This window comes from Mixophyes fleayi, chromosome 3 (assembly GCF_038048845.1).
Source record: "Mixophyes fleayi isolate aMixFle1 chromosome 3, aMixFle1.hap1, whole genome shotgun sequence".
Lineage (NCBI taxonomy): Eukaryota > Metazoa > Chordata > Amphibia > Anura > Limnodynastidae > Mixophyes > Mixophyes fleayi.
Genome location: NC_134404.1, coordinates 237,572,275 through 237,860,632, shown reverse-complemented (window position 1 = coordinate 237,860,632; position 288,358 = coordinate 237,572,275). Strand labels below are relative to the sequence as shown.

The 288,358-nt window shown below is 41.2% G+C and overlaps 4 protein-coding genes and 1 long non-coding RNA gene across 10 annotated transcripts; 2 read left to right on the top strand and 3 right to left on the bottom strand.

Moving 5' to 3' along the window:
- Positions 1-84,423: 84,423 nt before the first annotated feature.
- On the bottom strand, positions 84,424-88,728 carry LOC142144443 (actin, alpha cardiac muscle 2). Its single transcript, XM_075203309.1, has 7 exons — positions 88,606-88,728; positions 87,108-87,248; positions 86,465-86,789; positions 86,016-86,177; positions 85,380-85,571; positions 85,109-85,290; positions 84,424-84,819 (listed from the first exon to the last, which is right to left on the bottom strand). The coding sequence occupies exons 2-7, from the start codon at positions 87,234-87,236 to the stop codon at positions 84,676-84,678; spliced, it is 1,134 nt and encodes a 377-aa protein (XP_075059410.1). The 5' UTR covers positions 87,237-87,248; positions 88,606-88,728; the 3' UTR covers positions 84,424-84,675.
- A 29,101-nt stretch (positions 88,729-117,829) lies between these two features.
- LOC142144442 (uncharacterized) lies at positions 117,830-118,828 on the top strand. Of its 2 annotated transcripts, none has more exons than XR_012689710.1 (2): positions 117,830-118,073; positions 118,341-118,828. It is a non-coding gene; the product is annotated as an uncharacterized LOC142144442 (long non-coding RNA). The 2 variants fall into 2 exon arrangements; XR_012689711.1 differs by having other exon boundaries at positions 118,338-118,828.
- Positions 118,786-244,309, bottom strand: NUP133 (nucleoporin 133). 2 transcript variants are annotated; one of them, XM_075203302.1, is made up of 26 exons: positions 243,855-244,309; positions 226,482-226,600; positions 217,148-217,251; positions 216,847-216,948; positions 209,916-210,047; positions 205,637-205,807; positions 202,939-203,091; positions 198,150-198,220; positions 197,072-197,219; positions 194,859-195,000; positions 193,102-193,259; positions 190,156-190,247; positions 179,237-179,400; positions 177,746-177,840; positions 174,610-174,834; positions 165,573-165,695; positions 160,709-160,805; positions 160,196-160,447; positions 159,687-159,820; positions 157,221-157,379; positions 143,012-143,147; positions 131,226-131,344; positions 130,170-130,250; positions 127,665-127,729; positions 120,252-120,340; positions 118,786-118,997 (listed from the first exon to the last, which is right to left on the bottom strand). In XM_075203302.1, exons 1-26 carry the CDS (start codon positions 244,160-244,162, stop codon positions 118,861-118,863), a joined length of 3,576 nt encoding a protein of 1,191 aa, XP_075059403.1. In that variant the 5' UTR covers positions 244,163-244,309; the 3' UTR covers positions 118,786-118,860. The 2 variants fall into 2 exon arrangements, with proteins under 2 accessions (XP_075059403.1, XP_075059404.1); XM_075203303.1 differs by having other exon boundaries at positions 244,195-244,308.
- On the bottom strand, positions 143,962-148,278 carry LOC142144441 (uncharacterized). Of its 2 annotated transcripts, none has more exons than XR_012689709.1 (3): positions 147,315-148,278; positions 147,093-147,211; positions 143,962-146,697 (listed from the first exon to the last, which is right to left on the bottom strand). XR_012689709.1 is itself a non-coding variant. In XM_075203307.1 (3 exons), the coding sequence occupies exons 1-3, from the start codon at positions 147,901-147,903 to the stop codon at positions 146,518-146,520; spliced, it is 912 nt and encodes a 303-aa protein (XP_075059408.1). In that variant the 5' UTR covers positions 147,904-148,278; the 3' UTR covers positions 143,962-146,517. The 2 variants fall into 2 exon arrangements, 1 of the variants encoding a protein (XP_075059408.1); XM_075203307.1 differs by having other exon boundaries at positions 147,069-147,211.
- Positions 244,310-244,324: 15 nt separating the features above from the next.
- Positions 244,325-255,901, top strand: LOC142144440 (uncharacterized). Of its 3 annotated transcripts, XM_075203305.1 has the most exons (6): positions 244,325-244,493; positions 246,098-246,562; positions 247,407-247,519; positions 247,862-248,316; positions 253,198-253,656; positions 254,640-255,901. In XM_075203305.1, the coding sequence occupies exons 4-6, from the start codon at positions 248,239-248,241 to the stop codon at positions 255,159-255,161; spliced, it is 1,059 nt and encodes a 352-aa protein (XP_075059406.1). In that variant the 5' UTR covers positions 244,325-244,493; positions 246,098-246,562; positions 247,407-247,519; positions 247,862-248,238; the 3' UTR covers positions 255,162-255,901. The 3 variants fall into 3 exon arrangements, with proteins under 3 accessions (XP_075059406.1, XP_075059407.1, XP_075059405.1); XM_075203306.1 differs by lacking the exon at positions 247,407-247,519; XM_075203304.1 differs by lacking the exons at positions 247,407-247,519; positions 247,862-248,316.
- The last annotated feature ends 32,457 nt before the right edge of the window (positions 255,902-288,358 follow it).

Genomic DNA, 288,358 nt, shown 5'->3' with positions numbered 1-288,358 from the left:
GGTTTATGATAATATGGAGAACTAAGTAGTATATGTTGAGTTGTAAGAGCCTATGGACCAGAAGCAGGAATGGCTAACTCAAAGCTGGTGCTCTTTCACAACAGGGATACTAATCCGTGGAAAAATACCACATTTACCAGTCCACCCCTGATTTTTACTGTAATATTATTCACTTTTGTATATGTTATACCATTATTTCTGTAATATTATAACTACACATTACATACTGTTGTAAATATTATGTATCTATTGTGCATGTGGGTAGGGGATATTCTTTGTTTGTCCCAGGGCCCAATAATGTGCAAAAATACTGCCAAGCTACAGTACAATACCCTTTCATCTTGGCCTTATCAGTAGAGATTGTGACACCCTTGTGATATATAGCAAATGTGCAGGGCCGGTGCAAGGTGTCTCGGCGCCCTAGGCAAAATTTCAAACTACCCCCCCCCCACGCGCGCGCACAAAAGACAAATAGCCACTTCCAAGGACCTCACACATTTGACTTGAAAAAAAGAGATAAGCCTTACCTCCTACAGCAGTCCAGATGCTGTGATGTTTGATGCAGAACACTGTTCAGATTCCACTGTTGCCCAGGGACAAACACAGGATTTCTAGAGGGGAGGCATCAAAGTGTTAGATTTGGGAGCGAAAAACTTGACACAATAAGCTGCCAACAGTCAATTCCCTTCATCATAATAATATAACACTTAGGCGCTCCCACTCCAGGGACCAATTGTGAGAATCAAAATATTAAAAAAAAGGAAATATCCCATGTTCCATCCTCTCTAAGGGGTGCCAAACCTTAAACATGAGCAAACATACAAACACAATCAGAGGTGCGCCAGGGGACTACAAAAAATGTTTAATTCAGAAAATATCAGCACAAATATGGCACAATACATAAGTTATTAAAAAATACATACACAAAAACATCAATGATGTTTAATATAATAATAAAAATAAATAAATATCACAATCTACCGTCATGCACTAGGCTAACGATATAAATGTAGAACATTTATAAATATAGAACATACTTAATTTTATTTATTTTTTATCAGACATCATTGTTGCTTTTGTGTATGTATATTTAATAAATGTATATTTTATTAACTTACGTATACATTTTTTGTAGTCCCCTGGCACACCTCTTATTGTGTTTGTATGTTAATTCCCTTCATCACACATTTCCCCTTCTTCACTCATACTGGACCACCTTCATCATACTGTCCGTCCTGCATCAGACAGTCTGCCCTACATCAGACTGCCCTCTCCTTCACACTGCCCCCTCCCTCACACAGCCCCCCCTTCAGCATCAGACTACTGTCCCCCCTGCATCAAAATGCCCCTCCTCCAGCGTCACACTGCTCCCCCACTTCACAATGTCTCCTTTCCATCATCAGTGTCCCCCCTGCATTACAGTGCCCTTCCCCCACTTGCATCACACTGCCTCCCCATCACAATGTCTCCCCTCCAGCATGAGACTGTCCCCTTGCATCAAACTGCCCATCAACTTTTATCACACTGCCCCCAAACTTGCCTCATACTGCCCCCCCCTACATACTGCCCGCTGCATACTGTACACTCTCCTTTACACTGCCCCCCCCCCCTGATCACAATGTCTCTCCTCCAGAATCAGACTGTCTCCCCCCTGCATCACAATGCCTCCCCCCTGACAGGGGGCCCCTGCATCATGCTGTCTCCTCTCCATCATCAGTCTGTCCCCTTGCATCAAACTGCCCATCCACTTTCATCACACTGCCCCCAAACTTGCCTCATACTGTCTCCCCTGCATACTGTCCACTCTCCTTCACACAGACCCCACTGCATCACACTATCTCGTTCCCTAGCATTTCTTACACTACTTACTTACCGGACGTCTCTCCATCAGCAGCTGCTTCTCTGGCGGGCTTCTCACTGACACTGTCGGGGCGTGATGATGATGTCACGCCCGACAGGCAGTGAGGGGGGAGGGGAGGGTCGTGAAAAATGAACAGGCAGTGTGCGGAGGAGGTGCGCGATCAGTGTCACCACCCCCAGTGGATCTGAACTTGTGCGGCGGCTGGGACATGCAGTGCCAGACATCCGTGGCACCCTCCAGAGCCCGGCGCCCTAGGCAGCTGCCTAAGCTTGCCTAATGGGAGCGCCGGGCCTGCAAATGTGTAATATAAATTAAGTCAACATATTAGCCACATGGGGGTAAATGTATCAAGCTGCGAGTTTCCGGTGGGGTTGAAAAGTGGAAAAGTTGCCTATAGCAACCAATCAGATTCTAATTAGCATTTATTTAGTGCATTCTAAAAAATGATAGTTAGAATCTGATTGGTTGCTATAGGCAACATTACCACTTTGCAGACCCACTGGAAATTCGCAGCTTGATTCATTTACCCCATGGAGTTGTCAAAATAAAATTTATAATTCTTATCTTAAAGTTATAATATTAGCAAAACACTGTTTTTCTTCAGTAACACTTGAAGAAGATGGTGGGGAATATGTGGTGCAGAGACCTGCATGACAATTCTGTACATGCAGGCTCTCAATATTGAGGTTTATGAGATGGGAAAAACACAGCTCGGCACAAGCAATTAAAATGCAAATAAATACAGAACATGGACAATACTGAATACACAGAGGACGCACACATAGCATACAAAATATATGCTGAAAACCAGCAGTTTAATATGGCATTCCCAATATATAGGAATAAACAGCATAAATATATAAGACCATAAGGCTGCTCAGTCACCACACTGACATTTCTGTTGCTATATATATATAGACCAGCAAGTGAATGCAGAGAGTGAGAACCAAGGGAAACAGACATTGGTGTTACACATGTTTTAATACCCTTCAGAAGTGGAAAATATCACTATATCTGGTACGCAGATTTTAATATTTATTTTGTGCACTCGTGGTGGTGTCCTATTACTATTTTGGGATAGTTATCCCATATACCCCATAGTATTGTGGGGAACCTGGTGATATTGCTGTGATTTTTGCAGTATTACACTATGTTTGCTGTTTTCCTGTATTTTGTATGGATCGGTGGAGATCTGGAGGACTAAAGGCAAAGCACAGATTACTCCATTATCTTCTGTAAAGTTTATCATCTACAACTTCATGGTATGCAAGTTATTGCTCTATTCCACACTATACAATTGATAATACACTCAGAGGCGCCCTGCTTGTTCTTCTGTTACAGCAATCCATCCCGTCCGGATTAACCATCTGGTTTCAGGCTATCGAGGCTGCCACTCTTACAAGAGTCAAGTGTTTTTTATGCATTGTGGATTTGGGACTGAATTTTCATATATATTGTATGTATATCTTTTTATATATATAATCTTTCCACCTCATTTAATTGAAGTGGTTACGCTGTGGTGATCAGCGCCAGTTATATCTCTATTTGTGTTTATATATATATATATATATACACACACACACACACACATATATATATATATATACACACACATATATATATATAAGTGGTCCTATTGCCCATATTCAATAGGTGGTGGCAAACCTGAAGTGTCAGGGGGTGTGAGCGCTGTTTGGGGGCAAATCAGTAGGTCTATAACCTGTGTGATAGGTGGAGAGAAACTGTGGGCTGGAATCGTGTGCAATTTCATATAGCAAACACCCCAAAGTCACGGCAGCTGGGAGCGTGTTTGTGACAAATTGGTGCAGCGGTGAGATTATTTAATTCCTTAGAGTATTAAGTGCATGGTTTAAGAAATTAACCCTTGCACTAGTAAACTGATTGTAGTCTTGTGAGGAATTGTATTCCTTGTGAGGAATACAATAGAATACAAAACTCAGGGCTTATTATTATTTTTGAAGACATACGTGCAAAGCAGTTCCCTTCCTTCTCTCTGTTTTTTTCTTTTCCTATCTTTTATTTTGCAACGTAACTGAGGAGATGGCTGCAGCATATAAACGCATGACAAAGCAGGTGCTGATTTCACATTGTGAGGATGGAGGAATTCCCACTAGTGGCAAAAGCAAGGAGCAATTGATTGAAGCTCTTGTGCAGAGAGATCAGCACCAAATCGTAGATGTGTCCTAGGAAGGGCACAGCCAGGATTCAGAAGCGGACCTGACTGTGGATATTGCTCAAAACCAGGGACTGTTAATTTCAGATGATTCTAATAGTTCATGTGTGGACACTGCTATGGACGTTTACTTGCAAACTGTACTAAAACATTTGGGCCCAGCAGACATTACAACCAAAACGCAGCTTATACAGCAGTTCCAGAAGGAAGCTGATGATCGTCAGGAGAGGGAGAGGCATGCTGCTATGGAGGCAGCAGAGAGGCGATCTGCAACGGAGGCAGCAGAGAGGCGCGCTGCTATGGAGGCCACAGAGCGTCAGGCAGACGATCGAGAGGCAGAAAGGAGATATAAGCTGGAGCTTGCCAAGCTCAAACACCAGCCAGAAGCCAGAGAGGCTGGTATCAGCAGACCCCGTCCAGAGAATTTCCCTGTATTGGAAAACGATGGGGATTTCGATGCTTTTTTGCAAGGATTTTAAAAAACGTGTCGACAGTATGTACTGGCCAAGGATTAGTGGGCACAATATTTAATCCCTGGTTTGCGAGGTAAAGCATTAGAGGCCTTTGCAGATGTTCCATCTGAGATGGATGGAGATTATGAGGCAATCAAAAGTACCCTGTTGCAGCGTTTTAATATCACGCCAGAGGCGCACAGGCAAAAATTCCGAAATTTAAAACGCAGTGCCTCTGAAACTTATTCAGAACTCGTGGCCCAACTGTCTGACTCCTTCAGACAGTGGATTGGAGGATTAAAGATCACCACTTTTGATGCTTTCAAAGATTTGATGATCCAGGAACAGTTTCTCACTTTGTGCCCAGCTAATGTGAAGGAATGGGGAGTGGATCGAGACCTTGAATCATCTGGGGAGGCAGCTAAACTGGCTGACAAATACACTGTCACCTGGACACCTGCAGCTAAAAGAGGGACTTTTGTGCCAGGGCAGTCTGCCTGGAAAGGGGGGTGACCAGGAGGATCAACGCCACCCTCTTCAACGCCATCACCCACTGTTTCTTAATCTTTTGGGAGGGTTGGGGCAAAGCCTGTTTTGGGAGACACCCGCTGATGTTTTGTGTGCAACCAGGTGGGTGACATCAGTACCATCTGTCCAGAAAAGAAGACCACTTCACCCACCTCTGGGGGGTTACATTCCCTGCAATCTTCTCCAGCTGTCCTGTGTGTTGCTGGACCACAAGGGGGCCGGAAGGACAATTTGCAAACAGTCACTGTGGGTGATAAGGTAACTGTGGGGTTAAGAGACACTGGGGCAGATGTTACACTAGTGCGTTCAGAACTGGTAGGGTTAGAGGACCTCATTCCAGCAAAGTGTATTTCTGTGAAAGGGGTGGGTGGAATTCACCTTACTGTGTCTGTGGCCAAGGTTTACCTTGATTGGGGTGCTGGATGAGGTCTAAGACATGTTGGGGTATCAGATAATATGCCTACAAATGTGTTACTGGGGACAGATTTAGGAAGAATGCTCTCTCAGTATGTCTCTAATGATGATGTTAATGCCACACCTGTTACTGTGACACAATCAGCTGAAAGTACCAACGTTTGTTCCCAGGTACCAAAGAAAAGGTCTGTTCAGTTGAACCTTAAATGTGCAAACTAGTGTCGAAGTCAGCAAATTGGATAAAGTAATTTCAATTAATATTGAGCAAACTTGTTTGTCGTTGTTTGAAAAGATGCGTAGAGCACGCTACAGCGTGGAAGCGCGTACCCAGCCGCAACACGTGGCAACAACAGTTTTTACACTTTTACACACATTCGCACAAACACACACATTTGTAAATAATACACAATAATTGTAGTTGCAACACATAGTTATTTACGTCAAAATATAGTAGTATTCATGTTTAATATTATAAGTTGTATGCATGTTAGTAAAACATGTGGTTCAGGTTAAAGGAAATGTGTCTGGTATCATTTTAATCCCCTATTCATTAGCAGTTGTCCGGTTCCTTCTCCGAAGAGATCGCACATTGCATACTCTAGTTATTGATGTTAGGGTATAAACCTTTAAAGTAATACGGACTATAAAATGCTAATAGACTAGTTGAGACTGGATTCTTGGTGGGAAAGTCGGAGTACATCCCCTGGAGAGATGACCCCCACCTTTGGATATTTTGGTTTGAACTAGTCTATGATCTGCAACCCCCTGGACCCTCCTGAAACCTGGACCAATAGAAGCAAGCCACGTCATCTGCATTGTTTCACTGTATTTCTGACTGCATATAAGCAGGAGCTCTTCATCTAGTAAGCAGTCTACTTTGACCACAGACTTCAGACCTGAATGACTTTTCACTGGATCCAGAGCGCCTGCGATAAGTAACGGCTGTGCTTATTATTATTTTGCTTTAATTATTCTGCTACTTTTTGAGAATAAATATTTGTGCGTTGAAACACAAATCGAGATTCGACAATCGTTATTGGATAGCGACAAAACGTGCATAACACTAGGATGTGACAGGGAAAGTGTATACTCTACTGTACCTGAAGTATGTAATGATTTTAATGCCACCCATGTTACAGTGTTAGAATCTGCTGAGAATACCCACAGTTCTTCCCAGGTACCAGGATTTGACAGGGAAGGAGAATGTCTTATTGTACCCAATGCGTATAATGCTGAGAATGCCAAAAACAGTATTACGTTAGAATCTAAACCTGTTTTTACACTGACATCTTGTTATGAGGTAGGGACAGGGACACTGTTACTGCAGATATTGGCATTGATACTGGTGTAGATAATATGCTTGCTAGAAGTGGGACAGATGACAATGTGATTAATTCTGTTGTGTTACAGAAAGGCAATATTTCTACCCAGGTAATATGCTTAGAAGATAGGGTACAAGGTAAATGGGATGGAGGGCAGAGTGAATGAAGATTTGTGTTCCATGCCTGAACAAGCTGTACCCAGGAGTGTTGAGAATGTGGGGGAGACACATAATCCTGACCAACGGCAAATAGCGAGTGATAGCAATCCTTACATTTCTGCTGGGACCTAGTTAGAATGTTCACTACTCAGATCTCCATCCTGAGTTCTGCCCATTCACCTGAGTTTTCTATAGAGACAGGGGGGTTAGTTGCTAGCCCACACTTACTTAGTCAGCTGTCTAATGGCTTCAAGGAGGTAGATGAGGGACCCAAACTCCCTGTTACTCTACACCCCCAGATAGAAGAGTCCAAAGGGGAGGGGAGTGTCCTGTCCAGTAGCCCCCAGATAAGAATCGCATAGTGTGTCCCACTGACAGGAAAGTTTGCAGGGCAGAGTGGAAGTAGGGCCAGAATTAAAGGGTTCCCACCTACAGGAGTTTTCGTGGGATAGAGGCGTTCTCTCCGGCAGCACCCACAAAGAGACACAGTCAGTGAGAGGTTCAGAAAGTGTAGGTGAAAATGCAGTGCCACAGCTATTGAAGGACCAGAAGTCCCAGCTGAATGAGATATTTAACCCCCTTTTAACTAGAGATGAGCGCACTCGGATTTTGTGAATCCGAGCCCACCCGAACCTTTCCGATCCGAGTCGGATCCGAGACAGATCCGGGTATTGGCGCCAAATGAAAACTTGAAACCGAGGCTCTGAGTCATAATCCCGCTGTCGGATCTCGCGATACTCGGAACCTATAAATTCCCCGCTAGTCGCCGCCATCTTCACTCGGGCATTGATCAGGGTAGAGGGAGGGTGTGTTAGGTGGTCCTCCGTTCTGGTAGATCTCGTGCTGTGCTGTGCTGTGCTGTGTTCTGCAGTATCAGTCCAGTGGTGCTGTGTGCTGTGCTCTGTCAATTTTGAGTTCAGTGGTGCTGCTGGGTCCTGTGTGCTGTGTCCTGTTCAGTCCAGTGGTCCTGTGTCCCGTGCTCTGTGCTTCTAAGGGCATAGTTATTTCCCCAATATTCCCAAGTGTTTAAAAAATTTAAAAAAAGTTAATAAAAAAAAAATACAAAAAAACAATTAAATTTTTTTTTAATTACAACAAAATTTGCCAAACCAATCCTGCAGTATAAGCCCATTGGTACTGCAATATTACCAAGTTCACACATTCTGCAGTATCAGTCCAGTGGTGCTGTGTGCTGTGCTCTGTCAATTTTGAGTTCAGTGGTGCTGCTGGGTCCTGTGTGCTGTGTCCTGTTCAGTCCAGTGGTCCTGTGTCCCGTGCTCTGTGCTTCTAAGGGCATAGTTATTTCCCCAATATTCCCAAGTGTTTAAAAAATGTAAAAAAAATGATAAAAAAAATACCAAAATTTTTTTTTTAAAAAATTAAATTACAACAAAATTTGCAAAACCAGTCTGCAGTATAAGCCCATTGGTACTGCAATATTACCAAGTTCACACATTCTGCAGTATCTTGTGCTACATATAATGGAGACCAAAAATTTGGAGGATAAAGTAGGGAAAGATCAAGACCCACTTCCTCCTAATGCTGAAGCTGCTGCCACTAGTCATGACATAGACGATGAAATGCCATCAACGTCATCTTCCAAGCCCGATGCCCAATCTCCTAGTACAGGGCATGTAAAAATCCAAAAAGCCCAAGTTCTCAAAAAAAAGCAAAAAGAGAAACTTAAAATCATCTGAGGAGAAACGTAAAGTTGGCAATATGCCATTTACGACACGTAGTGGCATGGAACGGCTTAGGCCCTGGCCCTTGTTCATGACTAGTGGTACATCTTAACCCAAGGATCTTAGCCCTCCTCCTCCTCCCCCCCCCTACAAAAAATTGAAGAGAGTTATGCTGTCAGCAACAAAACAGCAAACAACTCTGCCTTCTAAAGAGAAATTATCACAAATCCCCAAGGCAAGTCCAAGGGTGTTGGTGGTTGTCAAGCCTGACCTTCCCATCACTGTACGGGAAGAGGTGGCTCGGGAGGAGGCTATTGATGTAGCTGGCGCTGTGGAGGAACTTGATGATGAGGATGGTGATGTGGTTATTGTAAATGAGGCACCAGTGGGGGAAACAGCTGATGTCCATGGGATGAAAAAGCCCATCGTCATGCCTGGTCAGAAGACCGAAAAATGCACCTCTTCGGTCTGGAGTTATTTTTATCCAAATCCGGACAAGTAATTTATGGCCATATGTAGCTTATGTAAAGCTCAAATAAGCAGGGGTAAGGATCTTGCCCACCTAGGGACATCCTCCCTTATACGTCACCTGAATAACCTTCATAGTTCAGTGGTTAGTTCAGAAACTGGGGCTAGGACCCTCATCGGTACAGGGACACCTAAATCCCGTGGTCCAGTTGGATACACAACAGCAACACCCTCCTCATCAACTTCCTCCACGATCTCCATCAGATTGAGTCCTGCAGCCCAAGTCAGCAGCCAGACTGAGTCCTCTCCAATACGGGATTCATCCGAGGAATCCTGCAGCGGTACGCCTACTACTGCCATTGCTGCTGTTGCTGCTGTTAGTCGGTCATCTTCCCAGAGGGGAAGTCGTAAGACCACTAAGTCTTTCACAAAACAATTGACCGTCCAACAGTCGTTTGCCATGACCACAAAATACGATAGTAGTCACCCTATTGCAAAGCGTATAACTGCGGCTGTAACTGCAATGTTGGTGTTAGACGTGCGCCCGGTGTCCGCCATCAGTGGAGTGGGATTTAGAGGGTTGATGAAGGTATTGTGTCCCCAGTACCAAATCCCGTCGAGATTCCACTTCACTAGGCAGGCGATACCAAAAATGTACAGAGAAGTACGATCAAGTGTCCTCAGTGCTCTGAAAAATGCGGTTGTACCCACTGTCCACTTAACCACGGACATGTGGACAAGTGGTTCTGGGCAAACGAAGGTCTATATGACTGTGACAGCCCACTGGGTAGATGCATCGCCTTCCGCAGCAACAGCAACAGCTGCATCAGTAGCAGCATCTACAAAATGGCTGCTCGTGCAAAGGCAGGCAACATTGTGTATTACTGGCTTTAATAAGAGGCACAACGCTGACAACATATTAGAGAAACTGAGGGAAATTATCTCCCAGTGGCTTACCCCACTTAGACTCTCATGGGGATTTGTGGTGTCAGACAATGCCAGTAACATTGTGCGGGCATTAAATATGGGCAATTTCCAGCACGTCCCATGTTTTGCACACACCATTAATTTGGTGGTGCAGCATTACCTCAAGAGTGACAGGGGTGTGCAGGAGATGCTTGCGATGGCGCGCAAAATTGTTGGACACTTTCGGCATTCAGCCAGTGCCTACCGCAGACTAGAGGCACATCAAAAAAGCATGGACCTGCCCTGCCATCACCTCAAACAAGAGTTTGTGACGCGCTGGAACTCCATCCTCTATATGCTGCAGAGGATGGAGGAGCAGCAAAAGGCCATTCAGGCCTACACAGCCACCTACGACATAGGCAAAGGAGTGGGGATGCACCTGAGTCAAGCGCAGTGGAGACTGATTTCCGTGTTGTGCAAGGTTCTCTAGCCGTTTGAACTTGTCACACGAGAAGTCAGTTCCGACACTGCCAGCTTGAGTCAGGTCATTCCCCTGATCAGGCTGTTGCAGAAGCAGCTGGAGAAAGTGAGGGAGGAGCTGGTAAAGCATTGCAATCCAACAAAGCATGTAGCTCTTGTGGATGAAGCCCTTCGTACGCTTTGCCAGGATCTGAGGGTGGTCACTCTTTTAAAGTCAGAGGAATACATTCTGGCCACCGTGCTCAATCCTCGGTTTAAAGCGTATGTTGTGTCTCTGTTTCCGACGGACACAAGTCTACAGCGGTGCAAAGACCTGCTGGTCAGGAGATTGTCCTCTGAAGAGGACCGTGACATGCCAACAGCTCCACCCTCATTTTCTTCCACGTCTATGGCTGCGAGGAAAAAGCTCAGTTTTCCTAAAAGAGCCGCTGGTGGGGATGCTGATAACATCTGGTCCGGACTGAAGGACCTGCCAACCATTGCAGACATGTCTACTGTCGCTGCATTGGATGCTGTCACAATTGAAAAAATGGTGGAGGATTATTTTGCTGACACCATCCAAATAGACATGTCAGACAGTCCATATTGTTACTGGCAGGAAAAAAAGGCAGTTTGGAAGCCTCTGTACAAACTGGCTCTATTTTACCTGAGTTGTCCCCCCTCCAGTGTGTACTCGGAAAGAGTTTTTAGTGCAGCGGGGAACCTGGTCAGTGAGCGGCGAAGGAGGTTGCTTCCTCACAACGTTGAAAAAATGATGTTTATAAAAATGAAAAATCAATTCCTCAATGAAGTACAGCACTGCCCTCCAGATAGTACAGAGGGACCTGTGGTTGTGGAGTCCAGCGGGGACGAATTGATAATGTGTGAGGAGGAGGAAGTACACACTGTAGGGGGAGAGGAATCAGAGGTTGAGGATGAGGACGACATCTTTCCTCAGTAGAGCCTGTTTAGTTTGTACAGGGAAAGATGAATTGTTATGTTGGTGTGGGGGCCCAAACAAACCAATTATTTCAGCCACAGTTGTTTGGTAGGCCCTGTCGCTGAAATGATTGGTTTGTGCATGTCCTATTTCAACAACATAAGGGTGGGTGGGAGGGCCCAAGGACAATTCCATCTTGCAACTATTTTTTTGGCATTATGTGACCATTCAACAGTCGTTTGCCATGTTCAAAAAGTAAAAGAAAATGTCAACAAATTCAAAAAATTTATTCAAAGGTTAAATGCCCTGTCATTATTTAAAACAAGAGGGTTTGAGGTGCTAGAATTAGTGTAGTGTTAATATGTTATAAACACTACACTTGGAACTTGGAGGAGGTATTGTGGCCCAGGTATCAAATTTAGTAACGGGGCCACCCCACTACACAGTCCAGAATATTTTTTTGGGAAATTCAGAGCCGTGGAGGGTTTTTTATTAATTATATTGTGGTGACCACTCCTCTACGCAGTCCAGATACATTTATTGGTGCGATTCATACAAGTTCAGGGTTTTTAATTTACATTGTGGTGAGTAACCACTCCTCTACGCAGTCCAGGTACATTTTTTGGTGCGATTCAGACCAGTTGATGGTTTTCTTATTATATATATTGTGGGGACCACTCCTCTATGCAGTCCAGATACATTTATTGGTGCGATTCATACAAGTTCAGGGTTTTTAATTTATATTGTGGTGAGTGACCACTCCTCTACGCAGTCCAGGTACATTTTTTGGTGCGATTCAGACCAGTTGATGGTTTTCTTATTATATATATTGTGGTGACCACTCTTCTACGCAGTCCAGATACATTTATTGGTGCGAATCATACAAGTTCAGGGTTTTTAAATTATATTGTGGTGACCCACTCCTCTATGCAGTCCAGGTACATTTTTTGGTGCGATTAAGACCAGTTGATGGTTTTCTTATTATATTGTGGTGACCCACTCCTCTACGCAGTCCAGATACATTTATTGGTGCGAATCATACAAGTTCGGGGTATTAAATTATATTGTGGTGACACACTCCTCTACGCAGTCCAGATACATTTATTGGTGCGAATCATACAAGTTCAGGGCTTTTAAATTATATTGTGGTGACCCACTCCTCTACGCAGTCCAGATACATTTATTGGTGCGAATCATACAAGTTCAGGGTTTTTAAATTATATTGTGGTGACCCACTCCTCTACGCAGTCCAGATACATTTATTGGTGCGAATCAAACAAGTTCAGGGTATTAAATTATATTGTGGTGACACACTCCTCTACGCAGTCCAGATCCATTTATTGGTGCGAATCATACAAGTTCAGGGCTTTTAAATTATATTGTGGTGACCCACTCCTCTACGCAGTCCAGATACATTTATTGGTGCGAATCATACAAGTTCAGGGTTTTTAAATTATATTGTGGTGACCCACTCCTCTACGCAGTCCAGATACATTTATTGGTGCGAATCATACAAGTTCAGGGTTTTTAAATTATATTGTGGTGACCCACTCCTCTACGCATGCCAGGTACATTTTTTGGTGCGATTAAGACCAGTTGATGGTTTTCTTATTATATTGTGATGACCCACTCCTCTACGCAGTCCAGGTACATTTTTTGGTGCGATTCAGACCAGTTGATGGTTTTCTTATTATATATATTGTGGTGACCACTCCTCTACGCAGTCCAGATCCATTTATTGGTGCGAATCATACAAGTTCAGGGTTTTTAAATTATATTATGGTGACCCACTCCTCTACGCAGTCCAGGTACATTTATTGGTGTGAATCATACAAGTTCAGGGTTTTTAAATTATATTGTGGTGACCCACTCCTCTACGCAGTCCAGGTACATTTTTTGGTGCGATTAAGACCAGTTGATGGTTTTCTTATTATATTGTGGGGACCACTCCACTACGCAGTCCAGAAAGATACCTCGTTGCAACGTTTTGGACTAATAACTATATTGTGAGGTGTTCAGAATACACTGTAAATTAGTGGAAATGCTTGTTATTGAATGTTATTGAGGTTAATAATAGCGTAGGAGTGAAAATAAGCCCAAAAACTTGATTTTTGAACTTTTTATGTTTTTTTCAAAAAAAATCCGAATCCAAAACCTTAAATCCGAACCAAAACCTTTCGGCAGGTATTTTGCGAAACAAATCCGAACCCAAAACATTGCGAAAATCCGAATCCAAAACACAAAACACGAGACACCAAAAGTCGCTGGTGCACATCCCTACTTTTAACCCTTCTCACCAGAGAACCTATTGAGACCAAACTAACAGCTATTCCATTTGAACCAGGGAGAATCTGTGGGAGATGGCTTGGGCAATGACCAATCCCAGGGTCAATCCCAGGGTTGGATCAAGAAGTTTATTTTACAGGGGGCGATTTGGGAGGGGTGGGGGGAAGGGGAGTGCAATTTAGTCCCCGCCCCTGTTTTGAAAGCTAAGGCTGCCTGTGGCTGCACACTATTTGCAGGTCCGTTCGGCAGAGACAGGCAGGGAGAATGTGCTGTCCGGCTGCTCTGGTGGTGTTTTAAACCGAACGGACCTGCACATAGTGTGCAGCCGCCGGCAGCAAACCCCTGCTAGGGGGGTTTTATTTATATATATATATATATATATATATATATATATATATATATATATATTTATATTTTTATATATATATATATATATATTTATTTACACATGGACACACAAACCTATATATTACTCGATGCAACCCAAGCATATTTAAAATTAATTTCCTCACAGATAACTCTTTGTAGTGCTTCTTTTCTGTTCCCCTAGGTCTGCGTTTCTGCTCTACCTTAGCTGAGTGCCTGGATTCATGAATATCCAGAACTTTTTTGCCCACCATTTAATTCATGCTTTCCCCTCTATATCCTGTCCTCTTCCTCTGCCTCCCGATCCCCTTTCTATTTACTGTGCTAGGTATCTTGTTTGCCCCCATGGTGTTTGTCCCTCTCACATTTAAGTCTGCTATTGACAGCTTTAAGTATGAAGAGAAAGCAGCAGCTGCATGTGAAGAAAAGAGAGTGTAAATGAATGCCACTCTGGCTGACAGCCAGGAATAATCGTTATTATAGAAGAAAATAATATGTCTTGTCTACCGCATGGAGAACAGATTTAAAATACACACTATGATCATTCATGGTTAGGTTACAGGTACAAAAATACATTATAATTATTTACGTATCATTCTGAAAAACATACATGCTGTATGTGTTCCTCTGTAACCAAATTGGGAATGTTACATCAGTATAGTTGAGCCAACAAGGGGATATAATTACAAAATGCAAATACATTGAAGACTGGTAGGGCCTCTAAATCAGGGTAGTTTATAAGTGAAAACAAAATCTGCAGTATAATATAGGTAACAACTGCTTGGTAGTGCATCCTTTATTTTTCAAAGTGTTATCATCAAGTGTAAACCATTCTTTCTTTCTGTCAAACAATGTTAATTTGCTGTTTTGTTATATGTGTATATTATATGAACTTGCACAGAGACTGGTAGCAAATGCCATAATATAAAACTGGCCACATATTCTGTTCATGAAAGATAGTAGGATTAAATATTATTGATGTTTGTACATAATGGCATAAAAGAACGAAAAAGGTAGAGAGAGACAGAGTAATTGTGGGTTATATAATAAAATTGCTGAGGTTGTCATGCTGGGTATTATTTTTTACTCTAGCCAAGTATTTTTTTTTAATATATTTTTAGTACAGAGAAAGCATTCTTTTGGAAATAGTCAATTAAACATCTTCTAAATATATTGACTTAGCCAAATACACATGTACCCAATATATACTGTATGTACTTATATATTTACTAAATATATGAACTGAAAAAAATAGGAAATAAGAGGCAAAATTAATATTATTATATTATACTTCCTTTATGGTGTGTTTAGTATATAAGGAGCACTTTGGCACGTTTTTTCTACAAACAGCAGTGCCCCATTATGTGGCTACTGTACAGTCATGGCCAAAAGTTTTAAGAATGACACAAATATTGGTTTTCACGAAGTTTGCTGCTTCAGTGTTTTTAGACCTTTTTGTCAGATGTTGCTATGGTATACTGAAGTAACATTGCAAGCATTTCATAAATGTCAAAGGCTTTTATTGACAATTACATTAAGTTTATGCAAAGAGTCAATATTTGCAGTGTTGGCCATTCTCTTTGAAGACCTCTGCAATTCACCCTGGCATGCTGTCACTCAACTTCATACTGACTGATGGCCGCCCATTCTTGCCTAATCAATGCTTGGAGTTTGTCAGAATTTGTGAGTTTTTCTTTGTCCACCCGTCTCTTTAGGATTGACCACAAGTTCTCAATGGGATTAAGGTCTGGGGAGTTTCCTGGCCATGAAACCAAAATTTTGATGCTTTGATCCCCGAGCCACTTAGTTATCACTTTTGCCTTATGGCATGGTGCTCCATCATGCTGGAAAAGGCATTGTTCACCACCAAACTGTTCTTGGATGGTTGGGAGAAGTTGTTCTTGGAGGATGTTTTGGTACCATTCTTTATTCATGGCTGTGTCCTTAGGCAAAATTGTCCAAAATCCTGTAACACCAGAGGGCAGAATACACCATGTATTTTGATCACACTAATAGCATATATTTGAATCCCTAATGACTTCTCTATTTTGAAAAATAGGGGTGGACTGGAATCACAGAGCCTTCCCCTAAATTTTGCTATAGGGCTAGCTGTTTTAATTAAAAGGAAAATATGCAGAAACATTGGGAATCGTATATGCTCAAGTGCCACGTTGCAAGTTATTTTTCTAGTATGACCACATACACTCTATGACCTCTTTAGTAGGCACTCCTCTACACCTACACGGTGATGCAAATATCTAATCAGTCAATCATGTGGCAGCATCTCAATGGATACATGTATGCAGTCATGGTCAAGAGGTTCAGTTGTTGTTCTGAACCAACACCAGATTAGGGAAGAAATATGATCTAAATCACTTTGATATTGGAATTTTTGTTGGTACTAAACGGGGTGGTTTAAGAATCTCCAAAAATGCTTATCTTCTGGGATTTTCACTCACAGCAGACACTAAAGTCTACAGAGAATGGTGTGCAAAACAAAAAATATCTAGTGAGCTGCAGTTCTGTGGGCAAAAATGCCTTGTTAATCAGAGAGGTCATGAACCAGATTGGTTCAAAGTGACAGGAGGATGTCAGTAACTCAAATAACCATGCGTTACAACAGTAGTATGCAGCTTCTCTGAATGCACAGCATGTCAAACCTTGATATGGATGGGCTACAGCAGCAGAAAACCACTGGGTTTCACTCTTGTCAGCTAAGAACACAAAACCAAGACTACAGTGGGTACATGCTCATCTAATCTGGATAGTTGAAGATTAAAAAAATGTTGCCATTAGAACATCCAAAATTATGCTCTATGCAGATGATGTCTTACTCACCCTCACTAACCCCCATATCTCGATTCCATCCCTACTCTCCGAATTCAGAGACTATGGTATTCTATCAAACTATAAGATTAATTTAGATAAAACTGAGTTCCTAACTCTTAATTTTCCCTTCATACCCAACAATACTTATAGGACCCCTTCAATTTTAATTGGCAAATTAAATATCTAGGTATCAATCTTACCAAACAATATGATAAATTATTTGCGGCTAACTTTCCCCTCTTAATCGCGTCTTTGAAACGGGATCTACATTCCTGGAATTTCCAATTCATCTCCTGGATAGGCAGAGTTGCAGCTGTAAAGATGAATATTCTTCCCAGACTACTCTATTTATTACATATCCTATCAGTTCAACTCCCATCTATTGTTCTTAAAGACATTCAAGCCAATATCTCCCAATTTATTTGGTCAGGAAGACGGCCAAGGGTTCGGCCAAAGATCCTTTATCGCCTATCTAAGGTTGGCAACTTGGGTCTTGCTTGTCTCATAAATATTACTTATCAGTCAATCTCACTCAAGCAGTCCTAGCTCATGCCAACCCTCACACTAGAGTTTTGGCAGACATGAGATGCTGATCTCCTACAGCTAATTTTGCCCTACACATTGTTCTGGTTAGACACCAAAGACCAACCTCCCCTTCATAGAAACCCCCCCCCAAAACACACTTTTCCCTGTTGGTGTGGAAATACTGAACTCAAACTTTTAAATGTATACACATGCCAAAAAGAAAGTTCCTGGAATAATTCCTTATTTACCCCCTGGCTCAACCGTAAGTTCTTTCACATTGGACAAAGCTTAAATTTATATTCCTTACTTACATTGTTCTGATGGGTTTTTCCCTGATTTCCATGGACTCCGTGATCGTCTCAACCCTTCCCCCACTGCTTTCTATCAGTTCTTTCAAATTGTCGCCTGTACCACACTCAAATCGACCAGTGCACTCCCTACTGCCCCTCTCCATTAGAAACTTTCTGCTTACGCAGATGTTCCAGAGGCCTCATTTCAACGTTCTATTCCCTTTTGTTGCGCCATAACCTACCTGATAAAGAGTCACATGAGCTGCGATGGGAGGAGGACTTGACTGAGACTGTAGAAGTTGATGAATGGAAATCTATTCGAGAATCGGTAGCTAAGTCTTCAATATGCACCCACATAAAAGAAAATTTGCATTGCTATTCTGATGGTATTTAGTCCCCTTGTCACTCACCGGACCGTGAGTGCCTCTGCGCTGGTGCGTGGTTCTCTATCCTTCCTGCCGGCGCCTGTCCTAAGCCGCGGCTGTCCGCCATCTTGATGGACTGCACATGCGCAGCATCCATGAACTCTTATGACCTTGCTTTTAACCTAATTGGTGGATCAATCACCTCTCCCTATTTAAGGCACCTGTGGCCATGGTATCGTTGCCTGATCTTGAGTCTCATTCCCTGTGAGTCTCTGAAGGTGTCTCCTGTGTCCTGCTCGTATCTTCAGTTTCCTGCTGGATTACCTGCTCTGCTCATCGGCGGTTCCCATACCCGCTACTGACTCCAGTGTCCTACTCGTGTCTTCAGCTGTCTGCTGGATTACCTGCTCTGCTCATTGGTGGTTCCCATACCCGCTACTGACTCCTGTGTCCTGCTCGTGTCTTCAGCTGTCTGCTGGATTACCTGCTCTGCTCATCGGCGGTTCCCATACCCGCTACTGACTCCTGTGTCCTGCTCGTGTCTTCAGCTGTCTGCTGGATTACCTGCTCTGCTCACCTGCGGTTCCCATACCCGCTACAGTCTCTCAGCTCTCCTGCTGTGCCTGCATATCCTCGTTGGACAAGCTTCTCTACTCAGCAGCGGTATCCATACCCGCTATAGACTATTAGCTGTCTCGCTGCATATCTGTTTGAACAAGCTTCTCTACTCAACAGCGATATTCAAACTTGTTATTGACTATCAGTTGTTATCTCATCTATTCCATTGGCATTCTCTCTCCATCTGCTGTTATATACGTTCCTACTATTCACCCTACTGCCAGAGGACCGCTGGGTAAACCCCGCCCCTCTGGTAAGCATTATCAACGGGTGAATCCTGGGCAGAACTCCTAGTGCCCGTGACACCCCTCCAGACTGAAGGCTATTTATCCTAACTCATCAAACCTTTGCTGGCGTGGTTGTGGCCAACACGGCACCCTCTCCCACGTTTGGTGGGGCTGCCTCAAAATTAGCCCCTTTTGGCATGCAGTAGCAGATCTAATTGTTTGTAAAATTACGCAACTCCAAACCCTGTTTCAGTTTTCCAATTTTCTTCTTCCACGTTTACCTACTGGAGTTCACAGATTGATATGGAAACTCCCAAACCACATATTCACAGCAGCCCAATATTTGGTTGCCCGGAACAGAATGCCCTACTATTTCAACTTTGATCAACAAGTTTGGCAGATCTACAAATTGGAACATATTACCAGTATCATTAATGATCATCCCAACCAATTTTTATCAACTTACAGTCCTGGTGTAACTATTTTGCTACTGATTTCTCTACCCCTCAATTTGAATGATATATAAATGCCTTGAGAGCTCATACTTCTCTACTACTTTAATCTCTTTCTTCTTCCCCTTGTTTCTTCTTTTCTTTCCCGAACTAAGATACCCAGCCTTCCCTGTCTCTTTTCAACCTGCCCCCCCTTCTTGTCCTTTCCCAGACCCCTTTTATTATTTTTTTTTTTTTATCATGGACACCGATCATAAACTAATGATAACACTGCTAACCATCTTATTGTCTTTCATTGATATTAAGTCTTATTACTAGTTGGAAAAATTACAGGTGTACTCCACTGTTAATATTGCTATTCAACTGCCTTGAATTCCCTTGTTTTATTTTGTATGCTTCCCTCCCCTGTACCCTCCTGTTCTAGAAAAAAATCTCAATAAAACTTGATTCAATAAAAAAAAATAATTGTTGCTTGGTCTGAATAATCTCGATTTCTGCTGCAATATGCAGATGGTATGGTCAGAATTTAGTGTCAACAATGCAAATCCATTCTGCCTTGTGTCAAAGGTGCAGACTGGTGATGGTATAATTGTGCGGATAATGTTTTCTAGAACACCCTTTAATATCAATTGAACATCATTTAAATACCACAGCCCACCTGAGTATAGTAGCAGACCATGTGCATGGCTTTATAGCCAAATATACCAATGAGGATAATAAAAATGTCCTTATCCTCATATATATGATTGTTTTATTTATTAGTGCCACATTTATATAAGGAGAAGGTGGCACTCCTTTGAAGTGCTGTAGAGGTGCCTTTATGGTCATAATCTACACATCTTCTAAACCTCATATCTACCTACACTCCTTGCCGTCCCTTTCTGTTCTGCCAATGACCACCCCCTTACTACTTCACTAATCACCTCTCCCCACTCCTGTCTTCAGGACTTTGCCTGGGCTGCTCCCCAGCTGTGGAACGATCTTCTACGCTCCATCAGATTAATCTCTACTCTCAAAGGCTTGAAGCATGCCCTAAAGACTCATTTCTTTATTCAAGCCTATCATTATCATCATCATTTCATCACCATCATTTATTTATATAGCGCCACTAATTCCGCAGCACTGTACAGAGAACGCATTCACATCAGTCCCTGCCCCGTTGGAGCTTACAGTCTAAATTCCCTAATATAGAAACACTCACACACTATCAGTTTTCCACATAATTCCCTTGTCCCGGCTTTCACCCCCTGTCAGTACCACCCTAGTTATGTCTCCCCCTTTTCTTTAAGATGTAAGCTCTTATAAGTAGGGCCCTTTTTCCATTCCCCTCTGTACCTCTTGGCCCGCTTCCCTAGCTCTGTTTTCTTAAGCTTAGCCCTACTTCTTGCTGATTACTACCATTACTGTTACTCACTGTCCCACAAATAATTTGATCTGCACTACCATGTTACCTGTATGTTTATTAATTCAGTATGTCTGGTCTTTGTATTTTGTTCTTCATGTGTCATGTTATGTGTTATGATCACTGCTTTCTGTATATGTTATGTACTGCTCTTCAGAACCTTTGCGGCGCCTTATAAATAAAAGATAATAATAAAAATAATAATAATAATAATAATGAGTATAGCTACTTCCGGCAGCATAATGTGCCATGCCACAATGTACACATTGGGCCTGATTCATTAAGGAACTTAAGCAAGAAATTTCTTACTTAAGTCTCCTGGACAAAACCATGTTTAAATGCAAAGGGTGAAAATTAGTTTTCTATTTTGCACATAAGTTAAATACTGTCTGTTTTTTCATGTAGCACACAAATATCAACTTTAAATTTCAGTGTACAAATAAGGTATCAAGTATTTGTGTGCTACATGAAAAATCAGCCAGTATTTAACTTATGTGCAAAATAGCAAACTAATTTTCAACCCTTGCATTTTAACATTGTTTTGTCCAGGAGACTTAAGTAAGAAATTTCTTGCCTAAGTTCCTTAATGAATCAGGCCCATCATCTCAAGCTGGTTTCACGAACATGACAATGAGTTCAGTATGCTCCAATGGTGTCCACGGTCACCTGACCTCAATCCTATAGAGAACTTTTGGGATGTGGTGGAATGGAAGATTCGCAGCATGAATGTGCAGCCGACAAATCTACAGAAACTGTCTGATGCTATCATGTCAACACGGACCAGAAAATCTAAGAAGTGTTTCCAGCACCTTGTTGAATCTATGCCACAAATAATTCAGGCTGTTCTCGGGGCAAAGGGGGATTCTACCCATAATTAGAAAGGTGTTGCCACTAGGTGTATGATTATACAAATTGGACAGATTTAGCGGTTAGTGAATTTATCACATGGGACCTGTTAGTGTGGCAATATCTCACTCTGTGGACAAAATTACTGGCTTTTGAATTTAATTAGTAATAATCATCATGCGAATACTTTTTGCATTAAAAACCTAAAACTATTTGTCATACAATTGCTAAACATGATCTGCAAATTTGGTACTTTTTATCATTTTTGTGTAAATTACGTACATGCAGGGCCGGACTGGGCACCTGGCACTTCTGGCAAATGCCTGAAGGGCCAATGTTCAGATGGGCCAGTCCGAGCAGGAGCACTTTGTGGTCACATGACTGGTCACATGTTGGGCGGGGCACATTCCAATATGTACAGGTCCTGGAAGGCAGCTGATGAAGAGCGTGCAGAAGACAGAAACAGAAAAACAAGAAGCTGAGAAGGTAAGTACACAAAAAGGGGGGGGGTTGGGAAGTAGAGGAAGAATGCTACACAGAAAACGGGGGGGGGGGGGGGAAGAGAAAGGGTGCCGCACAGAAAACGGGGGACAATAGAAAAGGTGTCACACAGAAAACAGGGTGGGGGGGGAGAGAAAGGATGCCACATAGAAAACGGGATAATATGATTTGGGCCAGTACTGTGTGGCATAATATGATTTGGGGGCACTATTGTGACATAATATCAACTGGGAGCACTATTGTGGCATAATATGATTTGGGGGCACTATTGTGGCATAATATCAACTGGGGGCACTATTGCAGCATAATATCAACTGGGGGCACTACTGTGTTTTATAATATGATTTGGGGTACTACTGTGTGACATAATATAATTTTGGGGCACTACTGTGTGGCATACTATGATGTTGGGGCACTACTGTGTGGCATAGTATGATTTTGGGGCACTACTGTGTGGCATAATATGATGTTGGGGCACTACTGTGTGGCATAATATGATGTTGGGGCACTAATGTGTGCCATAATATGATTTGTGGGCACTACTGTAGCATAATATCAATTGGGGGCATGAACTCAGGCATGAGGGAAGGAGGAGAATGTTAATATAATGTAGGAGGTACGCTATTAATATGATGGTGGAGTTTAGGTGGGGGCTAATTATTTAATTGGTGTTATTTTATTTGTGGGGTGATGTGGATTAATTTAATATTGGAGCCTAGCAACTTAAGATGGGGTGATTGGACCTTTAATTTAATGCTGGGGTGGTTTGGGGGCTATTATTTGAAAGTGGGGCTGTTTGGGGAAAAAAATGTCTATTTATTAAATGTGAATATGAATTATTTAATGGCAGTGATGGTTGCGGGAAATAAGTATATTTATTAAATGTAAATGCTATTTAATTTATTGCTGGAGTTGTTTGGAGGGAGGGAAATAGGTTTATTTATCATCATCAGCATCAGTTGCTATTTATATTAAATGTGAATACTAGTATTAATGTTGGTGCTAGAGGGAGGCCTAATTGTAAAACATGGGTTGTATTGATTAAACACCAGGGCTGGTTGGAGTTTTCTAAATTACATGTACCCATTTGTTTTCAAAATAGGGCCTCCAACATTCCAGTATCCAGACAAGCAGCAACTGAACTAAAGACACCAGCAGCCACAGGTGCTGAAAATGAAAAGACAGGTAGGAGAGAGCAGGACAGTCTGCCAACTGTCCTGAATCTAGTGGGGAAGTCCTGAATTTTGGTGACTGTCTCATTTAGTGAGATTTGGTTCAACTACAATGACAGTTGGGAGGTATGTCCCTCTTCACACTGTACTGCTTGTGAAGGCAGAGCTCCGTGCAACTAACAGTATTGCCTGTGTATTTGTCTAACATTTGTCTAAAATGATAACCATGTTACATAATAGGGGCTCCCTGTCTTAAATACCCTGGGCCCCCGAGCGTTAATCCAGCTCTGGTTAGCAGGAGGGAGCGGATAGCTGCTCCCAGTCTCTGAATAGGACACAGTCAGCAGAGCAAGCTGAGGAGCTCTAAGTGTCACAAGATTTGGTAATCTCGTGAGACTAAGAGCTTTCCTGCTTACTCTACAGGAAGTTCCCACCCTGATGGATGTCAGCAGCACCAGAAGCATAGATAAGTACAGTGGGCAGGGGGTGTCATATTGCGCCTCAGGGGATGGCGTGATAAATGTAATGTTTTATTTTAATGTATGTATAAATGCCCCATGTTGGCCACACCGACAACACAATGTGGTCACGCCCTTTTTGTTGCCGCCTTACAGTGGCGGCACAAAGATTCTTTCCTGCTGGAACTGAGGTGGGCCTGTGTTCCTTAAATGCCAGGGATGATTTTTAGTCCCAGTCCAGCCCTGCGTACATGACTAGCTAATAAAAAGTCTATTGAACTGTCTAATAAACAAGGTCAATTTAATAATTATGTGGACCAATTGAGTGCTGTGATAATTTTATTCTGGTTATCATCCCCAAAACAAACTTTGAAATCCATTAAATTTGACATGCAATAACCAGAGAACAGCTTTTCTGATAAGATTCTAGAACATTTGTGTGTGTCTAGGCAAGCAGACGTGATCTCAATCTAATGTATGATAGGAGGTGTGAATATGGCCTGGATGTCAGCATTAAATTCCAGCAAAGTAGCTTGTAATGTATTCTGCTTATATAATGGCAAAACACCTATTATAAGGAGCTGGAGTTTTGCAACCAGTTTATTTGTGTCTAAGACCATTACATTTGGTCCAGGACAGGACATTGAATACTTGCTTTTAAAACCAAAAAAAGAGCCTATTTACGTGAAGTTCTTTCACAAAGAACATAGGGCTATATTTACTAAGCTGCGGGTTTGTAAAAGTGGGGATGTTGCCTATAGCAACCAATCAGATTGTAGCTGTCATTTTGTAGAAGGTACTAAATAAATGAAAGCTAGAATCTGATTGGTTGCTATAGGCAACATCCCCACTTTTTCAAACCTGCAGCTTAGTAAATCTAGCCCATAGTCTCCCTTTACATACCTGGTAACGCAATTGAAACTATGCATTTTTAGGTAACCAGATGAAGAATTCAATGCTATGTTTGAAGTTGACTTGAACAAAATACAAACAAGTTGGAATTAAGAATGTAATTTCATATACAGATGTGAATGTAATGTACATCTTATGTACATCACAGCACGTCTGCCATCACTCTCAAATCCAAAATTCAGAGCATATTATGCCACTCCTCTAACCCATACAAACCATGCCATATCTGGTACTGACTCTGGAATTTTTGGCATATATGCCACAATCTTCCTAATCGCACTAGTGTTATAGGAGCCTCACATCTCTACTTTGGGATGTTGCTAATATTAGTATTCTGGAATGGGTTACATTCCCCTATCACTTTAAACATGCAAGATTTGGTTTAGCTGTTGGCTGAGCTGACTTACTCTGGGCTGCTGTTAATGTTCTAATGTTCTGATTGATTACGATTAATTACAATTTTCCCAATCCCCAGGTGTGCACTTATGTGGGTTTCTTGTTGCCCAGGATCTCCCACTTCTGTGAATCTTGTGATAATAGTCTTCAATTTCAGAGAACATTTTTAACAGGTCTCTACAGGCACAATCAGATGCTGTCACTGTGTATTTTTCTTACATAATTGTGCTTGGCCACAGTGGCGAATGCAGACAGTTGTAGTTATCAGTTCCTCACTAGAAGGGGAAACGTGTAGGTAAAAACATGAAAATGTGTGATTTCCCATTGTTCTGTGATCACTATTTACATACTAAGCAAGCGATTAAGTGTTCTGCCCAGATCTAACGGCATCTGATAAAACGCCTCTCTTGGATGTCAACTGAATTATAATCCATTTCAATGTTCTATATCTTCCTGATATGCCCTTGAACTGAAGGTTTGTATGTGAAATATTGTTTGCAGTGCTCCCAATGCTTTTGCCGATTATAACTTGTTTTAAATATTACAAGAAGTTTACTACTTGTTTTAAACATTACAAGAAGGCTATAAATCAGTTTGTGTTAACCTCTGCCTCATGCAGTGAAAGTGATCCTCCTCCAAAGTAGTGTGCAACCAATTCAACACTAACTCAAAACTATTGTGGTGTGGCAATTCATTAAACCTGCAAATCATTGCTGTACCTTGTTCCCCACATTAAGTCGACTTCAGTCAGGATGCAAATAGTGATTTTATGAGTGGCCAGATCCCATAGGAAGTGTATGTCGCTCTGGAGCTTGATAATCTGTAGAAAACAACTAATGGCTTAATCCAGGGAGGATACCATCATTAATTCCATCAACAGTGATTAGGCTATTGAGATTCATTATGGGGATTCATTATCCACAGACATCGTCCACAAGCAGGGAGTCCCTGAGTGTGATGGTCAGAACCTAAGTTCTGGTCCCCCCAAGTGAGATAAGAGTCACCTATCCAGGATGAAGAGTCCACCCAGTGATCACAATCATGGGAACCAGATTGAGGATTAAAGGCTGAACCTTGAGACCAGCAGGCAGATTCAGTGGTGAAGATTATGGAGACTTGAAGCCAGACTGGCAAGCAATTATGTCTCATGCTGGACTGCCAAGGATTCAACACAACAAATGAGGACTGAGAAAATCAGAGCTCCTATTCCTTTATCCTTTTCCTCCAGATCTTGTATATTTATGTGCTTGCTGAAAGCAGGGTGACATTCAAGCAAGACCACTACCTTGCCAGCAGCAAGAAGACAATGAATCGTGTGTCCATCAGACTGCACATGAGATCGATACCACAGGGATTGATAAGAGAGACCAGTAATTGTAATATATTGTTTTCTTGTACATAATTTTGAAATGTTAAAGTGTGATTGTTACCCTATAGCAATGTTAGAGAAAATTTCTGTTAAATAAATGATTTATTTAGATATTTGCCTGGAGGAAAATACATTCCCCCAATCATGTTACTGGAAACAGCGGGCACTGACTTGGTTTGGGAATCACTGAAGGTTAAATTCACCATTTGTCATTTTGGGCAAGGTGCACTGGTATCATGAAAACCTCTTCTGCTTAGAATACTATACTGCTACATGTTTCATGCTATAACAGTGATCACCACCTCATCTCCATTTTTACACAGCAACATCTGACAGTAGCACAAGCACTTTCCCTTTACAATGCAGTGCCGCTTTAAATTTAAGCGCTGAAGAGGCTGAACACGCCGGAGATGAAGAATCCGGAGATTCATACATTTACCCCCAGGTGTGCGCATGCTCAGTTCAGACCAGCAAGTGAATGCATGGAGTGAGAACCAAGGAAAACAGGTAAAAACAGTAACCAGAATGAAAGGTAGCTGGTGCAATGTGTGACACATCTGTATTATTTCTTCATTCTGTTGTTTCTGTATAACTGGTAAAGCTAGCTCTATGGGCACTTCAGACTTTTCATTGACAGTACTCACTACCCGAGGAGAGGTGTCTTCATCATACCAAGGTTTAAGGAGGCTGGCATAGTAATTTGTTCCTCCCTTCTACTCCCCAATTGATGGAACCTGTAATTGACAGGACCTGTTGACGTTTTAAATTTTCACTGCAAAGTCGCCGAATATGGGTGATTTGCAGAATCCGCTACTTAATACATTTACTCCTAGGACTTCATATGGATTTTGCCATTGACTGAAAAGTTTGCTTTCCTGGGTTGAGACCAGGGCGTAAATTTATTAAGCAGTGGATTCTGCATGTCATTGATATTCTGCAACTTTACAGGGGAAATTTAAAGCAGTAATGGCTTTCAAGGCAAGTTTTTCAGAATCTGCAGCTTAATACATTTACCCCGAGGAAAAGGACATTGTTCACAGGCTTAAGAGAAACTACTGCATTTTTATCATAATTTCTCTTCTGCCATTTCTAAACCTCTTTCACAAGCTGTTGCACAATGGGTCCAATCTTTTCTAGCCTCTTGTACATTTGGGACACAAATTTGGCTCCCTGGGGCCTTGCTGATCCCACCCTTCATTCAACATATTCAAGTTACCCCTGGACTGTCTCCCAAACAGCAACTCAAAGGGATTTTAAAGCCTGTTGAGGCTAGGAGTACCTCAGGAATGGCAAACATGAAATAAGAGTATCCCAATCTTTTTTTTTCCCTGCACAATAACTTTCCTTAGCATGTGCTTTAATGTGCATGTGTGTTAAAGCGCTCCACCAAGCCGTCAATTTGTGGATAGTACACAGAGGTGTGAATAGCCATCACCCCTAACAACTGGCACATGTCCTTCATCAGCTTGGACATGAATGGGATGCCCTAGTCTGTAAGAATTCTTTGGGAGTTCCCATGCATGTAAACATCATCAATACAAGTTCTTTAGCTATGGCGCTGGACTTTATATACCGCAGGGGACCTGCCTCTGGATATCGGGTTGTATAATCAAGCACCACTAGTATATATTTATGCCCACGCACAGATTTCTCCAGCAGCCCCACAAGGTCCATAGCTATCTGTTCAAAAGGGACTTTTACTATCCATATTGGAATAAAAGGGGTGCCCTGTACATAGGTTTGGGACAGGTTCTCTGAAAAATTAGACATGACTTGCAATATCTTTTCACCACAATGTGTAGACCAGGTCAGTAAAACCTGAGAACTTGTTCCCATGTTGTATCTTCCCCTAGGTGTCCCCCACAGACATGTGTATGTGCTGCTTTTAACACTAGGGACCTGAACCTAAGGAACCATCAATTTTTTTTCCCCAGGCAGAATACCAACTTTATCCAAAAAGTTATTAACAACATAATATGGTAAACCTTCTGCAGGCTGGGCGGCTTTCGCTACATTGTTCACCTCAATCACACATTTAAAAGCATGTTCTAAAGTGGCATGATTAAGCTGGTCACTAGCAAAGTCCTGCAGAGCAAACCAAATAGCATTCTGGTATGGCCGTTCCCAAAGATCGAGGACCAGAGGTTGTGGATTCTTAGGCAGGTCCTTTAAGACTGGGCTTCCGACTGTTGTATCAGTTGCCGGCATGTCCTTCACCTTTGGAAACCGAGTAGTTATGGTTTCAGGCAACACAGAGTTGGAAACCAATGTAAGCTCACTCCCTGAGTGAACCAATGCCAAGACAAGGTTTTGATTGATAAGGACAGTCATCATCATCATCATCATCATTTATTTATATACAGTCACCCGGAAGAAACAAGGACTTCCTGATGTGGGGACTCATCAGTGGCGGATCCGGGGCAATCCCCCCCCCCCCCCCCAGCAGTGACTTGCTGCCGACGGCTGCACAGTATGTGCATGTCCGTTTGGCAGTGACAGTGTGCTGCCCAGCTGCTATGATTGTGTTTTAAACATACTGTGCAGCCGCCGGCAGCCTTTGATGTAAAAAAGGGGGCGGGGCCTAAATTGCCCCCCCTAAATCGGGTATAGCAATTTTCTAGATCCGCCCCTGGGACTCATGGTACAACAGCTTGGGAAAGCAGGCCTAACATGCGCAACAGAACAATCCATGGGTTTCGGTAGTTTTGGACACTCAGCTCTGATGTGGCCTAACTCACCACATTCAAAGCACTTTGGATTAGACACCTGTGTAACCGAGCATCTGTCCATAGCAATCCATAGCAAGGATTGTCAAACCTGGGTTTTGATGTGGCATTGGCTTTGGCGCAAATGCAGTTGCTTTGGTCATTGCTGTAAAGCCCAAAACCACACTACCACTTTGACAACTCTTCATAAGTTTGTGGGGCTGATCGCAGCACCCACCTTTGCAGACCACGGTCCAGCCCCCAGATTCAGTGATCTATTATTAGAACTTTAATAATCCCAGTAGGTAAATTTTCCTCAGGCTGCAGCCATTATTTAATATTTTGAAAAGCTCAGCCAATTGTGCTGGTTTGTCTTTGTCATATCGCCACACGTGATAGTGCTGGGCTTGGCCTGACCCTGAGACCCCAATGGGAGCCAATATCTCTCACCTTAAACACAGATAATCAGAGGCCCAGTCCTCATTTAGATGCATATAAGCTCACTGAGCTTGGCCATTTAGATATGGCGCAAGCCTCTCAGCCCAAGCTTCAGGAGGCCAATTTGCCCTTTTTGCAGCTCTCTCAAAGGACACCAGATATGCTTCCATGTCATCAACTGGTGACATTTTCTGCAGAGCCGAACTAGGTTTAACATTCCTGTCACACCTTACCTGGACTAACTCTTCCCTTACGAGCCTGGTGTTTTCCTCTTGTGCCTCTGTAACTAGTAGCACCGGAACTTTCTGCTCTTGCTGTGCAGCAGCAACATTCATGAGGGCTCTCAAACCTTCCTCCATTTTAACGCCTACGCAGGTTGGGTAGCAGAAACTTGCTCCCCTGAGCATCCGAACTTCTGACACTACTTGTAGCACAAGCACACTTCTGGTGATACAAACGCGAACAATGTCTTGCTTTTTACTTTAATGGCAGGATGACAAAGTACTTGCAAACATAAAGATTCCATACACTTTCTTGTGATCCGAACGATAAATTAACAGAGACCAGCTCTCTAGACACTGGCCGACTTATTCCTCATTGGACTTATTACTCATTGGTGACAATGAACAATGAAAGCAGACAGGTTTTTATACTTGACACTACTCTGACAACCCTAACTTGATGGCCAGGTGACACTCCCACCTTCCCTTTAAAAGGAAGTTCTCATCAGCTGCTCTGCTTGATTGCTCTCACTGTAGACACACCCTGTCAGCCTGCTGTATCTGTGTATCAGGCTTCATATTATTATTGTGTCACACATATGTCCTCCACCTGTTTACCTTAAAGCTAGATGCACTGCTGTACAAATGTGTAACTCTGTTTGCAGCCTTTCTCTGCAGATTGCCATCTAAATACCGGTCTACTCTTTTAGAAGCCTGTGAAAAATACCTCCCTTTGTCACAGTATATATATATATATATATATATATATATAAATGTTGCATTTTTCCTTGAAGCCTAGCCCACTCAATCTTTTGCATGTACATGTGTCCTGTTTTGGAAGAATCAAGCTAACAGGTTCCCTGACCCAGGGTAAAATCTATAAATTAAGAAGCATGTATTCATGAATGTGAACGTGGTATACAATATGTATACTTTTTACTTACGTATACAGGTTCTAAAATCTTAGATGTCATGTAGTCAAGCCATGAACCTGAAACATAAAGTTAAATCAAACATGCAAAAAATCAAAAGCACTAGCAAGAATAGCTAAACATAGCAGGCCAAGCCAGGGAAAAGGGTGCATGAGATGAACCATATGGAGGTAAAACCATAAAAGCCACAAGCCAATCTGGCCCTCCATTAAGAGGAAAAATGAGAAAAATCCTTCAATGCCCCATCAAAATGCATGTTACGTGTCAGCACCACCAGGAAAGAATGCTAACATTAGCATAACATTCAGACTTCCATTTATCCAAAGCCATGATGGACTTGAACAGAACAACCATCTCTGGCAGCAACCACGGTGCACCCATCCTAAAGGAATGAGTGCTGTAGTCGTCTGAATTTAAACCTAGTCTACACAAACACTTCTGAACACCACCCTAAACTGTAACTTAGTAAAAGAGGATCCATCACAATGCCTCAAACATTTACAGCCAGGAGTAGGACCACTGCTCAAATAACCTTCAGCCAAACTAACCAGGCAAACCAAAGCAAATTTCCACCGCAAAATGATCCAACAACCTTTACAGAGCTGGTATGTTTTAGACCTGTGTATCTTACAAACCAAACTACCACCGTGGACAACAACATTCCAGTATAGCAGAACTGAACCACATGAAAACCTAACCCGGATAGTACCACTAAAAAGCCATAAAGAAATACATTTAAAATAAACACACCTCAAACATATCAACTGCAATCATAGCAACAACCCCGATCAGTCTAACCAAAAGCCCCCCATCAATATGCTGTCTTTGTCCTCCACCACTGGGGTGAGTCTGGCCCAGCCTTTTAAAGCTTTGCAGACCAAAAAGTCTTTGTGACATCCACCAAACCTTGCAAAGAAATAGATGCCCACACTGCCCGACACCATGGAGGCCTTGGACTTACCAGAATAGAAACCATCCCAGAGAAAAGCCAACAAGCACTGCTCCATCATACTACCTCTAAGGACACTAATGGCACATAAGCCATTCCAAGATGACCATCACTCCCAATACCTCTTCAAAGTCCATGGGGCTTCTGCATTCCCAACCAAAGATTCTATACTGGCTTGATAATCTACAAAACATAAGCAGGCAGGGGACACCCACAACATTAGCTGCAGGAGCAACAGCATGGAACTTAGCCCAATCAAAATGCAACAAACCATCTGGGATAACATTAACAGCAACAGGAACATATCTAGCCCTAAAAACAATATTGAGGCACAAACATTTGAGAACCAGATGTGTAAGCAGCTTAAGCGCAGGAGGAGAAAAGGCCCTATGATTATTAATGGATTGAACTACCCCCAAATGATCACACCAGAAAACAATGCTCTTGTCGCACAAGAAATGCCCCCACAATTCAACAACCACACTGATCAGAAACAATTACAATCATCATCATCATCATCATTTATTTATATAGCGCCACTAATTCCGCAGTGCTGTACAGAGAACTTATTCACATCAGTCCCTGCCCCATTGGAGCTTACAGTCTAAATTCCCTAATATAGACACACACTCACACAGACAGACAGAGACTAGGGTCAATTTTGATAGCAGCCAATTAAACTACCAGTATGTTTTTGGAGTGTGGGAGGAAACCGGAGCACCCGTAGGAAACCCACGCAAACACAGGGAGAATATACAAACTCCACACAGATAAGGCCATGGTCGGGAATCGAACACATGACCCCAGTGCTTTGAGGCAGAAGTGCTAACCACTAGGCCACTGTGCTGCCCCAATACAAATTACAATAGAAGTAGGTTCCTTGTGAGCCTCTCCTTGCTTGGACTGATTGTGCTAACATCTTCTCCTTCATCCCAAACTCCTCAATATCACTACCTGAACCACTCACTCGTTCACAATTGAAAGAATTGACTGTCCTGAAAAGAGAATGAGAGAGAGAAACACAGAACAGGAAAAACAGGAAAAACTACTACTTCATGCTTGACAACTGTGTTTGCAAAAGTCCTTGGCTCAGGTGTTGTTAACTGCAATTGGGGTCTCCCAGAACAGATTCACGAGTGTAATTGGAACCTTCTTCGGCTGTCGACTCCTCTGCAGTGGATGGAATGGGTACCAGTGTCTCTCTGCTACCCCTAAGGACATGATGCTGGTCGTCAACACTTGGCACCTGTCTGTCAAACAACCTGAGCATAGGAAATTACAGTTCCACAACTTACTCTCCCTGTCCAACATCCTGACATTTAGTGTAACACCTCAGTAGACAGTGTTTCAAACGTTCTTGGTTGCTGTCTCACTATTTGCTTTTCCTCTCAAGGTCTAGAACAGTCTCTCCGTTACAAACTCATCACAAGAAAAAGTCAAAAACATTTCAAAAGACAACAGGTTAAGAGGCAGTTTAGGAGTAATTTTGATAGTGGGGAGGGCTAGTGGACGAAGATACCAGCCACTCTAATCAAGTTTCAACCCTCGTTCCATTCAATTAGTTCTAGCTGGTACCGTTACTTTATTTTCCCACTGGTTTGTGGCTAATCAAAAGTATCCAACTCACTATCACTGCTCATACATTATACCAATAACAGGAATACCCCTATCACCTTTTATAACTCTAGGGATATCACATTGAATAACAAAAGCCCTGAGTATGACACAGCAATACATTAGAAACATTTCAATACACCTTTAGCCAGATATATTTCATTGGTACACCAGTGCATACTTGAGGATCCTGCAAGGTGGTAATTGGGTGACGTGGATTTGTTTTACCTGGAGAAAGTCCACCTGTAGGAGGGGTATGGGATGGCTCTATTGGTATCATCTTCCTGACACTTCTTCAATCAAGATAGGACATTGCCTTCCTACTAGCTTGAGAAGAAACGTCTGGTGCACCCCAACATACTCTTACCAGCTAGCACATACCTTCTGTACCCAGCAGAGCCAGAACATGTGCTGCCTCCGCTAGGTCTGAAAGATACACTCTGGAAGCTACTGGTCTACCTTGTCCATCTTTCCAGGGTCCAGAAGACTCCTGACCACCTCCCTTCACCTTCCAGACTTTTTATTCTTCAGGTAACACAAATCTCATATATTAACTAATTGGTGTGTGTGTGTGTGTGTGTGTGTGTGTGTGTACACAGTTTACAACAATACAATGAAAAAACAAAACAAAACATAGATTTGTCAGCTGTCACATAAAACCCTGCTGTCTATTTAATAGCTATGTCCGTCCTGGTGTGACAGTCATGTACAGTCGTGTGTAAGTGTGGACTTTACTAACAGCTACTACAGTTGGTAACTGTGTCACTGTCACAAGTTCTCCATGTAATGTCCTACTTATGTACTGGCATTGCTATAAAAAGTGTTTCAGTCGTCTCAACGTCGCCCCCTAGACTAGAAAAATGCTGAAGACCAATGTATATCGATTGATTTTCCCTCTGCCAACTCACATGCCATTTTCAATCCCACACATTCAGCTACTTGGCTAAGTGAGAAGGACAAAGGGGTCTATCTTTATAACACTTTCTTCAATTATAACAATATCCAGTACATGTCTGGCTAACGGTGAAAAATATAAAAACATGAAATTTTTTAATTTCATAGGGTTTCACTTATGTCAGGTCTTGTGGCAAAAATCCTACTCCAATGTTCTACACAGAGATGCATATCTGTATGTCTAACTTCCAGCAAGTCTCCTGTCTCCTACCACCTTTTATGCATATATATAAAGGCACACCTTACACAGGAGACAAAAAGGCAGATATGCAATCTATAAAACATGAATCATATTTTCACACCAAAAACCTCTGCATAAAATCAGCAGCTTCTATACACATAAAAACAAACCCCTAGCTACATCTGTTACTATTTCAATGTAGTGTGTGTTGCCCCTGACTCTGTCTGATGTCACAAATTTCTTAGCCCCATGAATGAGACCACGTCTACGTGTTTTCGTATCTTCTTTACAAGAAAAGAGTGAAATACTGACAAGGGATGTAAAGACTGTGAAATAGGAAAGGAAGAAATTATAAGAATACAAGGATTGTGAAACAAACAGAAAAGCAGAAAAGGAGATTTTACAGCAAACATGACAGCTGGATTGGACACTATGGGACAATGGTTCTACTTATTCCACTAATCCCTATAGCTATTCCCTAAACTATGACCCCTCCCCATACTCAACTGGGGGGATTACGTCACCCATCCAATCCAGTGTCGTCCATCGCTAGCTCATATGGAACTCGGTATCACCATAATTATATACCTTTGTGTCAGACTTCCTGACTTATAATAGAGAAGTGCAAAATTAATCCTTAGTGAATCATACTTTGTATTTCACATGTGTTTCTACCTGAAATACATAAAACAACATTTAGAGCAAAGTATGTACATACTTCATTTTGATTAATGAATCTCAGCCATTTAAATTATCATGAGCCACTACAACTAAGAGAGTATTACAATGATCCATTGTTAATTTGTCTTTTAAGAGAATTTTTTTTTGCACTCCTCTATTAATCCCCTTGATTACTAAGCATATATCTCTTTTATTTGTCGTTATCTATGAAAAAAAGAAGAACAAGATAGTTATTTTCAAATAACAAAGAAAAATAAACATTTTCATTCTTTACCATCGGACATCAATCAGGAAAGCAAACTCAAGACAGCATAAAACAAACAAGCAATAACACGAAAATATACCTTTAAGTCAATTTCTTTCTAAACCTGCACACTGATACTTACCACTGATTAGCATTTGCCTTGCCTGGTCCTAATCTCCTAGCTTTCACTCTAATATTTTCTTTACAATCTTTCCTCAAGTGTCCCTTCATATGGCAGTTTAAACACTTCAAAGATTTCTGTTTCTTTCGTCCCTTATAGTGGGTTTTATAAATCTGAGGTTGTGAATGTAATCTTTCTAAAGCCTGGATACATATATGGCCTTTTACATATGTTTTTATCATGTTCCACGGCAGACTCTCTAATTTCATTTACCGTGAAACCTCTCCAATAAGACAGCGAGGTTTGTATCCTGGTCTTTAGATCCTCCCTGAGACCATCTTTTAGTACTGCATGGATATAGATTTTGCTAAGCAAAACCATATAGTATTTCAAGAAAGAAAGACTCCTGTATTGATGGAGACAGTTGATGGGTCCCCTCTGAATTCTGGTCCTATCACACATGAGACAGAACTTATGTCCCTGATGATAGAACCCAATCATAGGGAGGAACGCACTTTTTTTCTCATCTCTTCTCCAAATTTTCCCATAATTTTGGGTCTCCCTTGGTTCACTAACAATAACCCAGCCATTAACTGGGAGTCTCAAACCCTAACATTTCAAGATACTATCAGTGTGGTCCCTCTTGCACAAAAACAGAATCAGATATCAGTGTCCCCCCCTCTTCTGTGGAGGAACAATTGCCTGTTCAATATCAGGATTTTGCAGATATCTGTAACAAACAAAATGCTGACAAATTACCACCCCCATCGACCATATGATTGTCCCATTGATCTATTACCTGGGGCTGCTTTTCCTTTTGGTCGGATTTATTCATTAGCTGATCCTGAATTAAAGACGCTAAAAACTTACCTGGAGGAAAATGAAACTAAAGGTTTTATACGTCCTTCAAAATCTCCAGCAGGGGCTCCTATATTTTTTTGTAAAAAATAAAGATGGATCTTTGCGGCCTTGATTATAGAGAATTAAATAAAGTTACTATAAAGAATAGACATCCACTTCCTCTCATCCCAGAATTATTGGAAAGACAGCAAGTATTTTCACAAAGCTCGATTTAAGAGGAGCGTACAACCTAATACGCATTCGACCAGGCGATGAATGGAAAACGGCTTTTCGAACAAAATATGGACATTATGAGTACCTTGTGATGCCGTTCGGGTTATGTAATGCCCCTGCTACTTTCCAACATTTTATAAATGATGTCTTTCGAGATTTGCTTGATCTGTTCATTATTGTATATCTTGATGATCCTTTTCTTTTCTAATTCTTTACCAGAACATCAAGAACATGTTAGAATTATTTTACAACCGCTATGTATAAACCAATTATACATCAAGTTGGAGAAATGCGAATTCCATCGTACTCAAATAAAATTTTTGGGCTACATTATATCCCCTCAAGGACTGTGTATGGATCCCTGTAAAGTGCATGCTGTGGTAGATTGGCCCATACCTAAAAACGTCAAAGATGTGCAACGATTTATGGGCTTTGCTAATTTCTATCGGCGCTTTATAAAGGACTTTTCTGGAATTGCTGCCCCCATTACTCAGCTCACAAAAAAGGTTTTCTCCTTTCAGTGGTCACCAGCAGCTGATAAAGCTTTTTCCATTTTGAAAACGAAGTTCACGTCAGCTCCTATATTAATTCATCCTGATCCTACACTCCCATTTGTTTTGGAAACTGATGCATCGGATTCAGCTATAGTAGCAGTAATTTCACAAAGAGTAGGAAAAAAAATGTTACTTCACCCCTGTGCTTTTTATTCAAGGCAAATGACTGCTCCTGAAAGAAACTATGATGTGGGAAATAAAGAACTTCTTGGCATTATAGCTGCTTTTTCAGAATGGAGACATCTTTTAGAAGGTGCAAAGCATCAAGTGATAGTCCTCACCGATCATCGGAATTTGGAATTCCTTAAATCAGACAAGCTCGATGGGCTCTCTTTTTAAGCCGTTTTGATTACCTAATTTCCTATAGACCTGGATCGAAGAATGGAAAAGCTGATGCCCTCTCAAGAGCCTATGCGGAGAATCCTCAACAGGTAATGCCTGTTCAAACAATAATTCCTGATTCAAATTTTTTGGGGGTTATTTGTACAACTGAGTTATTAACAGATATCAAGAATGGATATGATACGGATTCTACCCTCATGAATCCTCCAAAAAATGTTAAATTATCTTCTGACAACAGAGTCTGGCATATGGCACATCAACTATACGTTCCAGAAAAAGCACGGTTAAAGGTCATGCAACTATTCCATGACTCTAAATTAGCAGGCCATAAAGGACTTCAGAAAACTCAAGAACTGTTAAGCCGTTCATTCTGGTGGCCCAACTATAAGGAAGATGTATCAAAATATGTATCCTCTTGTACAACGTGTGCCAGATTTAAGACTCCTCGTGCTTCTCCTTTTGGACTACTACAACCTTTGCCAATACCTACACGTCCATGGGATTCCATTTCCATGGACTTTATTGTAGAACTTCCGAGATCTAAGAATATGACCACTATCTTTGTGGTAATTGACAGACTGACAAAGATGGCTAACTTTATACCCTGCCAGGGTACTCCTACAGCAAAAGAAACAGCCGACTTACTTATAAAAGAAGTTTTTCGTTTGCATGGCGTTCCTAATGATGTGGTGTCAGACCGAGGCGTTCAATTCACATCACGATTTTGGAAACAGTTTTGCAAATCCCTTGGCATTGTGGTGAACTTGTCCACTGCATTTCATCCACAGTCAAATGGACAAATGGAGCGAACAAACCAAACACTTGAGCAATACCTCAGATGTTATATTTGTCACCTACAAGATGATTGGGTTGATATCCTCCCCATGGCTGAGTTTGCATACAATAATTCTCAACATTCATCTACAAGATTTAGCCCTTTCTATGCTAATCTAGGATATCATCCAAATATTTGTCCCAATCTACCTTGTGACTCTCCAATTCCTGCTGTGGAAGATAGACTGATTCTTATGCAAAGTAATCTTGAATTATTAAAAGAGACATTGAAAACTGCGCAAGAAAGATATAAACGTGATGCTGATAGATCACGAAGGGCTGCTCCAACTTTTAATATCGGTGATGAAGTATGGTTGTCAACTAGACATTTAAGAATGAAGGTACCATCTGCTAAGTTGGGAAGTAAGTTTATTGGTCCATATAAGATCATTGCACAGATTAGTTCAGTGGCTTCTCGATTGGATCTTCCTGATTCCATGAAGGTACATCCTGTTTTTCATGTATCATTACTAAAACCTTCAGTTAAGAATCCATTTCCTGGTCGTTCTTTGTCTCCTCCTGAGCCAATTCAAGTTGATGAGCATGAGGAATTTATAGTCGAAAAGATCTTGGACTCTCGTATGTTTCGAAACCAATTACAGTATCTGCTACGTTGGCAGGGATATGGGCCAGAAGATGACTCTTGGAAATCTGCAAAGGATGTTCATGCCCCACTTTTGGTAAAAGCATTTCATCAACATCATCCTGGGAAGCCTGGTCCGAAGTCGTCCGGAGGACGTCGTTGAGTTATGTTCTTGCCCTTAGATTTGCCCTCATTCAAGATGGCCATGATTGCCTTATGAAGTTTCCATCTTGGATCTCTGATATGAACTTGCTCTTACAATAGCCCTTATCCAAGATGGCCAGAACTGTCTCAGGAAGATTCCATCTTTGATCTCATTTCCTGTTTGGGCCTAGAAAAGGCACTTCCTGTTATGCAGCCTTTTCTCGAGTATTGTGTTTGTGTCTGAACCAGATACTTCCACAGAACCTAGCTCCCTTGTGATTGGGAATACAATTACTTGGTACCTCTACAGGATATTTATCCTGTTGATACTTTGGCCTTGCTTGCTGGACATTTAAGATTTATTACTGTATCAAAATAAATCCTGTTTACTACAGTTCTACCTGGCTATTGGGTTCCCTTTGTAATAGCAGAAGTGTGACACTCACTGTGTGTCCCTGTTTATCTTTGTTTCAGATACCACCCTGTTTCATGTACCTTCTCTCTACATGACTGACCGCTGGTTTTTGGTCCTACTCGTGTAGACTGGGAGGAAGTGGTGGCCATTGGCCCCAGACGTTGGGTTAATCTGTTTTCTTACTAACTTTCTGTGTGATTATTTTACTGTATTGTTCTTTAATTGTTTCAGTATGCTACTCATCTACTGCCCTCAGTTCATTTTCTTTATCTATGTTGGGCCGTTTCACTGACTTTGGGTAGTGGTCTGATCTCCTTCCCTCACGACATTCCTTTTTCATCTAGCTTGCTATATTGCTTTTCTGAACCTGGCTGGGAGGTAACTACGGCTGGTCCTCCCAGGCCTTCTCAGTGTTCGTATCCCTGGCCACATTCCCATAATGGGTATATTCCCCTTGCCTGGCACTCCCGTGCCTCTGGCACTGCCCCGTACCTTTCCTGGCCGGCATCATGGACCAGGTGTGCCCTCGCACGCTTGCCCTGTCCACTATCCTACCTCCCTTTTTTCCTTCTCCTCTCCTTCCTCTCCTTTTTTTTTACCTCAGGCACTTCTTCATACTCTTTGTCATTATTGCATTTGTGTTAACTTGGGACTGTTCTTATTTTCTTTTGTAGTGCGACCGAGGCGGCCCTGTCTTCACCTCCAGATGGCTCTTAGAATCTTCTCATTGAAAGTTAAAGGTTTGAACAGCCCACAAAAACGTACAACACTTTACCTCACACTGAAACAACATAGAGCAGATGTAGTTTTTTTTCAGGAAACAGATTTTACCCTTCATTCACATCCAGAACTGAAGTCTAAACGGTACCCTTCTGCTTTCCATGCTTGTGATCCCAGACAGAAAAAACGGGGGGTAGCTACACTCTTTCCATCCCACGTCACATTTGAGCTTTTGACATCTCACTCTGACCCTGACGGTCGATTTCTAATCCTAGTGGGTAAACTCAATAATACCGTATGCACCCTAGTTAATGTGTATGGCCCAAATCAAAACCAGCGTTCATTTTTTGCTGCCCTAGACTCCTTGCTCTCTCAGGTGCACCAGGGAGAAGTGATTATGGCAGGGGACTTTAATGTTGTAGTAGATGATACTATAGATAGATTATCCACTTTGCTCCCCCCCGTCAGTGGCTCTGAGTCCCGTAAATCTAAGGCCTTGGTATCCCTTCTTTCCCATCATCTCCTCTTTGACTCCTGGAGGCTTAGGGAACCCTCTTCCCGAGATTATACATTTTACTCCCCGGTTCATGGTACCTATTCACGAATAGACATGGTCTTCCTCAGCCACGATCTGTCATTACGGCTCAGGGCGGCCCACATACACCCAATGGTTTGGTCTGATCACTCTCCTATATCAGCAGATCTCTCAGACATAGTACCCCGCCCTCGCCCCGCGGCGAATGAATGACTCCATTCTCCATGATCAGCCACTTATCTTAGAGCTCCAGACGCTTCTTGATGAGTATTTTCTCTTTTAATGCCCTCCCCGATACTTCCCCCATGACACTCTGGGAAGCCCATAAGGCAGTGGTGCGGGGCCACCTCATTAGCATGGCCTCACGCCGTAAGAAGTTGGCCATCTCCAAACGGGTGTCATTAACTATTCAACTCCAGACTCTGGAGACAGCATAAATTATCCCAAGATGAAGAGGTACTGACCAAACTTCTAAAGGTGAGATCTGATTTGAACCTCCTTCTCTCTGAAGACACTGCCTCGGCCCTGAAACGGCTGAGACAGACGTTCTATGAGAAGGGAGATAAAGCTGACAGAATATTAGCTACCCGTCTGAGGGCTCAGAGATCTGAAAGTCTCCTTCTGGCTCACCTATTTACCGTCCTGACCAGATAGGGCACGAGTTTCAGAAATTTTATTCCCCATTGTACAATTTGGATGCTCTAAATCCAGGAAGTGCTCCCCCAGCGGATACTATAGCAGCTTTTTTGAGGCAAGCGAACCTCTCTACCCTTTCCAGTAGCCTAACCCAACAACTAAATGAGGAGATTACATCGGAGGAAATATTGGCAGTTATCAAGGCCCAAAAGACCTCCAAGGCCCCGGGGCCTGATGGTTTCTCTGCAGCCTATTATAAAAGATTTTCCCAGACTCTGGTTCCCCACCTCCGCTCCTTGTTCAATGCTGTTTTGCATGGAGAATCCTTCCCTAAATCAATGTTAGAGGTGCGTATTGTAGTTATACATAAGGAGGGGTAGGACCCAAGCGACTGTGCAAGCTACCATCCCATCTCTCTTCTTAATGTTGATATTAAGATTTATGCAAAGATCCTGGCCACCCGACTGAATGGAGTACTTCCGCATCTAATTCATTATGACCAGATGGGTTTCATCCCTGGTCGCCAGGCTAGGGATAATATTCGCCGTGCGATTGACCTTGTTCAAATTATTAACCAAAGATGCCTCCCGGCCATGATGCTCTCACTGGATGCCGAGAAGGCGTTCAATCGAATTTCTTGGGATTTTATGACCCTTGCTCTGAAGGTGTACGGCTTCACGGCTGAATTTCTGACCGAGGTATCTGCCCCCTATAACTCTCCCTCAGCTAGGGTCCTGGTTAATGGATCTTTATCCGACCCTCTCTCCCTCTCCAATGGGACGAGACAGGACCCTTAATCTTTGCACTAGTGATAGAACCCTTGGCGGCAATGATCAGACAGACGGCGTCGATCTCAGGCGTGACAGTGGGGCCACGGGAATTCAAGGTTTCTCTCTTTGCAGATTACATACTTCTTTCCCTGACGAACCCTCAGGAGTCTTTACCCTCCTTATATAAACTTATGAATGAATATGGCCTCCTTTCAGGCTATAAAATTAATTTTGCTAAATCAGAGGCCATGCTCCTCCACGTTTCCCCTTCCCTTAGGTCTAGTTTACAGACTAATTTTGCACTACGCTCGCAGCCGAATAAGATCAAATATCTTGGAGTTTATTTCACCTCGACCTATGATAGACTATATCGGGAAAACTTCCCCCCCTTCTGTCTAAAATTAAACAGGACTTGGAGATTTGGAAGAGCTATATCATATCGTGGCTGGGGAGGATTATCGCTATTAAGATGAACTTGGTCCCTAAACTTCTATATCTTTTCTAGACTCTTCCGGTGATGGTTCCCGACTCTGTGTTTAGAGAGTTACATTCCTCTTTCCTAAAGTTTATATGGCGTGCCAAACCCCCTAGAATCTCGATAGCAGTACTCAAAAAGCCCAGGGCTTGGGGAGGCAGAGGCTTTCCAGACATTAAATTTTACTATTTGGCATCCCATCTGACCCAGGTGGCGGTTACCTATGTCCCTTACCAGTACATAGCTTGGGTGGACCTGGAGACCCACTATGTTGGGGTCCCTTCTATGGCATCACTCTGGGGCCTGGCTAATATGGATAGACCACCAGCGGCCTTTTCTCTCCAATCTCTTAAATTCTGTTTGTCCCTCTGGGACTCATGCCGGGTCAAATATAAATTTTCCTCCCCTATCTCACCTCTGACTCCTCTTTGGGACAACCCACACTTCCCTCCCAGCAATTCAACACAGCAATTTAAACATTGGATGAGGGCAGGAATAAGGTTGTTTCGGATCTGGTGGTCAATCAAAATTGGGCTTCTATGTCGGAACTTCACCACAGTTTTGAACCGTTTCGTCGTTTTAAACCGTTTTTTTTTTAGTACTTCCAGGTCCGACACATCGCCATGTCTATGTCCCCCCAGGAGGTCCTCCGGGCCCCTATCTCCTTTGAATATATGTGTCTACATTCCCCTCTCACTAAAGGGATGATCTCCCGGATCTATAATTGGCTTATAGACTATACTTTTGATACCCCAGGCCGACATGAGCGGGAATGGGAAAATGACATTGGACCTCCTCCAGATGACTCATACTGGGAGGAGATCAGGGAGGGGATTGCCAAGAGCTCGATCCCTACACTAATTAAGGAAACAGCCTACAAAGTGTACTATAGGTACTATACTCCTGATAAACTATCTCGAATGTTTCCTACGGCCACTCTGAGCTGCTGGCTGGAATGTGGCCAGAGAGGTACGATGCTACACATATGGTGGACCTGCCCTCGCTTAGTTCCTTTTTGGAACATGGTTCTTACACTCATAAACTCTGTGTCAGAACAACAGATAAGTAAGGACCCCTGGTCATTCCTTCTCTCTCTCCCTATACCTGATGAGAGCGCGCCTTCTAACAAGCTTATCTCCCATATCTTGGCAGCTGCTAAATCCCTAAATAGCAAAACACTGGAAAGACCCTAGGGCTCCCTCTATGCATGAGCTATGGTCTTACATAGGGCATGTCGCAAGCATGGAGAGTATAACGTGCTACCTTCATGATAAATCATATAATTTCGATAGGGTGTGGGCCTTGTGCTTTTTACTAGAAAGTCGCAGCTGTCTATCAAGTACGGCTCACCCTCCCGCGGATGGGATATAGGTCTTGGGTCGCCTCCGGATCCCCCAGGCTGGATACGGCGTGCTGCTGGTGAGTAACGTGTGTATGGTCTAGCTTTCTCTAGCATTGTTCCAGGTTGGCTCATTTACTTATTTACTTCTTAGCGATGTTGTTAACAGTACTTGTGCCTTTCTATCTCCCTTCCCTCCTTCCTCTTTCACCCTCATTCCCCTCCGATATAAACATATAAAATTACAGAGGAGACGCTTTGAATGCTAATACTTTTATGTCAAATATGTTGGTTGTATTTTACCTGTTGTTTCCTCTTTAAATAAAGAGTTTAAAAGAAAAAAAAAATCATCTGTTATCGTTGCGATGATAGATGATAATTAACAGCAAAACCTTATTATTTAATAAATAGGCCCCATAGAAAGGTAAGTCTCTGCAGCAAATATGAAATATATTATTTTACATTAGTTTTCCTCTTAAGATGCTGCTACTTTCTAAACTGTTTTATAAACGGCTACAGAAATCTTTGGCAGTGAAGTGGTTAGTTATACTAGTTAATAATCGGTGCTTATCCCAATTCATGTAGAAACTGGATTTAGAATGCTAGTTCTCCTTTAGGATCATATAAGGATATTGAATTTACTGGCATAGAAAGGGAGCCCTGTCACCAGTCTAATATTACCTAGAGTATGTTTAGTACCTTAACTGTACTTAACTGAAATCTGTGGTCTCATTGGTTCACTTAACAATCTTCTGGGAATGTTCCACATAATATATATACATAACTATTCTGTGGTGTGAAATAATTGTCCTGAACTGATTTATTTCTAAATAGTCTGAGTGAAATATGAAGGCACAATACACATTGAATGCATAAGTTGATCCTTTCGGTATACTATCTAGTATTATTTACATCTAAAGGCAGATTATGTATGTACAACTCCATGGAAATAAATGTGTAACTTCACATGTAATCTTTTCAATAAATATAGGAACAAATTGAAACATTCCTGAAGACATTCTTGAAAATAAGCATTAGTTGCATCTGTTTGACAAACCCACTGAAATTCCATAACCAACATTCCGTTGGAGGTATTACCACTCCTAGGCACTAACCATTAAATATTGACTGCTGTTTCGATTACTGAGGGTGGACAGCACAACTTTTATTTGTTTAATAAGACAAAACTGTGTATTGTAACTAACAACATAAAGTACATACTGCATAAATTGCTTGTTTAACACTAACAATTTTCTCTAATGTAGCACAGTGCCTTTACTGAAATGCTTTTTTGTAGCTAAAGTTTTAGAGACTTTTTTTTGTTTCATATTTAATTGAAAAAAAATCATGGTATGCAAAGTTACCGTACATTGTATTGTATTTTAATAAACAATTCCCCCAATTACTGATTGTTAGTGTTACCTGTTATGAACCAGGGACTATTGTTAACACTCTTGTTAATTTTGATATATAAAACCAGGATATTCTACCCATGGGTATTACCCTACAGGCGAAGTTAAAAGAACCCAGTAGTGACTGAACCCGCCTCAATTTGCTGGATGGAGAGGACAGTATTTCTGTAATTAATAATTCTAGTTTATTAATTTTATCCATTGGCAAGCGACAACAACCCTTATCCATGTCAATCTCGATCCCAAGAAAAGATAGTTGCGTTAAAGGCCCTTCCACTTTCTCGCAAGCTATTGGACCACCCATCGTGAAAGAAAGGACTTTAGCAGCGAACACTGTATCTGAGCAGATGCCTGAATTCGGGGGGACCACGAACAAAAAGTCATCAATATAATGTGCTACGCCTCGTTGACCAGTTCCAGTCTGTACACTCCAGTGTAGGAACGAGCTGAAAGGCTCGAAAAAGGCACATTAGACTGAACATCCCATGGGCAGACATCTATCAATATAGATTCCATTTTGTATTTTGAAACCCATGAATCGAAACGATTCTGGGTGTAAAGGAAGGAGTCTGAAAGTCGATTCTATATCTAATTTTGCCATTAAAGCTCCTGGACCTAATTCTCCAACTAGGGCGTCTTAAAACGATTGGTATACTACTGTACTGACGTCCTTATCGATGGCATTATTAACTGAGTGACCCAAAAGGTGTGATAGGTGTTGTATAAGCTGAAATTTACCTGCCACTTTCTTTGGAACTACCCCTACCGGAGAGATGATTAAATTGGGAATAGGAGGTGAGGGGAAAGGCCCAGGCTGACTTCCTGACAAATTTTCTCAAGCAGTATATCAGGGTTAGAGCTGAACGAAGATTTCACGTAGCGCTAGCTATAACCTCGGACTGGATGGGGAGGCGAAAACCTGCCTGGAAACCTTTGCGGAGGAAGGCAGCCTGGGAAGCGACGGGGTAGAATTTGAGCCATTTTTCCAGCACAGACAGGTTGATAGGGGAGCATTGTTGTTGAGACCTCTGCCAACACCAGGGGCATTTTCTGGGCATTCTTTCCCCGACAATTAAAGCAGGTGTGATGATAGGACTCCCCACTGCAGCAAGATGCATTATTTAATGCGCAGCATCTGTTCTTTGTGTACTGGGGAGCTCCTCGTCTCCCCGGTTGCTGAAACCTGGATGTGTACCCAACCTGTGCAGTGGACAAGGATGCACGGTTAAGTGCCATCCAAATTTCCACATCTCTGAAACCTAATGGTATGGACTTTTACTCGTTGACATTTTCCCTGAATCTTTCATCATATGTGCACCAGGTTCCGGGGCGATTGCATATGTGCATTATGTTAATGAGGTGAAGAAATTACCACACATCTATAGAGTCATCTGGCCTTGTTTCGATATAGCATGCCGCAAACACGCAAACACCGTTGAGCCAGTTCGCAAAGGTTTTGTATGCTTCCTCCCCGACACCAACTTTGGAGCATGCTGTTTCAAAATCTTTCTTCCCTGAGACCATGAGTTCAAACATGTCTACATACAACCCCCTGTTGATTTAATCTTTAGCACTGGTTCTAATGCCGGACATAAGGGCTGTGTTCTCACAGCGTAAGTAAGGGAGCTGAGGAGGAGTGTGCACGACGTTTGTCCCCCAAGCGCCTGCATCTCTGACTCTTCCTGGGGCCAGAGTGTGAATTTATGGAAACAAATTATATAACACAATAAAACCAGCTATCCTATTCTCACGTCATAATCTGCCGACCGTAAGTGACCGGAAGTGGCGTGTGCGTTCCACAGTGCAACGCACGCTGACTCCTCTCATCGATATGAGATTCACTGATTCCGGAACATTATCTCTCACCCACTTCTATCAAGAAGCACACTGTGCCAGCAAGTGTTTTGGATTTCCCCATATTTCTGACTATTTGTCTGTTGCATTGGAATATGGTTATTTCTTTATTATTGGACATATTGGACATCTATCCCCTATCTACAGCTTAGTTGAGTGAAATTGGGATTTGAGTCTTTCTTATATTTATTTTTAGATGTGTGTTTATGATAGGAACTATTTCTTTCTTTTTACCAATCATTTTTATACTTTATTGTGTTGTATAATTTGTTTGCATCTGTCTTTAATTGGTCATTAAATAAGGCAATTTTTATATATGGTACTTGATATACTTTCATATTGAGCATGAATTTAAGCACTGGATCTATTAGATTTCTATAGTTACCCTTGGACAGGTCTGGACAACCTGTATGATCTTCAGTAGCCTATCTGTGTTTTCACTGCTTTGTTGTGCGCAGTAATTGTCTCTTGTGTAAAGTGTGAATAGAGAATTTTTACGCCTCGAGGAAGATGAGGATTCGTCGCTAGATGTGTATACCGGGGAAGAAGGAATGAGTGTGACACATTAGCAACAGCATACTCATCAGCACCGTATACGTCCTGCATGGGCTCCGAAACTGCTGCCATTGGCCGAGCCAACTCCTGCTGTGCGCTCTCTGACATCAGGATGGCACCTTCATTTTGACCAACACGATCCCCGAAAATGGAAGCTGGCACCTGAGGTACTGAAGACAATGTTAGCGGTAAATGGTGGAATGAGACGCGAGCATGAAGTAGTTGAATTAGGATTCAGCGCAGGCAGACACCCTGTTGGAACTAATGTATGGGGTAAAAACCCTGGAGTGGGAGGTGTGTCCCTAATGTGTGGGCTAAACAGGACCTGGGGTTGGCTAGCAGGTTCACTAACTACCCTTGGCCACGGATGTGTATCATGTACCGGAGGGTAGGAATGTGGGAAACAGACCAGTGTGGACTGGTATGGGGTACAAATGGACAAAAAAACACTGAGGGTAGCCCTAGTGTCTGCAGGGGGGTAGGGGATTTTCCAAGACTGCTCAGGTGCAAACTCACTTGTCGTTGGGAAACAGACAGGAGGAACAAGCAAGGATCTGAGCGGGAGGGTGGAGGGAACTGGGCCCGAAGCCAACTGCCCAGATGCCGCAGCACGCTCAGACAGCGGGGCTGAAACTGAATCAGTTATGCTATTGGGCTTGTGAAAGCCACTTTGTTTAGAAGGGGTGTGTCAGGGTTCCCAAGGCAAGACCACGGAGAGAAAGTAGGTGAACTAAGTGGTTTATTAGAAACACAGGTTCAGGATGCAATAACTGGTAAGGCAGTAATATAACCACAGTTCTTAACAGCCGGAATAGGCAATAATGTAAAGCGATGGAAAGATGCAGTAGCCAGCAGGATGGAGGGTGGATACATCTGGAAGAGGTGGAGAGATGAGTAGCCTGCGGATTGCAGGGTTAGATTCCTCTGGAAAGGCGGTGAGATGAGTAGCCTGCAGGTTGCAGGGTTGGATACCTCTGGAAGAGGTGGTGAGATGAGTAGCCTGCGGGTTGCAGGGCTGGATACTTCTGGAAAGGTGGTGAGACAAGTAGCCTGCGGGTTGCAGGGTTGGATACCTCTGGAAAGGTGGTGAGACGGGTAGCCTGTGGGTTGCAGGGTTGGATATCTCTGGAAAGATGGTGGGATAAGTAGCCCGCGGGTTGTAGGGTTGGATAACTCTGGAAAGGAGGAGAGACGAGTAGTCTGCGGGTTGCAGGGTCAGATACCTCTAGAAAGGTGGTGAGACTCAGAAGCCAGGTAATGCTGAAACACTTGAGAGCAGACAACAGGTAACGGTGAAATTAAGCTGAACAGGTTACACTGAGAAGTAATGAGCTGTAGAGAGCAGAAGCACAGAAATCCACACAGGTGTATAACTCAGGAACTGGATAGATGATGAGCTGTGTCTGCAGCAGTGGAATGAACAGCAAAACCACAAGGTCAGGTACACAGGTAAGAATAACCAGGAACAGGAGTCAAAGGATTGCTTCCTATCAGGTAGAGTGACCTGATGATCTGGCCCAGACTGCTGGGCGAGGCTGTCTTTTAAGGAGTAGTGGCAGGTGTAAATCATCCTGTGAAAATGAGCATAGCTCAGCAGAAGGGAAACAGTTCAAGTGCCACAGTGGCCCCTTTGGTGGCATGGTGGTACTGCAGGCTATATATATATCCAGAAAGACCAACATAGCTCCTGGCAAACAGGAGCTGCAGGGGGAAGATTGTGACAGGGTGGGACTGAGCCAAGATAAGGAGCTACCACTTACTCCTGCAAAAACAGTAGAGGCGAAGCTTCAGATGTGGGGTAGACTGAAAAAGGAGGGACCATGGGAGGCCTAACATTATTCAAAAGTGGATCACGAAAAGGGGATAGAGTGGAGAAATGCTGTGACTGACATGGTTAAAATGGGAATCAGGAGGGGGCTGTGTAATGACTGAGCCCTGTGCAAGAATGGGGGGCCCTCATGCCCACCCAGGGAAGCGGAGGCTGGCCTGCTCCTACCTGGCCTGGGAACAGACTGACCGCCATAGGAGGAAGGCGGGGCAGGGTCACGTAATCGACCCCCAGCGCTCGAGGAACGATTTGAGGCCGGACGTCGCAATGATGTTGGCTCCTCCGCTGAAGATTGCCAAGGTATGTGGGCCAATCTGGAGGGGGAAGAGTGGATGGATTACGGGACGAAGCTGCGGCAGAAGTGGAGGGGGGATCCAGGTAACAGGCCGGAATGGACCATGGCTCTCTTGGTATGGGTTATGAGGCCAGTGGAAGAGCCAGACGGATGAAGGAGAAGAAGGAAACGGAGGAAAGGAAGAGGGGGGAATGATGAGTGAAAGACATTCGGATAGAGGGGGTGGAAATGAGGAGGAGGAAAGAGGGGAAGGAGGGGGACAAGGAATAAGGGGAGAAACAGCAGAAAAATCAAAAAGTAGGTAAAAGGAAGGATAAAAAGAGATGAAGGAAAGAGAAGGCTAGGAAGGAGGAAAGCTGACAAGAGAAAAACGTTAAATATAGATATGAAGACACAGTATACTGATCCTGCTCGAGGAGACCAGTCTGCAAACCGGATCCAAGATAGTGATGGGTAGTTCACGAATGATTAGTTCAAATTAACTAATCTTCAAAGTGAACTAAATCATTTAGTTCACAGCTCTGGCAAAGATAAGTTCACCAGGAACTAAAACAAGTGGGAGGAGTTAGAGATAAAGCAGAGCAGCTCCAGCAGCCTCACTCACTGTCTCATTCACACTGGCTCTTTTGTTTCTATTCAGCTCTCTCATTTAATACTCATGAGTCAGTACCTCTAAACTACCAAAGGTGGCACTGCTGTGCTCAGACATTGTGTGAGACTCTGGAGCTGATCACTGACTATGAGTCATGAGTCATTCTCTTAGGAGTTCATTAGTTCATCTAGTTCATTTTACTCTCCGAATCATTTTACTCTCCGAATCATTTCACTCTGCGAATCATTTCACACTCCGAATCATTTCACTCTCCGAATCAATTCAATCATTTAGATTATTTAGCTCATGAGTCACAGGATACATTCCCTTCCCTGTCAGCTCAAGACAAACTGCACTGCTGAGTGCTACATGCTATATACTGTAGTTCTGTTTACTGCACCATATATACTAGGGATGTGCACCGGCCACTTTTGGTGTCTCGTGTTTTGTGTTTTGGATTCGGATTTGCTTGAGGTTTTGGGTTCGGATTTGTTTCGCAAAATACCTGACGAAAGGTTTTGGTTCGGATTTAAGGTTTTGGATTCGGATTTATATTGAAAAAAAACATAAAAAGTGTTAAAATCAAGTTTTTTGGTTTATTTTCACTCCTACGCTATTATTAACCTCAATAACATTCAATAACAGTCATTTCCACTAATTCCCAGTGAACTTTGTAATATTGCAGTACCACTGGACTTATACTGCTGAATCAGTGAACTTTGTAATATTGCAGTACCAATGGACTTATACTGCAGGATTGTTTTTGGATATTTTTTTTTAATTTCTTTTTTTTAATAATTATTTTTTTTATAACTTTTTTTGGACTGAGCAGAACACAGCACAGCACAGCACAGCACGAGATATAGCAGGACAGAGGACCACCTAACACAACCTCCCTCTACCCTGATCAATGCCCGAGTGAAGATGGCGGCTGCTAGCGGGGAATTTATAGAATACGAGTATCGCGAGATCCGACAGCGGGATTATGACTCAGAGCCTCGGTTTCAGTTTTGCAATTGGTGGGAATACCCGGATCTGTCTCGGATCCGGCTCGGATCAGCAACGTTCGGGTGGGCTCGGATTTCAGATATCCGAGCCCGCTCATCTCTACTATATACAGGGCAGATGTATTAAACCTTCAAAAGAGATAAAGTGGAAATGTTGCCCATAGCAACTAGTCAGTTTCTGCCATTTTATAGACTCTGCTAGATAAATGACAGAAGCTGATTAGTCATAATTGCCAACATTATGTTGGTTACGTCTGGGAGTTACTGCAGTGGGGTATGGGCGTAGGGGGCGGGGCTTCGAGAATTGCGCCATTTTGGCCACGCCCCCAGTGACGTGATGCCTATTTTGAGTCTTTTTACAGCTGTAAAAATTCCCCCCTAAGGTTTGATACATCTCCCCTATATCCTGATTGCACTGATCTCAATTTTAAAAGCAAAAAAGTGACACTTTATAATACTCTGAATTTGGGTCTTTTTCATTTGCATATTATGGAAAAAAAATAATAATAATGAAAATGTAATTAACTTTGCAGAGCTCAACATGTCACTACTAGTTTTTGTATAAGTGATTGCCCTTTTTAAAATATTAAAAATGATCTGACATATTAAACTTATCTAATAATTTTAACAGGACTATAACTCATCTACAGTATGTGTAATAGACTAATTATATGTCTCCAATCACTTCTCTCAGCAGTGTTCCAGAGCCAGTGATCTAACTGAACTAACTGAGCTAAATGAACTAAATGAACTACTGAGTCAAATGAGTGAAATGAACTACTGACTGAAATGAGTAAAATGAACTACTGAGTCAAATGAGTGAAGTGAACTAATCTTTTGAACTAATCTTTTGTGTGAACTAGATCAGAATGAACTAATCTTCAAAATGAACTAGATTTCCCATCACTAATCCAAGACATCAGAGGATCCCCTGCTGGCACAGAGGAGTTAAAAAGCTGCAGCATGGAAATACCTCCCTTGTTCCCTATTGGCTGCTGTAGTTGAAGACCTAATACTATTGGGTGAGTACATCTGTCACTCACACGCATGCTTTTAACTGCGTTCGTCCTATATGGCCTCACTAAACAGTGTTAATAGTTTACCTAAAGTAAGTTAATTTACAAAGCTAATGCTATGCTGTACTACATTGGAGCCTGAAGCAACTCATTTGAGTTTAAGTTTAAGAAGATTGGTTAATTATTTTGCCAGTTAAGTTTTGTAGGAATTCATTGTACATCTTTGTATTGTTGATTGTGTTTTTTTACGCTTTCTTATTGATTTTGATGGATGAAATACATGACAGCTTGGCTATATCATATTAAAATGTATTCCCAATATTATAAAATATTCTCCATTTCAATAAAAGTAGAGCTGCATGAACATAAATTATCAGTTGTTTAGATCTTTCAAAATATAATATTAAGTGACATTAATCATTACTGGGACATGTTTTTTTGTGTATCAATGAATTGCCTAGCCTGTTAGCTGCCTGAGGCAGCAGCTGAAATTGCATCCTTCGTATCCCTTTTCTAAACTAACATAAACATTTACATGACCTGTAAGCACTATAAGAGACAAATGTTGTCATTTTAAATGTAAACGGGAATGACTGTCTGTGCTGCCTTTAGTGGGGAAAGTTGTGTGTATTGTGCTACCGTTTGAAGGGGAGGTAAGTGAAATAGAGAAAGGGAAACCTGATGTCCTTTCATTAAAGCTAATAGTGATAGGTAATTGATTGCCCCCCCCCCCCTTCCCACTTGCACTGTATGTGAATAAAGATTTTAGCTAGATGGAAGGTAGTAAAATCAAACCACATAGATAAGTTCATACTTGCCAACGCTCCCGGAATTTCCGGGAGACTCCCGAAATTCGGGTTGGTCTCACGGACTCCCACGAGAGCTGGCAAATCTCTCGCATCCCGCAATTGCGGGGTTAAAATGCAGCGATTTGCATTGAATAGTTTCATTTTGGCCCCACCCCCCACAACAAAACGGCGAGGCCAAAATGACACAATTCACCGTGCCCCGCCCCCTCCCTCCCTCTAGACACGCCGCGCTCCCAGATACAACTTGCCTAAGGTAGGCAAGTATGGATAAGTTATAGTATACAGTCACTTAATCTGTAATAGTGCAACATATATAAACTTTACTTATGAGTTATAGTAATAAAAACAATATATGTGTGCACAGAAAACCTTCATAAGAATAGAAAATAGCAATAAAGTAAATTGATGATGGTCCGGATATATAATCCTTTCAGTCTTAACTTATTATGTCCTCTTGTATCACTTTTTATGTGAATCACAATACAGTTTAATGTATAAGTACAGTTCCAATGTTGTAAAAGTAATATTGAGTACTAAAGTTTAAATAGTATTTCTGTACCATGTATCTTCCAGGGGCTGAAGCCTCCGTTGACATCCTTGTTGCGGTGCTGGATCTTTCATGGAAAAACTTCTGTCTTCCCTCCCTAGAAGGGAGGTCCTGGGCTGGGGTGGAGAGACTTTCCATGGAAGTATCACAAACAGAATTGATCCTTGCTATCTAAGTACAAAGTAGTAGAAGTGTGAAGTGCTCTGCAGTAGCACTCTGGATTTTATAAAAGCAGTATCTGTATTGCTGGGTTGAGATCCAATAAGGCAACCTTTGAAGATCTCATGAAGTCCAAATTCCAATGCATTTCACCCCTCTAGATTAGGGGCTTCTTCATGAATAAGTTTAAGCACGCATGTATGCAGACAGGTGTAGGCTACAGAGGCCCCTTTTTGAGAGCAAAGTATGTGCTCTGGAAGCAAGTGTAGCATTGCCAGGCTCTTTTCCAAATTTTGCTATGTGGCTTGGTAATGCACAGTTTGGCCCCAGTACATGAGCTTCAATTTTATAGCAAAACAAGCTGCTTGTATGAGCTAACTACACTGTTGTCAAAGTCAGCAAATTGGATACAGTCATTTCAATTAAAATCGAGCAAACTTGGTTGTCTTTGTCTGAAAAGATGCGTACGGTACACTATGGCGTAAAAGGGCACGTTACAGCGTAAAAGGGAGTACGCAGCCACAACACGTGGCAACAATAGTATTTAGTCTTTTACATACATTCGCACAAACACGCTCACTTGTAAAATAGTACACATTAATGGTAGTTGCAACACATAGTCATTTATGTCGAAATATAGTAGTATTTATGTTATATATTATAAGTTATATGCATATTAGTGAAATATATGGAACAGATTGAAAGAATCATATCATGTGTGGTATCATAATAAACCTCTTAACATTTGCTACTGTTCGGTTCACTCTGCAAAGGAATCGCAGCGTGCATACGCAAGTTATGAATGATAGGGAATTATGAACTACTTAAGACTAAGGAATCTTGGCGGGAAAAGCAGAGCATACCCCGTGGAGAGATGACCCCCTCCTTTGGATTCTTTAGGATGAACTAGCCAATGATTAACAACCCCTTGGACCTTCCTGAAACCTGGACCAATAGAAGCAAGCTATACCAACTTCATTGTTTTACTGTATTCCTGTGTGCATATAAGCAGCAGCTTCTCATCTAGTGGGCAGACATCTTGTCCCCAGACTTCAGGATTGAATGACTGCACACTGGATCCAGAGCGCCTGCGATAAATAACGGCTGTACTTATTATCACTTTGCTTGAATATCTACTGCTACTTTTTGAGAATAAATCTTTGTGCTTTGGAAACACAAATCGAGGTTCGACAATTGTTTGTCACTCACCGGACTGTGAGTGCTACTTCTCGTGTGTTTAGGAACCGTGGCCGTCCACCATCCTGAGGGTCTGCGCATGTGCAGCCCTTCCAAACCTTCAGTACATGTTCCTTTTAGTTAATTGGCTGATCAGGCAACACTCCCTATTTAAAGCACCTGAGGTCAATACCTCGTTGCCTGATCTTGGAGTCTCATTCCCCATGAGCCTCTGAAGGTGCTCCTGTGTTTCCTCGTGTGTTCAGCTCCTGCTGATTCCTGTTGTTCGTTTGTGGTTTCCAGACCACTTCAACTCTCCTGTGTTTCATCGTTACTGCACCAGCTGATTCCTATCCGCTGCCTCCGTGCTTCTACAGTTTCCAGACCACTTCAACTCTCCTGTGTTTCATCGTTACTGCACCAGCTGATTCCTATCCGCTGCCTCCGTGCTTCTACAGTTTCCAGACCACTTCAACTCTCCTGTGTTTCATCGTTACTGCACCAGCTGATTCCTATCCGCTGCCTCCGTGCTTCTACAGTTTCCAGACCACTTCAACTCTCCTGTGTTTCATCGTTACGGCACCAGCTGATTCCTATCCGCTGCCTCCGTGCTTCTACAGTTTCCAGACCACTGCAACTCTCCCGTGTTTCATCGTTACTGCACCAGCTGATTCCTATCCGCTGCCTCCGTGCTTCTTCAGTTTCCAGATCACTTCAACTCTCCCGTGTTTCATCGTGACTGCACCAGCTGATTCCTATCCGCTGCCTCCGTGTATCTGCAGTGCCCTGCACATCGCAACCCTCCAGTACTCCTCGTGTCTGCAGCCAGCTGATCCGCTCTCCGTGCTTCTACAGTGTCTCCGCTTGTGTCAACTTGCCTGTCTGCATTGGATCAACGCTCCGCTGCTTTCATCTCGGCTAGACCATCTCTACTCTTCAGTGTTTCCAGGTGTCCAGTTCTATATACTACTGCTTCCTGAGTATTGTTTCCATCCCTGCTGGTCTACCTACCTGTGCGCTGCACCTACTTGATTACCGCTTCCACCCTCCTGGGACTTCGTCTCCTGCCGGCCTCCAGCCGTTCAGGTATCCCTGCACTTCTGTCTGACAGCCTGCTCTCCTGAACCACGGTATGCATACTTCTCATTGATTGTGCTGGTGTATTGCATATCTTGCTGGACTGAGTTGTTCTCCTCTGGAGTTTCCTATCCGCTGAGACTATTGCCATCATTTGACTGTGTTACCTTTAGCCTGGATAGTTCTTGTGACTTTGTATAATTGTGCAGTGCTGTTCAGTTATTACTATTTTGTGCATATCATCGTGGGATCAAGTTCAGTGTGCCCGTGTATACTCTGCATTGCATTTACCTCCCCGTGCTCCTCCTCACAGATATATTTCAGTGGTACAACTTGCTAGAGGCAGACCACTGTTCCCTGTTTCCTTAGTCACCAGTTTCCTGTATCCTTTCACATAGCAGTGGTACAACTTGCTAACGCAGACCACTGACTTCCCGGATACCTTCACCTGGATTCCATTCCCTCACCTAGACAGTGGTACCACTTGCTATACGCAGACCGCTGACTCTCATCACCTCCTCGTTGCTTCTGAACATTCCTCCTCACTATAGCAGTGGTACAACTTGCTATCCGCAGACCACTGACTACCCTCACGTTTCCTTGTCCATCCAAATTCCTCGTGTACAATTATCTATATATTACCAGTGCTGCTAGTCATAGACTTTCCACGAGCATTCTCTTACCATCTGCTGTCTCCTGTTCCGTTATCACCCCGCTACCAGAGTACCATATTACCACCTATACTGCTCTGGTAAGTCCATCATCTGGTAATACCTGGGTAAAGACTCCTAGTGCCCGTGACATCGTTATTGGTTAGCGACAATACGCACTTAACACTGTCAATTATGTATTTCATCTACTGACACTTTCACAATGCGTCATGTGACACAAGTGACATCACTGCGCTCAAAATATAAGTGATAATATCAATGCTCACCAAATATAAGGATTTATTTTACAGAAATGGCAACATATAGTCATAAATATGTGTATTATAAAATAGATTATTTCATGTTTTTCATATATTAATTCTTAGATGGTGTTTCAATCAAATAAATATGGCACTAAGTATCATATCCATTACTTAGGGCAGATATCAGTAAAGGCAAATATAGCAAGGCATTTATTTAAAAATAGAGACAAGGTTTTGGACTGTGCAACATGATTCATATGCCAAGCTCTCAGTGATTAGTTTCTTAACCATTTCAACCATTTGCTCACTGAATCCAAATACATTACATACATTATATTTTCTCTGCAAATAAACATTATGAAAACTTGAAATACTACTGTTATACATTTTGTTTAGTTTGTCAAAATGGTTACCATTTTATAGTCTTTCCGAGCAATTTTCTACATATCCACTGTGAGATTTTCTATCCCTATCTTTTGATGGTCGAATATACTTGCACCTGGACCTGATGCTTGGCTGATGCACAGATGGATCCCATGTGAATAATAGTGTCATGTGCTAAAATGTTATAACTTTTGGTGAAAGCATGTCTTATTTGGGAAATTATTGATCATTTATATTATTGTTCCCTTTTTCTATCATTGTATTTTGTCAGCGAGTGAGAAAGTAGTCAACTGAGGAATCTTTTAATGTTTCTATCTTAGCTGACTTACATGTATCACTGGTCATACTGGGTGGAACATGACTGGTGCTTTATTAGTTATTTTGTTTTATTTTCTCTATTTTCACTGATCTCTTTAATTTTCTTTCCAGGCTATTTCCTTGTTATTGTTTGACAGAGACTGCAAATATTCTACAATGTTGTGTTATATTTACTGATTTATTTGCGTTAAAAGAATGAGGGGTCTTAAAAAAGATAGTTTTTATCTAGTGTGTGATTTAGTGCCACTGTGAGGATACTGGGATGTTAAAGTCTGGCCTCACAGAGTAATGCTGGTATCTAGGGTTTGACGGGTCACACAGAGAGTAAAAATAGAGAGTAGAAGGATACAATATTCCCTTTAATACAAAGTAATAATTTACTGTATCTCAATAACTTAAATATGCATAGAAATAGTTAAACAACTAGCCAGGGAGGTCACCAATATCTTTAGAGTCCCCACATCAGCCCACAGTCTATTTATTTACTCACTATCAGCTTATAGAAATCAAGTTTTTATATACTATTTGCATAATAGCTGCAGAATCTTAAGCAGGTCTCTTGACAGAGCTAATAAGAGTCAGAACTCCAACACCAACCTTTTCCCAAATTGGAACACCCTTTTGAGCTACTTGCAGGCCCTTTTAAATAGTCCAAAATCCCAATAGTGGAACTCCAGCCGTGCAGTAGCACGTTACTATCCACTTACTGATAAAGTGCCCAATTGTCAAGCTCAATTGACTAGCTCAGTCTATGGTTAAACAATGGAAACTTCAGCATGGAGATGACGGGATTTGGTTTGCTTGATAAAGTGAGCCTCCATGTTTCAACCCCTTCCATTACTGTGTGCCGTGGAATGGGCTTCAGCCCATCTTCCTTTTATGGGGGTGAGAGGGGGCATGTAACCAAACGGATAGGTATGGCATCCGGTCTCAGACCTTGCCACTACTATGTGAAAACAAAATATACAACATCATTACATATTATATGCAATTCCCAATTACCTAAACAGAATATTCAATAACATTCCCTATGGAAGCAATAAGATTGCGTCACATTCCTGATGGAGGTGAAGCTAACACAACACAACATAAGGAACTTCAACATCACACATTTGTTATTAACATATTAGGAAACAACCCTGTCTTTATCCCATAGCATAGGATTCAGGTGGGATGTGTACGCATCTGGAATGACCTAATCCACACATGTAGAATAATAAAAAGCAGAAATGCAGAAATAATGGTACTCCATAAGCAATGAGAGTATCCCCCATCTGGTTACAATCCTTGCAGTTCAGTCTAACGAACACTGAGGGTCTGATACAGAGATTAAGAGGGTTCCAAATCCATAGCCCTATGCTACTGCAAGTTTCCCACAGATGAGTATGATTCCTGACAGCTCACTTACACTCCGTACATTGTTTTGCATTGGATAAATAACTGCCTCCTCCAGCGGATACGTACGCATCTCAATAGATTAATCAGCAATGATGATGCCTTGCATATAAATGTAGGGATGAAATAATGGTTTTGTGAGTTTTACATATCAGTCCCCAGAATGTGTATAAGTGTAACCAATGTCTATTATTCAATAAGCAACATTATGGAAGGGATGCAGAATCTGAATGTCCCGAATTAGTGATGAAAGACAGATCCATAGCCCTATGCTACTGCACGTTCCAAACAGAGGAGTGATTCCTGACAGCTCACTTACAATTCGTCCATCTCGTCACAGTAATGGTGCAGATAAATTTGGTTTTATTGGAGTGTGTTCCCAGGCAGGATGCAAGCAGGGTGCTAGTATTCATATAACAGTTCAGTAGTAGTCTTTTGTGTGGGTAAAGGGGTGTAACTACAATGGGGCAGGGGGTACAATAGCTGCCAATGTACTCAAAAAATATTGTATTATATTATTAGTCATCCTGTGATGTATCTTTGCTTCATATATACAGATGAAGGGCGGAGGGGGGGCTAATGACTAATTTCACACTGAGTGAGTCCTGAAAATTCTTATTCCAAATTAACTTTGACACAGCCACAACCCTCTTCAACTTTTGGACACTCCCGTCTGGGACTCCAACCACATAACTCCTGGTTTGCTACATTTGGGAACATGCAGAAGAAACTATGGTCAGTGAATGTTACCCAGTTGAAAACTTGGAAAAAGACTTAAAAAATGCAAGATTGACAGTCACTTGGGAGAGCTGAGATGCGCTACATACTATAAAACAATACTAGAGAGTATTTCTCTCAGCAACACTGTAAGCCAACAAGCTAAATTTTGAGTACAAGTGTATTTGTGTATCAAAGTCTTTGGGAAAACAATACATTATTGTTCTTGCATGTATGGGATGCTATCTAATTTTTCTTAAACTTAATGGAAGATACCAAAAAACCATGCAATTGCAACTCCTATTTTTCCTAGTGTTATGATCAACAATCCCAATGCCACAAAGAAAGACCATGACATTCATAAATGTTATTTCATTTTTCCTCAGTAGTGTAATTGACATGTCAGCTCACATTTCTGATATTTAATAAAATAAATCTTAAAAACTTAAGAACTTTGTTAGGCGGGCCACATAGGTCTGTCTAGTATTTGGTATATACATAATTTGCTGGGTTAGCGGTGCTCTAAACTGAGCTTTTGAGTGGGTATTTTTGTCAGATTTTCCCCTTACCCTTCCTTATTGTTGTAACTCTTTCCTCTTTTTCCCCTCGTCTTTGTCCATGTGTTATGAGGTTATTAGCAGCTATATGTATGGTTTGGTATACCCCTTTTCTATGTACCTGATTCCATGTTGGCCTGGTGCCATGATGCCATTATTTCATTATCAATAGCCTACCATGCCATTTTGTTGAATCTGCATTTATAACCTGTTTGTGTTACTAAAACCCAATAAAAACTTATTTAAAAAAAAAATTGAGATAACACTTAATTTGGGCAGCACAGTGGCCTAGTGGTTAGCACGTCTGCCTCAGAGCACTGGGGTCATGAGTTAAATTCCCGACAATGGCCTTATCTGTGTGGAGTTTGTATGTTCTCCCTGTGCTTGCGTGGGTTTCCTCCAGGTGCTCCGGTTTCCTCCCACACTCCAAAAACATACTGGTAGGTTAATTGGCTGCAATCAAAAATTGACCCAAGTCTCTGTCTGTCTGTCTGTGTGTGAGTGTGTGTCTATAGTAGGGAATTTAGACTGTAAGCTCCATGGGGCAGGGATTGATGTGAATGAGTTCTCTGTACAGCGCTGCGGAATTAGAGGAGCTATATAAATAAATGATGATGATGATGAGGATTTGCGTGGCATAACATAATATTGACATCACCACAGAGTTGAGTTACTATCAGAAACTGTTTTATTTTTATTGTAACAATACAATTGCTTCATGTACGATAGAGTACCTTATAATTATTATTATTATTATTATAATTATAATTACTATTAACATTTATTTAAATAACTCAAGCATACTCGGAAGTGCATTACAATACAATTACAACAGTAATAAAAACAAGACTGGTATTAACAGACAGACAAAGTGGTAAGAGGACCCTACTTGCATGCTTACAATCTGTAGGAAAATAGAAATTTGATACATGAGAATAAGTGCCACTTGTTGCATATTGGTTCAGACAGATAGCAATGGGGAACATGCTTAGTGGGACTATGTAATCCAGTTAGGGGTCAGATGAGTTCAAATATGGAAGTAGAATAAACGTAATTTTGATTGAACTGTGTTTAGTGTTGGTAAATGGGTAGAATAACCATAAGGTTAAGAAGATGGCTCTGAAATTTGATAAGCTTGCCTAAAGAGGCGAGTGTTCAGGGAATGCTTGAAGGTTTGGAGAATTGGGGAAATTCTAGTTGTACATGGGAGAGAATTCTACAGAATGGGTGCAGCCAGAATAATTCCCGTAATAAGGAATGCAGAAAATGAGTGTTCATGAGAGGTGCAGATCTTGGGCATAGCGGATGGGTTGAGTTGAGTGATATTTTAACAAGTGAAGGTTTAGTTTTATTAATGGCTTTGTATGTCAGTGTAAAACCTACTGGTGCAGTGTATACACTCAGGGCTGCCAAGAGGAATTTAGGGCCTGGGTACAACAAATTCATGGGGCCCCCCCTCAAAGTCGAGTAAGCCCCAAAAAATTTCAGGAGTGTGGTCATACATTCAGGGGCGTGGCAATGCGCCGTTGGGGCGTGGCTAGCCTAACGGCAGTGCAAAATTTTTTGGGGGTGTGGTCATACATTTGGGGGCATGGCAATGCGCCATTGGGGCGTGGCTAGCACATCAAAATCACTAGGTCCTGAATTCACCAGAGCATCACATATGTCCCAGCACTCCTGACTTTTGAGACATCTAGCACCACAGTGTAGTATACAAAGAATGCAGTGTGTACACAAAAAGTTCAGTCTTTGCCTGCACCTTACATTGGGCACAACACTCACCAAAAATTGCCATTGTCCCTACTAGAATCACAACATTTCACACACTCTGCTGCTCTCTCCTACCTGTTCTTCTCACTTTCACCACCTGTTACTGCTGCTTTCTTTAGTTGCAGCTTGTCCGGATCCTGGAATGTTGAAGGACCTATTTGGAAAAAATGGCTACATTTAGAAAATTACAGCCCCAATATTAAAATAATAGTATTCACATTTAATAAATAAACCTATTCCCTTCCTGCAAACAGCAATACCTATTTCCCGCAATCATTATTACTGCCATTAAATAACTCATAGTCACATTTAATAAATAGACCTCATTCTCCCTAAACTCACCCCCATATTCAATAGCCCCCAAACTACCCCATCTTAAATTAATAGTCCCCACTATTAAATTGCCCCACCATCACCCTACAAACAAAATAGCGCCCATTAATTAGTGCTTCTCTCCCTTTTTTTTTTTTAAATTAGTGCTTCTCTCCCCTTTTTTTTTAATTAGTGCTTCTCTCCCCCTTTTTTTTTTTAATTAGTGCTTCTCCCCCCTTTTTTTTTTAATTAGTGCTTCTCTCCCCTTTTTTTAATTAGTGTTTCTCTCCCCTTTTTTTTTTAGTGTTTCTCTCCCCTTTTTTTTAATTAGTGTTTCTCTCCCCTTTTTTTTCAGTGTTTCTCTCCCCTTTTTTTTTTTTTTTTTTACTCTCGGCCTCTCTCCCCTGGTTTTTTTTACTCCCTCTTCTTTATAGCACTGTCCCTTTCTGTTTCCCTCCCCTTGCCTCTTCACTTCTTTACTTACCTTCTTTCTTTTCTTCTCTTCTTTCTTCTAGTCTTGTCTGGCACTCCTCACTGACTGCCGGGCGTGACTTGATGACGTCACGCCCGGCAGTCAGTGTGAATGGAGAAGAGAGGAAGGAGGGACGCAGCACCGATCACGTGAGTATGAATCTTTTTTTTTTTTTCTTTCCAGCTCCCCCCTCCAACGGCGGACCCCCCCCTCTCCCACGGAAAAAGAAAATAAAAAAAAACACTGAAAAGAAAAAAATAAAAAAAATAAAAAATTACGAATTAGCACGCGAGGGCCCGGGCCCGGGTAAAATGTACCCCCCCCCCCTTCCTCTCGGCGGCCCTGTATACACTCACTTAGGTGTCAGGGTGTAGTGTTGCAGACTTCCTCACTATCACTCTCCTCTGCCCGACTATGGTGTGGATGTGGCATCCGTGACCAGTGGGCCCCAGAATACAGAGGTGCAAACTGGATACTGGTGGTGCAAAGTTGTGTTGTAGTACAAAGCCATAAGGTTGGGCTTCAGACCATCTCAATTCAAACAAGAACTAATTTCATGTACACTTCTATTCCACCTGCACAATAAGCTTAACGGTTGCAATGAAATAGCCACATCTCACCAAGCTCCTCCTCCTGCACCAATCATATCAATTACAAGTACAGCTTACGCCAGCTTCTCCAGCATACTCTTAAGCAGATGTAATTGCTATTTGAACTCCTGCTCACAATTAGTCACAATAGTTGCAGATATTGATGGATGATAGTTAAATGCCCAGTGTTTATAGACACAGCAGTTCCACAGCATGACAGGTCAAAGCTTCTCACACATGCAAGTACACAGTAACAGTAATAATGAGTAAATTAATTAAATTCTTTGTACTGTTTTACAAATGCACATTTATTTTCCCTTAATTTCATATTTAATTTCAATATATAATTGATTATTACAATTATAGTATAAGCTGAGAGCTGGATTCTGAACAATCACTATCACTATCGCTTATTCTTATACTCAGGTTTACTCGTAGACTGCAAAACGCATTTTATAACACATGCAGTTGAATTCATTTCATACAATGAACAGTACATACCCACTAAATGTCTTGGGGTCTTACTTCTAAACATGAAAAAGCTGACCTGCTATGCTATTAAGATATCTTATGTTCTTTCTCTGTCATAAAAGACAGCAATAGCAAACATATAAATAGCTAAAGGGCATTAGAGTTTGAATTATGCAGACAATGTTGCCAATGTACAATCCTTTCTTAGTATGAACTACACAAGAGAGCAAAGAGCACTTTACTAATGTAACTTATTCATGCTTTATTTAAATGATTTAAAAAGTTAAAACTTTTTGGAAACAAATATTTATAAATGGAACTGCGCCTGCAAACTTGGGATTCATACATACATATAAAGCTATGAATTTTATCAATGTCACTTTCACAGACTATTAATAAAACAGTAGAAAGCACTTTTGTGGAAGCCTACTGCAAAACAAATGTGGTAAAAATATTTTACCCCAGCATAAATCCTTTTCCCTAAGCATAAAACAATGTTTTACAAGAAATACATTAATATAAATTAAATGAAAGAAACGGCTTGGTATGAAAAGTAGTAATTTCCTGGCGTTTTGGTGTATTACATGATTTACAAATTTATAAATAGGAACAATGGCGGATTCAGGCTGGAGGCACATGCCCCTCCGTTAATTCTTTCCGAGCCCTGCGCCCTACTCCCTCTTTCTCAATGACTGTGGTGAAGAAGAAGGGGTTACAGTGTGTTGATGAAGACAGGGGCACTTTGTAGTGAAGAAGGGGGAACAGTGTGGGGATGAAGAAGGGTGCACAGTGTAGTGAAGAAGAAGGGTGTACACTGTGGTGTTCAAAATGGGGGCACTTTGTGGTGAAGAACAAGAGGGCACAGTGTGGGGTTGAAGTAGGGGATACAGTGTGGTGAAAAAGAAAAGGGCATAGTGTAGTGAAGAAGAAGAGGAGGGAGCACTGTGGTGAAAAAGAAAGGGGCACAGTGTCATGAAAGAAGGATCACAGTGTTATGAAAGAGGGTTAGCAGTTGGATGAAGGAGGGTCACAGTGGGATAAGGGAGCAGTGTGATGAAGGAAGGGTCACAGGGTGATGAAGGAGGGTTAGCAGAGTGAAGAAGGGAGGACAGTGTGGTGGTGAAGAAAAGGGCACAGTGTGGTGAAGTAGAAGGGGGAACCGTGTGGTGAAGAAGGAGGCACAATGTGGTGATGAAGAAGGGTTGCACAGTGTGATGAAGAAGAAGGGGATGAATAAGAAGGGGAACCAGTGTTGTGAAGAAGAAGGGGGCACACTGTGGAAATGAAGAAGGGGGCACAGTGTGGTGAAGAAGAAGGGGCCACAATGTGGTGATGAAGAAGGGAGCACAGTGCGGTGAAGAAAGGGTTACAGTGTGGTGAAGAAAAAGACGGCACAGTGTGGTGAAGAAGAAGGGGGCACAGTGTGGTGATGAAAAAAGGGGTATAGTGTGGTGAAGAAGAAGAAGGCACAATGCGGTGATGAAGGAGGGGGCACAGTATGCTGAAGAAGAAGGGGGAACAGTGTGGTGATGAAGAAGGGGGCACAGTATGGTGAAGAAGAAGGGGACACAGTGTGGTAAAGAAGAAGGGAGCAAGTGTGGGGATGAAGAAGAGGGCACAGTGTGGTGTAGAAGAAAGTAGTGTAATGCCTGCGGGGAACAGGACGGATGCACACAGATGAACTTACCTTACAAACGATGGTCACCTCCGGTCCGCTTCTGATGCACCCCAGCCGCTGTCCTATCCTAGCAGACCAGCAATCAAACCTCTGCCATCTCCAACCACTTCCCTCTGAGGAAGAAACAGAAATTAAGGCCGTGCCTATCAGGAAAAGGGTGTCCGAGACCACGACAATGAACAGAGACACTCTAGTCAATCTCACTTGCCGCCACCTCGTTTTTCTCTTGCCAAGGGCGTGGGACTACGAGTACTTGAGACCAGGAACAGTCCCGCCTCAAGTACCCCACTCACCTCTCAGTGAGGGCCTAACCGAAAGAAGGAACAGAACGTTATACTCACCGGGCACTCCAACTTCCGGTCCCTGCTCTCCTGCTCCTTCCCGACACCTGTGGATGACAGACAACACACAGCCTCCCTCTACTCTACCAGTGAGGCTAGTATGTACACCCACAGAACTGCACTAACTAACACCAGGCGACCCTAACAACTAACTAATGGCCGGGAACGCAACTTGACTATACAACTGGGTGTAGTGTACTGCCTGAACCTCCTCCCTCTACTTTACGGTCTATTCCGGAGGGCTGTTGCTAACACTCTCACCCAGGTCGTACCAAGAAGACTGTCTTCTCACTATGGAATCCTAAGGACTAGTCGCACGGGGCATGAAAGAGGCTCACTGGAGCAGCGCTCCACCGGAGTGTCAATTGCCGCTCTGAACCGCCAGTCGTCACTGCCGAAACACACAATGACTGCCTGCACTCAAGAGGAACACCTGTCCTAGTCCGGTACCACCAGAGAACCTGCCGGAACTGAAGACTGGAACATTCATATAGAACCTCGGGCCGTCCCTTGAACTCAAATGAGCTGTGCTGCACTGCCAGTGAGATACTCAGTCACCACCCCTGGAAACCAGTACAGATTATCGCAGAAAAACAGTTAGGAACAAGAGCCTACCTTTAATGGGGGCCTGACGTCTTGCACCTGTAAAGAAGTACATACAGCACAGCCAAATACAATGCACAATGCAATATTCACTGCACAGATGGATTAATACTCTGCTTCTGTACCTGGAAGGCTGTCACGTAATACACTCACCTGCTATCCAACCAGACGGTTTGATTGGTATAGCACTAACAGGTGCCTTCTGCTCTACTGTTGCCTAGGCCTTTCACCTAGCGTACTCATCACCACACAGGACCGCATCCTACTCTCTCAGGGCTCTCACGCCTCTACATACAGGGCCTTTTGGCCTCTTTACCAAGGGTCTTATGCCCTACACCATGGGCCTCTCTGCCCGGCTGACTAAAGGGCCTTGTGCTCTGACTATGGGCCTTAGCCCCTCTCTGCCTTGGGCTCTGAGCCCACTAACTAGGGCCTTGTGCCCTTCTACCTATGGGCTTTAAGCCTCTACCTAGGGCCTTGTGCCCTGTCACCTAGGGGCACTAGCCCCTGCCTAGGCCTTGTGGCCTTCCTAACTATGGGCACTAGCCCACTAACAAGGGCCTTGTGCCCTTTTACACTATGGGCTTTAAGCCCGCTAACTACCTAATAGGGCCTTGTGCCCAATTGCCCTGGGCCTTGTGCCCCTAACATGTGGCCACGGGCCTAGCGCCCGACTGTGCCCAAGTGCCTTGTGCCCGACCTAAGTGCTGAATATACTTACCTGCTTTGCGCAGGATACTCAGCTTGACCCGCAGTCTTCTTTCTCCGGGTCTTCCAGACCCTCCAGCCGGCGGCACCTCTTCTCCTGTTTGGTGCGGCATTTCCGGCGATATTCTGGACGGAGGCGCTTTTAGCCCTTACAAGGGCTCCCAGCCGGCGTCTCCAGTGCTCCTTGGAAGTCTTCTGGGTGGGGGGGCGCTCTTAGCCCTTACAAGGGCTCCCTGCCGACGTCTGCGCTGGTGATTTTCAGTGGCAGGGTAGCTCCTTGCCCTGATAAGGGCACCCTGCCACTTCCGCTGGCTTTTCTTTCTTGATCCGGCTCTCTGGACGTCCCACGACGTCCTCTCCTGTCTCCGCCGACGAACTTCTGCTGTAATGGCGCAGTCCGGCGGTTTATATAACCGCCAGCGTGACAGCATCACTGAGCGCCACCGCGAGCGCTCATTGGCTCGCTGCGCCAATCCTTTGAATGGCCAGAGGTGAGCCAGGATTGGCTCACTCATCCGGCCACGGATTGGCCAGCAGGGGGAGGTGAGCTGACAGGACCTGCGGAAAAGAAGAAATACTCACCGCTGGAACGTTGGATCGGTGAGTAGCTTTTATTCTGTTCTTTCTTCACCCTCTTCGTGGGCACCGCGGCAGTCTCCATCTTCGCCCTCTTCAGGGGCACAGCATCCGGAGCCAGGGGGCACATCTCTACAGTAGCACAGTGTGGTGATGAAGAAGGGGGCACAGTGTGGTAATGAAGAATGGGGCACAGTGTGGTGAAGAAAAAGGGGGCACAGTGTGGCAATGAAGACAGAGGCACTTTGTGGGGAAGAAGAAGGGGACACAGTGTAGTGAAGAAGAAGAAGGGGGCACAGTGTGGGGGTGAAGAAGGGGGAACTTTGTGTTGAAGAAGAAGGGGACACACTGTGGTGAAGTAGAAGGGAGCACAGTGTGGTGAACAAGAAAGGGGCACAGTGTGTTGATGAAGAAGGGGGCACAGTGTGGTGAAGAAGAAGGGGCACAGTGTGGTGATAAAGAAGGGGCATGTCACCAAAGCCAGATAATGGGATTGGTCTTGATCTCTGCTTGAGTGACAGTTTACCCCCCTGAGAGGTGCAGAGTCTAACGGAAGAGAGGTATTCACCAAGGATTCCCGCAAGAGAATATGGTCTTAGCTGCTCTCAACCACAGGTCGCAGTCCTCTAGGGGGCGCAGAGCAGATAATATGGAGAACAACGCAGTAGCTGTAAGGAAGAATGGAATGTAGAATCAGATATAAGGATAATCAGGAACTGGACGGATGCTGTGCAATGATCAGCAGTTATAGCCAGTCTTGATAGTGGAATAAACTGAGCAGGTAGTACTGGGAAGCAATGAGGCGCATGACTCAGAAGGTATACGTTAGTGTAGTAATTCAGGAACAGGACAGATGCTGAGCGATGCAGTATAGTCACAGGTCTTAACAGCAGGGTAGGCTGAACAGGCATAGCTGTGAAGTGATGAAATACAGAGAGCAGAAGAGCCACAAAGGTGTTTTAACTCTAGAACAGGACCGATGATGAGCAATGCTATGCAGTGAGACCACAGGTCTTGACTGTGGAATGAGCTGAACAGGTAATGCTGTAAAGCGATGATCTGCAGAGAGCAGAAGCACTGAGATTCACACAGATATTATAACTCTGGAACAGGACCGATAACAAGTGAAGCTGCAACCGATGAATGAACGGCCTAACCCACAAAGTCAGGAACAAAGGTAAGTAAGCATAGGAGTCAGAGGTGATGCTTCCTATCAGGTAGGGAGACCTGATGATCTGACACCCATAGAAAGGAGAAGGGCCCTTATAAAGGGAACTGGCTGGTATTCATCCAATCACTGCGGAGCAGAAGTTTTAAAGGTTTCGGGGGTTGCGCATGTGCTGAATACTTGGCAAGATGGCGTCCGAGGATAGAGGAACGCCAAGCTGTACAGCAGATAGCAGTAACCACTGGAAACCAATGTACATAAGGAACAGAATGGAAGTAAACTGGTGAGATGCGTGATACTCACCCACCCCCCTCCCCACCCCCCTTTTAAAGGTGGGCACAGAAAACTTAAGGCTTCCTGGGGTTTTTCATGTGAAACCCTCTTATCAAAACAGGAGCATGAACATCAGAAGCGTTGATCAAAGAACGTTCCTCAGGTCCATATCCCTTCCAGTCTACCAAGTATTTAATTTTGCCTAGCAAGGTCTAAGAATCCAATATTTGAGAAATTTGTGCTGGACAACTGAAGGAGCAGAAGCCGTAGAACTGTAGAAAAAAAGATTAATAATAAGAGGTTTGATGAGGGAGACATGGAACGTATTAGCAATCTGAAGTGAGTCTGGTAATTTTAATTTGACCGACACAGGGTTGAAGGATTTTGTATGGGCCAATATAACGGAGTGCAAATTTCATGGATGGGACTCGAGGACGAATGTTCTTGGTTGATAGCCAAACTTTGTCTCCCACTTTTAGTGGAGGTACTGTTCGATGTCTTCTATCTGCAAAATGTTTATATCGGTGAGATGCTTTCCTGAGACATTTGAGAGTCCGATCCCATATGGACAAGAAGACCCGGTGGAGTACGTTGGCAAGATGGCGTCCGAGGAACTTGAGTTGGGTAAATGGCCTTGAAGCTGGGTAGGTTGGGATATAAACCATAGACAAAAGAAAATAGGGTGGATGAAGATTGTTATGGGAAAACTCTGCCCATGGTAAAGATTCACCCAATTTTCTTGTGGAGCTGAGGAGCATAAATGAATAAAAGTCTCTAGATCCTGATTTGCCCTCTCGGTTTGTCCGTTGGACTGCGGATGATAGAATGCGGAAAAATATAATTGAATGTCCAGGAGTTTGCACAAAAATCTCCAGAATTTTGCAATAAATTGAACTTCCCGGTCAGAGACAATTTCGAGAGGGAATCCATGCAGGTGAAATATCTCTTTGATAAATAACTGTGCAAGAAGGGGAGCATAGGGCAGACCAGTCAGAGGAATAAAGTGAGCAATTTTCGAAAAGCGATCTACAACCACCCAGATGGTATTGAATTTCTTACATGGTGGAAGGTCGGTCAAAAAATCCATGGAGATGTGTGTCCATGGTTTGGAAGGAATTGGAAGTGGCACGAGGGGACCAACCGGAGACTGACGAGGAGTTTTATGTTGTGCATATATTTGACAGGCTGCCACGAATTGCTTGACATCTGATCTGAGAGTAGGTCATCAATAGTTTTGGGAGACTATTTCCAAAACTTTGGTTGCGCCAGTGTGGCCCGAGAACCGGGAGCAGTGATAACAGTGTAGAAGCTTTTTACGCTAATTTGAAGGTACAAAGCTTTTCCCTGGAGGAGGCGTCGGCGGAGGACACACTGATGTGGCTTGCAAATATTTTGTTTCCAGGATGGGATGGTTAGTGATATCAGACAGCTCTAACTCACACAGGAAAGCTCTAGATAAGGTATTTGCCTTCCTATTTCTTGATCCTGGCCGAAATGTAACATGTAAGTTAAAATGTGAAAAGAAGAGAGACCAACGAGCCTGTTTGGGATTCAGGAATTGGCTTGTCTGAAGGTAAAGTATATTTTTGTGGTTGGTGTAGACAATGACAGGGAACAATGCTCCTTTCAACAGGTACCTCCATTCAGACAAGATTAACTTCATCGCTAACCGTTCCTTATCCCCAATTGCATAATTCTTTTCTGTCGGTAGAAATTTACGAGAGAAGAAGGCACATGGGTGGAGTTGTTTCTCTGGAGGGAATCTCTGGGATAATACTGCGCCAATTCCAATCGCCGAGGCATCCACTTCAACAAAGAATGGTAAAGAGGTGTTAGGTTGTCTTAACACTGAAGCCGTGGAAAAAGGGAATCGAAGGCAGATAATGCTGAGGTTGGCCATATCTTGGTATCTGCCCCTTTCTTAGTGAGAGCAACAATCAATGCCACAATCGAGGAATAGTACCAAATAAATTGCCTGTAGTAGTTGGCAAATCCCAAGAAATGTTGGATGGCTTTCAGGCCAGAGGGGATAGACCAGTTTTATAATGGCTCAGACTTTTTCGAGGTCCATGTGTAATCCTTGTCCCGACAAAATATAACCCAAGAAGGTTGTTTCAGGTGTTTAAAGAACACACTTCTCTAGCTTACAGAAGAGCTGGTTAGCTCTGAGCCTGGATAGCACCTCCACCACGTGAGCCCGATGAGATTTTAAGAAAATTAAAATATCATCTAATTAAACAATGACAGAAGAATACAGGAGGTCTCTAAAAATTTAATTCACAAAACTTTGGAACACTGCTGGCGCATTGCAGAGGCTGAACGGCATAACCAGATATTCGTAGTGGCCATCTATAGTATTAAATGCCGTTTTCCACTCATACCCCTTACAAATTCTGATAAGATTATAAGCGCCCCTCAGGCCCAGCTCGGTGAAGATCTGTGCCCCTTTAATTCAGTCAAATAATTTGGTGATCAATGGAATGGGATACCGATTTTTTAAGGTGATAGCATTGAGGCTTCTCTAGTCGATACAGGGACCTAATGTCTAGTCTTTTTTTTTTTCACAAAAAAAATACCTGCACCTGCTAGAGAAGACGATGGTCGAATAAAGCTTTGTGAGAGGTTTTCTTTTTTTTTTCTTTTTTTTTTTTAAACTTTTTATTAGAAACATCTTTTTTTCAGTAAAAAGAGGGCATTACAGAATATCGAGAGGTTAATAAAAAATAGATAACACGTGTTTACATACAGCAAAACGCAGGAACACTCTCATAACTTTTGTATTCGGAAAACAATTGTACATTCATCTAGTATTGTAAAGATGTTGTTTTTAATATCTTAGAATTGTGGGGTATAGAGGGGGGGTGCGATGGGTGGGAGGGGGACATGTAGGGAGGGGTGGGAAATTAAGGATTCACGCATCAAATGAAAGAGAAATATACTTGCTTAGAAATACCATTCCATATACGGATATCACTAAAACTGGAGTGAAGTTTGATTATGGTACAAAGCCCATGAGAACCAGACCTTGTAAAAGGAGACGGAGGAGCCCCTCAGCACGCTGGTAATGTGTTCCATCTGGTAAGAGTGCCATAAACGGCCACAAACCATCTGAAGTGTTGGCGGTGTAGAGTTCTTCCAGGAGGCCGCTATCTGACATGTGGCAGCGCTGATGATGTGTCTAAGAAGCTTGTGTTCTGATTTGGTGAGGTCTGGAAGGGGCAGCGGAAGTAAGATGTGCTTGGGGTCAGATGGTGTATGAGTATCTAGAATTGCTGAAGCTAATGCAAGGACTGCTGTCCAGTATGGGTGGATCCCGGGACAGTCCCACCATATGTGCATAAAAGTTCCCGTTTGACCACAGTTTCTCCAGCAGTCAGCGCTGGTCTGTGGGTATATTTTTTGCAGTTTCGAGGGGACATAATACCACCTGTGCAACAATTTGTTGGCATTTTCTTTAATGCGGACATTTATAGAACAATGGGCTGTACATTCATAAATGGCCGACCATTCTTCCTGGTCTAGTACAATCCCCAGGTCCGCCTCCCTCTGCGTCTGAAAGCGATCCTTAACAGACGGAGTGGCGGGGAGCAAGACATTGTAGAGAATGGATATGAGGCCTTTGGAAGTTGGGCCCGAAAGGCACAAGTTCTCAAATGTAGTGGGTGGTCTGGAAGAGAGTTGGGATTTAACCGTTTGATGATAATGCCTAATCTGAAGATACTGGTGGAACTGTCCCGGAACAAAACCACACCGTTCTACCAATTCTGAGAATTGTGGAAATATCGCTGTTTTAGTTATATGATTGAGTAACAGCAGCTTGCCCTTACCTGCCCATTGTGTGTACATGGAGCGAGACATTCCGGGTGTAAAAGCAGGGTTAGACCATAAGGGTATCAGAATCGAGGGAGCAGGGGAGAGGGATGCTAGCCGGTTGCATCTAGACCAGATTGAGAGAGATAGGGCCAGGACTGGATGCGCTCAAACAGAAACTGGACGCTGAGCGACTGGTAACCAGAGAACAAAGCAGATCGGTGAACCACCCAGTATATCCGACTCTATGTCCACCAATATCCTAGTTGCAGGGGGAGAGTGCCATTGTACACACTGGGCCAGCCGTGCAGCATAGTAGTAGTTGCGTATGTTAGGAATGCCGAGACCGCCTGCTGTAGGAGACAGTTGTAATATGCGAGCAGAAATCCTGGGCCTCTTGTTTGACCATATAAACTGCATTATAAGGCTTTGTAACATTTTCAAGACTGAGGGGGGGACCCTGATAGTGAGAGTGTGGAAAAGGTATAATAACCTTGGGAAAAAATTAATTTTCACTGACGTTGTCTGTCCAACCCAAGATATCATGAGTTTATCCCATGCTTTTAGGCCTTTTTTTATACATGCTATGAGAGGGGGTAGTTAGCTTGGTAGATACTCTCCACCTTTCTGGTGAGGGCTACGCCCAGGTATCTTATGAGAGGTTTTCTTTTTAATAATGTGACATGGTTTGTGTTTCAGGAATGGATAGGGGATAGACACGACCCCTGGGTGGTATTTTACCCAGAAGAATATCAATTGCACAGTCCCAAATGCTATGAGGAGGTAGTAATTCCGATTTTCGTTTATCAAATACGTCCGTAAAGAAGAAGGACCGACAGGAACCGTTGGCTCAACCTTGGCTGAAGTAGCAGCTCAAAGAGCTGGTAATTGTTACGAGCCGCGGCGGTGCCCAGCCGCCGCGACTCACTCACCTGCGTCCCGGCCGTCGCTATGGCGACCGGGACGTCACTTCCTCTCATGTCCCGGCTGTTGCCGGGGCAACGACTAGACGCTCCAGCGCTGCGTCCCGGCATTGAGAAGCCGGGCGCATGCGCTCTACGAAATTACTAACCTGCGGGTTAATGAAGTTAGGGGGCTGGTTCCTATCTGAGCCAGGCCCTGATTGGCTGTTTCAAGTATTTAAGGCAATGAGGTCTGCCACCTCATTGCCGGTTATAGCTCTGTGCTCCAGTCTGCTTACCTGCTTGTTCCAGTTCCTGTTCCTGTTTCTGTACCTACGTTTGACTTCCCGTGTATGACCCTTGGCTTCGTATTTGACTTCGCTTGTGTTTCCTGTGACCCTGATCCTTGGCTCGTTTACCCGGTCTGGTACTTTGCCTGTGACCTCTGACCTCAGCTTGTTCATCGTTACTGTTACCTGCTGCCGACCTTCTGACCTCTGCGTGGACCTGACTCTTCTTGCCTGGGTTCTCCCCAGCCGGTACACACTTCACGACCCTCTGTCAGTCTGCAGCCCAGTCTGTCCCCACCATCAGGGGCTCCAGTGAACACCTGACTGGCAGAGTAGACTCCGGGTTGTGTTGTGCCGGCTGGAGGGGTTCCTAACATTATAACCGGCCCACTCACGGAGACAAGATTAGGATGGATGCAAGTGGATCCACTCCATCTCCGGCACAAACCCTAGCAGGCCACGTTGAGTCCTTGTATCAGATGATGCAGGGATTGGCTGAGCGTATGTCCGTTCAAGAAGAAGCCACAAAAGCTTCACAACCAACTCCAGGTCCCATCTGTGAACCCAAAATGAACTTACCAGATCGGTTCTCCGGAAATAGAACCCTGTTTCGGAACTTCAGGGAGAGCTGCAAGCTCTATTTTCGGATGAGACCCCGCTCCTCCGGTTCAGAGCAGCAAAGAGTTGGGATTATTATTTCCCTTCTACAGGGTGACCCCCAGTCCTGGGCGTTTTCTTTGCCGCAGACCAGTCCGGCCATGCAGTCCGTAGACTCCTTCTTCGAGGCACTGGGTCTACTGTATGATGACCCGGATCGAGTGGCCTCTGCGGAAGCTCATCTACGGTCCTTGAAACAAGGCCGACGGTCGGCAGAAGAATACTGCGCTGAATTCCGTAGATGGTCACCTGATAGTGGATGGAACGACCCTGCCTTACGAAGTCAGTTCCGTCTCGGCCTATCTGAACAGATTAAAGATTCTTTGGTGCAATACCCGTCTCCTAGTTCTCTGGAGGATCTGATGCACCTCTCCATTAAAATTGACAGGAGATATAAGGAGCGGAAAGCTGAAAAGGAAACATCATCACCTCCATCCGCCTTCGTTCCTGTTTCCCAGGATGGTGAGGAGCCTATGCAATTAGGAGCATATCGTCTCTCTTCTGAAGAGAGAGACAGGAGACGTTCGCAGGGTCTATGTCTATACTGTGGCATAAAAGGCCACTTCTCCCGTTCTTGCCCAAATAAGTCGGGAAAAGACCATGCCTAGGGAATGAGGGGAAAGTTCACCTAGGTCTGCAAATTATCTCCCCGAAAAATGCTGTATTAATCCCTGCACAGCTCACCTTCCGGGCTCGCTCTGTGGACCTGTCGGCCTTCATTGATAGCGGCGCTGCAGGCAACTTCCTTGATATTGGGTTTGCCCGCTCTGCCGGAATTCCGGTGGTAAAACTCAACTCTGCCATTACTGTCTGTGGCTTAGACGGAGGTCCGTTGCCTGGTGGCAAGATTTCCTGGGAGACCCCGCCACTACAGTTGAAGATCGGAGCTCTCCATTCTGAGTCAATCACCTTCTTCCTGATCGATTGTTCGTCGGTTCCTATGATCTTGGGCCACCCATGGCTTTCCTGTCATAACCCTGTCATAGACTGGGTAAAAGGAGAGATTGTCAAGTGGAGTACTTATTGTACACAGTCTTGTTTGTCACTGTCTCTGCGTATGATTCAGCCTATTCCGGAGCGGCTTCCCTCACAGTATCATGAATTCTGGGACGTGTTCTCCAAGAAGGCTGCTGATACCTTACCGCCACATCGTGACTTTGACTGTGCCATTGAACTTATTCCTGGTTCCAAGTTACCTAAGGGGCGTTTGTATTCCCTTTCTGCTCCAGAAACAAAATCCATGCAGGAGTATATCGACGAAAACCTGGAGAGAGGCTTCATCAGGCCATCTAAGTCTCCCGTAGGAGCAGGATGCTTCTTTGTATCAAAAAAAGACGGAGGCTTGAGACCTTGTATTGACTACCGGGGATTGAATCATATCACAGTCAAGAACACCTATCCCCTTCCGCTTATCTCGGTATTGTTTGATCAGCTAAGAGGGGCCACTGTCTTCACTAAAATCGACCTTCGCGGAGCATATAATCTCATCCGTATCAAAGAAGGAGATGAGTGGAAGACGGCATTCAATTCGCACTCTGGCCACTACGAGTATCTGGTCATGCCATTTGGCCTTAGTAATGCACCTGCAGTGTTCCAGGACTTGATCAATGAAGTTCTTCGGGAATTCCTTGGTTGTTTCGTGGTCGTCTATTTAGATGATATCCTCATCTATTCCAGATCTTTGCCCGCCCATCAGACTCACGTCAAACAAGTTCTACAGAAATTACGAGAGAACCACCTGTACGCTAAGCTGGAAAAGTGTGAGCTCGAGGTACAGAGAGTATCCTTTTTAGGCTATGTAATCTCTTCTGAGGGATTCTCCATGGACCCAGCTAAGGTCCAGGCTATTCTGGATTGGGTGCAACCCAACAATCTTAAGGCGGTGCAGAGGTTCCTGGGCTTCTCCAATTATTATAGGAGATTCATTCACAACTTTGCCGACATTGTGGCTCCCATTGTCGCTCTGACCCGTAAAGGAATGGATCCAACTAATTGGTCGTCCCAAGCAGTAGCCTCATTCGAAAGCCTGAAAAAGGCCTTTGTCTCCGCTCAGGTCCTCAGACATCCGGATCCAGCTAGGACATTTATTCTTGAGGTCGACGCCTCTGACATCGGTGCCAGTGCCATCCTATCACAGAAGGATCCTCATACTAATCGTCTGCACCCATGTGCTTATTTCTCCCGTCAGTTCTCTTCAGCGGAGGCCAACTATGATGTCGGTAATAGAGAACTATTGGCAATCAAATGGGCCTTCGAGGAGTGGCGGCATTGGTTGGAAGGTGCTTCACATCAGATCTCTGTCATTACCGATCACAAGAATTTACAATATATACAGTCAGCCAAACGTTTAAATCCCAGACAGGCCCGGTGGGCGTTATTCTTTACCCGGTTTAACTTCCTGATCACCTACCGACCAGGCTCCAAAAATGTCCGGGCAGATGCCCTTTCCAGAAGTTTCTCGGCACACCACATTCCAGTCACTATCCCAGAGCCGATTATTCCCCCTTCTGTAATCCATGCCGGGTTGACCCAAGATCTGAGTATCACACTTCAGAGATTCCAGAAATTAGCCCCTGATACTACTCCAGAGCGACGTCTCTTTGTTCCAGTCCATCTAAGGAAGGCGGTTATTGCAGAGGCGCATAACAGTAGGGTTGCAGGGCATCCTGGAATTTTCAAGACGTTAGAAATCCTTTCCCGTACAGTCTGGTGGCCATCTATGTCTGCTGACGTCAGGAGTCATATCCTCTCATGTGAGGTTTGTGCCAGAAACAAAGTTCCTAGGATCCGCCCAATAGGCCAGTTAGTTCCTTTGGCACCACCGGCAAAACCATGGACCCACTTGTCCATGGACTTTATAGTGGATCTACCACCTTCTGCAGGACACAATACCATTTGGGTCGTGGTAGACCGGTTCAGTAAGATGTCCCATTTCGTTCCCTTACCCAGACTGCCTACAGCTCGGGATTTGGCCGTCTTATTCATTCAACATATTTTCCGGCTCCATGGACTCCCTACTGACATAGTTTCCGATCGGGGTTCCCAGTTCATAGCGCAATTCTGGAGATCTTTCTGTACCCTCCTCTCAATCAAGGTTAGTTTATCATCCGCATATCACCCTCAGTCCAATGGGCAGACCGAAAGAGTTAACCAGTCCTTGGAAAAAATTTTGCGATGCTACACGTCAGAGTTCCATGATAATTGGTCTTGCTTGTTACCCTGGGCAGAATTCGCCTGTAACAATTCCTGTCATTCATCTACTAAAACTTCTCCGTTTTTCTGCAATTATGGTTTTCACCCCAGATCTAACTCCCTGTATTCGCTTAACCCAGTTGGTATCCAGGAGATCCGTTCCACTGCAAGAGATCTCAGAGTTATCTGGAGGAAAGTACAGGCATCTCTGAAACAGGCTTCAGTTATCGCAAAAAAAATTTCGGATCGCCACCGTACCATCTGCTCCTTCAAGGTGGGCCAGAGAGTGTGGCTGTCGACAAAAAACATTAAACTCAGACAGCCTTGCAAAAAGTTGGGTCCCAAGTTCATCGGCCCGTTCCTTATCATCAAGCAGGTTAATTCTGTTGCATTTAGGTTAAGAATTCCGGGCTCGTTGAGAATTCCCAACACATTTCACTGTTCTCTGTTGAAGCCGGTATTATATCCTACTCAAAACCAGTCTTCAAATTTGCCTGAGAGAAAATCAAACAGATCACCAAGATACGTTGTTCAGAAGATCTTGGATTCCAAAAAAGTGCAAGGTCAGGTGCACTTCCTAGTGCAGTGGAGGAATCGTGGGTTAGAAGAACGGTCTTGGATCCCACGGAGACAACTCGATGCTCCTAAACAGTTGAAGGAGTTCTTTAAAAAATTTCCAAGAAAACCTGGATGTCGGGGTCCTTCGACCCCTCCTCAAGGGGGGGGTACTGTTACGAGCCGCGGCGGTGCCCAGCCGCCGCGACTCACTCACCTGCGTCCCGGCCGTCGCTATGGCGACCGGGACGTCACTTCCTCTCATGTCCCGGCTGTTGCCGGGGCAACGACTAGACGCTCCAGCGCTGCGTCCCGGCATTGAGAAGCCGGGCGCATGCGCTCTACGAAATTACTAACCTGCGGGTTAATGAAGTTAGGGGGCTGGTTCCTATCTGAGCCAGGCCCTGATTGGCTGTTTCAAGTATTTAAGGCAATGAGGTCTGCCACCTCATTGCCGGTTATAGCTCTGTGCTCCAGTCTGCTTACCTGCTTGTTCCAGTTCCTGTTCCTGTTTCTGTACCTACCCGTGTATGACCCTTGGCTTCGTATTTGACTTCGCTCGTGTTTCCTGTGACCCTGATCCTTGGCTCGTTTACCCGGTCTGCTACTTTGCCTGTGACCTCTGACCTCAGCTTGTTCATCGTTACTGTTACCTGCTGCCGACCTTCTGACCTCTGCGTGGACCTGACTCTTCTTGCCTGGGTTCTCCCCAGCCGGTACACACTTCACGACCCTCTGTCAGTCTGCAGCCCAGTCTGTCCCCACCATCAGGGGCTCCAGTGAACACCTGACTGGCAGAGTAGACTCCGGGTTGTGTTGTGCCGGCTGGAGGGGTTCCTAACAGTAATAATGACTGTAGTGAGTACAGACGTGAAGCTAGCGCTTGAAGGCATTGGTGAGTTTGCATTTGAGTGACGTCCTGGTATTCAATACGACCAAGCAAATGCTGGAACAAGTCCTTGGCTGATGGTTCTTGAACAGGAACCATTCCTATGGGTCAGATCATACAGTCACAAAAGCCAGATAGTGGGTATGTTGGGAAGAAAAAGGGACACAGTGTGGTGAAGAAGAAAGGGGCTCAGTGTGGTGATGAAGAAGGGGATAGAGTGAGGTGAAGAAGAAGGTGGCACAGTGTGGTAAAGAAGAAGGGGTCACAGTGTGCTGATAAACAAGGGGACCCAGTGTGAGTAAAAGATCATAAGCAGGGAGTGAGAGAATGGGATTAGGGGGGCACAGTGTGATGAAGAAGAAGGAGGAACTTTGTGGTGAAGAAGAAAGGGGTGCAGAGTGGTGAAGAAGCTGTGGTCACAGTGTGATAAAGAATAAGGGGGCACAATGTGGTGACGAATAAGGGGACACAGTGTGGTGAAAAAGAAGGGGTTACAGTTATCCACCCCTGTTGGGTCTGAAAATGTGTTATTCATTGAAGTAACGCAGGATACTGCATGTGTGCTCCCTAGTGCAAATAATTTACAGCTGTACCAGATTGTGACAGAAGAGAAAGATAAACTTGCTCAAAATATGATCTCAGCAGAAATCATGATTACAGGCTGTATGACAAAGGACAATGGAAGGGCAAAAAGAAGTAATAATTGGAAAAGACCCTGTTAAAATTATGGAGAGGCACATTGCTTTCCTTTAGAAGATCTCCTTGTTTTGAAAATTACCCTGAGTGGGATAGAATGGGGTGTCCTTGCAGGTACTATGCAAAAAGAGTCAGAATATGATCAGGGAACTGGACTCCTGGATTACCACCCAGGAGATTGTCCTTCTCCAGGAAAATAAATTAACAGAACTGTGAGCACTTCTTCTGACATACAAGGGAGTGCTGAAGAGGTAAATGGAGAAAACAGTAGTATGCGTGGCTTAGTACTTCAGAAACCTCAATTGGGCCCTATTAATCTCCAACCTACGGACTCTCCAGAGATCAGTATGTCAGAGGCTAAAAATAACAGGGTCAAAAAGTCAGCCACGAAAAGTTCTGTTAAACCCTGCTTACCCTGTCCTTTGTCCAATAAACAGAAAGGAAGCAGAAAATAGAAGTGGGGACCCCAGCTGTTACAAGTTAACTTAGCTGGACACTCCAGGTTATTACCCTTGTGCAACCCTATCATGCAAAATGACTCCTGTGACCCAACACAGGAATTCTCTGGAAGTACCTGGGAGAACAAGGATGCTGTTACAGATCCAACATCTTTATTGGACACCCTGTATCCTCAATCTGAACCTACACTTTTCCAGGTGTCACTTATTGAAGTGGGGGAGGGGGGAGAGACCAGTACCCTGATGCACTAGAGGCAAAGGTGTTAGTGCCTACTGTGGGGATTGATGTGGGGGAGGGGGGAACTTTTCAAAAAGATGGAGCCATGCAGCTGGATGGGAATAAAGCGGTAAACCCAAAGTGGTATTATCAAACTTATTTGGATGCTTTAATATCCTGCCTGTTCTATGTGGTTGAGAAATTGCATCACCCAGGGAGGAAGACTAAACTCAAATTATGGGACAGTGCAGAAATTTTGATAGATTGTGGATTGTTAAATAAACGCCCACCAGATTCAGGGATATGTCCACCCCGGGATATTGGTCAAAAAGGACAATGGACCGAGATATTCCAAAACCCACCTGGCCGAGGCATCCCTCCTGGTCCTGCTAAAGAGACAAGTCCCTCTGCCCCGATTTAAGAAGGGGGAGGTATGTGACACGATGGGTCTGACAGCCATCATTTTCCCCATCTGTAATTTTAAACACTTAGGTGAAAAGTTGCTTGTGCTTAGTTGAACATTGGGTTGCTTTAATTTATTAACCTCACTTGTTACATAATCTATGTGTGGATAAAAACCTATTAGATTGACTTAAGTTTAACCATATTATTCTTAGATAAGGCCAGGTGGGTTACATGTATTCGTGTGAACATCATATCAGATTACAACATGGTGGATGTACTGTTTCCTGATCAAGGCATCACCCACCTCTTACAGACAGGAAGCTGAAAGCAGCTGGGGCCCCTCTGACATCACAAATGACTGCCAAGGGTTAATACAGGGATGCGCTCTTGTTTAAAAAGGATTAAGTCAATCAGCAACTGGTTGGAGCAACTAATGTTCTCCTTGGAACTGTGTGAGACTCCCAGGGGTAAATGTATCAAGGTCTGATTTTGCAAATCCAGCGATTTTCTCGGGAGAGTTGAAACTCGCAGATGTATGAAGCTGAGATTTCATGTAAAATCGCCAGAGTTGTTCTTCTGTCAAAATCGCTATTTCCAAAATTGATAGAGATCAAACTCCCGAGTGTTTGCCACTGCACCTATACAAGCCTCAAAGCTGTGATTAAGCAAATGCAGGAGAGTTTTGCTTTCAAACACGCCAGATACAACACGCTGCTTGCTAGCAGCGTGCTGTATAAACACATCAGTTACTCTGTTCTGCAATAGAGCCGGAACTGTAAAAAGCGTTAAAAATAGATCAAAGTTAAAAAAAATAAAGCGTGGGGTCCCCCCTCTATTCAGTATTAACCCGAGTGCTGCCAGACTACTGCTGGTTCCGTAAAAATCGGGGAAAAAATTTGCGTTGGGGTCCCCCTGCTTTTCAGTGAACCAGCACTAGGCAGAATATAAATGTATAATAGAGAGGAGAGCTCAGTCAGGAGGTGGTATGTTGAATTACCTTAGAGTGTAGCTGATGATAGAGAGGTGAGCCCAGCCAGGGGGTGGTTTACTAAATCACCTCAGAGTGTAGCTGGTGATAGAGCCAACTTGCCTACTTGGAGATCTCCCATCCAGGAGGGGATATCTTTATGCTGAGTCCTGGGGGGGTGGGGGGGGGGGCGTGGGCATGTGAATTGCATCTTTAGGCCCAGCCCCTCTGCTACACTACACCAGTTTCATCCTATTACAGCAGGGGGTGGGGCCAGGATGACATGATTAGCTCCACCCCTACCCACTTCACCACCAACGAAGAGGGCAGGATGTGGGAGTTTGCATTGCTCTCTTGGGAATCGGGGGAGAACTCCCAGAAATTTGGGAGTCTCCCAGACATTTCTGGAGAGTAGACAAGACCAACCTATATTTAAAAAAGATCAAAGAGCAATGGGAATGTTCGGAAGATCATTAAATATTTGGCTATATGTCAGCCATATTCCTTTAAGTTTGTGTAATATGTAATCAGAGTGTGTTGGACTGGTTCTGTTACACTTATGCTTTTTATTAATGGCTATGATCACACAGTGATCACACAGTGAGACACTCCATGGAAAATTCTTCTACACGTTCTGGTGGAATATTAGTGTACTCATTTTTGAATACTTAGTGTTCAAGTCAAAGCTGCATGTTTGAATGCCCCTAACTGTATGCATACACGCTCCAATACAATCAGATATTTATTTGATAATTGTACAGTGATAACATACTCATTGTAATAAATTAATGTGTATGGAGTTTGTCATTTTGACTACTAATATTAGCAGTTATTGGGCTGGTGAATTCAAGATACACAGTAATTTCAATCTTGAAAGGCACTCTTACTCTTATGCAGATGTTTTATGTTCCATGGGTGGAACTATGTAATTATGAAAATATATCAGGACTAAGGATATCTGGATGTTGGTAGACATATTTAAAGATTAGCCACAGTGGGCCTTATTTAGTGTTAGAAGTGAAGCAAAAAAAATAGAGTAAATTGGCACCTTGGCTAAACCATGCTGCACTGCAGGAGAGGCTCAATGAGCAGACAGGTTTAGTTGAGAGGGAGCATGTCCTACATTGTAAATTGCAGTATAAAATTGAAGCTGTCTAGTATCTGTGTGCTACATGTATAAGAGTCAGTATTTTTCTTTTGTGCTAAAAAAAAATAAAATAGAATTTGCACCCCTTGCATTGCAACATGGTTTGTTCAAGAAAAATTTGCTTTGCTCCTAATTCTACGTGGGGCTCACAACATTCATTAAAGAAAGGCTGCTTTTTACACATCCTATACACATTTCCATGGGGTAGTGAAAGCTTCTTTTCTTTTGTATAACACTTTAGACTGCATTATCACAGAACTTTGCTTTAGACACTTATTCACCATCTAATATTACTGTACCATTTTACACTTATTCATGTATTTATAATCTGCACATAACTAAATAATAAGGTGGCAATAATACACAACTGCTCACTTACTGTTAATGTCAAGAATTAAAGCTATGTAATAGCTTAATTTAGTATGTCCATAAATATGTTAGGTAGCAGCCTGTACCACATGAATAAGAGTTTAAGGTTTTATTCACGTAATACAGGCGACTGCCTAACAGAATTATCACCTTTTCTTCAAATCTCAAAAATATAGCTTAATATCTACAGGACTTAGGTGTTGATTAAAGACCAATATAAAGTTTTCTAAAAATTGATTTTTGTTATTCAGTTGAAAGGCACAATTATTCTTCCATATCACTAGTATTAGTGTTGTTTGGACATAGGATAACTTGTCAATTAAAAGGTGACATTAAAAAAATATATATTTAAAGTATACTTCATATAAAGTATTTAGTGCATACTTGCTAAATAAATATGTACCTGCTAATAATTAAATTAAAACAAACAACTCAAGTGGGGCAATGACTCATTTATTGTTTCTTGACAATTCTCTGGCTTCTGTTAGGTCAATGTTTTAGAAGTTACAAAACATCTTAAAATAAATTACATTTTATGTACACTTTACATAATCTTTGAGTCACAATCAGTATGAGGTTAGAATGACGGACATTGTCATTTGTAGAGTTTGGGACATTTTCTGCAGCCCAGAGCAAAGAACACTGTCAACCTGAGACAGAATGTTACAACTAAGATCAAGGAAACAAGTTTAGAAGCATTTGCGGTGGACAATGGATGGACCAGCTTCATCATATTCCTGTTTTGTGATCCACATCTGCTGGAAGGTGGACAGGGAAGCCAAGATGGAGCCACCAATCCATACAGAGTACTTACGCTCAGGTGGAGCAATGATCTATGAGAGATAAGATAGAGGTTTAGACAATATACAAATTAAATTATTAAATGTTTTCTAAAATCAGTTATTTTTAGAAATGATTTACATAGAACCAGTGTATTCTGCAGGGGTTAACTGGGCAATATATTTGTTTAATAGACAATGGAATACTAAAACTGTACTAGTCTGCTGTTTTGAGGTAAAGAGCTCTATAGGAGGGTACTGAACTAAATATACTTTAAGATTCAACAAGATAAGTCATGTTCTATATATTAAATATAATATTTTATGTAATCATTGAAATTACCTTGATCTTCATGGTGCTGGGAGCCAGAGCAGTGATCTCTTTCTGCATACGGTCAGCAATACCTGGGTACATGGTGGTACCGCCAGACATGACATTGTTGGCATACAAGTCCTTCCTGATGTCAATATCGCACTTCATGATACTGTTGTAGGTTGTCTCATGAATACCAGCAGACTCCATACCTGGTATATTTATAAGTTAGAGCTTTAGTCTGACAGAAAACTATTTTGTTGCTTGGAAATGATAGAAAAATAGACAAGTTTGTACCTACCAATAAAAGATGGCTGGAAGAGAGTCTCTGGGCAACGGAAACGCTCATTGCCAATGGTGATGACCTGTCCATCAGGCAACTCATAGCTCTTCTCCAGAGAGGAGGAGGAGGCAGCAGTGGCCATCTCATTCTCAAAGTCCAGAGCTACATAGCACAACTTTTCCTTGATGTCACGGACAATTTCACGTTCAGCTGTTAGTGGATGAAAGAATAATGTTAATGAAATATATGCAAACATCCCAAAATTGTACATGTACAAATATGCAAACAACAGCCTTATGTCTTTTGTGAAGAAGGAAGAATGATCAAGGAGGTTATACAATCTGAGCTTTTCAAGTGAATTTAAGTGACCTGCAAGTGCTCTTTCATAATTAAAAAAAAACATGTTTTGATATATAGAAAAAACTTACAGCCATTTAATAATTAGTTGTTATATGTGTACAACTAAATGTAGTTTCGCTTTAATGAAATAGACACTTTTCTTATAAATTCTTATCTGTTCTATTCAACAACTACTGACTAAGGAAAGTGTTAAATGACCTGAAATGTTCTTATCTAGAGCTTAGTTAATGGGGCTCTCTAAAGATGGGTACACACCTATGCAATCTTACTTCAGATGCAAGATTATCATCTTACCAGTTGTGACAAAAGAGTAGCCACGCTCTGTCAGGATCTTCATCAGGTAGTCTGTCAGGTCACGACCAGCCAAGTCAAGACGCATAATTGCGTGTGGCAAGGCATAACCTTCATAAATTGGGACGTTGTGTGTTACACCATCACCGGAGTCCAGCACAATACCTAGAGGCAAAAAGCATTTATTGTTGAATGTAATTGTTTACAACTCATAGAATACTGGGCACACTTAGTACACTTAACAACCTTGCTAATGATGTTAAAACTTAGTGTACATAATATGCTATTAGAAGCACTTTCTACAGTAAAGTCTCATATAGGAATAAGTACTAGTGAATGTGCTACAAATTTAAATCACTTTGTTAACCTACACTTTGCATTTCTTGATAACTATTAAAAACTAATAATAATACCTATTCTTGATAGGAATACTAAGTCACTTTGTCACTTACCAGTGGTACGGCCAGAAGCATACAGAGAAAGCACTGCCTGGATTGCAACATACATAGCTGGGACATTGAAGGTCTCAAACATGATTTGAGTCATCTTTTCACGGTTGGCCTTGGGGTTGAGTGGAGCCTCAGTGAGCAGGGTGGGATGTTCCTCTGGGGCTACACGCAGCTCATTGTAGAAGGTGTGATGCCAGATCTTCTCCATGTCATCCCAGTTGGTGATGATACCATGTTCAATTGGATATTTAAGAGTCAGGATACCTCTCTTGCTCTGGGCCTCATCACCTACATAGGAATCTTTTTGACCCATACCAACCATGACACCCTGAAGAACACAAGGGCAAATATGTATGAGTAGCTGAATTGATTTTCTGTACAAGATGGATGGATGCCTGTGAAACACTTACCTGGCCAGATATTCCCAAACTTTGGCCAGGTAGTGTTTCACAGATTCCTCAATATATATGAATCTATATATAAATAACATTATATATAATTGTATGAACAATTAATGTATATATTATATAGATGGTTTTATTCTATTTATTAAAATAATCTTTCTACAAAAAAGGTGGAAATTTTTTTTTAATAAATATTGACTTAATATAGGAATATATTTTCTTCTAATCAACCCTATGCATACCTGGTGGCGGGGACGCCCAACAATAGATGGAAATACTGCTCTTGGGGCATCGTCTCCAGCGAATCCAGCTTTTACAAGCCCGGAGCCATTGTCGCACACAAGTGCGGTAGTTTCTTCATCATCACACATGGTGGTAGCTTTCTGAAAGAATAGATATAAAACATGGCAAAATTGTAAATGCTTGCACTTGACTTTCTGTCTCGTACATCTGCTACTTATGTACCGTAAATCTCTACTTACTCATGGGCAATGTATAAACACATTTATATCATATATATATATATATATATATATATATATATATATATATATATATATATATATATATATATATATATATAATATAATTCATAGTCATCACTACCACTCTCTCCTTGTTCGCTGTAACTGTGCAAACATCATATGCACCACAGTCCATCTCTTATTATTCTTTAGGTAAACTGCAATTTATCTCTTATTTATGTCATTATTTATCTGTAGTGCTTTCTTTAGCTATGTGGTAATTAAAACAATAAATATTTAAACATTTTGTTCAAGAAGTAATAACTACCCAAGAAGTAAAATTTACCTACATGTGTCTCCTATAGACTAATTTTTCTCTGTAGCTTTTCATATAGATTCACACATGCTTGTTAAATGTTGACAATTTCATTTGATTATAAAAACATTTGAACCTGTTGTATCAATGTCTATCAGATAGAATGTACATTTCCATAATATTGGCATTAAAATGCAAAATTGATGCTTAATTTTTATTGTTCACAATATAAATTATTTTTAAGGAAAGTTTACTGAAATAAATGAATTAAATTTTAACCCCTCACAGGGTTGGATAAAGTGGATCAGTCAGTACTGATATATATGTATTCACCCTGTAGTTCCTAGATAGTAACCGAGAACTGGTCTTTACAGGCAGACTTCTCTGTTGCAGCATGAAAGTGATATGACAGCATTTATGACTAAATTTCCGTAAAAACAGAAGTGAAAAAGGAGCCCTAAGTCAGAATTAATTCCTTCTATTCATTTAAAAAAAATAAGATTTTGTTTTTTATTGTATTTACTTTTTTTTTTACTTTAAATGTAAAATAAGGCTCAGTTAATAAGATACTAAAACATAACTTGTATGCACTCATGATCTCTATTCATTTAGATTGCATTAGTTTCCCATGTCATTATATTTTTAAATGACCAATCTATGTATTTATTTTCTTGGCATACAATATTTGTTATTGTGATACCAATGACTTATACCTACATCGCAACACATTACAATGATACTCTTTGACCTATCTATTGTTCTAAATTCATTTTATTTTGTTCCCATTGATATCTATTATATTTAATTTCCTGCCCACGTTAATTTAGATCTACAGATACCTAGTCTACTATTTAACCTCATCCATTTCCCCATTGTTAATAAATAACTCTAACTTGTGTCCCGCCCTCTGATACAGGTGCTCACTCCCCCAGGCTGGCACTGCCCCTTTCTTATTCTCACCTTGGGCTCCGGTCTGTCTCAGGCAGTGCAGGGATGCTTATGCTAGCTCTCCAGCTCGCTCAGGCTGCAGTCCTGTCTAAGGGGTATTTATATATAACCCATGACTCCCTTCCAGCCCACCCTTCGCTCCGTGATCTCTCCCCTTCTGTCTATCCATATTAGGTTCTTGGGCACCGATCTTGCCCCCCTCGGGCTCTCTCACTGGCCGCAGGGTGCCCATACATGGCCAGTCTGGTCGGGCACCAGGTAAAAAGAGGCTGGAGCCGTAAAAGGATTCACTTAGGAACTCTATAGTGCCCATTCGTCCTGCCAGCCCCACGGCAACCAAAACAGAGGAAGAGTGCGGACACATGGCATGCAAAGCATGACCCGATAATTCCCCTATACCAGCGCACTCAGGGAGAGGGGTCTGGGACAAAGATTTAGAGGGGGACAACTGTGTAAGTTGCTAGTTATTTTGTAAACCCTAGATTGCAATATCAGATGCAGCACGGCGGCTGTTACATCCTGCAGAGCTAATGAAGCATTAGTACCTGATAATATACCTGTATTTAACAGAATGGTTCTAATTTCATATGACTATAATCATCGGTCTAGTTATAACAAAGGTAAAATAATGCCATATTAACAGAGGAAATTCTGCACGAAAAATAAATATATTATTATTTTTTCATTAAAATTGTAATCTATAAAGACATTACAGTGTTGTCCTTATGGCTGTGATGTATGTTAGTAGTTATAACACATTCTATAAAGTATTGTTATATGATGGATGTAAGGCAGTTCTTTTAACTCCCCAAAAAAAAGGCAAGTTGCTTAACCTATTCACATCTAAAGAATAGACCCTCCTTTATGACCATGCCAATGTTTTGTGTACATCCATTTTATTGGAAATTACTTCTGTTTTTAGTTTACTAAACTAAATTTTAGAAACAGGACATTCTTTTAGTAAAATGGTGAAATTAATATATTTTAAGTCTGTTATGCAGGAGAAAGTCGACAAAATTAGATGTTTTTAGTATAATGACACCATACAGTATATCCGTAGTTTAAATTTGAAGAGTGATAGGACTGTAGATACAAGTTGTATATTCTTTACGTATTAAATGTAATTTTGTTTTTAACATTTGCATTTTCCGTTACTTATTTTTAACTTGGGGGAAACTCTGTTTTTTAGGGGACTCCCTTTTTGCCAGCATTAAAGGATTCAATGTAAACTTGATGTTATCCAGCCGCTTCATGTAAAATGGATCTAATATTTCTAGCAGACTGGAGATATCTGATAGAGGTCTCTCCTGCACGGCATTCAGACTGTAATCTAGTGGGAAATTACTTGTGCATTCACTGCAATGACATCACAGAATTTTCTGTTTAAACAAGGAAATAAGACATAGCATTCACTTTGAAGGCTATTTGCTCAGCTGCAATAGTGTTACCAGGAACCATATTAGATGGTTCTTGGCATCCTCTCTTGGTCTCCAACCTTTAACTGATTATGTTCGCACCTATAGAAGATCGTTGACATAATTTTCTGCCTGTTGTTTCAAAATGGCATTTCAGAATAAAGAGGTTCCACCCTTTTAAGTTTACAGACTGTTGGCAATTTATGCAGTGGTGGAACTACCATTAATTCGGCAGCTGCAGTTCACTGGGCCCCATGGAGATAATGGAGCCCAGTGCATGGCATAAGCAGAGTGTCGGGGGCGCTGGTCCTCTCCTCACCGCCTCTCTGCATTGGGGCCCACAGCTCGCTAGTTCCGCCTCCGAATTCAGGGGTGTATTGGTCACATGCCTCACTGGGAGTTTTCCTGGTAGGGTGGCACGTGAAGCCATAGGGCTGACTAAATAATTTTTTAATGTTTTTTTTCCCTCTTTTTCATTTTTTTTTTAAACTAGAAAAGGATGTAGGCTTAGTACCCGGCTTAGTACCCGGCTTAGTACCTGATTTGGGTTTATCAGGTTTTGATGTGCTTCCTACTACCTTATTTTATGTGCCATGCAGATCAGTCCTGGGCTAATCCATTCAGCCCCTCTGTGAGAACCAGTAGTTTGCCCCCACTGGCCCTCCAACCTTACCAGTGGTGAGTGCAGCAGTGGTGTCAGTGGTAATCAGCAGGAAGTTTCTTAAGCTCCCTGCGGTGTGTCCACAGACACAGCTTGTATAATGCTCTGAGGGTAGAGATAGCACCTGCGGAAGAGAGGGCACCAGGATCCACTATGGGATGAAGGCAAGCTGGTGGAGGCAGTGTGACGCTCAAGAAAATGTTTTGCTGGGAAACACTGGGAAAAATGCTGCTTACATTATTATTCAACTCCTGTGCTGTGGAAGCTCCATGGTTACACAAATGAAAGATATTGCCCTAACAATTAGCATTCAAATTGCCTCTCATTAAAAAATGACAGCTTTTAAAAGACCCCCCAATTCAAATAACTTTGATCATACTATGAATCTGCAGGAAAACTGAAAATGAAAACCAAAGAGCATTCTACCAAAATGAAATATAACTCCTAAGGGTCAATGGCAAACTCCTCAAACTCTGAGTTGCACCGGCACAGCTCAAATATAAATAAATAAAAATACAAAATGGGAATGGTAATGGCGCTATAGTCCCAAAAAAATAATTCTTGTGTTGTAGGTTCCCAATAAGTCACAGTTTTTTCTTTATCTTCTTTTTGATTGTCTCAATAGTCATAAATATTTTTCAGAATAAAAGAAATCTAAGATTAGCGACAGGGTAAAAGATGGTGATTTAAAAATATGCATACTTGAACTCATGGCAGCTAGAATACGCCTCAAACCTTCCTCAACCCTGACATAACTGGTATCTCCCTGGACCCTAACCATTACAAAATATCCCTCTTTGCAGACGACGTCTTACTAACACTAACAAATCCGTTCATTTCTCTTCCAAACCTAATGCTAGAATTATCATGCTTTGGGGAGCTGTCTGGATATAAAATTATTGACACCTAATCTGAAGCCTTATCACTTCATATCCCCTGCCTTATCCGAGAAGCTCTTCAAATGTCCTACACTTTCCAGTGGCACCCTCATTCCATCAAATATCTTGGGGTAAACATCACCAAACCCTACTTAGGGCTGTACAGATCAAACTATCTGCCCTTATTAACAAGTATTCAACAAGATTTATCCAAATGGGAACCCATGTACATCTCCTGGATAGGAAGAATTCAAGCAGTCAAAATGAATATCCTCCGTGCCTTCTATACTTATTTCAGACACTACCAGTACCAAACCCTCATAGGACACTGATAACACTTTAATCAGGCTGTAATCGCTATATTTGGGGGGGGGGGGCAGGAAGCCCAGACTGAGTAAGTCACTACTTTCCAAATCCAAGGAGATGGGAGGCGTGGGACTCCCACTACTATACGAATACTACCTTGCTACACAACTTAGCCACATCATCTCATGGCACCTCAACCCGGGACTCAAGAATTGGGTGGACATAGAAAACGTGCTGACTACAGATGCACCTGTGCACCACCTACCATGGCTCCCCAAAACTTGCAGACCCACCTCGGAATACACGTGCCCCTCCATCTCTTTAACATTAATCACATGGGACCTGGCCAACAAACGCCACATGTTAGCCCCCTACTTGTTTCCCCTGATGCCCGTCTGGACTCATCCACTGTTTCCACCAGGTCGGTCAGATGCAGTCTCCTGCTGGTGGAGATCGCACAAAATTGACCGCTTCCTACACATTATGGGGGAAACAGCCCCCACATCATACAAAGAAATTTGGATAAAATGCCACTCACCCCCCACCACACAATTCCAATACATACAAATTCAAAATTTTATACCATCTCAATCCCGATCTACATGACTCCGCTTATTCTCCTCTTTTAAACGAAAATGCACATACTGCTGGATGTAGAGGCAACATATCAATTTTGTATCACATACTTACCGCAACATCTGACCAACTACTTGAACTTCACGAAGAAGTGTGGCAGCGTGACTTTAGGATCTCACCGGACAACGTGGAGTGGTCCATCATCCGTGCATGAACGGCTAAAATCTCCATCAATGCTGGTGTACAGGAAAATTGTTACAAAACATATACACGTTGGTATATAAACTGATTTTATATACCCATCAGTATCTAACCAATGTTGGCATCTGTGTGGAGCTCAGGGCTCATTCTTGCACATTTAGTGGGAATGTCCTGTTATACAGACCTTTTGGGATCTCAACCTAGATCAGTGTTGGCTAACCTGTGACACTCCAGGTGTTGTGGTACTACAAGTCCCAGCATGCTTTGTCAACATATAGCAGCTTATTGCTGGAAGGGTATGCTGGGACTTGTAGTTTCACAACACCTGGAGAGTCACAGGTTAGCCAACATTGCCCTAGATATAGCTCACCAGGTAACTGGTATTAGAGTCCATAAGATACCTGTACAGATATTACTTAACCAACCCATCCCTGGGATCGGCAAGGCCCCCCAACCGGTTAATAGCACATTTGTCAGGCGTCCAAATTGATCATTGCACGTGCATTGAAACAATCTATATCTCCTTCGAAGACAAAACGACTTAATTGCATCTGGTTTATTTCCTCCAGGGAATATATCACCGCCCTTCTGAATGACACCGTGGCCAAATTCTGTTGAGGTGTGGATGCCGTGTTTCCACACACATCACACCCCAGTACCTGGGGTTACCTGAACGAAACACCCACCCCCCCTACCCCCACATATACCCCCACCCCCCATAAAACATATAACCGCCGTCCACCCTAATTATTTCATTTATCTCCTGCACATGAGTCATTCCCCTTCTTCTACCTCTTATTCCCACATCTCTGAAGTAAGTTATGTTACTCTACGAAACCTGTTTAGACACTTGTACCAACTGCAACTTGCTGTTGAACTGAACGTATACTTGTAAACTTATGCAAACTGTTAATGCAGTTTAAAAATAAACAGTTCAAAAACAAAATATGCACACACCTGTTGCAATGCATGCAAAAGTCATCTGTAAAATAAAGTGAATGGTGCTCACACTAGGTGAAAACTCAGGTGCAGTGACTCAACATACACATGTAGCGATGTCTTACATTGACTTACACACGAATTGTGAGTGTGTGAGTGGGCATTGGAGTAGATATATAACATAATTAGTATTGCAGTTAATCATGTAATTATTTGGAAATTCCTTTTTTCCAATGTAAGAATCAAAGTGATTTTGTTGAATGAATTGACAAACTATGCATCTTGAGCCCCATATCTAAAGCATCCCTTATTTTTTGTAGGTAACCAGCTGTTATTAGGATTATTGACATTTTTTATCATTTATATTACCCTTAGAGAGAGATCTTCCATAAAGAAACTAGGAACCAAAAGTTGCCCAAATTTTTAGATTGTTTTTAAAGATAATTGAATCTTGGTATTCTAGACAAGACTTTAATAAAGGGCCTGTGAAAAGAATGTAATAGTTTTTCTTAATGATTTTTTTAATTGAATGATCTATCAGTGTGTTAGGAACTCTTCCAGCCGGCACAACACAACCCGGAGTCTACTCTGTCAGTCAGGTGTTCACTGGAGCCCCTGATGGTGGGGACAGACTGGGCTGCAGACTGACAGAGGGTCGTGAAGTGTGTACCGGCTGGGGAGAACCCAGGCAAGAAGAGTCAGGTCCACGCAGAGGTCAAAAGGCCGGCAGCAGGTATCAGTATCGATGAACAAGCTGAGGTCAGAGGTCACAGGCAGAGAAGCGGAACGGGTAAACGAGCCAAGGATCAGGGTCACAGGAAACACAAGCGAAGTCCAATACAAAGCCAAGGGTCAAACACGGGTAGTCAAAACGTAGGTAACAGGATACAGGAACTGGAACAAGTAGGTCAGCAGACTGGAGCACAGAAGCTATAACCGGCAATGAGGCAGCAGACCTCATTGCCTTAAATACAGACACAGACCAATCAGCAGTTGAACACACTCCTGCAGGCTAATTTACTAGTATCCAGCAGGGCCAATCAGGGCTTGCCCCTGACCTACACAGTTGCAGGCTAATGCCTGTTAATAAGCCTAATCAGCCCACAGGCTGCCTGCTATGCGCATGCGCCCGGCTACCAGCACCGCCGGGACGCAGCGCTAGTGTACTAGCGTCTGGCCGTTGCCCTGGTGACGGCCAGACAGGAAGAGGAAATGACGTCCCGGTCGTCAAGGTGACGGCCGGGACGCTGGGGCGCATGAGAAGCGAGCCGCGGCGGCTGTGAGTACCGCCGCGGCTCGTGACACAGTGTTAATAAAATCTTGTCATTTTGTTTTTTTTCTGGCATCAAACTTGCACTATAAATCTACAGAGTATTATTTAAAGAGTGGTTCAATAGTGAGAAGGGCATTGTTTTTCTTTAAACGCTTTCAATAGATCTGTGGCTTGTTGAAATCATGAGACTGGTGGATAATGTGTTGAGACTTCTCTCTCGACACTATGTGTCGGGATCTACACCCGTGACATTGATATGTACAAAGCCTTCTTCACTTGCTCTCACTAAGATCTTATGTATCTTATAAAAAAATCCCTAACTGCTAAAGCAACTGCTAATTATTCTGTTACCATTGGTTTCTAATTTATCTAGGAATAATTATTGCTAATTCTTGTTATGAATAAGTGTGCACACTTTCTACATCGTCCATAATACCAGCTGGTTTATTATGTATGATTAATTTGATATTTTTTTACATACATTATATATGTGTATATATATATATATATATATATATACACACACACACACACACACACCGTATATATTCGAGTATAAGCTGACCCGAATATAAGCCGAGGCACCTAATTTTACCACAAAAAACTGGGAAAACTTATTGACTCATGTATAAGCCTAGGGTGGGAAATGCAGCAGCTACTGGTAAATTTCAAAAATAAAAATATTGGGGGGTGGCTTCTATGCATTAGATAAATACATATACAGCTTGTACCATAACTGTGTGTATTGATAAGCACATATTCCAATGCATATCCTACACAAGAATGTCGACAACACTGAATGAGCCCTAATGAGTCACATATCTTATATATACAGCACTTGGAACTGGTTGATGGTTGCTGTAAAAAGGGAGCTGAGATCAGTTGTTGCATGAACTGGATAGGCTGTGAATATGCTGTGTCAGTGCTAGTGGTAGGTTACATCATAGGAGACATATGTAAGTGATGGAGGGGAACGAATATCTTACAGTTTCTGGTGGATCCAGCAGGACATGGCAGATAGGTTGGGAAAATTGGAGTCTAAGATCTCCCTGAATATGTTAACTAAACTAACATTTTAGTTCCTGTTTTTAGCAACCATTGCTACCAGCGCCTGAAATATAAAAAAATAAGCAAATTGATGCTGTAGTGATTAAAACCTCTCTGTCATTGAATGCTGATTGGTTGTAGCGGGCTACTAAAGTTGCTCCACCTTACCAGAATCATGGAGTTTTCCTCCCCCAGGGTCTCCTCCACTGCGCTGTTGGGATCGCTGGATTTTTATAATGAGTGTCCACAATTAAGGGTTCCATGTCTCATCATTGCGTCAGTTAATGCCAATTACATTTGATACTATTGTTGTTGAGATCTCAAAGGTCATCAGCTTGAAGCAGTGCAGTAAGTGATCAGGAGGAGGAGTTCAGCCTTTTACTTACCTCCGCAGTGGAACTCAAGTTTGTGTACCAAATGCCGAACTTCCTGTCAGTGGAACGCACATGCGTCTCACTGAGCTGAGGGACCGGAGAACAGGTAAGTTCACTCGTGTATAAGCCGAGGGGGGCTTTTTCAGCATAAAAAATATGCTTAAAAAGTAGGCTTATACATGAGTACATACGGTGTGTGTGTATATATATAACAGGCGTGGCCAATTACTTTTGTCCATATAATTATATATATATATATATATATATATATATATATATATATCTTATACGCTTATCTTTTTATCAAGTGCCTTAGGAGCTTTATCAACGGTTTATACATCTTAGGTCAAGCAAATCTAATTTAACAACTGAGTAATGAACGTGGTATCTTCAAGCTTCAATCTCTCATGTGTTATTCAAAGTAGCGCAAAATAAAACTTTTCAGAGCTTGTCTGTGATTACGAACACTATCTGAAGATGGTGTTAGCAGGTAGACTGCCCTCCTTGATGTAACTAATCTTTCTTTGTGCTTGCGCAATGAAATTGTCATGTCAGAACACGTAAGTGTAGTATTTTGCTGCTGTGATCAGCCAGAAGTGAATATCGTCACATTATTAGCTACACTCCGACAGGACAGACTCTTATTGGATATGTTGTCCCGACATGACTTTTATGATAAATAGCATCCCTTACATTTTGAAAAAAGTGTTGATAAGGGATGCTAAATAACAGGGACAATTTCCAGATATTAATAATTAGGCCATTTAGTATGTTTGCATTCATTTATCAGTCCCACTTGGGGTTTGGTGAATGAACTGTGTGGATCGCCACAGTTTGGTATACAATTAAATGCTATAAGCACTATTATAAATCACCTAACTCATTCTAGTTTTGTCCATATGAAGTGTAATATTTCAGGTTTTCCCATACTTTATAAATAGCGCACTATTCACAGTTGGTAATTATTTAGCTGAATCCTAGTAGCTCATGACACATTTTGGAATTTAACAGTAAGACAGAAAACAGGCCACATGCTCCCAAACCTTATACTGTTGGGGGGTTTTATATAATTGTTAGAGCCTGTTAATAAATGCAATGTATATAATGCACCAAATGAGAAAAGTGGTCTCGCAAGGTAGGATTTACAGCTCATGACTGGATATTTTCCAATCTAGTAATTGTGCACTCCATATGCTGATTCTCAGATACGCGGATTCTGTGAAACCACAGTTGTATTTAAAACTACCTTAAGTATAAAGAACCATTAACAAATGATTACTTCTTTCCTGGTTTTATACATATTTCTCCATTTTTTCCCTGTAGCCCTTTTAACTTGTGACCACAACAAGGATGTAAGGAGCAATGGCAAATTTGTGGTCTCAATATCTTATGGCTTTACAGCAGAGTATCCAGACTAGTGGGTCAGGTTGTAAACTTTTTTTCTTTATGAGTGACAGTTGCTTCATGATGAGCAGTCATTGAGAGAATCTGAAAAAATAGAATTTCTTTGTATTATCTTGTCCTCCTTGCTTTTCCTTCTATTTCATGATATATAATATCAGAAGTATTGATAATGCTGACATAACACAGTATTTGGTAAATTTAAAAGGTATTTGAATATGACAAGTATTCAAAATATTTTTCTTCATCCCAGGAGAATTGTAGCAGTTATGAGTTATGTCCCCATTTGTGTTTTATATTTATCTGCTCCCAGAAAATCAAAGTTAAACAATCCCAAATAAAGTAGCTGGCATATTGGGCCCATATTAATCCTAAAATATATCACTCTTGCCATCCAAGGGCAATGAAATTCACCAAGAAAATGATGCTGCACTTGTCCCTGTACTTCATCTGTTTGTGGCTTCTTGCCATATAATATGTAAGGTGAACATAGCTTGAACAGACATAAAAATAGTAATCAATGGATCTCTAAGAGGAATTCCCTCCCAGCACCGACAATACATTTCAAACGCACCACAGACCAAAAATAGAGCAAGCTGCAGCTGAAAGTCCCTCATTCCACATAGGGGTCTATCGATCACTATTTTTAGGCTAGTTCAGACTGTGTACACCTTGCTGTGAACACAGATCAAGGAAAGCAAGGAATCCAGTTGGACAAGCTGTGACTCTCTAATAAGTTTCTGTCTGACAACCAAGCAAATCATCTTTTGTATTCCAAGGTTGTCATGCCAGGAGGCAGTAGCAGAGATGAGTATTTCCAAAATTACAGGGGCCCCACGCATGGCACACCCCTGCTCTGCTTGCTGAGGCAAGAGGATTCAGCATTAAATGTTAATGTCTGCCTGGAGTTCCTATTTAATGGTTTTACTTGTGATGTTAATGATTTAAAGTACTATCAGCACCTATGAGAATTGGCCAGATGATGACTCTCAGCAGCACTATCATCATTGTACCAGCCCTCCAGTACCAGCAAGAGATACATCTCTTAAAAGGTGTCTGGGGATGTATCCATTTCTAATTGTATTGCAGTTACGTGAACTTACTACACTCAGGTTAATCAGCGATACACAAAATTCTACATACGCATGCATGCAGAAATACTTTTGGTTCTCATGCAAAGTACAATAATTGGTATATTATGAAAAACAATTTGTTGTGCATTCAAATAAGACCTGTCTGATTGGTTAGCCAATTTTTCCAATAAGATGGCTTAATGTAAATAGAGTACCCTTAATATCGATGAAACAGCATAAGCCTTCTTAAAGCATTATAATATAGCATAACTTTACAAAATATGTCCCTTCTCACAATCTGTGCATCCCATATACATCCAGATCTCACCTGACAGTAAAGGTCATATACATAATTGAAGAGAGAGGGTACACAGAGATTTCTCTATGCACACAAATGTGGCTATTGCGCACATAAGTGCATTGCACATGCAGACCCCGGATAATCAATCTGTACCTACTGTTGCCTGATTGCGGGACTAACTGGAAATGCACATAATGGAAACAGAGGTAATGTCACTTCACTTAAGTACTGTCTATTACAACTTCAGGATTAACCCTTTCATTCAATTCAACTAGGCATTAGGAAAATAATTGTGCCAAATGTGACAGGTTCTCTTCAGCCCATTAAAGGAATGCCTTTGTAAATTGAGGGTAAAAAGACTTTAAACAGAGCCAGCTTTTGGAGTGTTTCATTAGCGCCAACACACAGGGTCCTGCGCTTAAGGCCATTTTTCCTTTAGAAAGCTTAGTGTGCATGGCAGCAGAGAGCTCTGTAATGAGTTCTAAATGCATTAAATTGATTGCATAGAAAGTCAGGCACGTAGCTCAGCATTCTGAAAAATGTCCACCAAATTATTGAGAACTGATCACAGATTAGTTACTCTCAGGTCAAGCAAGAGCAGCTGTAGACCACAGCTGTGCCACAGAAGTATTCAATGGGCTATGCTCCCTCCAGTGAGTTCCCAATGGATATCACACAGGCAGGGGCAGACTGGCCATCTGGCCCAGGTGGGCTGGCCCAAGCAGGGGTGGATTGGCCATTACCATCTTCCGGAACCCGACTGCCACGCCGGGTCCCAGCATGAGTATGTGCGGACAAGCTAATGGGTCCCTAGCCTATTGGTTTTCGGCCCCAACAATGACTGGCTTCTTGGTGGCTGGCTCCTCCCCAGAAACCAGCCACCTTACTGCATTTGCAGTTCCTGGGCTGCTTTGTTTCCCTCTCTCTCCTTATCCTCGCCTACTTCCTTCTGTCCCCTGCGGATCCATCCTCATTCGACAAACCCAGTGGGAGAACACACAAAATGCCATGATCAGGTGCGTTAATATACTTTCTCATGTGCAGTGCATTTTTTAGTACATTTTAACCTTTCATGAACTATGGCACTATTGTATGGCATAATATGAATTGGGGGCACTACTGCATGGCATAATATTAGCTAAGGGTAATACTAATATTGTTTGGCATAGTATGAACTGGGGGCACTAAGGTGTGGCATAATATGGACTTCTGTCAAAGAGGGTGGCCTACTGCTTTTTCACTCACAAGTCTCTGTCATTGTTGACTATGGAGTGGGACCCAAGAAGTTGCTGTACCAGGCCCAAATTTCCTCTTGGCGACCCTACCTGTGAATCAAGGGGGCAGACGTCTCTAGGTAAATCTAAATGTTTCCTATCTAATCAAACTAATGGATCACATCCAATTAGCTCTTACCCACCCCCTCCATCCCCCTTAATTTATATACCGTGTTATTTAAAATGAATAGAAAAGATGCATATCCAGCTACTGTAGTAAAATATTATTTTCCGCTGACATTTTGCTGTAGATAAAAATACTTTTAATATGGCAGTGTCGGGTCAGGTGATCATTCAACAGTTTTTTTCCTGATATATTTGTTAGCGTTTTATTTTATGTGGAATGATTCCTGAAAAATCTGCCATTACAATTTAATTGAGAGAAAAGTGTACTTGTTAATTATATGTGTAGCTGCTCTGTTGTTGCTATTTTGTGGAAGATTTGAAAAAAGCAGAACATTGGTTCCCTACAGTGGCGACCATATAATTGGTGGTATTGCTCCAGTGTGGGGGTGGCGTGGTGATAATGATGTACTGTGTTTGGGGGTTAGTATTGTTAATAAGTGGGAGAGGGTATTGCTGTATTTTGGGGGGTATTCATGATTGCTGTAAAGTGGGAGTTGTTAAGTGAAGGGGTATTGCGGATTGTTGTAGTGTGTGTCGGGGGGGGGGGTATTTATTGCTGTAATCTGGGTACTAATATGTACTGATATGGCATTTATTGATGTAATGGGGGTGCTAACAATATAATGTTGCGGGTTATTATGAGAAACAGGCCTATTTGTTAAATGTGAATACTATTGATTTAATGTCGGAGCTGGTAGGGGGGGCATAAAGTGTTTATTAGTTGCGCAGCTTTTCAGAAGGTAAACAGTATCTAACCCTTTTACAAACAGGGCCTATTTATTTAAGGGGGCTGGAGGGAGGCCTAATTATATAACGTGGATGCTATTGATTAATGCCGGGGATGGTTGGAGTTTTCTAAGTTTCAAGTACCCATTTTTTTTCCCCCAAATTGTGCCTCCGACATTCCAAGATCCAGACAAGCAGCAACTAAAGACACCAGCAGCCACAGGTGACAAGAACAGGTACCAGAGACCGGGATAGTCTGACAACTGTCCTGAATTTGGTGGTTGACTGTCCCGCTTAATCAGGATTTGGTCTGACTACAAGGACAGTTTAGAGGTCCTGCTTCACGCTGTACTGCTTGTGAAGGCAGAACTGCGTGCAACTAACAGTTGTGCACACAGTATTGCCTGTGTATTCGTCTATAATTTGTCTAATAACCATATTACATCATAGGAGCCCCCTGTCTTAAGTGCCCTGGGCCCGTTGAGCCTTTATCCAGCTCTGGTTAGCAGAAGAAAGCTGATAGTTGCCCCTGTCCCCAGACAGGACACAGCTTGCAGCAAGCCAAAGTCTCATGAGATTTGGTAATCTCGTGAGATAAGAGCTTCTCTGCTCACTCTACAGGAAGCTCCCACCCTGATGGATGTCAGCAGCATAAGAAGCATAGATAAGTACAGTGGACTGTAGGTGTCATAATGTGTATGGGGAGGGCGTGAGAAATGTAATGTTTTATTATAATGTATGTATCAATGCCCCATGCTGACCACACCCCACAACGTTACGTGGCTATGCCCTTGGTGCCGACTCTGCGCAGTGGCACATGGTTTATTTTCAACTCATCAACAGAGGTGGGCCTGTATGCTTTAAATGCCAAAGCTGAATTTTAGTCCAAGTCCGGCCCTGCACACAGGACCTAGCATTTGCAAGGGCTAGCTCTGACTTTAGACTCAAATGCTCTAACAGCACAGAGCTTAGAAATGGTTGCAGCATGCTCTTATGTGTGACAGCACACCTGGAGCCAGAGAGACTGTCAGCAAATGATATGGAGTAGAATGCTGTACAGTGTATACAGAATGTTGTACTGTCTCTCCCCGGAGATCACATGATCGCTGGAACCCCCCTGCAGGAACCAGCTATCTAGTCTAAGATAGGGTCTCATAGTAAAAAAAATTATTATTAAATAAAAAGTCTAAATGGAGCTGGCACATGAGTTACATTTAGATCAAATAAACAGTTGCTCTAAAAAGGGGACATTTAAATTAAAGAAATACAATAAAAATGTCAACAATAAGTTTTTGTTTTTTTAAATATACACTATGTTCTTTTCCTTATAAGGTTCCCTAAACTAAAGAAAATTATACATATTAGGTATCAAAATTAACATAAGAAATAAGAGACACATTTAACGACAAAAGACTTGAAATATAATGTAAATGTGTATTCTTTTTTTTTTTTTAATTATGTCTAAATTAGCTTTTATAACCTTAAAAAATATACTAATTATTTAAAAATGTTACCAAAATAAAAGTCCAATCTGCCACAAAAATCTAAATAAAATTCACTCCGATACCCTAAAGCGGCGGTTCCCAAACTGTGCGAAATATCGACGTCAGTAACAAGCTGCAGGAGAGAGGAGGCTGCTGGGTCCCGGCGCCCGACGGATTGGTAAGTTTCTGTGTTGTTTTTTTTTTATGGCTGGCGCGGGGCAGAGTGAGAGGGATCGTGGCAGAGGAGGGGGACAGAGGATGGTGACAGAGGAGGGGGACAGATGATGGTGAGAGGGGGACAGATGATGGTGAGAGGGGGACAGAGGATGGTGACAGCGGGACAGAGGATGGTGAGAGGGGGATAGAAGATGGTGACAGCGGGACAGAGGATGGTGACAGCGGGACAGAGGAGGAGGACAGAGGATTGTGAGAGGAGGACAGAGGATGGTGAGAGGGGGACAGAGGAGGAGAGCAGAGGATGGTGAGAGGGGGACAGAGGATGGTGACAGCGGGACAGAGGAGAAGAGCAGAGGATGGTGACAGCGGGGCAGAGGATGGTGAGAGGGGGACAGAGGATGGTGACAGCGGGACAGAGGAGGAGAGCAGAGGATGGTGACAGCGGGGCAGAGGATGGTGACAGCGGGACAGAGGTTGGTGACAGAGGATGGTGACAGCGGGACAGAAGAGAAGAGCAGAGGATGGTGACAGCAGGACAGAGGAGGGGGACAGAGGATGGTGACAGCGGGACAGATGAGGGGGACAGAGGATGGTGACAGCGGGGCAGAGGAGGGGGACAGAGAGCAGAGGATGGTGACAGCAGGGCAGAGAAGGGGGACAGAGAGCAGAGGATGGGGACAGAGGGGCAGAGGATGGGGACAGAGAGCAGAGGATGGGGACAGAGAGCAGAGGATGGGGACAGCGGGGCAGAGAAGGGGGACAGAGAGCAGAGGAGGGGCACAGTGGGGCAGAGGAGGGGCACAGCGGGGCAGAGGAGGGGGACACAGCGTGAGAGGGGCAGTGGAGGGGGCACAGCGTGAGAGGGGCAGTGGAGGGGGACAGAGAGCAGAGGAGGGTCACAGTGGGGCAGAGGAGGGGCACAGCGGGGCAGTGGAGGGGGCACAGCGTGAGAGGGGCAGTGGAGGGGGACAGCGTGACAGAGCAGAGGAGGGGGGACAGCGTGACAGAGGGCAGAGGGGGCAGTGTGAGAGAGGGCAGTGTGTCTGGATGCAGAGGGGGCAGTGTGTCTGGATGCAGAGTGCCTGAGGGCAGAGTGTCTGGATGCAGAGGGGGCATTTTTGCATACAACTAAATAAGTATTTCTGTCCTGACCTAAATACTTATTACAATTTTTTGACCCAACTACTTCTAAAACAGGACTGCTCAATAATTATTTTGGAGGGGTGCCTTGAAAAAATTTGGAGACTCTAAGGGTGCCGCGAACTGCAAAAGTTTGGGAACCACTGCCCTAAAGAATAAAAAAAATTGTTGTCACTAAACCAGCACATAATACAAATGCCAATACGTGTCACAAAGTTACAAATACCCTGGTGGTTAAGAGATTAAAGAGAGGGACTGCTGAGTCATCATGGCTTGGTACAGTTGTTGAATAAACAGACATGAAATTGATAAAATTTATAAAATTCTGCAAAGAGTGTGGAGACGTACTGAACTACAAGCGAAAGGGTATGTGCCACGAGGGGATAAAATCTATGAAGTAAAAAGTTTTGTATTATCGCTGCATCAGAAAAAAAAAAAGCTATATCACCAAATCGCCAGATACATAGGAACACTCTAATCTACTCCAGCGTAGTATTTATTTACAGTTAAGATAGGGGAAGTTCTAAAAATTCTGGCAATGTTTTTTTTTCCAAAAAAGGACACGATAATAGGGCAATATACCATAAAAGCAAGAAATTGCAAAAGTGAAACAATACTATGACAAATATTTAATTTAATATGAAATATATTAAGTGCAAGTTCAATACCAACTGCATCAATGTTAAATATAGAGTATGATAAATATGTGAACTGAGTTGCCAGATTAAATTGGACAGAGCCCATGAGCCTGATGGAGATTAATCTGTTTATTTATAGATATACCAAGAAACTTTTTTTTTTACTTCTTACAACTCTAAATTGATTTCATGCTACTTATGGACAGAAAGGCTCTATTGGTATTTAGAATGGTCAGAGCACTGTGCATGTAAATATAGATGGCAGAAGGCCAAATCCTGTTAAAAACTAGTTGCCAACTGCATCTAACTTCCCAGGCCCAGATTTTTGATTTGCCTCAATATGTTTCTACCCCTGCCATTGCCTCTTAACATACTTGTATTGTTCCATAATATGGATGCAGTTCTGTACATGTTATAGATAGAAAACAATAACATGCATTTAAATGTAGGGTTCTCTGTGTAACACAGAGTATTTGGCTCTACATTTTTTAACAACCCAATCCCAGGTTCCATTTCCTCATTCAAAAAAACACCTTCTCCAACACTTTCTGACACCTGCTAGACAGTTAAAACCTAAACACTGGAAAACTACTTATACACAAATTGTCTCAGAATGGGTTTCGGAAGGGATGGGACATTATGTTAATGAACCATATGGTTACTGCAAAAGACATTACACTGGGTTTAAAGCCACTTGGTTCAATCCCCCTACCCTTTTGTTTTGAAAATGCTGAAAAGAATATGTTAAATTGTACTGTATTATGTACATATGAAATGGTCATTGTTGGATGTTGTGTATAATGTGTAATATTTACGTGTCATTTGGCAAATGTATTCAATTATGTACATAAATAAATACAACCTGGCATATTACAAATGCAAGGAGCAATATTGGAAGAGGCTGCTTTTTTTTATCATTGCAGCAAGAACTAAGTTTGTGTACAGTTGCAACAAATTGAGTTGGGGAGTTCAAGTGCACTCATTTATAGTGTGCAGCAATTTAAGTGTCAGCTAAGAGTGTGTGGCAATTAGAATAAGATCACCTCCCCAATAACCTAACATTCCAGGTTCATAGACAACCTACAGAGGAACTTTTTTAGTAAGCATGCACTGGTTAGTTGGGCTGGTGTGGAAGGGTAAAGGCACATCACAAAGCAGAATCAAAAGGCACATAGCGAACACACAGTAAGAAATATTGGGTCTCAAGAGCAGTGATGCTAGAGCAAGATACTTATTCCAGCAGCCAAGATGACAGCTGTCCCAGGGGGTGAGAATGAGGTTTTAGGGAACTCGGTACCAGAGAGAAAGACTATGTCTTTCCTCCTATTAACTGTCAGTGATGAACAGTTTTAAGTCATCTAGATGCTCAGGTTCAGCATATTGCAGATCATGTTAATAGATTGTTGGTAGGACTGGTGAGGTTCTAGTATGGATTTACTGCAATTTATTGGAAGAGTTGCAGCTGTGCTGGTGAGCAATGTATTAAGAAGATTGGAGAAAATTTTTAACTAGGTCACTCACATTTTCATTAATGTTAATAAAATGTTAATGCAACACGCGTGTGTACCCTGCCTAAGAGTACACAGGCTGTAGATACCCTTACAAACAATAGATAGCATTTTTGTTTTCCTCCTCGCCTCTTGTTTTTGTATTTTTTATCATAGCTGTGACTACAATTTACATATCTAGGTTGCTGGTTGCGCCTTCTCATTCATTTCTGAATTTCTAAGAAGAGAACTCTTATGTATGCTTTAAAGCAGATGTGTCAAACTCACAGGCCAAACTATTTTGCTTGCCTAAGTTAAAGCGAGTAGCAAAACGCGCGTCGGCGTTCGTCTCGCTGTGTTGTTTAGATGTCTCACGTAGTTACTATATGCCTTATAATTATAATAATCTAATTACCGGAGGGATATTAATCCCGTTGTAATAGGGATGTATTGAGCCATATGCTTTGAGACAGCACAGGTCCAATTATCAAGGGGTATTAATCCCGTTATAACAGGGATGTATTGGGCAGAGAATCCAAATAGTCAGGGGATTGTCATTAAAAGGAATTTAGATCACACCATGCTATTAATTTGATTATATATTTAATAATACCTCGTATAGGTTAAATGACATATGAAATAAGAGGATTAGATTTTCTCAGGCCATAACGTTTCTGAGAATACAGTATCAACCGACGATAACAGTCTTTAGCAGCTCCATTGTATGAATGATACTAGACTAATATGATTGTCATGAAATAAACGACAATCTACTAGTCACTGCACCAAATAACTCAATTGAGTCTCATCAACTAATTCTCTGAAACAGACATATAATTATACTGTCAATGTCATTGTGTATGGAAATTATTGATGAATAAATTTTGATACATGTAACAATATATTATAAATAATAGCAAAGGTGATGAATATAAACCTTGCTGATAAATAATCCTAATTTATATACTGACATACTTGGTTAACACGTGAGAATTGTTAATTAATGGAATATATCCTCAAATAATAAAACACACAGCAGGCATGGCACAATTTTCCACTTTATTAACATCTTTATTTTAAATCTTTAATTTTCAATACTTTTTTCCTTTTAATATTTCGCTGCCTACTATATTTAGGCTTATTTTTGGGAACATTATATTTTAGATTACACAAATAAAATGTATATTTTAAATAAAATGATCATTACAGAGTGCCCTTGTTAGGCATGTTTTCTTCTATCACATGTGTCCTCAATCTCAATGTTTTACATGTAGAGGTGCACCAATCCAGCCATATATATCATTAATCTAGCAATTTAATACTAGTCTGGATATGTATATTAATACTTAGTGCGGTGGTATATATCCTTTTTTGTTCAAACTATTTTCTGTGGCCACACCAAAACCACCGGTCGAGAAAAAAAAAATACTTACCTGATGCTACGGCTTCCTCCTCTCCTCGCACTGAATGTCGGGCGTGATGACGTCATTTTCAGTGAAAAGCGCACAGAGGAGCCACGACGGACAAGACAGAAGAGAAGAAATCAGAGGAAAGATTGCAATAGAAAGGTAAGTGAAGGGGAGCAAAAGCAGCATAATGGAGGGCACAGTATGAAATAGGGAATACAGATGAAGGGGAGCAAAAGTACCATGATGGAGGGCACAGTATAACACAGGGAAGACAAATGAAGGGCACAGTATGAAACGGGAAACATGAAAGGCGTGGTGTGAAACAGGGGAAACATGAAAGGGAGCAAAAGCAGGGTGCAGTGTGATGATGACAGGGCACAGTGTGATAAAAGGGGGTGACAAACTTGCATATGAGAGTTTCTTTTTCTTGCAGCCCACACAGAGACTTTGATTATTTGGCTCTATTGAGGTTTTGAGATTGACATGCCCGCTTTAAAGTAAGGTACCTTACAAATAAAAGATTTACAGATTGACAATTGCAATCAAATATATTGGAGAAGACAGACACAAGGAATTGTGGAGAATGATGGCTACAATTCAGCACCCTGGACAATGGAAAGTTCTCAAACACCGAGAGGGGAAGACACAAATACGTTATCAGTACAGGAAAGGAGTGTGTGTGAGAGGTACAGCGACACAGATTCTACATAATCATGTGGGTGCCACACATTAAATAAAAGCTTCTTTAAATTTGTCCGTGATGGGTTTTTTTTTGCCTTGACATGGGCCATATTAATAAGGAGAAACATGGAAGGCCAAAATTATGGAAGGACCTAGATGTGATGACATATGTGTATACCAATTGGTACTTTAAATAAAGTCAAGGTGCAGGTCAGTCTTTAAAATATATTTATTGATAAAAAAAAAACAAACATATACAAAATAGAAGAAATGTTGAAAAACATTTAAAATCAAAGTTTGGATCGGTAGAAATGTATTCCCATACATGGTTTTATGCGTTTAAGTGTATTGAATGCATTAAAACACATTAGAGATAACTGGAAAACATTTACCATCACATGGGTGATATTAAAAAGGAGGATTTAATGAAAGTACAAAAATCACCTCTTAGCCCAATGGGGGGGAGGGGGGGGGGGCAATATTACCATGGGATATAAATGCTCAGACCTGGCATTTGCAACTTTAAAACTTCTGCTAGATGCTTAACTGCTACCCGTCTCCTTCCTGCGAGAAACTAAAGTAATTTTTAATCAAGCCTCACAGGACGGAGAGGTACAACACAAGAGAGAGAACGAGCAGCAACTCTTAATCATTAACATCCAATCTTAGAAATGGAGCGTAAAAGGGTGGGCGTGCAGTATTCCTCAATGGATTCAGAGAAAAGGTTGCCCCTAGAGATGAGAACGCTCTGAAGATATGGTGTGCACTACCTACCATCCAAACTGGCAACCTTGGATGCAAATATATTGAACTGTAAACTCTGGTTAAGGTAAGCCTCGAGAAACAGGTGGCAGTCCGACACAGTGGCTCCGTCAATGCCGTTAATGCCCTGCTGCCTGAGAGGATTTAACGGATCACTACCCTAACATCAGGAACAGGGCTTCCCATTCCAAAGCATGCCTGTCAAACAGAAGGAAATCACCTTCCAAACAATTGTTTTACCACCGACCAACTTCTGAAACACCCTGAAATGATGCAGTTTACTACCATATAGGACAGATCTCAAAAATTACAGTTTGAATCTATCCATACAAACCTGAAGTTTAAACAAAGTATTAAATGGTTTTCTCCAGCTTCACATGGAGTTCAGCATAACCCTGATATAATCATAACCATATAATGCTGCTTTGCATATCCAACAATTTGAAATTGTCATATCGTCTTGTGAGACATCATGGGGCCGATTTAACAAGAGTGCGGTAACAATCAATATGCATTGCAGTCATGCATAATGAAATGCGACTACAATTTACCATACCGGGATGGCTCTAGTAACCGAAGCTAAAACCGTGCTCATGCACAAAGTCTTTGGCATTTACTAGCGCATGGATGAAGTGCTATGTGTAAGTACTTCCACAGGTGATGGATCCCATTGTAAAAGACCAGTAAAGCCATCCTGAGCTTAGTAAATTGCTTAGTGCTGTCCCCATAGATGTAATATATGATTTCTCCAGTGTTATTAACCCTTTGTTAAATAGCATGAAGTGGAGAAATCCTTTTGCCTGCGTTTACGTCAGCATTTTGGCTCCTCACCACTTCTTAAATAGACCCACATGTGTTGATATTTTATAGGAGTTTGTTTTATATTTATAAGATAGCACATCAAGCTGTCACAATTATATCAGATTTATGGCAAGCTGTCTCTGAAACCATAAAAACTTTGTATGCTTGTGAATCATCTCACCATTGTGAGTATTTCTCTAACATCCCTTGGGGGACACCGGGACCTTGGGGTATGGAGTAGGACAGGCGAAACTCTGGCACTTTAACTTTTAGTTAAAACAAAAGCTCTGGCTCCACCCCTCTATACCCCACCTCCTGCTAGAGGCCAGTCTAGTTAAAGTGGCCGGCGAAGCGGGCTGTGCACGGACGGCTGTGCGCTGTCTGCGCGGGGGGGGGGGGGTTCCTTGTCTGCCTGCTCCCTCTGCCGAATATTGAACCCTCCATGGAGCCAGACAGTCGATGGTGGCTGGGGTCTTTCCTCCATGTACAGAGAGCATGCTCTCTGCACACACTGCGTCTGGAGGGTTGGCAGCAGCTAAGTGAAACTCTCTCTCAGCATAGTGCTGAGAGAGGGAGGGTAGAAATCGCAGTGTGTTCCCTGAGCTGGCTATTTTTTTTTACTAAAAGCAGTCTTTTTAATTGGGTAGAGATAAGGTTCTATTTTTAGCTCAGGGAACAGGGTCAGGCAAGGGTCACTGTCTCAGTGAGCCCTGCTAGGCTTTGGATTGGTTGAGGTGCTTGTCAGTCTTAGACGATAGCCAGTCCAGAGCTGGGCCCTGGGAGGGGGAGTGTTTTCCTCTTGTGCACTTCCCCCATGGTAGTCTCTCACTCCTTGTGTGTAGACACCTGAATAGGCAGCCATCTTAAAAGCTCCTGCTTCTCCCCTTTTCTATCCTGTATACTGTAAGGTAAAGGGTTGGGAGGTGGTGTGTCTAGCGTTTTTTTTTTTTTTTATACACTAATACACTTTTATACACTAAAGAGCTTTTTGGCTGTATTGCAGGCTCATTTTCTCTTGTAGTTTGTGTGCTGCTTGTTATCTGTATTGTGTGTATTTCACTGTAGTGTTTTGTTCCATCTTTGAACATGTTTGAAAGGGAAAAAGCTACACGTGGCAGGGCTGGTGCTACTATGCTAAGTTTCACCTGTGCTGTATGTCATGTTAAGTTACCGTCTGGGCAGCCAGGAACACAGGTGTGTTTCCTGTCGGCACATGGAGACTACTCCTGGTGAAACAGTTGCTGTCTGTTCAAACACGGAGGAGCCTGCTTGGGCTCGGTCTCTATTTAATACGGTGGAACTGCTTGCTCAGAAGGTACAGTCTCAGGCTGCTCAATCTTCTGATTCAGCTTCCTTAGTTTAGGTTTTGCCTGTTGCTGCTCCAGTGCAGTCTGTAGAACCAGCCTGGGTGCAATGTCTTGCATTCTCAGTACAGGGTCTGGTAGTGGTCTCTTCCTCCTTAGAGAGGATGATGCAGTCGGCTGCACAGTCTTCCTCACGGAAGCGGATGGCGGCATCTCTTCTGGGACGAGTCCGATTCTAATTGTGGTTCCCAGGAAGAGGGTGAGTTATCGCTGGGCTCTGACATAGATGCTGCTTCTCTGGTGTAGGAGGTTCCAACTGATCGTCAGAGTGTGGAGGAGTTAATTCAGGCTGTGCGTCAGGTACTTGATATTTCTGAGGAACAAGTCCCTGAGGCTTCTGGATCCTCTCTTTTTGAAAGACGCAAAAATAGGGAAATTGTTTTTCCGGCCTCGCCCCATTTGGAAGAGTTGCTATTGAAATCTTGGACTTCCCCAGACAGGAAGTTTCAGGTGACTAAGCGACTGCAGTCGTGTTATCCATTTCCCCCTGAAGTTTTCGTTAAGTGGGAGACTCTTCCTCAGGTGGATGCAGCTGTGGCAAGGTTGGCAAAGGTAACTACTATTCCTCTGCCTAACCAGGCCACTCTTAAGGATGGTACAGACAGGAAGGTCGAGACCGTTCTTAAGTCCATTTTTGTGGCAGCGGGTGCTTCTTTTGAGGCCTGCTTTGGCATCAGCATGGGTTAACAATGCTGTTGATCGCTGGTCGGAACAATTGTCAGAAGGTTTGTTGGCAGGCAGGCCATCCTCTGAACTCCTTCCTTTAGTGGAACAGATTCAGAGGGCAACGGATTATTTAGGAGAAGCTGCTATGGAAGCGGGGACGATTGGAGCGCCAATTTCTGCCTTGGCAGTTGCAGCGCGTTGGACTCTTTGGCTAAAGTCCTGGGAGGCTGATGTAGAGTCCAAAAAGGCTCTTGAGTATTTCTGGAGGTGTTCTGCTTGGACCTCAGCTTGATTCCTTTATTAGTCAGGCAACAGGAGGTAAGAGCACTTTCCTTCCGGTCAGTGTTCCCAAACAGAGGATGTCCAGATTTCGGGCCTTTCATTCCGCAGGTAGGTCTCGAGGACAATATTCCTCAAGACAATCCTCTAGAGGTCAGCCACCCACTCCTAGAGGGGGTTTGCAGTGGAGACGTCAGGCCTGGTCTGCGGTTCAGGGATCGGTGGTGTCAGTCCAGTACTGATGTCTGGATTCGGGGAGTGATGAACCAGGGTTACAAAATCGATCTGCTCGGTCTTCCTCCCAGACGGTTCTTCACCACAGTGCTTCCGTCATGTCCGAGAAAGCGATTGGCTTTAACAGAAGCGATTCAATCCCTTCTGTCTTCCGGAGTGATTATTCCGGTTCCTCATTCTCAAAGAGGTTTGGGGTTTTATTCCAATCTTTTTCTTGTGACAAAACCAGACGACTCGTTCAGACCGATTCTCAATCTAAAGGCTTTGAACACTCAGGTCAGAGTGCCCAGCTTCAAGATGGAATCTTTACGCTCGGTCATTCTCGGCATGGAACAGGGAGAATTTATGGTGGCTCTAGACATCAAAGATGCATATCTCCATGTGCCTATTTGGAAGGGTCATCAGTCCCTGCTGAGGTTTGCGGTTTGGTCAGAGCACTTCCAATTTCAGGATCTCCCGTTGGGTCTCGCCACAGCCCCACGTATCTTTACCAAGATCATGGCGGTTATGGCTGCTCTGCTAAGGGCCAAGGGGATTACAATCATCCCTTACCTGGACGATCTGCTTTTAAAGGCAGATTCTTCTCAGAAGCTTCTGTTGCATATTCAGGTAGTAATCCAGACCCTGGAGACGCACGGTTGGATTATCAACTTCAATAAATCCAAGTTGATCCCATCCCATGGTGTTTCTGGGTCTCCTATTCGATACCCGTCTGAGACGGGTATTCTTTCCTCAGGACAAGATTCTAGCTTTACAGAGGATGGTGAAATCCCTGTTGGTGGCAGGGAGACCTTCCATTCATTTTGCAATGAGGCTTCTTGGCAAGATGGTATAGTCATTCGAAGCGATCCAGTTTGCCCAGTTCTGTCGCAATAAAACAAATCTCATCGCAATCTGGCGAGTCAGGTTTTTCGCCTGTCTCAGCAGACGCGTCAGTCGCTGATCTGGTGGCTACACAGGCAGAATCTCAACAGGGGCCGCTTGTTCTCAATTTGGAATTGGATTCTAATAACAACAGATGCCAGCCTTCGGGGTTGGGGGGCTGTATGTCTTCAGGCTCAGTTTCAGGGGCTTTGGACTTACAAAGAGTCCAAACTTCCAATAAATGTCTTGGAACTGCGCGCAGTGTTTCACGCTCTAAGAAGTGCGCAACACTTGCTGCAGGGAAAGCCAGTAAAGATCCAATCGGACAATGTCACACAGGTGGCATATCTCAACCACCAGGGTGGCACCAGGAGTCCTTTGGCCACGAGGGAGACTCACAGGATATTTCTGTGGGCCGAAGCTCACGTTTCGGCACTCGTTGCTATCTTCATTCCCGGAATAGAAAATTGGGAAGCAGACTTCCTAAGCAGGCAGACTCTGCATCCAGGGGAATGGTCTCTCCATACGGAGGTGTTTTAACAGTTAGGGGTGAAATAGGGTCAACCGGATGTCGACATGATGGCATCTCGGTTGAATCACAAGGTTCCCCGCTACTGTTCCCATGCAAGAGATCCCGGGGCAGTCGCGGTAGATGCTATGTCCGTCCCTTGGAAGTACCGCTTAGTGTACCTTTTTCTTCTGATAGCCATGCTTCCACGAGTACTGAAAAAGGTGGAGAGAGGGTGTTCCAGTGCTTCTAGTAGCGCTGGATTGGCCTCGCAGGGCTTGGTACACCGACGTACTCTTCATGGCAGGTGGTCGGTCGTGGCGGTTGCCAATACGCCCAGATTTACTATCCCAGGGTCCCTTTTGTCATCAAGGTTTGCATCGTCTGGCATTAACGGCGTGGCTGTTGAAGCCAGGATCCTAAGAGCTAAGAGTTTTTCGAGTTGGGTGGTTCAGACCATGCTCCGTGCTCGAAAGCCGGCTTCAGCCAAAATATATCATTGAGTCTGGAGGACATAAATTGGTTGGTGCGAGAAGAAGGGATATCCTACATCTTCTTTTCGTCTGGCCAGGTTACTCAAGTTCTTGCAGGATGGCTTGGATGCAGGTTTGCGTCTCAGTTCTCTTAAGGGTCAGGTGTCAGCTTTCAATTTACTTTCAAAGAAAACTTGCTGTTATACCTGATGTGCAAACTTTCATTCAAGGTGTTCTCCATGTTCAACCTCCTTATATCCCTCCGGTTCCGCCATGGGATTTGAATTTGGTGTTGAGGGCTTTACAGCATCCACCGTTTGAGCCTTTAAATACAGATTTCAAATTTCTTACTTTGAAAACGGTTTTTCTTTTGGCCATTTCTACGGCACGCAGAGTTTCAGAGATTGCAGCTTTGTCTTGCAAACCTCCTCTGCTAGCGTTTCATGAGGATAGGGGCAGTTCTTCGAACTAAGCCCTCCTTCCTCCCTAAAGTTGTATCTAAGTTTCATTTGAATCAGGATATTGTCATTCCAGCTCTGATTACTCGTCTTCCGATGACTCTATTCGTTATCTTGATGTTGCTCGTGCCTTGCGAATTTATGTTAAAAGATCTCAGAAGTTGTGTAAAACTGAGGATCTTTTCATTCTTTATGATGCTCACAAAAGAGGCTAGCCAGCTTCTAAGGTGACCATTGCTAGGTGGATTACGGCTGTTATCTGCTAGGCTTACAGTTGGGCTGGGGAGCCTGTCCCAGATAATCTACGGGCGCATTCTACAAGATCTGTAAGTGCTTCCTGGGCGGCCCGCCATGGGGCCTCCAGTGAACAATTGTGTAAAGCGGCCACGTGGTCTTCTGTATGCACTTTCACAAAGTTTTACAGATTAAATGTATTTGCCTCTAGGGATGCAAGTTTTGGGAGAAAGGTGCTTCGGGCCGTTTCTTCTGAGCGTTCCCTCCCGTGAGACAGCTTTGGGATGTCCCCAAGGTCCCGAAGTCCCCCAAGGGATGTTAGAGAAAATCGGATTTTTATACTTACGTAAAACCCGTTTCTCTTAATCCGTTGGGGGACACCAGGCGCCCACCCTTAACACTCTGGTTTCTCCTTCTGTTTGACATGTTTGATTGTTAAGAGAATGTTGTGTTGTTAAGTTTATTCTTTTCTTTGGTTCTCTCTATCTCCCTTTCTGCGGGCTTGGTTAAACATAGACTGGCCTCTAGCAGGAGGTGTGGGTATAGAGGGGGCGGAGCCAGAGCTTTTGTTTTAACTAAAAGTTAAAGTGCCAGCGTTTCGCCTGTCCTACTCTATATCCCAAGGTCCCGGTGTCCCGAAACGGATTTTACGCAAGTATAAAAATCCCATTATTTGTAACTTCCATTTATATATCAATAATATTAAAAACATTTGCACTATAATGACCTCTGTGTGTTTAAGCACCAGTACTGCTGTAGGGTATGTACTGGGTTAACTGGATGGCCAATGTTTGCAGATGGCAGCACAGAGCTAAACAGCAAAAAAGCATATCCTGCATTTCTAAGCCTAAAGCTTCAAGACGACAGCAAGTAACTTATTTTTCCTTATGTCAGGCAGTGGATTTAATTTCTCCGTACCTAAACTCTCATTTTTTGTACCCGTTTCAGTAGTTGAGGGCCAAGCAGTGTTTTGTATATTTACTTGATCTGTCTAATTATTTGATATATTATAAACACAGTGCAAGGAGAGCGGTTTGTCCACCTAGTGGAAAAGTGCATCTAAAACACTTAGGCAACATTTCAATGGGATTTCATTGTAAAACACTCATAAATGCTTACATTTAATTTGAAAAAACTTTGTTTCAATGTGGAAAGTGATAATGGCTTCATATTCTTGGGTTAACCTCTAAGCCACATATGTCACGACTGTCTGTAGAAGTAGCATATGCAGCACAGCAATGTGCAATGTTCTGTTTCACTGGAAAATACACCGATCAGTCACATTAAAACAATCTGTTTAATACTGTGTATGTCCCCCTTGTACCACCAAATCAGCTCTGACCCGTCGTGGCATGGACTCCACAAGACCTCTGAAGGTATCCTGTGGTATCTGGTACCAAGATATTGGCAGCAGATCCTTTAAGTCCTATAAGTTGCGAGGTGGGGCCTTCATGGCTGACTTGATTTTCTAGCACATCCCACAGATGCTTGATTTGAGATCTGAGGAATACAGAGGCCAAGTCAACACCTTGAACTCTCGGTTATGCTCCTCAAACCATTCCAGAACATTTTTGGCAGAAAACACAAACCAGATATCTACAGGTGGCGCTTACCCAATATATGGATGGTAACACAAATACAAAATTGCATATGCGTGTATAATAAATATGATATATATAAATAAATAAATATAATAGTAACACCTCCACAGCGTGCGTGTGGCAGCCAACCTTAAAAACCTTGTATAGTAGCTCCTTAGAAATCCCGGAGTATGATCTGCAACCAATTCTCCTTAACAATGGATAAAATGTAAGTTCTAAAACAACCGCGACACCAAACTTATCCGCTTCTTCTTTGGACCGGTGATGAGTTCCTGCCACAAAATCAGTGGGCTTCCAAAGATTTTTATGCCACTCTCCCAGATGTCCGGGAGACTTCCGAATTCCAGGAAGGTCTCTTGACGCCCCAGGATATGCAAGTAGTTTTAAAGAGGATCCATTATTGCTCAGCTGTAGTTTATATTCGTGTGTTCAGATTTCAGAAGAGTGGACTCATATATGTTTATATACATTGTATACACCTGAAGGCGCCGCCCTTCACCATATATATCTTAATATATATATATATATATATATATATATATATATATATATATATATATGTATATACACACATACATATTAGTGTTTGGCTACTTCAGTCACACACATTGCTAACAGGTGCATAAATTCAAGTATAGAGCCACAGTCAGACATTAGTAGTAGAATGGGTTGTACTGAAGAGCTCAGTGACTTTCAGCGTGGCACTTTGAAAGGATTACACCTTTTCAACAATCAGTTTGTCAAATTTCTGCCCTGGTCATCTTCAAATGCTATTACGGTTAAGTGGGTCTATGAGTAACAATAGTATTTGGAATTGATGCAAACGCATATTACTTCATTCGCATTGTAAAATAAAACAATTACACTCCAGGAGAATAGTACATGTCATCAATCTCTAAACAATGTCACTTTTATTCGACTTTTCTTATCAGAGGTGCTGCAACAACCACTAAATCACCTTCTACAGTTTACCATCAATAACCATGGTCTTAATTCAGGGTATTCAAAGATTATAGATAGAAGGTAAAGATTATTGACCATAAGCAGTAAGACCTTACTGCACCGGCTTGTTACAATCATTAGGTGTTTTAACTAAATCACCCTAAATGAATAAGTTCTAAAGACTGCTGACAAACTAGGTACTACATTATACAGATAAATGTCCAAACCATGTTTGCAATACCTAAATCAAAGTACTGAAAAAGGTGAAGTAATAATTCTAAAACCATTTTTTAGTTTTATCTACAAGAGTAACATCGAGGAATGTTTCCTAGTATGACAGTTGCAGTTCAACGAAGCCCATGTTTAATTCAGTGCTGGTCTGCTTCAAGGTTGCAATCTCTGTTCCCTTAATAAGTCTATTCTTCCAAACATGTTCAGCCTGTTGAGTACTAGGAGTCGAAAACTAAAGGGGCGGAGGGTATGCGAGGAATATTTGGACTTTTTAAACTACAAACTGGATTCAAGTCAACTTACTTAACTTGTGACCTTCTCAGCTGCTGGATCAAGTTGTTTTATCAGGCACTCGGCCAAGACAAAAGGAAAAAAAACTATGCAAGCAAATCTGCATTCAATTGATGGGGTATCATTGGGAGTAGGCACTTTCAAAGAGTGCATCTCAGCTAAGAATCTCCACTTGCTTCAAAACGGTTAGTTTTTGTTTTTTTACTGTATAAATGTCCATAAGATATGCTTACTAAATATTATGCTAGTGATGAACTCAGAACATCAGGCAAAGTCTACTTAATATTAAACAGTGCAAAATGTTATTGTATATCCTGAAACAGTAATTTAGGCTATGTACTGAATTTACATTTGCATTATAAATATATTACTGGTTATAAATTATTTTGTTAAATGTTAGTTTAAAATGAAAACCTACATTACATATTTTCAAGTTTTTTTCCCTCTAGTAGATTGGAATGAGATATTATAAAATACTTGACACGGGAATATCATCATCCAAGAATATCATGTCTGTGTGCCCAGAGAAATACAGATCAGATTAATGATATGTGGTGGAATCCTCAGCTTACATTGGACTCGCGGAAGATGTCCAGAAAACAAAATGAAGCCAAATCACAACAATGTGTTAACTCACTGTTGTTAGATGTTTTGTTCATAAGTATATTTGTTTTAAATGTATAACATTATTTTAAATGTATAACATTATTGACGATACATTATGTTAAGAGGAAAGCTTAATTATACTACAAAATCACCTAACAATCTGTAGTTTTACCATTTAAAATTTTAGTATATACTTCTGTACACTTTGAAGATTTTGCAGCACCATAATGGATGGGGAAAAAACAAACAAAAAACATGTTTTGTTTATAATTAAATAAGTGAAACACAAAATAAACAAAGAAATATTTTATTAAACAATAATGAAAAAGAGAAATTGTGTTGAAAATGGCATTGTATACAAATTAATTATGCATGTTGTTTCAAATAATATTCATAGTTTGCTTTCAGGACAAATTCAAAGCACCGATCTGCCTCTAGATTGCCAAGTTCATCTGACTGAAGCAGATCATTTACATTTGGTAAGTAGTCCTTAAGTTCTTTACCTGTAAAACACAAGCATTAAAATAGGTATGCAAGACTTAAGAATAGAAGGCACATCAAAAACACACAAACTATATATGGGCATATTAATAGGTAATACTCATCAACGTACACAAGTACATGACATCTAAAAATAACAGGAGATCTAAAATCTACAATTGAATGCTGGTCTAAAGGCTGCCTCTAACTAATATTAAGACCAAGTACTTATAGGTAGATGTTTATTTTAATAGTTGTTATTATGAGTTAACCACTGCTTAAATTTAATTGTGCTGATCCAATACATTAATTTTCACATTAGACCATGACCACATATATTTATCTCAACATCACATGGTCATTCACCCAAAAACTGGGCCTATACCATGTAATTTTAAAAATAAGGTGTCTTCACATTGCTTACTGCTGCACGCAGAATACCAAAGTTATTCTTTTTAAAGTAGTGGTGTTATTAATTGCCTATATTAATAACAAACTTGTCAGTACTCCTACTGTCCCAATAAATAACAATACCGTAACAGGCTACAGTTAATATAACGGAATTTATATTTTTGCACATTGTAATTTTCAAACAAAAAGCTCCACCTGAATCAGAAAATTCTCCATAATATGATTAACGAATGGGCTCTTTTAAATAAAAATATCTGTTTTTTTGTTAACACTTAAAATTTTAAGTAAAATGTATGAAATTATAAACCTTCAATTCACTCATAGATAATATTGGTGTTTAGTGGACAATACTAAAATAAAAGTTTAACACTCACAAGCATTTTATAACTATGCATACCAGTAATTTGTAATGACCCTCTAATTTCTGCACAAAGTTTTCTTTATGAATAGCGGAGTCATAGACTTTATCAATGCTACGGATTCTGTGGTGCAATATAAACATGATGATGACAGGACCATATAACTGGTGTAAGAACAATCGAGACATCAGAATACCATACAGAAATTTACAACATACACTAACAATTTAAGTCTGATTTCAAGCACATGATTTATGGACCAAGTAAATAAAATTAGGTACACAGCTCGCATTGTAAGTCATTTATTGACACGAAAACACTTATATAAATACTATACATTTGTGTACATCATCTCTCTCTAATCTCAGCTAAAATGCAGAAAATGAAAAAAAAAAAAAAAAAAATTTTTTTTTTTTTTTTTTTGGAAACTATCATTGTAGCAGAATCAAATCTATTCCTGTTTGCTCGGGCAAGCAAATGAGGCTTATACCATTATGGTTTATATACCTTCAATAAGTAGCTTCTGAAGCACTTTAACAAAAATTGAGTCTTTTGCTGCTTCTATTGGGTCATCTTTCCCATCCAGAGTAGACCATCTGCAAATAAACACAATAAAGAGTTGGTTGGAACTAATTTTAGTCTGTACATTTACAAGTTATTCCTATTGCACAGCTTATTTTTAGAATTTTTTTTTTTTTTAAAGACTTTCTTTATAAAGTTTCGTCACAAAAAATGCAAACAACTGACATGGTCAAAAGGGAATATAGACAATCAATATCTATCAGTAAAGGCAAGATGAGGCAATCAAATTTGGTTAGAATGATTGCACAGTGTAAACACATATAATAGGTACATTAGCACAGAATTAAAAATATACCTAGGAAAGGAGTATAACAGTATGATGATGTATATAAAGGGTAGGGGAGAAGTAGGAAGAGAAGGGGGGAAGGGAGTGGTGAGACCGAATCGGGAATCCCGGGGGCCGAGTGACATTATGCACTGTGTAAATCTGTAAGTAGTTGTTGTCTAAAGGGGGTGGTGGGAAAAAAAAAAAAAAATAAAAAAAAAAATAAAAAAATAAAAAAATCAGGATTTTTCCAGTGCTCCACAACTAGACAACTGGCTGCATTGAGGTTCTGAATGAACAGTTTGTCTGCATATCTAGGACCTCAATAGGGGAGCCGAGGAGAAATGACCATGGACATTTGGAGACCTAGACGGTAGTAACATTGCTAATGATATCAGCAACATCATCCCAGAAGGAGGCGATTTCTGGGCAGGACCACCAGACGTGAAGAAAGGACCCCTGTTCCTCACAGCCCCTCCAACATAATTCAGAGGTGGAACCATAGATGTTCAGCCTGGTGGGGCCAGGTACCAACAATAATATATTTTGTATGCATTTTCCTTGACAAGGGATGAGATGGATGTCTTAGAAATCTCTCTAATTGTTGTCCAAGTATCCTCATCTGGTGGTCTACCCTAGTCAGCCTCCCACCTGAGCTCATGGATGAGGGCTTTGGTTTGTTTGGAGGACACAAGGAAGCCATACAGTGTGGAAATAATCCCCCTTTGCAGAGGCGAGTGCACACACAAGGATTCCATGGTGGTTAAAGGTCTTGTTATATCAGGTTTAGGAAGTGAGTGAACATAGCGTTTCATCTGGCGATAAGCAAACGGGCTAACATTAGCAAAATCAAATTTCTCCTGCAGCATCAGTAGTGATTTGCATGTAAAACGGCCCCCACCATCCTAATATCCCTCTCCTGCCAGGACTTGAAACGAGAGAATCATTGTCCTGGGGTAACGGTGGCATTGTCCCAGAGTGGTGTCACAGGGGAATGGGTGGAGGTGAGCTTGTACTGGAGCTTACAATAATCTCAAATCTGATATGTGAAAAGGACCACAGGGTGTGATTTCAGCCAGAGGGATCTAGCGCCCGTTGGGACCCCTAAAGCTGATATACGGCAGCAGAGGCCTCCAGATCAATCCATCGTGGGCCTTTGCATTTCGTAACCCACACTACAGCCTGGCTCAGGTGAGCAGTAATGTAGTATAAGCGGATGTCCGAAATGTCCTGCCACTGCTAACCGTTGCTCTATGCAGAGTAGTGAAACTAGTGCTTGGCGGTTTATGCTGTCACACAAATTGAGAGAACCAGCAATGCAATTGGATTAGGATGGATCTCGGTACCTGCACCGGGTGGGTTTGGAAAAGGTAGAGCAAACTGGGGAGGATATTCATCTTGAGGGCGACTATCCGACCCAGCCAGGAGATGATTAATTTTTGCCACTTGTGCAGATTTAATTTAATTACTTTAATTTTTAAGTTAAGTTTTCTGCATATAAGGATTCATAGTGAGCAGTAATATAGACTCCCATGTATCTTAATTTAGTATGCTGCCAGGAGAAGTTAAAGTTACTTTTAAGAAGACCCAGGGTGGGAGAGCATGGAGAGCGAGAGACTCAGTTTTAGGTAGGTTGATCTTATAACCAGAAGCTGAGCCATAAGCAGTAAGAGTGGAAAACAGATTTGGGAGCGAGGTGTGGGGAGAAGTTAATATGATAAGGATGTCATCTGCAAATAGGCTAAGTTTGTACTCCTCGGAGGCAACCAAAACACCTTTGATATCTGGGGAAAAGAGGATTTTGGCCGCCAGGGACTCATTTTTAGATTTACTTTTGATCCATATATTTTATTTTTTTTACATACTTTAAATACACCTGTTATCCTGAAATTGTCTAGTTAACATAAATCCATTTGCATATGTGACTTGAAAGATTTTGTGGCATTGCTAATGAACAGTGCTACAAATTTTACATAATATTAGCAGTGGTGCAATTGCATAATTACAATTTTTTTTTTTTATAGAGGAACTACTAGTCAGTCTGTTTTGCATCATCAATACACCATCATGTGTCTCGGTGTCTGCTTTATAATCAACAAATTGCCTCCCTGTGTGCTGAACAATCTAGACATTAGGTTACAAATAGTATCAATTAAACATTTCACTAAACAGACCAAGTGGTCTACTCTGCAAACAACACTATCACTAGCTTATATTGAATGGTTCGGTATATATACGGAAAAAACACTGATGTTATCCTAATGGAATTAGGTTTGACAGAAGAAAAGTGTATTAAGCATTGGTGAAATGAGAACAATCATGGCTCTTAAAGATTATCTGCACACAAACGGACTCCAGCAGCTTTTCAGCTGCTTCCTGTAGAGTTTCCCCTTGATCACAGGGCCGAGATGCAGGGGTATACCATGCAGAAGAACTTTATATAGTAACCCAACACAGGCTTAAGGCCAAATTCCAGGATGCCCTGTGTAGACAGGAACCATGATTATTGGGACTGCACAGTGTTTAACTCCTTCACTGGTGAGCCTATTTTGCCATTTTTGGGGCTGGTCACATTCAAACATCAATATCTGTAATTTGTTTGTGTAGTCCTACACAAATTATACCTTTTTTTTTTTTTTTTTTTTATCAATAGACCTCTGTGTATTTTATATTCTAACCACCACCAAGAAATATTTTGCTGTTTTTGCTTTAACATCAAACCACCTTTCCAAATCAGCAAAGACACAATTCTACACCTAGTTTATCATAATACAATCTGCACTTGAAAATGATAACACATTTATTTGATATTTTGCAGAGTCTTGAATGAAATCAAAAAAGACTGTAGAAATAATATGGATAATCCATGTTTAAAAATAGGCAACCTAACGCACCAGACAATAACTACTAAGTGGGCACATTATTTGAAATAGGGAACTTTAGGCATGCTGGCACTTTTAGTACTAATGGCATCAGCAGACCCAAACACTTAATGGCTGACTGGGCATATTGGGGCCTGTAGCTCACCAGGGACAAAATGGATTACATCATTGAAACTATCATTATTAACCCACAGGGATGTGGGAAGAGCCCCTAGGGCTATCCCCTCCCCTCAAGAAAATGGCCCCTCTCCTCAAGGAAATAAGGGGGGGGGGGTATTTGTTTGTCTGTGGACCTGATCACCCTAGGAAATCCAGTCCTGGGTGCTGACCGGCCTGGGGCTGGTTTGGCATTATGGCAGGGGGACAACGCCATGCTGCGGGTTTCCTTGCTATGGTGCCAGCAGCCCAGGCTGGCAACATTAAAATCGAGGGGCCCTTACACTTTTTGTCCCCCGGTTTAGCTAGTACTAGCTAAGGCGGGCAGCACTAGGATTGGGTAAGCTATTCGGGTAGGGGGTGGCGCCGTCTTCTGCTTTTTTGTTGGTTTTTTTTACATTTCTTGCCGTTCTTTTGATTTCAGTTTTAATTTTGTGTACATCTGTTTATGTTGACATTTTTAAATGTAGACTTTAGAATCCTACCCACATTTTACATGTCAACATTATGAAGCTGTAGACATTATGACTGTTGACCCTATAACTGTGTTGACATTTTATGGCTGTCGACATTATTGTGGCGACCTTTCGACTGCTGACAATTTAAATTACATTCTCTGAATTTAGATCTGATGAATCTAACCTGCCCAAAACAAACACAAATTCAATTCAGCGGTCCTCTCTCAAAGATGTGTATATTAAAACAAGGTAAATAAAAACAGTTTTAGAATATTTGCATATGTTTAATAATAATTGGCTCTGAACTGAAAACATGGATTGAAAAGTTGTGGCCATCTTAAAAAAAAAAAAAAAAAAAAAAAAAAAGAGAAGCAATATGGTCTTCTTTTGTTACAAATATTCACTTACATTTTCCTTGTTATCTCACTGGTCATAGCATAAACTGAAATAATATTGACCCATTAAATGAGATTAAGGTTTTAAGGTTATATGTTTGTATTTTGTGATGCAGCAGTTTATATTTAGGTCAATACCTGTTCTGGAAGAGAATTACATTGAGAGAAATGAAAGTACCACCCGTCCTTAGCACTGCAGGATGTCAAGGTTACAAAAAAACATACTTGCCTATCCTCCACCAGCGTTTACTGCCAGTGCAGGTCAGGGGAGCAGGCAACAGAGTGATTATGTCTAAGGGGAGGAGCTAGGCCATACTTGCCAACTCTCCCTGAATGTCAGGGAGACTCCCTGAAATAGGGTTGATCTCTCTCACTCCCTGAAGAGTCTGGCATTCTCCCTGATGCTGAGCCAGTACAAGACGTGGTTGGCTTCACCATCTGTGGCATGATGACACAGTTCAGAAATTGTGTCCTATGTCCATGAATTGATGCCTATGGAGGTGGACATTTTCATGAAGAACAAGATGTAATCAAAGACTGACAGTTAAGACAACATGACTTCAGTAATGGAGACATAAATGTAGAAGACACTTCAGTCTCTAGAGATTCATTAGCTGCTTTTCTTTAATGCATAGTTGCCTACTCTCCCGGAATGTCTGGGAGACTCCCGCATTTCTGGGAGACCTCCCAGGAGAGCAGGGCATCCTCCCGATTCTCGCCCCAGCAATAGATAAGTGGCGGGGTGCGGGGCTTAATGACGCAAATATCGAGTCATCTTAGCCCCTGCTGTAATTGGCCAATATTGTGAAAATCGTTTAGGGGGCGGGGCCAAAATGATGCGATTTGTCAAGCCCTGCCCTGCACGCCCACCCCCCCCGGGATCTCCCTGAAGCCAACAAGGAAAAGTTGGCAAGAATGAGCTAGGCCACTGCACTACATAAAAAAAAGGAAAAAACAAAACAAAACGTGTGAGGCACTGAAAGTGCCGTATCTTCCCCATCCTGGCACCTACACACAAGAATACTTTTTTTATTTTTTTTTGGAAAGAGGGGAGCCACCTCTTCAAACTATGTAGCCCCTGAGAAATTATTGTCTGGTGATCCGTGTGATCACCAGACAGTGTGAACAATGGATAGGAAAGGGTTTCCCACTGACTTCAATCAAGTTGTCAGGTGATCAGTGTGATGGTTGTATGTAAAAGTGGATGACAGACCAAATACTTTGGTCATCAGACAATAGCCACCTACACTACAGAAAACATTAAGGAGCCCATGATGACAGAGGTGGTTTGTAATGCCCATCCTGGCTCCAAGAAACTATAGGCGGTCGTCATTTGAAAGACAAAAGTTCCTTATTTCAAATAATGTGCCCACTTAGTAGTTATTGTCTGGTGTCTTAGGCATACTTGCCAACTCTCCCGGAATGTCCGGGGGACTCCCGCATTTCGGGTCAGTCTCACGGACTCCCGGGAGAGTATGGTGGCGAAGTCGTATAATTGGATGAACAAAAGTATATTGGTTAATATTGTTGTACCGTGCGATTTGTACGCCACGTAACACGTGGCCTGGCGTGATTGCATGATAAAATGCATGCATACATTCGCGCACTCACATTCATTTATTTATATATTTCATATTCACAATGGTCCCATTCCACTGTCGTTTACGAGCAAATGGTATTTGGTACAATATATATATATATATATATATATATATATATATATATTTTTTTTAAGGTTATATGTACACTTTAGTGATATTTAAGGTTCAGGTTACAGAGATATGTCATGTTTAGTATCATTTTAATCCCCTATTTATTTGCAGTTGTCCGGTTCATTCGCCGAAGGAATCGCACATTGCATACTATAGTTAGCGATGTTAGGGAATAAATGTTTAAAATGATACTGACTGTGTATTGTAAATAGACTAGTTTCTGGGCGGGAGAATCAGAGTCATCATCTGGAGAGCAGACCTGCACCCTTGGAATGTTGACCCCCACCCTTGGAGGGGGTTGTTTGAACTGGCCTATGACCTGCATTACACTGGACCCTCCTGAAGCCTGAACCTATAGAAGCAAGCCACATCATCTGTATTGTTTTGTCTGTAACACTGAGTGTGTGTGTGTAAATAAATATATATATATATATATACACATACATACATATACACACATATACACACACACATACATACATACATACATACATACATACATACACATATATATATATATATACACACACACACACACACACACAAGCTCCCTGGGACCAGCGAGTCAGTCATCTCTGACCACAGTCTTCTGGACTGAAGGACTGTTCTAGCTGGATCCAGCAGAGGGCGCACCGTATGTATGTATTATTTGGTATCGGCTGTACTGTATTATAATTATGTATTGAACTGCTAAAACTTTTGCCTTTGCTAATTAAATTGTTTGTGCTTTGGAACCACAAGAAATCGCTTAGACAATGCTTATTGGAAAACGATAAAATTACTTTAATAATGGCAATCTCCTGCATCTGCAGAATTAGGGCCAAAATACTGCAACTCTCTGGGAATCGCAGTATTCCCAGAGAATTTCAGTATTTTGACGCGATTTCGGAGCCACGCCCACCTCCCCCACGGCAGCTCCCGGAAGGCAATCACAAAAAGTTGGCAAGTATGGTCTTAGGTTGTCCATTTTTAAAACATGGGCTCCCCATATTATTAATTTCATTCAAGACCCTGCAAATTAGCAAAAAATTCAATTTACTATTGTCAAGTGCAGATTTTATTATGAAAGCCTGTGTGTACAAACCTGTTTTTTTATGTTTTGCAAGGTGGATTAATGCTAAAGCAAGAACTGCAAAGTATTTTTTTGCATTTAGAAAAAAAAAACAAACAAAAACTTTAGTAGTACAAAAAGTATAGTTTGTGGGGGTTCTGCATAAACAAATGACTGATATTGATGTTGAAATGTTTCCAGTCAAAAAATGCCAAAAGCAAAGGGGTGAGAAAAGCCTCAGTGGCAAATGTGTTAATATTTTAATATATATTAATTTACTAGGCTTAGCTTCTTCTATCTACTGACATCTCATTTATAAGTCATCACACAGCAACTCCAAGATAACTTGGGTTGCCAACTGAATTATAAAGCAAGTGTTTACATAAAAAATGTCTATCAATGAAATATATAATACTCACGCGTCTCTCTTTACAGCTTTGCAAAGTATTTCCAGCTTCATCTCTTCTATATCCACCTCTTCATCCTTTGCAAGATAAAAAGGACGTTGGCGCTCAAAACATGCAGATCATCAGTGGAAAAAAGCTCATTGCCATACAAGAAATTTATACTATTATAAGAAATTAACAAAGTCAAAACATAATAACAAATACTCTTAACCAACTCCCGTGGGAAACCATTCTTTAACAAACATGCAGAAATCATGCTGCGCACATTGCCGACAACTACGGTTGAAGTCTCCGCTCATTTTTCCTTGCAACTCTCCGAAGCGTCCGAGACACATTTCGCGGCTAACTGAATCCCCCCTCTGCCAGCTTCTATAGTTTAGTGTGTTCCTCTAAAAATATACTACACTAGGATCTAGAAAGTGCTATTAACCTCTACTACACACATGATAAAATCTGACAGTAACACTGGAATTAAACAAACATTCTCTCTGAATATTATTTGTATATTTATTTTATATATATTTTGGCCTTATTACCTCTACACTAATATTTTCTTGCCACCACTGAAGATTAAAACATCAAGCACCAATAGCTTTCTGTGCTGACTGTTTGAATCTTTAGCAATAATAGAATATCTGTGGTATGTTATTGTGTTATTGTTAGGGAAAGCTTGGTATCCCATTCATCTAAAATTCAAATTTGCAAATCGAGAATAGATATGTAAAGTATTAGTATGCAGTTGCTAAAAGCACATTTTACCTTTAAATTTCACACTGCTGTAGTAAGGGACAAATGTAGATCATGAAAAAGCTATGAGAAACACAATAAAACTAAACTGTATAATAACAAGGGGTTCAAATTAGTCTAACCTTAAAATGACATAGTAACAGTTCAAATTTATATCAATATAAGATGTCATTTTGGAGAAAAGTGCACACGGAATTTGAAAAAGCCACAGGATAAACAATTACTTTATTCCCGTTAGATCAGCATAGTTTTAAAACCGTGCATATTTAATATCTCAAACACATCTAAAAAAAATCCACTCATTTAGTTTATTAGTGGAATGTAATTACATATCATAAAATATAGAATCGTACAAATAGCTGAAAAGTGAAGAGCTATATAAATGAGCTGCAGAATCAAAGAGCAAAGAAGAAGGGAGAAGAAAGCCTGGCGTTGTGGGCCTTGCCTCAGCAGCACAAACAGTCAGAGCAGACACCGCCTGTCGGCAAACACCCCTTAATGCACACACATTGCCTCATCCCATAATGGCTTACCTGTTCATACCTTTTCGTTTGATCATCCTCAAGTTCACCAAAGAATGTACTCCTTTTTCTCCAGTCACCTTGGACCCACTGCCTAACTTCACTTTCACACCTATAATGTTGAGTTTTCTATCTACATTCAGCCCTCAGAACAGCTAGATAGGTCCATGAATGGTTCTAGTTGTGAACACATACACTGGAGGGCACCTGATTATCTGCTCTAGCTGGGTCACTAGCACCTGCGCAAATAGAGGTGGGGAGTTCTCTCACAATGGAGGTCTCTGAAAATGGGGTCTTTGCTGTCTAGGTTATGTTATTTGTGCAGGACTGTAAATTAACATTCAAATAGGCCACATCGTTTCTGTTCACCAAATAAGTTGCTGCTATATGTGCTCAACATAAAGTGATTACAATGTTTTCATATTTACATCTATTCCAATACACCTCATAATTTATTTTTTAGTAATGCACCTGTATGTAAAACTCTGTTTGTGAAAAAAAATCAGGACAAAAGATTGACATTTAAAAAAATACATTCCATTATAATGTCACCTAATAGAAATCAGAAGCCAAAGACGCACCAAGGAATCTAAAATGTGTTCCATTTGTTCCCTTTTCAATCACAGCCTTTCCAAATTCATCTTCTACCACATTTAGGCTCAATTGGAAAACTGAGCATAATATTATTTGTTTTGTCTCGCAGAGCACATTGCTGGCAATTATAGTAGAAATCTCTGCTCATTCTTCCTTGCACCTCTATGGGTGCGAGGAAACATGAGCATAGATTTCTGTCAAATCTCCGGAGTTTCACAGACGTTGCGGAGACATCGCGCGGCTAACTGAATTCTCCCCAATGGTTCAAGTACATGTTTAATAATATTAGTGAACTACCAGAAAGTGTAAACTTCAAAAAATATGTTGAGCAAATATGAATAATCCCCTAAGAAGTTCCAAAAGCATAAACACAACAAAGCATACAAGAAATTTAAACCTAATCACAACTATACTAGGAAAATGTTTTTGTTAAATGTGCGATTGGCTACTATTAACCACATGAGAAACATAGCAAGACCTAATTGTTTTAATTGACTATTGATACATATAACAGAGATTTGAAGAAGCCATTTTGCTTCAAAATTTTTCAATTTCTATTCAAGGAAACATTAACTGTGCATGAAGTTTATACCATCAAAGATGTAAACAAACAGACAATAACAATAATGGCCATAAACAAAGAGTGTGTTCATACCTCACTGATATAGTCCAGTAGATCAAGTGCTTTCATGAAATCATATTCATTTGCCCTTCTGTTCTCCTCACTTATGTATAGCTGTGACATGAAAGAAGAAACATGAAGTACGCCATTGTTGTTAGCCTGCAATCCATGTAACTGATATGATGCAATGGCCTTTTGTTAGCTGTCTTTATCCAGGGCAATGATATTTTATTAGAGCCTGAAAACATCATTACATCTAGAAAAGTGAGCGAGCAGCGATGCACTGTGTATTGTGACACATGTCTATCATAGCTAGCATTAACTTGTACAGCAATTTGTGCTGCAGTAGCTCTTCTGCGGGATTGGACCAAACAGGCTAGCCTTGGCTCCCCACGTGCTTCAATGAGCCTTGGGCAGAAAAAAATGTCTTTCCTTGGACCACTTTTGGTAGGTACTAATAACTGCATAGAGGGAACACCCCACAAGTCCTGCAGTTTTGGAGATGCTCTGACCCAGTCATCTAGCTATCACAGTTTGGCCCTTATCAAAGTCGCTCAGACAGACAGACAGACAGACAGACAGACATACATACATACATACATACATACACACATAAATACATCCACTTACACAACAGCACTTCAGATCTATGTATATTCACAACATAAAAATAAATGTAAAGGCAGCCTTGGCATGAACACATTTTCATGCTGTCAATTGTTTTGTTTAAGTGTTTAACATGCTTAGTGCATAATAACCATAGTATAGTCCTGAGCACAGTGGTGTAACTGTATGCAGTCACTGACAGCATGGTTTCAATGCTGAATGAAAAGGAGCACTGATTTTAAATGTTAAACTCAGGCTTACATGATGGATAGCTACTATTTAATGAGTTTTCTAACCTATATAATAAAGCAGGGTACTTCTATACAAACAATGTTCTAGGTGTGATTCACTCAATAGTTGTTATGATGCTGTAAGCCAAGATTGTGATGATTCTGGGTGGGCAAAAAACAACAATTATAATGGTACATATATATTGGGAATGATCCTGCTGGATCTTGGGCACAAGGGTCATTAATCACATACCTTAATTAGTTCTAATGGAGTCAATACAGGCATCATATTGAAGTCCAATCTTTTATCCTCTAAAAGCTGTTTAGGGAGGGTCTCTTGGTGAAGAAGAAAACGCTCCTGGCCTGAAATTTCTATAAAATAATACTTGTTTTGTTTACAAAGCAAATAAAAATGCTGATCTCATATATTTAGGTTTTGGAAAATTACACATGCATCAATCAGCTGTATGAGGCTTTGTATTGTGTAAAAAACAAAAACACTTTATGCATAGAATTTTTTTTTAAATGTACTTAGATGTAGAAAACAAATAAAGTTGTTCATTGATATTTTTCACCAAAAAAAAATTGTTATATCTCCTGGTTTCTTAATGGTACAATTATCTAAAAACAATATTACAATCTCACAATCTAATTTAAATTCATGTGTTGCCTTCTAAATGTTTCCCATATATGGATCCTCTGGATTAAACCCCCCCCCCCCCCCCCCCACATTATTCTGTTTTTAGAGATCAACAAACATAAAATATCCTAAATCCTATATTAAGATTTCAATTTTTTTTTACTGTTGGAAAAGTTGTTAAACTTGCACCTTTTTTTTTAATATATAAGAAAATAAATTACTAGTTTGCAAGAAAAATAAACTAAAAATATATACTAATAAATAATAACAATAATAATAGTCCCACCGTTAGCATACCCAAAAGTTACTCCCACCAGGCACTTATCCCGATTGAATTATATATTGATTTCATGGAGAAATGTAAAGAGTGCTACAGACCCTGCGGTGCATTTGAATCACCATAATCCAGCCAGGATAACCAGACAATCTAAAACTTGAGACACCTCTATCAAGGTAAGTCATTTTGTAGAAAAGGTAGGGTTGATTTCAGCCAGCCCTCTTCCCAACAAGGTATAAGATTTGGACCTTCAAGAATGGGCTTGTCTTGTATTACCTCCAGATCTACGACACACATCCACAAAATAGAGAATCTTATCACCGCTCAACACAAGGTGAAAATAGGTGCCCCCCTACTGGTAAGCATTTGGGACAAACCTCTAACAATCTATGATCCAACTTCCAGTGAAATATGAGTGAAATGTATCATATGTAAGAATCTGTTCAGAACAGAGATGACAGAGCCAAGCAGGTTTAGTGTGTCATTCCAATTCTTGTCCATTATATAGTGTACACCATATTGCCATGTTTCAAAGCAATAATTAAACAATCAGTTACATATTAATTGACAGTAGAGTTGAGAAAGTTGCTTGTTCAATTACTTCACCAGAAAGGGTTTCACCAAATCTGAGGACACCTCAAAAGGGAGAGCAGAAAACTGGGTCAACATAGCATGTCTGAACTGAATGTAACAGAAAAATATCCAAATTTGGGAGTTGAATGTTAGGAGTCAATTGTTAGGAAGGTCACATGAGGCACAAAATGTCTTAAGGACTTCATACCCTTTTCCACCTTATAGTACTTGGTTTAGTATGGACTGAACATGAGGGGCTACAACTAACAAGGTTATAAAATGGTACACTTATTCAGGATGCAGAGTATGCGCCAAAAATTGCTGTTTCCAATACACCCACTCAGGGGTTGTCGAAAACAAAATTAATCACTGCATCACTAACACAGCAGTCCAAAAGCATAGCTGGAAATTAGGTAGGGGTTAAGTCCCCTTCTTTCTACTGCAAACTACAAACTATTTAGAGCACATCCAAGGAAGTCACTTTCCCATAAAAATCTGATGTTCGATTCATTGATGGCCCCTACCTGGGGCTACATTCTTCAAGGGTTCTGGCCTTTGTTGGCCGCCTCCTCCTTCCTCTCCCTAATTTTGTCCCACATGTGGCATCATCCCCAATCCCTGTCCATTTTCCAGGTGGACTGATTCTCATATTTTTCTTTTTTTATATAATTCCCTTTTTGATATCATATAGGACTCAAGTTCCTTTCTTTACCCATTGTGCTCAAGGCACTCTCGATTAATGTCAATGGCCTGAATTCACCCACTAAGCGGACAGTGGTCCTGGGAGCCTGCAGGAGAGAAAGAGCCAACATAGTGTGTGAGACCTATCTCACAGGACAACATACTCGCCTTTATAGTAAGCAATACACGCAAACATTTTTTGCCTCTGCGGACTGCAAGAAACGTGGAGAAGCAATACTAATACACAACAGGGTTCCCTTTCTCTTAATTAAATCATACTCCGATACATACGGTCGCTATCTGATTCTGAATGGCACACTTCGCTCATCTCTCTTTATGCATCTAAGGTGTTTAAACGTATCGGGCGCCTGGCCCAGGGTCATATACTTCTCGCTGGAGATTTTAACACTATTTTACATCCTCTGGCTCTACCAACCAGAATACTCTTTTCACTTTGTCCAGAGACTCCCAATCTCTTCAGACATGCTTACGTAACCTAGCACTACATGATACCTGGCACCTTAAAAACACTAATGCTAAAGACTTTACACATTTCTCAGCTCCACATGGTAGTTACTCTCGCATAGATATGATTTTTGTTTCTCACTTTCTCACAGAAACGATATTGGATGCAGGAATCTCCTTACATGAACAGACCACGCAGGATGTTACATCAATTTTTATTTGATTAAACTGGCTCCACAATCCCAATGTTCGTGTCTCGACAACTCTATTCTGTTATCTCAAGCGAACTGACAAGATTAGGGATGCTATTACAGAATATTTTGAAGTTAACATTTCAGATGAAATTGCACCAGGTATCTTGTGGGAAGCCCATAAGACTACCATTATGGGTAAGATGATAAGTAAAACCACAGCTGCTAAAGAATTGGCCTCTCAGGACATTTTATCCCTTGAGACTAAAATAACGTCTGCTAACCCAACATAAACTACGCCCATCTGCGACACTCCACACACAGATTACCACACTTAAGGACCAACTAAACACAATTCTCTCTCAAAGGGCAGCGAAGACTCTCAAAAAAACTACATCAATAATACTACGATAAGTCTGCCTCGATACATGCCAATAACTTACGTAATAATCACTGAAATTAATAAACACACACTGCTCAACCAGTGTATGACGCAATGCAAATCGCTCAAGAATTCCACGATAATTATAAAGCATTGTATAATCTCCCTGATGCTCCAGCCTCTGCCAATTCTCTTGACGAGGAGACCTCATCATTTTTATACGCTCTCCCGCTACCACGCCTTTCAAACACTGAATGCACCTTTTTGAACGCAGAAATTACACAGACAGAGATGTCAGCAACTAAATCATTAAAGTTGTCCTCTACCCCTTTCCCTGACGTTCTCACTCCCCATTATAAAAAAAAATTGTTAAGGTCCTCGTCCCTCACATGACAAACTTCTTTAATAAAATCCTGGCTGGCTGCTCGTTTGATAGTGCGACGACCCTGGCCACCATCGTTGTCATACCCAAACCAGATAGAGACCCTACTTCCTGCTCCAATTATAGATCTATCTCAATATTAAACATAGATCTTAAGATTTACGCAAAAATGTTAGCCAATCGACTGAACACTCTCCTCCCTTCCCTGTTCCATCCGGATGAGGTGCTAATTATCCTAAACTACTATCCCAGGTCAAGTCTGATTTAGAAAATTGGAACCAACATTTCATCTCCCGGATAGGACGCATAAATTTGATTAAAATTAACATTTTACCTAGATTTCCTTATCTTTTTCAGCAAGCCTTGCCTATACGTATCCCTCCATATGTTTCACAATTTTTGCAACATTAAGCATCACAATTCATATGGGGCAACAAATGCCCCGGAGTTCGGGTCCTTGTTCTTCAGAGATCAGCACAGGGTGGAGACCTAGGGGATCCCAATTTTAAACATTATTTCTTAGCGGGACAACTTGCCCAATGTGTTTTATGGAACACTCCTGGCCCCTTCAGAGTTTGGGTCTCGATTGAAACGGAAAGCGTGGGTATTGAATCTGTTCATAGAATTTTAGCACTCAATAAGACTCCTTCGGCTTATATAAAGATTAACGGATCCCCATCAAAACCATTCAATATTTTAAACAGCACCAGACAGGGTTGCCCGTTATAACCAGTGATCTTCCTCCTCTGCATGGAAACCCTTGCAAAAACAATTAGAGCCAATCCTGACATTTCTGGAATTAAAGTAGGCAAAAAGGAATGTAAATGAACACTTTTTGCTGATGATTTGTTAGCATCGATTTCTTATCCCATGACATCGCTCCCTAGCTTGATGACCAAAGTTCACACTTTTTGAAATTCGAATTTCAAAATGAATTTTTCAAAATCTGCAGCCATGAAGATTACCCTCCCCCCCCCAGATAGTTGAAAATTTTAAGAATAAATTCTCATTTATCTGGCACCAATCTCATCTTAAATATCTTGGAATTCAATTTACCTAAGACCTTTCCCAACTCTTTCATTCCAACTTCTCGACTATCATTTCGTCCTTAAAGACCGACTTAGAAAAATTGTTTTTTTAAAAAACTAATCATTGACTGGTCGAGATAACGTTATTAAAATGAACACACTTCATTAAATCCCCTATAAAATACAAACTCTTCCAAGCCATATTCCATCAAAATCATTTTATTTGGGGTAAAAAAAACAAACCTCCCCGCATTCAACAAGAAATTTTATTCAGACGCAAACACTTAGGAGGACTTCAACTCCCACATATATATAGCTATTATGCCAAATAGGAATGGATTATAGGCCCAAAGATAACAAACAATGGGTCTCTATTGAGGAAGAATTCCTACACCTGCCAATTGAGATTGTGCCTTGGTTGCTGAGCTAGCCTCAATTTCTCACCCAACTATTTCACCTACACTGAATTGTTGGAAATTATTACAAACTTTACAATATGTCTCTTCTAAAATTACACCACTTGCCTCCTTCTTTGCAAATCAGAATTTCTGTCCAGTTACTCACCTTCTAAAATGAAAGGCTTCCATCCATTTACGGATATCCAATACAAATGGGATATACCCAAAGCTGATTTCTGGAAACTCCTACAAGTTTGCCATTTTTAACAATCAGCAAAATGAACCCAACTAGTATACAGAGAAGAGGTAGTTAAGGTGAAACCTTTCAAGGTACTTGGAATCGCCTATTGAGTTTTTGTTGGACTTCATCAAAAAGCTCTAATAATTTTGGAGAAGATGGGGGGGAAAAAAAAAATAAAAAATCATCCTCACAACCTGGTCCTCAACTCTAAGCTTCCTGGAATCTCACTCTCTCCATTAGACAAAAATCTGGATTTGAAATCCCCAAGTACATGAACCTGGGAAGATCCCTTATGCTTGTTGGGCTTCTGAGATTAAGAGTTTTCCCGGCAATCTCCAGTGTGGGTGGCATTCGCGCCAAGCCCTGGACTAATTTCTAAAGATTACAGACCCAAGGTTAAGAGTACCAAGGAATCTAGTACCTTTTGAAGTAACTCTTCCTATTAAGGAGGGTCAACTGCAGGAGTCTCTAATGGGGGTTTGGAGGGATATTGTCACATACCAACTTAGAACACGCAACAGTGTCAATTTAGAGATGGATTGAACTAGCTATCTTTCCGCCTTATTGCTAGAGGGGCTAAGGTACCGCTGAGGGGAATAATTTGTCAGTTCTGGCATGCTTATTCCTGAGGTAAAACCTGCCAAGAAGGAGGTACTAAGTAAGGGGTTATGCACCTACCCCTCCAGGTCCAATATGGACATGGCGTTGCTGACCTCCCCCGGCCACAAGAGATACTAATGATGATGCGGACTATCGCAAGCTCGGGCTCTTAGGGAGATCAGAGATGCGTGGAAGTGACTGCTATTATAGTTAAATTGAAATAAAAAGAAAATAAATGAACCATTAAGTATTACTAAATGAGCTGCTATTATCGGCAGTTTGCCCTACTCAATGGGAAGTTTGAAAAATTGACTAGGTCATTGGTGCTGGGGTATAGAAGAGGAGTGGCAGGTGCCTGGAATATAAAAATCACTCATTAAACAAGCTTGAATAAGGATAAAGAATCATTCTCCTGTTTTGTGTCACTGTTTGTACTAAAATGAGAATGAAATAAAGAAACAAGCCAGAGAATTGTCTGAGAAGGTCAGACAGAAGACTGTAGCCAAAACAAACCTGAAGAAGCTGAATTCCTTCTGGGAGAATGTCCTATGGACAGTTATAAGAGTTTTTGTTAAAGCACATCATCCCTATGTTTACAGAAAGCAAAATGTATAGTACACCTTCCCTACAGTCAAAGTTGGAAGAGGTTCAATGATGTTTTGGGGTTGACTGGCTGAATCTGGCATTGGGTGTCTTGAACATGTCTATGGCATGAAATCTGGCCATTTTGGAGTACAATGCTTAATCCATTGTCAGAAAGCTGGGCCTCGATTAAATGCCAAGGGTTTTCCAGCAGGACAATGGCCCCAAACTTAAAAAGTACCCAGAAATGGGTCAGGAAAAGAAGCTGGACTGTTCAGAAGTAGCCAGCAAGGTGTCCAGATCTAAATCTCATAGAATGCCTGTGGAGAGATCTGAAAACCTCACTTGGGAAAAGGGGACCTTCAAATTTGGGAAACTGGAACAGTATGTACAAGGAGAATGGGCCAAACTGCCAGTGGATAGGTGCAAGAAGCTCATAAATAGCTATAGGAAGCGATTGCAGATATTTTGACCAAAGACACTGCTTCCAAATATGAAATCTAAGGTGGAAAATTTTTCAATGTCTTCTCTATTCATTTTCTGATTTAAAAGGATATAAAGTATTAAATTCAGAATAAAAAAGGTTCTGCATATTAAAAGAGAAATAAGTGTAAAAAACAAATATTGTTGATAATCTCACCTCATGTTTTCCTGTGTTGCCATTTTAAATCTACTGCTCTGTGTCGACATTTTACACATCGACCTTTTAACTGTGTCACCTAATGAACAGGACGACATTCTTACAGTCTACCTAATAGTGTAGAAAATGTAATTGTCAACATTCTAATTACATCCCACTCTTTACCCTCACACCAAACTGAGTAAACTTCCACAATCTGTGGAAAATTTTAACGTCTGAACAAAACTAACTCAACCTGCACTCTGCTTAAAGAGATCTTCAATTGCTTGTAATAGATGGTATGAATGAGAAGCGGCGTGTCAGTGCCGCAAGACAATTGAAGCTCTTAATATATTAAGTCATGCCATCTGTCTACTTGAGATCCATAAAACAACTCTTTTTAATAGCAACAGTTCATAATTCTAACAACCCACTTAGTCTCTTTAAATTGTGTGCCGATAGCATGACTACATGAGGTTTATGGTCAGACAAGCAGAGCAGATGATGACTGATAACCAACTGAAAACGGCCACAAAAGAAACACTTGAGAGTAAGATTGAAGTTTATTGCCATAAACGAAGTGACAGATATGCAAGAATTGCTGAGATGTGTACAATTTCAGATTTTTAATATCACATAAGTTTACATTTACTGTTTTCTTCTGAATTTTAAATATATTTTACTAAAAAAATCACAGATTTTAACAAATCTAATACAATTTGAAACTGTTTTAATGAACTTAATGACCCTAAGAGTGTATAATTTATGAGAGAACTTTTCCTCTTTCCTTTGATTTAATTTTAAATAGAGAGTTGTGGATTCAGATAATGATCAAGGCAAGGAAACCAGTCTAAGAATCATATCATGCCCTCAACAGCCAGCTGAGATAAAGGTTGGTTGTAAAATGGGCATGGACTTAGAAGATCTTCTCTTAGAGACAGCCTCGACTCTAGTTCTATCGCCATGCTTAAAATGTGAAGAGACACATTAGTCAGTACTTTCATGAGACCATCATAGTGTCCATCAAGAACACCTTCGGATCATTTGCAGAGTACAGAGTAAATTTGTGGTTCGGCCAAGATGCCATGCCGACCTCCGGCTACTTCTCCACAATCCGATTGAAGACCTCTTTATACAGAGACCAATTCCCCGGGATAAATTCTGCAGAGACAAACCGTTCCGCCCATTATAAAATCTTGGCGGCTTCTGTCATTTCAAAGAGGCTCCAGGTGCCTTCCTGATGGTTTATATACACCACAGTTGTGTCGTTGTCTAACTGTATTCAAGTAGGTCGGCATCTTATAAAGACTATATATGTTCGAGAATGTTTATGGGTAACTTTGCCTCCTCTTAGGATCAAAGTCCACGTACCCTGAGGTTCAGTGTAACTGCCCCCATCCCTGCAAGCTGACATCTGTAGTGACATTGGTTCTATCTCAGATGGAAAGGGACCACTCTTGCTGAGATTCTATGTCTTCAGCCACCACAGAAGGGACTGACGAGTCAGTGACAATAGTTTGAAGAACTGTATCACCAACTGAGGGTTGTACCTTGACCAACTAGCTAGAATTTAGTTCTGGAAAGCCCAAGAGTGGAAGAGAGCAAACATCACCACTTTGAATCATCATACCATTTTCCCTATCAGCTTCAATGCAATGTAGACTGATACCGGTTTGAAAGAGACAGAGCTTTCAGCTGTTCCTGAACGGCCAGAATCTTCTCCTCCGGGAAAAACAAAAAATATAGAGAGGAGATGCAGAAATATCATGTGCAGGGCTGGGACAAGACTGTATTTTCACAGTTTATCACCCATCCATGGGATTTCAGTGCCTCCACTGTTATCTGCAAATGAGTCAAAGAGATACAGAACCAACTTTTATCAGAAGGTTGTCCAGGTACGGTATGAATGAAATCCCTTTTGACAATATGGGTGCTGCCATGACAGTCTTTTGTGAATACCCTTTGTATGGCGGCCAGATTAAAGGGCAATGCTCTGAAAGGAGAATGAAATTGCAAACCTGAAGAGGCTGTGATAGTATTTCCAGTTTGAGATATTGAGATACACATCTTTTTATGTCTATGGAGGCGAGAAATTCGTCTCACTGATAATTGATCTTAAAGACTTCATCTTGAATCTGTCCACCAGCAGATGAAATTTAAGGGATTTCAGATCCAAGAAGGGCCAAAAATAAAGTCTGGCTCTTGTAAAAGAAATACATTTGACTAATGTCCAGGTTCCAAAAGAACGCCTTTTCTTTTGGGACTGGGAAAATCATTACGGATGACAACAGGGACTGGATGGCCCCCTGAAGAGCCAAACTCCTTGTATTGTTTCTCGGAAAAGCCATGGAAATGAACCACCTGGGTTGAGGTTTAAACAGGTGCAAGACATAACCTATTTCTATGCCTGTAACCCAGAAGTCCGAAGATGAGATCCTCTGGTCTCAAAAAAGCAAGAGAAGGGCTCCCACCACAGATGTTTCATGCACTTTGTCATGCAGTTTGTTTTCAGTCTTGGGACCTGAACGCTCACTTAGTCAAGGAGTAAGCAGGATTGGCCACCATGTGGAGCAAAGGGTTGGAACCCCTAAGGATTGAAAGGACCAAAACCTCTGGGTTTTTGGTTTTGTAGCTTTAGGTGAGAAAAAGGGCTCTTTTCTCCTGTGGCTCGAGAGAAAATCCTGTCCAGTTCTGGACCAAAGGGAAGTAGACCAAAGACAGTGGTCTGGAATAATAAAGCTTCCAGTGTCTTCTTGATCTAAGGTTTAGGATCTAAGACAGAGTGTGTGGTGTATAGCCATTACCACCAAGGCAGAGATACTGGGCAAGACCAATGCCAAAGACTGCCTGAATCACCTAAATACTCTGACGTTTCCCTTACATGGTGCACTAAATGCAACAAAAATCTGATCCAAATTCAGAACCCTCACTTATCTGCAGAGCCCGATTTTCTACTGCTTTATTTATCCAAGTAGCTGTTAGAATGGATCTGAGCGCCACGTTTGCAACAGAGACTTCAAAATTCCATCATATTATGTATCAGCCCAGCTCTTCACCAAAGCAGTTTAATGAATAGTAGTGGATTGAGCAAGATGGATATTTACCCACATTTTCTTATGAAAGCAGGTAACTGAACCAAAAGTTCCAAAGAACCTTAAACCTCCTATCCGGTGTCTGCCAGAGCTCATCCAAGACTTCTGTCAAATGTGGGGAGGATGGAAAGCAAACAGTGTGCCTCTTTCCTTTTGAAAATGAAATATCCACAATCTCATGTTCCTCCAGATCATGATTATTAAAGGCCTGTCAAACTGCTAACACCACCTCCTCAACACCACATCTGCTAACGGAATCATCCTCCCATCCAGCCAGGTCCTCCATCACTTGGCACCTCACCTTCCTTCTGAGAGTATGGTTCGATTTCAGAATCCCTTAGGATTCTGAAACCTGGTGGATTCCTGATGCTACAAGGTCTCAAACAACCTCAAAAGCAAAGAAAATGCTTACCACGCTCTATGACTATTATTAGGGTAGCTAAGGAGTTGGAAACACTATATTCTTAGACATTGATAGAATATATTGTTCTAAATCAGTATAAATTTTCCCAGCCTCCTATATAGGATATCTGGCTCTCCTTATAAAAATTATTTTCTTTGTCTTCTAATGCTACTTCTGTTTTGAGGAGCCAATTTTTGGCATAAACATTACAAGGCTAAGGTTTCCCTTATACACCCGATTGATCTTGCTGTTTCCTATACTCTATAGCACTAACAGTGCATCTAGTTCTATTATATGAACTAAATTGCTTGCTATATGAACGTTCCAAATCTACAGTTTCCCTTATACATCTGTTAGGTATTCACTACACTCTATAGAGCTTACAATAGGACTACCGCTACAAGAAGTTGGTCATATTGGTATAATTATTTAAGAGAAGTATAAGCAGACATCCAGAGTCGCTGGGCTTTATCAAGGAATAAACATCATGGCGGAGCAGAGATCACAGACTGCACATGCTTACTGTGTGCTTGTTCATACTCTCTGTGGGTTAGGATTAGGGGTGTGGTTCGGTATCTTAATGTGGCAACTCCAATGCCACGATCTCCCAAACAAATGGTCGCAATCTTGGGTGGATCAAGCTCGACTGTTTGGCCACCACTCACCTAGGGAAATGCTAGGAGTGTTGGTTTCAATTACCTCCATAGAACAAGTTACATGTGTTGTCAGCACCTCAATCTATGAAGCTTGAGACTTTTCCCAGTCTGGCTCTGCCAGTGAGCTTATCTTGTGCAGCCGCCACCTGACCACTGCCCCCGACCACAGGAGATCCTGCGTTGTTATCCTATGCGAGCCCCGATGGACCGTAGTCAGCCACATCTCAGCAGGTACAGAAGACAGTGGTGACTATTACCTGCACTGCCACAGCTCTTGAAGTGCAGTCTGATCACTGGTCACTGTTTTTCTACAGCTGCCCAGGGAACGGTTATTGAGGAGGAGGCAGCAGTGAAGCAGCACGTTTACATGCTTTCTATAGGGTGGTGTACTATTAGAGAACACTGCTACTGCGTACAACAGTCAAAAGAAAATAATAATTTTTTTCCCTGCTGCCCAAGCAGCTCAAAAAAAGGTTGCACTAATCTATGAAATACAACTAACTAAAAAAACTCTGATGAACTACTGATGAAAGGGTATAGTAGGAGAGTATATTTGAATTGATAGTTTCATAGTTAGGAATTAGTGCCTACTCCGGCACAAGCACCCTCTATACCACAAGGTTTGAATGAATGAATGTAAGGTAAACAGATTAGGGCAACAAATAACATAGAAAATCGATTTTGTGCAAATAAGATACATCGCAAGACACCCACCCAGAACACAAGAATACATATCAGAAGAAAAACAGTGACCCCCTTCCCCCGCAAAACCTATGACAATATACAGTATACTGGCTTTCTTTTGAAAAAATAAATACCAAATAAATACCTTCAATTTTATCTTTAAGTATATGTTCATGGAAATCAGATGCTAAGGCAGCTAATTTACTCAACCCCAACAATGTTTTTTTCTTGCAAAAGTACCGGGTCTCCATGTCTGCCAAGGTGTGTAATGTTCTGTGTGCCTGCAGTAAAGAGAGAAGAACAAGAGTCAGGGCACGGTGGCAAAATCACAAAAAAAAAAGATAAGTACTTTTTTTTTATTTTAAAAGTAAAATTAAAACTATAGTCAAATGTATATTTAGCTCCTCTACATTAAAAGTGAATACTGCTGCAGTATTGGCAGTAGATGACTGTATTATGTTTTTCAGTTTAAGCAATTACATTAATATATTGCTAATGCAACCAACATTACAAATTATAGTTTACCCTGGGAGAACATTTTTGGCAAAAAAGCGTAACCTGGAAGTGCAGGTGTACAATACTATTGGCAGAGGAATGTACAGACTCCTATTAGAAGGCTTTTGGCAACATGTTCTGTAGTAGTCGTGCTTAAATTCCAGTATCAACTTGTGACTTTGTACAAGCCACTTGGGTCTGCAGAAGATAGTAAGTTTTCACTGATGCACTATGGAAGATTTGGAGGGGGAGGAATTTTTTTACGAGTGGAAGGTAAGTGAAAACTACAGCCACTTTTGCTATACCTTTCAGGCAGCCGCTATGTACATAGGATTTTTGTGCTAAAGGTTACAAATGACACTGACAATCCGATCCAGTCAGTGCAGAAGGTTATGGGGTTGGCTTATGAATTTATTTCACAAATAAATGTTGCAATTAAACGGGAACAGTTAAAGAAAAACTCCACCTAAGGTTTAAATGTCGAAACAGAACCACTATCCAAACTGTAACTGTTTACCTCTCTCCTGCCATCTCTGGTGCAAAATATGTAGAAATCAAAATACACATTAGGCCTCAATTTAGCTGCCTACTCTAAATAAGACCTTTAGAGTGTATTTTGCACATTTACCCCATAATATAAGAACCCTTTGGGACACAGCCAAAGAATTATCTGGAGTCTGCTATACACTTTTAAAGTTAGGAGCTTTGTCCAGTATTATGATGGAGTAGTAGGATCTATACCAGGCCTGGTCAACTTGTGGCTCTCAAAGTGTAATAAAATTATAAACCCCAGCATGATTTGCCAGTAGGTAGCCAGTCGGCATCCTGCAAGGTATGCTGGGAATTCTAGTTTCACAACCCCTGGAGAGCCACAGGTTGGCCAGGCTTGATCTATACAGTTTGTAAAGCTGTATAATCTCAGGAGAGTTTGGACAGGACATTTTTGGGGGTTCTAGGGACGGCAACCCATGTATCAACATCAAGGGAGGCTATGTCTTATACCACTGAGTGCGTGATTTTTCAAAAACAGCATGCACTCTTTATAAAAGCAGGGTATTATAAAAATTAGATATGAATCTCTTTTTGTTTTTTTTTTGAATCATCTAATAATGGTGGGAAATAAGATAACATTATGAAGAGGGAACTGGCTCACTAAGCGCCAGGTAAAGTATGAACTCAGGACGCCGATTAACGTTTCCATACCTGCTGCATAGTATTAATCACTGCAGTAATGAAAATTTTACTTTTATTTATTAATAAGATGGAATCAGTTTTTTTCTGTTTCTCAGTTTGTGCTGTTTTTCATATTATTTACTTATCTTTTAAGCCTATGTTTTCCCCAAACCTAGTGCAGTGGACTATGTCCTGCAAAAAAGTCAGCTCTTTAATACCCCTTTCAAAACCGAGGCATGGACCCTAGGTATTGAGCTGGGGTGAATGGGTCAACGGCCAGGGTTATTCCCTCGTTGGAGCCAGATATGCTGCGTTATGAAAGGTGTTCACGGATTATTCTACCCGGATTCTGTTAAAAGAAGCTCATTGGCTGATCGAAATTGCTCTCTGATGATGTAAAGTCAAGGATGTTGAACTGGTAGTATGCCGAAGTGAGAACTTCTGGCTGTCGGTAGGGAAAAACAGATTACTGGTATAGTGAAAGATGCAACTATTTGTGGGAGCATTGCAAAGATACTGACAGACAGGGGTAACAAGCCCTCACAGCAGCAAGTTGTCAACAAACTCAAGTTCCCCAGGAAAGAAATACAAAGTGCATGATCACAACAAAAAGAAAAGTGGCAATGGCTGTATGGAGTGGCTATATTATGATTTGTATAACGTTGTATTTGGCAACTCAGCCCTATCCAACACCATTTGCCTTTCATCTTCAAGCTGTGCTAACAGTAATGCAACCCCTGAAAACAACCGCGCTGGCTAGCCAGTTGTCACATATGGTGGCTGAAGAGACGGCACACAATAGCACACATGATTCATCTATTAACGAAGACCTAGGTAGTAGTATAGAAGAAGCAGTGAACCAGACTCATACACAGCCTTTGTGTTCAAACAGTAAGTTAACTCCCTTTGGGGCCTATGTAGTAATACTTGCTTCACTGCTGCGCCTATTTGTGATACATTCTGCAATGGAAATTTTCAATCATAATGAAAATGTCCACATTATATAGTAAGTGTTACTTATCAGCGTTAGCAGTTATCCTGCAAGTTATGTCGACCGCATTTTGGAATGCTGGAATTTGACTCTGCGCATGCCTCCCTAGCCTTACTTTAAATTTTTATGTATTATAACTTTTCATTTCATTTTTTATAGTCCACACTGTTCTACCAAGGAAAAAAAAAAAAAGAACACAAAGATGCAACAAGCCAGTAAAGCAATATCTACCATATTGGTGGAGCAACTGAGGGAGATTCGGCTATGCAGGCGCAAGAAGATGCCTGTCTGCAGAGGTACTTGGAGCATGAACGGGAACAAAGCAGCAATTTTATTACTCAATTAATGATCATGCATGAGTATCAGCAGAGAAAAGAGAGAGTCAGATGCCTTTCCTAGATCATTTGATTACTGGAGTGCAAAGCCCCACACAACATCCAAACCCTTCCCAACACTATTCTGCACGAAATTATTCCAATTATGGTGGAGGTCCAAGTTATTTTAAACCAAGCACAATGGACACTGCCAATCCTCCAAAAATGTTTTGTTTTTGAAAAATGTTTCTTTATTTGAAACACAAGTTACACAGATTTCTGTCTATGCAACCATATCTTCAATTGAGAACATTACTGTTACTGTTTTTCAAGTAACATTTGTTAATTTAAATAGTTGATACTAATGTGAAGTGCATATTGAAACAAAAAGCTAATTCTAAACAATGTATCTTTAATACAATCATTCCTAATGCCGTCTACATGTGTAGCATTTCTGTTACGTTGCCAGCATTGATGCTCCGGATGAGTTCAGCACTGTTAGGTCACTCTCCCTCAGATGACTGTATCTACCTGACGGTCAGGCGCTTCAGACCCCTCTATATTGCACTTGAAACTGTTCTTTTTGTATTTCACATATATTATGCAAAATACAACAAGCAGCAACTACATCTGGCATTAGGTTGTCATTTCTTTTTAACAATGTCATCCTCCTTTTAGTCATCCAAATGCATTTTCAACCACCATCCTGGCAGAGGTAAGGGTATGGGTGAAGAGAATCTGGTCAGGTGAAAGTTGATGATGCTGGGTGTATCCCTTCATTAACCATCGCCTCAATGGATACGCAGTGTTGCCAATAATACGGACTGGGAACTCCATTTCCTGAATAATCTTGGATTTCTGAAAAACAATAAAGCAGTTTTAATAAAACAGCAGAGCAGGTACAAATATGGGAATGTGTTTGTCCAAAATATGCAATGGAAAACACTGCATTATCTATGTGCACAATTATTAAGTGTAGCATCTGAAGAAATTCCTTGCAAGCACAGGGAGAATATACAAACTCAACACAGTTGCTTTTGACTTGTAAATAGAACCCAAGACCTTAGTGCTGTAAAGACAGTAATGCTAACCATGACACCATCCTTGCTGTTAAATTCTAAAATTGGTAGGACTAAAAAATACTAAATCAAATAATACCGCTGAAAATTTCACAACCAGCACAGTAGGTTAAATATAATTTAAATCATCCAATACTTTCAATTTCAGACCTTTTTAAACAAATAAATTCTTGCCTCTCTGGGGAAAAAGCCAGCCATCGTGTTGCTCTTCTGCAATTTGGTAGAGGTCAGAATCGGAAAGAACTGTGGCATCATGTGCACTACCAGGTGAGCCAGTGTAAACATCTGTGAAACTGAAAAGAATACTTTTAGTTAGTATACATATATAACAGTAGAGGAAAAATATTTCATAGCAGCTATTTTTTAAACAAAACATTAAGAACATATTATGCTTACCAGATATTGTGGTCAAGTACAGCCTGTAGAATAATTGAATGCCAGCCTTTTCAGTTGTAGTAGTCTGCGCTGGGTTGTCTCTTGGAGCAATAACTGGGATGCGTGTCCCATCTATGGCTCTAGCACACTGCGGATATTCACGTTTTTTGAAACATTTAAAAGTGTCATCTAGGAACTGTTCGTATAACATGAAGATGAAACGGTGGTACAGGGTTTTCACCAATGCTGCAGTCACTAGAGTGCAGACAGTTGATATCACTACTCCGAACAAACACGAAATTGTGCAGTATTCCCCCAGGGTTGCATACCACAACAAGACAATGGCTAGTCTTCTACTTGGTTCAATGGGTTTTCGGTAGTTTGTCATTTGTATTAGAGCTGGGCTGATGAGTTCTCGCAAATAGTCAAATGTTGCACACGAGAAAGTGTGCCATACTCGGCTTGTTATCAAAACCTTCGACAGTAGATGAGAGTTTGTCCTTGACGTCATTCTCTGACCCATATTCTTCTGTTTGTCCCAGTGCTGAATTTGAGTATGGTCCAAATTGTAGACAACATAAAGGCTCTCCTCATGTGTAAGTATTGGCATCAAGGTTTATTCTTCTCTGCCAAAAATTCCGTCCTTCTCCTGCGGGAAATAACACCAGGCCAGATTGCAGACTGTAACCAGCTGCATTAAGCTTTCATTTGCATCCAGAAACAGAATAAACCCACAATAATAAAGGAACTCCATACAGCGCAGTAGCTGCTTATATCTCTCATCCCATGATTAAAGAAATGTAGTCACTGTCCACTTTTTATGACTCTATATGAGCCTCTGCTCGTCATCTATATGAGTCTCTGCTGTCCCCTTTTAATGATTCGACTTGATAATGCAGGGCAGACACGGGTCCAGTGTGAAAGGTGACGACCTGGGATATACCCGGGACCAAAGTGAGTGTGAAGAGATGCAATTATCCCTTGTCTAAACCCGGAATTTTGGTGAGAAAGGGGTAGAAGTGATTTAGACAAGGATTATTTACCAACTCAACCTAATGTTGATTTTAGAACAGATAGATATAAGTATTTGAGTATCTATAATTTGTAATGTTTGTTGCATTAGCAATATATTAATGTAATTGCTTAAACTGAAAAACTTAATACGATCATCTACCGCCCATATTGCAGCAGTATTCACTTTTAATGTAAAGAAATGGAGGATATTGTTCAGACATTCTTTAGATCTCACTGGTGAGCTATGAAGGCTGTGCCAGATCTTCTGCTTTAAAATATTTCTTGATGCATGGCTAAACCAAGGGCTACAGCTAGCAGCCTGCTAGCTGTAGCCATCACCCTACAGCTAGCAGTAGGGTGATGGGGTGGGTCTGCATTGAGGCTAATCCTCAATGCAGACCCACCCCATCACCCTACTGCTAGCTGTTGAAAGAACTACAAACCATTTCAGAACATGCAATTAATTGGTTGATCCGTTGTGGCTGGAGAGTGACTTCACCATTACAGTCTACAGGACATCTCTACAGATAAGCCTCAAAGTTTTGGCTTCTGGTACGCATATCTCTGCACTAGTGTGACCTGTGTGTCCCTACCTAGCACACTGTTGAATGGGATTAATCTGAGTGATATGTGGCTGTGTGTGATTCCTCACCATATATGTTACACTTTTATCTACAGTAGTTATTGTGGGTATTTATATGGTGACATTTTTGGCTCACTCCACTCTGGTGATTAGGTTCCTTTTCTGGATTCATGTTTGGCTCCAATACAATACTACACTATTGTGCGCCTCCTCCTCCATTTTTTCTAGATTCCTTCCTGCCACACCGCTTGGCCTAGAGGACTGGCAGCCGCCCGCACAGGGGAAGTGTGATATAAGAATATAAGAAGGAACCAGTTCAAGATATTGGACTACCTATTATTGTTGTACTGGCAATGTGTCATAGCACCATTTGTATCTTTTCTGTATATATATATATATATATATATATATATATATATATATATCTATACATGCACACACACACTTACATGGTAAAAAAGAAACTCCCCAAAAAAACAGAAGAATTTTTGTGGTAACCTTTAACCAGCAGGTATTTCACATTTGTCATTTTACAGACAGAAAATACACAGAATGTTAAAACAGCAAAATACATTTTTCCTAGTCCATTGGAGGACACCGGGGTATAGTGGTAGTGAGGTAGGCGTGTGGCACTTTAAGAAAGCTATTCGATAGTTCTAACTCCTCCCCTCTGTACCTCGCTTTCCTGCTAGGCTCCAGTTTATGTTTAACCAAGCCCCACAGTAAAGGGGATTATATAGAGAAAGAACAGAGTCTCTCTAAACATTAACTTCACTTGAACAAAAAAACAACAACATGTCAAACAAAAAGAGAAACCAGTGTCAAGGGTAGACGCCTTGTGTCCCCCAATGGACTAGGAAACATAGATTTTATGCAAGTACAAAAATCCTAATTTTTCCCACATCCTACTGTGGGACACCACAGCTGCAGTTATGGGTGGGAACGCTCAGAACAAACCGCACGGTGCATCTTTCTCCCAAAACGTGCATCGCCAGATGCAAACACATTGAACCTGTAAAACCGAGCAAACGTGTGAACGGAAGACCAAGTGGCTGTCCGGCACTGCTGCTCTGTCGAGGCACCATGCCGTGCTGTACAAGAAGCACTCACCGACCTCGTGGAATGAGCTCGAAGAGGATCGAGAACAAGCTGTCCAGCCCCATTATAGGCCTGACGGATTAGAGCTGTAATCAATCGAGCAATAGACACTGTAGAGGCAGGCCATACTCTCTTCTGCACATCATAGAGGACCAAAAAATCCTCAGTTTTGGGGAAATCTTGGGTCCTACACACATGTAAGCAATGCACAGACCCACATCTAAAAAAAAAAAGAGAAACCTTGTCCTCCGAAGACCTAGAGTTTGTAAGAGCAGGAATGACAATGTCCTGATTTATGTGGAATCAAAACATTACCTTAGGGAGGAATGTAGGCTTAGGCCGAAGAACTGCCCTATCCTCATGGAAAAAAAGAAGAGAAGAGGAGGCTTGCAAGACAAAGCTGCAAGCTCAGAAAATCTTCTAGTGGATGAGATGGTGAAGAGGAAAACAGTTTTCCCAAGTCAAAAACTTTTTTTCAACCGTGTCCAAGGGCTCAAACGGAAGATGCTGTAAACCATTCAACACTATCATCACCATTTATTTATATGGTGTCACCAATTCCGCAGCGCTGTACAGAGAACTCATTCACATCAGTCCCTGCCCCATTGCGGCTTACAGTCTAAATTCCCTAACATACACACACACACACACACAGGTCAATTTTGTTAGCAGTCAATTAACCTACCAGAATGCTTTTTGGAGTGTGAGAGGAAACCGGATCACCCGGAGGAAGCCCACACAAACACGGCGAGAACTTACAAACTCCTCACAGATAAGGCCATGGTCGGCAATTGAACTCATGACCCCAGTGCTGTGCACACCAGGTTCAAATCCCAAGGCGCAACAGGAGGAACATATGGATGTTGTACATGAAGTACCCCCTGAATGAAAGCCTGAACATCAGACATCACATCATCAGCCGCTGTTAAAAGTCAGATGTTATAAACTGTGATGATAAAACGGTCCCTGAATTAACAGGTCTTGTAACGGCAGACACCACGACTGAACTCCCGTCATGGAGAGAAAGTCTGTGTACTAAGTACTCTGAGGCCAACCTGGGGCCATCAGGATGACCAGAACTACCTATCTATTCACCTTTTTTATTATCCTTGGAGGCATGGCCACAGGTGGGAATAAATAAATTAGGCATAACCACTATTGATATGGTGACTACTGAGAGAGCCAATGGATCCCTCGCCAGGGTGCTGAAGAGCTGAACTTTGTGGTTCAACAGACATGCCATCATGTCGACATCTGGTTGACCCCACCTATCTATCACCTGGCAAAACACCTGCGGATGGAGTGACCATTTGCCGGGATTCAGAGTCTGCTTGCTGAGAAAATTGGCTTACCAAATTTCTATGCTTGGAATAAAGATGGCAATGACCGCCTGAATGTGGACTTCGGCCCACCAAAAGAGGAACTGTTTGTGTTGCCCTGGTGATTGAGGTATGCCACCGCCGTGGCATTGTCTGACTGAATCCTCACCGCAGTTCCCTGTAGCAAATGCAGCTGATAAGAGCGCGGACCACCGCATGCAGTTCCAATACATTGATTGAATGTATATTCTTTCAAGGTCCGAAGACTCAGAAACCAAGCGTGAAGACAGACGGTCCCCCAACTCTGGATATTGCTCACAAGGGATGTTAGTCTTCAATCTCAGATTGAGAATGGGCGACCCCTGCTAATGGCTGATTGTTTGCAACCACCACAGGAGTGACTGACGCACACAATGAGAGAGACTGAACACCTGGCTGGACAGATTCAGATGGGATTTGTTCCATTTCAACAGGAGTTTCAACTGGAACTCCCATGTATTAAATTGAGCAAAGTGGACCGCCTCAAAAGTCGATACCATCTTGCCCAGCACCCAAATGTACAGAGGTCTGTTTGACAGCCAGAGATTTTACCATCTTCTGCAGGGCCAGTATCTTGTCCAGAGGCAAGAACTCCCGCTGTTGTTGGGTATCGAAAGGGAGTCCCAGAAAGTAATTCACTGGGTCAGAGTCAACTTGGAATTCTTCAAGTTCAGAATCCAACCGTGGGACTCCAGAGTCTAAGTTACTACATGAATATGAGACAGGAGTATCACTGGAGACTCTGTCTTCAGAAGATCGTCCAGGTAAGGGATGATCATAATCCCCTTGGACCACAACATCGCAGCCATGACCAGACACAAAGGAAGTTTCCGAAATTGGTAGTCATCTGACAGAATTCTTCAAGATGGGAACATGCAAATAGGCATCTTTGGTGTCCAAGGTCACCATGAACTCCCCCCCAGTTCCATACTGTGAATCACCAACCGCAAGGACTCCATCTTGAACCTGGGCACTCTGACCTGGGTGATCAAAGATTTCAGATTCAGAATTGGTCTGAAGGAACGGTTTAGTTTTGGAACCAGAAAAGGTTGTAATAAAACCACAAACTTTTTAGAGACACCGAAACTGGAATAACTACACCGGAAGAAATCAGGGAGCTGATGGTCTTTCAGAGGGCCAGACGCTTTCACGGACAAACAGGAAGCCCTTTGGAAAAGAAGCACCTGGAGGTAAATGTATCAAAGTCCGTTTTTTTCATCTCGCGGGAGATTGGCGTCTTTGAAGCTAAAATTTAAAGTGGCGATGGCTTGTAAAGGCAAACTTGCCTTTACAAGCCATCGCCACTTTAAATTTTAGCTGATACATTTACCCCCAGGTATGATAACCAGGGAGATTAATCATGTACCCCCAAGTCCATGACTCCTCGAACCCAGGCATCTGTGGCAGAACGAAACCACTAATCCCTGAACAGGGAAAGACATGGTCCCACCACAGCTGGCTGTAGAGGGGCAGAATGCCCGTCACCCCGACTGCATGTCTGCTGACTTAGGCGCCAGAGAGCAAGATGACCAGGCCCGAAACCCATGCTGCAGACCTCTCCTAGGTGCAGACGAGCAACCTCTAAGGACTGCCCTGAGGAATACTGACCCAGAGACAGACCTGAAGTTCGAAAGGAATGGAACCTGGATAGTTTAGGCTTAGGAGCATTAACTGGAAGAAAAGTACTTTTTCTTCCTGTTGCCTGACTGATAATGGTGTCAAGCTGAGGGCCAAACAAAACAAACCCAGAAAAAGGGAGTGTTTCCAGACCTTTTTAGACTCATCGCCCTCTGAATCTGTTCCACCAAAGGTAGCGGCTCAGAAGATAGGTGCCCGGCCAACAAACCCTCAGACAGCTTCTCTGACCTGCATTTAACTGCCTTGTTGACCCACGCAGATGCCAAAGTGGACCACAAGAATGCCCCCGTTGCCACAAAAAAGGACTTAAGGATGCCCACAAACTTACGATCTGCACCATCCTTACGAGTGGTGGTATTGGGAAGAGGGAGGGTAGTCACCTTAGCCACCTTTGACACTGGAGCATCTACACATAGTGGCGCCTCAAGAACTTCAGTGGGAAAAGAATAACAAGACTGCAGCTGACAGGACACTTAGAACTAGGACAATCTGGTGAAGACCAAGGCTCACCCACCAAATCTTCTCATTGGGAAGAAAAGAGAGATGGCTCTGTAGTCTCGAAGACATCTGCAATAGAAATCTCTAGCAACTGGCGCACAACCCGAATCAAATCTTCTACCCCCTGACAGACAGAAGGAACCTGTTCCACAACGGAAGATGCGCCTCGTCAGAATAAACTGCTAATTCGCCCTCCTCCTGGGAGTGAGTCAGAATCTGACTCACATCTCTGCAGGGGTGTCCCCACCTGCTTGTGAGAGGAGGATGGTGTATTGGAGTGCAACATCCTCTCCAAGGAGGAAAAAAATCAATCCCTGTACTGGAGGTTGCAAGACCACGGACCCAGGGTGGCTCCACAGAATCAGCAACCACAGGACCAACCAGGCCCTGTCTTAGCGAACCAAAATCAGAACTTACCCTTCTCACAACAGAAGCAGGTGGATGTGGGGTACCAATGCCCACGGACTGAGATCGCACCAATTGGGCAAGCTCAGCTACCGTATTGGACAGTGACTGAGCCCAGGTGGGTTCTGCAGAGTCAGAATCAGAACCCCTTGGAGCATACAGCAAGGGATCCCCTAACCGGCAGACTGCGTCCACACCCGACTGTCATGACAGCAACTTGGAATTACAAATGGAACAAATGAACTTCATGATAGAAGTCACTCTAGCCTTAACTCTCAAGGGTCTCCCCCTATCTGACATGTTACACACAGATGGGACAAAAAACACAAAAAAAACACAGTGAATAAACCAAGCAGCACACAATCAACACAGAAAATGAACCTGCTATACAGTCAAAGATCCCCAACAGCCTATGAAACTAAATTTCAGAGTGTCTGACAGCTACTTCACCTAGACAGACCGGCCTATTTAAAAATCATTTAAAATAAAACAAAGCTGAAAGCAGCCCAAACTTCCTACATGCTGGGCACTTACTAAACCGGCGGTTCCCAAACTGTGCGCCGCGGGGTGCCGTGGCGCTGTCACTGGTGTGCCGCGGGCCAGACATAAAAAAAAAAAAAAAGAAGAACACAGAAACTTACCAATCCGTCGGGCGCCGGGACCCAGCAGCCTCCTCTCTCCCGCAGTTTGTAACAAACTGCGGGAGAGAGGAGGCTGCTGGGTCCCGGCGCCCGACGGATTGGTAAGTTTCTGTGTTTTTTGTTTATGGCTGGCGCGGGGCAGAGGAGGGGACAGAGGCCAGTGGAGGGGTACACAGCGTGAGAGGGCCAGTGGAGGGGGACACAGCGTGAGAGGGCCAGTGGAGGGGGACACAGCGTGAGAGGGCCAGTGGAGGGGGACACAGCGCGAGAGGGCCAGTGGAGGGGGACACAGCGCGAGAGGGCCAGTGGAGGGGACAGCGTGTGAGAGGGCAGAGGAGGGGGACATTGTGAGAGAGGGCAGAGGAGGGGGACATTGTGAGAGAGGGCAGAGGAGGGGGGGACAGCGTGACAGAGGATGGGGGACTGCGTGACAGAGGGCAGTGTGTCTGGATGCAGAGGGGGCAGAGTGTCTGGATGCCGAGGGGGCATTTTTGCATACAACTAAATAAGTATTTCTGTCCTGACCTAAATACTTATTACAATTTTTTGACCCAACTACTTCTAAAACAGGACTGCTCAGTAATTATTTTGGAGGGGTGCCTTGAAAAAATTTGGAGACTCTAAGGGTGCCGTGAACTGCAAAAGTTTGGGAACCACTGTACTAAACTAAACTGAAGCCTAGCAGGAAGGGGAGGTTTAGAGTAGAGGAGTTAAGGCTATCTAACAGCTTTCTTAAAGTGCCACATGTCTACCTCACTACCACTATACCCCAATGTCCCTCAATAGGATGTGGAAAAATATATGTATTTCTACCCATGACATGCTATTTTTTCCCCATGCAGCTGTCCAAGTATAAGATCTGAGGTAGGTGCTAGCAGTGGCATGTAATTTCCTGGCTAAGCCTACAAAATCAAGCACTAGACTATTTAAAGGAACTATATATTGGGGTGTACCGTTTATTGGGTGGTAAGAACATGAGTGAGCATTTAGTAATAACTCTGTAGAATAATGATGGCGTGGCCATATAAGGCAGGTATGGGTGACTGAAATCAGGAATGACTAGTTACTTGTGGTGGTGCTGCCATTAACTCCTACTCCCAGAATGAAGTGTTTGACTGGCCTTTTTTCCCCACTTAAAACAACATACTTCTGTGAATAAATCAATATGAAGTGTTTCTCTTAGAAAGATTCCCATGTGTTCGAGGTACTGTGGTAAAAGATTGTTCCTAATAATTTATAGCAGTAATGCATTGAAACCGCTTAAAGAACTGCATTCTATCCAGGATTTTTTTTCAACACACAACCCCACGCTTTTCATGAAGGCATCTCTCATGTGAAAGTGATCCATGGAACGGTCTTCAAATACATGTTGACAGGCTCTGGCACCCTAGGTTCAGACTTGAGTCTTCAACTATCACTGTATAGAATTAAACTGTAACAAGAATCCAACACTTGCACCTTTAAGCTTTGTTCCTAGAAGGAGCACAAGGAATAATATAAATTTATTTGTGTGACCAGAACCTGGGTCTTTTGAGAACCTTGTAACACCAGCCTGATATAGTTTATAACACCACCCCTCATGATCATCATCATAAGGCACCAAACAAGGGCTTTGTGTATCTATACATGCCGTGAGAAACCCAATGAAGTAGGGAGGTCAGCCCCACTCTTGACAGGTACACTAAAATCACTTGGTAGTATATCCTGGGTCCTTATGTCCTCTTTTTGGGATATATATTGTAAGGCTGCACAGGCAGTGACTCCAGTGATCAGACACATAGGTTCTACATACAGTTTATGTGCAATGCTGATAACTCCAGTTGTCAATATGAAGGAAACAACATTCATTGCTGGCCCTCTTATATAAATTCAAGATTGACTTTGAAAGCAAATGGCCTTCTATCAACTTTAAAAGCCATCCAATGCTTAACATAAAGGCCAGCTCCCTTAGAAGGAAATAAGATGATAACTCTCACTGTCATACCTGTAAGTTTATGTAAAGACATGCACTAACAAGATATTGAAGGAATGAACTACCATGTCACAAGATATAAAATAAAAACATGGCGTTAAACAGGTACAACTATAATAGAAGGTCTATTCTAAGACTAGAAGGGAAAATATGAATTGAACAGATACACCTGCCTCTGTTAGTCTTGCAAAGAGCATTTGATTTCAAGTGTGTCTTTGCAGCTGAACAGTATTTATAAAATGTTTTACCAGAAGCACATTGAGAGTCTCCTCTCATTTTCAAATATGTCCTGAAATATCTAATATAAATGTAAAGAAACAGCCTATTTATGTTGTATTCATAAGGTTTTAATAGGGAGAAAATGCAAAGATTTGTCTACCAGTACCATTTAAAAGTCACACTGATTTAAAATCTTCCAATTGGGAGTTGGCTATTTCTAGGCATGCATCTCATCCTTCACTCCTCTTGCACTTTGAGAGGACTACGGAACCAGGTTTGCAGAAGACCCAAGTAATATTAAGAAAAATGTGGACGACGTTAAAATACTTTAAGATACAGGAATAGCCTGGGTAATATTGAGGTGTACAGTTATAACTGACTGGGGAAACCAATTGGTAGGATAATTCAATGCAAAAAAAAAAAAAAAAAGTACAGAAGTATTCTAAAATTATGCATCATGCCCTCCCCCCACCATCCTCTGCAACACACACATACAACTACCTTTTCAAAGTCTTGGCTGTTGATTTCATGTAACCAGCTAAGATGTTCATGAGCTTGCAAGAAGGAAGCCAACTGTCCATGCTGGGAAACTGGTTGAGACAACAGCTTTCCACGTTTTCCCTTTTCCAAATACCAGCGAAACAAGAAATCTGAAAAATTCTGATTTTTAAAAAGGAAACACATTAAAACAGAAATAAAAATAAGCTCAGAACATTCTAACATATTTAAAATCTATAGTTTCCTAGTATTCCAGCAAATACACATTTAGTACTAATGAAATTATTTGAAATTTAAAAGGCAAAACCAGTGGACCGCAGAAGGGTAAAAAAGATTCATGCTCTTCTGATTTATGCAGATTGACTAGGTGCAAAATAAAAATTTTTGATTAGGTCCTTTGATTGATTTGTAGCTGCCTAAGTTTTCCTGCATGAAAGGAGGATTTTTATACTTGCGATAAATAATTCTCTCTGAGTCATTCTCCATCCCCCCCCCCTCCCCTCTGCAAGCACCTGCATCCTCAGAGTATTTATATAGCCCCAAGGGTAACAACTAAGAAAAGAGCAGAAGGGAGGGAATGCAGTGTCCCCCAGATGAACTCAAGAAAAAAAGATTTATCGTAAGTTTATAAATCTTCCTCTCTTTCATCCTATCTGGGGAACACTGCTAGCATGGGGACGTTCTAAAGCAGCCTCCTAATGGAGGGGACCGTTATGAGCCTGGCACGCAAAACACTGTGTCCAAAACTGACGCCCGAGGACACAAAAACATTAAACATTTAAAAAAGTTATGGACAGAGGATCGGGCGGCTGCTCCGCAAAGCTGATCCGCTGAAACTCTATTTTGTGTAGCCCAAGAAGCACCCACTGAGCAGGTGGAATGGGCGACAAGATGGCTAGGCACAGGCCAATCTGTCGTGATATTGGCCTGCCTAATGGGAGGTTGTAAGCCCCATGGCGATGGTCTGCTTAGTAGCCTGCTGTCCCCTCTTATAAGCCTGCAACAGGACAAAGAGGAAATCTGTCTTGTGAATATCCGAAGTTCATATGACATATATGCAAAGTGCACGAACAACATCAAAGGATTCCTCGGATTATAAGGAATAATCTAATGCAACCTGGTATCCAAGATTAGATTCAGGAAGACCATCTGCTGACAGGGAGTCAGCTGGGATTTTGTAAGATATTTTATCCACCCATGTTGCTCCAGAACTCTAATGGTAAGAGAGAGAGTTTTTGCAGCAGAGGTGTCAATATACAAGCTTTTCCATCTGTGAAACCATCTAACCCTAGTTTCTAGCTAGCTCTAATCTTACTCTGTCACGTCGGTTTCCACTTGTTTGAATCAATCCTAATAAGCCGGCTGCGTTTGTCCTTCAGCGGATGTCTATGTTCCCGGCTGTACTGACCCGCATGTGTAACATAGACGTTCCTGTATGGTGTTCCAGTAGGGTCAAAAAGTGTTGTATCGTTCTCTCTAACGCGTTTCATCCATAGGAATTTTTCAAAGAGTACTCTGTATTAAAATCCGGGGCTTTTTATACCTGCTCCCATAATTTTTTTTAAAACTTATTGACAAATTTCATAAAAACATATAAAATAACGGTAATAACAAAATGATGTCCTCTCTTTATGCTGCGCCTTGTTCCTCCAATATCCGTTATGGCGTGCTTGTGTTATTATCAAGCAGCCTAACGATACAGCTGGTCTCTCTGGGATGCACTGGCTTCTATATATAAGCCCACAGAACCCTTTAGCTCATCTGTGTTAGTGTGCGGTCCAAGTCTCCCTCTCTCAATACCAGGGAACCTGGTACCGTCCTACAGATGGTGGCGCTCTCTGTTGACTGAAATAAAATATGATTATACTATAAGTGATGGATTTATTCTAAGGCCGTTTACAGAATTTCCAGGGGATGCCACTTTGTCATTTAAATTAAATTCTGTTAAACAAAAACAAGGACTGGGTGGCTGTTTTACCTTTTCCCCGCCTTTTAAACATGCTGCCCAACTTCATTACTTGTCGCACCTGTCTTTTTTCTTTAAGTGAAAATTCCCACTAACAAGTAAAATTTGGCAACTGCAATTTGCGCAGCAATTCAAGTAACTTGGGAGTAACCGACTCTGTGCAGGTGTCTAAAGCATAGCTGCTCTTTTTATTTTTCTTCAGTACCCTCTGAAATAAATTATATCATCAATGGTAACGGCAAGGTCAGAAAGACTTTATAACTAAATCACAGAACTTGAATTATTGATCAGCACAACAGTGTTAAATTACTTGCTGTAAATTACAGTGTTAAAGTTTACTGCACACTGATTTCCAAATACTGGGTTATTTTTTACATTCTATCGCCTTGGGAGTTAATCTTAATAGAGGCTGATTTATTAATAGTAAAATTAGCTGTTTAAATTTTTTCTTTTTAAATACAATAGACCCTCAATCAGCTCCATAAACTACAAGTGATACACACCTGATCTGCAAACTGAGTCATGTATCGTTGCAGTCTGTTCTGGTTGTCAGTACTTTCACATATTTGTACCAAGATATCAAAATCACAGAACTTCTCAGCAAGACTAGATGCCCATTGATGCTGTCCCAGAGTCACTACAGAATAAATAAATATATAACACAATACACTTTAAGTTAGATTATATATGGTGCAAACCAAATTCAAAAATAGATTAAGGAAACTAGAGAAAAAACTTAACAACCAGTAGCACATTGCACACTCACACACTGGCACCCAGAAGGATCAAAACCCAATATGCATCTGCACCTTTTGTACAATTATACATCTCCTTAAAGTAGGACTAGGACAACCAATTAACATATTTGTTTATCATATTGTGGGTTATTATTATATTAGACAGACATTCATAAAATGTACAGAACATTTTTAATAAATGTGTCTTATATTCTGGGGTGCAATCTAGCCTGAAAAATGTGCTTTGCCTTGATTAAAATAAACATTTCACTCACAGAAAGGAGTTAAGAGTTCTGATCTCTTCTGTGCATACTCCGTTTCCAGATTAATGTATCGCTCTTGGTCAGTTGGTCGATCCACAGATTTCAACTGAGTGACGTAATCATCAAGAAAATAATTTAACAGTGCCACCAGCTGTTCAATTAGGTCCATACGGAGTCTGGAATCAGCCTGAGGGTAGACTTTCTTCAGAATTATATTGTGCTGACGTGTGATTACTGTGCGGATACCGGAGGGTCCACTGGAAGCTGTATATATAACAATAAGTAGTATGTTATTGGGAGGGGATTTTACATCTGTACCAATTCTTACATAAACCCTCATTAATAATAAAAAGGCCATGGTATTCAAGAAATTATTTACCCCCCCAGAATGTCTCTGAAATTACAAAAGAGTTGCAGACTGTTGGAGGAACATAAACTAGCACGGTCAATGTTGAAGTATATATAGAGAGCATCTGTTCCTGCATAACTAGTCCAGTAAAGGGTACAAGCAATCATTACACATACCAGTCCATGGAATATATTCTGGTTCTTTTTCTGTGTGTTCACTTTTATAGAGAGAACCTTTATTCTGTCGGTACTGAAATGCTGCATGCAACATATCCTAAAAATAAGAATGTTTAATTGATTATGCAATTTTTTAAAATTGTACTTTTTTGAAAGCCAACTCCTAAGAATTTAAACATGAATTTAAACATATGGCAACTATTACTAAAGCATGTAAACCCTACAAGTACAGATTAACATTTTATGAATATGTAGGTTGATTACATTGACTTGTCGGTATAAATTTCACACAAACTGTACACATGGTCTACCCATTCTAAGTCTGTACTGGTGCAGCTTTACTTACCTAATCCAACAGCAACCCCATATGTTATCCAGCCCAATTAAGTTTCCTTTAGAAGATATCTGAATGATATGATGGTAATTGCTAGTATTTTAAAGTGTCATGAGATAATAAAGCTCTCTTTTTTAAGATGCACTTGACAAGGGTCTGAACACTTTATTGCATTCAATCATCACGTTCTGCTCATATGATTGCACTCTTGCTCAGCAGGAGAGCAGTATGTCGATCTATGGAATGGAGTGGCCTGTACACTGTGATTATGTAGGTGAGGACAAAGCAGCACATGGCCAGGTGCATTATTAAGATGTGAGGGGTGGAATTGGGTTAAGCATAGACAGAGATTGATATGGAAGAAACAGGGTCTTCCATAGCAAATAGCAGTGTCACAAAGGAAGATTGCAGTGAATCTATGTGAAATAAAGCTCAAATATTTAACTAGTTCTTTACTTTGTGAGGGCCACTGGGCCTTGTAGCACACAGATCCCTACTCTACAATTTTAAGGACCACTAAATCTAACCTGCTGTAGAGAAGTAAGAGCGCATGTTGGATATAATTAGTTAAGGATTATACTATTAGAATTTATTTTTAAAGCATTGTCATATTCATTCCACAGCTGTCTACACTGAGGAATGACACATACAATATATACGTATACATATGCACCAGACCCTCTGAGGAACGGACATGGCGGCTAATGAGACAGCCAGAAGAACTTTTGCATGGGAACAAAAGAGGTGGACCTTTTAGTTCAACAGAGATGCCATTATGTCGACGTCCGGTTGACCCCATCTGATTACCAACTGGCGAAACACCTGTGTGGAGTGACCATTTGCTGGGATGCAGAGTCTGCCAGCTGAGAAAATCGGCTTCCCAATTTTCTACCCCTGGAATAAAGATGGCCATTACCATTGGAACATGAGCTTTGGCCCACTGAAAGATCCTGTGCGTCTCTCGAATGGGACTCTTGGTGCTGCCCTGGTGATTGAGGTATGCTGCGGCCATAGCATTGTCAGACTGAATCTTTACTCATCCCTGCAGCAAATGTTGTGCCCTGATCAGAGCATGTAACACGGACTGCAGTTCCAACACATTGATTGGAAGTTTAGATTCCTTCAGAGACCACAGATCCTGAAACAGAGAGTGAATAGATGACTCCCTACCCCTGAATGCCGTTGAGATCAAGGTTCAATCCTAGAATGAGAACGGACGACCCTTGCATAAATTTTGTTACTGCAGGTACCAAATGAGCGACTGATGCACACAAGGAGAGACAAAATTCCTGGTTCGACAGATTTAGCTAAAATTGGTTCCATTTCTATCTCGTTCCAACTGGAACTGAGCAAATGGGACTGCCTCTAAAGTCGTGTAAACGAGGTCAGCCTGGAAGCCAACAGGGATCTCACCATCTTCGGCAAGGCCAGAATATTTTCCGGAGCCAAGAACACCCATCCGGAGACAAAAAGAAAAAATCATCCAGCGGGCCGTGGTCAGACCAAAGGGAAGAGCTTGAAATTGGTAGTGCTCTTACTGAAATGCAATCCTGAGGGACTGATGACCCTCTCAGATGGGAATATGCTAATAGACATCCTTAATGTAGAGAATCACCATGAACTCCCCCTGTTCCATGCCGTGAATCACCGACCGCAAAGACTCCATCTTGAAACAGGGCACCCTGACATGGGTGTTCAAAGTTTTCAGATTCAGAATGGGTTTAAATGAGCAGTCAGGTGTTGGAACCAGAGAAATTTTGGAAAAAAATCCCAAACTTTTTGTGAATCCCGAACCAGAGTAACTACTTTGGAAGAAAATCAGGGAGTGATCCTTGCAGTGTCAGTTGCTTTCGAGGACATGCTGGAAAGCTTTGTGGTAAAGAAGCCCCTGGGAGGATGACCGAGCAGATCGCTTATGTAGCCCACAGTGCATAACTACCCGTACCCAGGCATCCGTGGTAAACTGAAACCACCGATCTTTGAATGAGAAGACAGGTTCCCACCAAGGGTGACCATGGAGGGGCAAAATGACCTTCGTACCGAATGCTTGTCTGCTAACTTGGCTACTGGACGCTGAGCAGACCAGGACTGACACCCATGCTGCAGACCACCCCGGGGGCGGACAACTGACCTGAGGAGTACTGTTCTCGAGACCTGCCTGAAGATCAAAAGGACCAGAATCTGGACATCCTGTTTTTGGGAGCATTGACAGGAAGAAAAGAGCTCTTTCCTCCCGTTGCTTATCTGATAATGGAGTCAAGCTGAGCCCTAAACAAAACCCCCAGAAAAAGGAATCGCCTCAATAGCCTTTTCAGACTCCACATCAGCCTCCCAGGACTTAAGCCAGAGAGTATGATGAGCCGAAACCACAGAAGCAGATATTCGAGCCCCTATCAGTCCCGTGTCCAGAGCTGCCTCTCCCAAAAAATCCGTAGCTCTCTGAATTTGCTCCACCAAGGGAAGCAGTTCAGAAGACCGTCTCCCTGCCAACAAACCGTTAGACAGCTGTTCGGATCAGCGTTCTACAGTTGTTGCCACAAGCCAAAGCTAAGGCAGGCCGGGCCGCAAGGAGGCACTTACTGCCACAGAAATTTATTTGAGGACGCCCTTAACCTTAGTCTGCACCGTCCTTAAGAGTGGCTGCATTGGGAAGAGGGATGGTAGTAACGTTGGCCAGCTTTGCAACTGGAGAGTCCACATATGGAGGAGCTTCCCAATTTGCAAGAACCTCAAGGGGAAAGGGATAACATGACTGCAGCTGACAAGACCCCTGGAAATTACGATCTGGTGAAGACCAAGGCTCACCCAGCAAATCCTCCAATTGGAAAAAAGTGGGAAAAGACAAAGGTTGCTTTGTCCGCTGCGCAATGGAAGAGGGTTCCGCAGCAACAAGGACTGCCATCTCAGGAATCTCAAGAACCTGACATACTGCCCGTATTAATTCCTCCACACACTGACGGTCAGGATAGCTCTCCTCCCGGCTCCTAGGAGAGCTACCTGAGTGTTGGAAGGGAAATCAGGGGAGGGTAACCTCCATGGTACCTCTGATGCCCCTCTCCAGACAGCGCACAGCCATCCGTGCTGTACGCTTTTACACGTTATTGACAGATGCGGCTCTGCGACTCGGTTGCTGTCTCAGAACAGGAGGCAGAAACCACCGATGTAAAAGTAAATGCAAACGAAAGAAAATTATTAAAAACAGAATTGGGCTGCTGCACAGTCCAAACACAGCCTGTTCGTCTGGAAGTTAAAAGAAAACAAAAAACTGAGGAAACAGGAAGTGGGGTATAGAGGGAGGAGACATAGCTAGTTAAGAGAAGTTTCTTAAAGTGTCAGTTCGCCCTGTCCTTCTCTATACCCCGATGCCCCCCAAAGGAGGCCAGAGAATTAGTGTATATATTTCGAAACTTGCTGCTTGAGATCAATTATGTAGTTAAGACAAAAATCTCTTGTACTTTATTTCATAAGATATACCATAAATGAAGACTTTTGGTTTTGTTTGTTCATACCATGGAGTCATATAAGGACATGGTTTGATAGGCGTGTCATTGTTTTTTTTTTTGAGATTATTCATTGGCATTTTTAAAATTGCATGTTTTATATACACCATTTGTTCTATTAATATGCAATAAATAAAGGTTTTTTTCTGACACTATATTCCTTAGTATTCACTATCAGATATTTTTATTTATTATACTTGTGTCATTTTTTCCAATATTATGGCGCCCCTATTTGTTTGGGTTTTATGAATTTGTAGCTGGGGATTTCCTCTTGTAGGGAGTAACACTGAATTGGAATCCAGGTGGTGTTATATATTGAACAACAGCTATTGAAATTTGAAAGCCTAAGAGTTTGGTGTGTTTTTTTTTTTTTTGTACCATAGATGAAGATTGCTTTAGGCAAAGAGTTGTGGCCCACTGGGCCACATCTGCTTTATAGCTAAAAAGTAAAACTATGGCAATATGAAAGAGTACTTTATGTGCAGCGCTAATTTATATTGTAAAGGATTATGCTCATTAATTTTACAAGTATCACAGCTGTCATGTAATTGCAGAGTCTAACACACTTTCAGAAATTTCACAGGAAAACGTACCATAAATGTCTTACTATAATTTTGCACTGCAGTTGTAAAATTGTGTAGTAAAGTCTGTCTGCATCTTTTGGTTAAAATAAGGCACTACTAGATTTGTGATATCTTGCTCCCCTTAGTGAATTTATTAATGTTTCCTCTGTGGATAGGCAAGTAGTTACGTTTGCTACTTCATAAACTTAATTTGTAGTATGTTTTCCAGTTGGACATAGACTATCTTTTTGAGTGTTAACATTTCAAATCATTAAACATGTTAGTAACATGTAAAATATATTATCTAATGAAGAACTAAAATGTAAACGTTTCTTATGGTTATGGCAACACTAATATTCATTAACAATGAACCAGTTCACAAACACATTTGACATTTACAATAAATGCAGGCAAAGGAGGACCCATCAAGGCTATAAAATGCGCACTACAGGAAAATTGTCCTATACCTTCAGAATCATGTTCACATCGATTATTATATTTGCCCACTCTCCTGAGTCCATCATTGTAATTTGCAAGTCGGCTTCCTCATTTTCGATAAAGCATTCAAAGACTGAATCCATTTGTGACAGCTGAGTTGAAAAAAATATTCACATATATAATAAGTAGGAGCTAGGAAATTTAAAAATGTCATTTAAACAAACAAAGAAAAATAACTGCTTCATAGCATATTATTAGCCACTCTAAAGGTAAAAGTAGACACAGTTAAAACCTAATATATTAGTGATGTAGCGTGTACAGGCTATATTCTTCTCAATCTCTGCCACTCAATATATGGGCAAACTGGTTACACTACAGCTTCAACCCACAAAGTGACATACTAGTTAAAGTGTCGCTAAACAAGTTGTCTTAGGTAAAGAAGCTACCAACATCATTCACAAACGCACATGGAAAAAATAGGTTAAATAGGCTGTACTCCCTTTTTATACAATGTGAAATATCTTTTACATCACATTTCAGGCTAGCTAGCTGCAGGGTTCTTCAACTGGATTCATGGACAAGAACTCAGCTGTGTAGGAAAATATTTCCCTCCACAAACATAACTTTATCTAAAAGATCTTCAATTCTGAAAGTAGTTTTTATATTTATATAGACCAACTTGTATTTTAGGTTTAGAGGCTGTTTAATGTTTGGATAGTTCTTACCCTTTATTATCAGACAAATAAAATGTTTGTTTTGTGTCAGTACCCCACCCCTGGGCATATTTATATTTGTTTCCCAGGAAAATTATATACAGTATATTTTGTTGGGTTACAGACAGGGACCTTTATGTAGTGGAGAGTATATCAATTTATTTTAAAAGGACACTAACCTTCAAAAAAATATATTTACTTAATTGTGCACAGGCAAACGTATGTTGTATTTATTGTTTCTTGGTTATCCTCCTGTAAAGGTTATGAGTAAACTTAAAAAGATGTATCAGGACCAAAAATATACAGGAAAAAAGATACATCAAAATTGTGTCCTATCTGCTGCTCTTGATAATGTCTATTGTATGGAGAGGATAATCACACATCCATTACATTGAAAAGCACTGGGGTACAGATATTCCCATAAGTAAAAAGCAAATAATGAAACGTTACTTTATCGCGAGCTCTTCAAGCATACTTACTACCACAATCATAGGATAAAGGCAAACTTCTAAAGTACAAATATTAAGCTATGTACAAAAATATTTTTATTAGACATAAATTAAAAATAAAAGAGGATTTATGTACTTACGTTAAATCCGTTTCTCTGATTCCGTCTGGGGGACACTGCTTACCATGGGGTTGTGGAGGGGAGCATGGGAGTTGGCACCTAGCTAGTTAATCTTTAACACTGCTGACAGACCCCTCCCCTCTACAATCCCCCTGCCTCTTCCTCCCCAGTTAATTAAAAAGCCCCAAGGAGATAGATCAATCAACCAAGAGCATACAGAGGAAAGGCAGAAGGGAGGGATCGCAGTGTCCCCCAGACGGAATCAGAGAAACGGATTTAACGTAAGTACATAAATCCTCTTTTCTCTTTCATCCAGTCTGGGGGACACTGCTTACCATGGGGACGTTCTAAAGCAGCCCCCTAAGGGTGGGACCGCTCTGAAAACCCTGCTCGTATAGCACTACGAGCAAAATTTGCATCCGCGGAAGCGAATACATTAAATTGATAGAATTTGGTAAATGTATGGACAGAAGACCAGGTGGCTGCCCTGCAAAGCTGGTCAGCAGAAGCCCCATTTCTTGCTGCCCATGACGCCCCTACCGATCTGGTGGAATGGGCCGTAAGTCTCTCTGGTACAGGAAGGTTAGCTCTTATGTAAGCCTGCCTAATAGTTGCCGTAATCCATCTTGCAATGGACTGTTTAGAGGCTGGCCAGCCCCTTTTGTTAGATTCATATAGGACAAACAGAGAATCGGTTCGTCTAATTTGAGATGTTCTTTTGACATAAATACGGAGAGCCCTAACCACATCTAACTTTTCCATAGACTGCAGATCAGACTAAGAAGTAGATGAAAAAAACGGAACTACAATTTCCTGGTTCAAATGGAAAGAGGACACCACTTTAGGAACAAAAGAAGGGAGTGTTCTCAAAACCGCTCTGTCCTCGTGAAAAACCAGATAAGGTTCCCGGCAAGACAGAGCTCCCAATTCCGACACCCTACGTGCCGAAGCAATTGGCAAAAGAAAAACGACCTTCCAAGTCAAACACCTAAAATCTGCCACAAGTAAGGGCTCAAAGGGAGGCCCTTTAAGCATATCCAGTACCAGGTTAAGATCCCATGGTGCTGTAGGCGGAACATAGGGAGGCTGAATATGTAAGACTCCCTGAAGAAAAGTCCTAATATCTGGCAAATCCGCTAATTTCAGGTGAGAAAAAGACTGAAAGTGCCGATACCTGAACCTTTAGGGAACCTAAACGAAGCCCTGCTTCCAGCCCATCCTGAAGGAAAGCCAATAAGCGAGGGAGACGAAAGGAAGACGGATGACCTGTTCTATCTTCGCACCATCTGATATAGGCTCGCCATATCCGGTGGTAGATGCAAGCTGAAACTGGCTTTCGAGCTTGCATCATAGTGTTCACTACACTGGGGGAAAAACCCCTAGACCTCCAGAGGCTGGCTTCAACAGCTATGCCGTTAAACTGAGCTGAGGTAAATTCTGGTGACGGAAGGGACCTTGAAGAAGAAGGTCGTCTCGTGACGGAAGACGAAATCCTTGTCCTACCGCCATTGAGATTATATCCGCGTACCACACTCGACGTGGCCATGAGGGAGCTACTAGAATTACCGGCAGACCGCCTTGCCTTACTCGTCTGAGCACGTGAATAAGCATGGGAAACGGAGGAAACAGGTATCCTAACCTGAATTTCCATGACATCGTCATTGCGTCCACCGCTAAGGGGTCTCTTGCCCTTGCGCAAAACCGTGAAACTTTTTTGTTGTGTCTGGAGGCCATGAGGTCCATATCCGGAAGACCCCACCTCTGAACCAGAGACTGAAATACTTCCGGATGGAGAGACCACTCCCCCGGCATCATTTGATTTAGACTTAGGTAGTCGGCCTCCCAATTTTTTATTCCCGGAATGAATACTGCCGAGATTGCTGGAATGTACTGTTCTGCCCAAGCAAAAATCTGAGCTGCAATTTTCATTGCGGCTGCGCTCCTGGTTCCTCCCTGCCTGTTGACATATGCCACGGCCGTGGCATTGTCGGACTGAACTCTGACGGGGTGGCCCTGAAGGAGGGTCTGAGCCCCCTGAATTGACCAAAGTCCCTGGAGCCGAAGGTGCAGGATTACCGCCCCCCAACCTCTCAGGCTGGCATCTGTCGTGGCTATGATCCATGAGCATGGAGCGAAGGACCTGGCCTCTGACAGATGAACCTGATTCAGCCACCACTGGAGCGATTCTCTCGTCCTCGGAGACAGCTAGATCTTCTTCAGATCCAAGCGTATGTGGGATCCTGACCATTTCTGTAACAGATCCCACTGGAAGCATCAGGAATGAGCCCGACCGAAGGGGATCATTTCGAAAGAGGCCACCATCTTCCCAAGCAGGCGCATGCACAAATGAATGGAGGGCTTGGGAGAGGACAAGACCTGAATTGTTGTAGCCCGGATTGAACTGATCTTCTCTGTAGGCAGGAATACCTTCTGTCGACTGGTATCCATGATGAGCCCCAGGAAGACCATGCGTTGACACGGGACCATCTGGGATTTTTTTTTACGTTTATCAGCCACCCATGGCTCTCGAGGATTGCCAAGGTGAGTGATAAGTGTTGACGTAAGCCAACCTCTGAGGAGGATTTGATGAGTAGATCGTCTAAATAGGGAACGACCTGAACTCCCTGTAGGTGAAGACACGCTGCCATCACCGACATGATCTTCGTGAAGACCCTTGGAACTGTGGAGAGGCCAAAAGGAAGGGCCCGGAACTGATAATGGGAGCTCCCTATCTTGAACCTCAGGAGGGACTGATGCTTGCTCCAAATAGGAATGTGGAGGTATGCATCTCTTATGTCTATGGATGCCATAAACTGATCCTTCTCCAGGCCGTTTATCACTGACCTTAGGGACTCCATTCGAAACTTGTCCACTCGTAAGTGCACATTGAGGCTCTTTAAGTTTAGAATGGGTCGAAATGAGCCATCCGGCTTCTTGACCAGAAAAAGATTTGAATAAAAACCTTTTCTTTTCTGGTTGTCTGGGACCTTGCAGATGACTTTTTGCGAAAGAAGAGAGGCGACACAAGCCTGCATTGCCTGTCTTCTTTGGGGATCTCGGGGTAGCGAGGTTACAAAGAAACGCTGAGGGATTGGTCCCATCAGATCTATCATGTACCCTCTTGAAATAATTCCCCGAATCCAAGGGTCTTGGGATGACGCTGCCCACTGTTCCTGAAAAAGAGACAGACGTCCCCCCACCAGCGCCACCTCCTGGGGAGTATGGGGGCAGTCAGGACGCAGGTTTTTCCCGAGTCTTGGAGGCCTGGCGCCTAGCTGCAAAAGAGGACCTGCCTCTGACGGACGAGCCTCGTGAATTCGGGTGTCTACCCTTAAACGACTGCCCTCTGGGTAAGGATGTACCCCGAAAGGGCTGACGAAAGGAACTAAGCCGTGGGGTCCGACTTCTACCGGAGAAAACCGGCAAAGAGGTGCTCTTGCCCCCTGTTGCCTGGGAAATCATGTTATCTAACTCCGGACCAAACAGACCTGCAGCTGAAAAAGGAATGGATTCCATAGATTTCTTTGACTCAGAATCCCCTTCCCAGGATTTCAGCCATAATGTTCTTCTGGCTGAAACCGACGCAGCCTGAATAGAGGAGGACACAGATGCTGAGCTCTGAGCCGCCTCATAAATATATCCTGACGCTTCCTTTAAATGTAACGCCAGGGTAACCAACTCTGGGTCCTGTAAGGACTGTGCTAGTTGCTCTGCCCATGTCTCCATGGCTTTGGCAACCCAAGCTGAAGCAAACGTGGGTCTAAAGGAAGAACCCGCTGCTACAAATATAGATTTTAACTGGGATTCCACTCTGCGGTCAGTGGGATCCTGCAGAGTTGCTGAGCCCGGGGGAGGAAGGAGAGTATGACGGGCCAAACGTGCCACAGGATTATCTACTTTCGGAATTTCCTCCCAGCGAGCCACGACCTCTTCCTCTAACGGATACTGGGAAGAGAACCTTTTTGGAACAGAAAACTTTTTATCAGGCTGTTTCCAGGCTCCCTCAGCAATATCTCTGAGTTCTGTAGAAGGGGGAAAACGAATAACCTTCCTTTTGGCCTTTTTAAATAGACTTCTGTCTCTAGGACTAGGATCCTCCATTCCTGGGAGGTCCAACGCTTGCCTCACCCCTAAAATCAAATCGTCAATAAATTGATATTTAGTGACTTCTTCCTGTTCCGAAGATGGAACCTGGTCCAAATTTGAATCCGTTTCCTCTTCTGAAAGTCCCTCTGAATCAGAAAGGACCATGAGAGGTCTAGCGTATCTGAGCCGCTTTCTTTTAGCTGGGGGCAGGTCTGGGGACTCAAGCAACAGGTTAAGTTTTTCCAAACCCTTAATAAATGCCGAGGAAGGTCCTGCTATAGCTGTTTCAGTAGAAACCGTGGCAGCAGGGAGCCCAACAGGAGCATTAGCGTTATTTATCACAGACGCTGCCACACTAGACAACAATTGAGTAGATTGGGAGACCATCTGTGCCAAAGAGGAAACAGACTGTGTCAGGGAAGCTACCCAGGACGGTTCCTCAGTCAGTGGGGCTGGAAGGAGCTGGGTCTGTGCAGAGGGCACCTCTCCTTCACAGGCTGAGCAGAGCGCCAACGGGTCTTTCTGCCCATTAGGTAATTTAACTTTACATTTAGAACATGTGAAATATTTTGCCATAGGGCCTTTTCCCTTTTCTGTCATTTTAAAAGGAAAAGCACACCAAACACACTTAGATAGATATCCTAAAAGATATTTTCTGAAAGACAGAGTTTACAACAAGAAAAGACTATTGTGTAATAAAAGCTGTACTTGTATGTGTGTAACAATTAAAAGCTAAATGTGCAAGTAAGAATATATTTACAATCCTACTAGCCTTTCTCCTGTAACCACATAAACAGTCAGTAAAAGGTTAAAGAAGGGTTTTTGGTACTTAACCAAAAGGGCCAATCAGGGGAGAAGTCCAACAGCAGTGTCCTGGTGTCTGCTCCCTTGGAGATAAGTTCCTTCCCGGGCTTCTGTTTGGCGCCAGAGTCCGGACTGTACCATCTGTGCTGAGAGCAGGGGAGCTCTTGTGATAGTTCCCCCTCTGCAGCTTTCTGTCTCTTTTTTTTTTTAAAAGGAACTTTATCGATGAAATTGGCAGAGTTATGGAGGCCTCTTAGAGGTCTCCTGCAGCGTTAATACCCCGATGCCCCCTCCTATTCACCTGAGGGGGGATCTTGGTATGGCCCCGTTTTTCTCCTCCTTCATTCCTGTATCTCCGCTGTCCTTGAAAAAAAATCATGGTCGCCGGCAAGATGATATGATAGGCGGCGCTCTGTGCCTAATGGCCTCGCCGGTTATCATGGAGCCTCCTGGAGTGACAGCGGTCCGGTGAGACCGCTTGTCACTCTATCCTGTGACCGTTAATGTTCTGCCATTGAGAGCAGTCTGCTCTCTCTGACAGAGTCCAGTCACCGCTGCCCAGTTTGTGTGAGTCTGTTCTCTTTCTGTAAAACACACTCCCAGCTCTGCCCTAAACTGACTAAACTATAAAAATTTAAAGAAAAAATAAAGTTATGTACAAAAATAAATAAAATAATCACTAGCTATTTCTAATAAGCCCAACTCCTTTGGGCACCTAGAAAAAACTGGGGAGGAAGAGGCAGGGGGATTGTAGAGGGGAGGGGTCTGTCAGCAGTGTTAAAGATTAACTAGCTAGGTGCCAACTCCCGTGCTCCCCTCCACAACCCCATGGTAAGCAGTGTCCCCCAGACTGGATGAAAGAGAAAAATAAGTTGAGTGTCATTTTAAAGTCATTATCAGAAGAGATACACCATAATATTTTTTTTGCAAATTGCTAATCATCAATATAACCAAAGTTTAACCTGTTCGTTCACCAATATAGACTTATGAAATGTAGGCGTTATGCAATAATGGAGCTAAAAACAAAAGGTTTTTTTCTCTTGGTTTGCATTAGTTTGTGGACCCATAATAAATCTGTGAGACATGGCAAAATGCATTGGTGTCACAAAGAATGGACCTACAATGGTGTGGTATGGTACATTTGTTTTTTGTTTTTTTCATTGGAGAACATAACTTCCTGAAAAACTGCCATGCAACAATCACAAACTATTAAATGCAGAAAGAAGACTATGGGGGGGGTAGATTAAATTTCCTAAAAATCAAAAGTGGAGATATTGCCCTTAGAAACTAATCAGATTCTAGAATGTACTAAGTAGATAAATGCAAGGTAAAATCTTATTGATTGCTATGAGCAAAATATCCAATTGTTTTTGTAGTTCTTATGTGCTACCATATCTTTCCACAGAATCCTGTATAATAAATATATATATATATATATATATATATATATATATATATATATATATATATATATATATATAAAAAATAATATAATAATTCTTTGCCCATTTATGGTTCTGTCTGTGACCCAGTGTCAGTAAACCAGGTGACATTCCTCAATGCAGGCACAACACTAGCTGCACCATAGTGCATGAACTAAGCCATTTTTGTTTTTTCCTTTCCTCTCAAAAGAAATAAATAGTGAATAACCCCAACAAGAAGTACTGACATAATTCATGTGGGATTTTTAGTTTGTGTGTGTTACAAATTTCTCAGCTTTCTTATGTAGTAGGCTGTATTGACACACTTCATTGACCATTTGTACTGTCAATAACAGAACAGCATGCAAATAGCTTCCATGCAACTCCCCAAAACATGTCAAAAGTGCAATAGCTACTTTAAATGTAATAAGTATGCAGGAGTTAAACTAGGGATAATTTTAGGTGCCTTTCACAAATGCAGATCGGTCGGAAACAAGATGTTCCAATCACCTACTCACAATAAACCAATGTTGTGACCTCATCTAACATTAATTTGGAATAATATCTCTATTAAGTGGTTCTTTATTTTACTTTTTTAAATACTATATTTTATTTTGATTACTGTTATACTGTTGTATTACATTAGTAAGGGAACGTATCATAAGACCATCCCCCTGATATCTATTAGCCGAGTTTAACAGCCAACTCTGAGGCAACTGTGGCATGTTTGTTGCTAATATATTGTTGTAAATGGCAATCCATGATATGCCCAAACAAACCGTTAAATATGATTTTAATAATTACACTATTTGTGTTGTTTAACTGGGAAAGTAATGGCACAAGGATGCACTATGGGAAGAAGCCAAGCCGGCGGAGGCAGTGTGATGCTCTACAATGTTTTGCTGGGAAACCTTGGGTCCTGGCATTGATATGGATGTTACTTTGACACATACCACCTACCTAAACATTGTTGCAGACCAAGTACACCCCTTCATGGCAATGATATACCCTGATGGCAGTTGCCTCTTTCAGAAGGGAAATGCTCCATGTCACAATGCAAAAATTGTTCAGGAATGGCTTGAGGAACATAATTAAGAGTTCAAGGTGTTGACTTGGCCTCCAATTTCCCCAGATCTCAATTAGATTGAGCATCTGCGGGATGTGCTGGCAAAACAAGTCCGAGCCATGGAGACCCCACCTCGCAACTTACAAGACTCAAAAGGATCTGCTGCTAACATCTTGGTGCCAGATATCACCTTCAGGTCTTGTCGCGTCCATGCCTCAACGGGTCAGAGCTGTTTTGGTGGCACAAGGGGGGCCCTCACAATATTAGGCAGGTGGTTTTAATGTTCTGGCTGATCGGCACATATATTTTTAAATATGTTGATTACTAAAAGTGTCCATCTCTGTGAAAACCCCAATATTTGTTTTGAATGCAGATACTGGCAAACCGTTAATAATAAATGTACCTTACCTCTCTAAAGAACACATCAGCAGCAGTAAGATTTTGTGGGACAGAGCACATCCTTTTGTCAAGTGCAAGCTGTATAGCAGGGTTAACCAGTGTAGGAAGCTTGGTGTGGTGGTTCTTTAGAACTATTGCAGTGGATAGCTTTTCTGCATGTTCACAAAGCAAAAGACGCGTTGCCATGGTGATTCCTCTTGCTTGACAAGTGCTTAGACGATCAAAGAGCCCAACCTGGAAAAAACAAACCAAACCCCCCCCCACATATAAACAGATACTAGCAAAACTGTTAACTATCGTCTAGTGTGTAGCATAACTATAGCCATAAAATATGCAAGTGTTTGCAACAACTATGCAGGCAGTGAGAAAAGGTGCTCCCTGGGGAGAGAGGATTCCGTAACCTTTCAATGATTATAGAAAAACATACCCATAGAGTCCATCACGCATTTTAAATCAATTAACCATGTCCTTGCCAATAAAGTATTGTAAAATTTGCACATTAACCCCTTCATGCTGTAACTACAATTTTATTTTTTTTACCACTAAAGAACTGAAAAGCAAGGCATGAAAGACTTATGGGCGATTCCATGTCAGTTCAACCAGGGTTGTCCACCACCCATCTCAGATTTCTACGAAAATCTTTTAGTTAAGAGAGGATGTCAAAACAACTATTTCTACCATTATTATTTTTTCTCCACTATCAAAGAGTGTACCCAGCTGATTTGTTTTGTGGTAGTAATTTACACATTTTTTAAACACACCCAAAAAATGGGATCCCTAATGTCAATTGAATCTAGCGTTTATAATTATATTCGAAAAACGTGCGTTTTTGCCGTAAAACACAACACGAGGCAGATAAAGTAATTTGGTTTGGATTTTTGGATTGGGGATGGAGAGTTACATTAGGGGTCCAAATTTTGTGTCAATTCCTTAATAACCACCCGTAATGCTTCAAATAATTGGATAAAGAAGCCGCGATTAGTAAATTATTTAATAAATTGAAAAATAAATATTTAATCAACTAATTGTCACACAGTCGAGATATTTGGCAGAAATAGTTGTTTTGACATCCTCTCTTAACTAAAACATTTTCCCAAAAAATCTGAGATGGGTGGTAGACGTTTCATATTTTTTTGGGTGATCTGATGTGGAATGACCCTCATATATATAAAATTAAAAACTGTACAATACAATACCAGTAGTCTAGCCAGAGTAGGCAGGAGTATAAAATGACGGCTATATCCAGCCACTTTGGAACACTAAGTACATTTGCACTTTGACAAATTGATCTAGGCTGGAGTAGTACCAAATTAATGTATTACTGTGTATTTGTGCAAATATCTGTGTGGCTACCACTATGACTTAATATCAACGTTGTAAAATGTAATTAAATTTTTTGTAACTTGGTTTGGGTTGAAATCAAGAAGCAATTTTGTGTTATGTTTTTGTTTTTTTAGAGACCAGTGTCTATAGAGCTCGACATATTGGATTTATAATCAAAGCAACATCTCAGATATGATTCATAGAGGAACTGGAATGGTGAAAAATTACAAAAAGTACAGGGTTTATTTTTGACAGCCATGTCTTTTTGCAGCTCAGTATCTGAGATTTTAGCACACAGGGATAACATTTAATACTTTAGAAAAAGCAGCAAGAAACATGCTGGGAACTGTAATTTAATATTGCTTAAGACAAGTTGGTTCCAACTAGGGATGGGCGGGCTTGGTTCCCCGAGATCCGAACCCGCCCGAACTTTACCTATTCGAGTACCGAGCCGAGCAGGCTCTGTACTCTCGCGCCAATTCGGATTCGAAATGGAGGCAAAGCGTCATTGTGACGTCGTCGGATCTCGTTTCTCGCGATATTTTAAATCCAAAAATACCCGCCCCCACAGCAATCCATCGCCATTTGACAGAGGTAGAGAGCAGGGTTAGATCGCAGGCAACGTTAGAGCAGGGGACATTAGAGCAGGGACAGAGCAATTATTCTTGCAATTCTTCAAGCAGTAAGAGAGGAGGATAGAGGCATTTTTGCAAACATTACCAACTGTTTGGGGTGTCATATTCCCTCCTACAGAAACTATTTTCTGTCTGCAGAAAGTATTATCTAGCAGCACTATCTATTGAATATTTTGCACTACAAGTGATTTGGGCTCATTAAAATGGATTCAAATCATTCCACATATGATCAGGATCAGCAAGCAGGTGCTGGCATCAGTCCTGATGGTAGTCTTCCCTGTACGTCATCTGGTAAAGCCTATGTAAAAGTACATAGTCTTTTTAAATCAGGGAAAAAAAAACACACCCCAAAAAAATAAAGTATAAGTGTAGGGTGCAATCTACCCCCAAATAGGAAAGGCACTTGGGGCATTTCTATATCACGTAGACTCTTGAAAAGGCTGCTGTTTTGTCAATTTCCCAACAAGGGTAGGGTGTCAGACTTTCACCAAACTGCCTTTTTCCATTTCTATTCTACAGACTATAACGGCTGAATGTTTTCTATTTCACTACAAGTGGAGGGCGAAGGGGGGGGGGGGGGGGGGCGGGGGGTCTGATACAGACAAAAACCAAACTGCCTTTGTCCATTTCTATTTATATTCTACAGTCTATAACGGCTGAATTGTTTTCTATTTTACTACTAGTGGCGAGGGGGTCTGATACAGACAAAAACCATACTGCCTTTGTCCATTTCTTTATATATTTAACTATAAGTGTAGGGTGTAATATACACCCAAAGACGAATCAGGTTTGTGTGCAGAATTAAAGACGGCCTACCAGGGATTAAACTGTTTTTTTCATAATTTATTAGCTTTAGAATTACCTTACTTATCCAAGAAACAGGTGGAGCACTAAATTAGGTTTTTTTAAAAAATGATTTTAAAACAAAATTGCAAAACAAAACAAAACACGAAAGTGCGGTTTTGCCAAAACCAAAACACAAAGGTAATCCAGATCCAAAACCAAAACCAAAACCAAAACACGGGAGTCAGTGACCATCTCTAGTTCCAACAGTTGTAGCGTTCTGCCCATATGCTTCAAAATTCCCTTCTTAGCTTATTGCACCATGCCAATAAAAAATGATTTTCCTTAGGCTTTTAATTATTACAATAGTAATTAAGATATTTTCTGCTCGTTAACATCCTGACCTGATGAAGAAAATCCAGGAAGAATGAATGTGCCTTCAGTTTATCTTCCAACTGATGCAAAAGAATAAGGGAAGTATTACGTAAGCCAGCTGCCTCTGTAAAGAAAGTTATAAGTGGGAAAATATTTGGCCCTCCTGAACCATATAACCACAAGTCATGATATTTTTTAGGATACAATAAAAGTAGTTCACAAATGCATAGACAAAGGAAAGCTCAGACATCTTTATAGGAGCAAGGATGAGCAAACTAATAAATGTAAAAAATAGTGTATTCCACAGGCGCAAGATATACCACATGGTGTTTGATTCAAATTAAACATACACATACATACACTTATGATGAAATAAATATGTATTCAATATGTCCTTAGAATCGTTCACTCCTTTATTGTCCAGTGGAGAAAAAGAAAACATAATATATATAGTATAGTGTTTCTTCCAAGTTTCTCGAAAATATGATGTTACCATGTGTGGGAAACAAAGAACTGAACAATAATATAGTGTAGTCATTTTTATATTACTTGGCAACCCCAGAGAGTGTTTCTAAACCACTAATCTTTTAGTTAGTGCTTCAATACCAGTATTATTACCACCAAGTGGAATGAGTGTGAACAAATTTTGTTTCTGGGGTAAACACCCCATTATAAAATTGTAATTACTTTGTGTACAGGAATGAATTGCATTATCAATACTGGTAATGAAGCACCAACTAAAAGATTAGTGGTTTACAAACAAACACTATTTGGGGTTGCGAAGTGATAAAAAAAATTCTACACTATATTATTGTTCGGTTCTTTGTTTCCCACAAATGGTAACACTTTATTTTCGAGAAACTTGGAAGAAGCACTATACTATAATGTCCGGTGGGGAAAAAAAGAAACTGGACTGAACGATACTAAGAATTTATTGAATATGTATTTAGATCATCATAAGTATGTGGATGTTTAATTTGAATCAAACCCTATGTGTTATATCTTGCGTCTGTGGTATACACATTATTATTTACTATGAGTGGTTTTAGAGTGAAGTGCCACTCTGTGAAATACTATGGCTGCATTAAATAGAAAGCGCTGTTAAAGAATATTTATTTATTTAAAATAAATGTGTCTGATACATGTGTAATTATCCCTTGCATAAACATACCACCTATCATAAAAAATTGCACTTGAAAATTTAAAACATAGCTCTATGTATCAAAATATATCAATAATGGTAGCATCAACTTATAAAAACAAAACCAAAAACATTGTTCTCCTGACTGTTACTGTATATCTTGTAGAAGAACTTGTATTTTTGTGCCCTTGATATACTGACAACCCAAACTTATTAAACAATAAACAAATTTTATATCTACCCCCCCCCCCCCCCTCCCCCCCAATATCCAAATCCCCCTTATCTATACATCTCTATCTCTATATATCTATACATCTTAAACATAAAAGCACAATTTGACCATATAACCACGCACTCGTTACCATATTATAGGACTTACCGTCTGGTACAGATTCAGCCCATCGGGGGTCAGAAGCTGGATAGTCATCAACCAAGTCCATACTTATCTGAGTCACTGCATTATCTAGTTCATTATCGGTTTCCAAATCCATATCAGGAGAGAATAGGCTATCCACCATGCACTGTGCCCCAACTACATCCTTCCTACAAAAAGCATATGTTACAACTTTGAATTATGAGCACAGCTATAAATAAAACACTGTAGAAGACCATTATAAACACAACATTGTTCATGTTAATTGCTTACAAAGAACATGCAATTTTATGTAACAGAGGAAGGATTAGTGCTGAACAACTACAAATACACACCAATGTTCTAGAAATGAAATCCTGCTCTATAAACAGGTTTGTAATTGTAATGCTTAATGTATTTTGTCTCTAATTTGGTCACTACTGTGCATGATATATGATGTAGGCATAACAAAACTTGAAAATGAAATGTGACTATTTCTCTCTGGCAATATACTTTATAAATAAAATGCCCAATACTATTACTTGGGCAACAAAACCAGTAAGTAACAGGTCCAAGTATGATCTGGTTGCTCAGTGCTAAACAACTAGATTTGTCCAATTTGGTCACCCAGCCCAGCTACTACTCTTCAACTAAACCCAAATTATTTATTTTTTAATCATTTTTTCATCATGGAGACTGTGCACTAACTAACCATTCAATGAATGTCGCAATCATTCTGTTAAATAAATCATTAATACATATATTTAAAAACATTGATTTCTATTTAACAATCTTTCCAACAGACTAACTTAGAATAAACTAAACTGATTTTATGCACTACTAGCCAGCTTCAGACATTTGACCAGCCCACATTCAGCAAAAGCCAGAGATAGAGAACTGAATAAAGCCTTTTTCAGAATGCCCGATGAAAGTCTTTTACCACTGGGGACTTTATCGGATTTGGGGATAGAAAGTCCCTTAGATTTGCTCTCCCAACACACGAGGGAGGAAGAATATTCTTTGATTGCCCAGAAAGGGATCCAGAGACGTATTGTCACAGCTTGCACTTCTTTGAAAATCCAAAAAATTGTCTGCACTGTATTTTTCACATATAGTTCCCCAAATAGTATGTCGTAATTTAATGGGAACCAGTTAATACACTATGTTACTCCTATATCAAAACTTGGAAATATATATTCATTAGACTTTTGGAATCTTCCCCACAAAATTCCCTTATTAATAGCCCATATATAATTCATGCGAGAGGAAAGAGGAGGAGGGGGGGCACTTTCTAAATACTCCTATTATAAACTAAGACCAAAAGAAAGAAGAAAGGGAGTATTTCTACATTGAGGCACACCGATTCCTGGTCATTTCGATATATAGGTGTTGCTCAATGTATTGTAAATATTAAAACACTTAGATTTCTGTAAAAAAGTCTTTCCCTTCACCATTTAGATCTCAAAGGCTAAATACTGTCATATTAAAATATAGTTGTTGAGAAAAGAGTAGAAAGAAAAAAAGAGTTTTTTTTACTTACCATAAAATCTATTTCTCTTTCTCCACTGGGGAACACTGCCAGACATTGGGGTATAGTAGTGGGATTGGGAGTTTAGGCACTAAAAACTCTATGATTTTTACTCCCCACCTCTGCTATGCCCCTCCTCTCCAGATAGCATTGTCTGACTGTATCTGCAGTTATTTTTCTTTCAGAAACCCCTGAGCTTTTAACAGAGTCTTGTGAACCGCTCTCAGCTCCAATACGTTTATGGGAAGAGCTGACTCCTGGGGAGACCAGAGTGCTTGAAACCTTAACGGTCCCGTGACTCCTCCCCAACCCGAGAGACTTGCGTCCGTGGTGACTAAGGTCCAGGGGCCCGATTTGAGGGTCTGACCTTTGCTCAGATTGCTCGTGGAGAGCCACCTTGCTAATGACAGTCGAGTTAACTGAGACAGGCGGATGAACTGCCTGTCCAACTGTTCCTGTGACCCCGACCATTTCCGGAGAATTTCTAACTGAAGAGGTCGGGAATGGAATTGGGCAAACGGAACCGCCTCGTACACAGACACCATGGTCCCTAGAAGTTTCATGCAGGAGAGCATGAACACTCGAGGGCGATCCAATAATACTCTGGTTCTCCGCTGGAGGGCGATGATCTTTTCCTGAGGAAGGAACACCCTGTGAACCATTGTGGGGAACACCAATCCCAGAAAACGCATGCGCTGAGCTGGTATGAGAGACGATTTTGGCACATTCAGAATCCACCCATGGTCCAAGAACTCCATTGTGGTCTGAACCTGGCGAGATAAAATCTCTGCAGACCTCGCCTTTAAGAGAAGGTCGTCTAGATATGGAATTATCGTGACTCCCCTTCGTCTCAGGACACTTGCCATAACGACCACAATTTTGGTGAACACTCGAGGAGCGGAGGCCAGACCAAAAGGGAGGGCTCTGAATTGAAAATGATCGGAACTCACCGCAAACCTCAGGAACCGATGATGCTGTTCCCAGATGGGAACGTGTAAATACGCATCTTTTATATCGATGGAAGCTAGAAACTCTCCCTCTTCCATCCCAGCAATGACTGTCTGTAGAGACTCCATTTTGAATCTCTGGACTACCACTTGCTTGTTCAAGGACCTGAGGTTCAGTATAGGGCGGAAAGTTCCGTCCGGTTTTGGAACCAAGAAGAGATTGGAGTAGAACCCCTGGACCCCTTTCTGGCCCCGGCACCGGAACCACCACTCCCGCACCCTGAAGCTTCGCCACTGCTTCCAGCAGGGCCTGACTTCTGAGGGGACAAGCGGGCACCGGTGAGGAAAGATACCTTGTTGGCGGAGACTGGATTAAGTCTATAACATAACCCCTCGACACCACTCCTTGAATCCAAGCGTCCGACGTGACTGACCACCACTGGCGCTTGAAGAGAAGAAGCCGTGCCCCCACCACGGGTACCCGTGTGGGGGCCAAGGAGTCATGCTGCAGGTTTATCACTGGGACGCGATGTTCCCCGTCTGGGAGCGCCCCTACCTCTGCCGCCACCTCCTCTGGAAACAGCCGGCTGACCCCTTAGTGGGCTGCCACGGCCCTGAGAGAAGGAGCAAAAGGACCGAAACCGAGCTTGACACGGTTTACGAGAGCCCATGGGAAGACTATTACTCTTACCTCCTGTGGCTACCTCAATCACTTTCTCAAGCTCCGGCCCAAACATAGTGACTCCATCAAAAGGCAGGATTTCCAAGGACCTTTTTGACTCAGCATCCGTCGTCCACGAACGTAACCATAGGGAACGTCTTGACGCCATAATAAGGCCGCCAATTCTGGCATTGACTGCTACTGCGTCCATGGATGCCTGTCCCATATAATCCGCCGTCTCCTGAATGTGCTCAGCGAGAACCAGGATGGCCGAGATCAACTGCTCTGCCCATATCTGAACCGCCTTATTTGCCCATGCAATTGCCATAGTGGGCCTAAACAAGCTACTGGAAGCGACATATGCGCCCCGGAGAGCATTGTCACACTTTTTGTCAGTGGGGTCTTTGAGAGATACTCTCTCCTGGGTAGGAATGGCAGAGGAAGTGGACAACCTGATAATCGGTCTGTCCACCTTAGGAGACGCCTCCCATTTAATACAATCCTCTGCTGAAAGCGGGTAAAAACTCTTAAATCTACCCGGCATAACGAACTGTTTACCTGGATTTAACCAAGCGTCCGTCACAATCTGCACCATCTCTGATGACGGTGGAAAAGACATAACCTGAGATTTAGTCCTTTTGAAAATGGAGAAACCTGAGGGAGTCGAGGGTGTAGGGTCAGCAAAACCAAGGCTATGCCTAATACCTAACACCAGACTTTCAATATTACCCACCGAGGTGGTCATAACACTCAGTGAGTCTTCCTCCTGAGTATTCAAGTCTACATCCCCATCTGATGGGATATCTGAGGCTGGGCTACGACCCTGGTTTACATCCAGTGAAGCCCTTTTGGCTCTGTGGGAGACCGCAAGTAGGCGATCATCACTTTGAGTCAGAGAACTCTGTGAGGAAGTGCCTGCAATTTTTGTCTGGTCACTCTACCCTGCTACATGTGTGGAGCGCTGCCCAGCAGTGAGAGATACCCGAGCGTCTGTAACCACATTCTGACGTATCTCCGCAGCCTGTAACATCACTGTAGTAAACTTCTCCATGGTTGCAGCAAAGGATTTAACCCAAGGCGGCTCTACCATGGCTACCGGTGTCTGAGCTGGGGTGGGACGCTCCTGAGATCCGGCCTCACAAGCAGCGCAAAGGGCACCTTTTTCATGCTGTCCTTTTGGAAGTTTTACTTTACACATGGCACAAGTAAAATACAATGCAGACCCTCCAGAGGATCCCCTGTCAGAGGACTCTTTGTTAGACATTACTGGTAAAATACAGTAAAAACTGATTATAACTAGACAGATAAATGATTATTGTCTAAACAGTTAATGTCAGAATACAGCAATACACAATTTGTAGCCAGATCTATATACCCGGGTACAAATCAGCCCCAAAAGTAACTTTTAACCTCTCCCGCTAGGCAGAACAATCAACCATGAATGTTTAAAATGATTTTGTACACAAACAAACACAGGATTTAACGATACCAGTCACAGAAGAGGTAAATGAGAGGAGAGAATGCAGCTGCTCGATATGAGCTTAAAATGGCGACTCCGCTGTGCAGGATCCTGAGAAGTGCGGGAAACGAAGGACCTCCTCCGGCTCCGCCCTCATCAAAAAAATGTCTGCTCCTCTCTATGTTACCAAACAGCTCATCTATAATATGGCTGTCGGTAAACTCTCTACAACACGCTTGTTACAGTGCCCAGGAGCGTGTGTGATGTCTGCCCTCCTCATGCAGCGTCGCTCTCTATAATAGAGGGAGCGCTAACGGACCCCCGCTGCTCGTTGTCAGGGGAGGTGGGGGTATGGAGGAGGGGGCTTGCCGGCTAGTCCGTCGGCGGGGAGAGATGGATCCTGGATCTCCCCCGCGCGACCTATCTCCGTGGGCACCTAAAGCCCTAATGGCGCTACCAACAGCTAATAGCTCGTTTCTAGGGGATGAACTACCGGCAAGACAGGTTAAAGGAAGACCCGGGCATCAGCCACTTCTTACCTTGCGCAGGGATCAGGGTGAAGGAAGCCCAGGACTATTCACCCTTTCTGGGACTTAGGATCAATCCCCGCGAAGCACCACTAAGAAAAAATAAAATAAAAATGTGACAAACTATCACTAAGAAAGTATAGGCAGGAGCCTATACCAAACTGGCCTAACTCCTAAGGCACTAAAGAAAAACTGAGGTATCTACTGGAGAGGAGGAGCATAGCAGAGGAGGGGAGTAAAAATCATAGAGTTTTTAGTGCCTAAACTCCCAATCCCACTACTATACCCCAATGTCTGGCAGTGTCCCCCAGTGGTAGGAGAGAGAAAAAATTGTTTTCTAAAATAAACTTAATAAAAAGTGAAAGTTCTACATTTACTTTATTAGTCGTTTATTTGCCTTGAATTCTATTCTATATTGGAGACTATTTATTTTAAATTGAAGCAATAGCAAGTAGGAAACCCACTTTCCAAGTTAAGAAACCTAACTCTGCTGACTGTAACGGTTCGAAAGGAGGCTCCTGCAGCACATTAAGGACCAAATTAAGATCCCAAAGGAGCCGTTGGAAGAACATAGGGAGGCTGGATATGAAGAACTCCCTGTAAGAAAGTCTTAACATTCAGAATCTCAGCCAAACGTTTGTGAAAGTACACAGAAAATGCCGACACCTGAACCTTTAGAGATGCTAATCAAAGACCTCCGTCCAAGCCAGCTTGTAGAAAAGCAAGAAACCTAGCCAGATGAAATGACTCTGAACTGCAGACGGTAAATTCGAGCCGAAACTGGCTTCCTAGCTTTGATGAGAGTATCAATTACCCTCGAAGAGAACACTCTGGATTTACACAGACTGGCTTCAAAAGCCATGTCGTTAAATTCAGCCGGGCTAGATCCCGATGTAAGAATGGTCCCTGAATTAGCAGATCTTTATGAAGACCCGGACCTACTGCCATAAGAAGAATTTCTGGAAACCAGACTTTTCGTGGCCAAGCTGGAGCCACCAGAATGACTAGCCGACCTCCCTGCTTGACTCTCCGAAGGACCCTGGGAATCATTGATATGGGAGGAAACAGGTAACCTAACCTGAAGTTTCATGGTATTGTCAACACATCCACTGCCACTGCCAGTGGATCTCTTGCCCTTGCGCAAAACTCTGGAACCTTCCTGTTGAAACGCGACGCCATCAGATCTCGATCCGGAAGTCCCCATCTGTCTACAAACAACTGAAAAAAATCCGGATGAAGAGCCCATTCTCCTGGCAGAACTTCATGCCGGCTTAGATAGTCCGCTTGCCAGTTCTGAATTCCTGGAATAAAAGTACTGTTGACAGCTCAGGAACGTATTTATCGTCCCAGGCTAAAATCTGAAAGGTCACTTCCATTGCGCCGGTACGCCTGGTGCCTCCTTGCGTGTTTATGTACGACACTGCTGTGGCATTGTCGGATTGAATGCGAATCGGCATTCCTTTGCAGAACACGCTGTGCTCCTTGTAATGCCTTCAACATGGCTAACAATTCTAGAACATTTATGTGAAGAGCAGACTCCTGCACTGACCAAAGTCCCTGTATTCTCAGGTGAAGGGCCACTGGCCCCTACCCTCTGAGACTGGCGTCCGTGAACACTAAGATCCAAGACCACGGAGCAAAGGACCTGCCTACCATCAGATTGTCTCTCACAAGCCACTATCTGAGAGACTGTCTCGTCTCCGGGGATAACACCACCCCCAACAATCTAACTTCGGATGGGACCCTGTCCATTTCTTCAACATGTCCCATTGAAAACACCGAAAGTGGACTTTGCCGTAAGGGAGAGTCTCGAAAGACGCCACCATCTTTCCTAACAGTTTCATGCACAGAAGGACTGACGGCCTCCTGCAGGACAGAACCCTGTTTGTTACCTCTTGCAGGGACCTTATCTTGTCCTCTGGAAGAAAAACTCTGACACGCCGTGTCCATTATTAGTCCCAGGAATGACATCCTTTGACAAGGTAGCAACTGTGACTTTAGGTGGTTCAGGAGCCAACCATGTCTCTCCAGAACCTGAATAGTAAATTGAAGATGCTTTTCCAACAATTGCGCTGACGCAGCTTTTATTAACAAATCGTCCAGATAGGGCACTATTTGCACCCCTCCAGCATGAAGAAAAGCTGCCATTACTGCCATAATCCTTGTAAACACCCTTGGGGCTGTTGCAAGCCCGAATGGAAGAGCCCTGAACGGATAGTGAGTCGATTCTATCGTTATTCTGAGAAGAGGCTGATGTCCCTTCCAGATTGGAACATGGAGGTAGGCGTCCTTGATGTCTATCGACGCCATGGACTGACCCGCCTCCAGACCATTGATGACTGATCTCAGAGACTCCATCCGAAACGAAACTACCCGCAGGTGAAGATTTAACTGATTGAGTTTCAAAACTGGCCTGAACGAGCCATCCGGCTTTTGGACCAAAAAGAGGTTGGAGTAAAACCACTGCCTCCTTTGATCCTCTTGAACCTCTACAATGAATCCTTGCGAAAGAAGCGAATTGACACAGTGGAGCACTGCCTGTCTTTTGTGTGGATGTCTGGGCAAACTAGTAACAAAAAACCTGTGAGGAGCTGGTCCCACCAAATCTATCATATAACCTCGTCATGATTCCCTGAATCCACCCGTCTCCTGATGAATCTGCCCCCTCATCTCTGAACAGCAGCAGACGTCTACCCCCCCTTCCTCCAACAGAGGAGGGCGGGCGTCATGCTGCCGGTTTATCCAGAAGCTTAGTGGAGGAGCGTCCAGAAGAGGAGGATGAAGATGATCTTCACCGAAGAGATTGTCTCCTACCTCCAGAAAATCTTGATCTAACTGTCTGACCTCTGCCAGACATGCCCCCTGAATGCCAGACATGCTGTCTGAAAGAACTAAACCTTGGAGTCCTAGACTTAGGAGAATCGACAGGCAAAAGGGTACTTTTTCCTCCAGTTGCCTGCGAAGTCATGGAGTCCAATTCTGGACCAAATAACACTCCACTAGCGTAAGGAAGGGATTCTAACGATCTCTTAGATTCCGCCACCACATCCCAAGGCCTCAACTATAATGTTCTCCTAGCCGCTACAGCTGCAGCCGAAATAGAAGAAACTGATGCTGAATTCTGGGCCGTTTCATACAGGTACCCTGCATTTTCCTTTAAGTGCATAGCCAAAAGAAGCAGCTCCGAATCCTGCAAAGAGGGGGGGGTGGGGTCCACCATCAACCATCCCCCTTGCTGTCTCTTCACCTCCTATTGCAGCCTGCCGGCGATCTCTACTTCTTTAATAAGTAGAATGGCCTCATTTCATAGCTCGCACACCTCCTTCAGTGCTGCTGCTGTCCGGCACATACCAAGTTTCCCCTCCTCCTTGGCTGAGGAAGTGACTTGGTACCATCCACAGAGCACACCCGTTTGTATTCTAACAAAGTAAAAAAAACAAAAAAAACAGATCAAATAAAAATAAAAGCCTAACACAGTGAAAACTATCACTGTTCAGCAGCTCTATTCTTCAGCCCAACTCCTTGGGCACCTTAGAAAAAACTGAGTTCCGGTGGGAGTTGGCAGCTTGGAAGTTAACTATTTAAGTGAGAAAATCCTCCCTACCCTGCTCAAGCAGGGTTAAGCAGTGTCCCCCAGATGGATGAAAGAGAAATCCTGTTAGAGGTCCCTACCTCCCAGATGATGCTGCAGTCACTAGTGACCGCGAAAACTGTTCTTTATTCTCCTCACTGCAAAACATCCTCTGTGACTGGAGGCACTTTGGCGTCTGAAGTTCACGGTAACTGGTGCACTCAAGCCTTCCCAGCAGCCTCCCAGAATAGACTGCAGCTCCTTCGTGGTTTCTTGTTTTAATAGACTTCTATATACTGCACATAGGGGTTTTTCCCAAATCAAAGGCTGGCATAGATCTAAAGTTTACTCATAAGATAATCAAGAGGGGTTTCCCAAATCACCGCCAATCTCGTAAACCCTATATATTAGCAGAGGAACTGCATTAAACCAGCTTCACTAATTTATTGTTATGGGAATCTACAATATTTTTTAAACGTAAGAATGACATATTATATAACAAATATTCAATAGATTGTAAGCTTGCGAGCAGGGCCATCTTACCTCTCTGTCTGTATCACCCAGTATTGTTTTATTAATGTGTTTGTACCCAATTGTAAAGCACAGAATTTTCTGGTGCTATATAAATAAATGTTGATGATTAAGATATTTCTGGTGGTCATATATCTGTTTTTAATGTGAGATTCCCAAGTATGCTGATCCCTGCTGAACTTTATACACATTAAGCCAATTTTGCAGTTACTATTTGAACTCAACCAGAGAAATAAAAGCACACTTGTGCAATATACTTCTGAACCCCTTCAATTCTTACAGAAGCCCCTATCCTACAAAAACACAATTTCTTCTGCACAATCTAGACCTAGGTGAGGAACAGAACACTATGATGTTTACACAGCTGCCACTATAGTGCAAATGTATAATCAATGTTCAGTTTCCCTTCATTACACTTTTGCTGAAAATCCAAAGCCCATTGGTTACTTACCAGCTATTTGTGATCCTTTGCTGCCCCCCTCTGGCCTTACAGCAGTTAATAGGTGGTTCAACAACCAACTCTAGCCCTCTTGTAACTGAGGAAGGACTCTTTCAATCCACCTATCTTTCTATATTAAAACAGCAGTACATCAGAATTTAATGGCTATGTTCTAAAAATGTCTCTTTTCCCTCATGATCCTGCAAGTGGAGTAAACTCAAATCGGCATTCACAACATACTCATCTCAGACCAGGCAACCCTCATTACAAAATGACTAGAGGAAAGAAATGAAAAGTTGGCCAAGGCTAAAACTGCCAAACCTTAACAGACACAGACTTTCTATTCCTCTTTAAGGAGATGAAAGATAAGCAAAAAAATCTATGCAGATGCTGCACACAATGAAAGCAGATATGGTCACAAAAGGAAGTCGAATGGACAAATTGGAACGCCAAGTCGAGGAGGTGTTAACATTCTAGCAATCCTTCGAAACTGATTTTCAATAGATGCACCAGTATATCACAGGAGGCACAAGGCAACCAGGACAATAGGGCAGACAAAACAACTGAAGAATTAGGGGGATGCCTGATGAGGTTTTCAATAAATTTTCCTCAAATAGCCGCATTCTCAGGTCTTACCTCAAAGTATAATTTCAGAAACCAACCAGGTTGGTTCTCTAGGAAGCTAGCTGCACAAATCCTAGCAGCAGCTAATTGCCCAATAGCCAAAATTGTACCCATTGTCCCTTTCCATGCTTAAAAGGAGCTGGAATGCTACATTATTCAGAAGTCAAAATATGTGCAAAAAAGTTAATAAAGCAATTAACTGCTATCACTTTATAAAAGAAATAAAAAAAAAGGAAACTAAAAAGTTGAGTCTAGCAACTGCTCTCCCCACATGCCTGGCATATGCCTACCCTGGTTTACACAACGCAAATTGCAATTTTAGATAAGTTTCATGATTTTACTACCTGTTAACTTGACGAATAATGTAATAGCATAAAAAAATCTTTAAAACAAAATTAATTGATAATAGATATGGAATTAAACTTAAAATTTAATTAAACCATAGGTTTTGTCACTTAAAAAAATCTGTTTAGTGAAACAAGTAGTACAGCTGAAATGTTTGACTTCCTTGCATTATATATGAAAAACCCTTTTAAACTGACCAAAAAAAAAAAAAGTAACTGGTCTGGCAGAGTTTTAGCGCTCAACTAAACACAGACAAGAAAAAAACAAAACTAAATTTAGACTAATCTTAAAATGTGTGCACGTTTTTTTCATACCTGCAATATTGCAAAAAGGCAGCCTTCAACAAACTGGTCTTGTCATCATGAGGTACAGTCTCTCCTCTTGAAAATGTGTCAACTGATGCACCCTTTAATAGAGGAAAACAGTGATGACTATTGATACTTAGCGAAGCATAAAACAAATGTAATTGGTTAACCTCATATGTAGACATGTGTGATTGCTACAAATATCCCAAATAAAGGATTTTTTTTTAAATGACTCACAGTCAGGCAAGATTCATAAAACTTTTTTTTTCTGGAATCCCCATATTGTGATTGACAAAGGATAAAAATGTCAAAGTGATATGTGGATTAGGCACGGAGATGTGAATATTTTATGAGACATATCACACTAAAAACAGAGAATCAGCAGTGACATTTCTGAGCAATTTTACATAACTCTGACCCGCAATATCTCAGAAACTATGAGGCCTAGAGAAGATAAATTTTACATGGGTTAGTAGATATGTGGTAGTATCAAGTGTACCACGTTTCTTGAAAATCTGAGTCGGTGGTTGTCATGGCTGGGTGAACGGACATGGTATGACCCTTCAATCGACTTCCTACTGTCCTGCTTGGAGGCTGCTGATTGGATAGTTACATTACAAGTCGGGTACACAGTATGTAGAATTGCTCTTCTATGTTTAAATTGATGAAGAAAGAGAGGGAATCGTCGCTTTTAAGGGGCAGAGTCCTTGGCAACAGAGGGGCTCCTGCCCCTAGCAACAGAGGCACTGCAGGCTTCAATAACACTTTTTCCCCCATGTTCAGATGATTAGTCTCAAGCATGCAAAGATGCATGGGACTGATTTTGAGGAATATAAGTGAACTATGTAAGCTCAACTCAAGCTCCTCCCCAACTATATCCTGAAAGTCTTCACGGAACTTCCATACTTTTCTAACAAACACTCAATGAAAGAACCAGAAGTAGAAAACAAGGAGAGGAGAGAACAAGGTCCTCCAACAAAACAACCAGAACTAAAACTTTAATAATGAGAACAGTAAATAACAATGAATGAATAAACAGCATAAAGGGTGGGTAAACCGTCTAGCAGGAAACAAAGTAAATGAGCCAACCGCAAAACAAGAGTTGCGAACCCCATTATGTTTACACCAGCAAAAGTAAGTCTTCCAGACACTAATAATTCCTGACCTAAATTGGCTTACTAGCCCTGAACACTGTCTGAACCACACAGTCCAGAAAGCCCGTGGTTTAGAAACATGGCTTCAACAAACACGCCGTTAAAGCTAGCCAAGGTAAATTCTGGTGCATGAAAGGGCCCTGACCCTTTCAGGACTGGCCTTAGGGGCAGATGCCCCCCTAGTGGGTTACCTGCAGCCACACACTATATTCTTGTCCCTGTTGGCTGAGAGGCAGGACAGATCCTGCCGTCCACTCTGACGGTTTTTTAAACACAATCGGAGCGCCTGGGCAGCATTCTCTGATATCACTTTTACAAGCCTAGCCCTGGACGTATTCACCTTAGCAGACATGACAGAAAGGTGAGGGAAGATTGAGAGGACAGTTGGAGTGCACAATCCCAAGGTAAATATGAAACTGCAAATCAGACAAAAAAAATCCAGACAAAACCTAATATCTTCTGTCGAACCTAAGCAGGTACCAGCGACGGAGAGGAGATCTCTCTCTTTTATTTTTACCTTATTGTTTGCAGTTTAAAAATAGAAGACTGTACACAGTAGCCATTAACCAAGCACACTGCTCCAGTGGGCAGGCTTCTGGGGTATCAAGGGGGAGGAGCTTTTTGAAGATAATTTTTAAAGTTCCTGGACAGCTCACCTGACCCAATTCTCAGATACAGCAAAGTGTCCAGCACAATTAGTATACCCATGTCAATCCATATCAATTTCACAAAACAATTCCATTTTGTAGAGTAATCCCCCTCTGTAGACAGCAGGGGACTGCTGCCAATGACAACAGTCTAAAAGTTACATTTCCTACTATTTCCCTGTTGACTTGAATTCACTATAATGTGCAACTAAGCTCTGAGAAATGACAGCAGCGCTAAGGCATCTTCCTGTAGCAGCAGCGCTTGTGACTGTAGTATTTTTCTTTTTAGCAATATTTTCACATTTAAAGGAATGTTACGTTATGGGTAACCAGATCTATGTCTTCTACTTTCCTCTACTATCAGGTTTCAATTGCATGTGGAGATTCCCACAGCCAGATTCACAAGCTTCCACATGGAGGACATATCAATATCAGTTACACACATCAGTCACTTACACATATTAGTCAGTTATACACATCTGTGGGCAGCACGGTGGCTTAGTGGTCAGCACTTGTGCCTCACAGCACTGGGGTCATGAGTTCGACTGCCGATCTGTGTGGAGTTTGTATGTTCTCCCCGTGTTTGTGTGGGTTTTCTTAGGGTGCTCCGGTTTTCTCCCACATCCAAAAACATACTGGTAGGTTAAATGGCTGCTATTAAATTGCCCTTAGTGTTTCTCAGTCTGTGCGTGTGTTTGTTAGGGGATTTAGATTGTAAGCTCCAATGGGGCAGGAACTGATGTGAATGAGTTCTCTGTACAGCGCTGCAGAATTAGTGGCGCTATATAGAGGATGATGATGGAGGACAGCCTAATTTCTCTAGCCAAGATATAGACCAGTGATGGCTAACCTGTGACACTCCAGGTGTTGTGAAACTACAAGCCCCAGCATGCTTTGCCAGCTATCAGCTAGTTATCTACTGGCAAAGCATGCTGGGGCTTGTAGTTTCACAACACCTGGAGTGTCACAGGTTAGTCATCACTGATATAGACAGTTCCTGAGCTACTAGCACACCCCTCGCTAGTCAGGGACACACTTGCAGAATTTTGCTTGGAAAAATGGAGCGGGAGAGAAAACCTTGCACTGTTAATATATTTTCATAATAAAAGGTCAATTAAAAAGAAAAAAAAATTCTATTAAAAGTTGCATTTCACCTGATTACTAGGTCCAGCCACTGATGACGACAGAGATTCTTCCACATCTTCTGGTAACACAGACACACTTTCTCGAGCAACAACTGCAAGAAGGCCACTCTTCCTGGTAAAGAATATTGGCAGACTTGCGCATGACCCAGCGCCTATTATATGATCACCTATAAAGAAAATATAAATTGGCTATCATTACAGAAATATAAATTATATATGAATCAATATCCTGAACAAAACAATGTAAACATTTAAAAATTGAGTCGAGTCTTGTAATCAGTGCAAAAAAATAGTATAGAATAAAAAATTGGGAGCACACTGCCCCAAGAAGAACACTGTCTCTAGCTGGCACTACACATTAAAGTCCAATAAATATCCATTATTTTGTAATCAAAATGTAAGGAAAAAACAAAAAAGAATCTATGGAGGTGACATTATAATAAATGTGATCCGAAATTTATGTCTGATTTGACCAACGACACAATCGGGAAGGGTGAAAAGTTACATAACCCTATTCTTTTATATAACAGTGACTAATGTATACTATTGACCTGGTTATGGTTTTAGCAGACTTGGGGTAGAATATCTACTTCTGGACATTTGGAGGCTGATTTTTTTCTCCTGACGAATTGATAAGCAGAAGTAGCTATACCCCAGTCTACACATTAAATTTGTAATAAAAAACAGACAATTTAAAAAAAATATATAAAAAAAAAATTAGACTGTAATTAGAGGACCTAGCAGTATGTATGCTAAATGTGTCAGTGCTGGTGATTCCACATTGTCAAGGGAAAAATGCTAATGTCCTCATATGACTTAAATATGTATTGCCGTGGATATACATAGGTACTATACGTTGCTCTTTTGTTTGTCCTTTTACGTGCATCTTTTTATATGCTTGTATCTCCGGAAGAATTAGAAACTGTGTGCTAATTAGCTATTTATATTTTATCTTATTGTAATGTTCAACTTGAATAAAACTTAAAATAAAAACAATTTTATTTAAAAATAAACAAACAAAAATGTATTGCCTTAGTGGGAAGTGTTGTGTAGGGGTACATAACTCAGATCTGTGGTGAGGGCTGTAATAGATGACTAGGAGTGCTGCATATTATACTCACCCTTTTCCAAATGACCAAATAATCAACAATGCACTAATGAGTTGATCCAGGACTTGAACACTTTCTGATACTAAGTCACATCAGTGATATGCCCTCCTTTTCACTCTAATCCGTCCCCAAGGTTATTGGCAGTGTGTTGGGTACTAGGGTTGTGTTTGGAGTATTGAGGGGCATGAGCATCATCACTCAAAAGCTACCTCAACACCCTAGTAAAATAAGCCACCGTTACCTTAAGGGCTGCAACATGAAAACGTCAAATTTCCTTTTAAAGGCTCAACAAATTTGGAAAACAACTAAGAGCCAAATCCTAAAACTTAGTACTGTCAGAACATAACAATCATAGATTCTTTACCAAGATATAAAGCATGATAACTCTAATCTCATGTGGAAAAAAAAAAATCAGTCAGTTTAATTTGCTGGTGTGCTTAGGATAGTCATTTTAAAAGATCCAATTTCTTGATTAAGGGTACAACAATACAAGTGAGGGTTTGGAGTCCCTCCCTTTATACCAGCGCCATTTATTGGAAAAATACAATTTCAGAACGGAGAGAGACTTAAAAAAAAACAAATGTATAGATTTAAAAAATAAAAATAAAATAAAATACAAAAATAAAAAAACAAAAACAACTCTGTCTCTCTACCTACCTTCAAATGAAATTTTCTCTTGTGGAAAAGAACATCTTCTGGTCCCTGTAGAGCAGGCGTAGACCATTTCTTTTGTATATATGTTACATACTTGGCTGGTAAAATTTGGAACCACAAGTTGAGAAAACAGCATTTCGTCAGACTATGTATATGTAAAAAAAACAAAACAAAAAACAAGGTAAAAATATAAAACATATAACCCAGTTTTTTTTAATGATACTGATGACAAAGATGCAAGAGCACTTTTAATTTTTTCCATTTGATTCACTTATTGTATATAATATCAATGATCAACATGTGCATTAATTAGCTTTGAAAATTTTGGCTAAGCTTTTATTAACCAGAATCTAAAGGGATCCTCTGTACAATGTGTTTCTCTTATGAACTATTGATTGTAGTAAACCTTTATTATTTCACCTTACTTTTGATCTGGACAATCAGTTATTTCTACCTAAAAAACAGTCTCATCAGTGTCAATCGAATGTAAAGATATTAGAATGTATGTATCTATTCATTAATGATGAGGCACAGAAGTGGAGCTTGGTTCCAAAAATAGATGCACTAAAGAAGGATTTAGAAGTACAGAACAAATCCTAGGAAATGGTGTACCCCTTCTAAGCAAGCCATTTCCAGATGGATCGGAGAAGTAATTATACAAGTAGAATGGGAGCAAGGTGCCAGTGGTACTTAGAGCCCACTCAACTGGGCATTAGCAACATTTTGGGCAACAATGTCTCAGGCTTCAACAACAGGGCTTTGCAAAGAAGCTGAATGGACATCTATTACACAACTTCGCCAGTCATTATCACCTGGATGTCTTATGCTCTATGACTAAGTTTGGGAGATATTTTCTCCCACACAACTACTGAATAAATTCTTGATTATACAGCATATGTGACTGACCTGTTCTTTGTAAACCTCCCTACTGTATTGCTTGGGTCCATCCGATTGTAATGTGTGCCATGGAGGATTGAAGCAAAAAAATGAGAATTGTAGTTACTATTTATTTTTCCTTTAAATACTCCTCCATGGCAGCCCATTTTTCCAGCCATGTTGATATGTTTATGTTTTTCAGAGAATGTTTGGGAAGTCACTCAAAGCCATAGGGGAAGAGGAGGAGCTATCTTATGCACTATCAGGGGGTGTTTTTATTTAAACTGTCTCCCTAAACTGGAAAGGGAACCTATCCATTGCAATGGTTGTCATAGAGTCCTTTGAGGAAAAATAATTAATAACCATTATTGGCTTTTTGTAACCTCAAAATTAAAGAGATATCAGACTGCTTCTGCAGAACAATTTCTGTTGTACACTTAAGTTAAACGGTAGGATAAAATATCACTAATTCAAGTGGTTATGATGCAACTTAATACGCTGGTCATAGTCACATTTTTCCTGAGTGCGTCCCTATATATCATAGTCAATGAACTTCTGGTAGAAGTGGGAGCAATGTATTATTATACAAGGGAAGGGCCTGCATAAGCCCCAAACAAGCTCTCCCTGTAACTCTTCATCTGCAAACATAGTCCATCATTTAGCCTACAATTCGAAAAATTATTTAAAAAAATACATTAATGTATGTGTTGGTAAATGGCTGATGAGAGCAGAAACTTCTTATTTATATATATATTTGTATACTGCCATTCCCTTATTTTGCATCTTGCATTTTTACATTTTAGGCCCTGGAATCGTGCTCTGCTATTGGCAAGTATCAGAAGACAATTTATAAATGGAACATTTAAATAAAATGCAATGTAATGATCCCTCCACAGGTTCACCTATGGAAACCTTGTTACGACATTTACGTCCACTAAATAGTCAAGTTTGATCGCCTTCTCGGCACTCACAGTCTGATTAATTGTCCCAAATAAATTTATCTGCGGTAAACATGGCCATGGTTGTGTAAAGTCATACTGAAGAGATATAGTGCTTTGAGGGTTGGGCTGAATGACCAGAATGCAATGTGGCCATAAGCATTCTAGCCAGCCAAAAGACAGATATAGTCTATAGCTAATAATTTTTTTGGGCCGGTTTAATAAAATAAGTCTAATTGTTAACACATGTCGTGTAAATCCCAGTTCAATGTTTGCTTTGTAAAAAGGAAATGTTTCCACAGCCACATCATATATTGGTTTGCTAGAGTAGTAAATAAAGAGAGATTAATATAATTTTGTCAATGCTACATTTAGTCAGCTCACAATAATTATAAAACTCACCTGAAATGGAGGGTTGAACTGAGTGACCTCAACATTGATTTCACCAGAAAAGTTGTAGCCTTCATCCTTTACAGTTACAAGAGTGTAATAGCTTAGGCAGGGATTATCGCTGGGATGCCAGGCAACAGCCAGGATGACCAAACCGTCACTGATTTATGGAGGTAAAAAAGGAAAAGAAAAAAAAATAACTATGTTAACCTAAATGTTTTACAATATTGTGTTTAACATAACCATGTAATTATCCATTTGTTTTTTCTTTCATATATATGCAAAATGAAAAGTAGACACCACTTAAGTTAGGATTCTTAGTACTACCATTACTGGGTGGACATTCAGAAAGGGTTCTTTGCACCACAAAAGCTTGTAGCTCTTCAATTCTACAGACAGATGTAATTGCCAATAAAAAAACACCTTCAGTGTAAGCCACTTTATAGAAGTCTCATTTAAAGGCTGAAAGGGATCAGACATCAGGGTGTTCACAAAGGATTTTAAATGAGTTCACATTCTCTTCACCTCTTGAAAAAAAATGAATAATAAGGGCTTCTGAAGCTAACTTGGTATATAGAAAGTCACTTAGTAGATACCTTTATAGTGGAGGGCGAAACCTTTGCTAAGGCAATCCTGACAGAAAATTAAGAACATGTACAGTAGTAGCCAAATCTGATGTAAGCAGGAGTTTATTCGGATTGGCCAAAGATAACAAATATGGAGTGTCAGAAATAGATTTAAAGAAGCCTACCCTCTAAGGTGAAACACGTCAGATCCTGTGCAGCAAAGCAAGAGAACACATGTAAATACAGTCACATGTAACGGTCGAGGAGACATAAACTTGTCTCAATAGAAACGAGACAAGAGGAATTGTAACTTTCCAATTGGACATTTGTAAGCTGCACTGCCTTTCATTAACCTGCAAACTAATCAAATATCCTGCGACTGCCTATGTTTTTAACAACTGCATACTAACCAGACATTAATCAATCATTTGCCCCTTTTCTTTCTTTATGGTTTTTGCAATTGTTTCCGGACAATAGATCAGATACCTATATTTAAAAACATGAAAGCATTCACACAAGCTCACCTGTTCTGATTTAAATCCAAATACACAATGTTGATGCTTTCTTTAATTTCTTCATAGTTGCTTTCAGAACCCTATATAAAACAAAATTGAAAGAATTCATGTTACAAACCTTAAAATGCACTAAAAACATCTTTGCTTAAAGTTAAGTAGGCTTCTGTTAAAAAAAAAAAAAAGTCAAAAAGACAAAACAACTTTATAGAAATTACTTGTAGTGTTGAATCTTTCTAAATGATAAGCTTACCTGGCATAAATTGCTGGCTAGATACTGCCTATAATAGACTATTAAGTGTACATTCCCTTCACTGTCGACATTCAAACAGTGAATGGGTATACACACCAGTCCCCAGCTGCTTTACACCTCATTGACCACCCTAGGAGTTTCAAAGTTCCAGCACAAAAGATATTGCCACTGGGTGCTTGAAATCTCCAGTGGCCTCACAGAAATGGTGAGAAAGACATATACACCCTTTTATAGTTCACATGGTTTCCTATGGAAACAACATGTAAACAGTGAACATGCCAAATGAATCATGCCATGTAAGCTTTTAACTTATAAAAAAATACACATCTCTGCAAACATGGATTCAGCCTTTATTTGTATTTAATACTGGGCAATGTATTATCTAGACACAGCATCTCTTTTTACAGGCTTTGAGAAACCCTATGGAGTTGAATCTGTTCCCTCACAGCATGTTCTCTGCCATTTTCAAGGCTAATTGGACCTAATTAGATCACATTTCCAATCACCTGCTCATTTAGTCCTGCATATCATCAAAAGACCACTCCCTAAATGGAATTTTCACGTATTTAGAAAGTACTGCATCTCTCATTACAACCAGAGGATATAAATTTACCAGAAATCAACAATCCCATTTAATCAATCAGCTATTTGGTTCAAAAATACAAAATAATGGGGCGCAAAATGTTTGTGTCAGACAACAGCTAGAAAAGCAGATTTTTGCAATTTGTGTTAAGATTTCATTGAGGCAATTGGAAAATGGTGGGCGACGTTTCACTCCGGGAAACATGAACTATTCCTCCCTAAATCACCCCTTTCCTGCTCTTTCACACTTTTCAAATACTCAAGCAATGAGACAAATAAGAGGAATAGAGTAGAACAGAGACCACATTTGTCTAGATCGATTAGTCTGTGATCCCCAAAAGTTTAGGAAAAGGAAGATGATTTTATGGCAAGTACAAACATCCTCGTTTCTCCTTCAGCAGTATGGGAACAGTGTTTTCCCCAGCACCCATTTCCCAGGTTCTCCATCTAGCTGTTTTTTTAATTCAAATATTGTTATTTAAAGTTTTAAAAACAGTGTTCTGATCTTTGCAAAAAATACATATATTCAAATAAACCAATCAACGCACAATAGAATAGAATATCTAGAGTGTGCTGCAGCAAGATACTAAGATGGTCTCCGTCTGCTCACTCTCAACCCTACAGGAGGCAGCAAACCAGGGGCATGACATTAGGATGCCCACTGTCAGCAAACATAGGGTGAAAGATAGAGAGGAAGGGAACACAAAACCTAAACATAGGGAAGAAACTTGTTATCAAAATCAGCTGCCAGAAACCTTACTGCATATTTCAATTTTGCCCAGCGGGACCAGACTTTAACAATTTACTTATCAGTCTCTGAACACTATGCCAAAATACTTTAATGCTTCACTGCTTCGTTAACCAGGGCTAGATGATTCTCCTTCGTTATGGAACTGAACTCGCTTGAAGTGAGTAGCAGGTGCCTTTAAAATATAAATTACTCATTAAAAGAGCTTGAAAAGAGAAAATGACTTATTCTCCTGTTTCGTGTCACTTTATGCACTGCAATGAGCATGGAGAAAAAAAGAATTGTCTGATGTTAGACAGAAGATTGTAGATGAGCATGGACAGCTCAAGGCTACAAATCAATCTTCAGATGTTCCCATTTCCACCGTCCACCATGTTCTTGGGAAGTTTAAGGTACATGGCACTGTAGCCAACCTCCTTAAACGTGGCCACAAGAGAAATCTTGATCGAAGAATGCAGAATAGGATTGTTCATACCTTGATCAACTGCTAAAACAGATTCAAGCTGAGCTTGAGACACAAGCTACAAGTTTCAATTTGCACCATCCGTTGCCAACTCAATGAAAGGTGGTTATACGATAGGAGCCCCCCTGGAGAGGGGGGAGAGAGAAGAGAGGAGAGATGAAAGAGAAAAGAAAGCTTGACTGGAGTTTGCCAATACACACATAAGACAAATTCCTTCTGGGAGAAAGTCCTGTGGACAGATCAGATTTCAAAGAAAAGAACACCTTTCCCACAGCCAAATATGGAGGAGGCTCAGTGATGTTTTTGGATTTCTGTGCTGTATCTGGCACTAGGTGTATTGAATGTGTGCATGGCATCGTGAATTCTGAAGATTACCAGGTCATTATGGAGTGCAATGTTTAACCTAGTATCAGAAAGCTGTGTCTCCTTAAAAGGTCACAGGTCTTCTAACAGGACAAATACCTCAAAACGCTAGTTCGTACACTAGAGGATTGGCATAACAATGTAGGAAGAAGAGCACCTTCTTTTTGAACTGGGAAAAGCAAGTGTTATCCGTTGTATATCCCCAATGGGCTGTCAACTAGTGTAGGATTACCTTTTAATTTCATCAATTACAATAATGTATTGCATGAAGACACCAAGAAGATGGCATCAAGACCCATAAATCTTATATTACAGATAAAGCCATGCTGCAAAAAGAATAAGACAGCATTTATATACTCAGAGAAAGGTAAAAAGAAAATAAAAGGATCCAACAGAGAGTGACCCTAGTCTTTTTCCTGACACTCTTTGGGTTTCAAGCAGTTTCATCTGTTGAAAAATAAAAACAATGTAAATAAATACATGGACAAATACAAAGATTAGCCAGAGCCCAGGCTTAATACCTTAATATGCCAAGAGCGCCTTAAAGTGGTGTATTTCCTGCTAAAAGGGGGGATGGGGCTAAAACAGAGGAAAAAGAAGCTTTATTTCTTGAGATATAAAATACAAAGTTGTATTGTGTATTTAAGGATGGCAACCATGTTGTACTTAATCAGAACTATAGGTACTTTTTTGAACATAAGAACAAGAAATACAATGCAATAAAAGATCCATGTGATAATAGGGTCTTAAGCAGTCTTATGAATAAATCTATAAATATATAACAATGTGCAATTTCGTAGATCATTCCATCCAGAAAAAGTGCCATCTGTCCATGAACTAGCACAATAACCAATAATGCCTTCACTGCATTGTGAAGCTGACCACACAGTGGCCAGTTCTGTTGCTCAGTCTGAGTGATAAGACTAAAGGATCAAATTTGCCAAAGACACAGGCGGCCAAATTGGACAAGATAAGGCAGTCCAGCAAATCAGGCAGAGTGCGTATCACTCACACTATAGTATTTAGATATTAGATAATAGAATGTGGAGCCGATTATGCTTTTCAGTGTTGCAGGAAAATCCTAGGATGCCTTGCTGTCTGCACTAGCTGCTTCAGCTGAGGTACTTATGCTTTGGAGGTTACTGCGCTGTTTAAGTCTATCAAACCAACCTCTGTTGGCTGTAAATGTTACAAACGCATCTTCTTGAATATGCTTCTTGCTTTTTACATAATTATCAGCTGTCTTAGGCGCATGTTTTGTTGCGTTTGGCCATTCGTCCATGTATTAAGTCTATTTTTCAGTTTTTCAAGCAAATGACTGAACAAGTCACCTTCATTGATGATAACTTTGAGGCTGTCATTGCAGAAGCTTTAATCTTGTTTACATTTTTTATAATTGTTCTGATAAACGATGTAATGAAGATTAAAAGAGGAGCCAACTTCAACCTAGCGCTCACCAGCTTCCAAACGCTGTATCACTTGCAGTTACATACACATGCTAATGATTTACCTAGACATCTTAGATCCACTATGACAAGAACGTTTGCACACGCAGTGGAGGCTGTGAGTGTCTCAGAGCTTATGTGATGCGCTCTCATTGGCCTATTTAATATTTACTGTAATGGCAGCCACTCTTGAGAAGTATTAAGGATTGTGTAGAAAAAATTACATTACTACATTTCTTTTTTTTAACATTCCAATTAAAACTTTTATATTATTTAAAAACTGTGTTGCAACGAATCAGCTCCAAGTGTGGTAGTGTTCTGTGCGGTCTGACTACAAAAATTAAGCCCCACCAGTTCCCGAGACAGAGGGGGGAAAAAAACTATATAACAATAAATAGGGAAGACTATGAAATACAAAATGTTATTCCCAGTGACAATGGCACAATTCAAAAAAACGTAAATTTTAGTCTGATCGGTAAGGTCTTTTACAATGAGATTCCAACAGCAACACACTAATTTTATGAAATTTTAAGGTGGTTATGCAAGTACAAATCTGGTTTGACCTGGTCACCAAATAGCCACACATATTGTAGACAGATCATTTAGCAACTGAGTCAATTTTCCATATCTACCATGGCCTTGTGAAACTTCCTTGTTCTGGCTGACTGATAATCATCATCAATTGATAGAATGTTCAGTCCCACTAACTAAACTAACAAACCCAGCAAGAAGAGTGAATATGACAGTAAAACAGATCAGAAGAGGACACAGGAATATATAAGGAAGCTCATGAATGTACACCTGCCTAAAATATACTTATATACTTAGAATAAAGTTATTTCTGTGAATTTGAAAATATCTTGCTGTCACACTACAGTAAGATAGATATGTGGGTGATGGGGGGGGGGGGAAGGAGACACACACACAAAAACAAAAAAACAACTCACCCAAATGGCATCAGAGATGTTTTCTTTAAGCACTCGACTCATGTCCCAACTGACAACATGATATTCAGAGGTATCATCCATATCCCATTTGTTTATACTGGAGTTAGTGAGAGTGTAGAAACAATCACTTTTATCCCACAGTACACTGAGAAGCTGCAAAAGAAAGACACCGCAGTCACTGCATGAAACACTTAAAGTACATATGTATTTTAAGTAAAAAGAACTTAATATACACTGACATGAGCCCTTCACTATTTGATAGCCTAGTATCCCTTGTAGTGAAAACAAATTTGTGAACTCTAAGTAGTCTATTCTTACCTTAGTTAACCTTTTAAGTGCTAAAAACAATAACCACTTACACTACAGATTTCTTTTTAAAAAAAATCTCACCCTCAATCCTGGTTAAAAAAAACCTCATTCAAACGATATGCCCCTCTAGTTATTATTTGTCGATCACCAGACAAACACCCTATACTATAGAAGACATTAAGGAGCCAAAGATGGGAGGTGGGTTTTGTAAGATCTCCCCCATCCTGGCACATAGAGATGCAGGGGCACTCTAAATTGAAAGAGGGAAGTCCCCTCTCTCAAATGAGGTGCCCCATTCATAGTTATTGTCAGACGACAATTTTAAAAAAAACAACATAATAAAATAAAAGTGCAAGCAATCATTTTCAAGTGCAGATTTTGCAGTCTTGGAAAGGTGAACTGATGCCACACCAGCAACCACAAATGTATTTTTTGGCAGTGTTAGCAAAACAAAAAAACACACATTTGCTTTTAGTTCACTTTCTTGCATATTTGGGTGCATTTTTTTTTTTTTACTGTCACAGGGGGTATTAGAAAACTAATAGTATTTTTCTGAAAACACTTTTTTTTCTTCTGAAAAAAAACGAGGTATAATTTGTGTGGCTATCACACTAACAGATTACTGATATTAATGTTGGAATGTGACAAGCCCAAACATTGTCACCACAGTGGTTTACATAGACATTGGATTCTGCATTCCACATTTTAACACAGGTCAAATGCATGTAAACATACGTGAAAATAAAATAAAAGTTGTACTAAACAAGACAATCTTTTGATGTGCATTTAATTTGCATATATTGCTCTGAATGTTTCTTGCTCTGTTTAGGAGCATCTGCAATGGATCACTACAGTTTGAAGTTACATTAATCTCAATGGGAGCACATTCTAAAGGCAATGAAATGCCGTTGACGTTTGGACATATCTGTTTCCACATGGGTTTGGCGTGAACAAGAGAACTTCCTTTCCTGCCATGGTGTATGGCTAAAAACCCAAATAGTATGCATTTGTAAAAGCATCTAAGTGCATATATAAACTATAAGTGGTTTATATGCATTTGTACTTTCATTTTAACAGAAACATATTGCTAACACCAGTGTGTACATTGCCTACATTTTATATCGAACTTCCTGGACCTTCTAACTGTATCAGACAGATGTAAATCACACACTTTAAACCTCTATAATTAGGAGAAATACCCTTGTAGATTTTGTTTTCTTTTTGGTTTATATCCAAGATAAGTGCATGAATGTGCCAATATTCAGAATGATGAATTGATGACTAAAAAATAAGTTACTTTTAACAGATAAATGATACTGATAAAACTGACTGGTTATTAATATGAATGAATTACATTTGGGGTTTTTAACTTTAAAAGAACACACACCACCATGAAATGTTAAAATTATTTTTTTCTCCCACCTGGTGACCCACACTAGATCATACCCTCCCTCTGGGGATCTCTGCTATACATTGCAAGTTGTCCATTGTTACCACTTGTATTTGGAGCAACAACAGTAATGAAGAGATCTGAAATGACTGCTGTTTTCTGTGTTTTAAATGTGTTTAGGACAAGGATTAACAGATAATTTTGAACTCAGGAGCCAACCTTAGGAGCCAATAAACATAGCCCCTACTCTCTTTACAAATCCCCACGCACTTCAATCTACATAATAACCCTTTTCTATGCCTACCGGCAACCTTTTCTTCTTCTAACTATTCTACTCCCAAGTCCAATAGCTATGCTCCCTCTCACTCCAAAATCCCATTTGCACAAACCTTCAGCATCATCATTGCCCAGGCAATCCCTTTCTCTATCCCTATTACCACTTCCTCATCCTACTCTCAGTATTATCCCCATGGCTCCATCATCACTAAGACAATTCTGTCCAACATCTCACCTTCATCATTCTAACCATAATTAACCTCACCCATTCCACACAATCATCCTTAACCTCTCCTTCCTGTATCATTAACCCTAACCCTCCATCAATAACATCTGCAAACAATAATTAACTCCTTCAATCTGCATAATTAACCCTGCCCCCTGCAATCTGCCATACTATCCTTACTCACTTACATTATTAACCCACTGCATTTACTCAGAGAGGAACGGATTTGTGATCAGTTCCACTGTAACCAAGTTTAGATTTGGCATTCTAAAACACGCCAGGCCCTATGCACCACATACTAGGGGAGTCATCATATGCTGGTGTCAATCATCAGAGGCCATTATAAAGCTCTCTTCCGAGAGAAGTGTGAACGTAGGCGAAGGGCAAATGTTCTGATTCACACATCTTTGTGAATTATTCAACAGATCTAAACCACTTGTTTAGAGATCTTCATTTATTTAGCTACACTTCATACACTATGACATTTTAAAACTTACAGAGGATTCTACAGTAGGAGACAATATTCCAAAGAGGGTGGAAACTCTGCGCCCAATACCAGACAGCATGCCTTGTCCTTGCTGCAGGAATCGCTGATGGATCTTCCCAGAGGAATCTGGCATTAACCGGACAAGCTGGTTCTTTGATGAAGACAGTATGAAACTGCCAGCCTGGAAAAGAGCATTTAATAGCAGCTTAAACCGAATGTAAACAAAAACAAGTTGTATGGATCAATTTATTGATGTATTTGGTTTGTATAGAAGTCTGACATCAAAATCTTCCTGGATCAATTTGACAATAGTTTCACATCATTATGTTGCTGTTTAGGTACTCTGCTCTTCTACCATCTCAGCCTGTGACTTTCAGCCGTCCTGATCCCACTTATATATCATGCCACTGTCCCTGCCACATGTAACCTGAAATAAACTTATGCTGCTGTAAACATGAAGATCTCAAACTCCAGGCTGTCCTACACCACCAACTTTAAAGCTAGGTACACCGAGATGGATTGGGGATAAAGAATATGGATTGAGTTTGATAACCTATACTACTAGGGCAGCACTTCTGCCTCACAGCACTGGGGTCATGAATTCAATTCCCAACAATGGCCTTATCTGTGTAGAGTTTGATTGTTCTCCCCGTGTTCGCGTGGCTTTCTTTGGGGTGCTCCGGTTTTCTCCCACATGCCAAAAACATACTAATAGGTTAAAGGACGGCCATTAAAAATTGAGTTCTCTGTACAGCGGTGCGGAATTAGTCGTGCTACATAAATAGCTGATAATGACTGACGATGATAACCTGTTAGCATTAACTACCCCCCACCCCCAAAAATTCACAACTTTTAACCCTTTGTTAAGAGGTTACTTGGCAGGCACCAAAATCATATTGACAAATCTGGTATTCAAATAAAACAAACATTCACAGATATTCCCCTTAGAAATTCAGTGTGGCCATCTCCCATAAATGATGGTCTATTCCTCTTCTAGTTACCTGGACTATAAAGTAGCATTTGTCCCAAGTGTTAAAACAAATTTCATGGATAAATGGTCTTCTTATAAAAGAGGTTACATTAAACTATATATTGAACAATGGGACTTTTCTAGGTGAAGAATTGAAATCTGTATTTGATTTCTGTACATATAAAAATATAACCTAACAAACAAAGTCAGCCATTTTCTCAAGTCACTTCTTGGACCTCCCAACTAACAGATTAGTTCTCTCATCTTACTCTTGGTTGATATACAAACATTATAACAAGAGGTTCTCAATTTGTAGTTTGAGATGAGAGAAAGAATTAGGAACGCTAATTCACATATATTAATGCACAGCAAGAACAGAGTGTATTAATATTTGGTATATATTAAATCACCTGTATTGATAATAAACATTCAAAACCAGCTCCATCTATTTTTCACAAAAGATCAGATACATAGTGCATTATACAAGAACCAAAAGGACATTATTGGTCCTGAGCATCCTCTCCCAAACTCTTTTACATTATACCCTTTTCTTTTAGTGATCAAACATCTTTCTGAATCACTTGATCTTCACAATGTTCACTGCTACACTGTTCCCAGTAAAAGACTTGCATCTTGATAACTGCAATATTAAGCCCGTTTGCCCATGTATTATTTTTGGTAACCTTCCTTTATTGTTTATTTCCCTTCATTATTTATGCTGTTAGTCCTTCAATGTATAGGTTTGTGTTTCATATGTTTTGCTATGTTCTCTACAAAATCTATTGTAAGCATTTAACTGCTAGATTGTGATGTACCCTATATATTGGCATACATTAAATAAAAAAGCCATAGTCAAACACACCAACTTAAAAAAATGCACTGTATATAGAAAGGTTTACAATACCTAGAGTGAATACTATATAATTAGACTTTGTGGATGGAAGTAGTGAATGAAGAGAGATATGTTTTTAACTGGATAAAATTACTTTTTGGTAACTTAGCCTTATAAAGTGTTTAAAAGGTCTGTCAATTGTTTTAAAAGCTTAAAATAACTAAATATTCACATGGTGATGCTTCTGCATCAATCTTGAGGCATAGTGAGATAGAAGTGCCTATCGTCCACATGAAATACGTACTTTCTTTTTACGCCTGTTAAAGAATTTAAATATCCAACATTTTTTTGCAATTCATTTAATTTTATTTCTATCAATTGAGAGATAAAAAGAGAATTTCACTTTATTAAGCCATCAGTAAACACTGGTATATTCATGATGAAAAGTGACATCCCCTGTTAACTATATGCTGTAATCAGTGAGAAAGACCATCTGACAAGTCAGTGGTTAATAAGCTTCAATGAACATATTAACATTTGTATTTCAAATATCTAGCAAGAGCAAGTATTTTGTTAGCATTGGAAACAGCCCTGCTCTCTCTAGACCAGTGTTTCCCAAATCCAGTCCTCAAGACCCCTAACAGTGCAGGTTTTCCAGGTGACAAGTGAAATAATTAGTGCCACCTGTGGATCTGTTACAATGTGTCAGTCAGTAATGACTACACCTGTGCTCCAGCAAGGAGATATGGAAAACATGCACTGGATTTGGGAAACCCTGCTCTAGACAATAATTTTTTAAGTTTCATTTCCACTAAGACATTTACATTCTCAATGTGACTCACACTCAATATCATGTATTTTTCCCTCAATTATTCATGAATACATTCCTTATGCATACCTTAAACCAGTATCATCACTATTTTTCAGTGGTTTTAATAAAAGACTTTGGCTGCTCAGCTTCTATATCAGAGTTCTCCAAACTCCATCCTCAAGGGCTACCAACAGTTCATGTTTTCAGTATTCCTTTAATCATGCACTGGTGAGCTAGGTCAGTCATTATCCCACCTGTTTGTACAGACAGAAATCCACAAAACATGAACTTTTGGTAGCCCTTGAGGACTGAATTTGGACACCTCTGCTCTAAACTCATGGAGTGGCATAATGAAATGAAGTCTATATTACAAAAATGGCTCACCCTTCCCACTACATTGCTGTTTGTTATAATAATTTAATTGGAAGATCTATTGATTATTTGTTCAGACCGTATACAAGGTGCTTATTAGCAAAGTATAGCAGCCACTGCGCCACTTTCCCCCATAAACAGCCAGAGTCATCACATTCACATCACAGATGCCAGTGTCATCCACTTTCCCAATATAGAATGGCAGTGACTGTACATCTGTGGATAAGGACACTTTATTTAAAAGTAACTAGCAGCTAACTCCCAATTAGCAACACATGCCATAGACCAACGATAAGCATCCTGATACACTCAGGTGTCACATGGTGCGGTTCTCCAACCTTCATTACCCTTAATCTCAGGAAGATCTTAAAACAATACATTTAAATCAAAGAGAAAACCAATCTGTAATAACATATCCGCTAAAACAAGTGTTACATGCTACAACAAACAAATCTGACAATAAAGCAGGAAGGAGCTGTGGGCCACAGGTAATGTCTCAGAGGACTGCCTGTTGTCCATCACTGACAGACCTACCTATCTCCTCATTTCTCATGTCCTGTTGACCCCTCTCATTGCAGATACTAAGATAATTCAGCGAATCTGCACAATCTCACTCAAAGCAAATGCTGCATGTCTCCGCTGGATAAACAGAGTAGGATAGTCCAGTGACCGCGGAAGCTTTACTCAAGGATGTAACAGCAGTGTTGAAAAGAGGAAAGGCGCAGAGGGATAATCTGGCCAGTGAAAGGAAAATGGATAGAAGGCAACAGAAAGAGCACTATTTATAGCCAAGGAAGAAGACAAAAAAAACAAACAAACAAGGTAACTGACAGAAGGAAGAGAAGTCCAAAACAGGAGTAATGTGTGTTATAAAAGATACAAAGGATTTATAACTGGGGACAACTGAGAAGAAATAATTGGAGGATGATTTTGGACTGGGGATTAGAACAGAGGAATGTTTATAGCCATATGGTCCAATAGATTGAGGCAATGAGCTTAAAGGTGGTAATGGTTGTAGGAGCATGTTGGAGGCGTGGGCTGCAGGGGCAGATATTAGCTGTTGCCACCAGTGTATTATTCTTATAGGTGGGTAACTTGCATTTCGTGAGATTAGAGTGCATGTGTCGGAAGGGTCTTCAGAGTGTGTGGGATGATTGAATTTTTAAATAGAAATGCAAGTCACGGCCAGATACGTGTCCACATCAAGGATTTGCAATCAACCATGACAAAACCAAGAGACTGTTTATATTATAATATTATTAGGACATTTTTGCTAGCACAATTGAACGACTGGTGTATCTTACCTTTACTGCAGTTAAAAACGCACAAAGACAGTCTCCAAAATCAGTGTACGTTTCTGTGTAAAACTCTTCATGTGTGAGACTTGGCCAATACCGAATTGATCCTTGACTTGTAGCTGCCATTACCGCAATTGACTATGCAATGAATCAGAAAATAAATTTAGCTTTCTATTGGGAAATAACACACAACACAAGTAGAAAAGCCCATCAATTCCGTACAACAACAGAGGGGAACATTTAGTTTAAATAAAAAAAAAATATATTGAAACCATATCATACAATAAACTGTTAATAAATGTAAAACACTAACTACCGTTTGACTGACACATAGGGAAAATTGTAACCCGTCAAAAGCTGCAGCCAGAGTTTGCCTAACCTTGACAAAGTAGGCATTCAATGGCACTGAAGGTGGGATTTTATTTTGCAGTAGGCAACATTTTACCAACTGTCCCAGATCACGTGTTCTAGTGAAATAGACAGTCTTAAGTCAGACCTTGCAAGACTATATAAAATAGGCATTAATGTAGCTCAAAGCCTATGTATGAATGAGCCAAAATTATAAACACAATATAACTGAAATGTTGCTTTGTGTAGGACTTTTGGATAATTTTTTAACCAAAATAAAATAAGATTTTTACTCACCGTAAAATCCATTTATCTGACTCCATTGGGGGACACTGCAATACATTGGGGTATAGTAGGTGGACTGGGAGTTTAGGCACTTATAAACTTGTTTGTTCCTGTCCCTCCTCCCCTACCATGGCCCTCCTCTGCAGCTCAGATCTGTTTTTGTATAACCAAGCCAGGGAGAAAGGCGAAGCAATACAGAAAATAGCACCAAAAGCAGTACTACTTTCAGAGCAAGGGAGGGTGCGCAGTGTCCCCAATGGAGTCAGAGAAATGTATTTTAAGGTGAGTAAAAATCTTATTTTCTCTTTCCTACCATTGGGGGACACTGCGATACATTGGGGACATACCCAAGCTGCCTCTAAGGGCGGTATTGCTCTGGAACGGCTGTACGCCACAACCTGCTGGGCAAGCTCGCATTAGCGGATGCCAAACCCTGCAACCCAGAACTCTGTAGAGGATGTCGGCATTGCCATCCTGTACAAGTGCTTTTCCGAAGCACCTTCACCTGTCGTCCAAGAGAACCCAACCCTCTTGACGAGGTAGTTGCAAGGTCATCAGAACTGGATAACAGAGTGTCCGAAAGGAAGAAGCGAACCCCCTTAGTCTCTCGGCTAGAGACTCTGCGGTCTATTAGACCCTGAAGAGCACAAACCACCTGCGGCCCACGAAGAGCGTAACCCGCCATGGGGGGGGGGGGGGGGGAGAATAACCCAATACCTGACCCCAAGCTCCTGAGGCAAGTATAATGCAGATACTATTCTCTGAACCAATATTGGCCGGAGTGACACCCCTCCTTTCCCTACAGGAAAAGTAGAATGAGGGAGTGCATTGCACACTACCGCCCTTGGACCCCTGAGATCAGGCGATAGGCAAGTGGCCTACCCTGGGATAAGCATATGTACCCCGAGTCAGCAGACAGCAGTGGGCAAAACAAGTGTTCTGATCCCCCGGACTAGGTATCATTTTTCAACGTTACCCGGCAACGACCCTTTACAGCAAGACCTGAAGATACCGTAATCCTGTAAAACGGTGCTGAAATAGTAGTAGAGCTATGGGGCAGCAACCTGCGGGAAGCTAGTTGAATTTCCGAGCTAGGTTGCGAAAGAAAGCGACCTAGAAAGTCAGCACTGAGACGTGTGAAAGCTGCAGGACTCACACCAAACTCTTTCCTGTTGCGAGACCTAGGAAGACCGGATGAGGACTGTCCTAACCTCGGCATCCCACGAGGTCTAATGTGCGGAATGAAAAGGCAGGTGCTTGAGGCGGAACTGGAATTACTGTTCCGCCAAAGCGAAAGAGGCACCGGTGCCCTCTTCCTAACTGGTACATGTAAGAAGGCCTACATGATGTATACGGATGTCCGGAATGCTCTTGTACACTGCCTGCCATGACTGTGCGCAGTGACTACATTCGAAACAAGAGAATGCAGACTGCCTGTTGAAGGACTGCCAGCTTCAAGGAAGGAAAATGATATGTTTGTGGATCGGGAAGTGGTTGGAATACCTACCCCAACCTACGGGAATACCACCAGGTATATAGGCTTCTTCCCTAACTGCACCTGAGCAGGTACTATATGCTCCTATGGGAGCCAGGAAGGGACTACATGATGGGGCACGGTAACCCCGAGAAGGAAGATGAATGACCTTGACGTGCCTAGAGGAGCTGACAGGAAGAGATGTACTCTTACGGTCAGAGGCCCTCCCTTTAGCCTACCCTGTAATACTGGCAAAGTGAGCAGATTCGTTTCTGGAACGTATTCAAGTGTACCTCTGGCTAACTGCTCTGGCCATGGCTGAATGGCGTATTTCCAAACTCAGCTATGACCCTGTAAACCTACTGGTAGCCATCAGTTAAGTTGAGTGGAGGCTATGTTACACCTTTAGTAAGAGACAAACCTACCATGGCCGTCTAGCCTGCGTAGGGATAGCAGAATAGGTAAATATACGAGTCACAAGGGTTGTTAACCCCACGTGTTACTTTTCATATATTTTCCAGGGAGAAAATTCTATGAAGAAATTGTGGCCTGCGTAATAATTATTTGGCCTTCCGCCAAAAGGTCAGACACCGAGCCCAGCCTCTGGAGGAGGTGCGGATGGGGCCGTCAACCCAAATTCCGCCAGGGTTAAAGTGTGTTTGATGCCTAAGCTGATAATATATACATCATGAGAATGGGTGTTGCATTTTCAGAGTTAATGTATTTGTCTTTGAATCAAGATCTAACTAGCCCTCGCATGTTGAGGACTAGACCATATTCTGATCCTGACTGAAGAACTCTGGCCATCAAACTTATACTTACCCCTGTGAGATGGTGAGCAGCTGTGTCCATTAATGTGTGGAATCAGATCAGTACACATAGGCCTTCTGTCTGGGAAGAAGTGCCTGCGACAGATATGATCTGTGTGAACTGAGTGTGGGTAGAATTGTGATAAAAGGGGGGGGGGGGGGGGGTTCACGTACCTTTTCCGACCCTAACATCACTCTAGTGCGTTCGATCACTGATACTGTTAGTGATCCTTGCTTAGACTGCCTTCTCCCGAGCTGCCGATACCGAAGTGGGAGCACCTCGTTCACCGGCCTTAGCATCGCAAGCTACACAGAGAGCATCCAGGCAAAGGTGTTGAACATCTACGAATAAATCTGGCACAGATATAACACGGCCTAGACGTATCAGCGAGACAGTCTGAAACATATCCTGTTATTCTGGCCAATATATATACACACACACATACATACATAATGCAGTACAGACGAACCAGCGTGTGGCTTACTGCTGTAGGTGGCCCCTTATAGCCATAATACCTTGGAAAGTTACAGAATTAAACTGTTATCTTTCCCCTGGGTACATATATTATATACACATTGCAATACGACCTTGTTAGTTGGTACACAGAATAAGTCTATATATTATTCTTGTGGCACCTCTATAATGTAGTGCAAACATACCAGATAGTTTCAGACCCCTTTGGGAGTCCCCTCCCTTTTAGCCATAATGGTATGTCAGAGAAAAATGTATAATATAAATCTCCATTTCTTTTACATAATCACAGTATAGTAGGTGTTTACCAAGACTATATACGAGGTAATCCTCACAATATCCACCAATCTCCAGGCTCCGAGATAAATCTACTGTAGTCCTGTGCAATAGATAATCTACATTTACACCTGGCACAGGTATAGCATAGCACAGCAGAACCAGATAAGTAAAGTACGGCTCTATCTCTTTATAGTAGTCTGCTGGCTAAAGAAATAGCCCATTACCGAGTCTGTATACACAGTATTCCTATAACACCACTCTCCCCAACACCGGGTGTTACAGTGCTGTATGTGAAGAAGATAAACCCATTAAGCCACACTCAATCGTTTATCCATCGTTTTCAATAGCATTAGTATTAATGATACACACAATACCAGCTAAGGAAAGGCAGAGTCGGCCAGCAGCTTGTCTCCATTTCCAATATGGCCGCCATACGCGCCATAAAGTTTGGGTAGCGACTGAACTGTGTAAGCCTCTTTCAAGACCTAAACAGGTAAAACAATACAGAGGTACCTGTAGATCCGGGGCTGAATGATTGCAGCGTGCAGCACACTGTAATGTTTTCACAGTCTCCAGGGATGGCCGCCGTCCGCTCCAGGACGCTTAAAGGGGAAGGGAGGAGGAAGTTCCACGCTCCACTCGTCCTTCAAGATGGCCGCCTCCATGCCCCGCCAAACCGCACACACTAATTATGGCTGTCGGCTCTTACAATGCCCCTTCCGCTATTCTTATGGTGCCCAGGCTGCGGGGCGCATCTGCGAGCAAATTGGCTCCTATGGAGTGCGATTGCTTCTCTGCCCCCCCCCTCCCCCCCCGCTCGTTGTCTAGGGGAAGGAGGGGAGGGTCTTGCCGGCATTTCAGTCGGACCGTGGAGGAGATGCTAATGTAGCTTCACTCCCGGCCGTAGTAAAGCTTTTGCCCTCGGCCATCTCGTCCTGCATTGCTGGCTGTCATATAAAAGCTGCCTGTATGGCAGACTTACATTCTATGGGGCTAAGTGCTCGTCTCTAGAGGAGGACTGCCGGCATAGGTGCTAGGCAATTGAGCCAGGCTGCTGCTTACCTAGCGCAGGGACCCGGGTGAAGGAAGCCGACAGACTATTCACCCCTCTGGGACTTAGGTTCAATCCCCACGCAGCACCGGAAAGGAAATAAAATAAAATAACATGTAAAAGCCTAAAACTAGACTAAGTATAGGCAGAAGCCTATACCGAAGTGACCTACCTCCTAGGCACTTACAAAAAACTGAGGTCTGAGCTGCAGAGGAGGGGCATAGTAGGGGAGGAGGGACAGGAACAAACAAGTTTATAAGTGCCTAAACTCCCAGTCCACCTACTATACCCCAATGTATCGCAGTGTCCCCCAATGGTAGGAAAGAGAAATACAATTTTATTGTAGGGATAAATGTCCTTACATTTGCAGAGATGCAGCTGTTATAGCTTTAATCTTTCAGTTGAAAACTGTGATGTAAATCTTAGATAGCTGTATTACCTGTAGATAGCTCAGAGGCAGTTTGAGCCAGGCTAATTATTAGAATAAAGCGAGTGACATTACTGAGAGTATGGAATGGATTAAAAGTTTAACCAAAATTTATCACAGTGCATGTACACAGTAATAAGTTTAGAGATGTACAAAGACCAAAAGTAACCATAAGACAGAGCTTTTATAATACGGTTTCCTATCTTCCTGCTGTCACCTGTCACTCCTTACTATCAAGAGTCACCAAATCCCCTGCCAGATGGAAGAGAACCTACCTAATGTTTAAATAAGTCTCAGGTTTGAATGGCAATTGATGAAAACCCCCTGCTCAACTTGTTACACTACCACCACCACCACCACCCCTTTTAATGTGTGTTCTGAACAGACAAATAGTTTCCCATCATTTCTGATTCTCAACAAAACGTTCAGCGCTTTTATTTATTTATTTTTTTCTTGTGTGTAAATGTTGATTTATGTTTCTAATTGAAACTGCAGTTTTTTCAATATTTGAGAAGGGGCTTGAATTTGCCAAAAGTAATTTGAGTTTATAGTGCTAAATATCTCTTAGGTTTCCTCTGTCTAGAACTACCAAAACTGTTTGAGTGAGAAATGCATAAAAAGCATCTCATTTTCCTTTTCTCTCTTTCTTTGGGGGGTATTCAATTGACTGCAAGTTTTTTTTTCCCGCAGCGCTGAAAAAAATAAATCACACGCGGGTTTTTAACTGCAATAGCGACCGTTTTTAGTTAACGCAACTTTAAAACTCGTGCAATTCAAGTGAAGGGGAGTGTTTAACGCATTCATGTATAACACAAAAAAAGGACTGGCATACATTTTCATACATTAGAAAATATATTTAATAAGCGATTTTTATTTATTTATATTTTTATGGGTTTTTTTCATTATTTTTTTCACAAGAAAATCAACTTTTATATGTTATGCATTACTGATAAAACATGGTTTATCTTTTTTTTCCATTATTACATGATTTCAAATAGTTTTCTTAGGTTTTTTATTTTTAGCACACCCCAAAGAGCGGCGAGATAAAACAGCATATTGGCCTGTTTAACGTGCCGCGTTAAAAAACAATTAACCCGCTCGAAAATTATAACAAAAATAGCGTTAAAATGGATTAACGCAGTGTTAAAAAAATATCTCATGGTCAATTGAATTCCCCCCTTTAAATCCACGCCTACTCTGATAAAATCATTGATACACAAAGGTTTGAAAATTCATGTATGTTCTTGTATCCATCCTAAAAGGATAATTCCAGCGATCACAGATCACTGCAGCTCTGTGGTACTGAATTCCACCAATACTCCAACAGCTTCTATATCTCTGGGTTTACAGTAAGTAACTTAAATGGAGACCCCACTGTGGCATTTCTTAGCACAAGTGCTCAGTGCAAAGGTGTCTGCTTTATGTTAGCATCAATGTTAGTAAGTAAAAGGGGATGGTTAAACTCTGTCAGCAAGGAGTGAGGAGCATTGGAAACCAACCAGGGGAGAGTTATACCAAACCGTAAATATTCTTACCATGGTTCCCCCACATTTCTGCTAGACAGGGACAAGTGAAATAGAACAGTCTTCTGAAGACAAAAATAAATATAAATCATACAAAGTATGACTCCATGGGTCATGCACAAAAAAATGACTAACATTGATGTTGGAATGCGACTAGTTCAAAAAGAGCAAAAATTGTCTCAATATAGGGGTAAAGAAAAAAGAAAAAAAGTCACAGCAGCTAAGATGTTAAACATACCATAGAACACTGAAACATTATGGTCACTTACTTGTGTGGATGCTGCATCACAAGCATGAGCAGATATGTCTACCAGATCTGCAGACCATGGATAATCACTAGGTGGGAGATGCAGCTCTTTACACACCGATAACTGATGAGAAAGTATTAAAAACAGCTGTGGTTACTATGTAAAGAAACCACAAAAAAAACCCACACAAAAACGACAATATAGATGTATATATACATTGCATTCATTAGCAAACCGTATATTAGTAAAGATATTGTAACTTACTAATGGATACACAACACACAAAGCACATAAGCAGCCAGCGTTAAAAACCTAGGTTTACCTTTGCAGATGAAGACTGACTAATCTTCCAGATTATAATGCGATCCCTGCATACCAACCAGGCCCATCCAAAATCATGGATCTTGACAGTTAAAGACTCATCTTCTGTGGAGTGGGGAGAAAAAATAATAGTGATACAGTGTGGATTACAATACCTCTTTCATATCCTGGGCTTTTTAATGCGTTCTGCAGTGAAGGGGATTATTTTTAAAAATAGCTAGAAAAGGGGCCACATAATTTGAAGAGGAGACTCCCACCACAAGGAGTTCATCAAGCCCCGTCTTCTCCCCAATTCCCCCCAGCACTAACTAGCTGTAGAGGACTTTTAGGTAAGTTTTTGCCCTATTTGAACTCCTCCAGTGCCAAGGACAATGTAATTTCTTTGTATCTTTTTAATATTTCACAACAATTTAATTTACTCAATAAGGCTATAAAAATAGCCCATAATTTTAAACTGATAAAGCATTTGTTTATTTAACAGTTGTTAATTTACCTCTACATAAGACCATAAGATTTAGCTCTATGTGTGGCCCATAATGAGAAAGGTAGATCTGAATGTACACTTCATTTTCACTGTGTCTGTGAAAACATGTGAATATGTGGAGAGGACGCTTGCAGATGAATCTGAGAAAACATGATAGGTGAGAAAGGGAAAGGAAACTTGCTTTGGAAAATTCAGAACTATGCAGAGGGTCAAAGGTGTAGTTTCGATTGAGTGAATGTGGTGGGGCAAATACAAAATACGGCACTGACTGTATTACTAATATTTACCACAAAACATGCATGCAAAGGAAACACTCATCAATGGGGACACCCATACAGACATGAAGGATAGTGTACATACACGTTACTATACACCTAGATCCAAGTGGGCATGGAGTGCTACGTTTGCTGTAATGCTAGTCTACAATGCTCTCCGAAGAAGAGCCTGAAATGTGTTCCCCGATCTCCATGCCGTAGAGAGTTACATGGCCAGACAGGATTTGTTGCGTATTGATGGCAAATTGCCAGGAGGAGTGACTGTTGAGCATGTGATAGGATTTAGTAAAGGCAAGTCCGGGACAAGGCAGAAGAATGATGGGGTCTTATGGTCATGCGAGTATTGCCGAGGGTTTGCTGCTGGGTGAGAAGTTTCATTATGCAATTGCTACTTAGAAAAGAGGTGGGAGTGGAGCACATGTAATGGTGTTCTTACTGGTGGAGCAGAGTTGGTCAGTTTGGCAAACGGTACTCATGTGAGGACAAGCAGGCACATGAGACATGTGGGAGAACAAAGTATAGAGGAGTCAGCATAAGCAGGTGTGTGTGGGGATTGACAAGAATCAGAATAGGGATGTGCAAAAGAAAGCAGGGAGTGTAGTGCAAGAATTGTTTGGCAGGCAATGAGGTAAGAAGAAGCTATGAGCACAGAAAAGAGTATATGGAGGAGGCGTTTAGGTATCAGAAACATGGTATAGAGAGTAGAAAAAAGGCATAATAAAGTGCACTGGAGGCAAATTTAGGGTGCTAGGAGGACTGAAAAAGCACAGAGTAGAGAGATCACGAGCATCTTGAGATATACAGTAAAAGAGGGAAAGGAAGTGAGCAGATGGAGAGAGCAGAAGTGTAAGTGTGTGTGTGTGTGTGTGTGTGTTAGACCAGGTGATAAATGATCAACCTGACAGTTTTTGGTGGGTTTGAAAAGTGGATATGTTGACTATACCAACCAATCAGATTCTAGTTATCATTTTGTAGAATGTACTAAATAAATGATAATGAGAATCTGATTGGTTGCTATAGGCAACATTGGTACATTACAAACCAACTAACAACTTTCAGCTTAATTCATTTACTCCCCAGATGCTACACCTTTGCAAAGCAGATACACTGATCTAATTCTCACCATGTGCTGACTGCAATAATTCCCTACCCAGAATTCTTAGAAATCTTATTCTGAGCCTTACAAGAATATTTATTCCAGCACAAGACAAATAAGCAATTAAAACTGGATGAGCACCATCAGATACAAGCTTGTTGCTGCAATATTTACCCCTAAACCATCTAATCTATATATACACACACACACACACACACACACACACACACTACACCTAAAGCGAATCCTGATCTATCTTAGGTTGAAAAGCACATGTAGACAGGAAGCCTGAGAAAGGTCTATGAAAAATGTTTAGTTGCAGGAGCCATTAACAAAACTACAGTATTATCGGTGGCAACATTTCCTAACATATAACTGAAATCCATCTAGTGCATTAAGAAAAATTTCTAGAGATCTGGCAATAATGTTACTATATTGCACATTGTTACTACATTGCACAACAAGCACTCAACTGTGCTTACGAGACAAAGAGTTAAATCACTTAAAAACTTATCTGGCCTACCTAGCTATAATTACAATATACTTTTTATATCAGACACGCTTTTAATTCCAATATTCTGCCACCACTAAGGTTTGTTTCAAGAGGGGAACTCTTACAGGAAGACTTCAGTTACTCCCTGACCTATCTAAAACTACAATCAAAGCCTAAATCAGTTATTAACCAAATAATACCTTGAATTTCAGTTATGTAGCGTTATGAATGACCAAGCTTAACTAGCATGTCAATTTGTAAAAAACACAGAAAGAACATTATTAAATGGAACTTATATAGCAGGATAGACAAAATGCGTAAGGTATAAAAACAAACAAACAGACAAACATTAATATTATGCAAAACAGTCTTATAATAAAAGGGAAAAATACAGAAAACAGACAAACGTACTCAATTTCGCTCTTGCAGGGGAACGCAAAAATATGGATCGGAATCCCAGTTAAATTAGTCTACAGTTAAAATGAACAAACATGTTTTAACCTCATGGTGGCTTAGTGCCACCCCTTCTCCTCCTCCTCATTCAGTCACAATAAAGCCTAGCTTAGAGTTGAAGTTCCAATTCATCCCAAAGTTGATCGATAAAGTTTAGGTCAGGGCTCTGTGCAGGCCAGTCAAATACGGTACTTCCTCACCGAACTTGGGAAACCAATTTTTGATGTACCTCACTTTGTGCATGGGGTTATCGTCATGCCGAAACAAGAAAGTGCCTTCCCCAAAGTGTTGTCAAAAAGTTGGAAGCACACAATTTTCTAGAATGTCATTGCATGCTGTAGCAACATTAAGGTTTAACTTCACTGAGATGAAGTGGCCCACCCCAAACCATGAAAAGCAGCCCCAGACCATTATTCCTTCATTCAGGTAGCTAGCATTGTCCTGCCATCCTCAAACCATAGATTCATCCATCAGACTGTCAGATGGTGAAATGTAATTAGACACTCCAGAAAACGCATTTCCACAAAAGAAGTGTGCTTTACACCATTCCAGTTAATGTTTTGGTATTGAGCGTGGTGATCTCAGGCTTGGTGTGAAACCCAATCCAGATGGAGTTCGAAACTCTGTAATGAGTGTTACAACAGTGGACATATGATATTTAAGCAGTACAGCACTCCGCGGTCCCATACTGTGAGCTTTTCAACTGAGCTGCTGTTGCTCCTAGACATTTACACTTCACAATAACAGCACTTAAAGCTGAATGGGGCAGCTTTAGAAATTTGACTAGTTGAAAAAGGTGGCATCCTATGACAGTGTCATGTTGAAAGTCACGGAGCTCTTCAGTACCACCCACTATACTGCTGTATGATTTTATTCGCCTGCTAGCAATGGCTGTGACTGAAATGGCCAAACACACCAATTAGAGATGTTCACATATTTGTGGCCATTTAGCATGCATGTATATTTTTTCCTAGAGTATATTTCATTGTTCATGCATTTCACTTTGCTTTTGTACACAAGGAATGGATAATAGAAGACAACCCATTGCAATTTTAGCTGTTAAATTAGTATATTAAAAGGTTACATTTAACTAAGCTACCCAGATTAAATAGTATACATAATAAAAAAAAGCCATTGTTAGATGTAAGTCCCTATATGTGGGAGTATTTAATTTACTTTCTGGATGAAAATGTACTTTGCCAGCCCATATTTTGAGGGCATTGTAGGACACTATATTTGCCTGTCCTGAACCTGTTGATGGAGTGAATTGAACTAAGGGAGAGTTCCAGCTACATAAAGCAACCTTACAGATAAGCACTCTATTATTTATTTCTGGTACGCACAATCTAAGGTGGTTGGGTATATATTGGCTCTACTTGTTTGACGATAATGCACTATTTGGTTTTCTCTTCTCTTCATACGAGTATACAAGACTGGAGTGGATCCATATGATTACAGTGAAGTACCCAGGCATCGTGTACTGATGAGCATGTTTTCAAGTTTATATGTGGTACGCATAGGCACACACTTTGATTTTTAGGGCTATATTCCATAAAATACTACACCATAGGCGCTTTTCCCTTCTGTTTTGCTTTGTAGTATACATAATACATTGAATAAAAAGTGAAATATTTATACTAAGAATTTATGATTATATCACATCATCACTTTAGGAAATGTGGGTAATAGAAAATAAAAATACACATCCTATTAATATAGCTAAAATATTAACATGAAATAACACAAAAAAAAAAAAAAAAAAAAAAAACAACAACAATATTGAATAAAAAATACCAAACACTTAATTTGGTAATAAAAAAAAACAACAAAAAAAACATACTATATCCTGTTATATATGTTATATGAGGACTACAACACTGCTCTGGTTTTTTAAGAAGCTCCTTATATCTAGCATTTTTATTTTAAAACTAATGGTTAAAATATAAAATGTTATAACTTACACTTTAATATTCCATGCTGAATATAGTTATTATTTTCCAATGTGTGTGCCTATCAAATAGACATTTGATTGGATATTTTAAATACGATCCTCCTAGACTCAGAGATCTACTTGTGATCAAGCACAATATCAAAAAGTATATCAGGAAATTGATAATATTCAGAATATGTGAAGACAGGATGCGCCTACATAGCATCATAACGAGTTGTGATAAATAAAATGATTCAAACTTTGGCTAAATAGATAGATAAATAATGTAGACTTTAGGCGACTTACAGATATAGTGGCAAACAATCAATAGTAAATTAGCATAATAATTACAAAGCTTGAATATTAAATTATCGGATAGCAAGGGCATTAGATTATCCAGGTGTTGTGAAACTACAAGTCCCAGCATAGCCTTCCAGCAATAAGCTGTTATATATTGGCAAAGCATGCTGGGACTTGTAGTTTCACAACACCTGGCGTGTCACAGGTTAGCCAACACTGTGATAGTATATCGTTTGTGACCACTAGGTAGTTGTAAATTCACCAGGATGAAGAGAGAAGGTATTCTTTATAAAAGCTACAAGATATATTTGAGTCACATCGTAGGCAGAACAATCCAATCTGGATGTGAAAAATCAGGAGTTAAACAGCGTACGTACACACAGCCTTGTTTGGCTCAGGCAGCATGCCAAGAGTGTTAAATACAAACATACAAAACGATATAGTATAGTCCAATCTGGATGTGAAACTTGAAAGAAGAACAAAACAAAAAAAAACAAAAAATACAAAATATAGTACATAGACACAGCGTAGGTTTGCATTTGGGCAACATAGCAAAGGTGTGAGAAAGGATATGACACTTTATTAAGTTACTGCGACTGTAAATAGACAATTATATCAGCACTGAAGATGATTGGCTTTGATTAATGTAAAGGCTTGTATTCATTCTACTGCGAACAAAACACATAAAAAAAAAACCCCACTAATAAAATAAAGCTACAACATATCACATTGGGGTCTAGATAAGCAAGTAATGTAATAATTTTGACAAGGTATTTCTAATTGAGAAAGATTGGTTGCAACAGTAACTATTTTGTGGCCACATGGAATTGCAGCTATTAGGAACATAAATTATGTTCTCTACATAATAAATATTCATTGATACCAAGGTGTGTACAATCACTCAAACATAAAATTAGTAGCAATTCTATTCCAGGCAAAGTCCAGTTGGAACAACCAAAAAAATAGCAAACACTAGATCTACTTGGCGCACTGTATCAGATAAGTGTAATAACAAATGTAATAGAGGTACTTCACCAAAAAGAAAATGTAAAACAAATTCCCAATGAGTATAAAGAAATTAAAAACTAGATGACAGCAGTGAGACTAATCATCATCATCATCTATTTATATAGCGCCACTGATTCCGCAGCGCTGTACAGAGAACTCACTCACATCAGTCCCTGTCCCATTGGAGCTTACAGTCTAAATTCCCTAACATACACACAGACAGAGAGAGAGAGAGAGAGAGAGACTAGGGTCAATTTATGATAGCAGCCAATCAACCTACTAGTATGTTTTTGGAGTGTGGGAGGAAACCCACGCAAACACGGGGAGAACATACAAACTCCACATAGATAAGGCCATGGTCGGGAATTGAACTCATGACCCCAGTGCTGTGAGGCAGAAGTGCTAACCACTTAGCCACCATGCTGCCCATAATCAAGGAACAAACACGATGCTAATAAGAATGATGTTTATTGTACACACTAAACATATGATCTAAATTAAACATTGTGAACACCAATATCGGGCAGGCTTGCATTACACACGCATCATCTCCGCATAACAATCAAGGGAGTCCAACACGGAACCGTTACTTCATCTTCTACTATGCAGAGTTTATGGTTTCAGCCAACCGTCTGAAGGAACTAATATGTTCCTAATTTGAGACCTCCATACTGTGTTTATTACAAGTTGGACGGACTGCAGTTTTATTTCATCCAGAATTGTAAGTCTGTTGCAACAGTCTCCACTTATTTAATGATCATTTCCAGCTAAGCGCTACCGCCAGTTGACTTTATAATTTATATTGTGTACAGTGACTTTATTTGGATACATAAGCTCGTTTTTTCCATCTCATCTACAACAGTGGACAAAGTGATTAGAAAGCACTCTCCTGGCAGAGAACTTGTTGTTTCACATTTTATTTAACCATTTACTCTCATGAATGGACTGAATGATTAATCATTATTTGAGTTGTTTTTATGTTTTATACATGTTTAATTTAGATCATATGTTTAGTGTGTACAATAAACATCATTATTTTTAGCATCATGTTTGATCCTTGATTAGTCTCAGCGCTGTCATCTAGTTTTTTTAAAGTCCAGTCGGAGCCTTGCGTGATGTTGATTACCTGAAACATTGCTTATTTTTGGTTACATCTCATTGATGCAATAATATGCATTATCACCTTATCCATGTGAAAAATCAGTCAGGGTTTCTTCAAGCCGATATCAACCAATATCTAATCCTGGAGCATTAAACAAATAGTCAGGAGGAAGGAGAACTTCCAGGTCACAAACATGAAGCATGAGGTTCAAATAGAGGGTATTGTGATATAGAGAGTACAAGACTGAGATTGTAAGACAGAGTAAGTTACTTAAATGGAGGTTTGAAAAGAAGAAGCACTCGGAAAAAGCCAAAAATAGCTAGATAAAAAGCAAGTTGGCACTGTTAATGTTATCCAAGTGCTGAGACCTCAAAGGAGGATCGGTTAAGGGCTTTGTACAGTTCATGCCACAGAAAGTACATGATGTGGGAAATGTCACAACATGAAGCAGTATGTACACTATGGAATCCAAGAAGCCCTTTGTTATATATATATATATATATATATATATATATATATATATATATATATTTTTTTTTTTTTTTTAATTCTTTATTTGGAATGGTCAGACAATAAAAGGCATATAAAATACGAAGTATGAGGATGACAATGTGTGCGTCAAAGGACAATAACATTGTAGTGAAATCGAGAGAAGGTGTCCTAAAAAAAACTTGGAATAACAATTGACCATATTTTCGTTATTTTTGCTTTTCTTAAAGTATAACAGGTAATAATACAAAAAATAGAATGGGGGGGGGGAGGGATAAAGGAATATTAGAAGGGAAATGGAGGGGAAGACCACAAAAGGTTAATGCAAGAATGTGAGCGGAAGGAAGGTAATGTGTATATGTTGGAGGGTCAGAGGGTGGCGGAACAGGAGCAAAGTCCTGATCGCCGCACACGGGTCACTATGAGGTCATTAAGGGTCAGAGGGGAATGAGCGCACTGCGAACTGCCAAGGAGCCCATACTTGGTTAAAGGCGTAACCTCTATCGTGTAAGTAGTAAGCAATCTCTTCCATGGCAGCCATGTGCCAGATTTGCTTTTTAAGGGCGGAAAGAGATGGAGAAGAGCTGCGTTTCCAATTAAGGGCTATAAGGGATTTGGCGGCTGTGAGCAGTCAGTTTTCTAGAAAATTTATCAAAGGTCTGGGGGAGGGTAACAAAGGAGAATATATTTTGTTTTTAAAAGCAAGGAAGTCAGATGAAGAAAACAAAGATTAGGGCGACGGGCTATCCCAAAACTAAGGGAACTTCCAAGGTGGATTGTCAGACATGTTGCCAAGAGCAGAGTCCTGTCCACATCCTGTACTACAAATAATTGGGTCCATCCTAGTGTGGTTTAAAAAGCTGGCATGGCTTTCATCTTCAATTCCTAGGTGATCTGAAGAAGACGTCGTATCAGTGGAAAGATATACCAGCTACAATCAATGAACCTGTAGGGATTAGCAATCTAAATAAGTTTTATTCCATCATGCATCTGATTAGGAGACTGAAGGTTACTGTCTGTAGCCGCAGTGTGCAGATCTATGAGGAGTCAGGTTCAAGCTTCTATTCTGTGTTTTTCCTTGCTTCCCATTAGTGAAGGAACAATCGCATGCACTTACATAGGGCCACTCCAGGAAAGAGAATTCATAATAAAGTATGCTTCATCTATGTAACCCAAGTACCTCCTTTTACTAAAAGTATTTTAAGCATTTTGCCTATTACCAACCACAGCCCTATCCCTGGGATATGGATTTATGTAAAAAAATGTACTACATTCAGCAAGTGTAAATTCTCCCCATCTTCCCCAGTCAACAGATGAGTAACAAAAAAAACCAAACCAAGCTAATTATGATCATCTGGATAATCTAATGCCCCTCCTGTCTCCCTTTGTACAAGCTGTCTGTTTCCCCTCCCTTTAGGATGTAAGCTCTTATGAGCAGGGCCCTTCTCCCTCCTTTCCCTCTACCTTCTCTTCTGCTGCAACTTCAATATATTTGCTTTGCCTGGAGCCTCTGAAGTCTTGGTATTACTCGTTTACTGTTCTGTACTGTTATTCCCTGTACTGTCCATTGTTTGTACTGTGTTCGGCGCTGCAGAAACCTTGCGGAACCTTATAAATAAATATTATTATTATTATTATTATTATTATTAACAACAATACAGTCTTCCCTCAACACATTTTAGAAGAGCAGTAAGAAGTAACTTACCATCAGCCTTTGTCAAAGCCTCCATGACTTTTACTGGGAGAGTTGAACCAAATAACTGAACATTGTAACCGACAGTTTCACAGGCAGATGGGTGCAGTGCAACTCTTGAAGGTGTTGCTCTGTAACAACACATCATAAAGATAAATTCAATAATAGTATGAACATGCTTGTTATATACATTAGGTACAGAAATAAGGGAATGTTCATCGATTTAGTAAATATATCAAAATTCAAGGGGTAACATTTTTGTGGATGACCAGGTACATATGCAGCAGGGCAGCATGCAAATCATTTCCTGCCATATTAACCAATTTATCAGTTGATCTGACAAGTGTACAATGCTAAAAAATTGTAGACCGCACTGGGTAAACCCGTACAAAAAATATTTAATAAAGTCAACACAAATGTGACCTATATAAATAATCTATTACTGATTTGTGGTGCACCCTCACATACTATAACATGTATGTCCAAAAAAGGAAAGAGAAAGAGAAAATATGTATAGAGGGGCACTCAAAGGGTTTAAATTGTTAAATGTAGACTATCAGATTGAGAAAAATTCATATATATATATAAAACATAACTTTATTGGTATTCATTAAAATACTAGAGTTCCCCATGTATTATTTGGGGTTAATGACAAATCACAAAATTAGCGAAAATATTAAAAAATGTAAATGAGTAATAGTGACCAGAATTGAGGATACTGTTAATAAGCAGTGTTACCTGCTATTCTGTGTTGCTGTCTATAATATTAATTGTGGGTGAAATACCCTATATAGTATAAGTCAAAATACCTGTAGTCTAAACCTTACAGTGATAAGAGTATAATCCTTTTAGTAATATGTAACAATATAAAGACCGCGTTTATACGCGTAGTCACTCTAGATAGAGTTGAAAGGACAGGTCAAGATATACAGTTTCCTATAATCAGCTGTGCCGTGTTTACATAAAGATTATGCCAATAGGATTATCCATAACACCTATACAGTACTGTTGTATTATTCATTGTTGTCTATTTCCTGTAATCAGCTGTGCCGTGTTTACATAAGGATTATGCTAATAGGATTATCCATAACACCTATGCAGTACTATTGTATTAATCGTTGTTGTCTATATGTATAGAGACTTTATTGATAATATGAGTCTAGTTTCATTATCCAGCAATAGTAAAATCAAAAGCCCATAATGAGTGGCTCTGCATGGTGGAGTTAGTGCTACTTTCCCTGTAAAGGACCCTGTATAACAAACGCTGATAAACGCGACTATTATGTTAACATATCTATCCTATTACGGAATATAGATGATGTTATAAGTAGCCCCCTAACATTAGCACAGTGATTTATAGGCGAAAAACACTGAAGGTTAGAATGATATTACAAGTTTAACAAGACAGCATTGCACAGAAACGCCTAACGCGCGTTTCGCTAATTGGCTTTATCAAAGGCAAGCCGAAGCAGCCCTTCAGTGTCCTATTTAAATCGTATAGCCCCGCCTCCAAATGACGTCAGTGTAAGTGACGTTTTGGGGAAACCAGGGGTGTAGTTACTTGATTGGCAGGTATGCATGACAATGTTCTGATAGTATTGTAATAAACACGCTGTAAATGTACCAACGGTTTGTAGTAACAGAGAATGTATGTTTTTTGAAAGGCGATACCTTCCGAGACAGTTTGATAAGGATACAATAATCTAGATGTAAAGTTATATAGTTGTATGAATAATTTGGAGTAACCAAAAATTAAGATTACATGTTGTCAAATATAATAAACTGTATATTTATAAACGTTATTTTGGATACAATATTAATATACATTTGGCTGAAAATATGAATCCTGATTTCATTAAGAGAGATACATTATTGATTATAGGATTATAAAAGGTGTCATTCTTAAAAGGTAAGTATAGATTATTCAGATAATCAAAATAAGTCTGGTGTGTTGTAAACATTAATAAAGCAAATTTATTTTCCCTAACAAACTGTACTGTGAGTGAATTGTTTTTATTTTAAGTTAAGAGGGATAAGTAATAATAATCATTATCCCATTATGTGAGAAAAATAGTAAATAAATTAAATGTGAGGTGAAAAAACAGCAATTCAAGAAAAATAAATATAAAATAAAAATTTGGAAAGTAAAAAGGTGTTGATCAGTGTACATGATGTACATGGTGAGAAATAAGTGAGCTATTTATTTAAATATCAGAATACTTATTTATATTGAATCAAAATATTAAGTCTATAGTGTGATATGCAGTAATGGTTGTAAAGGCAGTGTGAACAGACAGTGATGATTACCATGACATTTTGACATCTTATAAAAAAAAGAGAAATAATAATTAATGTCACATGTTCTCTTCATAATAATAAGAAGTTTATTTTGTACACCTATCATATACAAAAATTCTTATATAGAGAGATTTGGTTTTCTGTTTTGTTTACCAGAAAAATAGAAATGACTATATACAAAATATGTTTGTATATAGTCATTTCTATTTTTGGGGACTAATTAACTCAGTTTGAATCTTCTTGCTTGTCTGCATTCCTCTCCTTACATTAGGTCACTGACCCTACAACATGCAGTTATATCCTCACCAACATCACATGACTGGACACCCAAGTTTAGCACAAGTCTCCTTGCTTCTGGATAAATTCATGTCATGTCTAATGCAAATAACCTATTTTCTTTAATCCCGGCACACATTCAGAAATATAAGAGGCTCACATCTAAATTTAATCATTCTTATCTCACCTAGTTTTCACTGAGAAGGTTTTTTGGGGGAAAAAAAAAATTGCAAATTTTCATATTTCTTATTGTACAAAAACCTTTTCTCAAGCCAAGATCGATAAAAAAAAAAAACAATAAAAAAATGTTTTTGTCCAAAATGTAATAGGCTTTAATTTGGCATAAAACATGACTAGGTTTGAGGAAGTTAACATTTGAGGAAAAACTTTGAAGAAAAAAAAAAACGTAACATTTTCAAAAAAATGGCTATTCCTTGATGTCAAGAGTCTCCATACAGAATTTAAACTTCGGATTCGAATGGGATCTCATATTTTTTGTAAATTTTTAATTATTAGAACAATCTAAAATGTTCATATCTGTAGCTGTAATGTACTGTGTTTTAGTAAGTGGAAGTGGTAAACATTCTGGTTGTGTGTGTACCACTCATCTGAATGTTAAACTAATAATAAGTGGAGCAAAAGTTAAAGGATGATATTGAATGACAGATGCCTATTAAAAAATAATAATGTGTTGTATACATCAGCAACTCCAGAGTGCTATTTAGATGAATGCAACAACAGTCCAAGTACTGATCAGTTAATGGAAGTTGATGAAGAAGAGGAGAGGACAGAAAATGTTATGTAAAAAGAGTGGGAGTCAGGTGCAATTTTGAAAAGTTTACAAAACGTGCTGAAGATTTTGTCCACACTTTCTCTGAACAACTACGAACATTGATCCTGTATTAAAATCCTATAGCGCTCAGTGATAGAACATATAACTCCAAGTCTCCCTTTATCCGGTCATTACACATTCCCTGGCGGTCTGGGACTCATGCTCTCAGAAATCTGGCCTCTCCCCCCATCCCTCTCCCCTAATTTCTTTGTTTAACTCCTCAGACTTCGCTCCAGGCCTTACTCCTAAAGCATTCTCCTCGTGGACCTCACAAGGGGTGCGTTTCTTAAACGATCTCACCTCTACGGCTGTGTTCCCCTCATTTTCTGACATCCAATCGCAATTAAATATTCCCACTAAATTATTCTACCAATTCCTCCAGCTCCGCCATTTTCACCATACTGCCAAAACTCGCCTCTCCTCCCGTCCCCTTACCACATTTGAACATCTTTGTCTCCGTCAGTCCTCCACGAAAGGCCTTATTTCAACATTATATTATGAACTCGCCCCACCTTCCTCAGACCTTAGAGTTTCGCATGAACTGGCCTGGGAACGTGACCTTGGTGAAGTTCTTTTGAGCGAGGAATGGTCGGAGATATATGAGAATGCTGCCTCCAGCTCAATCTGCGTTAAAATAAAAGAGAATGTCTATAAGGTATTGTACCGATGGTACTACGTTCCCTCCCGGATCCATAAATTTCTTCCAGACTCTTCTGATCGCTGTTGGCGCGGGTGCTCCCATGAGGGTAACTTTATCCATATATGGTGGACTTGTCCTAAACTCTCAAACTTCTGGGCCGAGATTAAACACCTGATCCAATCGATTCTCCAGATAGCGATACCATTAGAGCCTAAATTTTTTCTTTTGCCCTTGGGAGCACCAGCGGCGACTCGACATGAGAATAAGTTAGCTAGGCATATCTTATCGGCAGCTACCTGCCAAATAGCAGCAGACTGGAGGCAACAATCTCCACCTTCGCTTCAGGCCGTTATTAACAGAGTTTGGCAGGTTCAGCGCCTGGAATACATGACCAGCATTATCAATAGGACATCAAGATCGTTCACTAAGGTATGGAGCCCATGGCTCTCGTTTTTTCAGGCTTACTCCCCTTTCACTTGACTTTACACCTACATATATCCGTCCTCTTTTTGAGAACCCCTTTCTTCCTTTACTTTTCTGCTCTGTTCTAGTCTCTCTTCTCCTCTCTCCCTGCGTTATGCCCTCCTCTTTCGCGGCATTTCGCTCTCTCCCTTACATCTTTTAGAAAAAAAAATTTGGTCATTCTTTATACACGTAATTTGACCTCCTTGCACTGATTTTTTACGATATTCTGTTGATTTTATATCATGTTTTATGTGATGTGGTTTTTTTTTCTTGCTGACACTGCATATCGGTTTTGTTTGTTATTTGACCTTCCAAAAATAAAAATGTAAAAAAAAAAACAAAAAAAAAACAAAAAAACATATAACTCCACATATACAAACTGCATAACAATTAACATATGTCAATGAAAACGTGCACTGGGTGGACCTTGGTTACACCCATGCACTTGCTAACATGCAGCAAATACCTCTTTAGGGTGATCTAGTACATTGTTTGAATTAAATGTGGAATAAAAGCTGAAAGAAGCATGAACCAGATAATAAATGGTACCGTTATAGACTAAAGTCTAGAAGACAGTGTTATGTCACAATAAATCAGTCTTCCAAGTTCCGTGGAGATTTATCATCCGTTTGGGCGAGCTGTGTTCCTGGATAGAAATTCAACCTCCCGGTGGTGAGCGCTGCTGGTGGTCTCAGTGTCCAATCCAAGGATCGTGAGTAATGCTGGGTAATGTAGTTCGTATATGGTAATAGATCCTCCAGCGTTGGACACTGTATAATCACAACCACCGACAGTGCCTTAATTGAGGTTTTCCTTCTATTGTTGAATTATTGCTGCATACAATGTATTGTTCAGTTATGGAGTTCCATATGCTGTTGTTTTATCGTGAAGTACAAGTATTGATGCCACATTGTCCACTAGATCACCCTAAAGAGGTATTTGCTGCATGTTAGCAAGTGCATGGGTGTAACCAAGGTCCACCCAGTGCACGTTTTCATTGACATATGTTAATTGTTATGCAGTTTGTATATGTGGAGTTATATGTTCTATCACTGAGCGCTATAGGATTTTAATACAGAATTAATATTGGGCTCTTCGGAGATAGTCTCTATGTGCTGCTTGTGATAGGGTGTGTGTTTTTACTTCTGGATTTGAGCGCTTGTTCCCATTATATATATATATATATATATATATATATATATATATATATATATATATATATATATATATAAACTACGAACATTGAACATACACTCATTTATAGGTCAATAGCAATCTGTGTACTGCAATTATATTAAAGAGAATGAGGCTGATGAATGAGAAGTTGATGTGGAATCACATAGCTGCAGTGATCTAATTGACCATGCTGGGAACAGTCCAAACATCTGATTGGCTAATAAACAGGGTAAACACAGAAGAGCAGTAAAGACTGAAAACAATAAGGTGCTCAGACTTTAGTCAAATGCACCTCAAAATGATTCAATAGCCTATGAGAGTGACAGTGTAGGTAGTGGATATAAAAAGTCTGAGGCCTGTATATTACCCAGCTATGGGCTAGTCTAGGCCTGGCCAACCTGTGGCTCTCTAGGTGTTGTGAAACTACAAATCCCAGCATATCCTTCAGGTCATCAGCTGGCTATCTACTGGTAAAGCATGCTGAGGAATGTAGTTTCACAACACCCGAAGAGCCAAGGGTTAGTCAGGTCTGAGCTACTGGATAAGAACCTGGCAAGAGGGATATATGAGGGTATTGGGCCTAAATTTATTTATTTGAATGTGCACTAATATTTGCATTGTTTACAGTTGTATCTAGCGTGCTATGAGCTTTCACTTATGTTCAAGCAGACCTTAATGAACTTCAACAAAAAATAATGTTTGTCCACTGAACATGGTTATCCTAAAAATTCTTGAATAATTCTGATCTTTAAAAGCCCAAAAGAAAAAAAAAAAACCTGTTAAAAATATATAGATGGGGGGGGGGGCGTGGCTTGCAAGCCAACATGGCCGGACATGAATGAGAGAGGCTCCGGTAGATATAGAGGGACAATAGACCCGGCGCAAGGTTCTGAGAGGAAATTGGGGCACTTCAACACAGGACGGTACACCCACAGCACCCAAGGACCTGAAATCGGAGGAATCAGTTTCACCGATGTCGGCGGTCAGCTCTTCTGCTCTCCCCCCGGAGCTTGGGTTAAGGAGCCTGCACGAGGACACAGATCCGGATCTGAGTGGTGCTGCAAGGACTGCCAGCGCCTAGCGCCATCGCAACTGCAAACTGCAAGGTATAGCCTGGAATAGGGCTAATCTGTTAGCGCTTACAACCCGTGGAAGCTATATTGCCTAAAAGCTAAAATCAGCGGCAGCAGCTGGAGAAGTTTTGGCGCGAACGGCGCTTGCAGAGAAAAGGGAAAGGTAAAATCAAAATCCAAAGTACACATAAAAGTAAAGGTATGACAAAAATAAGGAAGGAAGGGAGACATTGTTGGTGATTGTATACCTGCTCATTGAATAATCTTTAATGTGTAGTCCATACTCTATTCAACAGTAGTGAGACCTGCAGAGACTAAGCTCCATCTAGTGGCAGCAGAGGTTATTGCAGCACACTCCTTGTATGTGTTCAGTGGACAGAAAATATCAAATATCTAACATCACTGGCAAGTAATTTGTTCTGATTCATCAATCTTTCTACAAAACATATAGAATCTACATAGCAAGTTACCTGTTACGAAACTCGGGATGTAAAGCCTAAATGTAACTTGGAGGGACTAACACCCATTCTGTCTAATAATTGGGATTGCACTAAAATCATCAGCATAAAGTACTAATTGCTGACCTCCGTCGTTAACAGTGGATAGATAACAGTGGATAGATACGTTAACTCATCCACGAGTAGGAAACCACAACGCACTGAATCTGAACACAAAAGAGGATGAGCGAGGAACACTGGTCAAGGCAACAAGGTGAATGTCAAAGATGCCAACGATAATCTAACTAATGTGACGGCCAGCCCTCCTTCTCCACCACAATCTAGCCAGCGCACCAACCCTCTCTTATGATTCTTTTGTACGGGCCATCAGAGAGACTATGGAACCATTAATGCAACAACAGATGAACACCCTTACAGCAGCTATACAAGAGCTTAAAGATCAGGTGTCACAAACCACCAAACAGGTTCAAGTGAATGATTTGTGAATTGGAGAAAATATGCATGAAATTGAAGGCCAGAAGACTCTTACGGCTTCTCTTTTTAAAACACAAAAGCAAATGTTATATAAGCTGGATGACCTGAAAAATAGATCTAGGAGAAACAATTTGCGTCTTGTGGGCCTGCCTGAAGCAATTAAAGGCCCAGCTCTCCTGACATTTGTCTCCAAAGAGTTACCCCGGATTCTGGGGATAAGTGAGGAATTTACCAATATAGAAATTGAATGTGCGCACAGATTGGGACCACCAAGAGAAAATATGAAGGAATGGCCACACACAGTCATCTTTAAATGCCTCAATTACACAAATAAAAATGCTCTTTGGTCAGCCTCAAAATCAACAAGATCGATAAGCTGGGAAGGTTTGCATCTACTGCTCTTTCAAGACTACTCGGCAGAAGTTATTAGAGCACGGAAAGAATTCTCCAGTTTGTTCTACGCTAGTAAAGAAGGGGGAAAAATTTGCTCTTCTATACCCTGCACGCCTGAGGATCTTTGATGGTCAGGAGTATAAGGACTTTATGACAGAAGTCACACAAGCCTTTTTGACAGAATTGGATGCGGAAATTGAGTCACCAGGCCAACAAGGCTGATTAAGTCCTGGATTTATTGTTGATATCTATGTACCAGCCAGACGCTATTACTAAGACAATTCGCTTGCTGGTTTCCGGAACGCGTAAATATACCTTTTTGACCTCATTTCAGCGTTACTATTTGTATGTTTTGCTTTTGATCTGTTGTCTAACAATTTTGCTCTGCAGCTTGAGAAGCACTGTGGACATATTTGGATCTGGTTATATAGAGTTGACCCTAGGGTTGTTCAAGGCTATTAGGGCATTGATTATTGAAATCCGTCCGGAGAATGAGAATATCTTGATCAATATTACTAGACTATGCTTAATGTTATTGCTGTGTTATTGATGCGTTACTGTATACTGAACCCAGAATTTATGCTGATACTGCAGTTATTTTACTGCACACCTTTGGTATTATCTTTAATTATAAGTTGCCTAGGTTTCATAGCTTAGGTTCAATCCTAATGTAATATTTTATTGCAATATTTCTCCCCACAAACAGAGTGGGTTCCCTCCCTCCTACGCCAAGTTCACTTTCAAGTTTTAATGTTGATTGTATTTTTTTACTTTTCTTTATTATTGTTTTTTTCTTCCCCCCTGCTGACAATACACCAACCTGACATATCAACCCTCCTCACCCGAATGAATGCGGGGGCTACGGGGGTTGCTATTGTGAAACACAATGTGCCTATGTATTGTTATGGTCCTTGTATTTGTTCCCATCTTCCCTTAAAGATAGTTGTCTTTCTATATAGTGTAAAAAAAAAATGTCAGATCAAGATCCGAGCCGAAGTTTGGAAGGGGAAGAGGTTTGCCTGTGAGTTGTTTGGTAACGTACGTTATTCCATTAGGAGAGTCCTCTGCCTACCAATTATAACACAAAGATATAAGAGTTAAATGGCAGTGCTGAAATTCTGTTCATGGAACGTGGGAGGTATTAATTCGCCTATCAAGCGGAAAAAGCTAGCGACATATCTTAGTAAGTCTAAAGTAGATATAGCTTTACTGCAAGAGACACATTTGAATGATACAGAGCATGATAAGTTGATGCTTCATATAACAGGAAAGCAAGAGGGGTAGCAATTCTGATTAAGAAAAATCTCAAGATAGATATCCATCATAAAATAATTGACAAAGACGGGAGATTTGCTGTACCGATTGCCACCATTGAAGGAACTAAATATGTAATATGTAATCTTTATGCCCCGAATGTATAAACCAAGCCTATTTTTTTTGCGACGGATTAACAAGCTATATACATACGCAGACTCACTCCTCATAATCGGTGGAGATTTTAATATGGTGGCCTTCAGACATCTAGATAGATCAGCTCCATCAAGACAAAAAAGATCAGTTAACCAAATTGGCATAAAGTATATTTCAGATCAATTGGGCTTGGTAGATATTTGTAGAGTTAGGCACTCAACGGACTTAGAATACACATGTTTATCGGGAGCTCATAGTACACCTATTTTCTGATCTCACATCGGCTAGCTAACAGAACATTATCAACTGGCATTGAACCAATAGGCCTCTCGGATCATGCCACGATCTGGATGCAAATAGATAGGAAGGTCTCATTAGGAAAACACAGGCAATGGAGGTTTCCAGCTAAACTTTCTAACTCCCAAAAATTTCAGGATATGGTAAAACTAGCATGGGATGAATATATACACAACAATCAGCAACATGCTGACGACCTCATGTTGTTTTGGCAGACGGCAATAGCAGTCCTAAGGGGGGAGATTATCTCTTATGTGGCAAAATATAATAAAGATCAGCAAGAGACATACTATGAGGCTCAGCGTGAACTGACAGAGGCCTTTGAATTATACAAAGGACAGCCTACCCCAGTAAATAAAAATACAAACAAAAGCAAATTCACTTTGATCAAGTGTTACAGCAACAATGTACGCACCAAGAAATGGCAAGTAAGTTCAAGTTTTATAAATTTGGCAATAAGTCCAGTAAAATTCTGTCGAACTTACTAAATGGGGTTAGACTTAACAGCAACATTTCATCATTACAAACACAAGATGGAGCCATCAAGCACCAAGGACCAGAAATCATACAGATTCTGAGTTCCTTTTACTCTAAACTTTATTCTCAAAACCCTGTTGATACTGAGACGCGAGACACGTTTTGGGAATAAGTTTCTTTACCTCAAATGACTGAGGCACAAGCATAGACCCTATCCAGCCTCTCTCGTCTGAAGAGGTCCTAAAGGTGATTAAGCAATTGAAGTATTTTAAGTCCACCGGCCCGGATGGACTTAGTGGGGAATTCTATAAAAGTCTACAAGACAGAATTGTGTTTCTGTTGACAGATGCTTTAATGTAATACTCTCAGAGAACAAAATCCCAATACATTTTAATAACGCCATTGTTAAAGTACTCCCCAAACCAGGACGAGACTTGATTGGCAGGATCGTATAGACCCATTTCCCTATTAGACGTAGATTATAAATTATTCACGAAGATATTGGCAGAACGGCTCAAAATCTTATTACCAAGTTTAATCCACAATGACCAAACGGGCTTTATATGGGGGCGGCACTCGGTAACCAACATTAGAAAGATCCTAATGAGTATCCATGCCTTGGAGGGGTCAGAGATTGAAGACCCAGCCTTGTTGCTTTCCCTAGATGCCGAAAAGGCCTTTGACCTTGTAACATGGGAACATCTGTTCAAAATTCTTCAAATTTGAATTCCCTATCCAATACATTAATACTTTAAAAACCTTATATCATTTCCCTAATACACAAGTGTTAGTTAATGGCTTTATCTCAGCCTCATTCAAGGTAGAAAGAGGCACCAGGCAGGGGTGCCTGTTATCTCCGTTATTTTTTGCATTGGCACTGGAACCTCTGGCGGTGGCCCTAAGAGAAAAAATGGGTATAAAAGTGGGCAATCAAGAAACTAAGTTAGCTCTTTTCGCAGACAACATGCTGTTAATGGTATCTAAACCAGAGAAATCAATCCCCGAGTGTAATCCGGGAATTTAGTTCCCTCTCAGGATACAAAATAAATTTTGAAAAGTCAGAATTGCTCTCATTGTCAGGTATACAGGCTATAGTGAACAATCCATTCCTTACATCTCAGTTCACGCTGAACCATGCTAAAATGAAATACTTGGGAATTTTTATTCCTGCTAGGCTCCACAAGTTATACAAGGTCAACTATCCACCTGTAATTAAAAAAATAGCAACACTCTTAAATAAGTGGCACGACCTCCCACTTTCTCTGCTGCGACGTAACGCGGTTATTCAGAGTAGGTTTTCCAAAACTATCATACCCAATACAAATGTTTCCAATAGGATTAAACAAATTTGACACACATATTATTGTACTAAATTATTTTCCAAATTTATCTGGCATTCTATGAAACCGCATATAGCAAGAAGCAAATTTATTCTAGGGAAGACACAAGGGGGAACTGGCCTACCAGACATAAATTCATCCACACGTGCGGCTTTGTTTCGCTATATCACTGATTGGCTTTATCAACGCAGCTGTTACATTGACAGAAACCTGGAAAATGCCATGCTCTATCCATACTCCCTGGCTGCACTACAACATCTGCCTAAGTCTGAGCTACCGTCACAATTAGCTGAAAATATTATGTTCAGAGATACATATAGGGCATGGATCCATATTAATAAAAAGAATAGAGATTTCAGAGCTACCGAGTTCCTACCGATTTAGGGTAATCCAGCATTTCAGCCTAGTTTGGAAAATATCAACTTTCTGATATGGGAGAGACAGAGGAAAAATGGCGATAAAAGACATATTCGACCCAGGTGGCAGAATTTACACACTCAATTTTTTATGTACCTTCAACTCAGGCATTATGTAAACTCGATATTAGACCCAATAAAATCTACAGGGAACCCAGATGATCTAGAAAGTCCAGATGGTCCAGTTGCTTTAACCAGTCACATTGAATACATTTGGAAGTCACGATCTACCGCTCGCCTGCAGGAAATACATTTAAAAGTAGTTCACAAGGCGTATATCCCACAAACAAGGCGCTACTTTATGGTTGAAGGGGAGTCGGGTCTGTGTCCAAAATGTAAGTCGCAAAGAGTGGATTGGCTACATAACTTTTGGGGCTGCAGGAAGATTAAGAGGTTCTGGCATAAGACGGTGAATTATATTAATTACATTTTCAAGACACAGGTAACATTGGCCGTAGAACCTGTTCTGCTGGCTGACTTTGCCAACTGGAAAGACTTCTTACTGACCTCTGAGGTCCTAGCAGCTCTGATTGTAATTGTTACGGTAGCAAAAAAATTGATTTTAAGATACTGGACGTCACCAGCGTCTCCGACTCTGGGTATGTTCAAAATGGAGATTGTAGACATTATATATTTGGACAAGAGAGCCACTCTTCCAGATATAGAAAAAGGTGGGCTGAGGTTTCAGAAAAAATGGGGCATGTATATATCGATTCACTGGATCCCGCAATCCAGGAGAATATCTTTAAACTGTTTGAATATACTACCTGGTATTTACTAAGGCAATTAAGTTAGGGAAAAAAATTAGTTTGAAAAAAGACGACAGCTCCAAATCGATTGGATTCCGAAACCCAAGACTCTGGAACCAAAAAAAAATCTAAATTTACTATGACTCTGGGAAAGCCAAGCAAATAAACCCTTGGCCAGACAGCTCGACCCTTCTAACACTCCTAAAGACACAGAAGACCGTTAGTTAAAGATCAGACTAATACCCTTTAACTTGAATTTTATTAAAAGACAACTACCCCCCCACCCCATGTCTTTTTCCCACATTTCAGTTGTGTTCATCTGTTGATAATAATTCATACCAAACAGTTACATTCATGAGTATATGTGCATAAGAATAAGTACAATGTTTTCGTTAATTTCAGGCAACGCAATTTTTCAGTCACTACTTATATTTGATTTTGAACACCAATGCCTAACAGTCATGAATATCTCAATTGTATTTGAAAGCATCATAATGTGTAACAGGTATGTCGTGTTTTATTTAATGTATTTGTCATCTGAACCACTTTTTTTTTGTTCAAAATAAAAAAAAAAAAATTTTTAAAAAAATAAAATAATATATATAGATAGGTGTTCCAACTAAGGTTGCCACCTGAAGTTTTTCCCCCCCACACACTGCTGTGGAGCACTGTCAGCCCACTTATATGGGAATGAATAAAACTGAAAGTCGGCTATTATAAGAGCACTCCACTAAATGAACAGAACATGAACAGCTATATTATAGAATATAGCACACCTTCCCCCACTGGGGGAATTTCCTGCACTGAGAAGTGACAATTCTCTCTGCAAGGTCAGACAAGCAACTTATGTAATTTGAGTAACTCTGCATATCCTTCTGTAGATTAAAAGGATACTAAATGACATCCGTAAGCTTTCTGTGGTGACAGAACTACATCATCAACATTTATTTATATAGTGTCAGCAAATGATGTAACAATTTACAACTGGGAACAAAAAAAGTAATAAAACAATACTGGATAATGCAGAAAAGGAGGTAAGAAGGCCCTGCTTGCAAGCTTACAATCTGTAGAATACTGTGGGTCTGAACTTGAGGTAGAGTTCCACACTTTGCATACTGGTCCAGCCACAATGCAGTTTAGAGCCATATGATCCAGTCACACAGCCATGTTGGTCAGAGGATTGTAGTCTTGTGTGAACTGTGTAAAGGGTGGTAAATAAAAACCTAGGGTGATTGAGGAATATTATAAGCTTGTCTGAAGAGGTGATTTTTCAGAGAAAGTTTGAAGGTTTGTAGACCAGCGGAAAGCGTTATTGTGCGAGGGAGGGAATGCAATATAGTGGGTGCAGCTCGAAAAAAGTCCTCTAAGCGGGGATGGGAGGATGTAATGAGAGTGGATGGGAGACACAGATATTGTGCAGTTTGAAGTTGTCGAGTTGAGAGATATTTTGAGACGAGTGAGGAGATGTATGTCGGTGCAGTTTTGTTGATGGCCTTGTAAGTTAGTAGAAGTATTTTATATTAGATTCGGTAAAAAACGGGCAACCAATGTAGAGACAGATTGACTCAGTGGAGGATGAACAATTTGCAAGGAAAATCAATCTAGCTGCTGCATGCAAAATAGATCGTAGGGGTGGAAGTCTGATTCGGGGAAGACCAGTAAGAAGGGAATTGCAATAGTCAATGTGGGATAAGATGAGTGCATGAATTAACCTTTATGCAGTGTCTTGTGTGAGATATGTGCATATTCTGGAAATGTTTTTAGATGTATGCAGCATAATTTAAATATAGTTGATATGGGGAACAAAAGATAATTCTGTGTCAAGGATTACACCTAGGCAGCGAGTTTGTTGAGTGGAATTTGTGGTCACGTTGTCAACAGAAATGTCAGGTAGATAACTTCTGTTGGCAGGTGCGACATCCAAAATGACATGGAAGAAAGACAGTCAATATTACAGGACAACACAGCTGGTGAGAAATCTGGAGGATACATTTATGTATTATCCGCATTGAGATGATACTGAAGTTCAAAGGAGTTTATCAGTTTTTCCAAGAGAAGTGGTATATATAGAGAACAGCAGAGAGCCTAGGACTGAGCCTGGTGGTACTCCAACTGATAAAGGAAACGGAGCAGAGGTAGATCCAGAGAAACAAACCCTGAAAGAGCAATTAGAAAGGTAGGATGAGAACCAGGATAGGACAGTGCCTTCAAGACCTAGGGATTGTAGCATTTGTATAAGAAAAGAGTGGTCAACAGTTTCAAACACAGTAGAGAGATCCAGGAGAAGAGAGTAATGGCCTTTAGTTTTAACAGTGATCAAATCATTGCCAATCTTAGTCAATACAGTCTCTATGGAGTGTTGTGAACGAAAGCCTGACTGAAAAGGATCCAATAGGTTATTTGCAGAAAGAAAGCATATGAGGCAAATGTAGGCAATTCTCTCTAGAAGCTTGAAGGGGCATGGGAGATAGAATGGTAATTTATCTCCCATGAGTGGGGGAGGCCTCTCCCCCCTCCGCTCTATACTCAATGCGGCCGCAAGACTCATCTACCTCTCACACCGCTCCTCCTCTGCCTCCCCTCTTTGCCTTGCCCTACACTGGCTCCCCTTCCCCTACAGAATTCTTTTCAAACTCCTCACCACCACTTACAAGGCTCTCACATTCTACTGCCCCTTATATCTCTAACCTCCTCTCCATTCACACTCCCGCCCGCTCCCTGCGCTCAGCAAATGACCGCCGCCTCTCCTCCACTCTGATCACCTCTTCCTATTCCAGAATCCAGGACTTTTCCCGTGCAGCCCCCCTTCACTGGAATGACCTCCTCGCTCCATCCGCCTCTCTCCTACTCTGTGCTCCTTCAAACGTACACTCAAAACTCACCTCTTTCTCAAAGCCTACCAACCATCCACTTAACCCCCATCTCCTCCGCACATTCTCCCCTCTCTCCCATTCCCTTAACTGGCTCCTCTTGTGCCTGGTCTGTTTAACCCTCCCTTAGGATGTAAGCTCGCATGAGCAGGGCCCTCTTCCCTCCTGTCTCCTCACACGTTCTTCTGCTCCGTGTCTATTGCATCTGCCTGCCTGGAGTTTCTGAAGTATTGTTACTTTTTGTTTATTGTTCTGTACTGTTATACCCTGTATAGTCTACTGTTTGTACTATGTGCGGCGCTGCGGAAACCTTGTGGCGCCTAACAAATAAATGATAATAATAATAATAATTTGAGAGGGAGTTTGGCTATAAATATTGTTTTTCAGAATATGTGTAATCACTGCATGCTTGGAAAATGACAGGAAGTTACCAGTAGAGAGATTACAGATTTTAGTTAGGGTGGAATGAGCACAGGAGACAGGGATCATCCAATCTGTGAAGGAATAGGAAGGATCAAGAGGACAGGAGGTAGTGTAGGAAGATAAGAGAGCAGATACTTAGGGGCACAGTTATCAATATTTCCAAAAAATGAAAAATAGTTTTCAATCCTTATCACATAGATAAGGATTGAACTATTTCTCAAATTTGTTAAAAACCAACAGAGGAACAGCAGTTCCAATAAACTGATGTTCCTGTGGAAAAAAAAAAACCAACCACCACTCCCTCTTTGTAATGCGATCCTTGGTGGCTTCTTCCTTCCTCCAGTCAAACCCTGTGCGCACGTGCCGATTGATAACTCGGCATGCGCACAGGCATCCTAACAGCACTGACCCGAAGGACCTGGGTCAGGTGACAGGGCTTCACATGCGCTTGTAAACTATCAGAAATGGTAATGTACGCCCCCCTGAGCTGGCGTACATTACCACAAGTGTAAAAGTTTTTACAAAAGTTGGTAAATTGCGGTATATAACAGTCCCCATAGACATCTTTGGGGACGCTATATATGTCGGGGAAAAAATGCAAAGCAAATGCACCAATAATAAATTTGAAGAGTACTTAGATTTGCAGCAATCACCTAAAAACAGCCATTTTGGGAGGGATTTACAGCAAAAAAAATATTGATAAATGAGCCCCTTAATTTTCATTTTTGGGATCAAATGAAGAGAGTGTGTCAGAATGTGCTGGGAAGGAACTGAGCGGATTGCTAGTTAAGGAAAAGGCTACCATTTCTAGTCTGATCTTAACAATCTTGTTCTTGAAGTAGGAAGCAAGATCCAGGGTACTAATAGCAGTCAGAAGATATGGGGGTAAATACAAGAAACTGAGGAAAAGAAAAAGAAATAGTTACTATGACAACTGTAGTTAGGGATGAAGTGCCACTGCCAAGTCAGGTTGGAGCAGATGTAGGCTATTTCTGGATGTCTTCTGATGTTGTTCAATGTTTGCTCAATTGTATTGTTTAGCTGTATTTTCTAAACACTGTGACAATAACACTTAGCGCAAAAAGCACATGTCTACTTAGTGATTTCTAATAACTGTATATCTCAGGCTGGGACAAAAATCTCTCTCTGTAAATAAACACACACAATATGACAAGTTTTCCATTACAGCGGGTTATAACCAAGAAACTTGGACATTTTCAAGAATAGATCTTGGACCTGGATCTGTACCTTGAACTTAGGGACAACTATGCATACCGCACGCATTTGTGTAACCCGCTGTGCGTTACGTTTCACTCACCGCACGCCACTGACTGTGACTCTGCGCCCAACGGGTGAGAAAACTGTGGAGGGCGAGGATCCGCCAGGAACTCCAGGTCCCAGGCTCTTCCTGACGCCAGGAGCACGACCCCCAAGTGGACGCCGGGCTGTCACCACAGCCTGAGCGCGGGGAGACGGGAACATCGTGAGTCTCCCAGCTCGGTAGCACGGTTTAAAAACAACACTCCCGCCACAAAGCTGGGGAAGAGAAACGTGCGTGTAGCGGCAATGTGACACTAGCGGCTGCTGGAAATGACGTGAGAGAGGCGGCAACGCAGCGTTGTGCATGTGTGTTCTAGAACACTGGACGGCGTCCTCACCCAGCGCGGTGTAGGAGGTGGCTTCTGACTGGAGCTCTTACAGTTTAGCGTTCTCTGTACAGAACAGCCGACATTCTACAGTGTGTATAACAAATCTACACCGGGTATCAAATCTGACCGGGAACAAAACGGTGCTTGGTCGAATCCTGTTTTTTTTTTTTTTGTTTCTTTTGGCAACGTGTGTTACCAGGCAATGCATTCAGGCCAGCCCCTTCAGCCATGACCTGTACAACCCGTGACTGCCGGGGAAGGGGTTACATAGCTGAGTGGCTAGCAGTGAAAAGGAGCACCAGTACGAGGTATGGGGGGGGGGGGGAAACAAAATGGAGCAAAAGATTTCAAGAGGGAACGAAAAACATGTATAAGGGTGGTAGTATTATAGGGAGTGGGTATTGACAGTAAACGTGAATTCAAATTAAGTTTTGGGGTTTATTTTTAAGTGTTTGTTTCTGCGCATCAAGTTTGATTGGGGAATGTACGCTTTTGGTTATTTGTTGTATCACAATCGATTGATCATCCTTTGGATCGTTTGTTGACACAGTACTCTAGCAGTGGATGAACTGATCTATAAACGAAATACTAAAGAAAACTAAATACAATAAAGAGACACAATATGTAATAACGTAATTTCGAATCTTGTATTTAAAAACTCATTTAGTTCTGAGAGCCTTTCCAAAATGCTGGTATGGTGAATGTTTTAATATATAAACAACAGGGAGGCTGCAGCACTCATGGTTCAATGGCGAGAGGCTGGTGACGAATCACAATAAAGCAGTGTCATAAAAGAAGGACAGCTCTTGCTTAATTATGTACTCATTAGTGTTTCAATTGGGGTCTACAGTGACGATAAAAGCCTTTAGTCCAACAGAAATGTTGGTCTACCGTTCAATTAAACTTTGTTTCAGTGGTTCTCAGTAAATCCTGCAAGTGATATACTTCATTGACTATAAATATATAAAGGCCTCAGAAACACATCTACAATCTAAGAACTGTCTTTTGTTAAAAAAACATGTTACCCAAACAATCAGATTCTGTTATCTTTTTAGTTCAGTTTCAGAAGTGATATCAAATATGGCAACAGACAACAGTACTTTTTATATATACAACAGATTTAATATATTGTCTTTCAGTATGATTAATTTTGGTGGAATTGCGCTAAACAGAAACACAAACTGACAAAACACACAGACATAATAGTAAAGGGTCTAAACAAATAATATACAGCGAAAGTTTATATAGAAGATTTATATGTTTAATGCAGACACTTTTAATATAAAAGTGCCTAAATATATACAAATACAAAACATATATATCCTGCTGGAGCATCTGTGTGATTTTCAATTTGCATTGTTGCTCTAATATAGTCAGTGAACAGCCAGACTATAGTTGACCACTATATAAAGCTGAACTCAGTCTGGTGGCCTGTATAAAAAAACAGACTCCTGTATAGAGAACTAGGCCACAAACGATAAAAAATTCTGTTGACAGGAGTACAAAATGCACCAATTACTGGTGACTAGTATATGACAATTTCTCATAACTGCACAGCAAGAAACTGAGTAGTAGCTATACACTTTCTCTGGCTCCTGAATTCTACATTGTTTTGTCCACCTCTGATTTAAGAGTCACCAGCTCTTTGCAAACCGTCAAACTATCTGATGTTTGATGCGCATAAAAAATTTTTTTTTATTGTTGTAAATACAGGTCTCTAATAATGTTTGGTGTTTTAGCTTAACAAAAGAAAATAATAATATTTATTAGAATGGAAAAATAAAGGTTTTACTGGTTTCCTTTCTAGTGAGGCTATATATGGATCTCAAAAGACAAAATACATTAATTGTTGAAATGAAAGTATTAGCACTCTATATTTACTTGTTTTTTATTCTTTTCTTTTTGTTTGTAGGTGATCATTACAAAGAAGAAAATGTCGACAGAGTGTCTAATGAACCCAGATTTTTTAATAGAATTCATTGAAATGTACCGATCTTTTCCTTGCTTATGGAAACTGAAATGCTCTGATTATTCCAATAGACAGAAAAAAGCAGATGCATATGACAAATTAGTGAGTCTTTGCAGAACAGTTTGCCCCACAGCAACCATAGAACTTGTTAAACATAAGATTGCAAATTTGCGAACCGTCTTCAAAAAAGAATTAAAGAAAGTAGAGTCCTCTAAAAAATCTGGTGCCACTGGTGACGATGTTTACATACCACGGCTGTGGTACTTTGACCTTCTGAAATTTACTATTGATCAGGAGGCGCAAACACAATCTATATCCAGCTTTTCTGACACATATGATGTGCGGCAAGAGGAAGAAAACACTGATGACAGCCTAGAAAGTGTTGGTGAAGGTACAAACTTGTCCCAGGTAAGAAATTCATACTTTCCATTGGCATATTAAATAACATTTGCATGTACTCTGATTTCTATACAGACATTTATAAGACTATCCTTTACCGCATAAATCCATATAGAGCAACTTTGACTAAAACACAGCAAGTCTGTACAATACTGTACAATAAGGACAGATAGTTATTTACAAAGTACAAATTTGTAGTAACACTCAGCAACAAATTAGCCTTGATCTATCTATATAAGCAAATGAGTGTCTGGTTGTTATGGTTTACAATATATGCGCACTTTGTTAATAAGTAATCCCCATAGATTTATTGTACTGTGTAAAATCGTACTGAGTTCACTGTTTGTGGGAGTACAATATTCACGTTGTGTAGGTAGCGCAGTCACTCCCCCACAGCTGGAAAAATTCCTATAATCCTCAAATGTCAGTTGCCACTCTTCCACTGTAAAATTAGTACAGTTATTGTATTATGAGGACCATAGACATTAGCAAAATGTCAGAGGGAAGGGAAAATAATGAACAAAGATTAGAACAAATGCAGCTATTGCCACACCTTAGCATACATACATACAAATACATACACAGTTCACATTGTGTTCCACCTCCGTCTCTAGGGATTGTTGGGCACCCAACTTTCTCTTTGTGATCGTCAACTGCCCCCATAATTTATTGGGTCTCTGCTTGATTGACTCTGCAGTGGCTACTTGTAAACTTGCTCTGATACTGGGCTCAGGAGTTGCAGTGGAGTGACATCAGTCCTCAGTGTCTCCTAATTGTCAATTCCCAGATTGAAAAACAAGCAACCACTGCATAGTTATACTATTCAGCAGGTGTTTGTAACTTTTCTTTGCAGGGATTAGGATCTGCAAGGAAGGGACTTCTATCTTCTGCTTCTTCCACGCTGTAGAACAGAGCTACAAGTGATTTCTGCATGGTAGCTATAACAACTGCACAAATCCCTGGAGGGTAGGTAGCCATCAGATCATAAGACACACAAATCTTAAAACCCAATTTTTAGTCTTAAAGTGTTTCTTTAGGTCTGGAATATGCCATTTGTAAGTGATAAAATAGATAACAGTACAAATATTCTAGTTTACAATTATTTTTTATAAATGAATACATAGGGCTCCAGAATCACTGACGCTTGATAAAAATGAACAAAAAGGCAGTATAAAACAAACAGTGCAGATAGTGTTACATGTCAAGGCCACAACAATGGGAAAACTACAGACTTTTATTCTAATGCAATTATTTAAAAAACAGAAACTTTTTACATGAGTAATACTATTTTTTTCCTCAAAAACATAGGTTCCAAAATTATTGGATCCCCTGTTTCTAGAACTTGGTACAACTTCCTCTGTATGGATATCAACACATATCTTATAATTTTAAATAAACTTGGAAAACGCATTTCTTCATGGAGTTTTTTCCAGATCCTTCATGTTTTAAGGGCTACGCTAATGGACTGCCCTCTTCAATTCAAACCACAGGTTTTCAATGGGAATGAAGTCTGGAGACTGAGATGGCCATTAAGAAATGATGATTACCTGCCAAACATTTCTTGTTACTTTTGAGCTATTTTTGGGGGTGATTGTCATGCTGGAAGGTCCGCCTGCATCCAAGGTGCAGCTTTCTGGCACTGGCAACCATGTTTTCTGCCAGAATATCCTGATAATATTTAGTTCATGATGCCGTTGATCTTAACAAGGGCCAGTGGCAGCAAACAGTCCCACAACATCAATGATCCGCCGTCAATTTTCACGGTGGGTATGAACTTCTTAACCTTGATTTACCTTCTACTTCTGATGCCAAACGTATTAATGGTGTCAGTGGCCAAGTGTTACATTTTAGTCTCATTAGACCATAGCACTTGGTTCCTAAGTCCAAATGGTGTTAGGCAACCTCCAGTAGCTTGAGTATTTTTATGTTTGACAGTAAGGATATTCTTCTAGTAACCCTTACAAATAGCATGTTTGCATGGAGGTATTGTATAATAGTTTATTTGGAGACTTGGCAACCCCAAGATCCAGGTAATACAGGTCTATGACAGTGATCCCTGGATTCCTGATTTTTTCCCCCACCTTCTTCCTGGTAAGTTCATCGCTGTTTTTCGTGGTTTTGCACTTTGTCATTATCACCCTGATAGTGCTAACAAGTATATTCAGTTCTAATTGTTTGTATCCAGTACCTTATTAGTGGAGATTAATAGTGTCTTTTTTTCATTTGTCAGTCCTTTTTCTTACTCCACAGTAATGGATGACAAAATGTTTTCTTCACTTACCTCCTTTTTATACCCTGGTTAAACAAGTCCAAAATAGGTTTCCTAAAAAAATACTTTTTAAGAGATGAATTTAATCACATATTTCAATTTGGTAGCTTTTCTTAAACCAATCATTTTGAAACCTATGTTTCTGAGAGAAAGTAGTATTACTCATGTAAAAATATTTATTTTCAGATAATTGTTAGCCAAAAAAACTGCACACTTTTATTCTATGACATGCAGTTGTTTTTCAGTGTTTATTTTATACTGCCTTTTTTTTAATCTTTATCATTAGAGCATACAATTTATATATTTTGTTAATATTTAGGTTTGTGACTGTACAGAAACCCATGCATAAATTGGAATGCAATGGAGCTATTCCAAACACAAAGTTGAGGAACTAAGCAGACTAAAATACCGTATTCATCTAGCGTTATGTCATGTCTGGAGGGGTTCTGTCATTTTGACACAATAATATGGGGCATTTGCTACTCATACCCACACTGCAAATCTTGTTTGAAGGGAGATGTAATAGGAATTGTAATTTGTCTAAGCTATTCTTTTTAAAATAATACCTTTTCCACATCTCTGTTCTCCCCAATTTTATTAAGTAGCACAAATATATAATAGAGAACAACACAAAAATACAATTCTCATGTTAGGAGGCTATTCATTGTAAAATTATTCTGCCATGGAAACCTTCTTAAAATGTAAATTATCAGAAACTCAGTCTGACTGTTTTCTCTAACAGTATGGAGGTATCTCTGCCTGTGAACAAAATATTGCAGTTCATATAGAAACCAAAAAAGTTTAAATCCAAGGACAGTTAAGAAATATCACTCCGGATAAGTTTTTGTTTTTTAAAAAGAGTAAAAGTATAGACTTAACAATATAGTCCGCACATTTTAATGCAAAACATAGAAAAAGCTTTTAATACACACTTCCTCTTGTTCCTTACAGCAATGAGACCTTCATCACCCTTCTTTTTACCCTTGTTTGTCTCAACTGCATTCAATCTGTTTATCCATTAAATCATTCTTGTATTGATGACTTGCCTATTCTCTTTTCATTTTTCCAGTATGCATCAGTGTAAGTTAACTTTGCTGAGGTGGATTAAGCAGGGTACATCTTTTACCATACATGTATGCTTCATGAGCATTTGACAAACATCAATAGCTTGTATTTTCAGTATATGGCTTTTTCTTTTACTGGAAAGCTAAGCAGTGGTAAATAATGGTGATTCTGCCAGTGGTTTTGCCATATTACAGCAATAGTGCGTAAAAGGATATATCGATTGGGCAGATTCCCTTTAATGATTGCAGCCATAACCACCTGTGTTGCATTGTCGGCAGCATTTGCAGTGTTCATCAAAAACTATATTTAGCTTGTGTAAATAACCAGCAGGTAATTATCCCTTGTTCTTTTTAAAATTATGTATATTAGCCCACTCAGTTTGTTTTAGACATTCTCTAGTTACTGATTTCAAGGTCGTGCCCTTTCCATTCATTAAATCTTGCTCAGCTGGTTACTGTTCTAATTTAGAAGTTGTATAACATCTTTCCAACTTCGCTTGTAACATGTAAGAACAATCTCCAATTCCTCTCCAATGATTAATATTTTTGGCAGATCCTTAACCCAGTTCTCTAGGTTGGGCCTGATGCAGAGTGAGTGTTACACCAGTTTGCGTGGCTTAAATTGCGTGGATTCTTTCTACACATGATCATGAATAGGCCACACACATAAGCAGGAATTGCAGTGTTTCACACCTGGCCCTTGCTAAGGAGGGCCCTTGCTTAATTACCACACACTCAACACAGCAAAGGGCTGTTTTTTTGCGGGTGGGCACTTAGCAAGCACGATCTTCTACGTTTCTTAATGATGATGACTGATGTATCGACAGCATTATCATACATTTAACAGCTTTTCATCATGCTTTACTCATACACATTTACTCATGTTGATTCAACCGGCTCTTAAGATCTGTGCAGCTCAGCATATAGGAGTAGATGCACTATTTTTACTTGCAAGTTTGTTTGGCATAAATTACATCTATTTTGTGGCCAACTCTGCATTGGGGCCTTTTGTATTTTCTTTTGACTCTTCCTTAACCCCTATACGCTAAATCTCCCTCACTTTCTTCCTTTACTCTTTTACCCTCTCTCCCTCTACCTGTCTGAACTATCAAGTAAACGGTCATTTTAATAGGAGGTGAGTCTGCAGCCTCATCTATTACTCTCATAGGCGGTGGTGCATGAGCTTGCAGAGCTCCATGTGGGGGGTTTTGATATGGTGGTGTAGCGAAGTTTAATATCTAGAATATTTTCTGATCATTCTTCCTCCCTTTATACCCTTCCCAATAAATTGGAACCAACAGTGTTAAACCTTGGCAGGACACAACTTATTTTTTGTTTAAAAAATTTTACTGTCTTTTTGTGAGACTCCTAATTTGTGATTGTTCCCCTCTCTTAATACTTTCTTTATATCAATCAAAATAACTGTTCCATTCAGCCTGAGAAACTGTCACTTAAACTTAAAGTGTTCCACAGAGATAATTTATTTTCTCAATATAGAATGGTCCATGCTCTGGAAACTGATCAAATGGATCTTCTTTAGTGTAGTAATGCAATGGCTTAGTTTACAAGCAATGGATTATTGAGGAAGTCCCATGGACTTATTAGGGAATGTGGCGAATAAGAAACCCACCATAGAAATCTGCCATTCAATTCCGAAGATAAAACTAACCGCTTGAATTTATTTCACACATGTCCCTTTTCTGTTCGCACTGCAACAGTCTCAACACTACCGTTAGGTGGAAGTGGGAATAAGGAAATGTTTGAGTTCACTTCCACCAGGTCCTGTGGATCATATATTTATTGCCTATGATTCAATGGGGTTTGCCATATAACTCATTCTGTAGGCTAGCCAGCCTTCAAATCCCCTTTAGTAGTCCATCCCTGAGTTTGAGTCGACTTTTGTGTGCCTGCACACAACTTCAGTACAAACACTCAATGCACTTAGCTGTGAAGGCTCCCACTGGAACCCAATATCTCAGTTCACATGGGGACATATTCACTGACACTGGTGTTACTATTTATACAGTGCACACAATAACTGCTTTGTACTACAATTATTGTCAAAATTAATCAATACAAAATAATTGCTAACAGAATTCAATTAAAAATGTGGGGATCATTTAACATACATATAGATTCTTTATTAGCAATTTATATATATATAACAAAATGGTTAATCTTCTGGGATGAGTTTGCTTCCTTTGATATAAGTATCAACTGAACCAGCGTTTAAATGCACCTCAATCATGGTGCTTATAGGTTAAGGCAGTTCAGCCAGATAAGGTTATATATACCAAGGTTTCAGAAAAGGTAGTTTCTCAAATTTCCTTACTAAAGACATTGACTATAAAGTCCTTATGGGGATCCTCCATTACAGTGCTTGGCAAACATGTTTGGGACTGAGAAAATAGAGCATCTAAACCTTTTCCAAATGGTGTCTTCTCAAAAGACATATATAAAAATTATTAGCTATTCTTATCAAAATGGGATTATTCAGCCAGTAAATACAACACAAATATTATAATCACTTAATAACAATTTTTAGAAAGTTAATGTTTAATACAACATATTATTTACTAAATCCATTGTTATATAACATAATTAAAATTTTGAACATAAAATAGTTTGCCAAGATAATTGATCAGATTTGGTATTTTATGTAAGGTTGACAGAAACATGGTCTTAAATTAATACTTTCAATTTTGCTGTTATACCACTATTTGGTCTATCATTCATGTCTCTCTAGTTGAAGTAACAATCAAAATACTATAGAAATAACTAGCTTAAAGGGGTAGATATGTCCTTTTAAATCATATATTCTTAAAAACTGTTTATAGTATTTTAACTTAAAAATTAATTCCCCAAAAATGAGTCATACTAAATTCATTTACAGTGAATAATTTTGTGGTTCTTGATATTAAAATTTATATTCTGATCGATATACCCAAAGCTTAAAGAAAAGGCATGCTGATAAATAATTTTAAACAAATTGTATTTGGAACTATGGCCAGGAGGGTTGTATACATCAAAATTAAAAAATGTCCTGTTATGAACAATATGTAATATGAGAAGTAATCTGCAGGGAACCCGAAACTGTGTATATTAACTGTATTAACATGGGGCAAAAGAAATATTCTGTTAGCCTCAATCACAAAATACATGTGTTGGAACCCAGTGTTAAAATGTATCTATATTGACACTGATCTGTGGGACCTCATGTCCATAATATTAATTTTCTGTTTACATAATATTTATTCTGTCAATGTTGAAATAAAGATACCATTATAATTGTAAGTATTTTTATTTTGTAGGTGATTATTGCAAAGAAGAAAATGTCTACAGAAATTTTTATGAATCCAGATTTCCTAAAGGAATTCATTGAAATGTACCGAGGTTTTCCTTGCTTATGGAAAGTGAAATGCGCTGATTATTCCAATAGACAGAAAAAAGCAGATGCATATGACAAATTAGTGAGTCTTTGCAGAACAGTTTGTCCCACAGCAACCATAGATCTTGTTAAACATAAGATTGCAAATTTGCGAACAGTGTTCAAAAAAGAATTAAAGAAAGTGGAGTCCTCAAGAAAATCTGGTGCCACAGGTGATGATATTTATATACCACGGCTGTGGTACTTTGACCTTCTGAAATTTACTATCGATCAAGAGGATCAATCTATATCCAATTATCCTGACACACATGATATGCGACAAGAGGAAGAAAATACTGATGACAGCCTAGAAAGTGTTGGTGAAAGTACAAACTTGTCCCAGGTATTCCATTGGCATATTAAATTGCATTGACATGTTAAATTATATACAGAAATGTATTTTAATTTGTGTGCTGAAACTCCTAAGTTATCCTTTACTCCTTAAGTCGTATAGAATATGCTTATGTGTCGCACAAAATTGAAAAGAGCACCGGAGGCCTGTACAACATGTACTTTTTCAGTTTCTTATTTACTAGTAGAGTTGAAATTATAAAGTTACCCACTGCAACAAGTTATCCTTGATCAATCTAGTGCAGTCATGGCCAACCTGATATAATTCAAGGGCTACATGTGCAGCTTTCTGACCTTTAAAAGGGCCACACATTACCCATAATTTCAAGACTGAAAAAACAGCCGCAACTTGACCTTTGCACGTCCACATCATTCATCCCAAAATGCCCTTCAATTGCTCCAAAGTTCCACTGGATGTAATGCAGACCTCCCATTTGCTCCAATATAAACCCACATGCCCTCAAAACGTCACTTGCCACAAAATGCACATATATGTGCTCAGATCCCACATGCCTCCTCCCCAGGTGTGCTGCATGACCTGTGCACTTTTTGTGGAGACGATCATGTGAAGCGGAAGTAGGCTGATCCCGTTCAGCCTTATTCTGTGTTTTAACAAAGCTGAGACATCAGGAGCTGGTGAATGGAGGTGAAGGCTCACCAGGCCGCTGGAGGTCCATGGGCCACCTGTAGCCCACAACTGATCCACTGCAGCAATTAGCACAATTATGTGATTAGTTGCTATGGGTTACTGCATATCTGCTATAAATTAATTCTTTAATGTAAAATTATACTGTGAGTTCACAGTTTGCAGGAGTACTGAATATAAAAAATATTGTAGTTGTAGCAGTAATATACACTTTATGTAAACAGGTAAATGGCTCCCTCCCTAAGAAAAAATCTTAAAACAACATTTGTCAACTCCAACAAAGTAATTGAATAGTCAACTGTAAGTAAAATATTTTTATTTATGTTTAGGTTTGTATTCGTACTCGAACTCATGAAGTCATTGAAATGCAACGACAAGCCATTCCAGTACACAGCCAGAAAAAAAGAAAAACCGGCAATGACGACCTAAGCAGACAATTGCTTACTGAAGCAGCTGCAGTCCTCAACCAAAAAGAAGACGAATTTGATGCATTTGGTGTTACTGTTGCTGCAAAGTTGCGCAAAATGGATGACAAACAAAGACTATTATCAGAGGTCCTTATAACCGATGTTTTGTTCAAAGGAATGATGAAGAAACTTACCGAAGACACAAGCATCTCTCTGTTTCAAATTCCACACTATGCTTGTCAACCACCAAGTTGCTCTAGTTCTATTGAATATAATATTCCAAATCCTCAGGCAACAACCTCACCCCGGCAAGAATTTGTGTCCTTTAATCATGAATATAACTGCAGTCCTACGCAAGTCAAGGCAAATACTTCTTTTTGTATGTCCCCACTCCCAGGTTCACAAGTAACAGAACCTTCACAGTACAAGGAAGAACATTTATAGCCAATACACATTTTTAAAAATGTGTCATCCTACACTTTTTAGTGTTTTTACTGGGACACTACAATTAAAGTTTCTTATTAGGGTAATAATTTAAGTTGTTTTTATTATGCATTGATAATTCTGTTTTTTATATAAAAGTTTTTAATTATTGCTGTTTAATTTCTTTATTTTAAGTAATAGATTTTTGTATTACCAAAGTTTTGCACTACAGTTGAATTTTTAACTGTCTTTATTTTTCATACACGCAGTAGATCGGGGAGGGGATTTCTCAACAATAACAATACACCCCTCCCTTTAAATTTAATGCTGGGTGGCGAGTGGTCAGGCCTAGCACAGCAATTTTATATGGAACAATACTAGAGAACTTATTGGTTATTCATTCGAATAGTCACAGGTTGTAATTATTAGCAGTCATTGCACTTGCAATACCAGACCTGATCCATGAAACTCGAGTTGTAGATACCAGGGATGGTTAGAAAGCCTAAATAACGGACTGCAGATTGTGCAGCATTTTATTTTGCAAAAATCCATCTGTTAGTCTGCCTTTTCCATAACATCACTGTTTTTGGAATTGTCTCCATAAACACTGCAAACTTTTGTGGGGGCCACAGAAAGGCTCACTTTGAAGTGCACTCTATTACCAATTTAGTACCACCCCTATTATTTTGCGTTTCATTTTTCCTAAACTGCTGTTCAGTAAGCCTTATTTATATCTAAATAAAGCAAGAGGGTGAGATGTCTTTGGGACTGTCTTTATTACAAGTGTCACTATTATACATTTGTATGTTTTTCTTACATTGGTAAAAATTATCCTAGTAATGCACTCTCCTTTATACAGTCCACCTGGAAGTTCCAAAGTCATCCCATTGAAAGTATGGGCCAAGGCCTGATTTTCCTCCCATGATGTGTTTAATAAAAACAAGTCCTTTTGTGTGTTTGTCACTGGAGGGGAGAGAGAATACTCTACGACTCCACTGCAAACCTGGGAACACACTTCACATGCCCCGTTTTCATCCATTGAATCTCAAATATCTTGTCCTGCAAAATTAAAATTAGTTTACCATGAGAATATAAAAATAAGGCTTAAGGGCATCTGCCTTGCATTTATTTGTGAACACCAACATCTAAACTACATGCATGTTGTGCAAAATAACATACAAGTTTTTTTTTAGTGGTTTTTATGATTGGTTTTTCTTATATAAATGCTGAAATGTTGAGGCAGAAACTACTTTTTGCAAAAACTAGTGTTTGAAACCGCTTTTCAAATTTTGTTTACCAAACAGTAACCCCCCCCCCCCCCCCCCCCAAAAAAAAAACAACTTTGTGTAGGTTTATTTATGTACCTGGCTAAACAGCGAAAAGGGGAATTTCCTAAAAATGTGCTCAAAAGGGTGGGTGCTGTGGGCAGAAAGGCAGGAATTGTTGCTTCAGCCTTTTCAGTCCCACACAATTCTAATAGAATTTTATGACCATCAGAAACTTCCCTCTTCCCCCAACCCAATATACAGTCGAGGCCAAAAGTTTTGAGATTGACACACATATTATTTTTCACAAAGACTGCTGCCTCAGTTTTTATGATGGCAATTTGCATATACTCCAGAATGTCATAAAGAGTGATCAGATGAATTGCAATTCACTTCAAAACCCCTCTTTGCCATGACAATGAATTTTAACCCCAAAACAACATTTCCACTGCATTTCAGCCCTGCCACAAAAGGACCAGCTGACATCAGGTCAGTGATTCTCTCGTTAACACAGATGAGAGCATTGACGGGGACAAGGCTGGAGATCACTCTGTCATGCTGATTCAGTTAGAATAACAGGCTAGAGGGTGGTGCTTGAAATCATTGTTCTTCCTCTGTTAACCATAGTTACTTGCAAGAAAACATGCAGTCATCATTGCTTTGCGCTAAAAGGGCTTCACAGGCAAGGATATTGCTGTGAGTAAGCTTGCACCTAAATCAACCATTAATAGGATCATCAAGACCTTCAAAGAGAGAGGTTCAATAGTTGTGAAAAAGGCTTCAGGCGCCCAAGAACATCCAGCAAACACCAGAACTGTCTCCTAAAGTTGATTTAGCTGCGGGATCGGGGCACCACCAGTGCAGAGCTTGCTCAGGAATGGCAGCAGGCAGGTGTACGTGCATCTGCACGTACAGTGAGGTGACGTCTTTTGGAGGATGACCTGGTCAAGAAGGCCAGCGAAGAAGCTACGTCTCTCCAGGAAAAACATCAGGGACAGACTGATATTCTGCAAAAGGTACAGGGATTGAACTGCTGAGGACTGGGGTAAAGTCATTTTCTTTGATGAATCCCTTTTCAGATTGGGGCAACTGGAAAAACGCTTGTCCGGAGAAGGAAAGGTGAGTGCTACCATCAGTCCTGTGTCATGCCAACAGTAAAGCATCCTGAAACCATTCACGTGTGGGTTTGCTTCTCAGCAAAGGGAGTGGGTTAATTCACAATTTTGCCTAAGAACACAGCCATGAATAAAGAATGGTACCAAAAGATCTTCCAAGAGCATTGTCTCCCAACCATCCAAGACAGCAACAGTTTGGTGACTAACAATGCCATTTCCAGCTTGATGAAGCACCTTGCCCTAAGGCAAAAGTGCTAACTTAGTGGCTCGGGGATCAAAACATCGAAATTTTGGTTACACGGCCAGGAAACTCCCCAGACCTTAATTCCATTGAGAACTTGTTTTCAATCCTCAAGGGGTGGGTGGACAATCCAAAACCCACAAATTCTGATAAACTCCAAGCATTGATTAGGCAAGAATGGACGGCCATCAGTCAGTATGTGACTCTGCATAAACTTAATGTAATTGTCAATAAAAGCCTTTAACACTTATGAAATGCTTGTCATTTTACTTCAGTATACAATAGCAACATCTGACAAAAAGGTCTAAAAACATATTTATCTGGTCACCTAACTTGGTGGGGCCTTGATGGGGCATTTGTGATAAGGCTTCTAGATATTTTAGACTAATGGGAGAGAAGTATAAAAAATATTTGATTAACAGCAGTTATTTGCTCTGAAAAAAGTAAAATCTTGCTGTAATCAAGTGACCGAATATAATGTACACATCAAAAAATGATTCCAGGATTTGACTCAGAAAACTTCCCTTTAAACTCTATAAGCTGCGATCTTAGTAATCTCACTCTTAGTACGTGTAGAATGCTCTTTCCACACTCGACTAGGTAAACTCCTCTTAATATTTGTTCATTGCAGGCTCAGCATTTGACTACGGGAACTCCTCATGAAGCCTACTGCCCATATCACCTGGAGCTGAGTATAGCAGGTATGCTATAGAGAGGAAGATTGTAACCATCAGGCTGAAAAAATCTCCTGTTCCAGTCTTTGTTTTGGAGCGACTAGGTTTCATGCATTTATGCAGACATCCTTAGCTGCAAGACTGAGGCGCCAGCAGGTCTCGCCAGTAGCACGAATCCAGAAAGCAGCGTCTACCTGATTGCAGAGGGCCTCTGGAGTACAAATACTGAATCCTTTTGTAGTAGACACTGATTGGCTGGGGTTCCTCTTGGTTGGGTCAGCAATTCAAAATATTTTTTTCAGCTCCCCCGGGTGTTGGGATGATGAATTTATATTTTTACAGTCATGGCCAAAAGTTTTGAGAATGACACAAATAACAAAATTTACTTACCGGTAAATGTCTTTCTCTGAGTCCATAGGGGACACTGGAAATCTTGACAATGGGGTGTAGAGTGAGTGTTTGCTTGGAGTTGGCACAATAAAGTTTGAAGTGCTGACTATATCCTCTATATGCCCCTCCTACAAGCCAGTTTAAATTTTGTGCCCGAGGAGTTGGACACTTTGGCCTTCTCCAATAGATTTTATTTATTTTCACAACTTTTGTTAGTCTTTAGAGAAACTCAAGCCTGAGAACAGATAGGTTAGTCTGCCTCTTACCTTCATCTGCACCAAGGGATCCGAGAGGGGGGACCAGCCCATCTCACAAACAGATTGAGGCTTGGCATCCCAGCAAATGAGACCACTGTCTCTAGGTATCGCACCGCAGCAGCTGAAGCTTGCGTCTGGTTACCGCTGCTATATCCCGCAACCCGCAAATCCAGGCAGCAAGTATAGTTTAGCTGATTCCTCCCACTTGTGGGAGGATCGGTGGGAGCAAGACGAGGCAGGCTGTAAGCGCTAAGTGGAAGGGGCGGAGCCTAATGCTGCGGCCATGAAGTTAAAAAAAAAGTTCCTCTCCAGCCTGCTGGCTCCCGAGAGGCAGGCTGTAGTCCCTCCTCGCCACACCAGCCGAATCACTCAAAGCCCAAAACAATGGGGATAGAGCATTGAGTTGCAGAAACTGAGTATAGTGTCACAGGTCTAGACACTGCTTGTTGTTATACGCAGTGTATACCAGGTATATGCTTAGCTCATATCCTCCCTATCTGCTTCTGCTTTTTTTTCCTTTCATTCTTTTTTCCCTGTGTTGTATAGTATGAGACATGGCGGGGAAGGGGGCAGCTACAATTTCTGAAAAATCTATATTATGCAGAACTCGTAAAGTTAAGTTCATTTCAGGGAAGAGTGATTTTGTACAATACTGTGAGAATTGTATTACTCCTGTTACCACCCAGTCGGCTCTCCCCCAGATCGAGGTGACCCCGGTGTGGGTAGCCCAGTTGGCCGGAGCTATGTCGGCATTAACAGCTGAGCTAGCCGCTTCCAGACATGAAAGGGAAGCGCCTAGGGGGTAAATGTATCAATATGCGGGTTCTTCAACACCCGCGTGTTCAGCCTCTTCCGCGATTAAATTTCAAGCGGCGCTGCATTGTAAAGGGTTAACTTCCCTTTACAATGCAGCGCCGCTTGAAATTTAATCGCGGAAGAGGCTGAACACGCGGGTGTTGAAGAACCCGCATATTGATACATTTACCCCTAGGTCTCAACTTGAACCTGAATGGGCCCAGTCTTTGGCTCACAGGGTTGACCTCTCAGCAAAATCTGTAACCCCGGCAGCTTCAGGGCCCCATGTCACTTTAGTTATTATAAAAAGAGGTTTGCCTGTCATATTACAGTCAGAAGAATCTGATGTTGAGAAACTACCTGCTTTGGAAGAAGGTGAGTCTCTTCAAGATTCAGACACAGATCTGATCCATGAAGGGTCGGAGATAGTGTCACAAGGGCTAGAAGCTTTGATTATAGCAGTCCACCAGGTCCTTAAGGTTAGTGAGCCTGACCCAGGTTCATCTCAACCAATGTTCTTTACCAAAAGGTATAAGCCGGCTATAACATTTCCAGTGTCTGCTGAGCTAGATGAGCATTTTGCAGAGGCATGGGAAAAGCCAGATAAAAGATTATCGGTGCCCCAAAGCTTTTTGGCATCCTATCCCTTCCCTAAGGATAATAGGAAGGACTGGGAGTCAGCTCCTTTAGTAGACTCTTCTGTGTCTAGGTTATCTAAGAAAATCACCTTACCAGTCCCTGGAGCTACATCCTTAAGAGATGGTTCAGACAGAAAACTTGAATCCATTCTTAAAAATATATATGTTGCAGCCGGAATACAATTGCGGGCTATTATGGCTAGTGTATGGGTCAACAAGGCTGTAGAGGAATGGGCTTCTCAGCTCAGGACTTGTATAGCTGAGGGAGCCAAGGTTGAAGATTTAGTAAGGTTAACAGACCATATCACTGAAGCTGCCTCCTATTTAGGTGAAGCAGCTAGAGACGTGGGCATGGTCAGATCCCGCGTATCTGCAATGGCAGTGGCGGCCGCAGGAATCTCTGGCTCAGACAATGGCAGGCTGATGGGGATTCTAAGAGAGGAGTAGAAATTCTACCTTACAACGGAAAGATGTTGTTTGGGGAAGAGTTAACTAGATGGATTTCCCAAGCTACGGGGGGAAGATCCTCTTTTCTGCCTTCAGCTACTCCTAACCCATGCAAAAGCTATGCTGCACAATCTTTTCGGTCCTTCCACCAAGTACAGAGGAAGATCCAGAGGAGCTACCATGTCTTCTAGGGAATTAAGGGGCAGAGGTCGCTCTGCTGCCGCATCCTCTTCGCAGGATAGTAGATCTAGTACTAAGCCCTCTGCATGATGGTCTTCAATCCTACCTGGGGGATCCCAGAGTAGGGGGCTGCCTTTGGAATTTCTCTCAGATTTGGAGAGAGACCTGCTCAGATGCATGGGTGACGAGACTCATCACTTATGGATACAAGATAGAGTTCCGAGAAATTCCTCAGTGTCGTTATTTCTCAACCAGGCTGCCAATTTCCACAGAAAGGTGCCTACTCCTTCAAAGGGCTATTCAGCAATTTCTGGACTCAGGTGTGATAATACCAGTACCGGATTACTCAAAGGGCATGGGATATTATTCAAGCCTTTTCCTGGTACCCAAACCAAATGGGTCGGTCAGGCCGATCCTCAATTTAAAGAATTTGAATGCTTTTCTAAAAATAATCAGATTCAGAATGGAATCCATTCAGTCTGTAATTGTAAGCCTGGAGGAAGGGGAGTTATGGTATCCCTAGACATAAAGGATGCATATCTACATGTCCCTATTTGGTCGCCTCACCAAAGCTACCTCAGGTTTGCGATACAAGACAGGCTTTATCAGTTCCAGGCCCTTCCCTTTGACCTGTCCTCTGCTCCCAGAGTTTTTACCAAAATAATGGCAGAAATGATGGCATTGCTTCATATTCAAGGGGTTATGATCACCCCATACCTGGACAATCTCCTTATAAAGGCTCCCAGTCGGGAGTTTTTGCTCAGAAATATTTCCCTAACTCATCAGCTATGGGTGGTCAATTTCGAAAAAAATCAAGATTGATTCCTTCCCAAAAACTAAAGTTTCTAGGGATGTTTTTGGACACTGTCCAGAAGAAGATTTTTCTCCCCCAGGAGAAGATAGTGGCCATCCAGAGCATGATAGGGGAAATACTAAAACACTGCAGGGTATCGGTCCACACATGTACACGCCTGCTAGGGAGGATGGTGGCCACATTCGAGGCTATAGCTTACGGAAGGTTCCACTTCCTGACCCTGCAGCTGGACTTATTAAGTCAGTGGACAGGATCTCATCTGTTTCTACAACAGTTAGTAACCTTGGCCCCAAAGACAAGGTTGTCCCTAACGTGGTGGCTGAAGTCAAGCCATCTTCTGAGTGGCAGGATTTTCTGTGTTTCAAACTGGACCCTCTTGACCACAGAGGAGAGCCAGAGAGGTTGGGGAGCAGTGACTCTAGGTCACATCTTCCAGGGTCGCTGGTCATGGCAGGAAAGAATTTTACCAATAAATTCTCTGGAACTCAGAGCAATATTTTAAGCCCTGCAAAGAGCACAGTCCCTTCTCCGGGAAAGGGCTATTCAAGTGCAGTCAGACAATACAACTGTAGCCGCATATATAAATCACCAGGGAGGAACCCACAGCAGAAGTGCAATGAATGAAGTAGGTCGCATTCTGCGATGGGCAGGGAATCACGCCCAGGTGATATCGGCCGTGTTTATACCAGGGATAGAAAACTGGGAGGCAGAGTTTTTAAGTCACCAGGACATTCTGCAAGGGGAATGGGAATTGAATCCAGAAGTGTTTCAGGCTCTAGTAAGCAGATGGGGTCTGCCACAAATAGAACTAATGGCGTCAAGACACAATTACAAACTTCCACTGTACTGCGCTTGGACAAGGGATCCAGGGGCAGTGGCGGTAGACACATTGACAGCCCCATGGAACTTCCAGTATGGGTATGTGTTCCCTCCTTTCCCCATGCTTCCTCGACTTCTCGAGAATCAGGAGGTCAGGGGTAAAAATTCTCATGATTGGGCCCGGAGAGCATGGTATTCTGTAATTCAGTACCTTCTTCTGGACGACCCTTGGTCCCTGCCGCTAAGAAGAGACCTTCTTCTGTAGAGACCACTTGTTCATCCAGATTTACAGCGCTTGCGTTTGACGGCATGGCTACTGAAAGGGCAATCCTAAGGCCCAGAGGTTTTCCTTCTACAGTCATTACAACTATGATTGCTGCAAGAAAGGAGGTCACATCGAAGCATTACCACAGAATCTGGAAATCATACATTAAATGGTGCGAGGGTCGTAAGGTATCAACCTCGGCCTTCAAAACATCCAGATTTCTCTTGGTTTTACAGGCAGGTTTTGAGGCAGGTTTAAGATTAGGATCCCTGAAGGTACAGGTATCAGCCTTATCTATATTTTTTCAGTGAAAACTGGCTATTCTCCCAGAGGTACAAACCTTTTTAGATGGGGTCTTGAGATTACAACCCCTGTGTGTAGCACTAACAATGCCATGGGATTTGGAGTTAGTGTTATCTTTTCGTCAGTCCTCCCTGTTTGAGCCTCTGGAATTAACGGAAATGAAATATCTTTCATGGAAGGTGGTAATATTATTGGCCTTGGCTTCGGTTAGGCGTGTATCAGATCTCAGTGCCCTGTCATGTAAATCTCCATATCTAGTGTTTTTTAATAACAGAGCGGAATTAAGAACAAAGCTGGGATTCCTACCAAAAGTTGTATCAGCTTTCCGCATTAACTAGCCGATAGTGGTTCCCATCCTGAAGGATAATTCTCCATCAGTCCGTTCTCTGGATGTGGTTAGGGCACTAAGGATATATGTGAAAACAACGGCATCAATTCGCAAGACAGATGCACTGTTTGTATTATATGATTCAGCACGGCCAGGGTGGCCTGCTTCTAAACAGACCTTAGCACGATGGAAACGTCTTACTATCCATCAGGCTTATGTGGATTCATTTAGGAATCCTCCGCCATCTATTGCTGCTCATTCCACTCGATCTATAGGCCCTTCTTAGGCAGCTGCTAGAGAGGTTTCCATTGAGAAATTATGTAGAGCAGCCACTTGGTCGGGTCGACATACTTTTCTGCGGTTTTACAAATTTGATATTATATCGGCCTCTGACTCTCAGTCTGGTGGATCAGTATTGCAGGGGTCCCAGGGCTCTCCTTCCCGGTAGGGTTACTCTTGGACGACCCCATTGTCAAGATTTCCAGTGTCCCCTATGGATGAAAGAGAAAACAAAATTTACTTACCGGTAAATGTCTTTCTCTGAGTCCATAGGGGACACTGGACGCCCGCCCTGCGCTGGGCCCCTTTCCTGCCATGTTTCACTTATGTGTGACTAATTCTGTCTATATCTTTCAGTTATGCTATCTGGGATTAGGTTTATTAATCTCTTTTCTGAAGATCGGTTAAGGGTCTCTCCTCGGGCACAGTACTAAACTGGCTTGTAGGAGGGGCATAGAGAGGATATAGTCAGTACTTCAAACAAACTTCAAGAGAACACTCACTCTATACCCCATTGTCAAGATTTCCAGTGTCCCCTATGGACTCAGAGAAAGACATTTACCAGTAAGTAAATTTTGTCATTTGTGTCATTCTCAAAACTTTTGGCCATGACTGTAAAAATATAAATTCATCATCCCAACACCTGTGGGAGCTGAAAAAAATATTTTGAATTGCTGACCCAACCAAGAGGAACCCCAGTCAACCAGTGTCTACTACAAAAGGGTTCGGTATTTGCACTCCAGAGGCCCTTTGCAATCAGGTAGACGCTGCTTCCTGGATTCGTGCTACTGGCGAGACCTGCTGGCGCCTCAGTCTTGCAGCTAAGGATGTCTGCATCAATGCATGAAACCTAGTCGCTCCAAAACAAAAGCTGGAACAGGAGATTTTTTCTGCCTGATGGTTGATATCTTCCTCTCTATAGCATACCTGCTATACTCAGCTCCAGGTGATATTGGCAGTAGGTTTCATAAGGGGTTCCCGTAGTGAAGTGCAGAGCCTGCAGTGAACAAATATTAAGAGGAGTTTCCCTAGTCGAGTGTGGAAAGAGCATCCTACACGTACTAAGAGTTAGATAACTAAGATCGCAGCTTATAGAATTTAAAGGGAAGTTTTCTGAGTCAAACCTTGGAATCATTTTGTGATGTGTACATTATATTCGGTCACTTGATTACAGCAAGATTTTACTTTTTTCAGAGCAAATGACTTATGTTAATCAAATATGTTTTATATTTTAATGGAGACAGTGGAACTTTCTTTACAATTTGCATAATCTTGCTACACTCCCATCAGTCTAAAATATCTAGAAGCCTAATCACAAATGCCCCATCAAGGCCCCACCAAGTTAGGTGACCAGATAAACCTGCCTTGTTAACCCCATAGTTGCTAAACTATTTTCTGTCCTGGAGGGACATTTCAAGATACAGTCTATAGATAGTGATGTACAGTAATTTTAAAAGCAGTGCTAGAAAGTTATATTTTGAGTTCCTACATAGGGAAAGATCGTAGGGAAGAAGCTCTAAAAGAGGCAAGGAAAACAAAATAACCTTTGTCTCATGCAGCATTTAAATACCTTTTCGTGATCACACCCTTAGCAGGTAATCAATCTCATGCCCCTGAAATGCAATCTCAAGATTTAGTAAATCCGTCATCTCATAATACCTTGAAAGCATCAACATTGCAAAAGGAGAACTGGGAGAAACCCTCTGCTAACTTAAAACTCTCCAGAAAAAAACAAGATTTCCAAACTTTGGAGAGGTGGTGCATTCTCAAGTGGCAACATTGCAATTAGATCTTACAAAACAGATTGAGTGGTTTCCATGGAGAGAATATAAAAATAGTAGGAAGCCAACTCTACAAGCTCTAAGCAGTAGTCAACCAACAAACGCTTAGATGATCTCATCCACGGGTTGACACAATAACTTGAGGGTGAGGGGCATACCAGAGAATGGCCCACTTCAGAGAATATTGGGCACTCTCACAAGTGTTTTAATGAAGTCTTGGGTAATGACCCAGGCTATCTTTGATAGAGCGCATAAGGCTCTCTGGATATGTAAACTTCAATCAGAGAAGCCCTGCAACATCATTTGCTGGCTTAATTATTATATGCTAAAGGAGTAAATATTGAGAAAGGCAATGAGCTTGGGACAGATTGAATTTAAAGGGTTTAGATATAACAGGACTTATCCTGTAGCACCCTTCAGCATCAAAACTGTTACGACCTCTGATTGATGAGCTCAAGAAGCAGAACATTCAATTTTGCTAGGGATTTCCATTGAGTATACAGGTGCTACAATGGCAAGCCATACATCCTCAAATATTTTGATGAGCTGAGGGCCTTCTGTAATTGCTTCAATACGTTAGAGCCTCCACCTCTTCTGAGGCAAGATGACTAGCAACTTTGAAAGAACAGGAGAAGACATTCTGCAGAAAATTCAAAAGATCACCTTGAGATTGAGGAATTGAATGTCAGGTTCTGTTCAGTCAAATAGCTTCTCTTACATAAGAATTAAACACGTTTATCTATCCCTTAAATATCTTAGCAGTAAGGGGCCATGCCACAATTGTGTCATCCTTCTTTAAACTGTTGATTAAATATCCACAGGCGCGGATGGAAGAAGGTAAGTGTTATTAGTATTAGTGTGTGCTATGTTATGTTTGTTTTATGTCATGTCATGTCAATGCAGAGTGTGTGTGTGTGTGTGTTTGTTAGCATTTGAATGCAGTGTGTGTGTGGGAGCCATTGATTTAATGCAGTGTATGTGTGGGGGCCAGTGATTTAATGCAGTGTGTGCGGGGGCCAGTGATTTAATGCAGTGTGTGGGGGGGGGGGGCAGTGATTTAATGCAGAGTGTGTGTGGTGGCCAGTGATTTAATGCAGTGTGTGTGGGACAGTGATTTAATGCAGTGTGTGTGTGTGGGGGGGGGGGGGGGGGGCAGTGATTTAATGCAGTGTGTGTGGGGGCCAGTGATTTAATGCAGTGTGTGTGGGAGCGCCAGTGATTTAATGCAGTGTGTGTGGGGGCCAGTGAATTAATGCAGTGTGTGTGTGTGGGGGGGCAGTGAATTAATGCAGTGTGTGTGTGTGGGGGGAACAGTGAATTAATGCAGTGTGTGTGTGGGGGCCAGTGAATTAATGCACTGTGTGTGTGTGTGGGGGGGGCAGTGAATGAATGTAGTGTGTGTGGGGGGGCAGTAAATGACTGTAGTGTGGGGGAGGGAGGGGGGTTGTCTTAATATAATATAGGTAGGCTATTTAATTTAATAGTGTGTCCTATGAATTTAAGATGGAGTAATTGGACCTTTAATTTAATGCTAGGGTGGTGAGCTATTAATTGATTGTGGACTGTTTGGGGAGAATGAGGTCTATTTATTAAATGTGATTATGAATTATTTAATGCCTGGAATTGTAGTGGGAAATGGTAATATTTGTTAAATGTAAATGCTATTTAAAGTATTGTTGGGGCTGTTCGGAGGGAGGGAAATAGGTTTATATATTAAATGTGTTTGCTATCTAATGTCAGGGTTGGTTGGAGGGAAAGAGATCTATTTAGCAAATGTGAATATTATTATTGTAATGTTGGAGCTGGAGGGAGGCCTAATTATAAAATGTGGGTGCTATTGATTTAACACTGGGACTGTTTGCAGTTGTCTAAATTTTATGTACCCATTTTTCTTTTCCGAAATAGGGCCTCCAATATTCCAGGATCTAGACAACCAGCAAATGAGCTAAAGTAACCAGCAGCCACAAGTGGTGACAGTGACAAGACAGGTAGGAGAGAGTAGGACAGTCTGCCAACTGTCCTGAATCTGATGGGACAGTCCCGAATTTGGTTGACTGTCTCGCTTAGGACAGTTGGGAGGTATGTCCCGCTTCACTGTGTACTGCTCGTGAAGGCAGAGCTGCGTGCACCTAACAGTAGTGCACACAGTATTGCCTGTGTATTTGTCTAAAATGATAACCATGTGACATCATAGGGGCCTCCCTGTCTTAAGTGCCCCGGGCCCCCCAAAGCCTTAATCCAGCTCTGTCTAAGTGTGATGTAAGCTTTCACTGGCAGGGCCCTCTCTTCATTTTGTCTCATGTCCCACCAAATTGTCTTCTTTGTTTGTGTCTGTCATAGGTTATTTTTCTTTGTTTTATTTTTTATCATCTTTTGTTTTATACTCGTATGTTTTATAATTTTGTGTGCATGTTCTGCACGGCAGAGCCTGTGACACTGTATAAATAAACAATGATAATACATCTAGACTCCCTTAAGTGTATATGTCTACTAAGATATAACCACAGGAGCTCTACCTCCAAGCTGCAATTGTTTAGAGATATTCACTGTCCTCATTACTAATGGAGATGATTTGATGGCTCTCGTCATGGCTAGACCTACCTCCATTAGGGAACCTAACTCTAAGGAGTAGTGCACACGATTACTTGCTTCCTTCCCACCCTAATGATGTTGCATATTCTTATTACATTAACTGAGACCAAGACTGATGAATACTAAGGTTGCTTCATCCACCATTACCCCTATATACTAATGCCACTTTGTATTGTCCACGGGACAGAAAACTTTTCCCATAGCCTCAGAAGTGGAAAGCTCATATGTATTTCATCTAAAGGGATAGTGATGCTTTTTACCAAATGTTTTAGACTGACATACATGATATCCCTAATAGTGATGGTAGGGGCCTCTTTATTAGAGCTGAAATATTAAACCAAATTTTTTTCTTTGTAAACCCTTATGTTCTAAACCATGGTTAGCTGGTATCTCTTACAAAAGTTTTTCAGAAAATCGAAGACAAATTGAAGGGAACTACAGTAGTGTGTGTGTGGGGGGGGGGGGTGACTTTGATCTAGTACTAGATACCCAGGTAGATACTTCGGTAGAGGCATTTAGAGTGTCATTACGGGAGACAGATAGGGTGAGACGGGAATCCCATGATCATCAGTTGGATGGCGCTTGGTGGATACTCCACCTATCTGAGCGGGACTATATTTTCTTTTCCCATCCTCTAAAGCAACTCATGAATAGACTACTTATTTATTAGCCATAGACATCTGCAGTCTCAAATTACAGGATCTGATCATGCAGCAATATACTGAAAGTAATGATACAAAACAGAATTGAAATAACTCCCTAAATATATTGATCAATGAAGAAAAGCATAATTTAACCAAACCAAAATACAAATGTGCATGTCAGAGAGTAGCAAATCAGAAACTCTGTCTTCGATAAAAACATCCTTGTGTAAGGACCATTCAAAAAATGATATACTGAACCTGAGAAAGCTTTGAGCTTAATTGTTGTGTAAGTCCTCTGTAACTCCACCAACTGTACATACCCCCATTTAAGTTCAATTTGGCACATCTATGATTTCAGTATATTGAAAATGAACACTCTTCCTACATTTAAATCCTCATAAAACAAGAATATGCTTGGTTGATGTCAATATTCACTTACAGCATATAACTGTTCTTTAACACATCTTCCCTAATAATACACAAGTACCTGGAGATGTTTGCTATCTGACAATTATTATTATTACCATTTATTTATATAGCGCCTGTTAGGCTGCTAGTGGTCAGATAACGAACCTGCAGAACAGGCTGGCGGAGGTCTTCACCGATAGCAGCCACCTTTCCCGTAGAGCTAGATGCGCTCACATGTACCCGGATGCCCCCAGGACTTAACTCCAAGTAGAGTAGGTTCGTTATATTAAACCGCAGCCACAGACCAGGAGACAGTAGAGATGGTAAGAGATGGTCAGATGATAGCCAAAGTCAGGGGTCACTTGCCAAAAGAGTAGTCAGGAAACACGCCAAAGGTCAAGGTCACGAGCAGAACAGCAGAATCCAAGATACAGGCCAAAGGGTCAGGGTCACAGGCAAGCAAGCAGGGTCCAAGAAACAGGCAGGGGTCACAACGGGTAATTAGAATCAAAGTATTCAGAGCAGGTCAGCAACAGTAGGCAACTGGAACGCTATAACCGGCAGGGAGGCTAAGCCCTCCCTGCCTTATATACTGATGCTGGCCAATCAGGGCTTAGCCCTGTAATGATTATCAGGCCTCGTAATTACTGATGCCCCAATTAATTGGCCCGCAGGCACAGTATTAGCGCATGCGCCCGGCTGCAGCACTTGCCAGGGCGCACCGCTCAGAACACTCGGCATCCGGCCGTTGCCTTGACAACGGTTGGGCGTAAGTAACAGGAAATGAAAGAGAGAGGAAGTGAGTCGCAGCGGTGCCTGAGGCGGCCGAGCTCCACTAATTCTGCAGTGCTCTACAGAGAACTCACATCAGTCCCTGCCCCATTGGTGCTTACAGTCTAAATTCCCTAGCACACACACAGACAGACAGACACACAGACTAGGGTAAATTTGTTAGCAGTCAATTAACCTACAAGTATGTTTTTGGAGTGTGGGAGGAAATCGGAGCACCCAGAGGAAACCCACGCTAACACGGGGAGAACATACAAACTACTCACAGATAAGGCCATGGTCGGGAATTCACTCATGACCCCAGTGCTGTAAGGCAGAAGTGCTAACCACTTAGCCCAATTGATTATTTTTTCCAGTCTTCCTCTTCATTCTGTGTCTCCATAGCTCTGTGTTTTCTCTTAAAATAGAATAGCTTTATTTTAACCTCTGTTCCCTCCAAAACAAATATCTTTGCCTTTTGTCTGTGAGAAAATCTTTTCTTTCCTGATCAATCTTCCTCTGTATTATGGTGAATCCAGCTGTATCATTTTGCAAAAGTTTGAATAGAAATAATTTAATTTTAGAAACAAATTATTTGTAAAGTTATAACAGATGTAATTTCTCCCTTTTGTTTTGTTGTTTTTATCAGACATTTCATACAATATTGTCTTTCTCTGACATTTTTGCTTTTTGTAAAAATAAATCTAAATAAAAAAAAATTAAAGAGTACAAATTCTTAGCTCTAAATACTACTATATACTTGGATTTGTGATACATGCATTTATATGCATATCGATGAAACACATGGGGTAAGCTTTTAAAGTTAAATATATGCTTTAAATCATGTGTTGAGTTCTCTCATTTCACTCAAGCATACTTGGAAAACCTTACATAATAAACCCAATCTGAGAAGTCATCACTCGCTTCTCTTCCTTTATTAGGTAACCTGGATTTCTAAGAAGATATTGCAGGCACACCTTTTCTGGTTGCACAACTGAGGTATTTTCAGTTTGGCTTTTTGCATACAAAACATCCCTTTCAATGCTGATTAGTTTAATATATAATGAAAATCTGTGCTCTGTCACATGATTATATACCACAGAGTACATAAAAATTAGTTATGGCTAATCAGACTGCTGCTCAGAAGATAGTAGATTTATTTACAATGGATGCAGTTTGGTAAGGCAGTACTGAAGTAGTTTATCACAAACTATTGGCCACAAGTTCTGACCAAATCTGAAGACCTGACAATAACAGGGATATATACCATATCATGTCTGCTTCACAGTGGTCATATGTCCTCATTTTAGGTGTCAAATTCCAATGACCCATGCAGGTGTCTCCTTATCTAAGGCTGAATACACACTACAGAAATTTTCAACCAATATGTTATCTAAAATGATTTTACCAACGTGTGTGTAGCGCCTATAGGTGTGCTACCCTATATTGTTTATCTATTATTCTTTGTTTTGGATTGATGGGTGATATCCAGATCCACTCCTGAGGCAGTAACATAATAGAGCGCTATTTCTGTTTTCAAAATTGATTGTGATTTTACCAACGACAAAAAAAAAATGTCCCGATCATCATGCCGATTCATTTGTACACACTATACACGATTTACTTTCAGATCTGTGCTCTCATGTGGTCCAAGAGCAGTGTTTTCAATTAAAGAATGTTCAGTTAATTATAAGAGACATGTACATGTACTGATTGATGCAGGTTGAAGAAGTTTGTGGCAAGAATACAGTACTTTGTCGCTGATTCAATTATATTTATACACTCATGTGGGATTAGCTCTATTTGTTAATTAGGCACAGAATTATGTATCATTAGCAGAATAGCTGTCAGATTCAAAATGAAAAACAGAAACAGACTAACTTCAAACCAAACTAGTGTCTTTGAGCAGGGCCATCTTTTCCATTGGGCACAATGGGCAGGTGCCCGGGGGCCCCACGGGCAAGGGGGCCCCATAGGTAGGGCTCTTAATGAGAATAAATAATCCTGCAAAAGAAAAAAACCTGCAAAAAAAACCTTCAAGGGTCACTGAGCAAGTACATCTATCTATCTCTATCTCTATATATCTATATCTATATCTGTATCTGTATACATCTATATATCTATATCTATATCTAGGGGCCCCGGTGCACTGCTTTGCCCGGGGGCCCATAATGTTGTTAAGATGACCCTGTTTTTGAGTCCAGAATTTGGGAGACTTCTAATTAATCGGACTGCTGGGTGACAGGAGAAGGAAAAGCAGTTTTGCTGGAAGACTATCGATTGACCACCAGAGGTTTTAGGAGACAAACAAGAAAGACATTGGAAATGCGAAAAGAGGTAGGAAGCTTGAGCTTGAATGAAACTGGGTTGATGACCCGAAGAATCTTGAAAGGGCCAATAAATTAAGGTACAAACTTCATGGATGGAACTCGAAATGAATATTCTTAGTAGACATCCACACCTTGTCTCCCACTTTTAAAGGAGGAAGGGCCAGATTTTTCCTACCAGCAAAACTATTGTATCGAGAGGATGTCTATCTAAGGCATCTTAATGTCTGGGTCCAAATGGAAATAAAATGCAGATGAAGATTGTCAAGAGCCGGGACCTGAGTGGGAGGGTGGGAAGTAAGTCTGGGTAACTTGGGATGAAGACCGTAGACAATGGAAAATTGAGTGGACTCACTGCCATTTGCCTCACCTATATATATATATATATATATATATATATATATATATATATATATTTATTCATGATGGCACACCTTATGTATGTATATGACAGTTAATGCCTCATATTTTAGATATTGTGGTTTAATAGGTGCATTTTATTCTATTTATGTTTATGTTGTATGTATTGTAACCAGCTATTAATAAATTGAAATACAATTATTAATAGATGTTATCCTCTTGATTGTACAAGCCTCCTGGTTATAGCCCAATACAAGGTATAAGAGAATATAAATTGTATCATTGATATTATATTTGGAATAATACAAGAGTCAATGAGCGCTTAACTTGCATTACAATATTATTTCCTAGGAAGGGATACCCTTTGTTAATGCTGCTCTTGCAACAGTAGGAGAAGAGTGCTATTCTTCATTCCTGTTTTGATGCGACAACGATCTGCAGCGTGGTTGCTGAATCTAATGAATAATGAGGTGGAAGCAATAAACAGGAGCCAGAGGAGAAGACGTCCTAACATGTAAGGAGACCTGAAGATCTGGCATCTTAGTAGGGAGGCAGGTGCTTTAAATAGACTGGGCTGACAGGTAATTAGCCAATCAAGTGAATGCAGGAAATTTTGAAAAGACCAGGTGTGCGCATGCTCAGTTCAGACCAGCAAGTGAATGCAGGAAGTGAAAACCAAGGGAAACAGGTATGAACAGAGACCAGAATGAATGGTTAACTGGTGTGATGTGTGACAATGGTGAAATATTCAACAAAATAAACTGTCGTTGTTTCTCAAGTGGATCTAATTAAACATCCGATACTTGCTGACTGGGTACGGACTGTGCTGATTTTACCTGCTTCTAAATTCCCTTGATAATGAAGCAGACCTCACAGTGGGGCCTATTTATTAATAATCATTTTCATCTAAATTCCGCTGCAAATCTAACTATAGTTCAAATTTATGAATGTGCATCGCTGCTTTGCATTTTGTTTTCGAAACATAGAGCAGTTCCCATAGATGTCTGTGACGATTATGTATTGTTGTTATTTCCCCATAATATTCAGGTATGACAATGTATATTGTATGTAACCTTGTAATGTAATGTCAACATGTGCTTTGCTAAATGACATGAGTCTGAACCTATGCAAGTGCCAATAGTCTTTTGAAATTAGCCAGACCCAGGGATGGATAAGCATCTCTGAGGAGTTTTCTTGTATGCAGAGGATGTGGACCTGACCAGCCAAGCAGAACAAGCAGATGTGAGAACTCAGGCCCTGTGAACATTCCAGATCTCAGGACATCCAAAACTCACTTTGGAAAGCTCTGTGTCATTTTGGGAAAAAATCTGACTTAATTGAAAATGTAATTCCTAAGGTGGTGGTGAAGAGGCATGTAAGAAGGGTTTAAAATATGCTTTAAACATTACAGTGTGCATTTTCATGAGGGGTCAAGACTGAAATGTCCAATATTTCTCAATTGTGTTCCCTCATACACGACAAGTCTTAACTAGTAAGTAGTGACTCTAGTTTTATTTCCTATTTTATTTCTGAAACTTATTTGTGCAACTTATTGTATGTCTTGTTATTAACTTTTTTGTAACTAAGCCTTGGAAACATTTTTCGGATTAAAATAAATTTAATCTAGCGTATTCTCCGTGATTCTTTTTGAATTTACGAAACTCAGGGAGGCTCATGCTACTTGTGTATGTGATTTAAGTGTGAAACATTAATAAGTGGTTTTTGTGAACGTAATATTAAAGTAATTTTATCGTTTTCAAATAAGCATTGCCCAAGCGATTGTATTGTGTTTCTAACGCACAAAGTGATTTATTTTAGCAGATGTAAAAAGCTTAACAGTTCAATACATGATTGTAATATAATACAGTACAGTACAGTACAGCCAATACCAAAAGATACATACATACCGCGCTCGTATTGCATGCGCTTCGCTGCGCTTCCACGAGTCCCAGTGAACAGTATATCTGTTTAGATAACTGTGGTCAGAGTAGACTGAACACTCCATGAGAGCTACTGCTTATATGCAAACAGAGATACAGTGAAACAATGCAGGTGGTATAGCTTCCTTCTATTGGTCCAGGCATCAGGAGGGTCCAGGGGGTTACACATCATAGGCTGATTCAATCTAAGGAATCCAAAGGTGGGGGTCTTTCCAGGGGATGAGCTCTGTTCATCCCGCCAAACTGCTCTGTTCTTCCCGCCAAACTCCAATTACAATCAGTCCATTTGCATTTGACAGTTAATATCATATTAAAGGTTTATTCCCTAACATCAATAACTAGAGTATGCAATGTGCGATCTCTTCGCCGAATGCACCCAACAGCTGCTGATGTAAAGGGGATTAATATGATATTAGACATGACACCTTTCCTATAAGCTGAACCTTAAATATCACTGAAGTGTACATATAATCATATTATATAAACTAATAATAAACCAAATACTATCTGCTCATAAATTACAGTGTAACGGACTAGCATGAATATGAATTATATAAATAACTAAATGTTGTAATGCGAGTGTGTACGTGCGTATTTTACCGTGCGATCGCACCACGCGCTGTGTTAGGTGGCGTACGGATCTGTGTTACGTGGTGTACGAATTGCAATCGCATGGCAAAACAATATTAACCAATATACTTTCGTTCATCCAATTATACGACTTCGACAGTAAGGACACCATAGTAAATCTTTCATGGTGGCAGAAAAGGTGTATTCATTGCTAATTGACTAAAGTGAAGTCAGTCATGGCCAGCTGTTCAGATTGCTGTACCTGAGACAGGCTGGGTGTTCGTGACAATGTCTATGGGGACTGCTCTGTACCGCAGTTTAATAAGGAATGAGAATACATTTACACATACAGTAATGTACGCCAGCTCAGCCTGGCATACATTACCATATGACTAATTTTTCTAGTCTGCTCTATGGGGAGGGCATTGCTGTAGTGGGATCTTCAGATCCCTTACCGCATCTTACTACTATCCCCTCTAGCTACTATCACAAAGGTGGTCACTTTGCGATAGTGATCATAGGAGAGGGATCTTGCAGGATCAGATCAGTTTTTCATGACTGCTGTTTATCACGCCTGATGATCTGTCTGTACCCAGACTGGGTTGTATCTCTGGAGCTGGACTGGTGACTACATGGACAAAGGTGGGTGGCCTGATAATGTTCCTCTGCATGTAGTGAATGGACTGGTGCAGATGGTGATTACACTAGCAGGGGAGAGCAAACAGGAACTGGATTGCTGGACCGGACTGGAACCGGAATGTTGGACCGGACTTTAAATGGAATACTGTAACCGAATTGCTGAAAGAGAATTGCTGTAACTGGACTGGAACCAGAATGCTGTAACCGGAATGCTGGAAGAGGATTGCTGTAACCGAAATGGAACCGGAATCACACTGGAGCCAGAATGCAGACTGCACTGTCAGAGCTGGATTAATAGCAAGGCTGAAGCTAGATTGATAGCAAGACTGCAAACTGCTGGGAACCAGGTTGGCGTCTGAAACACAACATTGCACTGGCAACAGGTAAGGGCTGCAGGAAGTCCTTTTATAGTTGTTGTTGATTCCTGATTGGAGACTGCATTCAGCTAGGTAGAAGCAGCACTCTTAAGTTGCTGAGATGGATCAGGTGAGTACAGTATATACAAGATGACAGCTCCCATGGACCAGTTTTGGAGGGAATCTAAAATGAAGGCTGTTATCACCTGATTGACTGAGAGGAATCATGTGACTGAATCTAAGATGGCTTCACCCATACTCTGATTCTGGAGGGATCTCTGGAGTGGAGATAGGTTGGACAGCATCTTACAGAGAGGTCTGAGGACTGCAGGGAAAACTTGGAAAGGCAGCGAAGAGGTAAGTGACAGAACCTGAGAGCCTGGTGTGTGACAATGTTCCTATTGAAGAATTTTATTAAAATCACACAATCTTTCAATCCTTATCTTTGCGATTAGGATTGAAAGGGTTCGTGTTAAAAATGTGATAATCAATAAATAGGGGCTAATGAGACACTGTTTTTCTCCCAGCGAGTCTTGTAAGGATTTAAAAAATCAAGCACAGGAGAGGGATCTGGGCCCCCCCCCAGAGGAGGATTATTGGGAAATCATAAGGGATCAAGTCGCCACCAGCTCTATCTCCACTTCAGTAAAGGAGAACGCATATAAAGTATACTATAGGTGGTACTACAAACCTGACAAACTCACTAAAATGTTCCCCTCTAGTACTCCATTATGTTGGCGGGGTTGTGGCCAGATGGGCTCCTTTTTTCATATTTGGTGGTCCTGCCCTAAAATATCCTCCTTTTGGGATCGAGTTAGGGCCCTCCTCTCCTCCCTCCTTCCATGCTCTGTCTGGAAAGACCCATGGTCTTTTCTTCTCTGTTACCCTCTGATTGATGATGATAGAGAGTCTGCGAAATTGGCTTCCCATGTCCTTGCAGCTGCGCGATGCCTAGTAGCTAAGTCTTGGGAAACAAGTTGAGCCTCCCACTATGGCGGCCCTGCGATCCTATGTCTGGTTTATTGCCCGGATGGAACAGATTACATACCATCTGCATGATAAGGGTGATAAATTTCACCAGATATGGGCTCCTTGGCTTTACTTATAACCCCATACCTCTTGTACCAACTCCTTCCTCCTAAAAAAAGAAGTCCCTGTAGTCATAGGTGGCCTGACTCTTGATGCGGTCTCCCTCCTCAGAGAATCTAAGTAGTAATCTCCTTTGAAACTTTTATTGCCCCTCTTTTATTTATTTATTTATTTTTATTTTTGTTTTTAATTATTTGTCTCTCTTCTTAAAAAGGACAAGATGAGGATAAGGAATTGTGTGGATAAAGGGAAGTGTGTTCTCTTTTTCCTTCATTCTCGGTGGCGACCAGTACCCCCCCCTCCCCTCTTCCCCCCCTTCCCCCCACATTATATTGTTATAAAATGTTATAGTGTCTTGTGTATTCTGGATAACAATTGTATATTTGCCGGTCTGTTTATTGACACCCTCTGGCTGTCTTGGATATTTGCTACTCAAATATTTTCAGCTTCATTGACAGATACCCATGATGTGTACTGTTCTCTGTTTTTGTTTCTATACCTGCAAATGTATTATTTGTTGATTCTTATCTGTACATGATTGCTATTTCTCAAAATAAATAGTTAAAAAAAAAAAAAAATCAAGCACAATGGAAGTTTCTCATAGATCACATAGCAAAAAAATTCAGTTTCGAGTGACTTAACAAAAGTTCTCCCCATACCAGAACTTATTGGTAATAGAGACACAAACAGTAAGCTTGCAGCACCCGGTAAACGGCAAACCACTTCAGGCTTCTGAATGAGTATGAATCTAGTGCTGTTAACAAGCATATTCTAATAGTTATTTATATCTGATTAATACTAAGCACCTCTTATTCTATCTCTGGCCAGATTCTCAAACAGCATAAAAAGAATTTGTAATACAGCATGTAGCCTTTGGTTAAAAAAAATAGCCAACTGTTAGCTCTGTAGACTGTAAATAGCACTGGTCTGCAAATAGATACGTGTATCAAAAGTTAAAGTGAGGCCATATAGGACGAACGCAGTTAAAAGCATGCGTGTGAGTGACAGAAGTACTCACCCAATATTATTAGGTTTTCAACTACAGCAGCCAATAGGGAACAAGGGAGGTCGTTCCATGCTGCAGCTTTATAACTCCTCTGCACTGGCAGGGGATCCTCTGATGTCCTGAATCTGGTTTGCAGGCTAGTCTTCTCGTGCAGGCTCAGTATTCTGTGGTCTTCATATCTGTATTTAACGTTTTTCTCTTGACAGCTTTCCTCCTTCCTAGCCTTCTATTTTCCCCTTCTCTTTTTGTCCTTCCTTTTACCTCCTTTTTGTTTCTGCTGTTTTGTTTCTGCTGTTTCTACCCTTATTCCATGTCCCCCTCCTCCCCCTCTTTCCTCCTCCTCCTCAATTCCATCCCCCTCTCTCCGTTTGACTTCTGCCCATCCTTCCCCCTTTTCCTTTCCTCCATTTCCTCCTCCCTCATTCATCTGGCTCTTCCACTGGCCTCATGCCCTGCCCCAAGAGTCTGTTCCTAGGCCAGGTAGGAGTAGGGCTTTGGAGCGAGCCAGCCCCACGTACAACACTCCTGGCAGTACCCCCGCAGACAGGTACCAGCACCAGCAGAGCTCCCCGCCCCACACAGCTGGATACCCAGGCAGCTCTTCCTCAGGCCCTGTAATATTTAGAAGCTGGGAGTCCCCCTCCCGCAACAGGGTAGGCTCTTCCTCCCTCCTTACAGGCGCTGTCCATTCCCCTTATAGGGGTTTGGGCCTCATTATTTTGGTGGGCATGAGGGCCCCCCATGCTTGCACAGGGCTCAGTCATCACACAGCCCACTCCTGCTACCCATTTTAACCCTGTCAGTCACGTAATTTCTCCTCTCTATCCCCTTTTTGTGATCCACTCTTGAATAATGTTAGGCCTCCCATGGTCCCTCCTCCTTCAGTCCACCCCACACCTGAAGCTTTGCCTCTGCTGTTTTCGCAGGAGTCAGTGGCAGCTCCATATCTTGGCTCAGTACAACCCCTTCAAAACCGTGTGGCTTTCCACAAGCCCAATTGTCACGACTAGTATAGCGTACCTGCTATCGTTGGCACTACTCGGAGGAAGGCGCGGAGTCTAACGTGCCCCTGGTGTTCACCAGAGCCCCCGCAAGGAGGTATGGACTTGGCTGCAGGAAACACGCAGGTCGCGGTCCTTCCACGAGTCAGATAGCGAAGCACGAGAGGGATATCAGACAGGCAGGTTCAGCAATGATGCGGGTAATGCAGGTACACAAGGAGAATTCAAGCGGGGTGTGAGTCAAGCCGGGTCGATAACGTTCTGACAGCGAGGTACAAAGGGAGATCCAAAGGGGTAGTCAAGGCAATCCGGGTCACAATGGTCACAGGCAAACGGCAATAAACTGGAGGAAGGCAAGGGTCAGGAAACAGGTAGACACAGGAACACTGGAACGCTGAAGGGCAGGAAAGGACCTGAAACTCTGGCACAGGAGGTGAGGTCAGAGGGACTTAAATAGGGCTGCTAACCAATGCCCTCAGCACTAGTGGTGCTGTAATAGCTGTAGGGCCGTAGCGCTAGTCATTAGGCAGCGCCGTAGCGCTCTCTTCCTGCAGCGTCCCGTTGCCTAGCAACGGGGACGCTTCTGGGTCTGGGCTGGCCGGCCGGGCGGAAGGGGAAATGACGCGTCTGGTTGCTAGGCAACCAGACGTTCTTGTGTGGACGGGCGGGCGGCCGCCGAGCGGCGCCTGACACCAATAACATAACTGATTCTGTTTCAGCCACGCCGTCTAAGTGCGCTGCGGCATCCAGGCAATTGGCTTTTGGCCCGGTTCACCCCACCCTCCCTCCCAGGTCCTTGCCTGTTCCTCCTGCCTGTTTCCCAACCACAAGCGAGTTTGTACCAGGGCAGTCTTTTTCGTCCGTATGTTCCACATACCAGCCCACACCGGTCTGGTGCCCACATTCCTATCCCCCGACCCATCATCCGTATCCGTGGCCAGGAGTAGTCAGGGAACCTGCTAGTCAACCCCATGTCATGTTTAGCTCACACATTAGGGACAGACCTCCCACTCCAGAGTTTTTACCCCATACATTAGTTCCAATAGGGGGTCCTCCTGCACCGAATTCTATTTCCACTACTTCGCGCTCGAGTATCATTCCACCATTTACCGCTAACATTACATTGTCTTCAGTGCCTCAGGTGCCAGTTTCCAATCTTGGGGATTGTGTTGATCAAAATGAAGATGCCATACTGATGTCAGAGAACGCACAGCAGGAATTTCGGAGCCCGTGCAGGGCATACAAGCATTTGCAGACGGTGCTGGTGAGTATGCTGTTGTTAATGTGCCACACATACCCATTCCTTCTTCCCCGGTATACATAGCTAGTGACAAATCCTCATCTTCCTCGAGTCAGGGTCCACATAAGCTCATAAAAATTCTTAATGCACACTTTGGCAACAGAAAGAGTCAGAGATCCAGGTGCTTGGGGCAGCATGCTCCAAATGTGGTGTCGGGGAGGAAGCATACAAAACCGTTGCGAACTGGCTCAATGGTTTTTGCGTGTTTGCTGCATGCTATATCAAAACTAGGCCGGAAGAATCTCTAGATGTGTGGAAATATCTACACCTTATTAACGAAATGCACATTTGCGATCGCCCCGGAGCCTGGCGCACATATGATGAAAGATACATGGAAAATGTCAGCGGGTAAAAGTCGATACCATTAGGTTTCAGAGATGTGGAAATTTGGATAGCACTTAACCGTGCATCCTTGTCCACTGCACAGGTTGGGTACACATCCAGTTTTCAGCAACCGGGGAGACAAGGAGCTCCCCAGTACACAAAGAGCAGATGCTTTGCATTCAATAATATATCGGTATTGTGTCGGTATAGTCACGCTTGCTCCAATTGTTGGGGCCCACACCCAGTGAAAGAATGCCCAAAAAATGCCCCTGGTTTTGGAAGAGCTTTCAACAACAATGCTTAAGACTCCCTCCCCTATCAACCTGTCTGTGCTGGAAAAATGGCTCAAATTCTATCCTGACGCTTCCCAGGCTGCCTCCCTCGGCGAAGGTTTTCGGGCAGGCTTTCACCTCCCCATCCAGTCCGAGGTCATAGCTAGCGCCACAAGGAATCTTTGTTCGGCTTTTATTCACACTGATATACTGCTTGAGAAAATTTGTAAGGAAGTCAGCCTGGGACACATGTTAGGGTCTTTCCCTATTCCTCCTATTCCCAATTTAATCATCTCTCCAATGGGGGTAGTTTCAAAAAAAGTGCCATGTTAATTTTGGCTTATACAACACCTATCACACCCTTTGGGTAGCTCAGTTAATGATACCATTGATAAAGTCTTAAGTACAGTAGTATGCCAATCATTTGAAGACGCCCTATCACTAGTTAGAGAATTAGGTCCAGGAGCTTTAATGAATGACTAAATTAGATATAGTATGGACTTTCAGACTCCTTCCTCTACATTCAGAATCGTTCTGATTCATGGGTTTCAAAATACAAAATGGATACTGTATTGATAGATGTCTGCCCAGGGGTTGTTCAGTCTCTTTCTCGAGGCTTTCAGCTCGTTCCCGCACTGGAGTGTAAAGCAGAGGACTGGTCAACGAGGTGTAGCACAATATCTTGATGAATTTTTTGTTCATGGGCCCCCCCCCAATTCAGGTATCTGCTCAGATACATTGTTTGCTGCTAAAGCGCTTTTTTCCACAATGGGTGTTCCAATAGCTCACGAGAAAACGGAAGGGCCTTTAACGCAACTATCTTTTCTTGGGACGAGATTGATATGGTTGAGGGTTGTTGTCGCTTGCCAATGTATAAAATTAACAAATTAGAATCCTTAATTACAGAAATACTGTCCTCTCCATCCAGCAAATTGCGGCAAGTTCTTTTAACTTCGCCTGTAGGGCAATACCCACGGGTAGGATATTCTGCAGGAAGATGCAACTAGCCACAGCAGATTTGAATCACCCACACGCCTACGTGCGACTGAGCTAGGAAATAAGAGGGGACTTGAAGGTTTGGCTACGTTTTCCTTTGGGATCTTAATGGTAGTAGGATCTGGCCCTCCACCCATATATCTACCAAAGAGATGGACTTGCACACAGACACAGCAGGAGCTAAGGGTTTAGGGCATTCTATCAGAGCAAGTGATGTGCCTCACCATGGCCGCAATCATGGAGGGTTAACGGATTGGTGCGCAACCACCTAGTGTTGGAGTTATTTCTTATCATTGTAGCATTGGAATTGTGGGCTCCCAGACTCAGCGGGCATAACGTAGTGTTCTGGTGCGACAACGTTGGCGTAGTTCAGGCAATAAACAAACATCACCACCGGCAGTTAACTTGCTCCATGTATTAGTTCTGCGTTGCCTGGAACACAACATAAGCTTTCATGCTCGTCACAATTCTGGAGTAGACAATAGTATTGCAGACGCGTTATCTCATTTTAACTGGCGTCGTTTTAGAGCCCTTGCCCCTCACACATGGCCCAACTATATAACATGTCCATTTTACGCTTGGCAGATGGTCGAGCCAGCATAATGAGCCTTGCGGAAACATCCTTGGCCCCGTCCAATAGGAAAAATTACCGCTTTGCTTGGAAGCAATGTCCCCTTTTTTTAACATCTCAAGACAACAGCACTTTCAACCAATCTTCTGGTATGATGGAGTTTATGTGGAGGCAATATGTAGAAGGGGTTACCAAAACATCCTTCGCCTCCATGATCACAGGCATCTCGTTCATTGCAAAATTGCAAGATCCTACCAAGTCCTTGATCATAGCAAAGGCGCTTAAAGGTTTGGCGAAGTTGAGGTCTACGGTAGCAGATAGTAGAAGATCTATAGACCTTAATATATTGTGTGAGGTGTCCACAGATCAATACGAGGCATCCCTCTTTATTACAGCTTTTTCAATGGCATACATGGGGCTTTCAGGGATAGTGAGTTGGTCGCCCAGTCTAGAGTTTCCATAGCTAAACATATCGTTCTGCATGCCATGTCCATACAGTGCAAAATCATCAAGTCTAAAACAGATCAGGCAGGTAAAGGTCATTGGATTACCTTTCCCCATCAAGCTGATAAGACCGTTTGCCCTGTGTCCCTGTGTCATAGATTGACTAGCATACATCCCAGCAATGTTGACATGTGGCTAGTACACCTGAATGGTTCTACTGTAACGAAATTCCAATTTCAAGCTCTGTTAAAACGTTCACTAGTTCAAATAGTTTTAGATCATTCATTATATGGTACACATTCTGTCTGAATTGAGGTAGCTATCGCTGCAGCGGTCAGAGGTGCCTCTGGTTCGGAAATCCAAGCCCTTGGTAGGTGGAAGTCAGAGACTTACAAGAAATATATTAGACCTGAAATTAATTACTCTATGTTTCACCTCCTTTTCCCTGCTCTCTTCTTCTTCTCGTCTCATTTCTTGGCGGTGGACACAGGGCTTTGCTGCTTGCCGTTTTTAGCGGGGGCGTGAAGGGATTTTTTTCTGTATTTCCCATGGATCAAGGCCTTATTAGTGGTGTGCCTCCAGGGCTCTATGGGTTTTTTTTACCTTCATCTTGCCATCTCTTTCCCTTACTGTGGTTCTTAATTTAGTTTATACTTATCTACTCGTATGTATTATTATGTAAGTATATGGTAATACTTGGTTTCTACTGTGTCGGCCTAAATATATAGCGTAGGTGGGGTGTTCTGGCTTTAGGGTCCTTGGTATGGCTAACACAAACCTTACAGTGAAACACAGCGATTAGATAGATCCAAATCTTGTTTTATTCAGTTTATTTGCCATGTGACACAGCCTCTCATATGTTTCTGTTTTAGGTGTACACAACAAAGAGACCCAAATATGGGTAGTGGGACATACCTACATTTTTAGGGTGAGCAAACACACATGTCCCGTAACTTGTCTTTCTTTGCACATGCAGTGCACGTTCGGTGGCTATGAAGACAGGGTTTGAAATGAACCTCCCTTATACCACTGCTGACACAGGATATAGAGGCTCATGGCCTCCCAGATATATTGGTCAAACATCTAGGGGTCAATGATGTATGGGTTGGTAAGTGGCCATCAGTAAAATTATGTTGGTCCAATGTTGTTCCCTCTTTGGCATGGCAGATTAGTGTTTCCACATCCACAATGGTTTCCTTTGTGAGAAAAATTAACCAGTCAGCTGGCAAAATCACGAGATCATTAGGAGGTATAGTCATAGGACACCTTTGCTCAAAGTAGATGCGGCACATTTGTTTAGACCAGAAGGTGTACATCTAACTAGGGAAGGTTTAAGGTTTTTCATCGACCAGATATTGTGGAAATTGAGAGCTGTCGTTAGGTCAAGTAGTGGCGGGCCGCGAGTATCTTAGAGATTCACGGCGGTGGGTGGGAGAGCATCGCAGTCAGCAGTTTGATTAGCATGTGGTGCTGTTTAGAGTTAGGTCAAGGGTCACTACCCCTCGTCGAAGTCATCAGACTCTTGGTCAACCTGTGTGGAAGACCCCTTGGCTGTATGTATACAGGGAACACCATTGTCGAGTCCAAAGGGGGCATAGTCAATCCTCATGACAAGTTAGCACCGGCCAATAGATAAGGTATATCCTGGGTTGGTGGTGTAATGGTCTGACCTTTCCACCTTTATTGGTTATTGCAAGAAATTAGCTGACTGCTCTGCTATTTGTTTAAATAAAACTGTGTTCTTCTTCCAAACCTTGTATGTTGTCAGTGTCATTTATTGAATGATGCTAAGTTGTTGAAGAATCTAATGTAGTTGGTGTAAGGACTGTTAGAAAGCATACACGCTATGCATTTTAACATATAGTTACAAATTGAGACATAATACAGAGAAACAAAGTAGGTAAGAGAATCAAAGTACAATAGAATGAGAAACGAACCAAACTCATAGGTCTACATTAGAGTGGTCAGTTTTGTGAGGAGTACAGGTTTATAGATTTATGCTATCAAAATCCCATTACCACACCACAATGTTGCAAAATACAGCAATCAGAGATAAAAATAAGTGAAGTGCCAGTCTGCTTGTAGCAGCTCTGATCAGGGGCGGATTGGCCATAGACCTTACAGGGAAGTTTCCCGGTAGGCCGATGGCCTAACGAGGCCACCTGGAGGCCACCTCAGATTTTCCCTGGGGGGGGGGGGGGCGCTTTTGGATGCGGCGGGGGGAGGCACGTACAGGAAGGCAATCTAAAATATTGGTGTTCAGTGGGCAGCAACAGGCAGCCAATTGCTAGGCTCCCATGGTGCTGTTCGGTGACTTCACTTCTTGTCTGCCTGATGTGAGAAGAGACGCTGCTCAGAGCAACTGAAGGTAAGTGAGGGGTGCTTAGTATACTATACTATACTAAGGTGGGGTCCTATACTATACTAAGGAGGACTACCTATACTATACTAAGAGGTGGCTGCCTATACTATACTAAGGGGGGCTGCCTATACTATACTAAGGGGGGCTGCCTATACTATACTAAGGTGGGTTACCTATACTATACTATACTATACTATACTAAGGGGGGCTACCTATACTATACTATACTATACTATACTATACTATACTAAGGGGGGCAATCTATACTATACTATACTAAGGGGGGCTACCTCTACTATACTATTGGCGGGCTACCTATACTATACTATACTAAGAGGGGGCTGCCTATAGTATACTATACATTTGCCCTGCATGGCTTTAGAGATGACTCACTGTGTGTAAAGTCATCACATCTAGGTTTTCCTAAATGTTACTACAACCAAATTCCTTTAGTTCTAAATCCCACCTACTTTTGTGTTGGCCCCACCTACAGTTATTTTGGTCCCACCGATATGAGGCCACTTCAATAATTTTTTCCAGGGCCACTTTAAGTTCCCAATCCGCCCCTGGCTCTGATCCTATTCTGGTATTCATCATGGTTTATATGGACTAGATCACAGCAAGAACACTAGACCCTTGGGCACTCTGCTTTGGTGAAACCTTCATCCATGGATTATATACTAGTGACAATCTGGTAGAGACTGGAAAATTTCAAATTTGTGAAGTTCACAATCTTATAAATGTATTTGTACTATCGCAAAGTGCATATAATATTATTATCAAATAGAGAGGCTCGGGCTCAATTTTCTGAAAACCGAGCCCACCCGAACATCGAAGATCTAAGACTTGGCTCGGTACTTTCCCGCTTCTTTTGATCTGAATCGAGGCAAAACATAATTATTGCGTCGTTGGATCTTGCGGGTTTTGGATTCCATAAGTACCTCCCTCCCCAGGAGATCCAGCGCCATTGCTCACACAGAAACGGGTAGTAGTGTTCTTGTCACTCTCCAGTCTCCAGTGCCATTGCTCAGTGTCATTGCTCATAAAGAAATAGGAGATGTAGTTTCAAAGTTAATTTTGGATGAAGCCAATATATTAATAAGAAATATATATAAATAGATTTCTTTTGTCTTGTTTTATTTAATGTGTTATTTTTTGATCTGGTCGTGTGAGCTGAGGACGGAGCAGCACTGGAAAGAGTTAATTTGAAGAACAGATGTTTCTAATCAGAGTTGGTGAACAAAGACTTTTGCAAGAATTTCTCCAAAATCTCCATTGTATACTGGAGAGCCTAAAGGGCCAAGACACACCTATATGCCATCTCAGCCAATTGTAAGTTGACATTTGTGAATTGTAATACAACCTACTTGTGTTACTGATAAAAAAAACTGTCTGATCTGTGGACAGGAATAATTTCAGAGATTGAAATTTGGACTGATAATATTATTACAGCGCAAGCTTTTATTTTTAATTCTTAAATTTTCTTTTGCTGAAGAAATTCAATTATTACTTTAACAGTAGCAATGCTCTTGTCACTTGACAAAAATTTACTGGAATTGACTGGAAATGTTATTGAGGTTATTAATAACATAGGAACAAAACAAGAGCCAAATTCTGTGATTTAATCATTTTCTAGCAATTTATTTAAAAAACAAAAAACAAAAAATTAAGATCCAAAACCAAAACATGTGAAGGCGGCTTTGCCAAAACTAAAACCAAAATACGAAGTTAATACAGATCCAAGACCAAAACCAAAACACGGGGGTCAGTGGGCATCCCTATTATCAAATTATACATATCTACAACTGTTTCAGGCTTTCTTGCAGTTGGTAATTCTTGCATACACAGGTTTTCTAGTGCAAATATGGTTACATTAATCATGTTCCATTTTGGTGTCCAACACTTTTATATTTTACAAAGCACTAAAATCTCGCCAAATTGCTGCATAAAAAATAATAAATGATAAATGAATAAATAATAAATGAATAAACAAAAAAGACAAAAAAGACAAATCGAGGAAAAATTTAAATTAGCACGTTGTGGTGAGTTTACAATGTAAATAATATATAGTCATTAAGTTATAAAAGCTATACGCAATGTATAATCTGTTCTGTCCATATCTGCCCCATCCACTAAAATATGAATATGAAATGCTTACAATATTCAAATACAATAATACAATTAGAAGAACTCCTGTTGCATCATGTTATAGAGCAGTTCAAAGTATGTGCGTGCCTTCTGATTTAGCAGCCAAGTGATCATTCCTTTCAAAGAAAATGACAATCTCGAGACAGAAATGTACAATGTAACAGGGAATATAGAAACAAAATAACCGCTAAGAAGATCAGATCTGTGCAGAACATCACAATTAGAAGAAATACAGATATTATATTTCCAATTATTACATTAAAGCATGGTGATCTAGTACACAGTGACAGGAAATAACAGGAATGGAATCCGTGATCAGTAACGCTCACTGGTGCACAGGTGCGTTATTGCCATTATTTTGTTCTTAGTTATTTTGTTCAAAGCTTCTGGTAGGTGACAGTAGATGTCAAACGTAAGCCCTAGTCCAAAATTGCTTACATAAGGCACCTGTTTGCAGCTTAATTGTAGTTCCAATTCTGCAGAGTGCATACACACTGCAGAATTGGAACA

Coding starts and splice junctions, on each gene's coding strand:
- LOC142144443 (XM_075203309.1), bottom strand. CDS start 87,236: ATGTGTGATGATGAAGAAACTACCGCACTTGTGTGCGACAATGGCTCC. Junction 86,790..87,107: donor TTGGGCGTCCCCGCCACCAG/GTATGCATAGGG, acceptor TGTGTTCTTCAG/GGTGTCATGGTTGGTATGGG. Junction 85,291..85,379: donor CTTCCAGCCATCTTTTATTG/GTAGGTACAAAC, acceptor TAAATATACCAG/GTATGGAGTCTGCTGGTATT.
- LOC142144441 (XM_075203307.1), bottom strand. CDS start 147,903: ATGCCAATACTTACACATGAGGAGAGCCTTTATGTTGTCTACAATTTG. Junction 147,212..147,314: donor GTACTTGACCACAATATCTG/GTAAGCATAATA, acceptor TATTCTTTTCAG/TTTCACAGATGTTTACACTG. Junction 146,698..147,068: donor GAATTTATTTGTTTAAAAAG/GTCTGAAATTGA, acceptor ATTGTTTTTCAG/AAATCCAAGATTATTCAGGA.
- NUP133 (XM_075203302.1), bottom strand. CDS start 244,162: ATGCACAACGCTGCGTTGCCGCCTCTCTCACGTCATTTCCAGCAGCCG. Junction 193,260..194,858: donor AGAGAAAATTTCATTTGAAG/GTAGGTAGAGAG, acceptor TTTTCTTTATAG/GTGATCATATAATAGGCGCT. Junction 120,341..127,664: donor AAAGCTGTAAAGAGAGACGC/GTGAGTATTATA, acceptor GTTTATTTGCAG/ATGGTCTACTCTGGATGGGA.
- LOC142144440 (XM_075203304.1), top strand. CDS start 246,119: ATGTCGACAGAGTGTCTAATGAACCCAGATTTTTTAATAGAATTCATT. Junction 246,563..253,197: donor AAGGTACAAACTTGTCCCAG/GTAAGAAATTCA, acceptor TTTATTTTGTAG/GTGATTATTGCAAAGAAGAA. Junction 253,657..254,639: donor AAAGTACAAACTTGTCCCAG/GTATTCCATTGG, acceptor ATTTATGTTTAG/GTTTGTATTCGTACTCGAAC.